This window comes from Ornithodoros turicata, chromosome 2 (genome assembly GCF_037126465.1).
Source record: "Ornithodoros turicata isolate Travis chromosome 2, ASM3712646v1, whole genome shotgun sequence".
NCBI lineage: Eukaryota > Metazoa > Arthropoda > Arachnida > Ixodida > Argasidae > Ornithodoros > Ornithodoros turicata.
This window is the reverse complement of record NC_088202.1, coordinates 59109781-59398138: the sequence shown is the minus strand read 5'-3', so window position 1 is coordinate 59398138 and position 288358 is coordinate 59109781. Positions and strand designations below refer to the sequence as shown.

The 288358-nt window shown below is 45.6% G+C and overlaps 7 protein-coding genes, 3 long non-coding RNA genes and 1 other non-coding gene across 14 annotated transcripts; 6 read left to right on the top strand and 5 right to left on the bottom strand.

The window, feature by feature from the left end:
• The first annotated feature begins 57069 nt into the window (after nt 1–57069).
• On the top strand, nt 57070–100844 carry LOC135385473 (uncharacterized). 2 transcript variants are annotated; one of them, XR_010420428.1, is made up of 6 exons: nt 57070–57125; nt 61311–61427; nt 78002–78106; nt 88639–88813; nt 92294–92348; nt 100039–100844. It is a non-coding gene; the product is annotated as an uncharacterized LOC135385473 (long non-coding RNA). The 2 variants fall into 2 exon arrangements; XR_010420427.1 differs by lacking the exon at nt 92294–92348.
• Trnai-gau (transfer RNA isoleucine (anticodon GAU)) lies at nt 82805–82877 on the top strand. The gene has a single exon. It is a non-coding gene; the product is annotated as a tRNA-Ile (tRNA).
• LOC135385472 (calcium-activated chloride channel regulator 1-like) lies at nt 87161–175785 on the bottom strand. 3 transcript variants are annotated; one of them, XM_064614804.1, is made up of 14 exons: nt 175699–175785; nt 127306–127468; nt 117930–118221; nt 110949–111055; nt 109706–109879; nt 104002–104126; nt 103209–103323; nt 101484–101708; nt 100333–100650; nt 100031–100243; nt 98656–98929; nt 97001–97165; nt 95797–96087; nt 87161–88958 (listed from the first exon to the last, which is right to left on the bottom strand). In XM_064614804.1, exons 2-14 carry the CDS (start codon nt 127462–127464, stop codon nt 88627–88629), a joined length of 2790 nt encoding a protein of 929 aa, XP_064470874.1. In that variant the 5' UTR covers nt 127465–127468; nt 175699–175785; the 3' UTR covers nt 87161–88626. The 3 variants fall into 3 exon arrangements, with proteins under 3 accessions (XP_064470874.1, XP_064470872.1, XP_064470873.1); XM_064614802.1 differs by lacking the exon at nt 175699–175785 and adding an exon at nt 129313–129482; XM_064614803.1 differs by lacking the exon at nt 175699–175785 and adding an exon at nt 129334–129482.
• LOC135383571 (uncharacterized) lies at nt 169372–172461 on the bottom strand. Its single transcript, XM_064612980.1, has 2 exons — nt 169720–172461; nt 169372–169659 (listed from the first exon to the last, which is right to left on the bottom strand). Exon 1 carries the CDS (start codon nt 172311–172313, stop codon nt 169941–169943), a length of 2373 nt encoding a protein of 790 aa, XP_064469050.1. The 5' UTR covers nt 172314–172461; the 3' UTR covers nt 169372–169659; nt 169720–169940.
• A 4747-nt stretch (nt 175786–180532) lies between the features above and the next one.
• On the top strand, nt 180533–183587 carry LOC135383570 (uncharacterized). The gene is made up of 2 exons (XM_064612979.1): nt 180533–183239; nt 183300–183587. Exon 1 carries the CDS (start codon nt 180646–180648, stop codon nt 183016–183018), a length of 2373 nt encoding a protein of 790 aa, XP_064469049.1. The 5' UTR covers nt 180533–180645; the 3' UTR covers nt 183019–183239; nt 183300–183587.
• Nucleotides 183588–212307: 28720 nt separating this feature from the next.
• On the top strand, nt 212308–214627 carry LOC135383569 (uncharacterized). The gene is made up of 2 exons (XR_010419942.1): nt 212308–212367; nt 214429–214627. It is a non-coding gene; the product is annotated as an uncharacterized LOC135383569 (long non-coding RNA).
• A 5309-nt stretch (nt 214628–219936) lies between these two features.
• On the top strand, nt 219937–220985 carry LOC135383568 (uncharacterized). Its single transcript, XM_064612978.1, has 3 exons — nt 219937–220057; nt 220150–220302; nt 220663–220985. Exons 1-3 carry the CDS (start codon nt 219977–219979, stop codon nt 220930–220932), a joined length of 504 nt encoding a protein of 167 aa, XP_064469048.1. The 5' UTR covers nt 219937–219976; the 3' UTR covers nt 220933–220985.
• A 3277-nt stretch (nt 220986–224262) lies between these two features.
• On the top strand, nt 224263–226880 carry LOC135383567 (uncharacterized). The gene is made up of 3 exons (XR_010419941.1): nt 224263–224327; nt 224546–224743; nt 226189–226880. It is a non-coding gene; the product is annotated as an uncharacterized LOC135383567 (long non-coding RNA).
• Nucleotides 226881–262587: 35707 nt separating this feature from the next.
• LOC135384695 (uncharacterized) lies at nt 262588–263481 on the bottom strand. Its single transcript, XM_064613883.1, has one exon. It carries the CDS (start codon nt 263479–263481, stop codon nt 262588–262590), a length of 894 nt encoding a protein of 297 aa, XP_064469953.1.
• Nucleotides 263482–264361: 880 nt separating this feature from the next.
• On the bottom strand, nt 264362–266192 carry LOC135384694 (uncharacterized). Its single transcript, XM_064613882.1, has 2 exons — nt 266089–266192; nt 264362–265994 (listed from the first exon to the last, which is right to left on the bottom strand). The coding sequence occupies exons 1-2, from the start codon at nt 266190–266192 to the stop codon at nt 264362–264364; spliced, it is 1737 nt and encodes a 578-aa protein (XP_064469952.1).
• A 123-nt stretch (nt 266193–266315) lies between these two features.
• On the bottom strand, nt 266316–269441 carry LOC135384692 (uncharacterized). Its single transcript, XM_064613881.1, has 2 exons — nt 269039–269441; nt 266316–268963 (listed from the first exon to the last, which is right to left on the bottom strand). The coding sequence occupies exons 1-2, from the start codon at nt 269439–269441 to the stop codon at nt 266316–266318; spliced, it is 3051 nt and encodes a 1016-aa protein (XP_064469951.1).
• Nucleotides 269442–288358: the final 18917 nt, after the last annotated feature.

Sequence of the window (288358 nt, the reverse complement as noted above, 5' to 3'; positions counted from 1 at the left end):
TGACGAAACTTGCCTTCCCCAAAATTCGAGGAAAAAAATGTATGCTTACAATGTATCAACAGTTAGCTTGTACTCTTCTATGTGTCTCTTCTACATGTCATGCTAGTGTGCCACGTATGACGTATCGTTCCACAATGTAGAGACGAAGGAGACACAACGTATCACGACAACAGGAAGATTGTCAGGAGGATGGGGCCCGCAAACAATGGTTCTCCAGGGCTACAAACCGTTGACCTAACAACGTTTGTTTGTGGGTGCCCTGCCTAAGGCAACTGGCTCGTCGAAGGGAATTGACTTTCCACGTGCCGATTGAGTGCGTCACCGTTCATAGTGCCGTTGGAATTCTTTTCACTCGCCATTTCCCCAACTCTCTTTCTGCCAAGTGCCAACACAGAACACACTCGATTCTTTTGTAAAAAGTCATGAGTAATGTCATTAAAATTACAGCCCAAATGTAATTAAATTACATTACAAATTACCAGAAAAAGTAATTCATTACTTACTTACTTACCTTAATACTTAATTACTTACCCATGTATGACGAAGTGTGCGTGTCCTGTATTCATACGCGCATCGTCGTCATCACTTTTAAGCTGGATATTTCGAAATCCTAAGTTGTTATGTAATTGATAACAATACAAACATGAGCAAGAAACATCATAATAGCATGTTTCGCCGAAAAGAACATCGTGTCGCCCATACGGCTATCACTGCTTTGATACGGAGCGTTACCTTCCTAAGCCTAACCATGATTTATTTTAACAGCGTTTATTTTGAGGACGTGTATTTTTAAACGGTTTATTTCAGAAAATGGATTTCGTAGGGTGGAATTTTAAGCGTGGATTTTGAATGTTTTATTTTAAAAGATTTATTTCGGCGTACAGCCCTTCCACAGTACGACGGTAACAATAAATATATGTTTGCAGTAACTATCCCTGATCGATCCTTGGGTGCGCGTTAACCAATCTTATCAGCCCGTGATGTAATACTCTTCAGCAAGAAAAAAAAAGAGCACCATTGTGAGTATCATTCTCCGGCACTTCGAATTAAAAGCGAGCGGGCCGCGGGAAAAGAATTCGCGCACCCTGAAGAAATAAAATAAACAGAAATTTTATTTTATAATATCAAAGAGCGGTGTCCAAGGCATGTCTCCACAAAATATAAACAAAATTAAAGATAACCTTTTTGAGAAAAACTGCCCTGAAGACAGCGGTTTTCTGGCACCCCTTCGCGACTACGGCGTCACTGTAGACGGATGCATGAAAGTACGATAACGCGCTATGTGCTAAACGAAAGAGTAAAAAAAGTTATTTCATCTCATATAAGTTTCGTCATATTCGGAAATTGTGGTACCCCGTAAGAAATTGGCAAAGTTGGTCTACGAACGTCCTCGGAGGCGTTTTCACGATTTTTTTGAACTTTTTTTTTGGGGCTTTGCCACCGAATTTAATTGTCTTAAGCAAGTCCTCACCACCCATTCTGCCAATGAAAAAATTGCTTTCAGAAGAGAACAGCCGTTCGGAGGATCCAGCACGCCAAATTTGGAAAAGCTGGAACTACCCAAATCGCGCTCATTTATTTGGAGCCTCGCAGACCGAGAATCAAATATCGCAGAGACCTGCGATCAGGCTTCTTTTTGGACTAGGAGTAACATTTATTTTGTTCCTGAAGAAAATAAAACTGTCACCGGCGCCCCTTGGTCGATTACAAATGAAACTACCCAGCTGTCCATGTAAACGTTCATGCTCGTAAACGACAAATGTCCATGACTCCGTAATGACAAATGTGGACAAGTGTCCAGTGTTAAAAGGCTTTGCCGTCGGCACAGTCCTTGGAAAAAGCGCTTTGCACAAGGAATGTGCAGACGGCAAAGCTTCGATTCGTAAAGAAGTCTTAGAGGAAGCGAAACAGCGCACTAGACGGTCCAAAAGTTTGTAAGTCATGCATGACACAAATGTTGAAACGGTGTCTTGTGTGCGCTTGATGTCGAGAAAGACTGACACAACCACCAATCGACGAGCACAAACATGCTGAACTACGATCCATATACGATATCAATAACTGGATCCTTACAATTCCGGCGGCGAAGAATTCAAGCGGTCTCCTCAGAAAACACGCACTCTCTTTTAAAGCACCAAGCAAAAAGGTGCAGAACCATTTCCTCCATAAGTTTCCTCGTACACGTTCTCAAACTTAGAGAGTGAATTTGGAGGTTTCCTTTGCTTATGGATTGGACCGACCGTTGCCTCTTTCCGGATAGGCGGTAGACAGCCCTGTTGCAAGATATATCATAAACGTGAAGGAGAACCTGGAGTCATCTTCGTCGAGGTTTCGAAGTGCAGCGTAGGCGATTTTCTCACTTGCTCTTTTCTTCATCGGACCTGAAAAAGTGCTTTCCTGTGAGCATGCAGCATACCTTCCCATACGCGCAGGCGTAGTTCAAGATAAGCAGCTGTGTTTGGATTTGTTTGCATTCACCATCTCCATACTGCTCCCGACACGAGTTGTTCCCGTATCTGGAAATGACTTTTCGCGCGACCTTTGCGTTATAAAATGGGAATGCGATTTCCACATCACATTCGTCCTCTTTATCGGCAGGAGCGGAAGTGCATCGTATGGAGCATGAATCTCAGCTAAGGAAAAGCTAGACGGTATTCCAAAACTCGCATACACGAGATGCTGCACTGGCCAATAAATTATTTCTTTTTGTTTCCTTTTTTTTTCTTTTTTTTTTTTTCACGCTGAGCACTTGTCCACATTTGTCATTACGTAGTCATGGACGTTTGTCGTTTACGGGCATGAACGTTTACATGGGCAGCTTTATAGTTAATCAATCAGGCACTGGTCCGTCCCTTTTATAGTGACAAGTGACCTCACACGTGGCACGGTCACATGACACCATCATGTGGTCGCCAGACTATCTTTCCGGGGCGCGGAAATTGTGTAACTACCACAGCAACAATGCAAAAAAACTCAAAAAAGACCACATGGCTTCCAATAAAAATCGGACATAACTTCAAAAAAAGAGTTTCGCCAAAAATTTACCGACAACGATAGCCCTATAGAGCAATCACATATAAATGCTATTGTGAGCCTTTGGCACAATGTTCGAAATATAACACTTGAACGCTTCTAAAGTAACTTTTACCAACCCGGGCAGATGACACGAGCTCTCACCGGTATCGTAATGATGGATGTAATATCCCTGGAGGCCCGGTGGTCGCTGGCCTTCCCTCTCATTTCAGTCACACTACCGGAACTATAATGACAGAGAGACCAAGTTTCCCCTCACGCCCTTGAAGATCACTATTACCACGGTCCCATGCCATTTTTTTGCTATTGTGGAAGGGAAATTTTCCACTTCTGTAGCAGTATACACGGATGGCTCTCCAAGCAGTGGCAAGTTTGCAGTGGCGGTTGTGGTGCTGGTGGCGTGCTATTTCCGAGCGGACTACCGGTCGGTGTGGAGGCATGTTGCTCGGGGAGATTGTGTGTCCTGGGCCGACTTCGTAGGCAACTGTGCCGACATTTCTTTCAAAGTCCCATTTGAGGAAAACCCAGGGAAAACACTTGTAGCGGCCAACTTCACTATCATTGACATCGCTTGTGGCCCCGCGAGTTCTTACCTCGAGCGTAGGTGTCGAGCGCACCCGCAGTTCATTAAAACATCATTCTTCCTTCGGCCATCACTTGTATCGGACCTCGTTTATTGTAGCGCAGCTACACACTCACAGTACAGCCGGCGCCCGGATTCGAACCCGGGTCACTTCCCAGTCCTTTCAGGACTACACTTATCTTTTAATAAGATTCTCATACTCTCAGTGTGACAAAATTGTTTGTTGCATGGCCAAATCCAGCTCACCAACCGCATCATGTCGTTGTTACCGAACCTCTTCACACATATTCATAGTTCAAACAAACTGAGGACGCACGAAAAAAGAGCTCCACAGTGAGTGTAGACTCAAAAAAAAAAAGTAAGAAAGAAATCCTCTACATATTGACGCATCGTCCAAAAGTGTCCGTCCGTCGAAAAGTATCGCCCGCTCACTGTGCGACCGCAGATTCGCAATCAGGCTGCTCATGCTGCGTAATACGCGTGCCAGAGTAATAAAATGTATTCTCTGTCCCCGCAGCGTTTTTAAATGGGGCTGATATCGCTCCACGTTCAGCGGTGCACACTCGTCGGTTCTTCTCCCCAAATAACGTTTCAATCCGCGCAACGTCGCCTCCTAGCAATAAAACGGGAAGTTATGCTCTGCTTTAACGGTTCGAAACCAGGACGAATGGGAACACACAATAGAAAATAGTGCTTCGATGCTATTTTAAGCGACACCCCTGGGGAAGCCTCGGATTTTGCTCGCAGACGAAAGACGGAAAAGGAATGTCTTGCAGAATATACGAACATCCGAAATTCGCTTTGGAAATCAGTAAGAAGAGCGTGTTGAGTTTTTTCTTGTTCTGCTTTCTTCTTAAATAAATAAATTAATAATTAATTGGGGGTTTACGTCGCGAGACAACTGTGAGCATGAGCGACGCCACAGCGGTCGGACTATGGATTGCTTTTGCCCACCTAAGGATTCTTTAACGTGCGATGAAAGCTCGTCACAACCGGCACCCCGTATTTAAAGTCCCTCGCGGAAGACGACGTGTATAAGCATCTTGTACTCTGCCAACAAGTTGCTGGCGTCCTCGGCCGGGTTCCAACCCGCGATCTCAGGATCAGAAGGCGAACACGCTACCGACTGAGCCAGAGAGGCCGGTGTTCAGCTTCCTCAGGAGTGGCATGAACGCAAGCATGGTCGAGTAATACTCAAGGGAGCGACCATGTTGTAGTACCTTCTCTCAGTTCAAATGAGACAGGCGAGGGATACAGTATGCCTTCGTTAACACCGCAAGGCGTTAGTCTTCACAAGGCTTAGATCGGCGCTGCTTACGCATTCGTTTATTACATGACATTTGAACTTTGTCGCTTTCCAATAAAAAATAGATGTCACTCAAAACGGCAGTGAAAGCCCCGGCCATCCTTGTTCATATGCAATAGCATTATTGCCCTAGCTCCTCACAAATTCCTGTGGTCTGCGCCGAAAACTCAGCTCGGACGATAGATGGCGCCACGGGAACCTCGTACGCTGAAGTGTTTATGGCCGCTGTGAGAGAAGACAGTAGAAAAAAAAAACTTCAGTAGTCGCATGACGAGTTCAAACGGAAGATATTCAAACTCAAACTCAGTCGCACGGCATCCACGGGCCCGGCACAGGAAGCTCATTCATGCCCCCTTTAAAGAATATGCAGGCAGGCGGTGGATGGTCGCTGTGTTGTGCGACCTTCAAACTCATTTATTTGTTTACCCTCAGGGCCGTGAGGCAAGACAGAGGGGAGCGGTTCACATTTAACAGTTTAATGGTAATGTGAGCAGCGTACTGGGGGGGGGGGGGGGGTGATGTAGGGGGAAGGTGCGGTCAGCCTGCGCTTAAGTGGCGGTTCGGTGCACCAAAGGGTGGGTGAAGGAGGGATGAGAGAGACGATGGCGCCACAGGAGAGGGAGGGGTGTGCTAACCCTCTTGCTCTGGGATTTTGGGTAGTCCAATTGGGCTATCCACCACAGAAAACATGCGAATATCCCCCAGTAGTCTTCATTGGGACGCTTCCTGTACCACGGTAACCGCAGGGATTAATGGCGAAGTTACCCGATCGCTAGAGCAGCATACAGAAAGATTTACAAAGTCCACATGAACAAATTGGACACATACGTGGAGGTAAATTTTAAAAAACGAAAAATGAAACATTTAGCTCGATCAGAGTAAACAATTACAGCACAAGTGTACAACACGTAGATTGCAGTTATCCGCAGTCCTTGCCTGCGGCACGTGTAGCATGTCGCCACACAAATAGGCTGAACCACCTTACGTGTAAATGTGCTCCTAATTATTATTACTTATTATGGAGCTTGAAAATTGCCTATGCAGCGACATGGTCGCATAAACCTTTCTTAAATTGCTTGGCGTCGGTAATGGAGATAATGGCACCGGAAAAGCAGTTCCACTTCAGCAGTGTACGAGGCAGAAATGAATCGTGAAATGGCCTTCTTGAGCAGGAGGGAATGCCAACCTTCTGCAAGTGATCGGTACGAGCTGAGATATATGTGAGCGTTCTTTTTTCTATCTCTTTTTCTGGTTGTAGTTGACGACGCGCGTCGCACACAGAATGGTTTTCCAGTCGCTTTCCTCCTGACTCGTCCTCGCTATCCTCGACTCGCTTTCCTCCTAGGAATCGTCTGTAACAGACGATTCTCGGCAGCGAATAAAAGTGTTTGGACAAGCTTATGTACAGAACACGCCAGAGGCGGAGCTGGGAGAGTTCGCAACACCATTGCGCGCATTCTTATAAAATATTTTTGTCATAAAATGCAGGCTTCCCAGGACAAATATTTTACGTGACCGGTTCCGAAGCAGCATGCTCGTATCACGCAGTAAACAAATTGCTCAAGTCAAAGAAAAATACTTTCACCAAATGGCACATGGCGTCCTTACCTCCTTGTAGTTGTTGTGCCCCAGCTCGTTGTGCCCAGCAGTTGTTGTGCTTCCTCGTCATGGATCGTGTCCACCAGCTAACCTACGTATGTGTCACTTTAACTATTTTTCCAAACGCCTCGTCAAACATATGGCCAAGAGCAGCATTCCTGGACACCCCCTCTGAAACCCGGCTTGACCTGATAGCAGAGTACTACGCAAGGAAGCTAAGTTTACAGGGTGGTGCGTGAGTACGTAAGGAGGAAGAGATTTGGGCAGGGAGAGGAGGACATATCTGAGGCGAACAATTCCCTTTTCGCGCCCTGACCTGATAACAACACCGATAACACGCCCGGGAGCTTTGGTGTAATATAAAGAATAAGGCGTATAACTGTGGGAACGAGCATTAGGGTACATTTATGCTGCAGCATCGCTGCTCGCTGCTCGCTGCAGCTTCAAGCACATCGCTGCTCGCATAGCCGCTAGGGTGCGTTTACCCTGCAGATTGCTCAAGATGCTGCTCGCTTTCGCTATATCAGTCGCCTAGCAGCGTTCACTGTGGAAGGATGGAAACGAGGAAAAGTGGGAAGGAGGAAACCGACTTCATCACAACCAATCGCAGGTCGGATTTCAAGATGCCAGTCATCAATGATACCAGGAAGACAAACATGTTTACATTCCTAGGTGCAGCGAGCAGAGCGGCAAGCAGCGGCGAGGATAAGCGAGCAGCCAGGCTGCAGGGTAAATGCACCAACAGAAAGCTCTGTGTTTGACCTGTCATCGCCAGAAGTCAGGTAGTCCCCGGGCATGTTCAAACATGTTTGGCAGCATTGTTGTGGCGATGATCCTGGCGTGCATCTTTGGCAAGCAGCGATGCTGCAGCATGAACGCGCCCACAGAGATACATGTGTTTGTTTCGTCATCGCCAAACAGCGATGTGCCATGTGCCAGCAGCGATGCTGCAGCATAAATGTACCCTTAGACTTTCCAGACATCGGGAGATTGCCGCATGAAACCGCCTTTTCAAAAAGAACTGGCGCCACCGCGCGGCTACGCCACAAACTAAAGTGGTAGGCATGAGTGTAGCGCGTGAGCATGTTCTCTTGGTATCTACGATTGACATGGGAGGCTATTTTCGTTCTGATATCAAGACGGCTTTCGAACCGTGATGTGGCCAAGCTTAGGCTTGTCCCATCCTACAGTTGGCAATACAAGACGGCTAAGCCCCAGGAAGCAACATCGTCTACTTAGGACACTCACTGTTTCATTACAAGTTGGGGGAAGATCGTAAGCAGTTTTCTGTGGCGCAGCAGTGAACAAATACAGGACTTCTTGCGTGCGTCGGATCTGCTACGTTCATGTCAAGCGAAGAAGCGATTTCCACTTACGAAGGGAGGAACAAAGTTGCAACATTGATGTCAATGAACTTGGAAATAAGTTTTGTGCAACTTTTTAAACCACGTCACTTTTTATGCCACTCACTGCTGAGGAAATGCATAAACCGTACGTTGAAGATGTGAAGAAATGACGTTGACTGAGCATGACGATTTTTAAGGTGCTGCGCTGCTAGGATATACAATTATCTGTACGGTTTATCGGCGTTGGGGGACAAGAAACGTTGTTCGACGTTTTGCAGTTTTTCATGATTGTTGTTGCTCCGGGCAGTTTTCAATCTCCAAAAAAAAAAAGGGAACGGAGCAGAAGGTAAACATATGTGCGTATGTTCCGTGTCAGTAGGCGGGAAAATGTTATTTTGTCTATTTTCAGGCGATGTCGTCTGAGATATGTATGTACTGCCAGGAAATAAAAGTTCAAGTCCGGATACTTATGGAACAACCCTCGTAGGTTAGTGTCGCAAGTTTTTAGCGTTCCCAGTTCTTCCATAACTTTATCAAACCGGTCCATACGTGCAGACCGCTTAAAACTTGGGAGCAGGGTGGCGTGATCGAAATAATTTCGATTTAGATCACTAATATTCAACGTGATTTAAATCCGAATGATTTCTCCTGAAGATAAAAAAAACTAATTCGAAAATCAGGAAGGAGCTGCAAAATGTTGCAAAAGAGCACAGTTACAGTCGACCCGCGTTTATCCGAACTTCATTTATGCGGATCCTGTTCTACCGGACAAAAAAGCATGGGGACGGATTTCCCCCCATGTATTTCGCCCCCCTTTATCCCGACTTCAGCTTCCGGACTCGGACCAGAATTCCAGGGAACAGAAGTGACTAACACCCAACAATCGGCTTCAGTTACCCGGTCATTGTCTAGGAACGACACTTGGCCCACACCTAGTCAAGCGAGGTCGAGAACCCTGGTCGTGGCCTCCTTTTTACTGACACAAAGACGGTGGGGTGTTGTTTCCAATGCAGCCCCCAATAGACGGATTATCTCCGATGAATAGAAGGATTACCCATTGTTTAGGGAACACCACTAGAGGGCGCTACGAACGACGCCTCACCACTAGGGGCCGCCGCTGTCGCATTCCGCGGATGACGTCATTGCTCCTCCCGGGGAGCATGGTGAGAGATAGCGGGAGGCATTGGATGGCGATGCGAAATAGAGCGCCCCCTTGTGCAAGGCTGTGGTGGCGCTGCGGGCGACAGGACAGACGCTCTCGGTGGCGGCTCTCCACGGCGTTGTTATGGTCTCGTGACCGCGATACGCGGCGTCGGCGGCAAAAGGGTTTTGGGTCCAGCGTTGTGTACGAGTCTTTGAGCGAGTTTATATTATTCTCACTCCGTTTATTGTTCAACTGATGGTTGTTGTTTGAGAGCTCAATTGCTATGCTGTGAGATTGTGGTGTACGACACGCATATACGGCATACGACAATATAAATAAATACGTATAAACAAAAGGACGTGCACGATAAATTACGCCACATTATTATAGCTTCCCGTGTTGCTACACTTTGCATTATAAAGGCGCTTTCGCGAACCAGTCCGTTCACAAACAGCCGTGTGCATCCCGTCGTGTATATATTAGACTTGGATACTTTCCTTCTAATTGCCTAATAACGCTTTTGCGACTCGAGCGCGTATATTATTTTGGTGATGGTGCATATGTTCAGACAAGAGCGGAGGAAAGTTGTTCCCCCTATTTGCTTTATGTATTTATTCACTTCAGTATATCACTCTCACATACTAGTTTAAATTTAATTAGCGATTAGTAATACTGCAGTATATGCAATTTAGCACACTACAGTGCTGTAAGATATATTGTAAGCACCTTGGCTGCAGAATCACTGGGTGGATATCTGTAAAATTTTAGTGCCTTCTTTTCTGTGGTGGTCACTGTCACTAATAGTGATTCAGTTAAGTGTTGTGGCAATTCCAATGTAAACAGTCATCTGCTATATTGGAAAGTGTGTGATTATGGTCAAACAAGTCTCAATAAACATGATACCTTCTACAATAATAGAAATTTCAAAAACACGTGGTCTGCCTTATTGTTGCTCATGTTAGACCGGTGTGTTCATGACACAATACTGGCTCAGATTTTGATTCGATATCAGGTGTTGAACACTAGATGCCCAGCACATTGAATATAAAAGATATGGAAATGGCTGAGAAATTTTAAAAATACCTAGATGAGCATAACAAATGTGCAAGATGGAACAGCGGTTTGCAACTTGTTGACATGTGGTCTGCCCTTTTGTTGCTCATGTTACACCGGTGTGTTCATGACCCAATACTGGCTCATATTTTGATTCGATATCAGGTGTTGCACACTAGATGTCCAGCACATTGAATATAAAAGATATGGAAATGTTTGAGAAATTTTAAAAATACCTAGATGAGCATGACAAATGTGCAAGATGGAACAGCTGTTTGCAACTTCTTGACATGCCGTCTACCTTATTCTTGCTCAAGTTACACCGGTGTGTTCGTGACCCCATACTGGCTCATATTTTGATTCGATATCAGGTGTTGAACACTAGATGCCCAGCACATTGAATATAAAAGATATGGAAATGGTTGAGAAATTTTAAAAATACCTAGATGAGCATGACAAATGTGCAAGATGGAACAGCGGTTTGCAACTTGTTGACATGCCGTCTACCTTATTCTTGCTCAGGTTACACCGGTGTGTTCGTGACCCCATACTGGCTCAGATTTTGATTCGGTATCAAATGTTGCACACTAGATGTCCAGCACGTTGAATATAAAAGCTATGGAAATGTTTGAGAAATTTTAAAAATACCTAGATGAGCATGACAAATGTGCAAGATGGAACAGCGGTTTGCAAGTTGTTGACATGCCGTCTACCTTATTCTTGCTCAGGTTACACCGATGTGTTCGTGACCCCATACTGGCTCAGATTTTGATTCGATATCAGGTGTTGCACACTAGATGTCCAGCACGTTGAATATAAAAGCTATGGAAATGTTTGAGAAATTTCAAAAATACCAAGATGTACATGACCTACTGACATGATCGTTGCAACTGCAATAATCTTCATGCTTTCCTTATTGCAAATCTGTTTGACTGCACATATCTGCATTTGTGTAGTTAAATTATGTTACCAGAGGCAAACCCAAGACCCGTCTTTTTGTTTTTGTTTTCTGGGTGTTTGTAGATGGGGGGGGGGATGTGGAAGAACTTGCTTTGGATAGCATGCACTACGTTAACATTTCTTCATACCTTGTCATACCGACATTTAGGAACCACAGATGGTATTGTAGAAGGTATCATGTTTATTAAGACTTGTTTGACCATAACCACTCACTTTCCAATATAGCAGATGACTGTTTACATTGGAATTGCCACAAAACTTAACTGAATCACTATTAGTGACAGTGACCACCACAGAAAAGAAGGCACTAAAATTTTACAGATATCCACCCAGTGATTCTGCAGCCAAGGTGCTTACAATATATCTTACAGCACTGTAGTGTGCTAAATTGCATATACTGCAGTATTACTAATCGCTAATTAAATTTAAACTAGTGTGTGAGAGTGATATACTGAAGTGAATAAATACATAAAGCAAATAGGGGGAACAACTTTCCTCCGCTCTTGTCTGAACATATGCACCATCACCAAAATAATATACGCGCTCGAGTCGCAAAAGCGTTATTAGGCAATTAGAAGGAAAGTATCCAAGTCTAATATATACATGACGGGATGCACACGGCTGTTTGTGAACGGACTGGTTCGCGAAAGCGCCTTTATAATGCAAAGTGTAGCAACACGGGAAGCCATAATAATGTGGCGTAATTTATCGTGCACGTCCTTTTGTTTATATTTATTTATTTATACTGTCGTATGCCGTATGCGTGCCGTACACCCCAATGTCACAGCATAGCAATTGAGCTCTCAAACAACAACCATCAGTTGAACAATAAACGGAGTGAGATTAATATAAACTCGCTCAAAGACTCGTACACAACGCTGGACCCAAAACCCTTTTGCCGCCGACGCCGCGTATCGCGGTCACGAGACCATAACAACGCCGTGGAGAGCCGCCACCGAGAGCGTCTGTCCTGTCGCTCGCAGCGCCACCACAGCCTTGCACAAGGGGGTGCTCCATTTCGCATCGCCATCCAATGCCTCCCGCTATCTCTCACCATGCTCCCCGAAGGAGCAATGACGTCATCCGCGGAATGCGACAGCAGCGGCCCCTAGTGGTGAGGCGTCGCTCGTAGCGCCCTCTAGTGGTGTACCCTACACAATGGCTAATCCTTCTATTCATCGGAGATAATCCGTCTATTGGGGGCTGCATTGGAAACAACACCCAGGTGTTCTTAGGAAGAATTTTCTCCCTTTCCGACTTTGCACGTTACACAGAAGTAATCCGCTGAGCAGTCTGGTCATTTCAGACTGAGAAGGTCCGCAACGAGGACCCCTGCGCTGCAATCACAGATGACGACATCGTCAGTGTCGTCGCTTCCGATAGTGTTCAAGAAGAATCTGATGATGAAAGCGTGGATGCACCAGCTGTGACGCTAGAAAAAGCGCGGGCGGCACTGAGAACAGCGCTATTATTTTTCGCGCAACAGAACAATATTTCGCAAGTCAATGCCATTAGCAAAGGTTTGCAAGAACTGGATGCGTGTATTAGAATGAAACAGGTGACAATGAATCGTCTTCTGTGTAATGGTCAATAAAGACGTCCTTTTAGGATCACTCTGGATTTTCGTGTTTTACTTATCCGGTTCCCCCTCTATCCGGACATTTTCACAGGAAACGTAGCCGTCGGGATAAGCGCTGGTCGACTGTAATAGGTTAGCAATACTTCCAGCAACGCTCAGACAAATAATTCGTTGTTACAATGTTGTCACCTACATATAGGGACCGTGCGACACCTAAAGGGGGGGGGGGGCGCTGCTCCGTTGCGACATCGCCTCCAGTGATGGTCTTGGAAGTATCCGACGTGATACCACGCCGCCCGTTCGATGCATTCTCAAGTGGAACCGTAGGTTGCGTGGCGACCGCCGTAATTAGAAGGGCTAATTTCCGAAGTGCAAATAATGTGGAACCTTTCTGGGGCGCGAACGAAGGGAATGGAGACAAACTGCACAGAAGCAACCACCGTATTTAAAATGTATCTAACAGTGCGGAACGAGAACAGCCACCCGCGTCTGTCTGGCCAAAACACCTGTAAGTGATACGTCGAGAAAATGGTTATTTGACGCCTCACAAAATTCTGGCTTGCTAGCGAAGGTTATATACATGTATTTCTCTGACTCCAGCCATTTGTAATATCATGTTTTTGGCTGAGTCTTGTATTCCTTTCGTCCTCTTTGCACACACATAGCTTCTTCACTGAAATCTACATCGTGCGTCCGTTTTATCCATACAAATAAACACGTCAGGTCACAGCTTATTGTCTGAACTTGTACTGCAGTTTTTCCAGTATCTTCAGATACAATAACGCTAAAGAGATACTCAAAGAAGAAATTATATGAGTTTCTACCTCAGCTACCGCCGTAGGCTTGCGGCACGACAGCTGTGAAATGGTCGGTGCGTAAATACTGAACCTTTTGGACAACGTAGAACATTTGTTCTCACTATGAGACTCATCAACCAGATTAGCTGGAGCAATATCGGCTCTGGGCACTGGCGATGAAACACCTCAATCATTATCTCGAAATATGTTGCCGTTTGGTCGGTGCATTTGACGGTGATACAGCATCCAGCGGCGTTTCACCGTCACGAAAGTGGCAACTATAAATCATTGATCATTTTGCAGGTCCTCATTCAGTTTCATTGCAACTAGAACAAAAGAAATATAATATATTCGCTCATGTTGTGCACACCTCATGCAATGGGAGAACGCGCTTCACAAAGGCTATTCGCTGCGAGTCTAGTGTCCTCAGTGGTATTGGAAGAGATCAAGAAGGTAAAATAATACACAGTCCAGCTTGATGAAACGTCGTCAAGAAAAATAATATCGAAAGAATGAAGCACGACGTCAGAGTAACTATTTAATACGTGAGCTTTCGGGCAGAGTCTGCCCTTCTTCAGACAAAATAAGCTGTTAAAACATTGCTTGTATAAGGAGTGGGATCGGTGAGAGAAAGAAAAAGAGAGAAGCAACGCAAGGATGAGATCACAAAGAACAAAACAGAAGACCATACATTTGATAGATATCTGACGCCAAGACCGTTGGAAGAAACGTACACCACGTTTCTTCCAACGGTCTTGGCGTCAGATATCTGTTTTGTTCTTTGTGATTTCATCCTCGCGCTGCTTCTCTCTTTTTCTTTCTCTCACCGATCCCACTCCTTATATAAGCAATGTTTTAACTGCTTATTTTGCCTGAAAAAGGGCAGACTCTGCCCGAAAGCTCATGTATTAAATAGTTACTCTGACTTCGTGCGTCATTCTTTCGATATTATTTTTCTTGGTATTGGAAGCATAGAAATCACAAGAAATGAAACATCTGGTCCGTAATGAAGAGTTCTTTTAGGTGCTGGCACAGTTAGCGACGCAGGACTTCCATTGTGACAAAAAAAGACGCCCGCACTTCACATGTAAACAAAACTGACTACCCGGCGGCTATCACGCAAGGTACTTTCTCCGGAAGCCGCATCGCGGCGCCGCCAGTTTGTCGCACAGTCCCTATACCCAGAACCCCTATTGCATTCTTATCGTAACGCAAGCGATTATGCGTAAGGCGCGTTCCGAAGCACGCGATTTGCGGGAGCGTCAGCGAGGGCCACAATTTTTTACGGCCTCCGCTTCTCGTTGAACGATTCACATGCGAGCGGGAGCGGAAGCGATGGCGACAATCAAGCCATGAGCGTGCGAGAAAGCTGCTGTCGCAACCGTCTGCGCGGAACAGACTCGCCCTCGCTTTTTTTCTCTCACGTGGGAATCTCGCATTATTTTCGTGTTTGCTGCAGCTCTACAGCTTGAAACAGAGAGCATTCCAAGACGCGTTGTTGTATGTTGTTGTTGTATTCCAAGACGCGTTGTAAGATCTTGGTGTATGGACCCCCAAGGGGCAATGGGAATAGCTTGAAGGGATGTACCATATTACGCAGGAAATAAAACTTTATTCGAAACGTCTCGACGCTTTCGCCACACGATGGATCTGCTCTCTTTTCTCCTCTCGTTCCGTCCCGTCTTCTCCTCTCCTCATCTCGTCTGCGGCGTCTCGTCCGCTGTCGTCTGTTTCTTTCAGGTGTCAAGGAGTGAATATTTTGTAATTTCCAACTCCTGTTTTTATCGCCGCTACTTCACGATGGACCTCAAAGCAGCCATGAAGACAGACAGATTGAAGAAGAATGTTATAAAAAAGTCTAAGGCGACTTATGAGGCTACTGATGGTTCCTTTCGGCTTACCTTCAAAAACACCACTGACTCTAAGAAAAAAAGGTTGAAAACGGGTAGAAGCGCAACAGTTCTCCCCGACCTATTTTGCTTCTACTGACTGCAGGTTGAAGTTGTGCTGTTTCTGCCCTTTTACTCAACTCTCTCCCCCTAACGGTAGAACCACTGTGGTAATCTTATCACTACTAGGGTTCAAGTGAATCTTTTTGTGTGCTTCATAGCAGGGTCGCTAATGGAAGTGTAAGTGGAGTCCCTCAAGCGACGACAATAGTTGAGGTTTACTAATCCTGCGCACAAAGGCGTTTAGTCCAGCTTCGAGGTCACTGTTCATGAGATTAGCCAGAGCGACCAAACACAGAGTGTCTGCGCTTGCGCGGAATCGCTGATTGTGTAAAAGGGGTCAACATAGAGACGAACGCTGAAAGTGACAGACTGTCGGTTTGCACGTGGACATTGCTGCACCGAAGGCCATGCGTGCGGCCTAATGGCTATTCTGAGTCGGGTATTCGCATCTCCGTGGTGGAAGGTGTTATCGGTTCAGCTGCAATGATATGAACATAAGCAACGTGGAGTTAGGACAGAATCAGGTGAGTAATTTTGATATTCAAGATTTTTCTTCCCGAGCGTCTTATATGCAGTGATCAGATAAGTTTTGCGCTTTGCGTGTTCGGTTGATCGGCATGTCGTCTGACACTTTTTTAGCATGTTATGAAACTGCAATATCACGAAATGCGTTTGTGTAATACACGCAGGTCATCATGAAAACTTCAGCACGGTACCTTATCAGCGCCCACCGGATGTGAATACAGGATCCACTTCAAAAATGAAGGAACGGGGCCATAATATACGGTGAGCCACTGTTTGATGTGAGAAGGCACTCATCGCTCGAGTCTTGTTTTTTGCTCTGTGTTTTTTTTTTTTTTTTTTTTGCTTGGCTTTTGTGCACTGCCGGGATAGCCGTCTCCTTTTTGTATGCTTATTTCTGAGGGAATCACACATGTAAACATATTTCTGAGGAGTGAGACATGTACCGTCGTTATTATTTATCGCTTATCTTAACTGCTCTAGTAATGTCATTTACATTTCAGTTGAATTCAACCGCCAGCGTCTTTCTTGTCGCCTGCTACGGAATATGTTGCGGCTGTGTCGCAGGATATTCCCCACGGTTAGCAGTGTACGTGAACACTGAACGTTGAGCGCTCGCGCTCAGAAATCTATGATGTTTTCGCGTCTTCCGCATCTGCGGGGAGTGTCGGTCGTGTGAATACACGGATACGAACCCGCTTGGAAGATAACAAACCGCAACAATGGGAAATAGGACGCCCAATGTTGCCAGAACGAACAATAAACCACTGTCTGAAGTCAACATTTAGTTTCAAAGATGTAAAATGGTAATATTGTATCAAGCTTATACGCGTTTGCAGGAAACTGCTGGAACGTAGGACCTGTCCCGTTGTAGCATGCTTGGGAACCGTTGATACGGGAAAACGAGTGGCAGCGACAGCGAAGCCTAAACTACAAGCTCGCGTCGGTTCACTCTTCGCTCTCATCCTTCGCATACACTCTCGCAAATCGCGCGCTTGGGAACGCTGCTTAACGCTGCACTTCCCACCAGACTTGTACATAAGTTAAAGGCACTGTAAAGCAGTAGACAAGCATGATATGCCGGTGATGTGACTAGAGACATTGTTGCTTCTAAATACCATATGCGGTACCATACGACCGACAACGCGCTATAAATATTTTAATTTGCCATGAAAGATGCGGCGTAGTGGAGCGGGCGACGCCTGGTGTCAAACAGCCCCTGTACAGCGGCCAACACTGTAACTTGGTATTATATACTTTTACATCGGAACTTCGTTATTTTAGTAACCGTATTATTAGTTTTCCTGTTTACCTATGCATTCTGAAACCCCTGTTAGCAGTTTAACCTGTTAACTGCACAGTTTAACCTGTTAACCCCTGTGTTTGAGAAGTAACCCAGCACTGGCCGCTGTTCAATGGAAGCTCTCCCTACTTCTCTGCTGCGCCTGCGCGCTCCTTCTGTTCGCGGCCTCTTTCGAACGAACAAACTCCCTCTGTGAACCTCTGTGAACAAACAAGTCCCGACGCGGTATGGCTTCTTGAACGTCTGACACATTTTCTTCAACAGCTCAGCATTTCATTTCAGTTCGCTTATCTGTTTATCCTCAGATGTGGATCGTTGTGTGGATTGCAGGGGCGGATTTTATGGTGCCCGATTTTATGGTGTTTTTTGCCCGTAATCTTTAATTGTAATTTTCTAATTAACTGCACCGTCGATTGGAATGAAACTTGCGCAGTTTTTGTCCTGGTGGCTTAGACTATCGAATAGACACACTAAATGAGATTTGATCGGTGCTGCTTTACAGTACCTTTGAATATCCCCTATCTCAAATAGTTTTAGAAATAACTGTTAAGGGGGAACGCTCCGGCTTGGTGACGTCTTCTTCTTTCACTAGATGGCGCGCAGGAGAAATTTTTATGCTTTGCTTTCTTTTTACCCTCCTTGCTCTCCTTTATGGACGTCATGGTTTCCTCCTTGTAATGGCGGAGCCGTCGAGAGCACGCGGGTTTCGGCCTGACCTTGAGATATGATTCACGTATGGTTTGCTGCTATATTTGTCGATGCTTTTATTGTGTTTAGCGGCGGCGCGTGTTCGAGATGTGGCGTGTGGCTCAGCTGCTTCGATCGTCTCGGCTGGTTTCTCATCGCTTCGCAGATTTGCTGACAGTTTCGCGAATGGCTTGAAGTGATAATCCATTTGGACTTGCTTACAGAATGAGGGACGCTAATTGGGGAGGCGGAACTGAGCGAAACCGAGCGACCAACTTGTGTCTGATTTTTCGTTCTTCGCAATTTGGGTGACAAAATTTTGTACATTTATAGCATGCGGATTAGGCGGTACAAATCTATCAAGTAGCTATGCGTGGCGTATTACAGAGAAAGCACAGGATTCTCTACCTGTCTGCTGCAGTCCCAGTTGGTGAGCAGCGATAAAGTTAGGAAGGGACATAGTCGCTGGCCATGTCTCCTGTCTATGTTGGTATCCGGCTTTATCTTCTACTGGCCACGAGTTGGAGACAGCGAATTTGGGGAACCAAACAACCACTACATTCTGACTATGGCTGGACACGCAGTACATGCTGCACAGCGGCGCATTATCGCAATGATTTCACGTGCCATGCGCCTCACCTCATTCTGAGTGTGCGTGCCTGTTTAAGAATAGTGGAACACAAAACAAATTTTAAAAAATGATGAAACGAAGCAGTCTTCTTGCTTGCCACATACACTCACGCATACACGTAATAATCGAATGACGATGGAATGGGAAGTTCACGGAATGTGTGAACGTTTTCTAGTGCACTGGAAAATGAGTGAACACGAAGTAATCTTGGTCTTCCGTACTGTTTTTGCGCTAATGAAACGCATCAATGGTTCATTAAGGAGGTTGAAGAGGACGAAAAAAATAAGCCCACTTCGCATATGTAACCACAAAGGTCAGAATGGAGGAACAACAGGCGCCTGCGAGAGATTTGTTCTGTTCCCGCGGACAGCCTCTGCTTTCAACAATGCATTTTAGAACAATGCACGGGGTGACCTCTTTTATTCCATACATATTGTTATATTATTAACTAATACTAATCGATTTTTTTGCATAGGTGCACACGCCACAGCGGAAGTCACATGACAGAGGGCGAGCCCGTAAGCACAGTTAGCAAAAGTTCGTTAATTACCTTTCTGATTAGCGTTCTCCGTTTCTTCGTTTTTTTTCGTTTGTAGTAATGCGACATATAGCCGATTGCAGCCAGGCTTCAGGAACTTGCTTATAATGCAAGATGCTCCGGTGCGGGTCTAGTGCACTGCACGGGCCCCGGCTTACCCGAAAGCTCGGCCCGTGGGCCGGTCCGGTCCGGGCTTGGTGTTTTTTAGGCGGGCCGGGCTCGGGCTCCAGCCACCGGGCCCGGGCCGGGTACGGGCTTGACAACGCCAGACATGGTCGGACGTGTACGCGAACTTATTTCACGAGACTGGACACCTGAATTTTGAATTGACTGGACACCTGAATTACTTTTTTTCCCCATTGGGTATGGGATATGAGGTATTCGCATCTGAGAACTATCACTTTCTTACATGTGATCATCCTGATTTCGTGAATTGTTCTTGATTTCACGCATGCACTCACACACATTTGGGGACGATTGGTGTGGGGTCCTGCACGAGCGTCAGTTAGATGACATATTTCGTTCTCGTGAGGGTCCGGCACGAGGGCCAGTGAGGTTAAGTGTTCCGACATATTTCGTTTTTATGAGAGTCCGGCAAGAGGGTCGGTTAGGTTAGGTGTTCTGACATATATTTCGTTCCCGTGAGAGTTCAAGAAACAGGAACTAACACCGAAGCATGTGCCATAGAGCTGCGATGAGTCTGTTTTGTACCACAATGTACATACGCCCACGCGCCGCTGCGTTCCCAAGCAAGCAAGCACCAAGCACAGAGGATTACGCGATGCCCTGCATTACGCTGCCGCCACCGGAGTTGACGGTTGCCTCTTGTCTCTCGATCAAGCAAAGGCCTTCGATCGTGTGGAACACTCATACCTGCTTGCTGTACTACGAGCGTATCAGTTCCCTCAGTGGATTCGAGACATCATCGCTCGGCTGTATAGCAACCACCGTAGCTGCCTGTACATGCTGCGTCACTTTTCTGGGGAGTTCCGGATCTCCAGGGGAGTCCGGCAAGGATGTCCGCTGTCACCTGCTCTGTTTGTATTGTCCATCGACCCTTTTCTGTGGAGCATTGATACGGCCACCAGTATACGCGGACTGCCCCTTCCTTCGTCTGGATCTTGGAAAGTCGCAGCTTATGCAGATGACGTCACCCTTCTTCTGCGAGACCCATCTTCGGTGTCTGAGGTGCGTCGCGTCTACGACATCTACGCTGCTTACTCAGGTGGAGCTCTAAACCTCCGGAAGACCCATCTGCTGCCGCTGGGTCACCGTATGTCCACCGCGTGTCTACCCTTCTCATGCACTACTTCCTTAAAAATTCTCGGCGTCTTCTTCGACAGCACCGGGCCCACGCCTGCTAACTGGTCGAGCGCTTTGCAAGAACTTTGCGCGAACTGCGAGGCTGCCGGCGCATTCAACTTGACGTACCTCGAGCGCGCATACCTCGTGCGGAGCGTCTTCTGTGGACGCGTGTGGCATCTGAGTCATGTGCTGATCGCACCGCGCTCAGTTGTCTCGCGGATCCACACTACCATCTTAGCCTTCATTTGGCAGAAGAGGCGCAATAGGCCTGTGGCCCGCATTTTCCTTAGTCTTCCAGTGTTTCGAGGGGGCCTAGCCCTGCCGGACGTGGGCCTCATGAATCGTGGAATCGCACTCAAGACCGTTCTGCGAATCATCTGTGGAGAGCCATCGCCCACGCAAGTTCTTCTAATGTACTGGATGGGGCCTCTGGTGCGCATTCTTTCACAGGAGTCGTTTGCACCGTCACGTCCGGCAGCGCGATCACCACGGCGGTTCCATGCTGTCATTCACGCTTACCATCGCATGCTAGCTCGGATCACTCCCCCTGTGAACCCGAACTCCACCAGCCCCGCTCATATGTCGCAGGCAGTTTTATGGGACGAGGCGTGCAGCAGCACAATCTGGGCCCACCGTCGTCGGCAAGTGGACACCATCGCGTGGAGCAGGGTTGTGTGCTCGTGGCTCCCTCCTTCCTTGTTCGACACACTGTGGAGTTTTGCGTGGAGCATACAGCCGACGCGTGATCGCCTCCACGTGTGGAACATCACTCCGACGAATATCTGCCCATACTGCGCCAGTGTAGAGACCAACTGTCATGTGCTCTTCGAATGCCGCATAGCCCGCATATTCTGGCAGCTAGTCAGGCGGCATACAAACATTATGTGCCCAATACCCCTTGACCGGATATGTGCCAGCCAGCGGTACAGTGTGCTTGTGACGGCTTGTGGGGCCCAGGTCTTGTGGGGTGCCAGATGTAAGGCTGTGGCGCAGCGTAGGCGCGACGTCCCGATCTTCCTGCTTGTGAGATCTTTGCGGGTTCGCGTCGTCAGCGTCCTCCAGAGGGAACTGTTTGCGCTAGGGGAGGATGGTTTTGTGCGCTGTTGGGGCCATCACCCTTCTGTTCGCGCTGTCGGCGGTCTCGTCACCATCGCCGGCGTCCCGTCATAAGCGAATTCACATTTTGTACATATTTTTTTCACTATCCATATTTTTTCCCATCCATGATCATTTATCATTCATTGCCTCTCATTTGTTAATATCCGCAATTTGCATCGCCCTGTATCGTTGATCTTGTGTTGTGTATGTTATGTGTGTGTTGTGCTTGTTGTATAGTACCATGTGAAATCCGTCTAGTAAATCTCTCCCACACAAAAGCACAGAGCGGCTTGCCGGCAGAGAAACACAGCCGCTGCTGCGTTCGAGTGTACCTTCTGACTCTCCACCAATTAGCTACGTCCTTTTCCTTGCTGCGCTGTGCTCTTTAGTATATCTAGTACGCCTCCGAACCTCGAGAACGGATAGAGCAGAGGCGGGCTGGAACAGGGCCTGAGCATGGAACCAATCGGGTACGGGCTGGGCCCGGGCCGGCGGGCTGGAAATATATAGAAAGGGCTGGAAATATATAGAAGACGTCAGGCTCGGGACGGGTACGGGCCGTAGCAGCTGTGCCTGGGCCAGGCACGGGCCTGAAAATTCGGCCCGTGCAGTGAACCTGGTCAGGATGCAGCACCCGCTCCTACATCATGGGATGAAGGCGGCTCCGCGAAACCAGGGCAGGGGATGCTTGTCGATCCTCAAACCGGACCTGACGACGGAAGTGGCCCCATGAGCTCAGAGGAATCTGAGATGCAGTCGGCCTGGTCCTTTCACCCTCCCTATCTGGCACTACTAACGTACGGCAACAAAGTCAGCAGCAGGACGAGGCATCGACGTCTGGAAAAGGCGACACCTCGGAAGATGTTCGCGCATCCACATCAACACATAAGGCGAACACCAGCCACATTGAGATTGAAAGAACGAAGGGAACCAAGAGAGAAGCCTTGGTTGTTGACCTGCCACTGATGCTGAAAGAATACGGAGATGTAGCCTTGACCCACCAGCAAAACTGTCTATTTTGTGGTGAGATACAGTTGTACAAAGAAGTCAGAGTTGGACTTATCGCCACTCTGGTGTATCGTTGTTCGAAGTCACCTCTGTGCAGTTTCACTCACTTCGTGCGGACGGAAAAATGACCGTCACAAACGACAGCATAAATCTTGACTTTGTTAGAGGGTGCCTTTCCATCGGGATCGGGTACACGCAGGCGCAAGAACTAACAGCATCTGTCGGCCTCCCATTCCGTTCGCATAAGCTCTACCAGAAATGTGAGAACAAAGTTGGGGAAAACCTTCAATCAGCGACATTAGACTCCATGAAGAGAGCCGCGGCCGAAGAGGTTGAGCTTGCAAAAACAACGGAAGGAGTGTCGCGATCCCGACGGCTTTTGGAACATCCCAGTCATTGTAGATGGAAGATGGAGCAATCGATCTTTCGGCCATTGGTACAATGCGAATAGCGGGGTGGCTATCATTGTCGGTCGTTACACGCGCAAGATTCTCTACACCGGAGTATGCAACAAGTTCTGCACAACTTGTCGACGCGCTGAGTCGGAGCATAAGGAGCCTCTATACCCCACTCGTGTTCTTGCAACTGGAAATCGTCTTCAACGTCCATGGAGCGAGACATTATTGTACAGGGATTCAAAGAAAGTGAAGAAATGCACGGTCTTGGGTACACTACATTGATTGGAGACGGATATAGCAGTGTTTTCGTTGAAGTCCAGGAACAGGTTCCTTACGACCGTTCAGTGAGAAAGGTAGAATGCGTCAATCACATGGTAAAAAACTATACCAAACGGCTGTACAACCTAGCAAAGGATACTAAAACATTCGCCACAGCTGAAGGCAAAGACGCCAGGAAGCTATTGTCTACTGCTAACATCAAAGCCCTAAAAGGTCTTGCCAGATCAACAATAAGACGGCATGCACAAGAGAACACTGCAGTATCGCCTGCTGCGGTCAGTAGCCTGCGCCATCAACTGAAGAATGGCCCATACCACGTATTTGGTATCCACAGCGGCTGTCCAAGCGAGCACTGCTCCGTCAAGAGAGGCGATGCTGTGGAACTTGAAAGCAGAACGGAAAAGGGCAATCTTCTTCTGAGATCCAACATGATGACTGAAATCCAGAAAGCAATAGACGAACTCGCAGACAGATCCGATATGCTGCTCCTCGACGCAACAAGTACTGCCGCTGAGACCTACATGAGCATGGTGGCGCGTACAGTCGGTGGCAAACGCTTTGACTATGCAAAGGGTAAAAGTTACGGTAACAGATGTCACGTCGCAGCACTTGCATACTACATGAGAGGTGCCAGATGGCACGACTTCTATCTGCGCAAGTTCGTCGCGAAAAGTCCATCATCCGCTCTGAAGGAACTAATAACATCAAGACAAAAGCGCAACGAACGAAAATGCAAAACAGCGTCGCGGTTCGACAGGGCTCCAATATCGAGAACACCCAAATTCGCAAGCACCGTTGGAGACAAGGACTATGGAGGACAGCCTCAAAAAACAGATCTGGACAGGACAATTTTTATTGAGAAAGCCAAAGACTTTGTGCGTGGCATACAGTTGACCAGCCAGGAAGCTGACAGTCTGCAGAAGTCTACACTAGAACAGAACAAGTCTGATCTGTGGCACTCACACAGAAAGATAGGGATACCATCAACCTCAATACATAGTATATGTCGCCCACATAGAAAAACATTCAAGCACTCTTCTTTAGTGAAGGTCATAATGTATCCGAAGTCGTTCCGCAGCAAAGATTGTCAGTACGGCATCGACCATGAGGAAGACGCAGCATCAGCATTCCAAGCGAGATACCCGAACGTTGAAGTGAAAAAATGTGGCCGTTTCGTCGACCCTGATATACCCTACGTATGCACTACTCCTGACCGCCTTATCGACAGCGACGGAATCCTCGAAACAAAATGCCCTGCAACAGCACAGAATTACATGACCATCGCAGAAACCGCTCGCAACCATTCCATCGGCGTAAAAATATCGAAAGACGACAGCTTATATCTTCCAGAATCATACAAGTACTTCTATCAAATACAGGCTCACCTAAACATTGCGAAGAGGAGCTACTGCAAACTCGCTGTGTGGTCGCCGACGGACCTGCAAGTTGTAACCATCAAGAGGAACCTTGCGTTCTGGCAAAAAATATTGCCTAACATTAAGAACTTTTATGTAGGATATATGATTCCTGAGCTAGTTGATCCACGAGTCACGAAACACATGGAACTACGGGGTAAAGCAGTGGACATAAGCGAACTGGACGAACCTTTTTAATTCTGTGGCAACTTCATCTTCCTGGCAAGCTGCATAAGAATGCTATTCGCGTGCAGTGAGTGTAGATATCCTGTGTGTATAGTCAGTCTAGACCTGTACGTATTTGGAGTACAGTATTTAAAATACTGGCTTTTAAATACAATTAGCGGTATTTTGGCACTCTACTAAATACGTTTTGTTTTGTGTATTTGTACGCTATTTAAAATGGATTTCATGGTATTTTGTACTCAATAACATAATTACATATTTTGGATCTCCCTCTCAAACTTTGTGTCTCGTCTTTCATTACCTTGCTTGTTCACTGGAAATTTCCTGAGTCCCTAGGGCTTGACCCGGACATTGGCCCTTCTTGGAAGTCTCCATTTAGAGATCTTGCCCTGTGTGTACTAATCCTTGGCGGGTGAGGGTTCAATTATGTGTGCCCTGACGCGGTGACGCCGAATTCTGACCTCGCCGAGCAGGGACCTGCTAGAAGTTGGCTTTGTTTTGGTCACATATACTTAGTGGAGTTATGTGATACCTCTTTGTCATCTTTTTGGAACTTGTGTTTAGATGAGTTCTATCACACAGCAGCGGCTAGCGTAATGCGCGGGGTTTAGGTGATTCATGTCACATAGCAGCGACTTGCCGCACTGACCAGTGACATTTTGCGTTCAAGAATAAATAGTATCTTAATTGTATTTCAAATACCATTTGAAGTACTTTACTTTATCTTAATTACTTCGATTTTCATGCCCTTATACTCTATCTTAATTACAATCTAACGTTAGTATTTATTGTACTTTCTTAAATACATTTTCGAGTATCTTGTACACGCCTAACTCAGTCTGCATGCAATGCAATCCCGGGCTATGCACAACTTTATACGCTCCTGTTGGTGACGCATTGCGGGAGCAATCGGACTGTGCATGGCTGGCGCTCCCCTTTAATTCTTTTTGCAATAACTATATCCGCCCTCCCCCATCCCCCCATCGAAATGTTGTACAAATCACACCATGGGGATAGGGAGACGGCGGGAATATCCCCATGACTTGCCTGCGTCTGTTATTTCACGTATCATGATCGCACAATTCAACATAAGTTCACGGCCGAAAATATGATGTGCTGCGCCATCGGTGCAAGCACGCGAATAACTGTGGATGAAGCCGTGTGGTTGGTCTCACACAAATCCTGTAGCTAGACCCGGAAAAACTCAACGGACATCAATAACGAGCAAGGCGCAAGCAAGATCAACCGTCGTCTTATATGTCCAGTGCCAATAACTTTAGCTGGATTTTTTTCTACCTCTTGTACTTACGGTCACCCGCATACATGTTATTTGCGCTCACCTGTGTGTACGTGGTGCAACTAAGCAGAAATGAATAACACTTGTCTAGGCAGATGAACAGTCCATTTGATGCTTTAATTTTGTCCTCTTGACAACTAGTACACATCGCTCCCACACTTAGGAATGACCCAGAGTACATAGAAATGGCTCTAAGGAACGAAGAGAAGCACATGCATGATAAAATTCCATAAACAGATGGCCTGATTTATGACGAACAGAACCTGCTGTTGTATATAAGGACAGCCGCACACGGCGTCCTCATGAGTGGAATGCTACACAATAATAATGGTACACAATTCACGCGTCTTTCCGACACACTTGTTCAAAATCAAGGCACGTCTTCTCGTTCTCAAGCCGCATTTCACGGCGATCCTTCCCGTAGCAGCCGCTTAGTAATATCCTGGACACCTCATCACGCACACCTAATGTTATCGTGCACTTGTGTTGGTTGCATGGCACGTCAGCACATCTTGACCATGCCAGATTCAGGTATGAATACTGAAAAATATCTGTCCTTCGCTTCATATTTGGGCTGAAGCATACACTGGGTCGTGAACCAGTGTAATAACACAAGCGCAGCCCCGAAAACATCACGCAACTGACACACAGAAAGTACAAGACGTACCTTCTCTTCAACACCTATTTGTACCGTGTATTACGCCACGATTACGCCAATTTATGTCCTACTGATTGAAGCCGAGGTCGCAGTAACAGGCCGTGCGTGAGGAATATCGATGCACGACGCTGACGCCGGATAGAGCAAGCAAAGTCATCACTTGGATCCTCTTCCGAGCAACGAATCTGGGCGCATACAGCTCACTTCGTTCGGCAGAAAGTGGGCGGACATGCTGCTCTGTCTTTCACCATGATAAGACACGCGCCGTTCTGGCCCGTCGTCAAGGCAGGTTGAAACAACAACCTCACGCAGTGCTCGTAGCCGTTTGCCTTCCCTCTCGCTCTCGCACCTCCCATCTCGATGTATCCCCTCTCCCGGAGCGGAAGCCCACTGGGGGGCAGCACAATGCAGCCCATGCTAGCAGACGACAAATGTCCATACTTTTGTCCAGTTCATCCTGAATAGTACGAAGGTTAACGTTGCAACTTAGCTTGTACTGTCATCAGGGGACACAGATGCACGTCCTGACATATTTTTCAGGCGTTTATTTCGTCGCTGAAAGATATGAGGAAGTGATTTCTGCTGCTCCCATAGGACTCCATGTATTCGCATTCACAGAAACAAAACGTATAACGTATAAATTCGCCTATTTGCTGCATTCAGATAAAAAATATGTCAGGACGTGCAGAATTTGCCCATGTATTACCAGCTCGGCGTACTGCTCCATTACTGCAGTAGTTTTCGAGATGAACTGGACAAAGCAATGCCCATAGAGAATACATTGGGGTGATTCCGCCTTAAGCAGTAACCGTAGGTGTAGCCAATACGAGATATAGATATAAATATATCTAACAGTGTGATTCATCCTCTCGGCTACGCTGTTTTGTTGGGGCTTGCCTGGAACCGTGAGCTGTCTCTTTATACCATGCTTCTGCAAGTACTGAGCAAAGTCTGTTCCGGTGTATTCTCCTCTGTTGTTGCTACGAAGTGTCTTTATTGTCAACCCATGCAAGTTTCTGCCATTTGCTTGTACTGGCGAAATTTTTCCAGTACTTCATCGTTCTTCTTTGGATAGACTACAACATACCATGAGTAGTCGTCAATGAAAGTCATGAAATAATTTGATCCACCCTTGGACGGTGGGGTGACGCTTCCGACGTCTGAGTGCACCAGTCCCAATGGTGAAGTGGCCCGCGGCGAACTCTGGGTATGCGGGAAACGTTTTCGTTTCAACTTCCGCTGAAGGCGGACAGTACAGTTCCCTTCTTCCTTTGACTCGTTTCCTCCAAGGAAACGATGTACAGCTCCCATGTGAAGGTGTCCTAGACGTCGGTGAACCAAGGATGCGTCCAAGGTCTTCAATAGTTTCAATGATGGACGCAACCCTTCGACCGTGTACAACCGCCCAACCCGAGTAGCTGACAATTTTAACGCTCCGTTCTTGTCTCGCACTTCTGGCTCTCCCACCACCAAAAATGACTCTCAGCCCTAGCTCTTCCGACAGACAGGAGATTTCCATCTGGATCTGGTATGTACAGGACGTCCTTCAAGACGAGTGTCGTCCCGCCGTTCTTTTCCGCGAGCTGGAATTCAACGGGACCTTTCCCAAGTATTTTCACGACTTCTTTGTTAGCCATCTCCACCATCTGACGGGGCTGAATAAAAGTTCCGCATCTGACTTCTACCGCACACGTCGCCTCGCCACGGCGTGTGGTCCACGGTTGCAATTCCTCTTCCCAGCGGGGCGGTCCCTCCGCGTGCCGTACTTCGCCTCACCACGTCTCACCTCAGGCCTGGCTTTGGTCAAAGAGCTCGTTCCTCTCCGTCGAACTGGATCTTGTCCTTCTCCTCGACAAGAAGTCGTGCTTTCACCTACTTTGTGGTAAAGGTGGCTTCATCTTGTTAGAGTTTTAAGACGAGGGCTTCGTAACTGTCAGGTAAGCCCATTAGCATTACCAGTGCCACTTCCTTGTCCGTGAACCCGTATCCTTCATTTGAAAGTTTCCTGTGCAGGTCCACGAGCCTGCTCAAATACTGTTTCATGGACTCTTCCCTCTTCATCTTGACGTTTACGAAATCACGAAGCATCTGCAAAATATGCAACAGCCCATACTTCGTGTGCATTTCGAGCAGGATCTCCCATGCTTCGTGGGCCAGGACACAGGCTCCAATGTCATCTAGGTAGCTGACCTCTACCACCAAAGAAAAGAAGTGAATGCCTTATTATTGGCTCCTCTCGTCGTCCGTCATCCCAGCTCCTGGATATCGCGGGTCGACGGCTTCCCAGCAACCATTTTGCACAAGAGCACCTTTGGCTCTGATAAACCAGGCATGGTAATTTTCCGACGTCAGCTTCGCAATCTTGAACTCGTCTCGTAGGGCCATTCCTTCATTCCATAATATAGTTACCTTCTTATCCGCCAAGCGTCCCAGTGCTAGTCGTCGAGGCGTTCTGGACCCATAACCTGTTAAGCAGTAACCGCGTGTGTAGCAATACGAGAGACAAGCAATCGAGACGTGTGTCAACGTTGCCACAGACGCTTTTAATCGCGCAGAGAAACGAATGAACAGAGCACGCCACGCGAGACGCGATGGCACGCAGAAGTGCCGAACAGCCACAAAACAAAACCTAATGCCCCAAACAGCACACAACATATTGCACATATACAACAATAACTTGGTATATCTTATTACCATTATTTTGAAATATTTTTAAAATGCCAGCATTTAGTATCTAACTTAAATACTTTTTAGATATCCCAGGGCACCTCGGTCATTCTTCGGAGATGCCTTAGTTTGGAGAAACACCTCAAGTTTAAAGGGACTATAAAATGATTTTTTATCGTTTTCATCAGAAAGAAAACGTTTTTTCTGAGTCTAGAACCAAAATTTTACCATCGTCATGCGAGGAGTATTCTCGGGAGCGAATTTAAACGGAGCGGCGAAGGGAGTACAGCTGGCGCCATGCCGTGGCGAGCTGCCGTGGGGAGATACAGCGAGCAACTTGACGGGACCACGGCCGGGTCCGCGACACGCCATCGTGACGTGTCGTGGTCGCGCCAGGGGCGTGCGCCGTAGGATCCCGCGTATACGTTTATCGGGAGTGGAAATCTCCATGACGCCATCTTCCGCGCGATGGTCGCAGTCTATCGCAGTCGCATCCTGTTGTTTTCGACGACATGCCGAGACGACGTTGGATGGTTGGTTGCCCTAATTCACGTCAATATTCGCCTGGCATCCAATGTCATATGCTTCCCAGTGACGAGACGGACAGCTTTTGATGCCACGAAGCAAGCGGACCGCCGGAATGGAAAGACTGTGCGGTGCCATCCACTGCTCGTATTTGTAGCGAACATTTCCATGATTGCGATTACGAAGGGGACGCTGAATTTCTTCAACGTACTGGATAACGAGCTCAGTGTCGTTTCAATCAAGGTGTAGCGCCATCACAATACCCATCCACATCGGGGAAAGAACATCCACCTAAACGGGGCAAAAGTGTGTGTACTTTTCGCTATTGGGGCTAACAAAGATCTCTCAGTCCGTGTGGTCCAAATGCTATCACAGATTTCAGGACTGCGTAAATGGGTTAATTCTCATCTGCGTGACTTGGAACCTTGCGACCCCTTACGGCACACAAGAGGGAGAGAGAGAGAGAGGAAAAAGAAAAGACAAAATAGAAGTTACCGAATCTAGTCACTAAACTCTGGTGGTGCACTGTTGATAAAAATAGACTTCGTTTAGCATGATCTTAGAAACCATACTTTAACAGAATATTTATGTAATATATTGAACATATTGCCACGAATCATCATCGCGAAACCTCCAGGGCAGGCACGAAACGGTACATCTCATCCCGGCGCATGCTGAAGAAGAAGCAAGAAGCTTCCAGACACATCGCCTGCTCTCTGGCAAACGCACGTGCTGTTTCTAGACTTTTCGGCGCGACGCTTAAATGCTTGTGCGCTCCAAGCTGGAGCACTCATTCTTTGGACTCACTTGTGTTCAGAGAGCTATCACTCTTGTGTTTTGCTACCAAGTAGTCTAATAAACCGTTCGCTGTTTATTCGACGACTCGCCGACCCATTTCGCTTCGTGACATTTCTGGTGGAGGTGCGGGGCATTCCTTGTCCAACGGCCTGGAAGACCAACTGCGGCAAAGCAGAAGACAGTTTGGTCTGCCTGCAGAATTCGGTCCATTAGAACCCCCTAAACGCCAGAAGAAGATGACTGCGGAGACCAGTACCCAAGTGGCGCAACCTGTTGCCACGCCCATAGCCCCTGCACGGTCGCCGAAGACATTCAGCGGGGAGTATTACGACGACGTGGACGATGGGGTCGACCACTATGAGCGGATCGTCAAGTTCAACAACTGGAGTGACGACCAGAAGCTCGTCAACGTCTATTTTTCCCTGGAAGGCACCGCGAAGACATGGTTCGAGAACCGGGAGACTTCGCTCACGTCCTGGGACGTCTTCAAACGCAAACTCCGCGAGGCGTTCGCTTTTCAACAACGAGCTGAACGCGCTGAACATCTGCTCCACGGATCCAGCTGCTGAACGGATCCAGCTGCCAAACGAAAGCGTTACAGGCTTCGTCGAAGATGTGTTGCGGCTCTTCCGGCGAGCTGACCCCAAAGCATCCGAGGAGAAGAAGGTTCAGCGACTCAGGAGGGGCGTAAAAGAAGACATTTTTCGCGCCCTGTCCCGGGATCCACCCGCCACGACCAACGCTTTTCTGGACGAAGCCGTCCGCATTGAGAGGACCCTGCTCTCTCGCGCTACCGTCAACGAACGACACCAGGGCTACGAGGCTTTCCCCACGACCGCTGGCCTCGACGTCGGATCGCCCAGACAGCTGATTCGAGAGGTGGTACGCGAAGAAGTACGAGCTCTCCTCTGTCCTGAGAAGGCTCAAGACCCTTTGTCTTCGATCGGCGCGATCATCAAGGACGAGGTTCAGCAGGCAAACCAGACATCGTCAACCGCCAACCCCGACGCCGAAGTATCGAGACCAACCTACGCCGCCGCTGTGAGACAGGTGTCACCTACTCGTCCGTCCTACTACGGAAACCGTTGGACGCCTCCTCGGCCTGTCCAACCTACTCCGAGCGTCCCGCCACACTCTCAGGCGTTTCGCAAAACGGACGTTTGGCGGACTGCCGACTTCAGACCGCTCTGCTACCACTGCGGAGAGGCCAACCACGTCTATCGCCGATGTCCCTACCGACGACTTGGCCTTCCCGGTTTTTCACCCGACGCCCCCCGCCCCCAGCGCGGTAGTCGCCCCGCCGCAATTGAAGACTATCTACGGCAGCAGAATGCTTCTGCTGGCTCGCGACGCGACCTGTCCCCGAGCGTCCCCCACCGCAGCAGGTCGCCAGGAAGACCACGTTCACCGTCACCGGCAAGACGACCTGTGTGGCGCAGCCCTAACCGGGAAAACTGAAGACTGCAGCTCCGGGAGGTGAAGCTGCGGACCGACGACAAGTTACAATTCCTCCAACTCGACGAACAGCGACGCAGCACCAACACGACGCTCGAAAAATTACCAATAACCTGAAAATACTCATCGATGGCCATGAGATGATTGCGCTAATCGATACCGGAGCCGACGACTCTGTTATAAGTGGTAGGTTGGCTAAGAAGCTTCGCAAGGTGCAAACGAAGTGGGATGAGCCTAACATCGGCACTGCTGGCGGACACGTCGTAACACCGACTGGCCGATGCACGGCAGTCATACAAGTGCGTGACATCCAGTACGTCGTCAGCTTTGCCATCTTGTCGAGCTGCCCACGGGATGTAATACTCGGAATGGACTTCCTAGTCGAAAACGAAGCAATCATCGACTTCACAAATGGAGTTATCTCTTTTAAAACGCCGGAAACAGCAGACGACAAGTGGTGAGCACGAATAACCCCGGAGAAACGCGCAAACACGGACGTAACCGCCGTGACGACTCAGCACGTCAACCTGCCTCCCTTGTCGTCAGTCCTTGTGACCGCTACGTGCGAGAGAGCACCGACTGGCTGTTTCTTGGCTGAAGGGAACACGCAACTTCTCCTCCAACGAGGAATTGGGATAGCAAGAGGAATTGTGCCCGCAAGAAACGGAATATTCGAACTCCTGGTCACAAATTTTCGCCCGGACCCACAACACCTGGCAAACGGCACGAAGATAGCCGTCATCGTAGATCAATACTCCACCACGGATGTTTGCCTGATAGACACTGCTCGCATCGCGATCACCACGGAACACGAGGCCGAACATTTCGACGTAAACCCTCAACTCAATACAACTCAAAAGCAAACCCTTCTCCAGATGCTCAACGATTTCAGTGACTGCTTCGCTGCATTGTCGAAGGTAAGACAAACGCCCATTGCGAAGCACCGCATCATCGTCGACGAAAAGGCCCGCCCAATTCACCGCATGCCGTACCGGGTCTCCTGCAAAGAGCGAGAAACGATCCGAACGCAAGTAGAAGAGATGCTAAGAGATGACATTATCCAGCCGTCGACCAGTCCGTGGGCATCGCCGGTGGTACTAGTGAAGAAGGAGGACAGAACACTCAGGTTCTGCGTCGACTACCGGAAACTCAATGAGATAACGAAGAAGGACGTCTACCCGTTACCGCGCATCGACGACACGCTCGATCGCCTTCAAAACGCAAATTTTTTCTCTTCCATGGACCTCAAGACGGGGTACTGGCAAATTGAAGTCGACGAACGGGACCGTGAGAAGACTGCCTTCGTCACTCCGGATGGACTTTACGAATTCAAGGTTATGCCTTTCGGCCTTTGCACAGCACCAGCGACATTCCAGCGCGTTATGGATACAGTTCTCGCCGGGTTCAAGTGGCAAACCTGCCTGGTGTACCTCGACGATGTTGTCGTCTTCGCAAGAACATTCGAAGAACATCTTGAACGGCTAAAGCAAGTCCTCGAGGCTATCAGAACTGCAGGGCTGACGTTGAAGCCTCAGAAGTGTCGATTCGGCTACGAGGAACTCAGATTTCTCGGCCATCTCGTGAGCAGCGACGGCGTACGCCCCGACCCCGAGAAGACGGCGGCCATCGCAAATTACCCTGTTCCTTCTAACGTGAAAGACGTTCGAAGCTTTCTTGGTCTTTGCGCCTACTTCCGATGGTTCATACCGAACTTTTCAAGAATTGCGTCACCCCTGAATGCCCTCACGAAGGACGGATCCACGTTTATCTGGAGTGAAGCCCAGCAACAGGCGTTTGATGAATTGAAGACGCGTCTACAGACCGCACCCGTGCTTGCCCACTTCGATCCAAACGCCGAAACAGAAATACACACCGACGCAAGCAACGATGGTCTAGGAGCCGTGCTCGTTCAACTTCACGACGGCGTCGAACGTGTCATCGCTTACGCAAGCAGAACGCTAACCAAGGCAGAGAAGAACTATTCGACGACCGAAAAAGAGTGCCTTGCACTCATATGGGCCATCACAAAGTTGCGTCCCTACCTGTACGGACGGCCGTTCAAGGTGGTAACAGACCACCATTCTCTGTGCTGGCTGGCTCGTTTAAGGGACCCCTCAGGACGCCTAGCGAGATGGAGCCTGCGATTACAGGAGTATGACGTAACCGTCACTTACAAGTCAGGAAGAAAACACAACGACGCCGACTGCCTGTCCCGAGCACCACTCCAGCGACAGGACAACAGCCTCGAGGACGACGACGCCTTCCTCGGTCTAATGAGCGCGACTACCATGTCTACCAAGCAGTATAACGACCCCGAATTGAAGACACTCGTCGACTATCTGCAGGGCCGCGCCGACAATGTTCCTCCCATCTTCAGAAGATCACTCCCAAGTTTTTCCCTACGTAATGGTGTCCTCTACAAAGAAAACCACGCACCACCATATTGACGGGGGCATTTTCTTGTTTACACCTGAAACTAGGGTGCTTTTAAGAGGTGCAGGCTTTTGTTCCTTATCTTATAATCATTACTCAGGTGGATTACAGATTATATATATCAAAGGGTCCAACGTGCTGAAGTATCCAACGAGCAAAAGGATCCAACGGTGGATCCTTCTGCTCGTTCGATGCTTCAGCACGTTGGATCCTTCTGCACCTTTGGATCCTTCAGCTCGTTGGAACCTTTCTCACGGTCAATTATGTGTCGAAATATCTGAAGCGCTGAAGCATCCAACGAGTCGAAGGGTCCACGGCCGCGCATTCTTCACTGGACGATCATGCATTAACGATTAACACCGCGTCAGAAATGAGCAAGTGGAGTAAATGCCCCATGCGATTACTGTACAGAAGTTTTTCTTGACATTTTGGTGGCTGTTTACCATCATAAAGCCTCTATGTGTTATTAAAAGGAGAATTACCAAACGAAGCCTTATTGCCGGGAACTTCCTGAAGTGAGGATGTGCATGTCGCTCCGTGCGTTATCTCCTCTCATCATGTCAATGTTCACTTGGTCACTAAGCTAAGTTTTTCAAAACTTTCCCTCTTTTCCTATGTGCATTTGTAGCGTCAGCGTAGTTGGAGAGGAATTACCAAACGGAGTCTTATTGTGGCTAACTTCCTGAAATTAGGACGTCCATGTCGCGCCGTGCGTTATTTCCTCTCATCGTCTCAATGTTCACTCGGTCACTAAACTAAGTTGTCACTACACTAAGCTGTGTGTTCCTCCGCAGTACTTCCTGAGACGCAGCAGACTTGTAGCAGGCAGTACACCGATAATTATTCACTGAACGGTCCCTTGGGTGTTTGGACTTGAGTGAAAATTCTTGCACTGCATTTGCCCACCTCGTACTGCGGTATTGGATAATGTCGTGAGTCCTCTTGTGGGAGGGCAGGTAGATTGGAGCACCGTAGTTAGACTCCATCATCAGCCGGACACGTCCGCTGTGCTCGGTCGCTACAGCCCAACTGTACAAAACGGCAGTCGAAGTGACGAACGTAGTTATGAATCGTCTTTTGGAAGGAATGTGACTTTCTTCCTTTGTAACCCCTCCCGTTCTTTGTCATGGACACGGGATTAAAAAGGAGGATGTCGCCCTCTACGATCCTCACTTTCATACACAACACGTTGGATCTCCGCCTCGCATTGGGTCCTTCTTGTTGGGGAATCTTGTTCACGTTATATCCACCATCTCGTATGGGACCTTTCTTCGCGTTGGATACTTTTCACGCTGCCACGTGACCCTGTTGGATCCTTCTCCTCGTTGGACCCTTATGCCACAAGTGTGGATTACATCCATTTGCATTCACCGGAACTGGAGTTGCATACTGTGTTATTAATTTTCTTCTCTCAAACCAGGGCGGTCCATGTGTATGACAGCTGAAGTCTTTCACCAGGGTAACATGCCAGAACAACTACAGCAGGTGCTCTGCAGTTCACCTCTAAAATAAAATAAAAAACTACGTTTGATGGACTGTGTCCCCAGGAGATTTTGATCCTGCCACAACTCTGCACTTTGTTTTACATTACCAAAAATAACCTTATCAACCATTACCATACCAGTGGTGTACTGCTGTGTTGCCTGTAAAGCCTGTGCAGCTACTTCAGCCCTTATTTGCTGGTAACAGTGGTGCCAGTACAGTTGTTAGATGAGCTGTGTGACAGTGTAAAATAGAATATATCCTGTGTTTGCATATGCATAAAAATTATGCATGTGTAGTATATAATGTGTATATGTTTCAGTTAGGTCTTATGTATTTTAGTTATCGTACTATTTGAGCTAAATGCCGACATTTCAGCTATTTGAGCCTGGTGCCCTCATTCTTGACACACATACAAGTGCGGCCACATCCTCGGTGGAGCCTGCACAGCTGAGGACTCTCTGTCCAGGTGGCAAATTGGACAGTTCTTTTCCAAAGAAGGCAGATTTCTTCCAGAAAGCCAAAAAGCAGTTTATTTAAAATAGTAACAATTACTTCTCGTTTTTTTTAATTGCAAAATATAGGGCATGTTACGTGACTACTGGGGCTTTTTGTTTATTTCCAGGTACATCAACTGGTGACTTAAGCCTATGTAACACAATAGTATAAGGTGGCAATGAAGCAGGCGAGCTGGTGTCGTTAGTTTGTGTCCCTCAGTCTCGGGGTTAATTATGAATGTCTTACATAGTATTGGAAACCTGGTTGAACAATAAATGTGTGAAACAACAAACAGTTATCAGAAATACATAGGATGTGCAGAATACGCTGCAGCTAAGTTTGTGTAGGCATGGTTGTTGTTAATGCTAACTGTTCAGATTTACGACGTGCTCAACATTGAATACCTCATAAAACACAAATTCTTGCGTGAAACATATTCTTACGCAAAACAACAAGTCCTTCGACGGAAGGAAATACAGCCAGCCCGTCCCGTCTGTATACCACGAAATGCAGATTAAATCAGAATCGCTTGAAAGCGCGAAGCTGCTCTGAATAGTAATAGTAATGATAACGAAGAACACGAGTTGAACCCAAGTAAAATAAAACATTAGGTTACCCAGTCTTTTACGATAATTCGTGCAAACAAATCTAGCAACAAAGGGGAACAGCTACCAAATATCACAGTCGCACTTCACAACGCACATGCTTTGTTGTTTGTCAGATTGCCACCACGTAAATATAACTGCAACTGACGTAAATGTAATTGCAACGTAGGGCAACCGCCAGACACTTTTCATTGGTGACGGCGATACAACCAATACAACGTTGCGTTGAATCGCTAGAGGCCCGCGTAGCTCGTCAGCAACAACCTCAGAGCCACGGAGGTGCTTGGGTTCCTTGTTGTGAACGGCCGCCGAGCAGAAGACGATTACATTCGATGACAAAGTACAGCTCACATGTCATACCTGACAACGCAAGTGTAGCAAACGATTCACACACGAAAAGCTGTTCATTATAGCGTGCTATCCGAACACCTGCAACGAGGAGAAACGTAACGCTTCAGCCCTCAGACGCGCCCAGAGACCTTGTGACCTTCTAGGTGCGACTGGCAGACGCCAACGCCAGCTCCCCATAGGGCCCATAGTTTGAGACAGTTCACACAACACTGGGCACACGACCAATGAGAGTGCAACGTTGTACATATTATGCAATGCCAGTAGGCCAATCAGGAGCCTTAACTTTGGCTGAGCTTTCGGCCGGTTCTAGCCTACCATCGACTTCTACCGGATTTCACTCCTACCGCCGTTACCCGATATTCAAAATAACTGAAGCTTCTTTTGGCTAAAAGAAATATTTATTTGACACAAAGCACTGATTCAAAGATCTGATACATGGGTGCACTGTGAATACGAAGTCCACTGCGTTGTTGATGCACTGTAACTAAGTTCAGACTTGAAGCAAAACGAACACAGCCCTCGAAATCTAACACGGCCCGAGCTTGTTATTCACTCTCCAACCGCTCCAACTCACGAAACATTCTAGTTCCGGAGTTGACAGACTGTTCGTGGGATAATAGCCGTGTCCAGGAACAGCACAACACACGTTGAATCACATCGACGCATGAATAAACTAGCGAACACTTCTACAAACTGTTCTGCTGATTGACATCACTGAAACACGGAACACAAGAGGACGCCGTGCCGGCCGATATTATGATGAGCGTCTTCTTTCCTTGCTTGCAGAGCGTGCTTGTGGCACGTAATCGTAATCCTGTCTTTGTTGTCAGCCCTCAAAATCCAACGGCGCCCGAACGCGTTCTTCACTCTCCAAGCGGTCCAACCAACGAAGCATTCCAGTTCCGTAGTTGATAGACTGTACGTGGGATAATAGTCATGTCCAGGAACAGCACAACATGCGTAGAATCACAAACTGTTCTGCCGATTGACATCACCGAAACACGGAACACAAGACGACGGACGCCGTGCCGGCCGATGCGAGCTATTTTGAAACTATGCTGAAACTGTTGAAACTGTTTGAAACGGCCGCCGGGGCGCTGCACGCACATGCGTGCGTCGAAAATGCGATTTGAAACATTGTCGACCAATCGGAGCGCGGACACAGTCTAGGCCAATGAGCTTGCACCGTTGTAGATTGGCGTAGTGGTACATACTCTACAGCCGCATCCTCGGTTACCTGAGGAGGACTGCCAACGCCACCGGTGGCGTAACGGGGGCCAGAGCACAGTCTCTATAGTTACCCGCATCGTGGTTACCCGATCTACAGGAGAATGCGCGCGGGAGAGGATGAATGAGGAAGAGACACTTCAAGCGCGCGCTTCTCACAGAGTGGAGCGATTTCCCCTGGAAAAATTTCTGGCATATTAGTTTCTCGGCGGAAGAACAGTTCCCGGCAAAAAAAAAAAAAAAGGATGGGGGTTAGGGAAATCTCATAGTCCATTTCATGGATGCGCGACGTACTGGTGTGTTGGGCGAAAGAGAATGAGTTTTAATGCTGGGGGTATGTAGAAGTCGTGGTCTGTCAAGATAGTACCCTTGCAGTAATGAGCTACTTTTAGGGACATTTAGTACTGTACTCGAATACTGTTAAGAGTTGAGTATTTGGGACTCAACGCAGTTACCTTCTGCCTGGGGCTCCTGTAACTGGGCATAAACGTCCCTTGAGTATATTGTAGGAATTCGCTATAGGGTACAGATGAACAACAGCCAAACAAAAAAGCAATATTTCAATAGATTGGACTGGGACGAGGTAGATTCCGTAAGTGGTGCCACCACAGCCGTACAGTCACTGAGTGTTGCATATGAGTAAAACGAAACCAAAGCTATTATTATCATGTCATCGTTCTTAATGATTGTGAAAAATATAAGACCAATTACTAGGGCTGTTAAAGGGATAGTCGCATCCGGAAGCGTGTTCCGGAACTATTATGGTCATGTTCCCTGTCGTTCATAATGTACGCCGTCAAATTTTCTCCGCACAAATCCACTCGGTTGACTCAGAAACGATTTTTAAATATTCGCGCTTCCGGCGCGCACGGCAGTCCCCGCAAGGCGCTGATACTGGATGACGTCACCCGGATAAACCAACCATCAGCAGAGGAGGCACAGTAAGCCGGTTTCGCCGCCGCGAAAATAGTGTCGCCGCTGGCATTTCCCGCCAAATTCCGGCTATTTACTTTCCATTGGCTCCGGTCCCCCACGTGACCTTTCTCGATCATGATTGGCTGAGGCTCATTTAACCGGTGGATTCGCCAGCGTTCGTTTCTCCGAGGCGCCGACCCGTCTGACCGTTGTGTAGCTCGCGTCTACGTATGTGAGCAGGCAGTGATTTCGTTTCGTGGATTTCGAAGATCCTCGAGCCATGGACGAACGCCTGAATGAAAGGTAAGCAGACAAACGTATGATGCATGTCAGTGATCAGACTTTTAATACTGTCGCCTAACTGTGTGCATGGAGGTACGCCTTGTCCTGTATTACATCACTTTCTGCCGGTTATCAGTCATGATCTGGTTGATGATTCTGCGTGGCGTTAGTTGTTGCGTTTTGTTCCGCTATTTGAATGTGTCTGATGTTTAATACACTAGTGTGCACGAAAAGGAAAACAGCGTGCATCGCGTACGCAGGGCTCCTCCAATTTTTGCATTAGTCGACATTAGGCGCGTAACGCTACCATGTCTTACAGAGCGTATTCAGCCAATTAACGTTGCCTGCGCTCGGGTTTACCATATTATTAACAGGTTCCCTTGTTGTTGTTTTTTTCATTCAGACACCGACAGCTGTTCGTGACCCTGCGATCCGCGAGCATGTGGCCCCTGTCACCAGAAAATTCGACAGTTGTGCTGGGATGAAGCGGATGGCTTCTGCGACTCATCACGTGCTATATATATATGTATAATAATATCTACTTTCTCCAAACCGAATAGGTTCCCTTAAGGATTGTATAATATGATAGTCACGCTTTCTGTTGCTCGGCACTATCTATTCTCTATTTATTCTGCAGTATTTTGTAATAATCGTGTAGATTTACTTGCATTCAAATGTTGCTTCTTGTGTATATGTTTACCGTGTCAATAAATTTGTACATCTGAATTCCTTCGTCTTCTGGATTTTCATTTTCTGCTTCCCGATAATATTAGCAGATGGCCTGGTGAAGCGCTCGGAACAGGGGGGGGGGAGAGAAGATGAGTGAGAGGCTGTGGAGAGGGCACGCAGCGCACATGCGCAGTTCGATCAGCCAGCGCGCGCTTTTTGGCGCCGTTTTCCGGCTATTTTGTCGTGATTCGTTACGGATGATCACGTGGTCAGGGGGGGCGGTGGTTTTCCTGGCGAAACTGTGGAAGCTACAGCTGCACTCCACTGCCATCAGGAGGCGTTCCTTCACGCCGCAGATTGTGTGTGTGTCTGAGCGTGCGTCTGACCCTTTTTCTTGTTGTCTTGTCGCGTTTGCTTTGAAGTACTTTGAACCACAGCGTGTGCCCTAGGATTTCACGCCGTTGACGTGCGATGTCACAGCCAGGAAACCGGTGCTACGTGCTCGGGTGCAGAAAGACTTATAACGCGAATCCCGAGCTTACATTTCACCGACCTCGCATCGGCGAAACGAAACGAAAGTGGGAGGCAGCGATCGCCAGCCACTACTGTGGTGTGGCCCAGGGATTAAATGTTTCACGCGTCTGTTCTTGTCATTTCGCCGACGACGCCTATTTTGATGAAGATGTATTGCAAGTTCGGCTCGGGCTACAGCAGAAACAGAAGAGGCTGAAGATTGACGCCGTGCCTACCATATTCGATCAGGAACAAGGGCAGGAACCAGTAACGCAGGTAAGTGACAATCTTGCGTGGTCACAGCTACGCTGCGATGAAAAATATCAGTTGTCACAGTAAACATCATCGCGAACACCTGGCCTCGCCGCCGATTGTAACGTCACAGTCACACCGGCTACTAATGTACACATATTATTACAATGATTGCTGCATCCTGCGCAATAGTACACGTACTCTAGAGAAAAAAAGATTGGTGTGTTGTTGCTGTGCTAATTGTCGCCAGTATTATGCAGGAGTAACGTAACACTCCCACATGACAGCGTTATTCTAATGTTATTGCAGCTAGTGGATGTTTCTACAGTTCATAGTGTAAGCCTGATGGCAGCATTCAGGGATGTGAAAACATCGCAATCTGTGTTTGGCTACGTCCGAGACACTTGCGTCGGTATTCTACTGCAGCCTTGTTGCTAATTTCTGGCTCTATTTCAGGCAGCAGCAAGTACGTCAACGGAATCAACTGGATTTGGTATGTTTTGTCTAGCCACAAAAATATTGCAATTTTTTTTTTTGCACGTCCCACAAAATAATGGATATGTACGAGCCCTGAAAATTGCCGAGTTCTGTGAAAGGAATCTTGTGTGATGCGGCTGCCAGCGTTTATAACGTAATGTCGACAGGAAAATAGCTGTGCCAGTGAAATAGGGACCGCAAAGGTGAAGATTTATTTGCATAGTCATTTTTATGTTTGTTATTGTACCCGCTAGGCCCTCAACGTATTCTTTTGAGTGTTAACACTCAAGGCCATATTTCAGATGTGGAGGTCATAGCTGAAGCAAGTGCTGGGGCCCACTTCCCACTTCACGGCGCATCTCACAAGGGGGTTGTCATCCCCTGATTCCAGGAAGAGGAAAACAATGGACACAGACTTGCATAGCGTATTAGTACACCAGATATGGATCTGCCAACATGAACCCTCCTAACATCCCTGTGGCAGCATACCTGTAACCACCCAGACTTCACACCACATTAATTTAGAACCACAGCACAACACAATAAAATAGCTTAGGTTTATTGGCCTCCCATACCTAACGGGAGGCAAATAAACCTAAGCTATTTTGTTATTCCCACTCCGTCATACTTCACTGTACAATAAATCGATACAATTATAGGGTCATTCTTTATTCCCGTCACTACACCCACCTCGGCACTAACTTAGTGCAGTACAGTCTGGATTTGATGCCAGAGCTAATACCGCCACGTGTAGTAGTTTTTGCTGTACAGACGGGTAGACAGTCTGTTGACTGCAACTGGAGATACAGAGTGACAAGACAAAGCATCCCTCACACTGCAATGACGAAAAGACGACACCTATACTATCCTCGAAAACCTCTGATGGGAGGCAAGGGGGATGACCAAGGGCTAACTTACACGAAGTGTGCCTATGTCAGCAAAATTTTTGTCTTGCCACTACATGTCTCGAGTTCCAGCCATCACTATGCACCAGCTTGTCTCTCTTGCCAGGACACCCTTGTTTCGATGATCCTAACGCTGATAGCCTTGATAAGACGTAGATGGGAACTCCCTCCTGATTGCTCGGACAACGCATCCAGGAACCTGTCGTCTGTTCCTTGGACCAAGGTATCTTCAGACCCATCTTGTGAATGACGAGTATGCCGTGAACCTCAGGCAACTGGAAAAGACAACACCACATGACATTTCTTTTTGTTTAGCATCATATCTTGTGGGCATTTGCATACCTGCCAAATCTCCAGCAGTGTTGGGAGGACAATGGCCTGAACAGAAGAACAGACACTTTCCCAACGTTGGAGTTCAAAGCCTGTGCATTCATTCCTTAGTTCCAGGGTCTCCCGCATTTTGAATGTGGAAGGTTGGCAGGTGTGCAACATAGTACAACAGAAAAATTTCCGCCTCTTTCAGGATGAGCCCGATTCCAACTGTTAACTTCCTCCCAAACCAGCTTCCCTCCAATTTCGGCAAAATCCAATTTCTCCCAAAATATGTTACTCTTACATTCTTCAGTAACATGCTTCCCCCCTTCATTGCCACCTCAAATGCTTCTGTTTTCAGACTTGCAAGACTTTCCTCCAGAGTTTAAAATTCCCACTGGATTCAATCAGGGTTTTGTGTTGCCAATCAGGGCATGGCTAACTGGCGTAATTGAGAGCCTGTCGAGATTAGCTGAAGCGGCTGTGTTGCTTCACTTTTCCTAATGGAATTGTTGGACCAGGATTCTCTGGATCGTTCCACGGCTGTCGTCCACGCTTATGATTTATGGGGGACAAACTTGTGTAGGCCAAAAAGCTGCTGAGAATAGACGCCCTTTTGTATACAGCCCTTGTCCACTTTAGGTGCGACAATTCGCATAACCAACAACACCCGACTAGCACTCGAGTTTACCCTTCCGAATCTTGATTGGGGGGGGGGGGTCATTTAAACCGAAAAATTCATTACGGTCGTAATCATATAGCAAACGAGAGAGCACTGCAGCAGGCTTACCTGTGGTCCTGGGGATTGAGTCGCCTAAAATGTTGATCGTAGCGGCAGCATTGAGGCGCGTACACCACTAGAAGCTCTCTACGGAGGCAGATGTCCCTGAGTAATGGGTGTTGTGTTATGCACTGCACGGCGGCACTGTTGCACATTTCTACCACCCAGGCAACAGAATGGCAACACAGGCGCTCGTCGGGCTCCTGTGGGTCGCAGACTCCACACAGACACCTGCCGATTTCAACATTCTAAACTGTTTCGCACATCCGACGGTAACCATGCAAAGAGATACCTCACCTAAAAATGTCAGCCCGCGGGTTAGCCGCAGCCACATCTCGTGGATGGTCGGCGGGTTCCAGAGGCATTGGGTCCGTGGAGTATGAGTCATCATCCAGCATTAACTCGTCGCCGCTACCGCTAACATGTTCGTCAGAATCTCCCCCAGACAGGGAAACATCACTCTCGTTTTCCGACTCCATGTTTTGCCCTTCGCTTCGCGATCGCCAGACCTGCGCGCGGCTCGCATTTGCCCAGGGCGCGCGCTGATTGGCCCTATCCCTGTGACGTTTGCTCCCACTTTTAGAGAGCGAGGGCGCAAGGATTCCGGTTTCGTTTTCATCGGAATGCGCGAAAAGTACGCCGCGGATCGAAATCGTATTTTCGGGCCCACTTCAGTGGTCAGCAAGGAATTAGAATTCGCATTAGTTTCGAAACTGACCTCGGAGAATGCGACTGTCCCTTTAAAGGTCTGATTGACATCAACTAAATGCGATTTGTATGTTGTATCGCTGTCAACCTATCAGATATCACCAATGTGACGTCAGCCATTCCAAAGGAATCAGGCGACTGGCTTATCTACAGGTTTTCCCGCTCATATTAATCCAAACGCAAAAAGTTTAATCCAGGCGCCGTCTATTTTAGTCCCATCGCCAAAACATTAATCCAAGTGCCATCAGATTTAATCCAGACGCAAAAACTTTCATCTGATCGCCATTTGAATTAATCCGATTGCAAAAAAATTAACCTGGGCGCTATCTAAAATAATCCGGATGCCATTTCATTTAATCCGACCATTTCTTAGGTTTGCTCACGAATATTTAAGAGTAGACACATCAAGGAAATCACTGATAGAAATGATTAGTTCGTCGTATGACATGGCAGTGTTATAGGTACACATTATAGGTATATAGTGGTATACCTTGGTAGACTATCGTGTTTTACGGCATATAATGGTACGCTTGGTACCTTACTGTGTTTTACGGCATATAGCGGTATGTTTGGTACATTACCGTGTTTTACGGCATATAGCGGCATGTTGGGTATATTTCCGTGTTTTACAGCATACTGCGGTATGTTTGCTACATTACCGTGTGTTACGGCATATTTATCCGAAAACCTTTAACCCGAAAATGTCATTTCCAAATCCTGCAGCCATATGAGAGAGAGCTAGACTATGCCTTCGAACTGGTTGATTGTTTCGGGAGCTGTATGCGGCGCAGCAAATGCTCCTGGTAAGACAGCAGTGGATGATGATGTTGAGTCATGACAAGATTAGTCCAAGTGTGTGGTGTTTTTCCTTCTTTTAGTCGAATTTGAGAAGCAATCCCTGTTGTAGGCAGTTTCATCATGACCAAAGGGTCCCCCCTCCCCTCCGATGATTTATTAATTTTTTTGTTCATTCACCTGTCAACAGTGAATCCCTATAGAGCGGTGCAGTACATGCGGAACAGCAATCACAAATTAAACAAATATTATAATGTAGGCAACATTAAGTCATCATAGTAAGTAGCAAGGCATAGTAATTAAAGTAAGCAACAACCATGGACGTTCACGATCCCACGACGGCAGGTGAGATAGCGAAGGCCAAGGCGCAAGTGTAAAGCGTGTGATAGGAACTCCTTCTTGATGGCGCATTAAAAAAAACATTTGACAATAAAGCGGGCGCGTCTGCTTTACTGTGTATGCTTTACGAAGAAATATCACATTTCGAAAATGCATTTAGCAGTAGCTAAGTTATTGATATGTATACACAGAGCATGATGCCCGCAAAAAGATTTTAATTGTCGTCTGTATATGTGAACGAAGCTGACCGAGATCTATGTTTATCTTATTTTTGTTAGTTATTTTTTGCTCCCGATGCTGTGCTACTGCTAAATGCATTTTCGGAATGTGATGCTTCTTTGTAAAGCATACACAGTAAAGCAGACGCTCCCGCTTTATTGTCAAATGTTTTTTTTTCTTTTTAATGCGCCATCAAGAAGGAGTTCATATCACACGCTTTACGCCTTTGGCTTACGCACTTGCGCTTTGGCCTTCGCTATCTCACCTGCCCTCGTGGGATCTTGAACGTCCATGGTTGTTGCTTACTTTAATTACTATGCCTTGCTACCTACTATGATGACTTAATGTTGTCTACATTGTAATATTTGTTTAATTTGTGATTGCTGTTCCGCATGTACTGCACCACTCTATAGGGATTCACTGTTGACAGGTGAATGAACAAAAAAATAAATAAATCATCAGAGGGGAGGGGGGATCCTTTGGTCGTGATGAAATTGCCTACAACAGGGATTGCTTCTCAAATTCGACTAAAAGAAGGGAAAACACCACACACTTGGACTAATCTTGTCATGACTCGACATCATCATCCACTGCTGTCTTACCATGAGCATTTGCTGCGCCGCATACAGCTCCCGAAACAGTCAACAGTCAACACTTCGAAGGCATAGTCTAGCTCTCTCTCATATGGCTGCAGGATTTGGAAATGACTTTTTCGGGTTAAAGGTTTTCGGATAAATATGCTATAACACACGGTAATGTACCAAACATACCACTGTATGCTGTAAAACACGGTAATGTACCGAACATGCCGCTATATGCCGTAAAACACGGTAATGTACCAAACATACCGCTATATGCCATAAAACACAGTAAGGTACCAAACATACCGCTATATGCCGTAAAACACGGTAATGTACCACACATACGGCTCTATGCTGTAAAACACGGTAATGTACCGAAACACGGTAACGTAGCGAACATACCACTATGTGCCGTAAAACACGGCAATGTACCAGATACACCACTATATACCGTAAAGCACGGTAGAATACCAAGTGCACCACTCTACACCGTAAAACACCATAATCTACCCCGCTATCCGCTACAGACCGTAAAACACGATAACGCACCAAATATACTACTATACGCCTTGAAAAACGTCAATGTACCAAATACACCGCTATATGCCGTAAAACACGGTAATGTACCAAACATACCGCTATATGCCGTAAAACACGGTAATGTACCAACCACACCGCTATATGCTGTAAAACACGGTAATGTCCACACATACCGCTGTATGCCGTAAAACACAGTAATGTACCAAACATACCTCTATATGCCGTATAACACGGTAATGTAGCCAACGTACTACTATATGACGTAAACAGTGTACCAAATATACCATTATATGCTGTAGAACGCGATAATGTACTTTGTAGCTGCTATACAGCGTAAAACACGATAATATACCAAATATACTACTACATGGATTAAAACACGGCAATATACCGAATATACCGCCGCGTACCGCAAAACGACAGTGGGCCGCAGTGCACCACGATATTCCATAAAACACGATAATATCTCACTACATACCGTAAAATACGGTAATGTATTAATACACACGCATATGCCATAAAACACGGCAATGTACCAAATATACCACTATATGCCGTTGAGCACGGCGATGTACAAAGTGTAGCATTGTATACCGTAAAACACGGTAATGTACCAAGCGTACCATTATATGCTGTAAAACACGATAGTCTACCACGGTATACCACTATATACCTATAATGTGTACCTATAACACCAACATGTCATACGACGAACTAATCATTTCTATCACTGATTTTTCTTAATGTTTCTCCTCTTAAATATTCGTGAGCAAAGCTAAGAAATGGTCGGATTAAATGAAATGGCACCCGGATTATTTTAGATAGCGCCCAGATAAATTTTTTTGCAATCGGATTAATTCAAATGGCGATGAGATTAAAGTTTTTGCGTCTGGATTAAACCTGATGGCACTTGGAGTAATGTTTTGCCGATGGGACTAAAATGGATGGCGCATGGGTTAAACTTTTTGCGTTTTGATTAATATGAGCGGGAAAACCTGTAGTTTTCGGAAACGCTATGGCGAAACTTCTACGTTCTCCTAAAGCTCGCTAAAAGGGGTCGACGGAGTGTTCAGTGTCAGCGATTCTCAAGCACGAACAAGAATGACATTACAAAAAAAAAAGGAAGAACGTACGGGAGGGTTATCAAGCACCTCCAAAACTGAACCACAAACACGACACGCTGCCGATGACCGGAACTCAAACTTGGTCGGATATCTAAAATTGAGTTCCTCCTGCGAAAGGTGAAAGCGCTTATAGAGCTATAGGAAGGCAAAGCTTCTCCTTCGCCGTCCTAATCATTGAGGGATATCCTACGCATTCTTGCATGTCGAGCCTTTATTCCCTGCTAATGACAACGCCGTGTAGTGAAGGGACGCTTCAGCTGCCAGAAACAGGCGCGTTCACAATGGCATGAGATTGGAAGGGCGGAGAGTCGGAGCGGAACAAGCCGCCAATTACGTACTTCTCATTTGTTCACCAAACGCATTCCTCAAGGGGAATTCTTGGCATTTCATAACCTGTCCACCGCTGTGCTTAAGACGTTGACAGCTGTCCGACTGTACGTGTGGCTGGTGACAAATTTAAGGAGAGATGCGGATATTAATTTACCGAGCGCGAACAGGAATCTAGTCAAAATCTTTTCAAGGCTGTCTATCATATAGGACGTCAAGTAAGCATTATGTAATCTGCTGAAGCACATTTCTTCTTTCTTTTGCTGATGGCTTGATGTTCTTTACCGGAAACGCCGTCCTTCGACAACTATAGTTTTTATAGTTTCGCTGTTTGTCTGGTCCGCGCGTCTTTAGACCCGAGCGAGAGGTTTTTGAGAGACGCTTTTGTGCGAGCTCGGCTACTTTTTTATGTGGAGGTTCGCCGAAAGATGTTTACTCGTATTTTGAACAGTTTCTTTTCCATTAGAACTTATACGACCGTACATGGCATAATTGCTATGGGCCGCACAACAAAGATGGCAGTGGATGTGCTGTGACTGTGCTTTCACTGTGACAATCACGTGACACGCGACAGCTGTTTCATTTCACTTCTCAACTATCATAGTGCTATGCTGGAAAAAGCATACCACAGCGTTGGACAGTAACGCCAAAGGCCAAAATTTTGCTTTTTCTGTGTCTTGTACACTGGAGCAGGTTCCAGTAACCGATACATCATGGAAAGGCCAGCATTGCAATGCGTCCGTATTTTCAATGCGAGTACTTCTGAGGCTCCATCCTCCATTGAAAGCAGTGTTCACAGACAAGACTCTCTCGTGTTAGGCGGAAACCGCATGGAGCGCATTTCACGACCGAAATGTGGCAGCGTTGCATGAACCGAACCACGCGCAGCGTGAACAGGGCTGAATCGAAACCCTTGCAGCCGCGTGCGACGGATTTTGGCCCTGAGGTGGCACATAGACACATCGAGCTAGGCCTGGTGGCAATCAGTCATAGTAACTAAAAGGTGCGAAACCACGAAGAAAGACGGCACACAGACACTGAGGGCACTGTCAACAAAGGTTTATTCAGCCACACATATGGTTTAAAAGCTCGCCAAAACTCAATTTCCATGTTTGCAGGGCCAGTTGACCGATTGTTAACACAGCCCCCCGATACATATACAGTCAACCCTCATTTTATGAACCCTCGATTTTCAAATTCCCTCGGTTTAGGAACGGCGTCACAAGGAACCAAACTTTTTCCATCTATTTCTCCCTCGGTTTATGAACCCTCGATATCCGAACTGTGAACGGATTTTCAAAGAACAAACCGCAAAAGCACATGTGTTATCACCTCGATTTATGAACGGGGTTGTTGACGCACCGGGAAGTACTAGGATCGCGTCAATAAAGATGAACAAATAATGAAGATCAAGCAGCCGTGCAGTGCCCCACAGACACAAGAATTACCAGAGGCTACTCACCTGTATTGTGAGTGGAAACATTTTACTACCCGGGTGACCTATGACGGCCGAGCGGCCTTCAGTTTCAATCATATCTACAGGTTTTCCCGTCCATTTTAGTACAAGTGCCATCTGAATTAGTCCAGGTGCCATCCGAAATAATGGAAGCGCCATTCTGAACAAATCCAGATGCTATTCAATTTATCCCGGGTGCAATCTGAATTAATCCATTGTGTTTTTAAGCACTATAACCGTATGTTCACATGAGGGACATCTTTGTAGAGTATTTTAGTGGAAGAAAAAGTAAGAAAGAAACTGTTGATGGAACTGAAGTTGTGCCGTGTCTTATTCGTATAACATTCGCACGACGCTGGGATATTGGGAGTTGGAGCGGAAGTATACAGAATATTTTCTGACTGAACTGCAGGATATTCCGCGCGGTTAGCAGAACGCGAAAAGCATGATGCTCATAGCAGACGACACCAGTGTTCCTGTCGTTAGCGAAGGAATATCTTGTGACTCTGCCGCGCAGGATATTCTCTGCGGTTTGAAGAGCACGAAAAGACATCCCGCACATCCCGCAGCTTAGTCACAAGATATTCCGTAGCGGACGACAGGACCAATGGTGTCGTCTGCTATGGGAGCCATGCCTTTTCGCGCTCTTCTAACTGTGTGGAATACCTGCAGCTCAGTCAGAAGATATTCTGTAGCAGTCGACATGACCAATGGTGTCGTCTGCTATGCTTCCGATTTAACTCTCGATATCTCGGCGTCGTGCGAATGCTCAACATAAGACTACAGCAGAATTTAAGTCCTGTCAGCAGCTTTTTTACTTTTCCTTCCACTACATGTCTGTAGAATATTCTGCGGGGATGTCCCTCGTGTGAGTACACGGTTATAGTGCTTAAAAATACCCTGGATTAATTCAGATGGCACCCGGATTAAATTAAATAGCATCGGGATTTTTTTAGATGGCGCCAGGATTAGGTTGAATGGTGCTCGGATTATTTCAGATGGCACCTGGACTAATTCAGGTGGCACTTGGACTAAAATGGACGGGAAAACCTGTGGAAGATAGAAAAACTTCGTGGCTCCAAGAGAACGCGATCACATCTAATAGCCGGTGACAAACGGGACACGTATTTGCCGTTGGAAACAGCCTCACCTCTCGGCTTATATGAATGCCGTCCTGGATTGGATTCACGGTGAATGGGGAAATAAACGTACTCCAGTGCATTTCCTGCCGTGTTTCAGCCCATTTCTCTTCCGCGCCCCTTGTACCTCGATTTATGAACGATTTTTCGAGAAGCCGAAGGTGTTCATAAATCGAGGGTTGACTGTAAATACTTTTCTTAAACGCGAAAATACACTTACCAGTTCCAAGAGCGTCCGCGACCTCTGTCCAGAGTAAATGCTTCGTAATCACATCACTATACTCCCTCATATTTACGTTCCAGAATCCTGTTCTCGACTGCAGACGCTTCACCTAGAAAGGAGCAGCCATGTTTTCTGTTTGTATGGAGTGCTGGGAAAATCCAAGAGAAGCGCGGGAAAAATGCAGTCACGTGAGTTCTCTCCCACTGCTGACTGGCTGGCCTGATTCCATGGTGCGACGTCCCTCCATCCCTTTCACCGTCACCACCACCACCTCTCCATCCATAGTTCGAAATATCTATCGTGACAGATATGAGCGATTCCGCTGTGTGCGTATTCGCCATTCGCCTCTCCAACTAGGCTGCCACCTAGCAGACCCCAGCAGAAGCACTTAATGAATGATAGTAGCAGCAGACGACCGGTACGTTTCGCGCTGATCCCAAACTGCCGCAACTTCCCTTCGTGTGCGACGGAGTTTCCCGGCTTACAGAACTCAAACACCAACAGCACTGCTCAATACAGCAGTGCAAAAATAGTGCGGAGAAGAATATTCAATGTCAAGACGGGGAAGAGGAAAAAAGATGCTATCACAGGAGCAGCGTGAACGAAAACAACGAAGACAGCGGAAAACGGCGCGCGAGTTATGTTATTTGTACAATCTTGTAAGCGTGTCTCGCGGAAGAAGGCATGAAGCAGGCTGATTTATTCATCGGCAATCATTCTTTTCTCCGCCATCTTGAGGACGACGCAAGCGCCTCTACAAGCCTGCCGCCCGGTTTTGGGCACGCTGACGCTCGGCCCACGCCCCGCGTGAAATCGGTTGGCAAATACGCTCCATGCGTTTGAGACGTTACACAGAATACCAACCTATCTTCCCCTCCTCTAATATGCGCATGCTTATGAATATGTGGCGACCGCTAACTGTTTCGCTTGAATAATTGCATGCTACAGTACTATACACGAGCACGCCATTCGCGTGGCCAACATATGACGTGGTCTTATGTGACTAAATAAAGCCCTGAATTGAAGAAGCTTTCACGACTCAAAGGAGTCATTCATGGGGGAGCTCTGTCGCAGCAGCAAGAGGACGTTGTTTAGACGTCTATAGAGTTTTACGATGCGTCAATCGACGCAGTGCGTTTCATAATCATGCTCATGCAAGACGAGACCCTCCATGACATACCCTCCCAGTGTGTCTTGAGTGCCACTCTAATTCACAATGCTTCCTCAAAGAACGCTCACATATAACACGTGCGGTCTCAACCGTGCATTTGTGTAGTGTTTTTGACGTGTTCTCCCCGGCGGAACGTAAGCATCGTAGTAACGGACTGAAAACCACAAATAACCGATATTGCTCAGCCGAACGGCCGACTGAACCGAACAGGTACTTCTCACGCCATGCGTGTTTGAACAGCACAGAATAAAGAAAATGCGGTTGCCTGTTCAAATACCGGTTAAGACAGGCTCACGAAATACGACTCAGCAGTGGCGTAGCCAGAGGGGGAGGGGGAGGCAAACCCCCTCGCATATGGAAAGTTCCCGTATTACTCCTTCCAACATATTTTTATGGCTATGCTACTGTCACTCAAAATTGACAGAATTGACAGTGGTTCGTTCACAATTATGTAGCCAGCTGTAATCGCTCCTCCGGTTTTATTAGCCCACCCAATGATCAATACATAAAAGTCTGCACTTCTGTTGTTAGATTAGTGCAGATGAAACATACGAAGAAATACAGCAAAAATTAACCCAACATCAATCGTAACAGAACCTCTCGGACCGATAAAGCAAGAGAAAGACAGAAATTAAAAAATAATGCAGTTTTGTCGCACCTGTCAAAATGGATTGTTTTTGTTTTTTAGCACTTTCACTATAGCGTTCAAGTGCTATTACAGTCTACCCGCGTTTATCCGAACGGCTTCGTTTCCTGTGAAAATGTCCGGATAGAGGGGGAACCGGATAAGTGAAACACGAAAATCCAGAGTGATCCCAAAAGGACGTCTTTATTGACCATTACACAGAAGACGATCCATTGTCACCTGTTTCATTCTAATACACGCATCCAGTTCTTGCAAACCTTTGCTAATGGCATTGACTTGCGAAATATTGCTCTGTTGCACGAAAAATAATAGCGCTGTTCTCAGTGCCGCCCGCGCATTTTCTAGCGTCACAGCTGGTGCATCCACGCTTTCATCATCAGATTCTTCTTGAACACTATCGGAAGCGACGACACTGATGATGTCGTCATCTGTGATTGCAGCGCAGAGGTCCTCGTTGCGGACCTTTTCAGTCTGAAATGACCAGACTGCTCAGTGGATTACTTTTGTGCAACGTGCAAAGTCGGAAAGGGAGAAAATTCTTCCTAACAACACCGCCTTTGTGTCAGTAAAAAGGAGGTCACAACCAGGGTCCTCGGCCTCGCTTGACTAGGTGTGGGCCAAGTGTCATTCCTAGACAATGACCGGGTAACTGAGGCCGATTGTTGGGTATTAGTCACTTCTGTTCCCTGGAATTCTGGTCCGAGTCCGGAAGCTAAAGTCCGAATAAACGAGGGCGAAATACATGGGGAGAAATCCGTCCCCATGCTTTTTTGTCCGGATAGCCCAGGATCCGGATGAATGAAGTCCGTATAAACGCGGGTCGATTGTATATGTACGTACCTACACTCCGACCCTACACGTTGCTTTCCCAACCCCATCAGAAGCGGCGCAACATGACGTGTGCTTGCCATAATTATGCCATTTCTGGACGCTTTGGAGTCTACAAGGCTTATGGCCGCTTGAAGGAACGATTCCATTGGCCTGGGATGTACAACACGATAGCCCAGTATACATTCGAACCTGCGCAGCTTGTCAAATCCGGAAGACACCTACTCGAACGACTCGATCGCACCATAGCGGCAGTGATATCCATGTACATCAGCGCTGACCATAAAAATTGGGACACTACCCTTGCCTTTGTGATGTGCACGTACAATGCGGCGCTACAATCGACAGCGTTGTTCAAAGTCCAAAGTCAGTTCACGGACCACGGTACAAAAATATCACGTTCATGGCGCCGAGCTTTTGCAGGGAGTGCTGCGGTACGCACATGGAAGAATAAATATTTAGCTGCATGCAGGTCCTTACTCTACATAGGATGCCTTGTCCTGGTCAGCCGTGAAGGTCAGTACGGTACATTGGCACAAGCAAAAAAAAACTTCTATTCAGTCATTATTTAACTTTTTCCCGGATACCTCAAACAAATATTTCCTCGAAAACCGCGCTTGTGGTTGGTGACGGTGAAGTTAATGTTGATGTCGAGGCTGGGTACGGGTTCACTCTAACAAAGAACTGAGGGGGATATATTTATTAAGAAACAAAGATAGGAAAGGTTAGCCAGGCAAAGAGCCGGCTTGCCACTGCACACGATAAAAAACAAAAAAAGAAACGGAAAAGCAGAAAAAAAATCGCAAAGAACTCGGCTACATAGCGGGGTCTGCACCGACCACTGCGCCTAACCATAGTCATCGCTTATGACTTTAGAGGAGAGCGGGGCTCACGCCATTCCGTGACATTTGCCACGTATCCAAATTGCCAGAAAAGGACGTACATCTCCTATTTTTAACAAATCAAGAAAGCTGCCATTCTCTATGACGGTTGATGTGTTACGACTTGAAGTCATCTGTTTGGAGCGTGGCTATTCTCCGTTTTCTGCACAATGAAAGGCTCTGCTTGAAGGAACACTGGGACGTCACCTAAGAGGGCCACATCCAACCTGTAACACCAACTAACAATTCTTTATGCTTAGCGTGAATGCAGGATCCTTGCAAAAGCTGGTTATTCGTTACAAGTGATTGCTAAGATATTACGGAGCTTTAGAACATCTTACGCGATCGCCTTTGCGTACGTAAGGGATAGCGTTGATGGTTCTGTGCACGCTCTTAACAGAAAGAGAACCACCACGCTATCCCTTACGTACGCAAAGGCGATAGCGTTGGTGGTTCTGCGCACGTGCAAAGCATAGAGAGAATCGCGCAGTGCACAGAACCACCACGATATCCCTTACGTACGCAAAGACGATAGCGTACGATGCACTAAAGCTCACTGTTGTTCCGCCTTGGTGTGTACGCCGGAGATGAACTGTGCATGTCTTCCGAACACACGTATGTGCAACCCAAGTCGCTTTTGTTTTTTTTTTAATTCCGCGTCAGCGCCGTGCCGCGAAGCAACTGTGGCTGTCAGTGGCATACAGACCTGGACAAATAGAGAGAGAGTACAGCAGGAAGGAGTGGGGAACGGGAGGCAGTATACTTACTGGGCCGATTTCAGGGGGAACGGCGCCAACATTCATCTGGAAAATCTGCCCGAAAACCCAGGGAAAGCCTCACACAGCACTGCCGGTGCGGCTTCAAGTGCACGCAAAGTGTTACAGATGGTGGTGGTGATGGTGGCCGTTGTCGGCCTCACAGATGTGGACAACGTCACAACTAACGCCCTGGGGTATGTGCGTCCTGGGCCGACTTCTAAGGGAACTGTACTGTACTCTAAGGAAACTGTAGTGCTACAGAATTGGCGTACGGCCCTCATTCTCAGCAAATCAGGAGACAAAACGATAAGTTTCTGAATGCTGGTGTAGAGGAGGTGGTGTTCCTCTACACCAGCTCCGGTGGCGCAGCGGTAACGCGTGCGCTTGGAGACTGGGAGGTCCGCGGTTCGAATCCGCGGGCCGGCTGTGCCGTCTGGGGTTTTTCCTGGGTTTCCCTCAGATGTGTAATAGGCGTATGCCGGCACAGTTCCCCTGAAGTCGGCCCATGGACGCAGCTATCCTCCCCCCGAGCGGATTCCGCTCGGTCTTCCACTTCACCCTTTCCTCTCCTCCTCTCCACCACCTTTCTCTTCCCGAGAAACATGCCGCCTAATCAGGCAGGCAGACCTCTCGGGTTCCTCCTAACGACACTCCTCCTCCTCCTCCTCCGTGTTCCTCTACACGAGTCCTGACGCTAGGACGGTGCCGGTAGAACAGGCTACAGGCGCAGTGGCGCGCGGCAGCAGAGGCACGTCTTAATCGTCGCCCACGGGCCGCCATATCACTCCCCCCCCCCCCCTCAGACGCGGAGTTGCGCTTGCGGTTGAGTGATTGAGGTTCGCGTGGATACTAACACGGGAATAATAAGACGGGAAAAATATACCACCACAGAACATTTATTTGAGCTCTCTTGACACCATCGAGGACATATTGTTCTTCAGTGAATAACGGTGGTGTCGAACTTGCTACACACACAGTCTGTAAAACAACGAAAAGTTGCAAATTGATAAGTACCATAGTACAAAAACTTACTGCAACACATCACAAGCAAGGACTCTAATATAGTAGAACAAGGGTATCAAAAACACATGGCGCGCACGTGGCCCACTGTAACCTATTTTGGCCACCAAATATAACACAGCCACTTTCTCAAATGAAATTAAGCTCGGACTCCGAGCTTAATTTCCGACAATAAATAATGTCAGCTAGCTGTTTCCCTGCTATTCCTATTTCAATTCTTCATAGCCTTCTTAGCCTTCTAGACCATTGCGGCAGTGGCAGCTGACGAAACAGCACAACCTGCTTTCTTCTTGTACTGAACTGCGTCTTATCATTACAGAAATATCTTATCAAAACACAAGGGCATCTTCGCGTCGGCCACGTGTTTCCAGCGAATCGTCGTACGATTGGCGTACGATTGGTGTACGACTACGTAACGGAATCGTCATCACGGCAGCACCTACTTAAGAAGACTACAGAAGCCTTCTAGACCATTGCGGCAGTGGCAGCTGACGAAACAGCACAACCTGCTTTCTTCTTGTACTGAACTGCGTCTTATCATTACAGGTGTGTATCAGGAGTCTTTAACACATTTCCCAATGTCACTGCCACTGCCCTCGTTGCTGTGAATGTGTCACTTTTGTCACCTTTGTGATAGGATTTTTCATGGCATCCACGTCTCAAATGTCGATGTCTGCTAAAGATATCAGCAAAATATGTGAAGAGCTTCGTAAAGAAATCAAAAAAGAATGCAAAGATATCAAGGACACCCTCGAGCGCGAAATACGCAAAGAAATGCGTGAACTAAAAGGGAGTGTGGAATTTATGAGCAACATGGTGGAAGAAATGAAGTCGCGATGCGACTTAATGGCGAACGAAGTTGAAAAAACGAAAACAGAAAATGAGGAACTGCGAGTAAGATTCATCGCGATGGACGAGCAGATTAAACATCAGAATAAGCAAATAATACAGCTTCAGCAGTATTCCGGTAATGTGAACATTGAAGTGAAAGGCATTAAGCCTGCACCAAGCGAAAATCTCCACGATATTATCCATCGTATTGGTGAAACTATAGGAGAGCCAATTGAACCTTCTGATGTGGCCGTGTGCCATAGAGTTTCTACAAGGACATCATCCAGCAACATTATTGTACAATTTCAGCGAAGAGTAAAGCGTGATGCAGTGCTCGATAAGGCAAAAAAAAAGCGAATTATCTGTAGCGACCTGGGCATCCAGTCAAACGAGCCCGTTTTCATAAATGAACACCTTTGCCCGGCGCTGAAAATTCTATTGGGTAAAGCCATATCAAAACGAAGGCAACAAGGCTAGAAATATGGCTGGATTGGTAACGGAAAAATATTTGTCCGTAAAGATGAAACTAGTGTTGCTGTAGAAATAAAATGTGATGAGGATCTAGCACGGATTGTATAAACAAGTCGGCAGCAGCAACAACACTCTTTGTATATGATTGTTGACTCAGTTGTTTCCATCGATTGTGTCCGTAGTAGATTACCTGACAATGAGTATATTAAATGTTTCCATGCTAATGTTCAGTCTATACAGAATAAGCATGATATACTTAATCTTCTGTTCCATGATGTAGGAATTAATTTTGATTGTATCATGTTTTCTGAGACATGGTGTCAGCACGATGGAGATAAGTTTGATTTGGATGGATATAACTCTTTTTACCTGAATCGTGTATATGGTCGAGGAGGTGGAGTAGCTATACTGATAACGAACCATTGGAATGTTCTATTAGTAAGCGAATACACAAAATGTACGATTGATTTCGAGATTATTACTGTGCGATCCGGCCAAAAGTTTTTCTCGACACTATACCGCCCTCCGCATGGAGATGTCAATGAATTTCTTTGCTTTTTTGATGAGTACTTGTCCTTCATTAATGAATATAATTATCAGTTATATTTGGGAGGAGATTTTAATATAAATATGATGGAAAGAAGCAATTTACAACGGAGGCTCACAATGACACTGGACTCTAACCACTGTGAGAACGTCATCTTGCATCCAACTCGCGTAACAAGCACGTCAGCAAGCCTAATAGACTTATTTATCACGAACGCGGATAGAACAGAGAACTCTAATGGTGTTATTGCAGCTGACGTTGGAGACCATCTCCCAATATTCATGTTTACGAAAAACGCTAATATCTGTAATAACAACAAAAGAGAACGAACCTAATTTACCGTACAACCTATTTCTCAAATGGGACTTGATAAGTTCAGACAGCTTTTATTGAAGACCACATGGGCCTCAGTATATGAAACTTCCGATGTGAATGAGGCCTTTGATAATTTCTTAAGAATCTTTTCATGTGCGTATTCTGCCCGTTTCCCAATTATAACAAAAAAATGTCATAGGAAAGCACGGAAACCGTGGATGACACGTGAATTGATAACCCTGATTTCTAAACGAAATAGGTTATTTCGTAACTTTATTAAATCTCGCCAAAAAGACGATTATGATACTTATAAAAAGTGCAGAAACATGGTAAACAAACATATCTGCCAAACAAAAATGTCATATTATGATTCGATGTTCAATGACCATTTAGTGGGTGACTCGCGCAGAATTTGGCGAAATATAAATTACATAATGAACCGTCCCAGAAACAAGGAAACGATTGGTGAACTGACAGTTGACGATCGCGTAATAAAAGGCAAAGAACTGGTGGACACGTTCAATTATCATTTCACCAGTATTGGTCGTAGGATGGCACAGCCATGTCTCTATGACGTACGGCACGGAGTGCCAACTAATTCTTTGTATTTCACTCCTACAAATGAGGAGGAAGTTAAATCAGTATTTTTAAATTTGAAAAACTCAGAGTTGTGATATTCATGGAATTCAAATACTACCTGTCAAACATGTGATTGATTTAATCGCCCCATGTTTGAGTCACATATTTAATCTATCCTTTATCACGGGCACATTTCCATCCAGTATGAAGATTGCAAAGGTTGTAGCTGTTTTTAAAGGAGGCGACCGAAACAATTTATCTAATTACCGGCCAATTTCTATATTGCCGGTTATGTCAAAAGGCTTGGAGTCCATAATACATCATAGAGTATCCTGTTTCTTCGATAAACATAACATTTTAAGTGATATACAACACGGATTTAGGAAGTCGAGGTCAACAGAAACAGCACTGCTAACAATTAAAGAACAAATTCTCCATGACTTTGAATGCAGGCAAATCACGCTCGGTATTTTTCTTGACCTAAGCAAAGCATTTGACATGCTAAATCACAATATGCTATTACATAAATTGGATAGTTACGGCGTCCGAGGGATACCTTTAGCGCTATTAAGATGCTATTTGTCCCATAGAAGTCAGAGCGTGGAGCATGATTTAGTTGTTGGGTTGTTTGGTTTAGTTGTTGTTGTTGTTCAGAGCGTGGTATCAGAGGGCATGATTTCGAATTCCATTGCAATTACGGCCGGCATTCCTCAAGGCAGCATTTTGGGACCGCTGCTGTTCAATGTGTATATGAACGACATTGCTCATGCATGTAAGTACACCAAATTGGTTGCATACGCAGATGACATAACTTTACTCTGTTCAGGGACGAATGCCCAAAATCTCATCACATTGGCAAACAAGGATTTAGATGGTATTCATGCATGGACCAGGAACAATTGTCTGAAAACTAATACACAGAAAACTAAAGCAATGATCTTCATACCTAAAAATAAGCGTATTACTGTTAACTCAGATTTGAAAATAGGAACTGATACGATTGAGCTGGTTAAAAGCCAGAAGATACTTGGTATTCATCTACAAAGTAATTTGCTATGGGATGGACATATAGAATATATAGTTAGTAAAGTGTCCAAAGTTGCGGGCATCTTGAATCGAAACCGATACATCTTACCTGCCAAAATTAAACTAACCATCTACAATGCCTTATTTCACACATATCTAAACTACTGTTGCCTAGTCTGGGGCACGGCAGCACACACACATTTGGACTCTTTATACTTATTGCAAAAGAAAGCCATAAGAGCTATACACAGATCGTTACCTTTGGAGTCGGTGCAACCACTTTTTGTTAAATATAATATCGTTCCTGTCCAGATGGTTTATCGATATCGCTTCCTGATTGCATACAGGAATGCATTACGAACAAATAATACTTACTTTCTTGACTTACTTAAACTACATCAGTCAGCATCAAATGTCGTGGTGCGTCATAGAGACGACTGGGCAGTCCCTCGTACTAGAACGAAATATGGCGACCAAAAAATATCTGTACAAGCGCCTACGTTGTTAAATCGATGCAACATAGTCTCTAGCGATACCACACGAGAAATCCAGAGACTTGTGTTTAGTAACTGATAATAAATAATAACGTATATTATGCATAAGTTTTTCCCATGTATGTACTTGCTTTGCTTCACCCATTAGTGTCCCTGTGCTATACTCAGAATTTGATTGTACGTAGTATACTTAAGAGCCATTTTTCTATATATTTATGACTGTCACTGTCCACAAGGGGGCCCTGTGCCGTGTCAAGCTTGCATATGCAGCTTTTTGCACAGAGCCGACCCACATTGTATTGTGCTGAATGTGAATAAATAAATATTTAAAAAAAATCGAAGTTGAAACTGTGAGCAAAGGGAACAATACAGTGTGTAAATTGGTGATAATATCAGTGCTCTTGAACACTTTCATAATTGCTTGTAAAGCACTACATATTTTTCTCAAATCATTTTTCATATTTTCAGCACCTGACCTGAAAAGGTAGCATGCGGAACCATCAGTAAAATCACGATTTCAGCATACACAGCACGTGTGAACAACAATATTGGAAATGGTCAGCTGCCCTTGCAATCTTGCAGCAGGTGAATATTTTACACACTGTTGTTCACAACGAGTTATGATTTCAGACAAATGTGTTCTGTGCAATACCCCAATCCACCATTACCACCTACCGGTTAGCGCACTGACCCGTGTTGGACTCATAGCATCTTTCACATAACCTTCAGAGCAATTTATTCGCATTTGACCATTTACCTGAGTTCTTAAACAGAGAACAGGTTATATAACCTTTGCAGTACGATCTGCCTAAAATTGCTTTTTCGGCAAGAGCACCTACACTGATAATCACCACTACAGCGAATAAATAAGTAAAAAATAATTAGCATACACATTTGCATTACAACTTCAGGATATTCCCACTTAGTCGCGACACTAATTTCTTCACATTCACTCTGCCAGTAAAGATTGGAAATTTGGAACCATAAAAGTGATGTATGTTACTGAAATAACTTAGGGACTCGGGACTAAGGGATCTATGGGGTGGTGCACAAACACTACCTATGGTTGCTACACCTTTAGTCAAAGATGAAGCGAAAAATGGCTCCATATATTAGCTCCCCTATACAGCGATTCACGTATAAAAAACAAAACAAAACCAACAGCAGTGAAATTGCAATATCTGTAAAGGCGGAAGACGTGTAGACACCAGCGAAGCTATATTTCTTCCGCAAAATGTTGACAACGAATCTTGAGCTGTATGCTTTGTTGACGATAAGGTCATTCCTTGAAATTTCTCAACCGCTTCGCAGAGTCGAAATATGGAAATGCTGGTTCTCACAAAATAAAAGCTCAAGCAACATTACGTCAGTGTATACCTAATAATTTCTAGACTAATATTATAACAGCACCCACAGGCAGCCGTTTCAACTGCTTTCTTACACTGAAGACATTTGTAAAGCACGGTATGGCAGCACGAAATTGGCCAGTGATAAAGACAATGTGCTTGATGACGTTGAGATCCCCATGTGATGGCGGTACAGCCTTACTTCCTCAAAGCATGCATTGTTGATGAACAGTGTCAGTAAAGCAGCGTCTAACCAAACCCAATAAGAGATATGCGAAATGAAGCGCCCTCTCTTGCCCGTTAGCGAAAACGCGCTCGCGCCATTTTCGTCGAGGCGATGCTTGGAAAGCATTGCCCCGCTGTTCCGTGTACACGGTTTGCGTTGCCCCTGAGTAAGTTTGATTGAATAGAATAGTGGCAGTTGAAGAGGGCTTCTGTTGTCATCCTATGTGTAAGCGCCTCATGTACCACTGCGTTAGTAAAAGTTTGTTGTGCAGCAAGGCAGCAGCCGGCAGCATAGTGTAAACGACACTGCAAGCTTTTCGTTCTGCTTAGAACGAAAGAATCGTCTGATTACCACAACTTTTTGTCGTGAAAAGGACTGCGTATGTCGAAACTCTGAAGTACAAAACGCAATGTTATTTATTAATGATGAAGGTGTCACCGCACTGCTGCGCGAAGCTGTACTAGCAGAGAGGAATAAAACGACAAAAGCGTGCGTATTCATGAATCGCTGTAACTGAGCACTAGGAAGAAAATGACATGAAGAAAATACCTGAAATAGTATCCTGTAGTTGAGGCTACTATCGGACCAGACTAAAGATTAAAGAGTAAAGCTTAACATTCTCGATCATTCAGAATTAATACGAGTGTGCAGTCACTTACTTGCCTCTCGTTTATGCACCACTGATGCAGAACCTGATAGGCAGACCCATAATGTGATATGAGTGATCCTGATTTGACTCTTTTTGTAAAATCACTGAACTTATGGTGAATTATATCATAACCCGCAGGTGAATTGTCAAATTTGATAGATTCGAATATTGTTTTGCATGTGCACCTAGTGCGCTCTCTTGAGGTACATCCTAACTCCAAATAAGCATGTGCACAATAATTTTCGGTCTCGACATGTGTTCTCTACTGTGTTCCAGTTTCTCGTGCACAAGGGAAAGTAAGAAAAGAAATTAGTCGAGCCACTAAATAGGCCAGAACGCGAGAATAGGACATCATCTATGAATACTTGCTTTTAAATCTTATTTGTGTTTGTGTGTGTGTTAAGGAAGATCACTTCTTGTAGTTGAACTACGTAGGATAAAACCGCTCTTATTGCAAGTTCAGAATCATGGCATTTGTGTTGATCAAATATTTATTTATTAAATAACATAAATAAATGTTGGCCATGAAGTCACATGCTCGACAAACGGGTCAAGTCGTGGCTTAAGGAGAGCAAGCAGCAAAGATAGAACCAGATACCTTCCAACATCTAAATCTGGAACCTAGTACTATATCGTCTAATTATATATCACAACTACCAAATGCAGCAGCACTACAACCGTGGCGCGGTTACCAGAATCTCAAAACATTAAGGAAGAGATTGCTCGGCACAGTGCGGCAAATGGTATGAAAAGCTCCTGCATCAAAATATTCCCTTTTATAAGACCAGTATCTCATTTAATCTTACGATCGCAATAGCAGCTAAAACTAAAAAGTGAAGTATTGCAGAAAACAAAGTAATGCAAATGCCGAACGTCGATGATAAATGCCGTGTGAGATCTCGCTGAAAATGGAATCGACCGCGAAACGGTAGGACTATTTCTGCTGCTGAGACTAGAGTTCTGAACAGTTTGTCATTCGTACATTCCGCCGAAAAATTGCGGACGTTCTTCTTTAGCGGAACCCCCTCAAGCCGCGCTGCAGCTCGTGAGAGATCTGCCTTAGCCATGACGGTCGGGAGCAGCGCACTCGACAGATGGCGCTATTTTGCATATCTCCTAATAGGCGATATTCAAAATGAGACACATTACCTTTTCAGCCTCCCGGCCGTTGCCACCCCTTAGACGACTCGAGGCTCTTCGTAATTTTCCTGGCTTCCGGAGCATACCAACGCAGTCTGAAAAATCAGGAGATAAATATCTGGTAGACATCGAACGTGAAGCATAAGAATGTAGTCATGTCTCGCTTATCCGGAGACATGAGGCATTAAACAACATTCCATGTCAAATTATCTCTAGCACAGAAATTATGCTACAGGTTGGGACAAAAGTTTACGGAACACGCGAGCGGCGTATTTTTTCGTCGGTACGACACCCTAGCGGCTGGCGGAAGCGGGTGAGTTCACTGCTTCGGAGGGGTGCAAGCGTGCGATGCCAGAGACACAGCGGTAGTTCTGGTATTGCCTGGTTGTTTGGGAAGTGGAAGCTACCGCTGTGTGTCGCTAACAGCGTACCCTTCCACCCTTCCGAAACAGTGAACTCACCCGCTTCCTGCAGCCGCTAGGGTGTCGCACCGAAGAAAAAGTACGCTGCTCGCGTGTTCCGTAAACTTTTGTCCCAACCTGTACATCAGGAATTATGCGAGCATGCTGTAAAATAAACGAAACAGGAACACACCGTAGCATCACACGAAGAAAGCTCAACTATGTTTTCGTGCAATTACGACACAGTGGTGCAAAACGTACCTTTGGTCTTTTCAAAGGCTGCTCAGCGGGCTTTTCGTGGCTTTCGTTTCTTTTAACGCTTCCTCCGTGTCGCCTCGTGCACCCAGTTTAGCGTATCTCGCATGCCTTCGTTTCATAACTTGCTTTCAGCAGTATGAACACTTACCATATTCGAGCAGTTCGATTATAGCCAGCGGTTCCTTCCTCCAAAATGACACAAGTAACCCGCGCAGGTCGCGTAAAATCAATAAATTATAGAGGAAAAATGAAGCGTAGAAACACACGTGCAACAACGGCAGACCTACCACAAGGAAACACAGGCCGGGGAAACAGTGGCATTTTCCGAAAGAGCAAGGGGGCGCTACAAGTCAGTGCCTTTTATAATTCATATAATATCAGCATCTTACTATTGGCACTAATGTAGTAATAATAATAATAATAATAATTAAACATGTTGTAGCCTAAAAATTTAATTTATAACTAATTATGCACTTTAATTATCAGTAAATGCGTTGGATGTCGAAATGTGCGTAAGATGAAGATAACAAATTACCCGTGTTGTGCGAATTTCGTGATCTTTTACCCGACTACTTTCCCTCTTCTCATTTCTACCTATTTTTCATGCGCCGAAATATGCTTCAAAGCTGTAAAATAAAAACTGTATGGCTTTGACAACTGAAGCCCGCTAATAGCAAAGTCGCTATTGTGTGTTGTTTCTTGTAATGTGTTTTGCATGTTGCTGGTAAAATGACAAATATGAGAAGATACAAGCAGTGTCATTATAATGGTGTTTGTACTGTACCGATTAGAACAAAACACAAACTACAAACTCAAGCAACAACTAAAGGTTCGTTGTGAACGCAGACACACAAGCCTTGCAAGAGTGACAGAAGTGTTGGCGAATTCGACAAAGATGATGATATGTTCGAACTTCCATGTTCGACGGAGGAGCGAAGACTTACTTTCCTGCGATTTTTCTACGCCTCACGAGACTTGTGACTTAGTTGGCAGTAGTATATTGTCAGATTACCCGAGGGGTCAGTGCCAGCAGAGGTTTGACAACGGCTGACTAATGTTAGTTCGGGTGAATGGTTAACGGAGCACTGTGGAGACCATTATTTTGTTTTTGACCGCAGTGAATTCTGCATCAAACAAGGGTTGCCATCTGCTAGACCCAAATACGTATGGCGCGAGCAGCTCGTGTATTCAGCTAAGGACAGAAGACAAAGACGTCTTGCAGCTGCCCCGTACGAGAGCGCAGCTTCTTTCTTAGACTGTTCTTGTAAATTCTAGTAGCACGAAAAAAGTAGCACTAGCCAAGGTCGGACCCAGAGACTGGCTTTATCTCTCTCTTTCTTTTTCTTTTTGAAGGGGGTGGGGCGGTTTCCTCGTCGGAGCGCGTAGTGGGGGAGGGGACAGCGGAAAATCCCATGTATAAACTTACGTTATCGCCCCTCCCTCTCCTGGTATCTGCGGCTGGTTTGAGACATGGTAAATTTCACCGCACTGGCTCCATTATTAGCATAAAAGCATATTAACGGTCAGTTCAAGCATATATGTGAACAGCACGAGTGGTATGTCCTGATGATTTCATCCATTAAAAACTCTGCAGAAAAAATATGGAATTTTTTTCATGAGAAAAATTAATGTCAAAACTCAATGGAGTTCCTGATAGGAACGTAATGTGGAATCACATTACACGTTTAGTTTCTGATGCGTTTCTGTTGACTCATTCAAAACACATCAAGATCATACAAGAAACTCGCGGATGTTGCTGCCCGATGATATGGGTCGTTGTGAAATTTTGGATGGTAAGGAGCCGAATTGTACACCGGACTCAGGTGTTCGTTGTCCGGGTCACCAAATGCAGAGGAGGGGGTGTTCCTCTACACTGGCTTACACTGAGCGAGTTATGCCGTGAAGGATGTAATAACTGTAATATAAAAGACACCGGTTCTTTTCCGACGCTTCTTTCTTAGCTCCCGCTCCTTTCCTCCTCTGTTGTGCTCCTCCTCCTTTCTTAGCTTCGTCGGTCTGAACTATTGTTTTTCCCCACATAGCTGGGATTCCAGTCGATATTCATCTTCAATGTATCTTCTCCTCCTTTCCACCCGACTTCACTCTGCCAGCAAGAAACAATGTTCCCAGGGACATCCGATACTTTGTAGCCCTGATGTGTATACAGACACGTTGTGACGCGGGCGAAAGGAATTTAATTATGTGCGCGCGTATGGCGTTAGGGCATGCCGCGTGGCGTGGCAAATCCATAGCACCTGTAACAACGCTAAGAATGAGGCAGTCAAGCATTTACATGAGGAAACAAAATATAGAGTTTTGTTTTGGCGCGTTGTCGACCGAGCGTCGATGAGCGTTCGGGACACCGTAGGGAGAGACGTCGAAGTATAGACAAGCAATAATAGTAATGATAAAAGAAATACCAGGGTCACCATTGGGAGTTATCTGAGATGTTGGGTTTTGGAGTGTTTGCCTTCCTTCAGAGCAGAATACATATCGGTATACAACATTGGAACCTTACCACATTGCCGACGTCGCTGCTACACAGAATCGACCCGTACATTTTGTTACCGGATCCTTCCGCGGATGTCCCGGTCGCTCAAAACTTTGCTTGACAGTCTTCGACTCAATTGGCCATCGTATTTCTGTTCAAGTTAGGTGCTCGACCTTCGTCGTTGTGTTCAAGATGTGGTGTGCGTGAAGATTCGGAACATATTCTTCCCGAATGTGTGCGGTTTCACACTGCCCATTTGCAAATTGTGAGATCCCTGGACCATCTTGGTGGCCGAACCTTTGATGTCGTGATAGTGCTGGGCGAATGGCCTGTGATTTATTGTCAGAGTGCACAGCGTTACTTTTCTATTTTTTCCTACCGGATCTGGAGTAGCTTGTCCCGTGGTTAGCGGGCTCACATCTCTCTTTTTTTTTCTCTTACCTCATTATCATCATCATTGGAGCCTAAGTAAGATATTGGAGAACCCGGATCCTTCAGTAGTCGTCACATCTCTGCGCATTACCATTATGTAAATGTATATACGTAAAAATAAATACGCTAACACTCGACCGAGGAAGGAGAGCACACAGGGCAGCAAAGGAATATTCCCAAGCAGCACAGCATCTTGGCCCAATATTGGCTGCACATTGGGAACACTTTTCCAATATTGGACCTGTATTCCCAACATTCAGCCAATACTGGCTCATTATTGAGCATATTGGCCCAATATTCCCAATACAAGATATAGAGCATTATAACGCTCTATTATTATATACATATGTATTTATTATGTATATATTTATGTATATGTTATTATAATACATATATATTATATGTAGTATTATAACACTTAAAAGCTAGTTTTGTCATGTCCACAGCTTTATAACTTGCTGTAGTCAGGATTTATTCGATATGGTTTATGATATGACATGATATGATCAACAGTCTTTGCCCAAACGCGCTGCCGAAAACATGAAGTCTTGGTTTCTCTGGAGATTGTTGATTGGTTCTTGTCCGCTCCTCAGGAAAATTCGATGCCGCCCCGAAAGCGACTTCTATCGAGTAGCGCAGAGGACACGCCAGAGTCCCACACGCTTCGTAGCGAAGAACGCAACAGCGGAGGAAGCTTTCCCTGTCTCTGCCGGTACCAATATGTACCAGCAGAGCGGCGAAGCGATTAGCGGCGAAGTGCAAATGACGTAATACATTGCGCTTCACCGCGACCAGCGGCGACAAAAATATGTAAACCAAAACCAATTAATTACTGCAACAAATGAGCCGGTTCGTTGGCAAATTTTTCTCTAAAGGGTGTCCACTGTCCCAAAAGGGGTAGTACCCATTTTAATGCCCTGCCCTGCTTTAGAAGTTATGTTTTTTCACGAAACTCATTTGAATTTTTATTTAAATAATGAGCGGCTCCACCTCATTCACACATTGCGCAGGTTGTAGGCGGTGTCGAACAGATACTTGTAAAAAAGAAAGTTATTCGATTGTTGCACCGGTTCGCGAATTATTTAGCCCGGGGATTTAACTGAAACACACTATAGGACCACGTTCACCATTATTCTTCCAATAATCGTTGCTGCATGGGAATGTTGGTCCAAGGCAGCCATTAATCGGTCAATGTTCGCTCGTCACTGGAAGTGTGGTCTACATATAGCCGAGGAGTAAACCATATCGGATGGAAGCGGGCAATGCGGTCCGAATATAGCCGGTGACCAAATAACATTGGCTCAAAGTGGGCAATGTGATGTACATAGAGCCGTCGACCATAGAATGTTGAAACTCACAATATTGTTTACATATAGCCGTCAGTCAAACAATATTCCATGAAAGTTGGAAATATGGTCAACATATTGCCGGTGCCCGAACAATATTGGATGAAAATGGGCGATATGGTCTACATATAGCCACGGATCAACGAATATTGGCTGAAAACTGGTAATATGGTCTACATAATGCCGTCGACCAAATAATACTAGATGCAACTGGGCAATATGGTCTACATATAGCCCTACAACAAATAATATTGGATGAAAGTGGGCAATATGGTCGACATCTAGCCGTCGACCAACGAATATTGGCTGAAAACCGCTGCTACCCGTCTGAAGGAACACCAACAACAGATTGCAAAGCCCCCGGCCGATAATCATCGCACAGAATGAGTGGAAGATGTACTAAAAACAGGACATTCCTTCAATTTTCATGATTCAACTATACCTTGGCACGTGAACACAGATGGGGAGTAAGGGAGTCCATTGAATCACGGCACATTCTTGCCGAAGATAACACATTTAACAGCCACAAGGGGCCTCCCCCCTAGTGCTACAAAGGAATTTTGAAGCTTTAACGGCGATCCCCGGATGGTTTGCTGATTGTTTGTCTTGTCTGATGATGATGCCCGTATGGTCGTCGAAGCGTGTTAGTAAAGTTGTTACTTTGTTACGTTAAGCCAGTGTCCCTTTAATTTCATTGGCATACTGGAGCTGAATATCTGCTGCCAATATAAGACCTTGCTTGTGCAAGGTTGCAATTGTAAAATTGGACCAACATTGGGAATCCGAGACAGCCTTTATCTGTCCAGCCTTGGACCCACATTGGGGTACTGCCTGGGGACCTTCGTAAGCCTTCCGAACCTTCTGGAAAGAAGAGATCAGGTTCCCAAGTCCTTCGAGCCCATTTTTATGCTCTCGTAGACGAGAAGTTTTCTACGTCTACAGCAGCATATACAGATGGCGCATCCAGAAACAGCAAGTAGTCAATGTGTGTGTTTTTTTTAGTACACCACGGCAGAAAGGGCTAGACAACTGCAGGATAGCTATGGACCATGTGACCATGACTTTCTCAACACCGTGACAACGGTGCCTTAACTTTTATTACCGAGGTATGGGGCAAGTAGAGTGCTGAGCATGACAGCCGAATGCCAACAAGCTAGCGGGCATGCGAATAAGTCTCGCAGTCTCAAAGAAATGTTACCTTAGTCGCGAGAAGAGTGCAGTGTGCAGAATGCAACTTCATAGCATAACACGCTCCAATGAGAACGCCATTTCTGTAACAGGTTGCCTATATGTAAAGTGTTTCAAAGAATACGTCCCCCCCCCCCCGTTTCCAATGTGCAGAGGTAGACCCGTAGCGACAGGGGCAGCCGCCCCGGGCGCCCTCGCCAGAGAGGGCGCCGCAGGCAAGTCCTGGCAGGTTGGTTGGACAGTATAAAGTAGGAATGAAGAAAATTTGAATTTACGGTCTCGACAGTGTAAAGGGGCGTTTTTTTCTTCTTTGTTTACAAGGCTTCTGACGGCAGTGAGGGAAAGGGGGGGGGGGCTTCAGATATGCCCTGCCCCGGGCGCAAACTCGCCTCACGACGGACACAACAACGTCAATCCGAGGGTGCTGGTTGGCAGTGAGCACGTTACGCGTGAAGTCCTGTTTCGGTATGTATACGAGCAGGTGTGATTTCTATATCAAAAGGTGGATTTCCGCATCCGACTATCTGCCACCACGCTGGAGAGTGTGTAATACCCTTGTCACGACGGGCAGCGCTATCCGCGGTTCGCCGCAGTCACACGGCCGACCGAACCGCTGTTATGGGAAATCGAGCTTGGCGACTTCGGTTTCGCGATTCCGATTGCCCGACGTCAATACATGTGTAATGACATTTCCCGCAAATAATCATGCCCATGCCGTACCGTATATTTAATGATCGTTAAGCTTTTTTAGTTACCATTATGCCTTTTTCCTTTTCATGATATACAGCGTAATCAAAATGTACCTGGCCCTTGTGTCACAATCACGTCGTCACTGCTAAAATGTCACAGAGTGCCGTGTGACAAAAACAAACCGTTGTTCACGATAACTGCTGTTTGGTCGGGTAACGGCCGTTAAGCATAACCGCGGTTAAGACTACACGTTTCACAAGCGTATTAGACTGCCATTGTGGACATTATGGGAGCAAACACACATACATAAAGAAACGATGGTGAGATGGGGAGCAAAAGGGTCGTAGATCCCCATAGAGCTCCGTACTAAAGATTGATACTTATTATAAACCTAAGGTACACCAAGATACTTATTTTTATCTGCGCAGAATCATCTACTGCGGGACGTTGAAAAGCTACAACAAGCAAAAAAAGAAAAAAAGGGGAGGGAAGCAGCTGCTGATTGATTGATTTTTAAAAGAAAAGAATGGAGGTGTTAGTCTCGAGCCACTCGGGACTGACTACTCCAGGACGCGTTATTAAGAAAAGAAAGGGAAACTACACAAAACCCGACGCTTTGAAACGGAATGGAAACAGAATAAACAGCAGCTGCTCATTTCGTATGCGTATTTCGCCTTTATTTTCCGTTCTTTAGTCGGGCTACGCCACGTTCAGTAACTCTGTCGCCCGTGGCGAAAAAAAAAAACAATATATATGTATATAAAGAAAGTGAAGAAACGGATTAGAGATAAGAAAAGAAAATATTTTCAATACGCTCCCCTGAGAGCTGAATAAACTTCATCCACATGTTGGGGGGGGGGGGGGAATCGATTTTATCCGCTTGAAAACTCTGCGCACGAGCATCTTTCTGATTTGAAAGGAAAATAATCCGAAGGAGTCGGGTCAGGTTGGTGGCTGCGCGGTTTAGCTGCTAAAGGCAACATTGCCGGATGGCAACCCGCGCTATTCCTTCCATGTGCACTGGCGCGTGATCGTTCAGGAGCTGGGCACCTGCAGTCGGTTTTCCACAACTCGTTTCCTTGATGAACTCCCCCAAAGTCATGACAGTGTTTGCGTACATTACTGAACCACTGCCGCGTCAGCATGCGTCAGTTTACATCTGAAGGGGGCTACGAATGATCACCGCATACAATGTTCTGAACCCATAGACAAAGAGTAGTCTTTATTCTTGTTGAGTTCTCGTGGAGTAAAACGGTCAGCGTTAAGAACGTGATTAAATCTACATAGAAATCGGACGTCTGTTTTTTCTTCTTTCTTATAAAGTCTCATCGCGGTGACAGTACAGGTATTTGATAAAATAGCATAGGCGAGCACGTGGAGGACCTCAAAAAAAAAGAAAAAAAAAAGAAAAAAAGAAACTGAGAAACCTGGGTACGTGCAAAACAAAAAAAAAAAAAAAAAGAACGCACGACACACAAGTCGTCCGTCCATCGTCCGTTCTTCTTTTTTGCCCAAACTCTGTTTTTTTTATGTTTTCTTTTTTTACATCATGCAGTACAGCAACAGCAAATACAGGGTGTCCGGTGAGAAAGTGTCATTAAATTTCTAAAAATAGGTTTTACTTAAGAAAATTATGAAACTACTTGGAATACACACACAGAGACTTTCGCCACAGATTGAGGCTGATTGAGGCATTCGCGTCACGCAATAATTAAGCTAATTTTGCTAATTGAACTCTAAAATTAGCCAAACAAAAATAATGTTTTTCTTGACGAATTTGGAAGCCCATGGTCATAGCACACTATCCCAATCGAAATCACTGTTTTTTTCCGAAGATTTCTAAAAAAAAAATTATAGCCGCAAAGCCGGCACTTGGCGAGGCGTGCTCGATGAAATTTGTGTTTGCGTAAGTGCTGGCTCTGCCTTTATCGAGACAAATTGGAAACGGCCATCGAGGGCATTAGCACGGTAACCGACGTTGTCAGTGGCTGGGAATTGACAGCATGCACGTTGATAAGAGCGGAAGACGTGATTATGTCCTTGCTCGCATAGGAGGGAGGGTATTTGGATGGAGCGAAAAGTTCCGCAAACATAAACATCAGCGAGCGCGCCTCGCACGGGGACGGGTTTCCGACTGTAAATTTTTTTAGAAACCTTCTGAAAAAACCCGTGATTTCGATTGCAATCGTGTGCTATGGCCATTGGCTTCCGAATTCATCAAGAAAAACGTTACCTTGGCTAATTTTCGAGTTCATTTAGGAAAATTCGCTTAATTAATGCGTGACGCGAATGCAAACTGCCTCAATCTGTGGCAAGAGTCTCTATGTGTGTATTCCAAGTAGTTCCATAATTTTCTTAAGTAAAACCTATTTTTAGAAATTCAATGACACTTTCTCACGGGACACCCTGTATATCATGGCGATGACATAACATGTTTCACCACTGGTACGTAAGACATTACATAAGTGACACGAGAACGAAGTGAAATGAGTTCAAGGAGCTTGGGAGACACTTGGAACTTCTTTTTTATCGCGTAATATGAACATACTACCTTCGGGAACCGTCACGCAAATTATTATTATCATTGTTATCTATTTATTTTTTTAGATTCGAATTTCTCGAGAAAATTCGTTTACAAGAATGCGCGTAGCGGCGGCGGTCGCACCCATGCTACTCGTGGCGGGTGATGGTGACATCAAATCAGTCAGCGCTTTTCATTGGCTGTCGGGAATCGTCTGCTAACAAGAATGACTAGTCGAGCCGCGAGAGGAGCGGCGCGAAATGCAACCGCAAAAAGAAAGAAGAAGACGCGTTTTTCACTGTTGGGTGACCATCATGACGTCGTATACTGGGAGTCCGAGTGAAGGAGCTTTCACTGACCCGCGAGATTTAAAGCACTCTAGCGCACCGTAATTGTGCGCTGCTGTCATACTTTTTGTGCGAATTCCGGGACATCCCAGGGCTTCTAGTCCTAATTTCTACTCCTCCTGACAGATTTTTTGTTTTCGGGTCCTTCCATGCATCTTTCGAAGTAGTTCGCAAATCAAATGAGGGGTCCTCAAGTGGCTGGGCAATACAGAATAAAGAGATGACGGAATCTGTCCAGATGTCTCTTACCATGTGTGCTTAAAACAATGCGATTTGTTATGCCTGCATCCCGAGTTGTACACGTTGCCCGAAAAAGGTAAGTGACTGCCGTTGCTATTCCTCTTATTGTGGCAAAAGGACTTTTTTTTTTGCCGTTACAAGTTACGCGGCTAGAAATGTAATCAAGTAACGGCAAAAAAATTAACGCGTTACCCTGACCGCTGCTGTACATAATAATAAGTCGAAGGGCTGGAAGAAATCGATTAAGTTACACATACCATGGCTTTCAAAATTGGAATTAATCGCCTCTGAACAGGATAGGAGCTTTTCTTTGGGTAAACACATCATGCATTAAACGGCATGGTGATGTGGCGATAAATCGGGAGAACCCGCAGACATCGGGTAGTGTCGAAGCGGAAGAACATTGGCAACTACAAACTCAGTATTCTGCTAAGATGCCATAGATACAGGCAAGTTGGTGGACGAAATCCAGTGAAGATGAAGCACGAGCTTGGGCAAACACGGAGGCATAAAAGCTGCTTGATCTACTTGGAATTTGTCTTTTGCCCCTCCGTATTCGCCCAAGCTCAGGCTTCATCTTCAATCAGTATTCTGCGCAGCCTCAAGGGGTTGGTCGAGATCCATTCGAGCTTTCGATTTCCAAGTGACTCACTACAGCCGAAGCGTGGCCAATTGTACATACAGTAGGTTGCGCTGGGAAGATATTAGTGTGCCCTCGTGGCACTGAAAATGCACGTGCGAAATGCTGTTACAATGGTCAATACAAGGACTGACAGGAAAGACTACGATGATCGATCCCGTGGGTAGGTTTCGACACTGAATGAGCTTTTAGACCAAACGTAATCGATTACCCGGTACTCGAATACCCTAAATTGTAATTAGATTACTTAAAAAATTACTTGCAAAACTAATCGACTATCGCTAAATTACTCAAAAGTAATTGATTGCTAGTAACGCAACTACTTGTAACGCGTTACCTACAAGTCTGTCAGCACCCCCCCCCCCCATTTTTTAGAGTGACAACTGTTAGTGCATCGTTTCCCGAGATGGCGTCGTCGTCGTCGTCCTCAGAAGGACAAGCGGGAAAACGACGACTAGGACAATGTTAGCATGGTGCTTCAGTAAAAAAAGCCCACCATACCCATATGGCGAGTTGTGGTGGTCATTTCGTGGCAGCTTTTTTAGTTAGATCCCGAACAGTCATGTTCGCTTGGTCAAAGCGCAGCAACCTCGCATGTTTGCGTGGCGCTTTCCGAGCGCCCGCAATTTGACAGGTAGCGCTTTTTTCGCCCGGTCTCGATACGACCGAGCAGCGAATTGCCCAACTATATCCGGTTTCGTCACATCCGGACTGTGAGGGTTGCGAGCGCCCGCACTGGCCCGCACGTCGAAGTTCACGTGGGTTAACAGACGACGAAACCCGGAGACGAGCGACCGCGATGCCCCTAGCGTGATCCAAGCGACTAACACAGCTAGATTCTTGCCAATCATGTTCGGGTGGCAACTGTCACGTGACACAGCGCGGGCAGAAAGCTAGCAATTTCCGAGCGCTCGGCCGTTTAGGCACATTTTGACCAAGCGAATTCGCCATTAGTAATTCTGCTTCAGACGTCATGGAGGTACCGGATCCTGATGACGCACGAGCTTTTGCGGCAGGCACGGCAACGCGAACGGAAGCGCAGACCTCGCAAGACCCAGCTCGTCGTGCAGCCGAGGCCGCAAACAAGAGAGTGCGCCGCCAGGATCCCAACGTGTGTGCTGCAGAAGCTGAGGCAAAACAACATAGCCGCGGAAACCCTCCTGTGCGTGCCGCCGAAGCAGAGGCAAAGTGGACTCAGCGACAAGACCCTGCAGTACGTGCCGCCTAAGGCAAAGAGGCGTCAGAGGCAAGCGAAAGCCGGGGAGCCACGAAGGGGTTCACTAAGCAATCCAGAGAACCCATTTGGGAACAGTTGCTCGGTGTGCAATCCCTTGTCGTTCAAGAATGATCACACAGCGCTGCAGTTGTCTTGCCATGCACTGCTTCGACTATAATTGGACGGTTAAAATGACGGCCCAATGCCAACGGTGCTGTCGGTGAAATTCGCGTTACACAGTCATAACCGTCCTGCGATTTTTCTTTCTTTCACTAGCCACACTTGCAAGCACTGATATTCCCGTTTGGAAACGTCTTGTCCTTTGTCCTGCCCTGATATCCAATGATCAGGCACTTGTACTTGTAGCACCGGTGCTAAGGTGCTGCAGCATTTTGCTTCCCGTTTAATTTAATCATCGGGCCATACTCCGGTCTCGATATTATGGTCTATTCATGGTCCATTTCTCACTGGAAAAGAAACGTTATGGAGGGCGATAGAGAAGTGTAACTTCGTTACTGAAGGATAGGTGTCATGAAACAACCTTAACCGTGATCGACGCCAGTGAGGACGGTCTCTATATTTATTTGAGGGACGACAAGTTGTCATTCATAATACGGTTCATTCACGATTGATTAATAATTATCAGTTAAAACTGGGGCACTATTAACCGGACTGCCAAACAGTGTGGAAGAAACCGCATGGCAAACTCGTATCCTCCAAATTTCGTGCCATCTGCTTTTTCCATTCTCGGTCAAGTGTCGTTTCGCCCCTTTTCCTTGTGGACGTAAAGAACACATTACCAGGTTCCTATTCAGCTCTCTCCGAAGCATGTCACACTCCACACAGCTAGGGGTGTTTGTAGATCAAACATATTTTACTTCTGTCCCGATTCCGCTGTGCATTCGCGAATCATCCCACCTGTATTGCATAGGATTTCCGGGATGGTCAGTCTCATGCCGACATAGATTCTGGGACCCATTATATATGTTGTGACCTCACATTCTCGGGGCTAAACATGCAAAAGCTCAAACGTACTCGAACAAACTGAAACTGTTAGGCCTGTGCCTCGAAAACTGTTAGGTCTATGCGAATATTCGAATTTTTGCAATATCGAAGCGAATTCGAGGCACTCGATTCTGATCCCGAATCGAGTGTGACGTTCTATATTGGAATTTCGAATCGCATCGAATGTCTCTTTTACAGTGAATATATTCGAATAGTCCCAAAGCTGCACTCGTAGGCACGAAAACGCAACAAGGCAAGGTACACAGAAACATGAGCCCTGTTTCATGTGAAAATCCGTATTCGTATCGACGAAGGCTCGCTTGATGCTCACCCTTATTTCATCGTATTTGTATGCCGATATCACGCATCCATCTGCGGCATATTAGCACAGTGAACTTCTCTGATTTGGCAAGTCTTTCTTAAACTACAACGAGGTTGCGGCACACTGTGTTTCCTTCGTTGTTCGTTTACCGGCTTCCGGTGTGTGGCAACAGTTGTAGTGTAGAATGAATATACCCTGCAAAGCTATGCAAGAAGTGATTTGTTTTTAACATTATGTAGTACTGGTACCGTCGCTTTTTTTTTGTCTGCTAATCCTAATGGAATGACAAAGGAGTATGTTTCTAAATTTAGTCTGGTTTCAGCGAAATAAAATGGTGTATTCGCCGCGTAGCCATGAAAGGAGCAGAGCAGAACAAACTGCGTAGTTATATTCCTTTTCACCACAATTCTTTTATGAATACTTTGTCCTTGGCAGCATGTGATAGGGTGTACGTGTATCGATATTGTCCTTTGATGCGGCGCCACATTTACACACGTCAATACATAATGTGGTATTTCAGCTTGCACCGTTTTTGATGCCTTTTTAGTAATAAACACACAGTTTAATAATCATAGTACTCATCATATTACCGGCTCAGGTGTGCTTTCTTACTGCCTTATTGCACCTTGTTGCACTGGCAGCACGGTTCCCGATATCATAGCTCACTAAACACGCTAAATATTATTGCCTCCCATAAACAGCCTCCAAGACACCGGATACCGTATTGTTCAGCTACATAACAATCATCGAAGAGTTCAGCTGTCAGCCTGGGGATTCAGGCGATGAGCGACTACGACTAGAAGGTGGTGAGTTTGAATCACGCAATTCCACCCGCTGTGTTTCCTTGGTATTTCACTGGTGCTTTCAGGTAAATATCGGCACAGTTCACCGTGAAGACTATCCCGCGTCGCATGAACCCAAAAGAGCAACGGCAGAGAATACGCTTGGCAATGTCATACCATGAGGGAGTGATAAAGGTGTGACGGGACTTCAATTGGCTACGAGGCTTACAGCCGGTATCCCATAAGGAACTCTTGCTTCGTCCGTACATAACTGGGAGATAGACGTACTTCCTGTTCTCGCCACGTTATAACGGCAGTCTCGTCAGTTATGCATACTGCAAATTTGGTGAGGGGAATAGTGCACGGCTCATTGTGATCACTGCAAGCTGCAGCGGCTTCCTTCTTTCTGTGACGATGTCCACTACCGCAGAGGTTACACGTCATGAGTATCAGGCTGCCATGTGACCAGAGCATCAGTTGAAGCGATCGTGACGTGAAGGACAGTCATTACAACTGAATAAGGCTACACAAGCTAGTGCGGTCGACGTCGGTCTCAAATAGCTAACAACAGCTAGAAGAATAACAACAGCTTTATTTGAATGATGATGACTGGGAAGTTTCATCGCTAGGGGCGATGCAACTTTAGCATATTTTTCATTGGTAGCACGAATTTCACATCAATATTAAGAGGACACTGCGCTCCGCGGTTGACAGCGGCCTGTCGCTCTCACATTTGACAGATCGTGGTCACGCTGCGTATTTATAGTGCTCCTGTAAAGTGTGCTGGGGGCGATAACAAACCGCATGGTTAAACCGCTCCCTGTTGCTGTGCTACTACCTCGCCACTTTCAAAGAGGAATGCAGAAGTCTATTGAGAAAACACCCGAGCTGTAATTACTGGATCGTAAGATCCCTGACCGCATGCTGGGCTCCTGTATTGCAGCAGAGATCCTCACACAGACCGGTGTCTCGCCAGTGCATTAATGTAACTTAATCGTCTGTTCTACCCCATTGTTATATCGCCACCTCTCGTGAATACAACGGGATAGCGGTCAGCTTTGATGGTAGACAATAGCCCCGTTTTACGAGAATCTCTTTGTTCGCGCGTGTGTGTTTGGGCGTGCTGACAGTCTTGTGTGTAATCAATCACCGACCTCGACACTCAAGAATAGTTAACACCTTCGTACCTGTATTACGTGAAGTCACTGATGAACCCACGTCGCTGGGCATTTAAATCGCCCACAGCCAAAGCTGGGATATTGTTTTTGTTGATCCTTTAGTGAGAAAATAAATGACGCCATTGTCAACGCGACAATAGAGTAACAGGGTAAATGAGGTTACCGCACGACACAGTGCGGGCGTGTTGTCCGTAGTCTGTGCCCAGTCAGGCGCCTTATTGTAGGCGAGCACGGCCATTGCAGAATGTGTCGGATGTCTTTCGCACAACTCTTTAAAGGAACTGTAAAGTGAATAGCAAACCTGTAGAAACTGTATGGTTTGCTGAAAGCTTGTAACTTGGATGCTTCAGATACGTTATAGTTCTGCTGTATATTGAGCATTCCTTCAGCAATCGAATTTCAAAGATTGCTGCACACAGCAATCTAGTGGACTCCAGAAGCGTCCCAACCCTAAGGCGACTCGCGCGCCATGTATTGAGAGCAAGTAGACGACAAGTAGCAAGCAGACGACACGTCAGACGAGATAGTGCGTTTCTCGCTAACGCAGTAAGCGTTCCATTGCTAATGTGCATGGTTTGTGAATTTCGGAAACAAAAAACGCAAATAACACATTCGTTTAAATCACTTGGATACGAGGTCTTGCAGACAGGAGCGGTACAGCGAGCAGAGGATACAGAGTCGCGGAGAGAGAGCAAGACCAACATATGGCGCAGATCACTTCACAGCCTCGCAAGCACAGAACTCGGACGTTACAACCTTTAACAGTTTAAACCGAACTGCTCAAAAATTGCTGTTGTTCTCCGAAAATAGACTAATGGTAATTAATTAATAACCTATCTCAAATGCGTTATATTGTACGTGTACTTCAATATCACATGATGGCTCGAAATCTCCCAATCCAGGGCCGACTCAAAATTTGTTATTTGCGAACGTTCAGATTCGCTACCTTTGAGTTTCTAAAGGTGTTCAAAATTAATTAGTGCGAAAAGTATGAAGAACTGAAAGGTAATCAATCACCTGTGTGTGTGCAGTCAAGTGCTACATGATGGTATCTTGAAACATTGTGGTTATATTTCACTTTACAGTTCCTTTAATAATGTGAATACTTCGTGGCTTTACATCGCGAAACAACTGTGATCACGAGTGCCACAGTGGCCTGTCTCTGGATTAGGGTTGTCCACCTGGGGATTCTTTGACGTGCGCTGAAATCTCAACACACGGGTGCCGTATTTAACGTTCCACGCGGAAGGCAGTTCAACACTTTAAGCTGAGTAACTGATCATCGCTGATACTTGAGTACCTTGCCTCTGAGATCGAGTACGAAATTAGGTGCAGGTCTTAGAAGTACTCTGATGGTTCCTGAACACGCCATATTTTTCTTTCCTTCCTCTTGAAAATGGTTCTTACTGTAGTCTCCAAATCGTACAACAGATCTTTTTCCCGCTTAAACCGTGCCGTTTTGACCACACAGGGTAGAAATCACCTCCGGACCTCTCCTTCATGCCTCTCCCTCTTCTTGTTTTCCTTCTTTCGATTTTTGACTATTACGCGTATCTCCCTGTGCGTTTCTTTATGTCATAGAAATCATAAGGAGAGAGGCTAGATGAAAAGCTGGAAGAAAGAGTAATGGAGGAGGAGCAAAGGACTTCTACGGATGCGATACCTCCTCCCAGCATCGAAGTCATGGAGCCGCCATGATCGACACACCGCCTTTCAACGCGTGAAATTAGTTCGCTTCGGCATCCCTGTTGTCCAACCCAGCCCAATTCGTGTTTCTCCGCTGGGCTCCGTGTGCGAAGCGCAATTGTTTTGTCCGCTTTCATCGTGTGCGCTTGAATTGCTTCCTATTCTGTAAGGATCGGCTAATGTACTGTTTAAACCTTATGCAGCGACATGGTGAGAGAACAGCGCACAGAGCTTGTAAGATATACCGTTCGTAGCATGTTAGGCCTACCGTATCATGGCGGTTCACTTGTTGGGATGCCCCTCTTCGTTAGTATGGTTTCTACTTACTATGATACCCTTTACGTTGAGCTAGCAGGGGGCAGAAAGGAGCGTCGGCCCATCAAAGGTGTACTATGCGGTGAGCGGTGACGTCATCGCAACCTTAGATATACTGACGTCATCTCGCTCCAGCATAATAATATAATTGCAACCAATGATACCTCAGAAGTACACTCAACTCTTAGCCACTGGACGCAATATCACGTTCCAATGGGTCCCGGGCCAATTGCTAGAGTATGTCGTCACTTGCCACTGCAGACGCAAATAATTAGAATCCCTTCTTCTCCATCGACTCCGACTCAATGTTGCCGTACCCCCTCGCTTATCTTCAAAATGGGTCAGTCAAGTTCCCCTGGCTGCAGTACCTGCGGCGTGGAAGCTCACATCCCCCACCATTTCCTGTATTGCCCACAGCATCTCCATCACCGAAACACCCCCCGACGCCGTCTATACTTCAAATTAGCTGTAAGAACTTTGCTTTGGCCACTCTGCTTGACTCTGTCGTGCAGAACGAAGACTTCCGACCGACCGACTTCTATCATCGGGTCATAGCCTGTGTTTCCAATTCGTTCTCAATCACACCGGCCTGCATGGAAACACCCGCGCGGACGCCTTAGCACGTCGGGCACATGGGGACATCAGCTTCAAATACTGTTCACTGCCGCTTTCGGCCTCAGCATGTCGATTACAGATACGCTAAATTCGCCACAGCGGCACTCGACAGTTTGAAGAGGGCGCTATCCGATTAAACGATCATCTCCGGTCCATCGACCCGTCGATGGATTTCGTTGCCACACACCACTGCTCGCGGCGGGAAGCGTGCATTCAACACCGACTGCGACTTTACTCTGGTTTGTCTTTCCCTTTTCTTTCTTTCCTGCGAAAAGGAGGCCGCCATAACAGAGGCTAACCTTTCCCTACTATTTTTTAATATAATAAACATATCCCCCCCCCCCTCCATACACACACCACTACTCCCTTGCTTTTACGAAAAGTGTGTTTCTTGCCTGTATGACGGATGAGACCTGCGCTGGGTATCTGCAACCACGTATAAGACTATGCAGTATAATAATAATACATAATAATAGTATATAATTAGTTCTATAATTAATATTAAGTTAACAATAATAGTATAATAATAAACGACGTACAAATATAACAGAGCATGTGTGGGTTTGATCATTTCACTCAACAAAATGGTTGTTGTGGCTGCAAGACATGAGCTTTGTTAAACACAATTGTGTTACAACATTGTGTGTTCAGATAGTATAGCAAAGACAAGTGCTATCTGGTCTTAGAAGCAGGAAGCATGACACAAACAAACAAACAATAATGTCTTTTTATGCATTTGTCCTTTCTATGTGCTCCAGCCTCAGAACATGAATTCTCTCATGTTCAACAGTTGCCGCTTGCGTCGATACCGTCGTATGAATGTGTGTATGAGTGAGCAAAAATGTAAGAGTGAAATAAGGATGAGTGAGAGAGAGTCGCTGGTTTGTCCCTTCCGATAACGCGCTCTTGGAAGTCGCTGGGGAGGTGTGTTAGCTTAGCTCAATTGGTAGAGCCCTGGACCGATAATCCAGAAGATGTGGGTTCGAATCCTACAGCTGACTAGCCTTTCCAGTGACTTTCATCTTTCATCAATAATGTGGTTGCATGACAATAACTTGACCTACAATCACTGATAGAACAGCGTAAATGCAGGCAAGCTGGTGGACAAACTGCATGGCAAATAACCCTGAGCAATGGGCAAATGTTGAAGACAACACGAAAAGACTGCATCTCGTCATGTTGTTTTCAGAGTACGTCCATTGATGAGGCCTGTTTACCACAAAGCATGACCTACAAGATTTGCAGGACAGTCTGCGTAAACTTCTAAAATACTTTTTTTGCGGGTTTCAAAAAAATGGTGCACTACAAAAGCAATTGCCAAAGTTCATCAAGCATCACATTGCTCTGACCTGAGGGTATAAATAAACAAATCAGAAGCAAGCAGCATAACGAAGCAAAACGAATGGACTGGCCCTGCATGCAACTTTTTCATATGGCCATAATTGCAAGACGTTGTGTAGAACACCAAATTACAGTACACTCATTAATTCAAACCCCAGGTCATTACATATTTTTGTTCAAATTGTCATAAATTACTCCAAATATATGTTGCAGCTCACATTGTTTAGCCTTTCCTCTAAAGAAGCGCTATTATGAGTGGGGACACAAGAAATCAGGCATTAGTTAATAACTGCAGAGATATTCAAAAGAAGCATGTCAATGGCTACTAGCTTAACACGTCAGTCCTCAAAACTAAATGTCTGATGTCAGCTAAAGCCCAAGCAGTAAGGGTTCCTTCTTTAGGGGACAGGCATCTGGATGTGAGCATTATTTTCAAAGGAGGGTGTCTCAAGAGGTGGCGTCAGCAACATGCGGAAGCCATCTTCCGCCAGTAGGAGGGTTTCACAAGGGAATGAAAAATGTTAATTAGGCAAAAATGCCGTTCAGTTAATAAGCTTTTCAGTACACTGAAAACTGTGAGCTAAACATGGAGGTGACATGAAGTTTGTGTGAAGTATGCAAAAGTATGAATTATCGTAGCTCGAGGTAATGAAAGAACACCTACGGTACATTAAAATGTAGCAGGTACCACACAAGTTTTTGTCGGTTGTTTGAGCCTCAAACAACCCTCAAACTTTGAGGTCTATCTTATTAACTGCCGTGAACTTGCCTGGGCTACGCTTGTATGGCATTAGCACGATACATCATAAAACGCAATATATTTACCCATTTTTGTGCAACGATGGCCCGCTTAAAGACACGTCCTGACGCTCACTAACGCAACTGTTACCTGATAGCCATAGTACTGTACATGTTCATCGCATTGCCCTCGGTGGTTTGTTTTTCTTTTTGTTTGCCTTTCTTTGCTGGGAATAGCAACCCGCCATGGCGCAAGTTAACCTCTCCCTCCTATTTTTTTTACATAATAAAGATATCCCCCCCCCCCCTGGTGACCTTGTATGACTAACCAATAGATGTCTTTGTGTTGTTGAAGCTGTGTGTTCTTCGAGTTTCCCCCTGCAATCTGAACGTTATAACAGTGAGTGGGACCAGAATTCATCAAAACCATGCTCTTAAGCACAGAAAAATCAACACTTTTCAAAAGAAAATCTCACCGATTTAAAGTTTTCTGGCAGGTCTTTACACAGCCTATAGGAAAACCAAAAAAGTTGTAACTCTAGCGATATGGTGCTCCCATCATTAGCGGCAAAACATGGGAAATACAGTTGTAATGTTTTTATATTACACGGAATTACGAACTTCACTGATGCCGTCCAGCTGCAACGACATGAATGAAGCCCAAGCAAGTAATTTATCCTGCAACATGTGGGGGTTTCGTGGAAACGACATTGCTGTGTGACATTGCAAGTATTACTCTAGTGACATGAATAAATAATCCGTTTTGTTTGCCTGTAATGAAAAAAAGAGGAGAAATTGAACTTGTCTCCTGACTTGTTCTGCTGCTCCTAACATAAATTCTCATCCCCCCCACTCCCTAAAAATACTGCTCATGTGCTTTGCTCGCAAGTTTGCTATTCACTATGCACATGGTCGCTGTTCAGAAGTCCACTAGTCATACGTTCGCTAGCAGTCCACTATTCACAATTATCCCAGGATAATGCACAGAGAATCCTAAAAGGTTGTATCCATCCCACAGCTCTCAACACAAGTGCCTCCAAGGCAGCATCCCTAGTGTTCGGTGCCCAAAGTCCCAACACCTTCACTGTATTGAAGACACTGCTGTCTAGTCGAGCCCTTTTTGTTTCATAACCTGGCAGTGCATGTTACCGTTTTACAGAGCTGCAGTGCCTTTGCATTCGTGAGCAACATGTTGCACTTAAATCTTAATTTATGTGCATACATACGTACAGTATGTGATGGTGTGGGTATGATCAAGATTGGGTCAAGTGTGTGCAAACACTGGCACTGTATTTTTTTTTATAGTTAACCCACTCCCTTACCTTGATCAGTAAACATATAAACATGTGAACCTAGACACCTTCCCCTCTTGGTTTTATAAGTTAACAAGTTTCTAAGTTTGCTAGATACCCCCTTGTAGAAACCATTGTATGACAGCTTTCCTAAATAATAAAAACAAGAGCAACGTGTCATGTGTTAGTTGCCAAAACAGAGGGCTCCCAGTAATACCCAACTAGCAGTGGCCCCGTCCAAAGATGAAAAGCAAGTTGTAGGCATCTCATGACCATATCAAATACATCTTGTCACTATTCCTAACCAAATTAACTTAGACATGTTTTTCTGGAGCTACAATTCTAGTTATGACTGGTAATGGTCAATGGTTGTCTCCAATGAACACTTCCGTGGTGAATCTGGTATGTGCATGAGGTATTGCATAAACAGGTGACGGGTGAAACTGGTGGTCTTTCGTCCTGAGGTGATAACCACTTTTGTCTCTTTGTCCATTACCATCACAGTCATGAGCAGAAATGAGAGTTGACCATGAGACACAGAGACTATCATAGCCATGGGATACAGAGTGGAAAATGAAATCAGATAATATAATTTACACCACAAATGGCGATTTCAATATTCCTCATGGAACGTGCAATTGCTAAGTCACAAAGTCACCAAAGTAATGTCTTGTTGAGCTGCGTAGTAATGAACTAATCTAAAACAAGTAACGTAACTAATACTTGCGTTCAGTTCGTGCAGTTCAAATGAGAAAACAAACATTTCAGGAATAAATGTGTGACAAAATTGGTCAGATCTGGTTGGGTTATATCAAGAGAGACACAAGTAGCTATACCGAAATGTTCTAACTCGAAGCATCTCTTCTCTCTCCAGAAAACAAACAATGTCAATGACATTCCTCATCATAAGATGACCAATGCAGTGATACTGACTTCATTATTGTTTTTGCTTTTACTGGTAGCTTTTGTAGAAGTATGCTTTTCATTCATTTTAGTCTTGCTATTTTGGTGCACTTGCTTACTTTAGATATGCATGTGTATATTATGCATAATATTTTCTCAAGTTCAGGGCACAGTTCCCTGTTAGCAGTCAGAAGCACTGAATTCACCTATATTGTGGACAAAATATAGCAATATACAAACCTGTGTACATTCTTTAGATGGGTAGAAATCCAGCGAACCGGAAGAGATGTAGGAAGGGAGTTGCCTCAGGACAGAAGCCGCCGATATTTCGAACAGAGACTGTTCTTCTTCTGGGCCCAGAAGAAGAACAGTCTCTGTTCGAAATATCGGCGGCTTCTGTCCTGAGGCAACTCCCTTCCTGTGTACATTCTTTGTCATGCTGTGTACATTTATCCACAACATTTAGTAATGAAAGGCTAGTGTAATCGACTTTTTGCCAACATGTAACCACAAAAGTAAGCTGTATCAACACTATGGTCATAAAAGCTTATAAATATTGGTCAGAAAGGTATGTGAAGTGCACTGAAATGCACCATAAATACAGCCTAATTACGCGTTATGCCCGATTCCACCCCAGTGTCTGAAGAGTTCGTGTTAAACCAAGTATCGCCCTGAATTCAATCACGTTTCAATCATGATCTAAACAGGGTGCACATTATTTGGATTTGACGCTCAAGACCACTACATGCAACTTTCTCTGCAAGAGAAAAAAAGACAAAAGGAATATAACCTGAAAACGTCAGAGTGACTCTAGTCGGAACCACACACAGTCTTTGTGCACGCACTACGCACAGACTTCAGTACGGCGCCTTTGCTTTTCCAGTTAGTTCAAAATTAAAATTCACTATCGCTGTGATTGATTGATTGCCCGCTTACTGCCAGTTTACTATGATTAGTCTGTTTCTTCCATGTGAAGATCAGCGCACAGAAAAATATACCAAGAAAAGAAATGAAGCGCCAGATGCGTAGATCAGTTTATTTGTGACTGGAATAACAACAGACTCGTCTAACATTCACGGAGATTTGATAGACACATCTTACCATGCTACGAGTTCTCGTTAGCAGAACCAACTGTCATTCGAATGATATAAGTCAATTTCCCGATTTCTGAAAAATCGGAGGTCTACGCCCTTTTCTATCAGTTACCACATGTCCAAATAGATTTTTTTTAAGGCGTATATTTCATATGGTTCAAACAAATCAAAGTGGTGTATGAAGACATTCTGGATGACTGCTGTTCTTGAGCTTATTATGCAGTGAACTACATGGAAACAATATGCATAGGCTGTATGGGTAAAAAAATTATATATTATTGGTAGATACGCACAAAGCGAGGCTGTAGGGAACTCATTTCTGGGAGAAATCTCATTTCCAACTCTGCATGCTTCCATGTTATATTTTGCCTCCATCGTGTACACTGTTAGCACAGAATACTGCACCACATAACACCGCTCGAAAGCAACCGTCATTCAGAATGATATCGATTTGTATTCTGATTTGTAGAAAGTGGGACGGATCCGCCAACTTTGGGCGGCTTACATTTTGCATCATGTGTCCGAAACAGTCAGACCCATCTCATTTCGAATGCTATCATTCTCAATGATGGCCGTGTTTTGTGGTGAAGTTCAGTGTTAACAGTGTAGTTGCTGGAAAATGTAACCGAAATATTACCATTGGCCATCTGAAATTTGTCCAGGGAACTTTAGTGAACTTTAGTTCACAGTCCCTCACCAGCATTGACATTTGAACTGAGTTCGAACGCCCTTTGAATGCTAACTATGAGTTAACCTTACTTGACAAATACTTCACGGTGAGGGTTAGCATAACACAAATTTATTATTTGGTGTGGTTCCTACGATGTAGTTGACATCACATTATGACACTGCCGTTTTAGGGCGACAAAGCATTTCAGAGTTAGTCATACCAGCATCAGCAACGAGATGCCTTAGATACTTGGCAGAGCTAAATCTTAGAACTATTGATTTTAACATCACAAAACTCAGCCCTCCGGCGTGTTTAGTGATGTTAATTACTCTCCTCGTTGTCAGGAACAGCGCATCATTATGTAAACCTGTCATTCACTGAACACTATAAAACAAAGGGACAAAAATGAATTGACACAAGTCGGTCTGGATCCGATCTCACAATTTTCAGGGCACATCTTTGTTTAGAGGCGCTCACCGACCTCTTTCATCGGATACCTGTAAAATTGAACTGACACATCCTGGGTTACACTTTGAGCATTTAAAAAAAGCAGAGGAATCCAATGTTTACAAATTTCCTCAGAAGCGAAATAACAGCATAAACATTGCCGCGTTCTACGTCACCAAATGAAACCCTTCGGGAGGCGAGTCCAAAAGGTGGCGTAGCATCATCCACAACTCCAGTTCAGGAGTTCGATAGGTACAATCAGCTGTCACTTTTTCAGGGGACAGGGGACACAAAAGCCGAAAATGATTACTACGCAACATCGAGGAGGACGAGAAGCAGTCGCAACATTGGAGATTTCGGATGCTATATTCTCGTGGTTCCACACACGAGCTGCAAAGTAGAGGGGACTGTTCTTGGATTTGGCCAGAGCTCCAACTGCTTTTACTGGTAATGTAAGTGTGACCTTCTGCATGCCGCCAGGAGGGAGGAGTGACAACCCTCCAGTGAGGATATCCCGTTCCGTGATGGCTTCTGCAGATTGGAAGTCCCTGAGTAGGTTGTTGAGGTCCAAACTGTAGCGAATATCGATGTGAGAAGCTGCAAGAATAATGTCGTATAAGATAACCGGCAAATGAAGATCGTACAGACATTTAATGGAGAAGCCGCAAACACCAATGCCGTTAATGATGAAAGATGGAAGTCACTGAAAAGGTTAGCCAGCTGTAGGACCCGAACCCACATCTTCTGGATTACCGGTCCAGGGCTGTACCAATTGAGCTAAGCTAACACACCTTCCCAGCGACTTCCAAGGGCGCCTCATCTGAAGGGACAAACCAGTCACTCTCTCTCCCTCATCCCCCTTTCACTCTTACATTTTTTCTCACTCATACACACATTCATAAGACGGGATAGACGCAAGCGGCATCAGTTGAACATGAGACAATTGAGCGTTTGAGGCCTCGTATGTATTTGTCCTTTCTATATGTTTTTCTGTTGCACTGCATATGGAGTGGAGGGGGGGGGGGGGTCTTGACTGATATCATTCGTTGTGCTTCGGTTGCTTCTTACTCCGTAAGGGAAGGGTCTGGTACCGCGCAAGCTTTCTACTGTGACATGTTAGAAGAACGGCGCACGGAGCTTGTAGGAGACGCCATTTGTGATAGGTTGGGGCTACACTACCTATACTGGCGGCTCATCAGTTGGGACGAACCTCTTCACCTTCCTGCAGGCTCAGTGTTCCCTAGTTGCATGGAGAAACTAAGTACCTGTAGATTGGAATTTCTATCCATACATATACTAATAGCTATGATATTGTCAAGCTCATCCTTTCTCGCTCTCAGCGATTGATCCAGACATTCCATGATAGGCAAGCCTGAGCGATGGGCAAGACACGTAAACAAACACAAACACGAAGGCTCAAAAACAGCCCCGCAAATGTCTTTTTTTACACCCTTCTGGTTTACTTGTTTTCATTTTCTGTTTCACACCTTTTTACGTGTGCACTCCCTGAAGGCGGGGACTTTGCTGTTTTAGTTGTAATGACAAATCGGTAACGATAGGTTAAAGTATTATGACGTAAAAGCAATAATGACTCCCCCTCCTCCCAGAAAGTGTTTTCCAACACCTTCCAGTGCTTGGGATTCTGGATAAACCAGTGTTCGCTCCGTATTTCGGCAGATTCTGTATTTTCTTCACCTTTTCGTTGTTGTCACCTGTCCAGCCGCTACTGGGCCCTCTGCAACGCCCCATTCAGTGGCGCGTCGGAAGGGAACTCGCACGCTTCCTTACCGACACAGGGCTCGCGCTGAGCCTGTGACTGCGCCTCTTCTTTCGCTCTTTCCGATTTGTCTTTCTTTTTTCTCTTTCTCTTTATTTTTCCTTTTCTCCCTTTTCCTTTTTGTAAGCGGGAATAGCAAGTCGGCTGCTGGAGCCAGGCTAACCTTTCCCCTCTTTCGTGCTTTTTGTTTTGTTTTGCAATAAACCTATATCCCCCCCCCCCCCAGCCCCCCTGTCCAGCCCATCTCTTTTCATGCCTCTTTCTTTTTTTCGCTCCCTCTCTCGCGCAGCTGTTCGAAAGTTGTTTAAAGGGACGGTCGCAACCGGAAACCCATCTATGAAACCGATAGCACTGTGTTCGGCATTGACCGACTATCTACCCCTCTAATGTTTTCGTCTGAAAAGTGCTTAGATATTAAATAAACGACTTTTATGGATCAGCTCCGCTTCCTCGGCCGCAGAAGCTCCGACGGCGTGATATCACTACCTCAGCTGAGAGTGAGAGACCGACCCTCAGAGGAGGAAAGACGGTGTCCAGACACCCCATAACTCGATGAGATGCCCCCAGGACGCGGCATTCTTTTTCTCAAGGTCGCGCTTTCGTCGGTTGTTAGGGAGTGACGCTTCCTTTTTTTCTTTTTTTGTACAGAAAGAGAATTCAGTCATACTCTCAACATCCGGCGTCGGCTTTTGTCATGTATTCCGTTGCATAACACTCAAACTACGCCGCCCTTCACCACCTCACCCGTTCGGTATCGACAAATCACAAGGCACCGTAGAAACACTTCATAAATAAGATATGCCCAGACTTTTTTTCCTTCTATCCGCTTTATCATCTTTATGTTCTGCATGGCCACTACTTTTTGCTTTCTTTATTGCATGCCACAACTCTGTATTACGAACATATATCTTACAAAAAAGAAAAACGCTTTGTACCCTCTGGAATTTTCCCCAGGTAACCACTAACCTCCTTATCGTTCGGAATGCTCGCCAATTCTTGCCTGTTGTCCCGGTTCGTCCCCTTGTTTGTGAACCTCCCATTTCTGTAACCAGTCTGGAGCCAAAATCACTTCATTCCCATAATCCCTTCCGTCCCTGGGCTGTTCACCCACAATTCGCATGAACTTTTCACAAGTCATACCTAACCCTTTAAATACCATGCCAATGATGAGGACGGTGCCCAGAAGAAGAAGCGTCTCTGTTCGAAATATCGGCGGCTCTTATCCTGTGGCAACTCCCTTCAAACTACGCCACTGTTTCGCGTGGGATTTTCGATGCAGTGGTCTGTGGTCCACGAGGAATAAAATGACATTATAGTTTCGAAATCAACTGGACCGGATGCGAGTGCTGCCGTTTTAAAGGGACATCTATGTGCAAATGCGTATCTTCTTCATTCGCTGCGCCGTTCGTGATTCAAGCGCGAAGATTCCCTCTTATCTCCTTCTCCAGTTGCGCGGCAATACTGGGCAGCCTTCCATTGGTCTCAGCAAATCATTCTACACGTTGGTTGGACGCCCTAGCCGCACCGCCGCTTGAGAAGGGAACAAAAGGGAAAACATAACCTGCGGTTTTCTTCGCACGTAAACCAAGCATCCCGTTCCTTTTGTATTGTTGTCAAATTAACGGCATATTTCGTCCCGCGAGGAGAGGTTTTTGTACCTTTTCATGTATTCACACGAGCAACATCCTCACGGAAAATTCTAGTAGAAGGAAAAGTGAAAACATAGAATGTCTCAGTACTAGCTCCCTCTGCATTAGAGGGAGCTAGTATTCAGGCATCCCACGAAAACACTGCTCACAAAGCGAAAGTTCCGTCCCGTGCTATGTTGAGCATTCACACGGTGCCGGAATATCGGAAGTGGCGTATTGCGCACTTACCAGATGGCACATAGAGGGAGACACCATCTGCGTCATTTCCTGTTGTCTTCTACAGAATATCTTGCGACTGTGTCGGTGGATATTCTCCACAGTTAGCAGTGTACGTGAAGACAAAGTTGGACGCTCGTGCTCACGTGACAGCAGAAAGCTATGACGTCTTTTGCACTTTCTGCTGTAGCATTCTGCGGAATGTCGCCCGTGTGAATACACGGTTAGTGTCACTTGCATCTTCCTGCATTACACTGTATCTTCTTCTATAATTAATTGGATTTTTTCAGGTGCCAAATATTTCGTCGAACGAGAAGAACACGGAATTGCCAAGTTGAGAATCATGTAAGGAATTAATAAGAAAGCTTGCTTATTAAAGGGACTATCGCATCCGGAAACGTGTGTATGAGACCGATGCAGTTATGCTTGGCATCGCTTCACAGTCTACTTGGCCAAATTTCTCTTCCGAAAACAGCTTCCATATTACATAAACGAGTTTTAAGGATTTCCACTGCCTCTGCACCTTAAGAAGCTCCAGCGATAGTAACATCGTGATGACGTAGGCCAGGCACGCTAATGTGAGCGCTGCGCAGGCGATTGTGTCCGACCTCGTTTGCTTCGCGTTCGCATCGCAATAGTGAGTGTGAGTTCCGACGAGACCATGTCACGTGGAGCACGGTGCTAGCTTCCTGGCTCTATGAACATGTCCTGCGCTAACTAAGAGACGACATTCCGACATCCCGCAAGCCGATCACAGATCTCCGCCACTCGCGGACGTCCGGCGATCTCTAGAGGGCGCTCCCTGATTGGTCTTGCCCATGTAACGTTTTGTCCGGTTTCCAAAGAGTGAATTCTGCCACACTCTGAACATTCGGCGTCTGCTCTCGCCGTGCATTACATCAAATTGCGCACAAACAACTCCACTAATTTTGCGTCGGACTTCCGGCATTGTTGTCCTGATGACCGAGGAGTATAAAACGGCGCTGTAGTTTCAGAATCGAGAGTGAAGGATCGGACAGTTCCTTTAAGCACTATTCGACAGCAAACTGTTTCGTTTTCGCTTTCTTTTATTTTATTTTCCATCGATCCCAGGCATTCATCGTCGTCCCGTGTAAGGGTCAAGTGACATAACGAGTTGAAAATGGGTTTCTGAGGACATACCTACGAACCCGTTGGTCTGAAACACGATAAATTTTTATGTGCCCTATATACAGGGCAACTCACGTAACTTCACTCGTACAATCCCAAACGTTCTTTGAGCGAACGTAGTCCGTCCATATACACGGGGTCGGCAGTCCCATGGAGGGGTCACGAACGAACAGATGGGCTCGAATCTTCGACTTGTCGTTATGTCGTTAACACGCGTTATATGCGTCACTTGGACCGTGGTGTGCCGCGAACTCCCGCGGAAAGGGCAATCGCAACGTCTATTTGAAATGACACTAGGATTCGAACCCGGGTACCTCCCAGTCCCGACGTGACAGGGCCAGCACGCTCACCACTGAGCTACGCGAGCTGGCAAAGGCAACCGCGGAAAAGGCAATCGCAACGTCTATTTGAAATGGCGGCCTACCAAACGGTTTACACGTGCCGCCGCCTGATGTTTGGAGAGCGTCAAATTTAAAAGTAACAATAACGTCTGCAATGTGTGACTTCAAGGTTGAGGTCGATGTCCGTCGTGCAGAGCGCGCTTGAGAGTGCTATAACTAGAGCTGAGCGCGGATGCGGGTATACCCGCGGGTATATGCGCAGTTACCCGCACATCGTCACGATTTGCGGGTAGGAATTTGCGATCGCTGCAGGTAGCGGGTAAAATGCTGGTGTACCCGCAATGCGACCGCGGGTAACTAAGTGATCCCTCTCTGTCACACGCGAGCTCAGCAGTGCCCTATGTCGTTGGCCGTATAAATCCATGTGCCAGACTGCAGCAGGCAAGTGCTGGCGGGCGAGTTCGATTATTAATGCACACATATATGGCTCTCTGTTGAATTGCAGATTGAAGCCGTCCGAGACACGTAGCCAACACTCAGAATTTCCATTGTTTTAAAATAGAAACAGCGGTAAATGGACGAGGAACACCTCCCCCAGGTCCCAATGCGGGTATGTGGGTATACAGACAGCACTGCGGGTGCGGGTCGCCCAGATTAAATTCTTGCGGGTGCGGGTCACACACACGGGGGTACTGTGCGGGTGCAAGTTTGCTTACCCGCACTCACCTCTAGCTATAACCCATACGTCCAGGCATGTGCCCATCCTTTGGCACTACGCAATTTTTCATTCATCATCTCAAAATAAAATTCGTTTTGATGTTGTTCCTTCTTTTATATCCCGCTCGCTCTGTTTGGAGCCCCAATGGGAGACCCCTGAAGGATGATCATCGGTAGGGAACGATCACGATCTGTGTGAGTGACACTTCCCTCCTCCGGTGTTTCCTGATCATGATGCTGATCATCTTCTAATTAATATCCGGACGCGTCGTTGACTATCGTTTAGTTTGGCCTCACCCATCCACGTGCTTCACGGCATGATTACACAAATGGAGCGTTCGCAGGCAAATGTTGAAGAAATGTTGAATGCAACTACTTTTGTACCTTAAAGGGAGACTCCGGGACAATCCGACACTATGATAATGGCTGTGTAAATAATTCGATACATTCTTCTGAAATGAGAAATATATTTAATTTGGAAGTCGGGGACTCATTAGTTGCCAAAAGAGCTGCGAAGTTCAAAACGAAACCTATACTTTTGAACATTCCCTCTCCAACCTCCCGTACCCTCGTGACTTCACCAGTAGTCTCGTGTGGACCACCGGCTGGTTTTCGGGCATGCGCGTTGCAACTTCTTCGTGCCACATGGATGACCAGTCATCTGCTTCCTCGATTTCGTTCTAAGGTATTCGCCAGCGGTAAAAGCAAGAACTGCAGAAAACCATACACGAGGAATATTTGGTGTAGAGTCTTTCTTCTTTCAGTTCTTTAGTAGAACATTTAAAGGCATGTAATAATTGTGCAGCCATGTATCAGAGAACTCAGATTTTAAGAAAATGTAGGGGGAGGGAAGCGTTACTGTTTGAGGAAGCGAGGCAGATCAGGTTGTTTGTGTGATCAGATAATTGTGTAAGTTCATGTTCAATATTTTACTCTGATAAGATATACGCTTTTCTCGAAAACACGAGCTAAACACGTGTGTTTGTGTGGAGCGACGTGGCGCTGAAGTGTTGAGTAGGGTGATGGATTATTAAACATTTGTTGAAAATGCAGTGCGTCCGTCCTGTGTTGTTCTTAGTGTTTTTAGCACTGGTTCTAGCGATTTTGCATGTGTGACCAACAGGCCCAAATTGGTACTTTATTGAACGATGTCTCCCTTAAAGTGTGCATACGCATGATTTTGTTTCCTTGTTATGCAGTTGAGCTGCAGCAGTTGTAAAGAGTAATTTTTTATGAGAAATTAAACATATGTGAGAAAGTCATGCAGTTCCAGTATTAATGGTCCAACCCAACCACTCCACCGTGGAAAGTGACAAAAAAAAAGAAAGAAAGCGGCCAGAACATAACCACAAACAACATAAAATGACATGATGTCATGGGGTCATATGTTGTACCGGATCCACAAAGCGTCGAGCAGCTCCGCTGGTCAGATGTAGTAACGCCCTAAGGGTGAGGAGTCGTTCGACTCCTGAACGGGGGTTATATGTGTCGCATACACGATTTGACTCCCCGAAAAGGAGTCACCATTTGTCACTTTTTCCCTTAGAGTACATAATGAATCGCCGCGTAGAAGATAAACTGCTTACCGCGTCCAGAATCCATGTGAGCACCTGGGCATGTCCAAGACAACGTGGTGTTGAGTGGCTTTCCACGTGTCCTTTTCAGGACAGATGCCTTTAAATCTGTGATGGTGCCGGGTGGAATTTCCTTCTGCTGGAAGTCTGCTTTCGTCTGAAACGAGCCCGCGTTGGCGACTCGCTGGAACTGTTCCGAACGCTTCACGATGTGTTGTACAGTTGCGGTGTGAGGAGACATCTTGGTCACGCTCTCAAACGCAGTTGTAGTAAATGCTTCTTTCATACTCCCCACAATATTTCCTGCAACGGTGTGTATGTCTACATGAGGCAATTAAATAAGCACTTACGGCAAGTTAGGATTGGCTGCGTAAAGGAACGGTCGCATCTGGAAACCCATCTATCAAACCACCTATCAAACGATACCACTATTTTCGTGTAAAAAGTGCTTAGATAGTAAATTAATGGATTTTTAAAGATGGCCGCTGCTTCAACTCCTGCTGCCCCGACGGTGTGACGTCACTTCCTATAAAGAGAGGATAGAGAGGTAGCAAGCGAGCTGGTGGTATAGACGTTGTCGTTTTTTGTCCCCCAGTCTCGGGTTCTTAAGTTATGGGTCACTTTTTAAGTGGAAGAGTGAGAGCGTGGCGATCAGAGGAGGAATGGCGCCGTCCAGACGCCCCGTAACTCTATGAGACGTCCGTGCCCGCTCAGCCGCGGCACGTCTTTTCTCGATGTCGCACGGTGATTGGTTCTTCGAGAGTGTCGTTTTCTCATTTTTCCAGAGAGGGAATTCAGACATTCTCTCAACATCCGGCGTCTGCTCCCTTCACGCATTCCATCCAATGACAGTGAAACTACGCCACTTGTTTGCCTGGGGTTTTCGATACTGTGGTTAGTGGTCCTCGAGGAACGAAATGACACTGTAGTTTCGAAATCCACCGAAACACATGCAACCGTCCCAACAAAATGAAAAACACGCTCGTTGTCAAACGTTACGGGATTTGTGGGACAGCGTATTTTCGGCTGTCCAGTTTTCATCAAACCATGACAGATGTGGTCAGAACAGGAATGTGATACGGACATGTGCAACAAAAATGTATATGTGGAAGACGAGTACTGATTTAGTTTGAAATCTCCTCATCTAAATTTATCACATATCATGCCTAAGAAGAAGGTTCGCCATATAGTAATACATACCAGGAAAGAAACCTACCTTTAGGTCGGGGGTACAATGGAATTCCTCGAGATGAGAACCGACCATTAGCTAGCTCAGCCGAGCCGTTGTCATACACTCGAATAACGACGGCGTAGCGCCCTTTACCGCTAAACTCTGTGAAGTACGCTGAGTATACCCCATCGTAAGCTGTCACGTCAGCTCCTGCATTATCGAAACAATATGAGACCAACATATGGGGGGGGGGGGACACATGCGAAAGGCTGTGTAGAACGGTATGCAGCGGGGTATGAACGAAAGGTGCAGCACTCATAGGGACACAGATGACGATGTGAGACTGTTCTACACTATTATAGCTTACCTAGGTCCTATTTCCTTCTGAAGGCTCGGAGACGATTATGGATAGGAATGGTTAAGGTTGAAATATGAGACTATTTTATATTACGCTCGCCGTACGCTGATCACGGGTCTGACATTCTAATGGGCTGTAAGTATCGGAAACAAGGAGGAAACAGGGGGACTGATCGATTGAATCAACGCTGCACAAGGAGCGTGGAAAAGAGGTGAAAGAGGTGGAAGGACACACACATGAACGCTGTTTCTCTCTGTGTCTCGTCCACATTTTTTCGCGGTCCTAAATTATATACAGCATATCATATTAGCCAACACACTGTAAGCAATGCCAATATACAGTGTTTATTTTTATTCGTTACAGAATTTTTATTAAAAACCAGAAGAGCAAAATAGATTAGAAAAAAATTCTACGGCAAGGCTGATATCCTCTCGAAGAAAGTATGCAAGCTACAACGTGACTAACTACCTAAAATTCATTGATTAACTCTTTAATTAGGACATTTCGGGCAACAGTCGGAGATCAGAATGAAAGACCATCCTAGTTGAAAGCCATTCCACGTTTAAAATTCCTGAAACACGCACCTGCGTTAAGATATCCATCCCCGAATTTTCAAACTGAAAAAGCGCGATTGGGAAGCGCATCACCATCGCCGACAGAGGCTTATCTGGGCGGGAAAGCGATTTATCTGGCCCGCAGGTTCGCACATAGGGCAATCATCTCCATCGCTCCAAATCACGTGGACTCTGGCGTGATATGAAGGCCGCACCTACTGCGTTTCAGGGGGTACTGTCTTCGGAATTCAATTGGGAAAATTCATTTTCTCGCGAAGTAAATTTGACAAACGCGCTCAGACGTCATGACAAAATTTGTCCGAGATAAATATTTTTTTATTGTGTGTTAGCGCCGCGAATCAACTGTGGCTATGAGCGGCGTACAGATGTGGACAGACGGAGAGAGGACAGCAGGAAGGAGTGGGGGACAGGGGGATTAGTATGCGTCGTGGGCCGACTTCGGGGGTAACTGTGCCGACATTCGTCTGGAAAGTCCTCGGAAAACCCAAGGAAAACCTCAGACAGCACAGTCCACCACCTCCCAGTCTTTAGCACGACCTTGGTTACCACCAAGGGGCGGACGCCTTAGCCCACTCGGCCATGCCGCTGATCGAGATAAATAGCGTTGACCCCATGGTGTTAAGATGAGTTGTGTTTTCATACTTTTTTTCATGCTAGGTGAAACACACTGTATAATCATTTTTATGTGTGGTTATAGTTTTTGTCAACACCTTTTCACTGCAGGCCTCACTTTCGTGGAGTATCATGAACGGTAGAATATAACATACCTACTCCATTGTCCTGCAGTTCGACGTCCACTGCGCGTCCACCGCCAGGCCTTTTCACAGTTGCCACCACCCTGGCGCAAATAACTACGTACTTTCCTTTCGTTACTTCGGCATAAATCCTGGCGTCTTCGGGTGTCTCGACGGAGGCACGATTCACGTAGGCAATGGCACGGATTGGTTCATCTGCTGGGTCCTTCGTCTTGGATGAGATACGCATGTTGAAGTCAATCATTCCCCCACCAAGGTTTCCCGCTAGCACCTTCCATGTTCCCATCTGCAAGAAATTAAAACTGGGCATAAAAACAAACAGAAACGAAGAGGGAGAAAGAAAACGCATGCAGCGACAACAATAACAATAAATATAACGATAGTGATGAACAGAGAAATTCGGCACAGTTGTGGCCCACTCCCCGAATACCGACGGGACTGTATGGGATATAAAATGACAATGAAGTGACGATTGATGAGAGAGGGTAGTGAGGCCTAGTGTTGTACGTAACCGTTATCGTAATCGTTACTTTTTTTCGGTATCGATATGCGGATCGCGGTTCCTTTTTAAATGGATATCGGCTTACTTCTGTTCATTGCTGTTCTAGCGCGGAGAGTGACAAGAACAGCTTTCTGCTTGTTGACTGTGACTTCAAAAAAGGAAACTTAGCAGTTCCTAGTAATGCTGCGGGGAAGCACCCGTTTAGTGTCTGCATACGCGCTAGCAGGAAAGCGCACTAGGCCGACAGACGAATTGCAAGCACTCAGCCAAAGGGCGATACCCCATTGCTGGTTTTCGATACCATTGGAAAACAGGATAACCGTGCGAGTATTTTAATTTTTCGTATATCGAAGCGAATGTCTCTTCCATATTGAATAAATTCGAATAGTTGTCGCGCAAAAAGCCACGCAAAACAAACAATTAATCTTCAACAAAATCATGGAGGTAGGAAAGAGAGGAGGAGCCATATTGCTCCGAGAAGTGAAGCCTAGATTGGGGGCCACTCCAGTGACATTACCGCTCGCCTTCCGCTTTCGGTTACATACATCTGTATCGGTGCCCCCAACGCATAGTTTCGGAATACTTGGAGAGGTGTGGTGATAGCGCGCCGAAGTGACCCCCAAAGTGGCGTGTGCAAAGCAACTTCATTGGGCTATTCAGGTAACGTGACCTTCTCGTGGCTCCAAGAAAACTACACCTCACCTCCTATCCTCACGTCACCACTGCAAAATAAAATATATGATTTCTGCTTACGTTTCCTGTACGTTTGCACTTGATTTCCGCTCCGCCTGTGCGTGCAAACCATATTTTGCAACTATTCGCTTGGTATTCGCTTCGGTTTTGAACCACAATTCGCACGGATCTATATATAACATCACTTGTTACCGTTGCAGGTGACGGAATCTTGATGACCACAGCTGTATCAGTGACCTCTCGTGCTCCCGAAGTGAACACTTCACCCCTTGGGTTCAAGAGAGTGATGTTGAGACTCTGCGGCGACGAACTAAGAATTGTAACGACGGTGTCATCACCAAGGTCGCTGTCTATGGTGAACGCCAAAGTTTCTTTGGTCGTGACATTCACAGATACTTCGGCAACCTGAAATTTGCGACCACAATATTTTAATAGTCAAACAGAATTGTGCCCAGTAAAACAGCCTATTTGGGAGTCGTACGGTTGCTACTCACCGTCATTCGCAACGCACAACCTTCAAAACCTCCAACGGCCGAAGTGAACATAGCAGAGTCTATTTCTAAATTGATGTCACCGTGATTTTGTTTATGCTTGACATCATCAAGGAGCGAGTACATTTGCCCTCCAGTTGCCTGAATGATCTCTTCCAGCTTCGCATCCGCATCATTCCCAAATGCAAGCGCAGACACTTTTACTTTTTCTTGGATAAGCTTCGGCAAGACATCGTGCATAGTTGGACCGGTATTTTCTTCTCCGTCTGTCATCAAAATTATAGTGCCTCCTTCCGCAGTATCAACTCCAGCCTTAAGCGCCTGCGACACACAAAAATGGACCCCACAAATTATAACGCAGTTTCAGGAGCGTTGCAACGGGGTACCACACCCGACATGTAACTAACACAAACAATGGAGACACGATAAAAGAGGCCCAAGGCTCTTATTTTGGCATTTTTGCACCGGATCGCAGTGCTTTGCTACTTTTCTACGATAAAAGAAGGATGAACAAAGCAGTCTCTGTGTCCACTTTGTTTTTTGTGTATGCCGTCCAAGACCTCCTCAGGTTCAAGGGAACGTTGCCCGTTCATCAAAGAAAGGTATGAAACCAAGACCAATTAAAGTCCTTTGGATGACAAAATATGGACTTGTGCTACGTAGTGTGTGTCTCTCATTTGTTAGTGCTTTAATCTCTCTCGAGCTTTATCGAGTATTGCAATATGTAGCAACAAGTCCAGAAAGACATTTGAAAAACCGATTACTGTAGCTGAACAAGAGTTCTAATCGAACAAGTTATCTCAATCGTCAATTTGGGACTTTAACCTGGAGCTCAACTGCTAAAAAATATGCTTCACTCTTCTTATTAGCTAAGGGACGTGGAGACAGTCACAACATTTTCTCCTTCGTGCCTATATGGTAAATGCAGAAAAGAAAGAGGTACCCCAGTTGTAATAAAACCGCCTGTGATTCTCTAGGAACTGGTGGTGGTGGTCTAGGAACTGCATTCGCCGTGAAAGGAATTATTAGCCTATCACAGGAAACGACACGAAGGCATGAAAAACGTCGATTGTGCACTTCTCGTGCTACAGTTTCTTCAAAGCGCTACCAAGGCAGTATGTCCACGCTAGGAAAAAATAAAAAATGCACTTCACTGTCAACCCGGTGATGAGGCCAGTGCCAATGGCTGTACCACCTTCAGCCCATAGATCTTGAATAACTTCGGCGAAATCTTGCCGACTGCCCGAATCCAGTTTTGTGATTGACTTCCTGATTGTCGCCTGTGTGCTGAAGGAGACGATGCCAACGTCGATGTCGTCGGGGAATAGATTTGTCAGCACAGCCGTAGTCGCCTGCTTGAGTATTTTCATGCTATCGCCCTGTAAGAACGTGGCAGGTAATTGTGAGTTCGCAATCTGCACAATCTGAGAAGGGCTTTCCATGTAGAGCTGACCTCCACGGTGGCTAATATGACTGGTGATCCGAAAACTGAAATCAAGAGAACAAATAACAGCTGATATCCGACTAGTGGCGTTGATATTGCCATTACGGGATTATGGGAGCAATGGCGAAAGCCTTAGGGTAGGATATGTATAGAGATAAATAAGAAATTTTTCCGAAGAACAAATGAAGACAAAGAGGTAGCGTGCAACTGCCCGTTACTGTGGGTAATGTAAGTCTATCACCAGACATTGAAAGATCAGCGTTCGTCTGTGTGTATCTTTTAGCCGCGTTCCTCTTGCTCATTAAGACGTCATGATGCATCAACTACAGGAAGTCATTCAGGTCCAATCAGGAACCTTCCGTGACACACATTACGTATTTTTATGCAGACGGTCGGCATCTCATGTTGCCATTTCTGTTTGTCATAATTGAAATGTCGTCTTATTTCCGCTTGTAACTACCAGGTAGATATGCTGCTAAGCTAGGCAGCTTGTGGATAGCTTGTTGACTAGGCTGTCGCAAATGAGAATGAACCATTGTTGACTCCAAAGCCAAGTTTTTCGTGACCGTATTCCCAATTGCAATATGTGGATAAGCAGTAACAACATCAAAGAGACCGAACTATAAACGCTTGCAGATCTCGAATCGCTATCACTACCAGTCCATCAGGGACCAGCGGCTTGAGTCATTAAGGGATAACTTTTACGGACGTGCGACTAACGGTATATAGTTGAAGAGGGTCCCCTTATCCCCGTCTTTTTCGAATGTAACGGCGGCTGTGACCAGGGGGGGGGGGGGGGCACAGGTTTCGGAATAAGCGGCATATTCAGCAACAGCTTAATGGTGGACATCGCATCTTCAGTGTGAAAATCATTTTGGAAACGTTACGAAACGAAACGAGAAATTCTCCGTCTTTTCTACTATGATACCGCTCTGTCGTTCGTGATATGGAGTTGTAGTGCGTCATGTAATGTGGTCCCCTTCAACTCTTTTCCTGTCGTCACGTTAGGACAACCTGAATCGTAGTATGGTTATACGATTACCTAAAACTCTCTATTGGCGCAGCATCAACTCCCTGCCGCGAGAAACGTGTATGGCTGCGGCCGCGGCCATACTCAAACGAGAATTGCTTTTTGGCTATCGTGTGTACCAACCAAATCAATGTGACAGTAGCTGTTCTCCTAGGAACATTTATAAGCGAATTGACGTGTGGGGAACAACATAGTATTGACAGTCCCGCGCTGTCGCAGACTTGGCACTGTCCATCACACGTCCGGCTTCGGAAAAGACTGTTCACCTCAGACAAAATGTAAGGACATCCTGTGGGTCGTCGCAAACTCTTTTATCCATTACTGTATCTGCACGAAATATGACCAAAGGAAACGAACGGTGGCCTTGTTTCGAGCAAAAATTTGAAGTGCTAGCTTGACACTTACTGCCATACTTCCAGAAACGTCCAACACAAGTACGTATCTTCCGGAGCACTGGGGAGCTTGTTGGATTTCTCTGAAGGTAACTGTTGTTGATTTCAAGAGGTCTGGAGGCGCCAATCTACAAGTTTAAAGAGAAGCGTTAAAAGAACTACGAAATGCTTTTTTCACCGTTTTTTTTTTTCTTCTGAAGGGTTGTTCCGGAACACGTGACCAAGGTTTCGCGTTTAGCAAGCGAACGGCTTTCGCAGATTCTACGCTGATACACCTGGCGGCGCACCACAGCGAGTGGCGGCAGGAAGGTCGTGCAGGGAAACCAGACCCTGTCACAGCTGTGCCCCATATCGTCACCAACGCCGTCACCGTTCATCGCATGGTACGCCCACGACTTGGCCGACTTGGACGCCCTTCTTTTAGCGAGCCGTGTGCAAACCCAACGTAAAGACGCATAGCGGACACGCATGTTGAAGTGAAGAAGCGAGAGGAGGAACGACAGAGGAAAAAGGAACGGGAAGGCGAGGACCGAAGGCGATTTCAACCGCACGTACTTAAACAACGCCACAATTTGATCGAGAAAGAGTTCTGGTCTACAGGCTTCTCAACAAGAAGTGTTTTTGCAAAAATTTCGTAGACCATTTAGGAAACATGCGCTGCTAATGCGCGAAACATCCCAAGAAATGTGGTTTAACAGGAACAATTTTGACTCCACGGGTACTAAAATTTAAGAAGTGATAGATTGCACGTTCATTTAAACATGTGCGTTTTGGAATCCCGAAAAGCAAATATTCTAGATGCTTACAAAACGAAATCGTCGTTGCTGCTGATCACCTCCCACGCCGACTTTCCTTTGCAGATGGCATTCTGTTTATTGGGAGCTGTGGGATTATGCCGCCTGGGTCCTTTAGCTTCGCAAAAGTGACCGATCTGCAAAATACAATGCCATAAGTATGACCTTATGGCAGTAGGACAGGCGTCACGGACAAGCGTAAATCACGTCCCATGCTCGTGGACGCAGAACATTGGTGGTATTTAGGATACGCGGTATCACGTAACTATAATGCGCTAAAGAAACAACAACAAGCTTTTATCCCTCTCGCACCCCTTCGAAGATTTTTAGCTTTTAAGTTGAGATGAACTAATAAATTTATTGCTGTGTCTGAGAACCTACGTGTGTCGTCTTCTGTGTCCGTGTCTCTCGGTCTTCTTCATGGGTATAATGCGCTATCGTGTTGCATAAATCAGTGTCGCGCACTAGTAAGATGTCCTTGGGTTTATTCCATAAAACACTAAATCATCGTGAACGAAACAACAGCATCACCTGACGCCACAGCCAATACCTGAAGAAGCCTATGGGTTGGAGGGTGTCCTCAAATTTAAACAACTCAAAACGGCTCCAATATTGCGGCACTGTGCTTGTTTGCCTCAAAACGTCATTCTTGTGTGCAAGGACTAGTTGAGAGCTCTGACTGGAATCAAACGCCGCGTGATAGGATTCAACGCTAACAGCATCAGCTCGTGTTAAAGAACAACAACAACTGTATTTGAATGATGACGAGTGGGGAGTTTCATCGCCAGAGGCGATACCCGTTAAGCAGTGAAGTCCTACGTCCTTAAACACCAGTAGTTACACTTCGTTTTTGGCTGTGCGTATTGCTCAACAGACAACATGTGCTTTTGAACCGGAACGATTGTCCTAGCCGAACTGTTGCGCACGTCCGACGCCTTTGATGTGACCGCCTCCTATATTAAAAGCCAACTCAAGAGCTGCAAGCACAGAGGTGCATCTCCGCCAGCGTATAACGCAGTCGTCACATTGCGAGTGCGGCACACGAGAAGGTGGCGCACGCTGTGCAGTCCGGGTATCTGATCCACGTGTTTTGTTAGCGTGAATATTTTACGTGCTTGCTTTAAACGCATGCAAATGTGGTACAGGAACGGCGTCTCCGTCGGATGTTTACACAACATGATCAGTGTATAAGAAACAGTTTGAAGCAAGAGAGCGCACTACGTTGTCACATGGAGGAGTTATGAACCCACCTAAGCCAATCATCGACGTCTTAAGGTTTGTGGGCGAAGTTGACCTACAGGAATTGACCTGTCGCGCAGTAAGAAAGCCTCCCATGCAGTGCATCACTGTGTCCGTAACAGACGAATCTTCAGTGAGAAATGATACCTCGCGGCTGCTCCTCACCCTCCTGGTGCGTCACACGGGCCTGATTACGTCACGCCAGGTTGCGGGCCACTGCCTCCGAGATCGCGCTTCACTGCTCATTGCTGCTTTTTCAGTGAGGTTTTGAAAATGTGAAAATACAAGGTACAGCGTATTGCTACCGTGCTCAGCCGAGATTGAACCCGCGACCTTGCTGAGCTCAATTTTCCGGGTTCGATCCTGCCTGAGGACGGTAGCAATGTGGGGAACGTAAACATTGCTTTCAGAACCGTGTGTCGGAGATTTCCGGGGCACGTCGAAAGAACCCCAGGTTGTGAAATTATTCGCGGTCCTACCGTGCGGCACGTGTAGCATTTCGCCATGCAAATAGGCTCTTGCTCGAATTCGCTGACGGGGTAGGTGTGGAGACTACACCCTAATAAGCAAACGAGAGATGAATCTTCACCACCCCTTTATGAAGCTGGTGGCCTCTCCAGGGCCAAGGCTTCCCTCTGTTACAGATTAAGACGAAGAAGAGCGATCTTCGGGTGTTGCGCGCGGGATACCGGCGCGAGGGTTTTTGGGTCACTTTTGTATTCTTGGATTAATCGGTTTGGTTGCTGGTCTTGCGTTGTTCAGCATATTTCCGTGTAGAAACACTGGAACACACGCCCGGGACTTGTTACTTGGAACTAGAAGTCGAAGTCGGTCTCAACCTGTAGCTGCAATGGAGCGCATAAAGTGTACACGAGCTGGCGTTCGTGTCTACCTGACGCGCACAATGACGAATGTCAACGAACTGGTTAGTCAGCAGGATCCTCCCTACAAAGCTATCGAAACAACTCTCGAGTATCTGGTGACGAAACGCCACTTTCTATACGACTTGGACCAGAACGTGCTGCAAGAAATCCCCGAAGACTAGCAGGAAACGAAAATTGCTGTAACCTTGCGGTATGAACAAGGGCTCGAGGAGGCGATCGCGCGAGCACATCAGTTACTGAGACGGCAGCAGAACCCCCCGCCTTCTGGCCAGCAGCAGTCTGCAGGGCCAGTGTCCGTTCCTAAGTTCCAGACAACGAATTTTTCGGGAAAGCTCTGGGAATGGCAGCATTTTGGGAGCACTTGAATCCACCATATACTCCAATCAACCTTGGCTCCCAAACTAGAAGTTTAAGTACGCGTACCTCACCTCCTATGTAACCGACGACGCCAAGCATTCGATTGAAGGTATCCGGATCAGAGGCGACAACTATGAGTCCGGAGCTGCTCGCTGCGGAACACATCGACCAGCTGCTGTCGCTTCGACCCATTTCGAGCTCCCAGAATGTTTCACAACTTCGACGCTTCTACACCAAAATTACTCTGCGGCACGGTGCTCTGCGGGTACCGGCTCTGGACGCGTTGGGGGTCACCAAGGTGCAGTACGCGGTTATTCTACAACGTGTGGTAACTCGATGTCTGCCTGATGACGTTTCCATTCCCTTTCAACGACGGAGAAGAGAAGTTGTTCGAGCCAACACGCGCGAGCAAGGCGACTGCACAGAATAAGTGAGAGACAAGGCCCTCCTCCTACGCGTCAGATCCCGTAGTGCCTACACACGCGCCCACGTCTTCAAGGTCGGCCATACTCCGAGCTATGGATACCCCCACGGTGGGGAAACAGAAACGGAGCAACACGTTATAATAGACTGCCGAGCCACATCGGATTCAAGCAAGATGCCCACCTGCACATCTGAACCCCAGCTCGAGAAGGTAGTCTATCCTCTTGGCAAACTCCAGCGCCGGAAGCTCGTCCAATGACCTCTGCTGAACTTTTTCAAGGTCGTCGATCCTCAGGAAGGGAAGTAAGTCGATGGTGCTTACTAGTAAATAACGTAACTGACATCCGCTTCCCCTTTCTCGAAGCCCGCCAGTCTAGACATATACGCTCATATACCCAACGTACCCTCCCCTCGACACACCTTACGTGTAAATCTACTCTGTTGGGCCATTTCAGAAAAGATTTGCGCCGCCGTACGTTACGGATCTTGCACATCAGACGGGCTTTACGCAAAGGGAAGCTGGAATCTGTCATGTTCAAGATCAGCAACGTGATGCCTACCACTACAAAGGAATCAGGTGCTTGGCTTATCATATTTTGGGAACTGTTATCGTAAAGCTACCGTTAGCGCTATTCGTTGGGAACCGTTATCGCTAAATCTCTCCTAATCTTTCAAACTCCACCAACTGAACCGGTGCCGGGATGAAGAAACGGAGGAGGAGAGTGAAAGGACTACCTCTCCACTGACGCTACGCTTCACCGAGGCTCAAAAGTGCATTAAAGAAATGCTGTCGCATTTAAAAGCTCATTTGTGGTTTCGAGCTCAATTATCTTGATTCTCCACTTATTGTCTGACCTAACTCACGGAACGTGCCGTCCGGCGCCACCTCTGGCCAAGGTGTACCGGGCAGCTCGCCCCCACCGCCTCTTCGGAAGGGCTCTGCGACGGAGGAATACTGTTGCAACATTGATATGAGTGAGATGCAAAACAACAGCAATGTGCGGCTTTTATGGCGGCACTTTTTATGGCTGCCACCAATGAGGAAATGCAACTGTATGTTGCCATCAGCAGGTCAAGCAGCGAGATACACTGTAGGGTGGTTTTTACGGTGCTGCTAGAATATACTATTAACTGTACGGTTTACCAAAGCTGGGGATAAGAAATCAAATGTTGTTTGACTTTCTGCAGTTTTGCATGATTGCAGTAGTGCCGTCAGTTTCCAACCCAGAAAAAACGGGCGTTGCAGCAGGTTAACAAAGGAGCTCCGTATCACTAGACGGGGAAAGGCTACTTTGCCTTTTTTTATTGTGCTATCGCCTGATGTGTCATAATATTCGTGTGCCGTCATGAAATAAAAGTGAAAAAGACTGTATCCTTTGTGTTGCTGAAATAATGCGGGTGAATAAGGCACCACAGAAAATTAACAAAATCTGTTGAAAATGTTGTTTCGCGCGCAACCCTTTGATACAAGACTGCAAAGAAAAAATGTGCAGCAAAGAGTGAGACCAAAGTTGAGGACAAGTGTCGTGACCCGGTGCCCGCTCGAGTGCCCATAGGTAAAAGAACTGAGGCGAGAATCCAGCATGCAGACTCCGGTTTACTGGTATGAGGAACGTTCCCAGATCTGAAAAAAAATCAGTGCCTAATCAGGGCGCGCTAAAAATTGAGTCGCGCTCGGGTTTTCGGGCCAGTGGTGTTAATTGCAGCGCCATGCCCCTACATCAAAAGTTACCTTCTGCTTCACTTGACTAACAATTTTCTTCGACCCGCCACAGCTTTGCGCATGCGTCGCGATCTCTTACTAAAATGATTCATTACCAATTACGTATGATTACTGTACAGCAAAACTATCGTGCATGGCGACTGCTGGTATGCTGACTGACGAATGGGACATGGCTTAGGGCAATGCTGAATGTCACTTTCTCGCTCCTTTCGGGAGGTTGTCAAGCCATTTCCAAACTTTGGAAGAATAACGCTGCAAATACGTATCTATGTGTACTAAACATGATCATCAAAACACTATGTTTCAGCGATGCCGCGTTACAAAGCAATTGCACTCTAAAGGTCACGCACTGGGCGAGCTCCTCCGTCGCTCACAACTGTGCACCTCCAAGTCCGGTTGTGGAGTGACGCTTTATCGTGGAGCAAGGATGTGATACCTTTCCGTTTCCATGACGACGTATGCTGTAGTAAAAAGGAAGCCGGCAGGAGAACGGCCTTCAATATGGTGACCTTAGGGTACTTCGTGCAAGCGCGCACGGATAAAACGAGGAGGGAGACGTCAACTCTCCATGACGTCACCAACTCTTGGATAATCCGAATGTATGGAGTTTTGCGACTTCTTTCGAAAATTCGTAGAAGCGGCTCGTGTTCACTGGCTGCAGTTGTACTTGTGTACAGAGTCTTCGAGCGAGATGGTTTTATAGGACGAAATAAAATAAATATCGTTTTTTTTTCAGGCTCTACTGACGTTATTACTACCAGCAACGTGTAGTGATGGCTTGGTAACTACCGCTCGTTCCGCCACCAACGTCAACGACGGGTCCTGGTGCCCCTTAGTCTCCTCTGACATCATTACCATCGTGATGTCAGTGTTCATGTTCTTCAGTATCACTACTTTGCGCAGAGTGTGCGATTATCCACTGCCACGATGCCAACTATGGGGAGCAGAGAGAACACCACCAGCACCCAACGCTACGTAGGTCGACACATAGCAGGGTGCCCTTAAGCTGTATTTTATGGCACGCACCACAGACATCGTCGAAAAGTTAGAACAGTTGAATGTGTGTTAAAGGAAACATACGCCTACTTACGTTCTCCATGGGTGGCATAAACATTATAGATGATTGGGCGGAGAGTGCTTGAGAAGGGTCAAGATAGGGAATACAGTCGTCGGACACTTTACAGTCGTCATAAAGCTTGCACTTGTCCCCACTGGCTGTAGCGGGAAAGAACTTAATGTCCCGAGAGCACGTGTTGATGCGGATCTATGAAACACAAAACAACCACGTATAATGATAACCTTTCGTTTTTCGAATGTTTGTGCAAGGCTTGAATGGCATATTTGTCATTTCCCTAATTATATGGCAGTTCAAGCGCAGCGATGTTGGAGCTATACCGTACGACAATACACAAGGTGGCTTGCGTCTCTAAAACCAATGTTTCTTAAAGAAAGCTGGTGCATCGCACGCGATTGAAAGGAGTACGAGAATGTGTAGATTATGTTGGTTGGGACTGAACATGGCGGAGAAGGCGCAGGGACAAGGAGGCGCGTGTCGTCATTGTCCGTGTGCGTTCTCCACCATGTTCATCGATTAAAAACGGCCGCATATTTTTAACAGTAGCTTTGGCCAAGTCATGGCACATATTGTTTTCCCTTAATCACTGCCACTGATTGCTACTAACCCTTCCTAATTTATATGCTACGCTTCACGTTAGCAGTTCGTTGGAGGTAAGCTCACCCGCGTGATTCTACTCGCTTATTTCTTGCAAACTTATTTCCGTCAGAAACATTTGATTATCGGTTTCAGATAGACCTCACCGGCCTCAATGGCTCAGTCGGTAACGTGTTCGCCTTCTGACCCTGATATCGCGGGTTCGAGCCCGGCCGAGGACGTCAGCAACTTGGTGGCGGGGTACAAGTTGCTTAGACACGCCGTCTTCCGCGAGGGACGTTAAATACGGGGTGCCGTGTGATGAGCTTTCATCGCACGTTAAAGAACCCTCAGGTGGGCAAAAGCAATCCACAGACCGACAGCTGTGGCGTCGCTCATGATCTCAGTTGTCTCGCGACGTAAACAACCTATTATTTAAAAAAAAAGGTAGACGATCTGGGCCCCTAGGTCATCTGCATCCCCGCTGCATGTTGGTGGGCACTATCAGCTTTATCAACCTATCGGCCGACGCATTTTTCCTGCTTCTTGCACACCTGACAGCAAGATATAACCTAGAACCGGTCTTGTCGTGACTTTACATGTTTCTAACCAGAGGGTCGTCTATAGTGTTGTCTATCGACCAAGATAAGAACAACATCGATGGAGAAAGTAAAGCGTTTACCTGTCCATCATCGCAATAGAATGTCGGGTAAGTCGTGTCTCCCGGGGCTGCGTACTCATCAAATACTCCGTAGCGAAAGTGGGCCCACTCGTGGATCAGCTGATAGGCTGTATGGAACAAACGGTAAGGATATCGTTAGTAAGACCATAGTCACAAAGAAGAAGCAACGAGTGATAATAATAAATAAGCGCTATCACTAAACTTTCGGTAGTAAGGTCCAGTGTTGATGTTTGATGACCACGTTTATGCTTGTTGCATTGAGCTTTATGTTAGATTCGTAGCTCAGGTAGCAGGTTTGTAGCATTTGCACTAGCATTTTTCTGTATCCGCACTTATCCAAGATTATTCATTGCTAGGGTACCGCGTTTTCGGCATTTGCCGAAAAATGCTCATAAATACCCGACGAATATCTTTTTTTTTCGAAATGTGGCATCCTCCGAAAAATTCAGAATTATGCTCTTGCATATGGTGCTACATGTCGAAAATGTCGGTGCACGATTGTGTTTTTTCCTCCGTTTTACGAGGCCGCTAACGTCTAGTTTATTGAAAAACCCTCCCCTGTAACATTTATCAGTGGGTCAACGGAGTTCCAGTACACCCGGAGCCGCTCAACAAAGGAAAGGAAAATCTTTGCGTCCCCGATGTCTTCCTACCAAGCTCCTCTCCTTCCATGAATCGTGCCTGCACCTGTCATTTGTCAAGGAGTAGCGATGACCCTGTACGCTGAGGTGAGGTCCGAGTTGTCTTTTTGAGTTGGTTTATGCGAGAACCTAAGGCACTCTCTCCAGCGGCTGGGAAATGAGACGCACAAAGAAAGCCTCTGGTGACTGTGTGAAAGAAAATCCTGATTCTGAAGTATCGTCTGTAGCAGGGAATGATGGTTCGATATGCAAGTATGTTTCATTTCCTCATTTAGCTGTACTTCACGCGGGTTCTAGCGTGTTTTTAGGAAAATAGATTCCCCGTGTGTAACTCTTCCCGGTGATTATACCTGCCGGATCTTCGGCGCCCTCTTTTGGCACAAACGTTTTAAAATGCCGAAGATTTTCGAATTTAACAAAACATCTAAAGAAAAATGCCCGATGAAACTTCGCAGTCATAATGAAGTTCCAAGCAGCGAAAGACAGGACGACAGACAGCACAACACCTCTGCTTACTCTCAAGTAGCAGGTTTATTTACCAGATACCAACTACCCCATTTTAACACAATTGTGAATCTTCGCAGGTATAAATGCTGAAAACGCGGAAGCCTCTAGAGTTTCCGGTTTTCGGTGTTTATGATGTTTCAGGACCCCCAAAACGTGCCAAAAATGAACTCCCAACTAAATTACAGTAAAAGACTGAATTGACTTATAACATAATCATATAACGGGATAACATTTTTTGTCATTTATCTTCGCCCTATCTCGTAACACCTCGGAAACTATAAACACCGTCGAACAAGCTGTGTAAAATCTTTGTGTGCTGTTGTTTATGTTTAAGTGTGATTAATGAGGATTTCTGTGCGGATTGGTTTTCCAACAACTGGCTTTTCTTATTGCTAATTTCGCACAAGCATGGGGAACTGCAGCAATGTCACGCAACGACACAAACTGCGCTCATCAAGAGGAGGTATGCCTTCTGTTATACGAATGCGGACAGCACTATTTCCCCCATCTTAATACCATCTACGTGTTATCCTGAACTAAATGCCCAGAGATGAGTAGGGTAAGGTGGTCTACGTTGAAGATAGTTGGACTATTTTCTTAATAGCAGTCAGAATAATCGCCTAAATTGTACCATAATTCGTTAAAGGGACTGTTAAGTGAAAAATAACCCCATATTTTTTCCCACTATCGTGCACAACATCATTGTTTGATAACACACAGAAAGCATTACTTCTCAATTCGGCATATTTTTTACGTATAAATATTTTGAAGATTGCCCGAACATGGACGGTGCTGCCAACGAACGGCGAAAAACAGCAACTTGGGTTTCGGGTCCAGGGCTCCCAGGGATTGGTCAACGCTTACACGTGACAGTTAATTTTGTAGAGAACAAAGTTGACACACATTATCTTACAGCTAAACGCCATTTTAAAAATGACGCTCACTTCCATAGTTTCTACATTAATAAAGCATTCAGCTACTTCGCCGCTACGACCTACGATCAGCCGCGCCATCTGCAAGGCCGTCTGCGTGGTGTTATCGCGTTTGTTGTCTACGTCGTGGGTGGTCATGTTGGTCGCGCGAAGCAGAAAATGGAAGTAAATGATACTGCTGTGTCACGTATTCGAGAGACCTACATATGCCTGGTGTAGTTTTGGTGTTCTGGGATGCAAAAATCTTCTTCGTTCATGTTCGACTACGGGCGTTTTCTACTACAAGATTCCACAGGAGAGTGCGCGAAAACAAATGTGGTTCGAAGCACTCGGCTATTGATACAGCAGTCGTGTCGTGTGTGCTGAGCTCATTTTGCTGCCGATGACTACGAAGATGCCGTAGAAGGCGAATTGCGAAGACGTCCGAAGCAAACTGCCGTTCAGTAACCAGTGATTTTGCTTCACCGAGGTGACGAGTTCTACACAACGTCTCAGGTATGTACAGGTGGCACACATGTATAAATTATAATATAGCGATGACGTATTCCATTTAACTGATGTTATCCTACTTGTCCCGTCGTGTGCTTGTCCCGCTTGTGGCGCCATTGTCAACAGCAAATTTAATTTTAGGGGCCTTCCAGTGTTGAAGTGGCGCCAGACTTCTTTGTGTGTGTGTGATCCAGGCACTCAAGTTGACATGACAGAAATAGCTGAAAGCAGGTATGCATAGTCCACAGGTGGAAGCACTAGATTTGTTACGTGTTGCAGACTTTGTGACATTTTGGAGTCTTTGGAGAGGTGCAGAACATTAGTATGACGTCAACAGTAGGAGAATAAACCGATGGGAGCTACTAGCTTCTTTGAGGGGTAGAGGGATACTTCCTGTTGAGGTATAGTTGTGACTAAGGAACGCTAATTAATTTCCTAGAGATGCATCCTCTACACTTGAATGCCCAGTGAAACAGCAAAAGTTTCATTTTCTTTGAAGCCCCACTACTGGAATTGTTCAAAGTATGTCGCAGCTACAGTGAGCCATGTTACCACATCATATTGGTCCTAAATTTGCAGAGTTCCCATATCTCTGACACAACGGTCATTTCTCTTTATTGCTCTCCCGATCCTACCTTCTCAGAGATTAATGTTGTTCTCCATGCGTTGCATGGGCACTGCCTTTTTCTACTCATGCTTTCAGTTTCTTGTTCTGTTGAATAAATCTTCAATTGAGAGTTTGCAGCCATCACGCTGTCTACTGTGATTGCCCTTCATCAATATTGATGTGCTATAACGGTATAGCACATCAACATGCCAACAACCTACCAACAACAACGAAACAACCTTGCCTTGCCTTATCAACATGGCAAATCTTTTTGCTGCTGCAGATCATAACTTCAAAGAGTTTTCCTCTGCACCCTGCCACGAGCGAAAAGTGTAGGGTAGCCCTACTTTTGGATGGAAACTACACGATGTGGTAACATACACATATCTAAAATTTTAGTCGACGGAGGTTTGCTATTTTTGTACAACTTTCATTGTACATTTCTTTTGTCTCACTTAGCACACGTGAAGAAAAGTTCTCATCTTCATCAAAATGACAGGTCATTGTTGGATCTATCTGCAGCATTATTGTTCCTGTACTATTTTCATCAACAGAGAATACAAAAGTTCACAAATGGTAAAATATAACTTGCTTTTTAAATTCAAAAGGGAAAGGCAAAACTGTTTATACTTCTTTTGTTTATTTTGTTGCAGGTTTTACAACTCTATCAAGTACGTCAAAACATCAGAGGGCAGAAAGTCCTGCTTTGTCTCCTAAATCCATACAGAATAAAAAAGGAAAACATAGTTTGAGTTGTGACAAAATGTTGCTTCTGCTCTTATATTATATTTCAATTAAGTGTTAGGATGCGTTTGTCGTGTACACTGAAGCAAGTCAATTTACAGGGCTGTCAAAAGTACTTTACAAAAGTACATCTCAATTACAGTGACAAAGAACTTACGCAATAAGTTATTTAGCCACTTTAGGGTACTATTGCCCACACCAGTGCTGCATGGTTAACTTTGAACCCAGATAAAGGGTTGCTAATACTTGTGGTCAGTCCTCAAGTCTTTCTTTATAAATGTTAGTTGGTGACATGATAATGAATCAGTTACAAGTACTCCTTTTAGCAAAACAGAGTTAATTAAGTGTTAAATGCAAATCTCAGTTCAAACATTAATTGGCATTTGGAAACCTGCTCAATAAGAAGTATATTAAAAGGTTATGAACACGCAGGTGAACGACACTCGTGAAAATTATCTTATTTACTCCTCATATAAAAGACATGAGTATAATCTACAAGTACAGACATGTCCTCAGGTTACTACATTACTTTAAGGTTACTCAGGTTAACTAATAATTATATATGCTGTGACTGCAAAGAAAAAACAATGAGAAAAACTTGCAGCAGACAAGAAATGAAAATTTGCTGTCATCAATATATACATTTCTACAAGTCACAATGATTGGGAAAGCATCCCTACTAGCATGCACGACACAGGCAGGAAGAATACTTTCTATTGTACTTTCTCACAGCACCCCATATCCTTCTTGTGAATAGCCGACAGGTGATATAACGGAATTTCCTGGAGAAATAAGGGTTTTTCGTCCAGTTTGCCGTTCAAGTAGCGCGTAAAGACCACGGCGCTGCCGCGTATGTTGCCATGCTCTTCGGTTTCTCGAATGGAATGTCGGAAGACACTTGCAGGACTTCAGTGCCAACTGAACTGAGAGCGCAAAATACACGGACAAAGAACGGAGAAACAGACATGACGGGAGCGCCCGTCCTGTCTGTTTCTCCGTTCTTTGTCCGTGTATCTTGCACTCTCAGTTCAGATGTCTCATTACCAACTAGCCCAATCCTCAACCCTTTCGGTGTCAAGGCACAGTATTTTGAAATATTCGTTTGTTGTGACACAGTTGTCTGTCTGCTTTTCACACTGATTCTCTACCTCTCGGCAGCAAAAACACCACCATCAGTTTGCATTTCCCACATGAACACCTGCACGACGAAAAAACGGCGCTTGTTTCGGCTTACACAAGTGCTTCTCCCTGATAATGTAAATTTCACAAACCAGTCCGCATTCACGGCACGGTCAGCTACTGGTGAGGACGAAGGTGACTCCGGTAAATCTGTGAACGAGCAGGGATTTCCCTACACCGTCCCTGCATTTTTCCAACACCCCTCTGAAATTTCTCAGGTGACTCCACCCAGCTCAGCTACCAACACGTTCTGGTAATGAGTCCGGCGCACTGTGAGTCCTGTACTGTGTTCTAACGTAATAACATGTACAAATAAAACGGGAAAGCTGTGCAGATATGTCACCATTGTGCCCCCGATTCTTTCCGTGTCTAGGAAAAATTTCGTAAGTTGAACCTTCACCAAACATAAGCGTTTGGTAACATAGGCGTAACATAGGCACCTTCACAAACAGGTAAACACTCCCCCCCCCCCCCCCTTGAAAGCTCGGCATCCCCCAGTAGTGAATTTCTGGGGAAATCACTGTGGACGAGGAACCTTCTGCTGCGAAGCCCACACTTTCCAGCACGAACAGAAGTTCTGTGTGAGCGATAGTTCTCGAATGCGGAATTCTAGCGCACTCATGTTGAAGAGGTTCGACATTCTCGACGTAGACAGTGGTCACAAATGCCCAGTGCCATTTTCGTTTTCGCCGGATTAGCGAGTAGAAGCGCGTATTACATGCGTCCTCGACAGATGGCGCGGGGTGATGCAATTGTTGACAGACTGCTCGGTTTCCTACTAGGTCCCTGGACATGCAATCATGTAAAATTCGATGACAGAAAAACTACAGCGATTTCAGCGGAGTTCTTTGATATCTGAACTTTTCAAGGTTCAAGCTTTTCGCTGAACATAAAGTTTTCATAGGTTTATATTCACTTTTCGGTCCCTTTAACTTAATCCCCAAAGCTTTGAGAAATGATCCACAAATTACTGTGGTGCTCGACCAGGTACTTAGTTCGTACGAGCCAAAAACGATAGGCTACATATTTTCATCAACTTACCCCACCCTATGGGTAAGTTGAGGACATCAAAAAAATAATGCAGGATTTAAATTTTGTCTTTGTTTGGAACGGTCAGCCACGAGTAATGCACATGGAAACACTGGGCAGTGACACAGCATCATAACGGTGATGTCATATTTTATTAGCCGAGGAGCAGAAGTGAGCAAACTGGAAGTCAATGCTCTCGAAAGTTACAGATGAGACAAAAAAAAAGGGTCCTCTTACCTCGACCCCATCTGAAAAACAGCGTCTGACGTCTTTCTAAAAAGCCACGTGCAGAACGTCAACACGTTACTTCAAAGCCAGACAACGACTGTGCTCACCCCGGTGTCACAGACGACAAAAAATTGGTGCTAAGAAAATCCCACGCGGAAAACCCAAACTGTCCTCAACTTGCCCCCGTCTTCAAGTAGCCCCACGTTACCCTATATATATCTTGAAAGGCAGAATTCAGAACTATGGGCTCCTACGCCGACAGTATTCGAGCCATTAGCAGCAGCATCATTTTGATGTTCCTCAACTGAATTGGAGGAGAACCATACCTGCCACACTTGAGAGAAACCCGAGATGCAGTCCGTTGCCATTCCTGGTTACATGCTTTTACTCCCCTCGTTCTTTTTCAATATCCCTTTCTTTCCCCCTCGTTCTACCTGTATTAAGTATTTACCACTTGCAGGTCTTTGTATTTAAATTTTAATTATCTTCATTTCCTTCTGCAGAAGTGAGAAGAAATACTCTCAGTAACTGTCAATATTCAGTGTAGAACCAAAACCATTACGGACTTGAAAGCCAGTTTCCCTCCGCGCATTATAGGCTGTCTGTAATAATGAAAACCACTCACCTGGATTTCCGTAAGTGTCTGTCGTCGAAGTGTTCAATCCGATGATGAACTCGGGCGTGAGACGAATGTATTCACCCGGCTCTCCACAACCTCGGGTTTGATGTGTATAGGAGTCGTTTCCGTTAGGAGAGACTTCCACGCGTACGTGTGAAGATGGGAACTCATCGGAAGATATCCGCATCACGTCAGCCCTCTTGGGCCACGTCCCTGGAACTGCAATGGTGACTTTCTTGAAGTACACTCGTCCTCCAGTGGCTCGGTGTAGGAAATCCGATGCGGACTGGAACAGTGTCTGCATTAAATAATTCCGACTACATTAGCGGATACCGTTCACAACCACATTCGGAAAACGTATTAGCTCAAAAGGTTGTGTCGGCAACACCTTCGGTATGCCATTGCTACAGTGTCCTTAAAGACCGGGTCATCCCACGTTATCCTAGATAAACGTAAAAGACTGTTCTTTACACCGATGTGTTCTTTACCTTTGTTTTGTTTTGCAATAAACCTATATTCCCCCCCCCCCCCCCCCCCCCCGATGTGCACTGAAATTTTCACAGTGAAGAGGTTAATAGAGGTGGAGAAAATGGGCATTGCGAATATCGAAACTCAAGCGTAGACTCTACTCTACTCTACTTTTTTGTCTAGTTATGTCGTCTCCCGGCTTTCGGAGTATTTTTGCATCGAAACTCATACGGCTCTGACATCACAGCCCTCGCGGCCGCAAGACACGCAGCGCACGAGAAGTCACGTGTACAGGGCTGCCAATGGGCAGGGACGCAATTCTGAGCTCTGTGACGTCTGCGCTTTGCCCGTGCGTGCGTTCGAGGGCTTGTACCTCGCCAAGTACGATTCGTAGAAGCAGAATTTTTTTTCCTCGCACGCGTGCAGCACAATGTGTCCATAATGTAATGAACCACATCGATAAAAGTGTCCCGACCCCTTTAAGGTTTACTTTTGATTCTATTCCCTTACAAAGCGCGGTACATCCCGCCCTGTAGAACGGCAGCCAGTCCATTGAAAGGGGCCGAACACAGCGGAGAGTGGGACGAAAAACATCAACACTCTTTTTTTTTTCTCGGATAATTACCAGTTTTGGGAAAAGTTACTGCCAAAAGCAAATACAAAGTTAGTTACTTCACGGGAAAAGTACTCAACTTACAGTTACATTTACTATTTACTATCCAGTTTAATCCACATTAATATTTACTACACGAAACAAGTAACCAGGTTAAGAAACAATTACTGCGAGCAAGTAGTAGACAGTACCGCTACAGTTAAGGTAACTGAGTTAAGCCGGGTTAGAAACTGGGCAGATTGGTGTCGCTTGGGTACTTCGGCGTTTGTTTCGACTTTATTTGTGACCAGCACTGGGGTTTTGATCGATTTGAACTTAGTTACTTCACAGTTACTTTCCGAATTGTGAACCAGTGAAAAACATTTATTCCAACTTCCATGTACTTCCATTACAATTACATGTACGGTACGTATGTTGCAACTGAACCATAGCTGTTACAAAGTTTGTCTCAGTAAGTTTGCCCTATAATTAGGGTTACGGCTTTTTGGATTTCTTCGAAAAAATCCGAAAACTTACGCCCGGGTAAAATTTGAAGCAATCCTCATTCATCCGAAAAATTACGGAAGCAAATACAATGAAAAAAAAAACACAGAAGAAATTACGGGCTAGCGCCTCGAAACAACCGTACAGAGGTGGACAGATGGAGAGAGGACAGCAGGAAGGAGTGCGGGAGGACTGGTTTGGTGTGCGTCCTGGGCTGACTTCAGTGGGGACTGTGCCGTCATTCGTCGAGGAAGTCTGCCCCAAACCCAGGGAAGACCTCAGACAGTACAGCCGGTGGTGGCTTCAAACTAAATCTTCCGCACGACCTTAGCTACCACCAGAGCGGGCGCTTTTACCCATTCGGCCACGCCAGTGATCTCTCAGTGTGCCTACACAGCGCGTCTCAGGTGATATCATCCACGTCGTGTGGACGAGGCCCATGTCGACCTGTAGTAGGGTTTGCGGTTGCGCCCCACGCAAATCATGTGCCGTCACATGGTATAGGGACCGCCCTTCTTCTGCTGCAATGTTATCGCATATCGTTCGCGTTTGATAGTGCACCAAACAGTACAGATATTTTACTCGAAGGGAACTCCGTGGTAAGGAAGAGACGAACATAGCTATGATAACAGCGTCTCTTAGTACGTCTTTTAGTACGATTTTTCTCGGAGTTTCCTTCCATCAAGTACAACCAGCTAATACAACCAGTTGTCCACATCTCGTCTCTCCTTCAAGGTTAATAAAGACATGATCCCTTAATGCCGCATTGGCGTCCACACCTGGAATCCACACCTGACGTGGCGTCACGCTGCACACTGTCGTTTGTTTAATTATCGCGGTCGCCTGTTCAGTAAGGAGGTTTAGAAGGATTAGAATGATTGCAAGAGATTTAGCAGATAGGAACATTTAACAGGAAGGTCTTTACGATAACAGTCAAGGTATATGTAAACAGGTAGCGCAACTCCCATAGGCCCCTGTGTCTTCAGAATGACGCCATGATGGAGACGGTCAGCGCCATCCATCCGTTGCGCAGACTACTACGATTGTAAATAAATAACGTCAGAGATGACGTCAGCAGTAGGAATAATAAGTAGTCCATAATTAGCCATGGCACGTTTACATTCGCGCACTTTGTTTGCGTTGTATTCCCTTTTCCTCAACTATAGGCAACAACACCAGACGAGAACAAAATGAATCATATCAGGTTTAATTAAACATATCAATTCGAAATACATACAGTTATCACAGATTTTGACAACTCCAAACTGAAGGGCATCGTGATGATCACACAGAAATAAGGAAGTTTCACTTAAGGTTCATTTCTCACCTAGAGCTGTACGTACACGTAGTGATAAGACGTTTACGTTTATACAATGAGTGGTCATTATAGGTACATTGCAACAATGCATGGCATCGTTGGTGCACAGCTGATTCCTGCTAACACTCACGCTATCATGGCCGCTCGTCCCATGACGATTTTTTTTTTTTTTTTTTGCGGTGCCAGCTACAGGGGATGCATTGTATTCATCTGTTCACACGTGTAAATCTTGGTCTACAGCTCCGAGATGTAAACGTCGCTTCCTGTTAAACCCAAGAAGTGTACGAACTCCGTATTACAATGCACGGACACAGAGATGCACGGATAAACACGCCCACTGTGACACATGCGCAAAGGGAGCAGGACACGGAAATGTACTCGGGTGGTAGATGATTTCGTATATGTGCACGAGTGGGGCAACAGAAAGTTTTTTCTACATTGAAGTTATGAATAACCTCTTAGTACACACACAGGCCATGCCCATGTTTTAAAGTTTTTTCTGTTTACGATCGTACCTCTACTACCAACACCCAGGATCGCTCGGGCCTCCTGCTGGTAGCTTTGGCGATGGCTCTGATTTGGTATTTTCGCTTGTTTTCGCTACCAGTTTATATATACCTTGTAACAGTCCTGTAAACAGGGTATTCCAAGCACGTGGTTCCTTTGCAAAGGCTGACATCATTGTTGTTGGGCTTGGGCTCGAAAGCTTTTTTTTTTTTTTTTTCATGGAATGCTTCCGATGAGCTAAAACCACCTCATGTGTGCTTCCTTTTGCTCTCCCCGCCCCGCATGCAGAGATCGCTCCCCAGCGCCGCTTGCCCTTTCCACACCTGCGCGCGCAACTGTCACTCTGTTTTCCTCCTCTCTGGAGCGGAGAGACGAGGAGGATTTTGGCACACGGACATGGCGACCTCCTGAATCCTCCCCGTTAACAGCTGCCGCTGTAAAACTCCGCATTTGTGGGATGCAGTAGTCGAGAACTGAGCAAGAAATGTCATGCCGTGATGACTGGTTGGACCGTCCCCTTTGTTGTCGAGATTACCTCGTACCATAGGTCACCGGCGGCAAGGAACCGTGGCTCTGTTTAACCAAATCCACCGTGCAGCTGTCCTTCGCGAAGCATCCGTGTAATCCGGTAGAATCCTTAAAAGAAGGAAGTCACTGAAAAGGTTAGCCAGCTGTAGGACTCGAACCCACATCTTCTGGATTACCGGTCCAGGGCTCTTACCAATCGAGGTAAGCTAACACGCCTCTCCAGTGGCTTCCAAGTGTGCGTCATTTGAAGGAACAAACACAAACATTCACTCGTGATTGAGTGGGTGATTGTATGTGATTGTCCCTTGAAATGACGCACCTTTAGAAGTCACTGAAGAGGCGTGTTAGTTTAGATCAAGTGGTAAGAGCCCTAGACCGGCAACCGAGAAGATTTAGGTTCGAGTTCCACAGCTGGCTAACCTTTTTGAGTGACTTTCTTCTTTCATCATTATTTCTTAGGCACTTGATGCTTTGTTTGTATTTGTCCTTTCTACGTGTTCCAGCCTTAGCACATCAATTCCTATCAACTCCACCCTTGCCTAGAAGTGATTCGCCATTGGAGTCACTGAATAGGGTACCATATTTAGTGACACCATGCGACATGAGGGCATTTGGGTCAATTTGAGCCATTTCCGAGGTCCGCTTGGAAAACGTCCAGCGCTTAGGGTTTTTCTTTTTCTATGAATCGTGCTTTCCCCACAAGGAAACACAGATGGCATGAAAGATCGTCTTCATCAAAGGGCAGCTTGATGTTGCAACACTGATAGCATGAAAGCTACCAAACGATTATGGGCAGGGTGTCCCAGAAAACGTGTAATTGAATTTTAATAAAAAAAACTACGCCACATAGAATCTTGCCGTCAACGGCATTTGTTCTTACTAGGTTTTTGCCACCTCCTGATGTGTGTGTCATGTAACTTAAGTTTAACTATGTAAATTTTTGTGAACCGAACTTGGAAATTTGTCAAGTAAGGGTCACTTTTTTACCCCACCAATGTGAAGAGCGTGCCGAATTTACTCAAATTAATGATAATTGACAGGAATTCTGAGGAGCTACGGTATCAGAAAAAAATAGCCGAAAATCGTCCTAGTCTATCCTAGCAAAGGGCGTCAAACTCTGTCTTGGCCTTCCTCGAGCAACGTCAAACGCTTTAGCCATGGCAGAAGCACGGGAACCACCTGTATCAGCTCTCAGGATGCAAGAAACGTTCCGCCACTACGTGCGGTTGGCAACGCGTCACCATCGCCATCCTCAGCTTCGAGCCATTATGAGTCGTCACCACTCTTCTTTTACCCAAGCTATCCAGACACAACGTGGTCTTATTCCGAAACACAAGCCACATGCATTACCAGATATCCCAACATGGATCCTGCAGCCTCCTGACGTAAGAACTAGTGTGCCTGGACTCCCGGGAAAGAAGGATATACCAACGCATGTTCTTCGTCAGTTCAGTCTTGAGCTACTAAACAGCTCCGCAGGCAGGATGCAGATTTTCACGGATGCCTCTACGACATCATCCGGCTCCTCGTGTGCATTTGTTATCCCGGAGGCGAATATTGAGAGAGCGGTGCGGCTGTCTCACGTCACCTCTGCCACGGCCGCTGAACTTTATGGAGTCCTCTTGGCAATAAGTTTCATCGACTCACGATCTTCAGCTGCTCGCTGGACCATCTATAGCGACTCAAAATGTGCGTTACAGACCCTAGCTACCATGTTTACTACGGGATCTCTGGCGACAGCAGCACAAGATGTCTTACACGCACACCATGCAGCAGTTTTAAAAGGTCATGACATCCAAATGCAGTGGATCCCTAGCCACTGTGGCATTACAGGTAACGAGGCTGTGGACGCTGCTGCACGCCGGGCTCTTCAACTAAGGCGCGCCCAGGTGTTTCCCATTTATTTCACCAAGGGTGACGCGGGGCGAATGCTGAACGAGTTCAAACAACGAATGTGCAATACCTCCTGGTTAACAGGATCGGCTCGGGATTCGCTTCTATACAAGGTCGACCCAGGGTTACGCTTTCGAGTACCACCTTCCTTTACGCGACAAACGACAACTGTTCTACATAGGCTACGGCTCAATGTACCGTACAGCGCACGTCTCCTCTTCAAAATCGGAAAGCGAGACTCTCCGAACTGTAGTGAGTGTGGCGTTGTAGAGGATGTAGAACACATCCTTCTCAGGTGTCAGAAGTACGTCGATGCTCGAAGGGCATTAGAGACAAGCCTCTCTCGTTTGGACTCCCGAGCCTTCGACATCACGAAACTATTAGATCCTCCTTCGTCCGACAAGGCGCTAAGGGCACTTGAAGACTTTTTGCACGCAACCGGGCTTATGGACATCCTTTGACACGGTGAATGTGTGATGTGTCCTGTGTGTGCCCCCGGTGATTCCGCCACTTTACTCTCACTTGGGCGCAGCTCTTGAACTTTTGACCTACATGTTGAACTCCATTATCATCTCTGTTCGTCTCTGGACATCATCCTTTTGCGTTTTCATTATCTCATCATCGGATTGAACTTTCTGTATTAAGTGTACTGGGGTAGCCAGTTTGACTTCGTCGAAACTCACATCCCCATTTTTTTCTTTATTCACATCACATCACATCACAGCCGAAAATCATGCACTACGGAGCTCGCAGAGGATAGCGCGCGACGAATTTTTCAGCGGAATCATTGTCAGTGAGACGAAAGGAGGTTGGAAACCCAGCCAACACCGGCATGGTAGAAAGGCATAACACAGACATAGCTTATCGCGTCTGGCCTAGGCTGGGACCATACCTTCCCTCTCCCAATTTCAGGAACTGTCACTTTTTCTACTATCACTCTGTGGGCTGGGTTTCCAACCTCTTTTCGTCGGACTGACAGCGATTGCGCTCAGAAAGTCCTCACGCGTTATACTGTGCCCCGAGAAGCATGATGTTCGGCTATTTCTCCCAACAGGATAGATCCTGAATATCACTGTCAATTATCATGAATTTGAGTAAATTCGGCACGCTCTTCATGTTGATGGGGTAAAAAAGTGACCTTCACTTGGCAAATTTCCGAGTTCACTTCGCAAAAATTTACATAATTAACATGGACATCAGGAGGTGTCAAAAACCTAGTAAGAACAAATGCCGTTGACCGCGTGATTCTAGGTGGCGTAGTTTTTTTTTAAATTAGAATTCAATGACACGTTCTCTGGGGCACCCTGTATAGAGGAATACCAGTATCCCGAGGTGTTCACGTCGCTAGGTTATCGTGGCATAGATGTCGTTGTCTGCATGTTACGCAGCATGACATGGAGCGTTTTGAGAGGCAGCGTCTCATTCTTTTTATGAATACCTCATCATCGCTATATTTAATAAAGTTGTGTTTTTGTGATGATGTCGTTTCGCAGCTGTAGCCTTTTCTGCGAACTTCGGATATTAACAGGGATACGATAAATAAAAAATGAAAAACTCCAAATCATCGAAACATAGTAAACTCAAAAGAACATCCTCCGAATATGCAAAAAAATAAACTCCAAACCCGGAACCCTTTCGCGGAACCTTAACCCCGCTGAAAAACCACTTAACTGCTGCAGAATATCACATAATATCAAAGAAGGGAAAGGGTGCTTATTCATGGACAACATATTGTTTATACCCAGTCTTATTAAGCTGACCAAAAAAGGAAAACACTTTTTCCAGGCGCCCACCCTAAACGCAAGTGGGTGACAATGAAGTTGTATCATCTGCCTATCTCTCTACGCTTGCCAAGATTTTGTTGTCAGAATAAGCAAGTTACTTAGGGCCCTGACAACTGCGGCATGGTGGCAAGCATTCAACACGTCCTCATCGGCGGCCCCCTTCCAGTTCGGGAAGAGTAATACTCCAGTTCTAACAGACCCCTGTAAAAAACATGCCGCTCAGCCTTGCCGCAATCTTGAGTCCTTGTTCTAACGCTGGGCAGCACCGTCAATGCATGCACCCATTCTATCTATTTTTGACGTCTACCCACCTCCATGAACTCTTCTGCCCTCAGAGCGTTTGGCATGAATGCGGAGATGTGATCTTCACAGCACTACATCTCCGGTGGCCGACCGGAGGGGGGGGGGGGGTATGTTTATTGAGAAAAAAAAAAGCAAGGAAAGGTCAAGAAAATATCTTCCCGGAACAGCACCGCAAGCGGTACTGCCCCGACTACCTTGTTATCAACCGCGCGTTCAAAGACACGGCCCACCCAGGGGCGGACCGCGTTATCAAGGGACCCTTCTCCAAATATGAAGGACCGGCTCCCTTTCGCCTCCCTCCACCGCGAAAGGTTAGTCAGGCATGGCCGACCGGATGAACTACTATCCTCATCAGTTACGACGCACCCGCGTGTGAGATATCTCAGTTTCTTGTGTCATGTGTGTATGTGAGTGTGTATGCCTCATCTTTTTCATCATCATCCCACTCATATGTTAACCCACATGCACTGAGGTATGGTACATCAATTGTTGCGGTGAAACACTTCATCTCATCGTCATTCGTGTAGTTGTGATTGATGAGGATAAAGCAAATAAATTAACACTGCGCTTCAACTACCTGACGTCCACGTTTCAAATTCTTCAGTCACCGCGCCATATCAACGCTTGCACAAAGTATTGCCATTGGTTGTCTAGGCAGGCAAATCGATCGTCCACGTAACGTATCCCCAACCCCCATCGGCAGCAAAGAGTGAGAGGACAAGTAAATAGGGTAAGAAATTATAGAGAAAATCATGAGATTTTAAAGGAAAGTAACTAGCTGTTGTACTAGGTATTGCAGGCATACTGAAGCTGGTAACTGTCGCAGTGATAAGTTGTATTGCCAACTGTAGGCTGGGACGAGCGCATGTCTTGCCTACATCACGTACTGCCCTCGCCCTACTCTTTCTTCTCTACTCCTACTCTCTGTGAGACAGTTACAGTTACAAGGTACTTTCTCAGCAAGTAGTAATTGCAATTAGTCACTTATAACTGAGTCACCTCCTGAGACTGGTAATCATAAATTATACTGACTCCACAGGCCATACGGTAGAACAGTCTTGGCCTGCGTCACACACAAACGTTATTTCGAACGTAATCTCTAGCAAAGAAATATCGACGAAACTACTGATTAAGCGGTAAAGCACCCAACCGCGTCTCCATCGTGTACCTTCTGTACGTTCACTCACAATATATGCGCTCGGTCGTCTCTATTTTTTTCTTTAGATAATGACAATTATTATTATTTGTTTGTTTTCATTGTTGACTTTTTTAGCATTCGATTCTCATCTCGCTCACGCAATAACCTATGTAATGGGGCAGGGTAGCGCAATACGTTAGGCAATAATAGCATACGGTCGGAGTTTCGCAGCAGCATAGGCTTTACAACGGCCCACACAACCAATCTCCATAGATATCATCGGACATTTTCAGCGGCAAACTTCAGTTGCTTGTTTCGATTTATAGAGGATAACGTATTGAACTCACCTTTATGTTGCCCACCAGGTAATCGTTTGGCTTGACAGAACTGTGGATCGCAACGAGAATATTCTCGTAGCCGCCGTCGGACTTGTCTATGGTTATTACTTCTGTGGCTTTCGATGCATTTACCAACAGAGTTGCCAATAGCAGAAAGAGGGTCCCCATGACGCTGAAAACGAGTCAGAACAACACATTACGAATCTTTAAGCTTGGACAACACTGAACTCGCCAGTAGTACACGGAAAAGACGTGTAGAGAAGGGAAATATAAAGTGAATGTTGAATGTGGTGTGCACACGGATAAATAATACACAATATTGGGTAATTAGATCGTGTGCCAGTAACTGAAGCGTGTGTGTGCAAACAGACACATAAAGGCCTCGTATTACTGTGTAAAACAACTACGTTCGAGCTTCGCGTGCATAATTGCACAGACTGCGAGTATTACCGGAGTTGGGTTGTGTTGAGTTTGCATACAAGAAAGAAAAAATAATAATAATAGCGTATTACTGGCTTTAGTATTTCTGTGCCTATTGCTATATTGAGAGGTAACTACCTACATGTATTGTTGTCAGAGTAGCTCAAAAGACGGGGAACACATAATGTATTACTTTATTTCAAGTCGCCTTCAGTGCTTCTCACATTCTATCAACCATAAGATAAAACGCCTAAAAGTAACACACAGAAACTGTTCTTTAGAGTAGAAGACTGTTGGAAGAACAGAGACTGTTCTTCCAAGTGCATGACCCTCTCTGTTCCGTAATTACGGTGGCTCAATATATTCCTTAAGTGAAATATGTGCAGCTGTAGTGGATACGATGGACAAAGGTTTCATTTGTAAATACTCTTTGGGGCGCAGAGCAGGAATTTTTCAGCACCTGAGACGCAAAACCGCCATTTGCATTCTTTACCGCGAAATAGATTATGGCGATGATGATCGGAACAAGAAAAAAAGAACGCGAAACAACAGCAACAACAACAACATTACTTTGAGATGGAGAGTGGGAGGTTCATCGCCAGAGGCCATACTCTACCCCATTGCTGGTGGGGATGTGGGGAATAAAATAATGAGCCCCTTCACAATAACGATCGAAGGCCAATGATGTCCAGAAATGTCAAAAGAGCTTTGCGCGCAGATCGTTGCTGGGCTGGATTGTGCCAGAGACCAAGCAATTTCGATAGCAAGTAATTTCGACGCGAAATAAAAACGCATCTAAACAGTGAAAAGAAGTTTTCGTCCATAATTCGCCACAAAAGGTAAAACTTTCAAAGCCTTCACGTTACCGTATCAGAACCGTACAAGCCACATCTCTCGCAGGTGAAACAGTATTGTTCAAAAAGCACAAGCTTCCTTAAGGAGCTGGAATAAAGTTACAATTCTTGAAACACGATAACTTGAATTTCGGTGAATTAGTGTTTTAATCTTCCCTTCCGCAAAAATATGATACGAAATTTTCGTTTCACTGCTTACGAGAAATAAAGGTACACTTTTATCCAAGTTCTGTTCGCAGAAGAAAAGGGAAAGCCAATTATAAACTGTATGGTTTGACCTCAAACACACACGCACACTTTGCCTTCACCGATGGAGAAATCAGGAAGTATGTATTTTCTTTTTAGATGTAAAAGTATAGCTATTGCTGGCAACAAGAATCATCATATTTTCATTCGCATTTCCTTTTCACCACAGCTGAACAGTTGGTGACCGTAACATTTTTGTAGATTATGGGAACGTCTCTATTACCCTACCTTTAGTCTACTTCGGATTTTACATGAAGAAAGCTTTAGTCCCTATAACATGTTCTATTAGCGTATGTTTCATACAATAAAACAGGCATCAACACCAATGTCGTCACATTGTTGTCCGGGATAGTCCGGGTAAGTCGTCGTAGCATAATATTGTCATTATATCACTATAATCAATCTGTAACTAGAGCGACGAGTCAGTACGCTAGATACTTCAGATTAGGCTGACATGTTGGCACGTCGCTAGAAAGAGATTATTGACCGCCCTCACCTCTCACTAAGTAGGACTCACCAGCAGCGTCGCTCCGAGTACGCTCCCTCTCGTTACGTCTGGCTCTTTATAGTTGTTTTAACAGCAACGCACGCAGACATTAGGTAAATATCGCGCACACGAAATTATTTTACATCGTCACGATTTCACGTGAGCAAACGGTTCTGCTATGACGAATGGACACATAAGATATCATACAACGCAAACACTACCAGGGCAAAGAATTCGCACACGTTCTCAAACGAAATTCGAACCTTCCATGCGAATACGTGCGTCTACACCATGCACGAATATGGAAGAGCTGCGTAGACTACACAAGTGTACATCCTTCTCTTGGAATTGGCGTGCTACAGCGGCGTCGCTGTATCAGCCCTCCGTCATGCCTGATGTTATTTATCGTACCACCGTTGCACTGCATTTCTATAGAACACGCCCTCCTCGGGAGCTGATTCGGTAACGTGTTGACTTGCTCAGCTCAATATCGCGGGTTCAAACCTTGCCGAGGACGGTAGTAATGTGGGGGAGGTAAATATTACATCCAGCAATGTTTGTCCGAGATTTCTGACGCACGTCAAAAGAACCCCAGGTGGTCGAAATTATCCACAGTTCTACCCTGCGACACGTGCAACATGTCGCCATACTGTAGGCAGACAAATCTTACGCGTAACATCACGGACCCATTATAAACAGCGCCCGGAGAGGGTGGCCTTCTGTGCCCCTAGCACAGCTATCCTAATTCTTTAGTGTACCACTGAACTAAACTGCAGCATCTACTTCTGCCATTTTTATGTAGTGACGATTATGATGGAACGTGCCAAAGTTGTTTTCGTAACTCACGTCAATACCCGAATTCATCACCGACATTTGAATTGCGAAAGTGCGAACGCCAATGCTCCATGAAGCATATTTGGTGATGAAACGTGACTCGAAAAATAATAGTTTATTTATTTATTGTTGTACGTTAAATCCCTATAATACCCTTAGGCAGGAGTGTGCAGTAATACTTATATTTTGTATTATTATACAGATACGTAACGTAATACTTGCCAGATATCAATATTATAATACGAATACATAATACCTTGACGTTAAGGTATTATAATGCATAATACTAATACTTTTTCTACGTGTTACAACAGTAATACTACTAATCCTTTACCATAGAAACTAAACACTAACACGTGGATTATCAAGAAAGGAAAGACAGAAACTTATGGGGTGCTCACTTGAGGGGTTCATTATCTTCTTGAATCATTGTTTATTGGAGGCGGTTACAATTTAACGGGAGCATTTTCTCGAAAAGACAGTCCTCTACCTTTATGAGGATGGATTTTTACTTTCTACAGACTTCTTGGGTACATTTTGTTTCCTCCCTTGACAGCCTGTGGACTTTGACTTCTTGTTGACCTAGTCAACAGAAACCTCTGTGGAACACCTTAGTCCTTAGTTTAGTGACTACATTATGTTTACTTCCTGTAGGCCATGTAAACAGACAGTTTTTTTTTAAATCTTGTTCATTTCCTCTACTCCTTGTAAAGAGCCACATATCATCTCAGCAATGACAATATCAGAGTATCGATACAAAGATATGGAATTTTTTTGGTGCGCTGCTTTTGGTGCGGTGGTGGTGTATTTTCCACTCGCGCCAGTATGTCACATTTGGAGGGGGGTGGGGGCGTTTCTTTGACGAATCGCATAACTGGGGAACGGAGATCTGGAAAACGAGTGACGTATCAGAGGAACCAGCTTCTACGATGTATTATACGAGCGGTGCACACTGCTGATACCCCGTATCCGTTTTACTGCGTGCTCGGGTATCAGCTGTACGAGACACATCAGTTTCCATCACACCTTTAGTGCACGACTGGCTTTTACCCCGTATGATACACGCAGTAAGAGATATCTTCAAAAGGACACACGTTTTACAGAAGAATTTCCTTTAATTACAAAGATATTCCTGCGTAAGCAGGAAAATTTCGGTTAGAAACAAGGAACTTTCGGTTTCCATTCCCATGTTCTTATGAAGTAGCTCCGCGCGCACTAACATTATTACAAAGAAACATGGCTATCATTGCGACGAAAACCAATTTGATAAATATTCTGAAGATAAATTACGACTACATCGTGCGGTATCTGATTTTGATGCAAGACAGGTAGGTTGAAATATTAAAGGCCGGGTCCCATAGCTCGAATTTGAGCTGCAGCGCCACAGCGCCAGCGCCAGAGAGCCAGCTGCAGGAGAGGTCCCATAGCTTTTGGCGGCATCGCCAGAGCGGCAGAAATTCTTTGGTGCTCCCGTATCCGAAAATTCGGTTGCCCTGGTGCTCTGCAGCTCTGCGCTCGTCTTTCCAGCCAATCAGATGCATTGTTTACATCAACGGTCGACGGCTCGCCATTATGGCGGCGTTGGTCAAAGAATTATCTTTATGATTTCTATGGTGTATGTGGCGTACGGGTGTAGGGCTCTTCGAGCTTTGTGGTTGTGACATCGGTAGATCTGGACGTGTTTTTGCACTTTCACTCACGTAGGATGGGCAGATGGACAGAAGCAGAATTGTTGAAAGAAAGGGGCCTTGGGGGAAATCCTGACGCAACGATCTTTATTTCATCAATGACATGAACTACGTACACGTTAGGGTTGCAGGATAGTCAGTTGTGTCGAACGCGTCCGAAAATGTGACATCATGTAAGAAAAGGTACCTGAGAAGTCTGTACAGTATATCGAGGTACATGTATAAGCACATTCGGGTCCACAATACGACGTTCACTACCATACCACCACGCTGAGCCATATCTTCGGTCTGTACACATCAACGAACGACAGCGTATGGAGACACGGAGCGGTTATTTCGAGGCTCACTAGAGTCTTGTTCTTGTTTGAGTCCACACGGCAATAAGGACCTCGGATACTTATGCTGTGTACAGGCCCCGCGCCATGATTCTATACATCAAACAACACCTACGTTGCTATACCAGCCATGCTGCCGCTAAAGTTATTGGACGTCTCAAGCTGCTGCTGCCGCAGAGCGCCAGGGCGCTAACAACCTCCGGCTACAGTGGCGCTCTGGCGCTTGCGCTGGTGGAGCTCCGGCACATCTCCTCGGGCAATGCTCAGCGTTCACCGATCTCTTATAAGTCAGATGGTTGCGCATCACATTCCCTTGCTACACAACCTCCCTGTTACCACAGAGAAGGTGTTAGAGTCTATCCTAGCAAAGGGCGTCAAGCTCTGTCTTGGCCTTCCTCGAGCAACGTCAAACGCTTTAGCCATGGCAGAAGCACGGGAACCACCTGTATCAGCTCTCAGGATGCAAGAAACGTTCCGCCACTACGTGCGGTTGGCAACGCGTCACCATCGCCATCCTCAGCTTCGAGCCATTATGAGTCGTCACCACTCTTCTTTTACCCAAGCTATCCAGACACAACGTGGTCTTATTCCGAAACACAAGCCACATGCATTACCAGATATCCCAACATGGGTCCTGCAGCCTCCTGACGTAAGAACTAGTGTGCCTGGACTCCCGGGAAAGAAGGATATACCAACGCATGTTCTTCGCCAGTTCAGTCTTGAGCTACTAAACAGCTCCGCAGGCAGGATGCAGATTTTCACGGATGCCTCTACGACATCATCCGGCTCCTCGTGTGCATTTGTTATCCCGGAGGCGAATATTGAGAGAGCGGTGCGGCTGTCTCACGTCACCTCTGCAACGGCCGCTGAACTTTATGGAGTCCAATTGGCAATATGTTTCATCAACTCACAATCTTCAGCTGCTCGCTGGACCATCTATAGCGACTCAAAATGTGCGTTACAGACCCTAGCTACCATGTTTACTACGGGATCTCTGGCGACACCAGCACAAGATGCCTTACACGCACACCATGCAGCAGTTTTAAAAGGTCATGACATCCAAATGCAGTGGATCCCTAGCCACTGTGGCATTGCAGGTAACGAGGCTGTGGACGCTGCTGCACGCCGGGCTCTTCAACTAAGGCGCGCCCAGGTGTTGCCCATTTATTTCACCAAGGGTGACGCGGGGCGAATGCTGAACGAGTTAAAACAAAGAATGTGCAATACCTCCTGGTTAACAGGATCGGCTCGGGATTCGCTTCTGTATAAGGTCGACCCAGGGTTACGCTTTCGAGTACCACCTTCCTTTACGCGACAAACGACAACTGTACTACATAGGCTACGGCTCAATGTACCGTACAGCGCACGTCTCCTCTTCAAAATCGGAAAGCGAGACTCTCCGAACTGTAGTGAGTGTGGCGTTGGGCGCAGCTCTTGAACTTTTGACCTACATGTTGAACTCAATTATCATCTCTGTTCGTCTCCGGACATCATCCTTTTGCGTTTTCATCATCTCATCATCAGATTGAACTTTCTGTATTAAGTGTACTGGGGTAGCCAGTTTGACTTCGTCGAAACTTACATCCCCATTTTTTTTCTTTATTCACATCACATCACATCACATCAACCCGCTGCGACATTTTCATCGTCTGGCTCTGACTGCTGCACAAAGGCACGTTCATGCAAACGGTGTACTTGCTGGTGAAAGAGTTGCTTTAATCGTTTATGTACTAACTGAGCCGCCGTACATTCGGCCCGTTATAATTCGCTTCTGCAATCCGACGTTAATTAGTCACTGTCATCTTCACATGTGTGAGCACTGTTTGAATGTGGCCATCGATGTTGAGCGTCTATCATGGCGGACGTGGTTTCCGTTACTTGACTTCTATAGGGCGTTTATGTTTATTCGCCCAGAGGCGCTCTGAGCCGTGTATTCGCTATGAGTCCGAGCGCCTGCGAGCGAATAAACATAAACATCCCTAGTCGTCGCTGGAGCAATTCAATAATCTCTGAGTAGGTACGTTCCAGTTGCGAATCAGTGTTTTAAATGGGGGGGATATATATTTATTGAATGGAAAGGTCTGCCAGACCAAGGTCGGCATGCTATTCCATTAAAAAATGGGTATATTCATGAAGTCTTATACGTCGAAAATTTACCCATTAATTCATCTTGAGCTCACATTCGCCATTGTTTTGCCGCTTTTTGGCCTTAGCTGCCCTTGCACCACTAAACTTTCAACTACACACACACACACACGTCGAAAAATATCATCACTGATCTTACTACTGCTGTGAGACGTAATCGAGCTTCCTGCTGTGGAAGCAACTTGGCGGTAAGTGCTTGGTTTATGCATACTGGGCGAGTAATACTTGCGTAAGTTCTTTAATCCGAAGGTATTATGCTCGCATAATCAGCACTGCAGCTCTTGTCCCTTGCGTTTCTCATAACAGCACAGAGGTAAAGTTCATATACTTTTTCTCTGTGGGTTAGTGCAAGTTACTGCTTTATTAGGCGCACAGGTAGTTTCTTTTCAGGGTACACTTTGTCTAGAAATTCAGACCACAAGTGGTAGGCCCTGTAAAAAAAAACAGCCCGGCGGCAATGCTGACGAAGCTAGTTGCGAAAAGTGGAGCTCAAAGAACTTCAAGCTAAAGAAGGCCGGCAAGTCAAGTGAACGGAACAGGAACGTGCTGTAAAGACAAATCTGTGATATTTAAATGCTGTGATATATGGATAATGCAGTGTATGATGTCCAACATAGTTATTTTGCTCCTTGGGGTTCCGCTGTCTTTCTGTAAGGTGCATGCATGATACACAACGTAATTGCAATTCGTTATCTTAAGCAATGGACGTGTGCATGGCAGATGCTATACCCATCGAGAGCTGAGTCAACAATTAGTTAACACAGAAATTGAGAACATATATCACAAGACTTCCACATGAAGGTCACAGGATATTTGTGTAAAGTATATGCAGAGTCTACAGAGACAACAACAACAACTTTATTTTGAAATGGAAAGTGGGGAGGTTCGTCGCCAGAGGCGATACTCTACCCCATTGCTGGTGGGGATGTGGGGAATAAAATAATGAGCCCCTTCACAATAACGATCGCAGTCTGATGGTGTCCAGAAATGTCAAAAGAGCTTTGAGCGCAGATCGTTGCTGGGCTGGATTGGGCCAGAGACCAAGTAATTTCGATAGGGAGCAGGGGCGAGAGTCCAGCTGACTAAGACTCGGAGACTGCGGAGAGAGTCTACAGAGAGACCTGTTACCTTCCTGTGAATAATTGTCTACGAGACTTAACGTTCCAAAAGTAAACATAATATCAATATGTGAGGTAAACACGAGGTCAATAGAAAGTCTACTGAATGTCTGTGCTCTCTCATGACTGAGTTCTGCAGAATGGAAAGAAAAGGTGAACTGACATTTTGTAAGGGAGTGCGCGTCTGTTTGCTTTATGCTTTCTTCACGCTCAGATGAGCAGAGGAGTGCATCCTCTGAAATATTAAAATAAGCTTAACAAAAATAGACGAAATGCAAGACCTGCATGTGTTCTCTAGGTCTAGAAAGCGCTGTTGGAATGATGCTCATTTAGTCAATCATAGCTGGTGCACAATCAGTCAATCAATAATTTTATTTCCATTCATTCATATAATACACAGAGTTAACATACAACTGAAAGACCCAGAGGGAAAATCCCGGTTAAAGGTTCCTTCGTGAAAAGTACCTAGATGTCAATGCAGCACTAGTCAGGTGTTCAAGGTCAGCTACGCCGATTTCCCGATGTGTTAAAACGGTTGTGATATTCAGAACGAGCACGTCCAACTGCATCTGAAAGCACGTGTATCGTGACCATTCGAACTGCATTCGTTCAACCATTCGTCGGTTATATGAAAGTGGTCATTAGAGTTGCCCCGCACAAAAAGTGTTGGATGTAGTTTTGTAGTGTGTTGTTTATCTCGTAGAGCGCATCGCGGGATGTAGATCGAGAGCCCTTATACGTATCTTTTGCATGTTCACTTGAGTGTGCGCATTGCGCTCTACCACGCAGGCATTCATTCTTAATAGTTTCGCAAATAAACACGTACGGGTCGATCTTATAGTGCCTTTGAGTTAGGCATAGTGTCTTCAAATCAGGGTATATGCATCCTATTTATTTATATGTTATTAAGGGTAGTGCAACATTTCCCACTTCTTGAACCATGTTAACATTGCCAGAATAAGGAACATTACACTGTGCTGTGTATCCTACACTCGGTTGTCTCGCGACGTAAACCCCCAATTTATTATATTGTGTACTCCACATGTTCAACCAGGCAGGACTTCCCATAGCCTATTTTTTTAACATGTGTTTAAATTGCACAACTGCCACTCAAGTAACTTTGCCACCAAATTAGTCAGTGACAAAAGATATATGCACTTTATCACAAATTTAATAACCTTGGTGCAAATGGTTGATGCTGTCCTCTGCCTTGTACAGTGCACTTCGTAGCAAAATACACATAGTCCAAATGTTTTCCTTGTCCACAAATGCGCTGTCAAAGCTGAAAGACCCTTATCAAAATGGGGAAGCCCGGGCTTGCTTGTCCAGAGAAAACTGAGCGCTGAACATGAAACTACAGCGCTCAACGTAAATAACAGCATGCTCAGCAACTAAGACTGGTGATGCCGAAGACCTAATATTTCTAGGTTAACAGAAACAAAGGAGAAAGGACCACTGCGGCTTATTAATGTTGTTTCAAAATCGCAAAATTGGTTTCATCCGTCGCCACCTTAAACTTGCTCCCACCACCACGATCACGTCCAGCATCGTCATCGCCACTTCGATCATTCCCGTCATCTTTCATCGTCATCACTGATCATTGTCACCACTCATATTAGACCCCTAGCTATGGGGTAGCGTTCCACTCCTAGAGTGGAAAACCTCCCCACTTCATCATCACAATATATATGTTGTTGTTGTTGTTAAACTTGCTCCACCTGAGGTGAAACGTCTTGCATACCAAACACTAGTCAGGCCGAAGTTGGAATATGCATGTAGCATCTGGGATCCTTACCAGTCAACACTTGTGGACCTTCTTGAATCCTTACAGAATCGAGCAGCTCGCTTTATTTTATCAGACTATTCCTTTCCGTCCAGTATTAGATCTTTAAAGGCCTCTATCAATCTTCCTCCTCTTGTACACCGTAGGAAATACTTTTGTCTGTGTTTATTCCATAAATTCTACTATACCACAACCATTCGTCCAGGGTACATCACTATGGCCCACTACGGCTCCTCTAGGATCGATCATGCCCATAAAATCGACCACATTCCATGTCGTACATCTCATTTCCAATTTTCTTTCTTCCCCAAACCCTTCAGTGCTTGGAACGACCTTCCCCAGTCTATCGCAACTAACTCCGACTTTTCAGTTTTTCGCAGCCAGCTAGCTGCCAGTTTTGGTGTCTAATTTCCCTATCATCGCATATGTTTTCTTAACATTTTCACATAAATGTTTTTGTTTCTGTTTTTCTTTTTTTTTGCAAAGTGTTCATTTGCTTCTGTTCTGTATCATATACTTGTTGATGTAACCCCCCCCCCTCACACAACGCCCCCTGAGGGCACGTGAGGTATTGTCATAAATAAATAAATAAATAAATAAAAATATAACACCACAAAATTTGTGAGAGTCAGTTGGTGTATTTAGTTATGTTGGTCACCTCCTGCACCAATTTTTAATAAGGTTCAATTGCGTTGCTACCAACCAGGACCTAAGCCTGACCTATGATCTAATAATAATAATAGTATCTATCTATGACCTATATGGATCTTCAACACTAGTTTGGTCTAGGTTTCACACGTGGCTTCTAGTGAAATTCGAAGCTACTCTGTAGAGCTCACAGGAGACTTGCAGAATAGAGAATTTTTTATTTATATTTTCCAAAGAACATGTAAAAACAATGTGCTGTACCAACTGTATTCAAAGAAATACAAATATACTTTATTCTAGCTATGTGCATGTTACCAGATTACAGGTAACCGATGACACACAATGGGCGTCAAGGGTGAGAACACAAGAGACCACACTACCACTGCAGGCACTGTCCTGAAATTCTAAGTCACCATTTGTCAGAAAGCAATGACCACGCACAGCCTAAGGATCATATTGAGCTCTTTCCATTATTCTTTTTATTGACAGCATGTTGGCTGCTATCCAGTTCATGAAAGTGACCTTCATCGTTGAAAGAACGGTTCAACAGTAAGCGAGCCGGTGATAGTGTCCATGATGGCGAAACCTGAAGAGGAGATACAAGAAGGGACATACACACACTATGTTGAGACATTGTGTACGTCCCTTCCTATTCCTCGTCTCAGGCTTTTTCGCTATGGACCTTCATGATGTTTCCTTCCGGAAACTTGACATATTTTTATGTAGAATTATGGAGGTAAAGCCAGGCGCTGTTAACAAATCACACAGTACTTTTCTTGAAATAAGAATCCATAGAAGGTACACAGTCATCTTCAGTATTGCACACATCTATGGGACATGTAAATCAGTTTGGAATGTCACAGACATGTCATGGAGGCCGGCACATGATTAGTGGTGTCGAACAGACAACTATTTGTCATTTTCGGCACAAAAAGCAGTTTTGGCACCTGCATGTTGAGACAGATGTATCCCTACATACTTTGCCATGACACAAATATATGAAGCAACAAATGTACTCTCTACTTTATTATGGTTATTAGTCAACACTGCCAAGAATGTGGGAACACAGTCTTGTACCACCTACACTCTTCAAGATGACCTTCACACATGACACATTGTAGGTCAACGGGACTCCAGAATGATGTCCCTCCAGAATGATGTCCTCCTCCCCATTGGCTGAAAACATTTTTCTACTACCTTGCATAAGGGGAAGTTAGCACAAGAAACGCACACATTTCTTTCTTTGAGCAAATCAGTATTCAGAGCGTTACCATACTGTGGTGGGCCTGCAGTACATTACGTGGTACAGCACACACTGTAAAAAATTTCACCGTAGCACATGTCCCCCGTTCTAATGACAGTCTTCTCCAGTTTTTCAAACTGCCATTTCCCACAGTGCTTTATGGTACTTCTAAATCTTTACTGTAGTTTACCGGTTGTAGCAGAAAAAGATACCGCTGTTTCCGATCACAGGACGCAAGCCATAAATGCTATACGACAACAGTACATGCAGTACATGCTGCATGGAGGGTAAATTCCATGGTTAAAATATCCAAACGTGAACAACTGTTACATTACATGATGTAGAATGCTGTATAGTAGAGTAAAACCTCCAAAGTCGGACACCTCCCTACCTCGGACAACTCCCCATGTCGGACACGATTTCATTGCACGGGCAGCTCCCATTGAAACTACATGGGGACGAAATTCTCTATGTCGGACACCTCCCTATCTCGAAAGTAGGACAGGGTTTTGCTAAGTCGGACAAAACCCTGGCCACATTACCTCAATATCGGCCCATCTTTGCACCAAACAGACCCAAAATGAGCCAGTGGCCTTGACTTTCGCTCCTTTTTTCCCCCTATACTGGTCTCAGCATTTTGTTGCTTCAGTTTTTAGAGTCCGAAAACAAGTGTTGTCAGTCTATATTGTAATTCTTTGTGTAAGCACTTGTCTTCGATTTTTCTAGAGGCTTTGAACGCGCACTGCACCGAAGCAATGAAAAGTGGGCTGACGCTTCAGAGACAAGTCCTAGCTGCTCGAAAAGCTCCACAGGTAATGCCATTGAGTGGAATCTGAATGCAATTGAATCTACTAAAATCAGTAATAATTATCAGTGAAGGGTGGGTAGAGGTACCACTACCACCAGGTACCAATAAGGACCATAAATTGAAGAAGGGGGACATTTCTGGTATGACAGCTGTGATCTTTTCCATTTTTGATTTCCCTCATATTCTGTAACTCGGACACCTCTATAAGTAGGACACACTTCCGCTGCACCGCGGGTGTCCAACATAGGAAGGATTCAATGTATTTATGTCACGTGTCATGTGACCAAAAACAATATGTGCTTCTGCTCATGCTGCACAGCACAGGCGAAATGAGCTGCATGTGAGGATAACAACATGAAACCCGAGGCGCGGAGGAAAAGGCATGACTTTACGATCTCTGTGTCAGTTGTTTCGTGTTGTAATTGAGTACCAGCTCGCCTGTACCTGAGAATAGGTTTGATGCATTGTACACGCACCTTAGACATGCAGTGTGTGGTGTGTTGTGATAGCAATGCCACTGCCAATTGAAAAATAATGCTCCAGGTGGATTGTTTCGGTACAATCTTGAACTAAGCATACCAAAGGGTAGGGCATCTGCATGACAGGTTTACCTGGAAGTAAGAATGTAAATGTTAGCTGAAATCATTGAATAATTAACATTATCAATATACTGCTGCAGATCATACCAACAATAGCACACAAGATGCCCCGATATGTTCTTCAGGAATGTCTCTGTACTCGTAATATTGGTACAGCAGATACAGAAATGCATAAAACAAGTTTTTGTATACATGATACCACTTGAATGCAACACGAGCTTCTGCTGTATTGCCAGAACACAACAACGGACAGATTTACCTTACCTCACCTGTCGACGACGACGAAGCCAAGTGACACGGTCGTACATTCTTCTGCTCTGTAATTTCAACTGTTTATTATTATTATTCTCACGTACACGGCGCGCAATCGCCCAACGAATGCCTTCGGTACGAGGGGCGTGTAGTCCCTCCCCGACGGGCCAGAGGTCTTTGGGTCGCAGTCGGTCTCCTGTGGACCGCCGCGGTGATTCCAAAACCCCAACAACGACAAACGTTGACGGTACGCCCATTTTGTCTCCTCATTCACCTGCATGGTCATCTAGCACGGAGTCTTACGACGGCTCCCAGCAGGACAGCCGTGCCGACATCGAAATGGAAAGCTCTGGTGACCCCTTCAAGCTGGTCACCTACAAGAAGAACCGACCCGATGGCATTCCTGTTGTGTTTCGACTCTCAGAACCGAGCAAGTCGTTCTGGAACATGAACCCAAATGCCGTAGCACATGAAATTCAAGCCGCTGCGCAGGAGGCCATCGGGAAGCATCGCCTCAATCAAGATGGCAGCATGTGCGTTTTCGTCTCATCCGAGGGAGCCGTGGCAAATCTCCTGGCTTTGAAGTTGTGGCTGGCTCAGGCGTCGAAGTGCACGTGGCAAAATCCTACACAATGAACCTGGGGAAGATATCTAATGTCCCTCTCCCCTACAGTGACGAGGACCTCTCCACATATTTGAAACCGTTTGGAGTGATATCGGCAAGACGACAAGTACGGCACATTTACGAGCCGGATGGGAGTGACATGTTCTTCCCCCTTCGTACGGTTATCCTGACATTTCAGTCACACATGAAGCTTCCACAGACAGTCCCTCTTGGTTTTAATCAGTATAACGTACAAGAATATACTGGGGCGCCAGTACAGTGCTTCAACTGTCAAAGATTCGGACACTTGGCGCGCAACTGCCATAGCGCACCTCGCTGTAAGATGTGTGCTGGGCCACATAGTATCAAGGACTGCGCTGCCAAGCGGCAACCTAAGTGCGCAAACTGTGGTGGACCTCATGCAGCTTCAGACACACGTTGTGTCATGAAAGCAAGGGCTTCAAGACGGTTTCAGGCCCCGTATGAGTCGTGCGACCTCAAGCGCCCCTCGGTCTCCAAGCCAAAGAAGTCACTCATTTCAGAAGTGAAGCGTGCACGCGGAAGCTCGCGACCTCCCGTCCGTCCCTCTGCGCCCGCTGACCAGAATTCTTCAACAGTCCCCTCAAGTGGCATACGTAACCGCCGTAGTTATGCGGAGACCGCCCGGCCCCGAGAAACGGATTTGCCTGCACAGGTGCAGCCCAAAGCGATCCCAACAGCCACTGGGAGTGACGGCCTCACTAGGTCTATCTTGCCGTTGTTCCTATCTGCGCTGACTGCGATTGTAGCTGCATTCCCAGGGGCTTCCCAGCTGGCTGAAGTGAGGGCCTTCCTAGCACTGAAGGACCTCTTTCCCTAGTAAGGATGGAGTTGGTCTTTAAGTCGGCTACTTTCGTCCAGTGGAACGCACGCGGGCTTCGCAACAAGCTGCCCGATTTGAAATCATTCCTCTTGAAGTACCAGACACCTGTGCTAGCTATCTGCGAAGCCTACATTCCTTCCAATTTTCGTCTAAGTGGATACACTGTTTTTACGCTGGGCAAACCCTCTGGAAGTCGTACTATCTTGTGCGTCCGAGACGACTTTACTGCCGCCTTGGTGATATCATATCATGACCCCTTCGATTACATTCAGTGCAAGATACGTTTAGGAAGCACGGACTTCACAGTGGTGAGTGTATACATCCCCCCTTCCATTGCGGTGACGCCATCGCAGATCCGAGCGATCTTCACAGGCCTCCCGGCCCCATTTCTTGTTCTGGGCGATATAAATGCGCATCACCCATTGTGGGGCAGCAGGAAAACAGACAGTCGGGGGAAGATCTGGGCAGACGTTTTGGAGGACCTACATTTGCATCTGCTTAATGATGGATCGCCCACTTTCCTCACCCGAACTTTTCAAACCGATACCCTGGACGTTGCCGTCTGCTCCAGCGATGTTTTTCCACGTCTCACATGGTCTCCTGGTCCTGATGGCCGAGGCAGCGATCACCTTCCCATCTTCATTTCGTTCGACGGTTGTGCAGGCCGTGCTCGCAGGCGGTGGGTCACTCTCATCAATTGGAAATCCTTCCGCAATGAATGTGCCACCCACATGGGCGAGGACATGTCCTCGGAGGGCGTAACTTCTCTCCTTCAGGACGCCCTGCAGCGGTGCAGCTCACGTGTGAAAGTGATCCCTGGCCACCATGGAACGAGTCCCCGAGTTGAGAAGCTTCGGGCGTATAGGAGACGCGCAGAGCGCAAAGCTCGTAGATCTGGCATCCTCGAGGATATTCAAGAGGCCCGTCGTGCCGCAAAGCTTGTCTCCAAGGCCTTAGCGGCGCTGGATCGGCAGCGATGGAGGAAATTTTGTGCAACGCTGACGCCGTTTGTCAGTCCTGTAAAAGTGTGGCGTGTGCTGCGGTCCCTCAAGGATGCACCTCCCTCGCGTAACCCATTGGGCGCCCTTGCTTTGGCGCAGCACAAAAGCGAAAAAGACGTTGCTCTCTCCTTTTGCCACCTTATAACAGCTGGGTCACAAGCAATGTCGACTACGGCGTTCCGGTGCTACGCATCTTCTATAACTGCGCAAGTTGCCGATGCCGCTCCAGTCAGTGATCCCGCTATGGATATGGACTTCTCGCTGGCTGAACTTATGAACGCCCTTCATCTCTCTCGAGCCCGGTCTTCTCCTGGTCCGGACGACATATCATATCTGGCTCTCCGTAACTTGGATGAGCAGTCACGGGGGTGTCTTCTGTCAGCTTTGAATGCATCCTGGAGGGAAGGTAAATTGCCCGAAGCCTGGAAACGCGCACGCGTCGTCCCCTTGCTGAAACCAGGCAAGATCCCTTCACAATTGTCCTCATTTAGGCCGGTAAGCCTAACCAGTTGTGTCGGGAAGCTGTTGGAGCGCATGATACTTCACAGACTTCAATGGTGGCTCGAAAAGAGATCTTTTTTTCCCAAAGAAATGTCGGGTTTCCGTCAGTACCGCTCAGCGCTGGATTCCATCATCGACTTAGTGTCCGCAGCACAGGAAGCAATGGTCCGCAAAAGGATAATGGTGGCTGTATTCCTCGATGTGAAACGGGCGTATGATACCGTCAGTCGCATTTTCATCCTATACATGCTTACTTGTGCTTCTTTGCCATTAAGGGCCATGCGTTGGATCACGGATTTCCTTCGCGATAGGTCCCTGTTTATCCGCACAGCTGAGGGAGATACTGCGCCTGTTCCATCAGACTACGGGGTGCCACAGGGAAGTGTGCTTAGCCCGCTTCTCTTCAACGTAGTTATGGCCGGTCTTAAGGACTGCATAGGGAGGAAAGTATATTTCTCTCTTTATGCTGACGACATCTGCATCTGGACTACCGGAAAATCTCGCCCCGCCATTCAGCGGCGACTGCAGTCAACCCTTAACTCCATACACCAATACCTGTTGACGGCAGGCTTAGATATCTCGTGGGAGAAGACAGACGTCATCGCCTTCACGCGAAGGAACATGCTTCCATATCGTCTTTCTGTGGCTGGACAGCAGCTTCAGTACTCCACCTCATGTGGGGCTGCGATGCGCGATCTCTTTTGGCCATTCATCGAGCCTTGGTGCGTGGTCCGCTCCTATACAGCCTTCCAGTATTACACGGGATTTCGCCATCCTCCGAGTCCAAGCTTCAGTGTCTTTTGGCACGTAGCCTTCGTGTGTGCCTGGGCGTGCCAAGAACAACGGATACTTGTTTAGTCATGGCAGAAGCGAGAGAGACTCCGCTTGCTATCCAGCGCTTTAATGAGACGAGCCGTCACTATCTCCGTTTGTTGGCTCATCACCGGCACCACCCTTTACTGCTGAAGCTTTCCCGTCGCAGGAATAACAAGTTCAGGCCCTGCATTCAACAGCTAAAGCCTCACCTGCCACGTTTTCAAGTTGAACCCCAGGCGCGTCCAACACCACCTTGGACCCTCCCTCTGCCATCTGCTTCACTATCCGTTCCCGGGCTGCAGAGAAAGGATGATGTCGCTGCAGGTGTGTCCAAGGCGCTCACACTGGATATGATGAGCGAGCTGTATGCAGGCTTTACTCCTGTTTTTACGGATGGCTCGTCCACAAAATCCAGCTCTGCATGCGCCTATATTATTCCGTCCGAAGACATAACTGGTATCTTCCGTCTCTCGCATCTGACGTCGTCAACATGTGCTGAGCTACATGCTTTGCTCTTTGCCATGCGCAAGATCCTGCAGTGTTCATCTCGGCCATGGGTCTTCTACACAGACTCGAAAGCTGCTATCCAATGCCTCGCAACAATGGGCATTCGAGGTCCTCTCGCGTCCATTGTTGCTGACGTGCTTGAAACTTACAAGGAGCTGCTAGACCTGGGCCACTGCGTAGTATTACAGTGGGTACCTGGTCATGTCGGCGTACCCGGCAATGAAGAGGCCGACCGGGCGGTCCTGCGGGGTCATCATATAGCCTCAGCCCACTCTATCATCTTGCCCAAAGGTGATCGTCAGGCCCTCGTCCGTGCTCTCTCTGCAGACAAGACAAGATCACAGTGGCTGCATGATATTACACCCTACTCTCTGCTCCACGCAGTGGATCCTTCTCTTTCACTGTCGCTTCCTCATCGCCTTCCGCGACACTACGCATCCCTGCTTCACCGCATGCGGCTGAATGTTGCATTTACACCAGTTATGAGGCAGCGTCTTGGCCGTGCGCCCTCGGACCTTTGTGCAGCATGCAGTGTGCGTGCAGACCTGCACCACCTACTTATGGACTGCCCGGACTACCAGCGAGAGCGTGCGATATTGCAGCACGAACTGCATGCGATCGATCATCGCCCCTTTACCATAGGCAAGGTGCTGGGCCCATGGTCCAGTCCAGCTCATACACGCCAAGGTCTGCGTCACCTCTGGGACTTCTTGTCATCAACAGGCCTCTCCACCCTGCTTTGATTACCGGACCCCTTATCATAATCATCATCATCTCTCATCACGTACAAGTGGCACTGGGGCAGCGCCCAGCCTGCTGGCCGGCATCAGCCCCATCTCATCATCGTATCTCTATTTGTGTGTGTGTGTGTTACCTCACCTGACAAAAAGAATGTACTGTTGCACACATGATGATGTTTGAATGTAATCCTGAAACGTCTCGAAAAACAGAATTTATGACCGAAACACATCAACTGGAAGATTTCGATTTACCTTACTCAAAACTGAGAAAAGGTATGTGCCGTTGCACTCATGAAACTGCTTGAACTGCCCTTGAACACTTTGGAAGAACACCTTATTTGTGACCAAAATACAACAGCTGAGTCAACATTTTAATTTATGCCTTACTCAAAATACACAAGATGTGCTGCCGTGCATAAGATACAATGATACTGCTTAAATGTACTCTGAAAGCGCTGGAGTAAGAACACAAACACCTCAGGCATGGTTGCTCTAAGCTAGCGAGCAACAGCAAGGGTATACGAATAAAAGAAGTCCAGCACAAGTGATGCAATGCACTTGATCCATCAGAAAATGAAATGTCTCAGTACCAGGCGCCACTGTTCCGTCAACAAAAACAGATAAACTTTGAAGGGGCGTCTGGTTGGCACTGGTGACAGCCTTCAGCTTGAAACCCCGACGGTGATAGTTGAGACGTGGAGTGCAAGCTTTTCGGCGGTGCCAGAATGCCTGCGAAATCATTTAACAAATAAGGCAATTCCAAATCTGTACTGAGAATACACCCGCTGGGGCCTAATCTCTAAAGGATGAAGCAGTAACTGCTAGATAGCGGTTTTTTTTTCCTATGTGATGGCATTTGCACCACACGACTGCCTTGTCTAATATTACGCGTCTTACCTTTATCTGCTGCCTGATCCTGCCCCTGCAATATCCTGCTGCAGATAAGGTTGGCACAGCATCCCGGACGAGACGTCTTCGGCTTCTTGTGAAACAAGTTGCGCATTGCTTCCGTAACATTCGTACGAGCCAAATGAACAGATCACATCGCTGCTTTCGAAGGTGGCACCCAGTCGGAGTTGTAACCGATTGTTCCAGTCAATAGCTTTTCTTTCGCCTTTCGGAAAGTTGTGGTTTGAAACATTGGAACTGCATGCTGAAGTGTTATTGCAGACGGGAGCAAGACGCTCACGCATTCTCGGCACGCAGCACAGAACACGAAACACACCAGGAAGTCTGTACTGGCCTAGCAAATGCTTTCCAGTCGAAAGAAGCAAAACTCACGTTCCTCGTGGGTTCAGTGAAGTCCAGAAATATGCTGGCTCCCTAATAGTGAACTGTTTATCACTTCCCCATTGTCAATCTGCTCAGCAGACGGCTCGGCAGAAGAAACTGGCCGACTTGGCGGAAGAAACCAAGCCAAAAACCATGCCAAGCCGGAGCACGGGCAGACCACGAATGTGTCGTCGACACAGCGTTTGCGGGCCACAAGACGGAATGTCAGTGCAACTGAAAATTCACTTTTTCGAAAAACCGGGAGGAGTTTGGGATAACTATTTTGCACACATAATCAGTGTTCCCTTATGAACACATCGTGTGAGTACCATTCCATTCTGTAACACTCGAAAATCAGCGTAGCTGAGCTTTAAGTAAGGTTACAAGGCACAATACAGACAAAGACGAAATAAAACCAAACGAAACCAGGACAGATAAATCCAATTCAAGAGATAACGACTAATCAAACCAGACAACAACAACTACTACATGAACGACGATGGGACCAGGCAAATTAAACTGCATTATACGAGTTAATACATGCCTCACTCACTTTCTAAACAAAGAAAAATGACGGATGCTTATTATAGCATGAGACAGCTGGTTCCACTCACAGACTTCTCGAAACAAAAATGACAGCCTTCCATAGTTCGTTTTCACCACAAGTAAGTTAACCTACCACCCGCTCCAGCCCTCGAACGTTGGTTCGAACTGAGGTGAATAAAATTAATTTTTGGCAAGATAAGATTAAGGTTTAAGGTGCAGTGAGTTAGGGCTTATACACTGTAAGAAATTATATCGTGAACTCTAAGGATATTAATGTCATGATATGGGACATGAGAGAAAAATGGCAAACCAAACGTGATTCTAAGAGCACGGTTTTGTATTACCTGAAGGGCACGAAAATGCGTTTTAGAAGTTAAGCCCTAAACAGGAGCACAGTAAGATAAGTGGGAATGTATAAGGACCTAATATAAATTGAGTAAGATAGACGATGGGAAAAACTACCGCGCCGTCATTATTCGGCTCAGTTTGGACAACAAAAATCGGCCGTTCAAGCTCATGGGGTTACTTACACTAGAGTCACCAAATAGGGATACAGAGTATCGCATTCCTTTTCCGCGTCGGAGTCGCCGTTCGGTGTCCACGATTGGGCCGATCGTGTCACGTGGTTTCTCCTTCCAAGAACGCGCCGTCCATATTGAGTCTCCTCCATCCAAAAACCAGTTTCCTCTTTTGCGAGCTGGCTCGACTGCTCGCTGTACTCCGGCCGAGAAGGGGGAGGTTGGCGTCCCATTGCTAGGCGACGCTGCCACGCCGGATCCAAGATGGCGGTCTCGCTCGCCGTTTTGGCACAGTGTCGCTACCCTGCTCCCTATTTAGTGACTCCAGCCTACGCGGCTGACGGGATGCACACGTACTGTAGCAGATGACAAAAGCATTGTAATTGGAATGACTAATCCTTAGGGACGCTGACCGATGAGGAATACATGAGGGCCTCCAGTAACCTGCCCTGAGGTCATTCTCTTTGGTGGTATTTGGGGTAAGCGCATAGTTGGTCATTGTTTGTGACCAAGTGTTTCTCGAACACAGGAAAAATGCCGATAAAGTGCGCTGGTGACACACAGGTAGCCAATGCTTGTGAAGAAGTAGTACACCTTTTACAGTATTATATACATGTAATACTTTAACTTTGGTACTATAATACATATACAAATACATTCGAAAAATGAGTACTGTAATGCATAATACAAATACTCAAAAGTATTACAGGAATAGTATTATAATACAAAGTATTAGAATTACTGCCCACCTCTGCCCTACGGTGGCATGACATAACGGGTGCTGAGCGGAGAACGTGCAGAGATCACAAACGGAGGTAATGAAAAGATTGAAAAAGACGTACAGCCAGCTGATGCACAAATTGCAAGTACCCTGATGCAAATTCTATGCACACACAATTTACTAGACTACACAATCACAGCTAAAAATGCAACATTTTATGTGCAATTGTGTCAAAAAAGGGCGTGTTTGCTTGCTTAATTAAATGAGAAATGTCATCACTCATCGTCGCCACATGTATTAGACGCTCGTTAACTGTTCATTGTTGATCGTTCCAGATTTCGAAGACGCGCGATAAGTGCTTCGTACGGGTAAAATCTACTTTAAAATGGCATTAAAGGCCTGATTAACAATAGAGAACCCAATTTTTTTCTTATGGAGCATTTTACGAAACAGGTAAGGACCTTCGATTAGTGGCAGAGAACATGACGACGCTACGAAAGCGTCGATAGCCACAAACAACTGTCTTTCGCGATCGATGGTAATTACACGAGTTCCTAAACGATCAGATGACGTCCTACATACGCGCGCTAATTGCTGACGAGTGGAAAGGGGTGCCACTAACTAATGACTCGTTTAAAATGAACTACTAGTTTTCGATTGTAGAGCACCTTTCAGAGCCTCAAAGATCGTAGTCATGTACAAGAGGTCATGCTGCTTTCGTATCGAACATGTACCGTAGATCTGCGGGAAGTTGACTAATTTGAGGCTCCGCAAATTTGCTCAAAACCTCATGTGATATGAAATGAAATGAAATATGAAAGACGAATGGGGCATCAACACAGTTCAAGTTAAAGTGCAGCTCCGCTGCTGTTCCGAAAGTATGAAGACGTTGTGATATTCAGAACTGTGGTCCCAACTTCATTCATAAACGCACATTGCTTTCCAAATTTCCATACTCATTCGTGAGAAATTTGAGAAAAACTACCGGGCGGCGGTTCCACTTGTGACGTCATACTTGGAACTGTGCGGATTGGATAGCCACACCTAGCCAGCTCTGCCTGGCAACCAGTTTGTGTTTACACTCCGTCATGGCCGCTGTATCGTGCTGAAATAGCTGTCACGAGCTATCGGGGACCACCGCACCGTGTTATCACGTTTCTTATAAGAAATACTTCGTCTTCGAGCACGTACTCGTTCTTGTTCTCAATAGCTTTGGTGGTGCTCTCTGCACGCGCAGCAAGTCCGCGCATAGTGCGCTGCCAAAGCTATTGAGAATGCGTACGAGTTCGTCACACGTTAGGTGTTAGGTCTTGTTGGTAGCATGAAGCACAGTGCGGGCACAGAATGTCCGCTCACGACGGCCGTCGTTGCACAACGAGGCCATCCTGTAAGGCTTGTTAAAGAAGACCGGGAAAACTATCTTTGAGGCTATTAACGACAGCAATTATCACGGAACACACCCAAAACATTCACCTTCGCCCATAGATCTCCGCCATCGCATCGACGATTTGGCGTTAGCCAAGCCACGAGCGCGGCTAAGCCAGGACGAAGCCGGGATTGGTCAGGGTTTGCCGACCACAGGAGCGCCGTGCCAGGGAAATTTAAAAAATTGTTTTCTTAAAAACTACAAACAAATGGGTGAAAAATTTTCACATGTATGCTCCCTGTGCGGAAACGAACGCACAGCCCAAGCATGGCTCCATTCTGTCGCAGCCAAAAATCGGCGGAGCTGAGCTTTAAGAAACATTTGCGGTCTTCCTGCTGTTTCAACGAGGAGTAAAGAGGTAGCAATCTTTGAACTGCTAAGAAAACGCGGGGATAATTTTAGATTGCGAGTAATGGTGTGTAGATATCGGTCAATAGTAGTAGGACTGCAACAAATTACTATGTAATGCTAGAGAGGACAAGGCGCTGTGCGGTTTAACGTGAAGAAATAAGATCCACTGACCCGAATTAGAGGATAACGTTTTTATTCAAGTCGATTTTGTTGTTTCTTCTTCGTTGTGTACACGAGTTTAGCATACTGTGAGACAGAATCAGCACCCTCATCATCACGATGGTCATCATCCGTTTCTGGGTGCGAGGATTCGAGCATGAGCATTCTTCCCATCTTTCATCATAAACTGTACTTTCCGATGAATATCTCCTGCTGTTATATATCCCTCTCCCTGCTGTCACATTTAATCATAATTTCATACTCAACAATATGCATAGTAACGGCGTATGAGTGCTGAAATACGTTATATAACCCGTGCACTTCAGCGTGTTACTCCTCTTGCAAATAAGTGCTGATATGCTTTACGGAACCAGTACGTTTCAGCGTGTCAAGTTCACAATCGATCCCTTCACACACACACACAATCGTACCCTTCCTGGTGGCAAGACCTCGAGTGAATGGTGAATAAATCACACTTTCTTGTTTTCTTTTTTGTTGTCTTTTTGTTTGTTTGTTAGTGAACTACCTACTGAATGTCGTGGGACTCTTGCGCTACGAATGTTTGTGTTTGTTACGGGGAGGTCGTATCGATCCTTCCTTGCATACGCACAAACATGCTATCAACTTTGAACGTTGGCTGTTTACATGCGTTCCTTGAAAATTCACTTCTGGTCCTTAAGTTTACTCATTAATTAATGCGCTGCGTTCGCGTGCACATGAGCTGGGAAGTATACGGATGCAAAACCAGGTTTGAAACGCGCAGCTCATTGGAATGTGAAGCGACTCGTACAACATTTTACGATAATTTTATTTAGAAAATTATGAACACACCTCGCATAAGGACTCCACCATATGCGTACCAGATTGCCTCCCGCGTGGAAAGAAGATACATGGAATGACATCGAGGCAACATGCGTAAGCTACATAAGCAAAGCGTAAAAAATGGAAATTGACATTCAGGAAGTAATAGGTCTCAGAGAAATGAAGCTTCATCCGTTAAACTTATTTCAAGAGCAACATCATGTTCTACGTGCTTCCGAAAATTTTTCATCCATTAGAGTAGCCTGTAGGAATTTTTTCACATTGCCTGCTTTCGCAGAGCGGCTTACTTGCTTTCAAATTGCGGTGCGGTGCTTGCTGCGGTGTATTCTAGCACGGAGCTTAAGGGTATCGGGTATCGGGATCTTAAGGGTGGCGTCCCGAGAGCTGCGGAAACGCGGATGGTGATAGCAGAAACCCGCGAAATACCCATTGAAGTCTTACGGCAGAGGGAGACCATTCGCCATTACTTACTTACAGAGCACACCACCGCCGCCATCCACTAATAGCAAAAGTTTGTCGCCGGAAGCAATGTAACATACAACTGTTTCATAGAAGTGAAACCTGAGGTTCCCCCGTTTCCTGCAAGATCAGCGGTGTCCATGACGCCTCCGTGGTCGCTTCCAGTACCATCGATCGCATTGTCAATTCCTGGTCTTAATATCAAACGAAACCAAGTGCCTACATCAGTTCTCAAACAGCTTGCAGCGGATATGATGCACAGTCGATATTCTGATCACACTGCAGTTTTCACTTACGGATCCTCCAGTCATGAATGTTCATCGTCTGCATTTGTTATTCCAACTGACGGTGTGTCACATGGATACCGTCTCTCACACCGCACATCCTCAACGTCGGCTGAGCCATATGCTATCCTGTTGTTTCTACGTAAGGCGTCCTGTGACGATCCGCGGGCCTGGGCCATCTACTCAGATTCAAAGGCTGTTCTTCAATGTATAGCCAACATGGGAATACGTGGATCGCTCGCCCCAGTTGTCACTGATATCCTCCATCAGGTTCAGCGTCTAAGCGATCACGGTCATCGTATATCCCTGCAGTGGGTCCCGGGTCACTGTGGTTTGAGCGGAAATGAAGAAGCCGACAGAGCGGCAACGGTTGCCCAACAGTCTCGGACTGTTGTACCAACGGTGTTATCAAGAGGAGACAGGAGATCACTTCTGAATGAGCTCATTCAGCCACTAGCTCGCCAGCAGTGGAGTCGGGACATCACTGACAGGTCTCTCATGTATTGGGTGGATCCCACTATGTCCTTCTCAGTTCCTGACCGTTTACCACGCTATTTTACGTCCCTCCTGCACAGGCTTCGTCTCAACGTAGCCTTCTCTCCCCAATTCAAGTGCCGAATCGGATACTGTGACAGCTGCCGATGCTCCAAATGTGGCGTCGTAGCGAACATTGGGCACGTCCTAATAGAATGTAAGCTCTACGAAACGGAGAGGCGGCAACTCTGTGCTCAGCTGAGTGGTGCTAGCCGACAGACGTTCAACCTGGCTGCAATTCTTGGCCCATGTCAGAGCCATGTGCAACACCGTCGAGGTCTTCTGATGTTCTTGGAGTTCCTCTTGGCTACCGGCTTGCTCCAGACGCTGTAGGGTCCACCCCTGCATCTCAAGGACCATTCTTTCACGTGCTTCTTCCTTTTGTGTGACGTAGCGTTGCGCAACCAGAGGACGGGAGTTCAAGAGTTGTACTTGCACATAACTTCATGTTCATATTTCACATCTCATGTTTCTCGTGTAATGGGGTAGTGCACTGCTCTCAAGCGGTGGATCACCCCAGACCATAGTCATGATTTATTTGTTGTTGTTATTGTTCAAATTACTGCCGTGCACGAATGCTAATTAGGTGTTATTTGTCGAATTCCGTTCAAAACCACCGCGTCGCTGGCCGAATAAACAGTGAAGAATAAAAAAGCAATTTCACATTTGACTTCCCCCTTTATATTTTCTTTTCTACTTGATTTTCGTTTCCACGTAGTAAGCGTTAGTACATGATTCGCAGTGGATAACACAGGCACCCATGACTGAGTTAAAATGACATAAAGGAATTACCAAAGGTTTTCAACGATTTTTTCTTTCAAGTTTTCAGTTTTTCTGATACAGAATGCTTTGCTTTGAATATTGATACAGCAATATCAAGGTACTGATAACATCACGGAAGCCCAACCACCAGCACGCTTGGTGTACCGGCTTATTGGTGAGCTTTAGTGCATGCTACGCTATCGCCTTTGCGTAAGGTATAGTCTGATGTTTCTGCGCAATTCGCGAAGTACTCTTTATGTTTTGCGCGTGCGCAGAACCACCAACGCTATCCCCGACGTGCACAAAGGAGATGGCGTACGATGCAATAAAACTCACTATTAGTTTGCTCGTAGTTGCACATTGTGTACCGTTAATTAGATATTTTGCCGTTCATCAACCCCCATAAGCACAAAGTGTTTCCAGGCTAACCAACGTTAGATTTCAAGGTAAACAATCCTGTCGCCATAGACAGATTGAAACGCAAATGTTCGTGTTCTTTCCAATTTATGTGTTCCTTGTGTGATTAATTTAGCTTGTCACTTTTTCAACCGTGGGCTGGGGACACAAAAGCCCATGATAATTATTACGCAAAAGCGGGGTGGGCAGTTAGCAGTTGCGATGTTGGAGATTTCCGATGACATCCGCTCGTGGTTCAACCCATGGGCAGGGCAGCAAGGTAAAGGGGACCATTCTTGAATCGGACCAGAGCTCCAACCGGGGTATTGCGACTGTGACATTCTGCATGCTGCCAGGAGGGAGGAGTGACAGCTTTCCAGCCTCGATGTCCATTTTTGTGATGTCTTGACGCCATTGATGGGCGGCCTTTGCTGATGCAAACGCCGACATGTAAGATCGTCTATTTCCTTTTGGCAATATGATGGAGATCGTATGTCGACGGTGGTGGGCTTCTGCAGCTATTAAATCTACGTCTTCATTGCCACGTATACCGACATGGTCCGGAATCCACTGTAAAGCCAGTCGGTGTCCCTGTTCACGTAGTCGCTTGTAAAGTTGCAATATGTCAGTAGCGATTGATGTCAAGGAGCCTCGAATTCCCCGGCTTGCAATACACTGTAGGGCTGCTTTAGAATCAGTATAGATCACCCAGGAGCGGGGTTGAAAGCGACACTCCAATAGCTTTTTCATGGAAAAAAGAATAGCGTAGAGTTCTGCACAGGTGGGTGACGTGAGGTGCGAAAGCTTATACCCGCAAGACAGGGACTCCTGTGGTACGACGAAAGCGGAGGATGAACCTTCTTGAGCGGTAGACCCATCGGTGAAGACAGCAGAATGAGTTGTGCATACCGCGTCCATCGTTTCTAGTGTCGCCTGTCTCAAAACAGGAACTGGGGCTTCCTTTTTCTGGTTCTTGATCCCGGCGACAGAGGTCGCGATTGCCGGTGTTGGGATTGCCGGTGTTGGATGACGTCAGCACTATATTACTACTGGGTACGGAGTAGAAGTAAGGAGGCCGAACTTCACCAAAATGTGACACCCCTAATTGCTTGAACCTTTCGCCGCCGCGGCGCGGCGCTCGCGTTACCTCGGCGGCAGAGCCGTATATTAAAAGGGAGTGTGGCCAATGGGTCATGCCTATACCTGAAGCTCCACCCCCTTTTTCAGCTTTCTGGCCAATGGAGTCTTGAAATATGGGGCCTATGAATCAACCTATCCTCACTAGTTGTGCCCCTATCCAAGATGGACAGCGCCATTTTGGGTGGCAAGTGGATTGGGTGGGATTGAAATGGATCCGTATCGTAACATGCAAAACTAGTGGGTTTTTGGTGCAAATTTGATTAACGTCACCTAGGGTGCGTGGGGCACTCCGGGAATTGTCGTCCGCTTCCGTCGTTGTACCGCTGCCGGCAGAATCACCTGCTGGGACACATTATGTTGTCGGTACGATTTTTAAACAAATTTACATGAATAGTTAAAATATAAACGGCAAGAATATATCCATGCAATCCTGCAATTAAATATAAGATTGTACAGCACAGTGCCGCTTTTTATTATTTCGTTGTGATCGCCGCTATCCCCGTGTTCACTAGGGCTAACGCAGCCGACAAAATGTATTATTTTCGATTAGATATCGCTGGGTCGCTAGATATAGCATCAGTTAAAACTGATTTCCGAGAAACGTATATGAGGATGTACATTTGCAGCGTAAAATCAGAGTAGTCTGTGAAAATTTTTGTCACGAAATCCCCGCTTCACTGAGCTGGCTGAGGAGGCTGGCTCACGAAGGTACACGCTTTGACAATGCTTTGCATGAAAGCCAAATACTCCGGAAAGATAACGGTACAGAGCAGGGGTGCCGAACTCATTTGTATCCGCGGGCCGCATTGAGGCATGGAGGAACTACGCGGGCCACATAGCACGGGTCTGGGGTAGCCTTTTCCGCTATATTTGCGTTGGTGTATCACATGTTCAGCAATCATTTTTATTTGCTATATACTGAGGAAGCTTGGCCCTTCTTGTTTCTAACTATTGCGTCAACATCGGGTGAAAGTAATTGTGCAGTTGCAAGCTTTAGGACTGCGTTGAGGTGTTCGTTTGTGAGTTGTGAGCGTAACTTTGACTTATTCAGGTTCATCACAAGAAACCACCTGCTCGCAGGCGTATGTTGATACAGATGTCTTGCGACGTATAGCCACGAATTATTGTTATTATTAGACGTCTGTTGTACCGAACATGGATAGGTTTCTCTGCGACAACATATACCTAACTTCGGATACTTTCATCCAACGTAAGAATAAAAGGTAGCCGCACCAACTTCAGCGAATTTGTTCTATATCGGTACGTCACACTTCAGGTCAATCAGTTCCATTTGTAAGTCATAAGGAACGTTGTCTACAATTTGGGAAAACGGCCATTAAAAGTTTCTCCTGAACTAGAAGAATCTTTGCTCGAATTCACTCGGGAGATCACCAAGCTTGCGAGTGGACTGGTCCGTTTCGGATGGCATTGAAGGCACCAATATTAGAAATCGGCCATGTAGGGTTCTATCCGAAATTTTGGTAGGAATGTACTAGCAATATCAATCAAGTAAAAATCAGCCACGCAGCGGCAGGTTTAGAGAGTCATCAGCGAAGACGACGAAAGTCGACGAAACGAAACACAGACGACCCAAACAGGGAACGTCGATCTTTCAAACCTATAATCATACGATTAAAGGTTGAGTAATGTTATGAATAAACGTTTAAAGTTCGTTGTTCCCTGTCTGTCTCTGTGTTACTTTCGTCGTCACACGCGTAACACACCGCAAGAGCAGACGACGCACATTGAGAATATTCCTGGATTCCTTCTCTGGAAACGTCACTCGGACAATCCAATCAGTGAGCGCCCTTTTGCTCGGACGAGACCAGGGAAAGCTAACAGAAGCAGAAACGGATATCGCACAGTTAGAATACCTGAAACAGAAACGGAAACGACAGTAATTTACGGTAATAATTCGGGTACCGCAGGACCTGAATTATTGCAATTCTTCACCATATCATGTAGATAAATTTATGAAATAAACTTCAATAAATCAAACTAAAATTAACTGAAGAACTAAAACTAAAATGAACTATCAAACTAGAGCATATAACTAAGTAGTATAATGTAAATAGAAGAAGCATAGTTCTTATACGCTTATGGGGACGCGGAAGTTGCAAGCGTTAGTAACATTCCTGGAAACCATGTTGATATTAGGTGTTCACAGAAATCACGTACCTATATGTGTATTTTGAATAAACGTTGTCTCTTGTATGCGTGTATCCCTGGAGTCCTCAAAATAGACTTCAGAACGTAGAGGGATGAAGTTTTGTCACGGTCTCAATGGCCTTTTTCTCTTTAAAGAAAGGAAACAAAAGAAGGAAGAAAAACAAAAAGCTGGAGGTGGGGGGGCGGTACCTAAAACCAAAACGGAAACGTAACGGAAACGAAAGCAACAATGGTGGTAACCGAAACTGAAACAGAAACAAATAAGGGCCAGTAACGGAGGTGAAAAGATTCCGAAAAAGATTCCGTTACCTTTCCCTGGACGAGACCAATCAGGGAGCTCTGTGCGTTAGAGGATCTTTTTAACAGTACGCTATACTATATTTAATAATATATTCGTATTATGTATTACTGTATATTTCCTTTACTGCGTTCCATCCAAACAAATTGGTTAACAGACTGATTTGCTGCCAGTTATTTCGACAACCGTGAAGACTTTAGGAATGGTCGTTGCATCGAAGGAGTACGCATGGACGCACGTACGGCAGAGGTAGGGGAGAGTTGTCACAGGGGCCAGTTGTCACACTCCCTACTTAAAGCAAAACGAAGCAGGGCAGTTGAGTCAGTTTCCCGCCTTTCCTTTTAATAAATGTACCCCCCCCCCCATTTTCCCGCTGTTTGTTAGTGGCACAGCAACCAGTAGCTAAAGAAACTTTTATTGTCATGGAAAGTATGGCAAGGTGCACAAAGAACAAGTCTTGTTTCTGTCACGACTAAGTAAAATTTTCCGTTCTTGCAATTTCCAAATTTTGCATGATACACACTAAAGCTTTAAAGAATGCACGAGTTCGTAATGTTTCTTCGACTTTCGGGCATATTTTCACGGATTTTCAGCGGAATACGCTCCACCGTTAAGTCCACTGCTGAGGTAAAGTCATTGCGAATGGTCAGTTGTCCCATTCGAGGCGAGGTAAGTTATCAAGTGCTTCAACTGGTACAGCAACTGACAGTGCTTACTATATACACGAGAAAGTTCTTCAGTAGCTTTTTTAGTACATCTTAGAGATCGTGTAATAATTTAGTGCCGCTTTTTACATTTACAATGCAGGTCTACCAGCAAGCAATGGCTAGCTTGCATGAATCCTGTACAGCTAGGACAGACGCCGGAATATGAAATGTACGGCTTAAGATAATAGGTTCTTCTGTGCTCTGTTAGTTTGGTTTCCATGTGCACTTCCAATAGCATTACATTCGGTACACCTTCACAATAGAGATTACGAGAAAATGCAATTGAGACAACCTGCCCCAGCTCGTGTGGCAACCAGCCCCGCTACTGGGGCGTATTGTCACTCTTGACGACCTCCGCGCAAATCTCGTTTATAAACTGTTTTTAGAAGCCGGCTTTAGTTTACTATGTGCGTTGTGTAGCCAAAAGATCGCACTAAAATCCAGCGCTGGTTTCATCAGCCTGACGAACGTAGTTCCGTCACTGCAAAGTCAGAAGTAAAAACTGTGACAACTCTCCCCGGTCTCCCCTATTGAATGTAATAAGGTAAGGTGGGGCAAGATGAGACAGAAATGTGCTATTGAATATGATTTTTTTAATTTTTCTTGTTTAAAAAAATTTACCATAAGCACATTCTCAAGGGTCTAGAGCTTCTGAACTGTAAGTGCAGGACGGACGTAGCCGGTTTAAAATAAACGGAACATGAAATTCAAAAATGCAGGTTGTCTCATCTTGTCCCAACTCTCGGGGCAAGACGAGCCATCGCGTGGGGCACGATGAGACACGCCGTGGTAATGAACTATACAAATTAATGTTTGCAATCCAGGCAGACAAAATAAAGCCCGTGGGCCCCCACACATCTCCAGGTCCCCACCGCTCACATGATGTGCAATAAAACCACGCAGAACGCGGTGCTATTTTGCCCCACCGTCTTTTGTACAGGGGTGGCATCCAATGTATAGCTCCATAGACGAGCGTGCAGGGCGAACGCGATGCATCCTGAACAGGTCCTGGTGGCACGTCATAGCAAATGTCAACGCACACGTACCGCGCCCATGATCGGCGGCCGAGACGTTTGTAAGCAACGCGTTTGTTGTTTCTACGCGACGTTTTGTAAGTATTTCGACCAGAGAGTCGAAACGAAACGTTTATCGGTTCGGTTCGGGTTTAGGTTTGACGATAAGGGTTAAGTTCCGGTTCAGCTCCGGAAGGCGACTATAATGGTTCGAACCGGTTTTTTCCAAACGGTTCGGTTCCCGAACCGGTTCAGGGGCCACGGGTTTGCACAACAGGCATAAAGCACAACAGGCATGTTAAATCACACTTCCGTTTGTGTGGTATAGTGCTTGAAGTGGACAGGAAGGCCTCAACAGTCGTTCGAGATTTTGAAAGATTTTGCGCGATATGAAAGACATGATTAGTAGTGGTTACGATAGCAGCATAACCATGAATTACCAGTTTGGGTTGATGTAGCTCGTGTCGCGGTAGTTAAGTAACTAACCCACCAGAATCTCGGCAGGTATATAACAGTCAATTAACCAAGCCTGCTCTCTTAGCCTAAGCCTTTTAAGTCATTGAAATTATTGATTACCAGTCAGTATAGACGCGAATACACGTTAAGCAGCGAACGACGCTTCATGACATTTCATGACAGCCGCTACTTTCGGTAGCAGTTACTTCATGACACGACGTTTCATTCTTTCGACGCTTCATGGTAGTTGGATTAGCTCATTTTAGCTTCCAGGTATGGAGGTTGACGTTTTTTAATTAAATTGGATTGGAACGATGCCATTCTGAAACCGAGGTCCTTAGGTAAAAGGCGCGTTAACATGTTATCACTGACCGCCGCCGTGCTACCATGTCGCCGTAACGTGAAGTGTCTGTGGAACAAAGACAGTACGGGCAAGAGCAGGGATTTCCCTACACCCCCCTCAGGGGGGGGGCGTGTATACCCTCCCTGCATTTTTGCAACACCCCCCTGAAATTTCTCAGGTGACCCCAACCAACTCGGCCACCAGCACGTTCTAGCTGGTAAGTCCGGCGCAGCGAATTACATCATGTACTGTCAAACTTGGGCTGTAGGACCACAGCCATGCAGATGATCGTAGCATGCATTTCTCTAAAATCATTTGAAAGTGACTGTTCAATATGCATATATTGCGCGCATATACGAGCAAAAATGCGTGCGGGCCCGCAAACGCAGTGCCACGATTCTTTCCGTGTCTAAGAAAAATTCCGTAAGCGGAACCTTGACCAAGCATAACCCCCCCCCCCCCATTGAAAGCTCGACACCCCCCCAGCAATGAATTTCTGGGGAAATTACTCGGCAAGAGTAAGTGCAAACAGGGAAGATCGACCCATTTTCGACGCATTGGCGATTCTTAAATGCGGTGTCAGTACATGTATTTGTTTTCACGTCTTTAATTTCAAATGCACAAAGAAAACCAACTTTGGTATGAACATGAGACACCATGTGGGTGTCTAAATTGTGGGTTCGTGATCTACAGATAGCTAACCTTTTCAGTGACTTCCATCTTTCATCAACTTTGGTATTTTCTTAACTTTAAATAAAGTTGTTGTTCATTCTGACCACCATGAGGGTGGCAGACCCATTACTTTGTAAGTGGCTTATGTAAGCTCACACGCGATATGTGTCAACGATCAGTTCTGCAGTTAGGGTGGACACCATGTATAGCTGTGTACGTCACCTCATCAAAGCCACCCAACGCTGTGGTTGATCCCTAATCCTTATATGCAATCACGTCTATGTCCTGGACGTTAATAGTAACACTTTTGAAGTTAACATATTTGTATATATTTCGCGACTCAAGCAAATCTAGAGCATTCCTGCCCGGCACGACTTTAACAACAACAACAAGCAATCAACATTAAAGCTACGAAGCTAATAAAAGGAGAAAAATTAGTTTTATGTTCATGCACAATATGCAAAGTTCCGCCCTTACCAATTCAAACATGTCCTGGCGTTTGAGGCTTGTCTGTGTCGGCCAATTCTCGTTGTTTTGTTGTTTCCGCCCTTAGTTCCGTATGAACCGTTATTTGAACCGGTTACCGGTATTTTTTTAACGGTTCAGTTCCGGTTCAGCTCCAAGATGGCGTCGACTGTTTCGGTTCGGTTCAGTTCCGGTTCGGCCAAAAATAACGGTTAATAACGGTTTTCGGTTCGGGTTCGGGTTCGGTACGACTCTCTGATTTCGACTAAGTAGTTATTTTTATCCGATAATCTCGCAGTAAAACGTGCAGTTTTGTACATATGGCCTCGTACTGTTCACGACTTCCAAAGATGTGATGACGATCGCGCGTTAAGACACACTGAGCCGATGCCAGATGTACTTAAACTAGGAGAAATGGGCTACCATGTCGCGGAAGAAGCAGCGCATAGTTTACGCTGGCAAAATACGTTCATCTCTTGGCCTTATGCCGACGGGAATATGTCAGCAAGCGGTAAAACGACATGTAGACAAAACCACATGACCTCAAAATCACGTTTTCTGTGACTTGTGACCAGGACAAGGTGGCGGTTTTGCAAGAGCCACCCGCTTGAGGGTAGTTACGAAAATGGCGAATTTATGTCACCTGTGTGTTTGCAAACAATGCACCGCCAATCTGATGTGTCGCTGGTCGCTCGCTTTTGCGTGCGCTTCTGCTTTGTTGGAAATATCCTAGGAAACAGGAAAGTTTGCTGGACAACAACAACAACAAATACTTTATTACAAGATGACGAATGGGGAGTTTCATCGCCAGGGGCGATACTCTACCCCATTGCCGGTGGGGACACGGGGAATGAAATAATGAGCCCCTTCACAATAAGGGTCGAAGTCCTATGGTATGAAGAGAGCTTTGAGGGCAGAGCGATGGTGGGCTGTCGGTTCTGCATTTGCTGGCAAATCCTAGGCAATGTGCAATATAGAAATATCTGAGGAAGAAGCATAACTCCATATAATAATTGACTTACCCGTTTCTAAACTGCATTAAATTTAAATGAAATTAAATTGTCGCGCCTTGCCCCGTGCATACCATGGGATGCATTTTTTTTCTGTTCGCCACCGGATAACCAAAAGCGCTCATATTTATATATAAAGAAATAGTATGTAGACTTACATTGACAGAATAAGCCTGCGAAACGCTACTGCACAGATAATTATAACTAATAAATAATATGATAAAAACTACAGAAAAAATAATGCCTTTTTGGCGGGTCTTTACATTCCAGACACAAGTAACGATTTTTTTTTCTCTTCAGCACATACAACAATCCGGACAATTCTTATGTGCAATAAAGCAGACATGCAGAGCCACAGATGAGTGAAGTTTCAAGCGCATGGAGAAAAGCGTCTCTGAGACTGTCGGCGTCGAAAAAAGGGTCGCGTCTTGCCCCGTGTCTCATCTTGCCCCACCTTACTCTACTTAATTTTGCAAAGATCGATACATACGTTGACAACTGTGATAGATATGTTGGAAGACATAGGAAGAAGGAGTGCTGAATATTAAAGGGCCGATAATTTTGGTCTGAAACGGTTTATGAAAAAGGCGGGGAAAGCAGGCCCCGTTTAGGATGCAGAATTGGAAGCAGGTGTTATGCCAGGAAGCTCCAGTCATGGATGGCCAGAATCGCCACTCAACATGGCTGCAATTTACGCAAAAGCTTGTCACGCCAATTTCTAAGCTTAGCAATAGGCGCACATGTGCAGGACATTCTCTGAGCAAAAAAAAAAAAAAGGAAAAGAGAAAACTGTTGCGTCAGACAACACCAGAGGCGATGAATCACTTGGTAATGACCAGCACATTTACATCAGTTTACCGAGCGTTCCTCACACATAAAAATCTACATTATTCTAACTGACAAGTAACACGACCACATTATATTATTATAGCACTGCAGTCGCTCTGAAGCACTCTATATCAATTACCACGCGCAAACACTTCACACGCAAAGGGCTTGCACCGCTGTGTGCGCACACGTTCCTCGGAGCATTAGCTGATATAAGGTAAATTATAACAGTGCGTTGTTCTTTAGAGGATACGGTTACTAACACGCACGCATGCACATGTGAGCTGTTGAAAGAAGACCTCGCCGAGTTTTTTTTTTTTTTTGTTTTTTTCCTAAGTTCCATTTACGGCTGACTTCCACTCTGCAGAAAATAAATATTACCGCCTTGCAACGGGCCTGTTCTTACATGTTTTTGTTTGTGTGTGTGTGTGTTTTTTTTTCTTGATTTCATTTCTTGACCGTTGATTTCGGAAGAATTGTTGCATTAGTTGCAGCATGTAGCTCGATACAACCGACTGCAGACAAACGACGATGCAACTCAAAGAAGAAACAGTTCAGTGGTTATGACTCCAAGTGACTGTATTTCCTTCCTGCAAAAGCCTTTCGATGAAACTAACCCAATGGGGGTGTTTGTGACAGTCGTGTCAGGGGACGCGTGAGCTCAGGCTGCAGAGCATGGCAATGCCGTCAACCGTACTACTGCACAAGGGCAGTATATCGCCCCTATGATTTTTCCGTTGTGTGTCTTGGCACTATTTGGCCCTAGTTGACCTTGTGCCATAAAGCACCAAACACCTTCCGTTGTGGCGGACGCTACTTTCCTGCAAGTAGTGTTTTCCTTCCTTCCTTTCTTTTTTTACAGTGTCAGCTACAGTAGTGGAGACTTTCCCGAGATCGCGTCGGCGTCGTCGACATTCGTATGTCCGCGCAAAACTGTTATCGCACATGCGCTCAGCGCTGGGAGTGAGGAGAATCCCGAATGTTTACAACCGCTATCAATGGAAAGTGAGATAGCTATTGAGCTAGCAATGACTTCAAATTCTATCGGTAACATCTAATTTCGGCCGAAGTCTCATTACGGCCGAAAGTCTCAATACGGCCGAAAATCCTTTAATCCCCAAGTGTGTCATTACGGCCGAAGGTAGTCTTCTTTCGGCCGAAGATGTTTCATAACGGCCGAAGAGAAAAAAGAAGCATCCACCGTATTAGCAATCGCTGTGTTGCATGCTTCCCAAGGTGTCTCCGAGGCGGATGTCCCCCTACATCTTGTGTCACAGACAATGGTTCATGGACACAATACTGCGACAGTGTTTCATGCATCCCTCGTGAAAAATGTTTTTATTCCCATACAGTGTCATCGATATTTGTATCTGTTATGCCATTTTCTCTCTGTATTCGAGCAACATCCTACTCATTGGTTCTGTGAGCAAACTGTTTGTGTGTGTTCTGAAAAGGTTACTTCACAAGGGCATGTACCAGGAGCCACATGACCTATGACCATGATCTTTTCCCCTACACAATCCACGTCCACCTGAAATTTTAAAAAAAAAGTACATAAGGTGCTGTATAAAACGACATATGCCCTTGTTTGATGATTACCATAAGACATATGTTGTCAACCAGACATTTTTTTTATATATTCAAGATATATTCAAGAAATTATTGACAACAATGACAATTACGTCATAATGATGCAGTTGCATAGCCAGAAAAAATATTTCAGGAGGTGATGTGATGTGATAGAAAAAAAAGGAGGAGGAGGTATTTCAGGAGGTGTTTTATGAGATCTTCACAAGGGGTGGAGGAGTCCCACTCGTTCATTTTGGGGGGCACTACATTAGTGCTTATGCCACTGCACTGATGTCACAATGTTGTAAGCGTGTCACCCTGGGCATTCGGAATTACTCTAAGCTACAATATGTAGATTCAGAATCAGTATATCATAAGTGTAAGCAGCAGATGTTACCTGCAGGCTTCATGCTGAAACGTGTGTGCGCAAAACACTTCCGCTGCGGTGGGCGACGTCGTTGGTTTAATCATACACGCAGGACGATTGCGGGCATATGGAGCAGTGGCAGCAACCTGAAAACGATACATTTTCTCGTTATATATGAGTAATCAAAAATACACCGATATACCTCCCCGCATGTTTGGTTTTGTCGTTTGTAGGAAGCGCTAGTAGAGGAACAGCACTTGGTTGGTCACATGTAAGCCAGAACGCGAGAGGTGCCGATATCCCGATTACGCGATCAAAAACAAGTCTAGAAAAATGCATACTTTTCCATGCAAATACATATCAGCCTCGCCAGACACCATACCCATATACCCAAGTACAGTATAATATGAAATGATGTGTATGAATTAAAAAGGGATGCCAACATACCTGTAATCCAGTGTCTCATAAGTTAGCTTCGATTTTCTGGCAGCTACCATGAAGTGCAATGCACGATTCACAAGTTTCGTTTCGCCATTCTCATTGTTGCGCATTTCGCAAGCGTCATGCAATCCCGCGTGACCTCCTTTTGATCAGTAAAAATTACTCGCGTCATGGACCTATATGTTCATCTCAGCGCTTATCACGTTTTGCATGCCATAGGAGGAGAGGGAATCAATACGCCTCCTTTCGTGTTTTGATATCTTGTTGTTTTGCTACTTTCACTTCGGATGGTGTCTAGCACGTTGGGTATCTCGTTTCGTGTGCGACCGAGCATTTGCGGTGTACAACGTGTTTATCGATTTTTGGTGCTGTAATGTGCCAATTAGCGGTCTTTAGTGTTCTTTATTTTCTGTCATTGTCTTTCGAGCAACGTGTGTTGTTCCAGTGAAAATTGAATTGAATGAATCGTCGCAGTCCCAACGTATACCGCGTAGTGTTTACCAAGGCCAAATTGACCAAACATTCTGGTGAGTTACGCTTTCGTAGACTGTCTTGCTTAGCTCTGTGCTATCCACACATAATTGCATTCTCGTACGAGTAAATTGACTGAATCAAAACTGCAGAAGTGCCTGTAATAGATCCAGCTCGTTAGTAGATCTGCGGCGTTTGTAGTTTGTTGCGCGTTTAGGAACAACAAATTTATTCGAAGTTATGACGTTAAGATACCGATATTGCATCACCGTACAGCAGTATTTATCATTGTGAGCCATATTTCATTTGTTCAAATTTGTCGTCATATTTGCACAAAAATAAAAGTACAAGGCGGCGTACTTGAATTGATCTCCTTGAATTGCTTACGGCGAACATCTGCAAATATTGTGCTTATGTGCCTTCGCGCACTATACTAGGTGCAAAAGCATATCTGATTAAAATACACATTCAACAGGAAGTAATTTAAATACATTGTTATTTGTAGCTGTTTTTTTATTCCAGTCATGCTATGTGGCTACATGAATGATTCCGGAAAAGAAAAACAACAACAACATGGCTAATGGGATGTTGCTGGCCGAAGAGGTGAGCTGTTGAGATTACAAATGTATCGTACGGTTCTGTTGTAAAGTGAGAAATTGTGAAGTAGTGCACAAATGTTAATTCATGCACTACTTTCATAAAAAGGAAACGAGACAAGGAAAGTCATGCATGCATCATATCATGAATTGTAATGTACCACTATTTCATATTCACATGTTTCCATTAAGTGAATGAGATAATGAAACTAAATTCATTTCAGCGTCATGCTTTGTGTTTACCTGGAAGTCACATTTTTAAGGCTTGTCATTTTTTTGTCTAGAATGGGATTTATGTTACCCTTGTATGAAACGGACACATATCAACATGTATGCAGCTTGTGCACATTAAAACCAGTCATGTAGAGTCAAATGCCTGTTTTTTTAATATTCTGGCCTATTCACAGTTGCTATTTGCTTCTTGCAGGTCTACTCATTCCAGAAGCAAGAATTGTACCATTGTAAGGCGAATGGGAATAAACTGACGTCGACAGAGATAGGTGGTCTTTCTTGGCCAGTGACTGTAGGATGACCTCAAAAAAATTTCACAACAAAGCCAATATTCTTCCAGCTCTCCACAAGGAGCTAACTTCACATAGTAGCATGCTTCACAGCAACATCAACACTACTTTGTGCGTGTGCACATTACGCAACATGCTGTAGTGTGCTGTGGTACGATAACATACTGTTTGTATCACAATATCTGTGTGTATATAATAAGGGCCCTAAGAGCACACTGCATGGCTTATACCCAGCTGAACCTATATCCATACCTGGCTGCAACATCGCATATCAATGCAGGTTACAATACACATTTTGACATATTGCCGTTATGAGACATCTTCGGCCGTAATGAGACTACCTTCGGCCGTATTGAGACTTTGGCCGTAATGAGACACATGGAGATTAAAGGTTTATTGGCCGTATTGAGACTTCGGCCGTAATGAGATACAATCATTCGATCACGTAAAGGCGAATATCGACAGAACATTGGCGGACGAATTTCATGGACTGCAAAAGCCCGCCTACGCACCATCACTACGCGGTGCGTAGAACAACTAGACAGGCCCCACTCGTTGACACCCGTAGTCCTAAATGTACGCTCTGTACAGCTGCACGCAGAAGGCGTTGCACACGACTATGTCCTCCGTAAGACATCACTTCTGTGTCGTTCCGAGACGTGGATGAAGACGGAGAGACCGATACGGGTCGACGGCTTCAAGTGCTGCAGCAGGGCGCGTCGCAGTGGCAAGGGCAACCGAACGAACGGAGTTGCCATTTAGCTGCATGCCGGAGTAGAGGCTACATCACTTGAAGTCGCCCTTCTTGTGGACGACGTCGGAGAAATTTCTGCCGTGCAGTTTCCCACAGGGCTCGTGGTGGCTGTGTGCTACTTCCCGCCTCGCGCCGCGCCGGAACGCATCCGCGATTTTATCGTGCATGTACTCGCGCCTTACGGCACGCACAAGCTTCTCGTCGTCGGAGACTTCAACGTGGAGGTTTCGCTGGCCAAGAACACCACTTTGCTAAGTGATATGTCCGAACAACTGGACTTTTCGCTGTGCACCGACATCCGCCAACCCCCAACTGGACATGGTCATGCATAGACTTGGTGTTCCGGAACCGCCCCCTCGTTCAGGACAACACTCACCTCGTCAGCCATTTCAGCGACCACAAATCAATACTCATCACGCTTAAATAAATTTGTCTGCACACTTTCCTCCAGCCTCATTTCACCACACGCACAGCTGACGCTGAATTTCGCGTTACACGTGTCGTAACGTCCTGGTTTTCTTTTTGTTTTTTTCAGTGACGTTCGCATCAGCACATGACATTAGCTCCTGTCAGAGGACGTTGAGCACACGTAACCTGAATCGGCGCCCACGCTAGGGCTCTGTTCCGCACGACCTTCAAGACACCTCCACATCAGACAAGTAACGCGTTACTTTGACCATTACTTTGAATAATAATAAGTCATGTGGCTAGAAAACATTTACTAAATTACGGATACCTTGAGTGCCTACTGAAAATGGAGTTTGTCGCCTTTCAGCAGGATAGGTGACTTTCTCTGGGCACACCCATCATGGGGGGGAGGGGGTATTTTAAGATCAAGTTGTTTTCGTCTTTTATTTCCACGGTTATAGGTAGAGCGCGGATAAATATAAATATGCACTAAAAACTCACGGGATATGCATGCAAGTCTGCACCAAAAGTATTCAAAATAGGCAGTAAATACTGCTAATATGCAATGTTGTCGATCGTTGAGTAGTATAGGGGGGACCGCTATAAGAACATCCTTTTTCTAATCCAGTTCTAGGAATTTCTAATCCAACACAAGCCAGTTCTAATCCCTCTGGTTAGTGGCCCCACTTTGATTGACAGGCCCCTTTTTGGCTCGCCCATTCATGCTGATTGGTTTGAGATGACCCCACTTCGATTTACAGGCCCCTTGTTTGGCTCCACCCCTTCACGCTGATTGGTTCAAAATGACCCCACTTTGATTGACAGGCCCCCCTTTTGGCTCCGCCCACTTCACGCCGATTGGCCCCTCCAAACCTACTGATTGCTGATTGATCCATCCACTTCGCGCTGATTGGCTCCTTCTAGGACAGCTGATCGACCAACCCAGTGACCCCACTACAGCTCTATCTTAGACAAACAAAAGGAATACATTGCAACGTTTATTGAGTACATCATGGCTGTCTTGGAGAGATTGAGTTCCTCAGAAGTGACGAATCATGTAGGTGTCTCTGGGACAGCGGCTAAGAAAAGTTTCATCCTCCGTGAGTTGACACATTCCACACGCACTGGACGCTTACGTCCAGTGGTTGAAGGCACGTGCGTAGCGATCCAGTAGCGTTCTTGTCCAGCTTAATGTTGGACCGCATAGGTACCACATACCAATCTGTGATAGTGAAGATATCACCAGGGCATTCAAGCGGGTAGGTGTGCTTATCTTTCTCGAGCTTCATGCGTCTTCAGTTGCAGGTGTCCAGCGCCAGCGTGCATGAGACGAGCGAGAAGAGAACGAGCTACCATATCCTTCCACTGGTCCAACTGACGCTACTCCTTCTCATCTGAGGAGAGAAAGAATGCCCAGTTAAATCACGCTATCTCCGTCATACACTCAAGCTTACCATATTCGCAGCTTCCGTATGGGTAGGAGTCGATGTCATTGTAGAGGTATCGTTTGTCGTCGTACGCCATCAGACTTCTTTTCACATTTCTGATGGTGTACATGCACTGTTTCTTTCCCACTATTGACACCTGTTCGTGCGATACGCTAGTGTGCTTGAACAGGGTATCGTGGTACGTATCATGGAGGAGGTGTTTGCGCACAATGTTCTTTTTTACCCCTTTAGCTCTTGCAATTTGTTTTCCCCCCAGCTAGTTTGATGGAGTACATTTTGGCTTTCAAGCATATTACTTCTTCGATAGGTACACTACCAGTTTCGCTTTTGAATGCCCCAAGTCTTCCACGATTCTTTTCACTGTACAGTGGATGATCCCGATCAAAGGAAGACAAATCTAAGTGGTCGTCGGCGATCACACGTAACTGATCTTCGTAATCCTTGCAGAATAGGCCGAGGATCAGAGAATCCGTGTCAAAGTAGCAGGTAATCACCGGACAAGTGAGCTTGCTCAGCAAAGTTTCGTAGTAGAACGCGTACATCGTTAATTTACTCAGTTCTAAAATCGTGAAGCCAATCTGCAAGGGGAAATCACATCGCACTTTTCTTTTGCGCATTTCGTACATGACACAATCGGGGGACAAAATTTCCATTCGCACGCATTCTGGCCGACTCCCGAGGCGACTCGCCGTCTCCTCATCGAAGGCTACTCGAATATCCCTCATGTTAAATTTATTTAAAAGCGTTCTTCCGAAAACCGCATTATTTGAGATTTTATAGAAATTTTTTTCAAACGTCGTGCCTGAGGCAACGCGCCTGGCAACATTGTCCTCAATGTAGGGACGCAGGAATGGTGCCTGACGAAATTTTAGGATTCGGTGAATTTTTGTCACCCTCATGCCCAATCTACAGTAGAGTGCGAGCAGTGCGTAATGAACGACATACTCGACCTTGTCCTTGCACGTCAGCAACAGCTTTTTGCTGTTAGCTGGCTGATACATTAATTCTTCGAGAAGACCTCGCTGGAATGGCGAGAGCCATTCCTCCGGGACCACAGCCTTCTCGGGAGCCAGGGGGAAGTACCGCGTTAGAGCGTGGATAGATTTTGGATACTCCAAGTCGCACACATACACGTACCCCACCTCCGAATCCGTGGGGTGATGCATAAAATCCACGGAGCTAAAATCCTCGACCCACTCGAAATCGCCGACGGGGAGGTGCTTTACCATACTGAATCCATAAAGATTGTTGCAATCTATGTATGATATGTACACCTCCTCTTTATCGGGATCATAGCCACTACACAGAGGGTTGTTGGCACGTAAATGACGCCTGCTCGCCTGACAGAGCCCGCCCCTAACACCCGACTCGATTGTTCTGTACATGTCCTCGTCGATGATTAACTCCAATTTTGCCTGCGTGTAATTTAGAGCACATTGCCACGAATAGGATGCCAGAGAAACACAATGAAGCAATTCTAATCCACGCGCGTCGTAGCACAGTCGTCGGAAGTGCTGCATCACGTCTGCATGTAAGAGGGCATCCGTTTTCAGGTACAGTGCATTATAATCCCTCAGATTCGAGCATCCAAAACGTTCAAATACTTGCAGTGCATACTGGTAGTCTTCCTCGCTTATATCCTCCCCAGTGAGATCATTTCGGAAGGCAGATTTTGCCGGCAGAGCCAATTCGTCGTACACCGCAAAAGAATTAACGTGGCTGTATGGGAATACACCTTTACGAAGCAGAATTTCGTAGTCGTTTCCAAATACCTGCTTCAGGCACTGGAACGCCTCTGCGCCCCCCATGGATTTGACGGTTTCCACGAGCTCCCCCAGCGACGAATTTAGGTACTGCATGGTATCTCTGAATAGGAAGGTGCCAATTTCGAACGATCGAATTTTTTCCATGGAACTGGCAACGATGAAGGGAGCTCGCTTCCACCCGAGAAGGTGAAATTCCCGCAGCAGTCCGGCCAAATCGTAGGCCAGATTGTGCACCATGATCGGTAATTTTTCTCTCGTCGTGCACGCCACATTACAGGGGCTGCACAGCGTCGCAATGTAATTTGTGTCCCCGGTAGTACATCGCTTGGAATGGTCGTGATGACGGATACGGGGTAGATCTCGCGTGAACTCCCGTTTACAGTACGCGCAATGGGTGGCAGCTCTGTGCTCGGCCCGTTGCTCATCATTCAGCACCATTGTGGCGGGGCAGGCATTCAGGGCAACCATCTCGTCCCGCATTTCCATCAAAGCCTTCACGCACTGCCTCGCGGAATCTTCACCGTGGTGCGTCCTGACGCGCATCACCTTCGAGTCGTGGGTGCGCACGAGCACGGCACAGAAGCTAGAGGTGACGTGACGCTGCATGCCAACACCACTGGGCGCGAGTACGCTCTCCGTGTCCAACGCGACGACGTAGTTGTACTGCTGCTTGTACTGTATTTTATTAAATTCTACAAAATTTTTGCCAGGTTCGCAAAATTCCAATAAGATTTCGTTCACGTCCGCGCACAGGCGACGATGTTTCGCCATGCTCTTTTCCTCGTTAAAAGAGCGCGTGCAACGTTCGCATACGAAACACCTATTGTCTCTCATCAGTAATCGTTCGAGGGACTTGATTCCAAAAAAATGTTCATCTATAGCCAATAAGTGAATTTTCTTTTCACACTCGAGTTTTGGGGGTCGCGACACGTGCACTCCCTGATCGACGTACTCGTACACATACACGGATATCTTGTTTTTGTCTTCGAATTCGTCCAGATCAGAAAATGAAATGGGGAAGTGAGTAGGCCACCAGTAATCTACTGCATAATTTTCACATTTTTTCCACGAATTCCTTTCCTGTGGGTGCAGGAGAGCGAGCGTATTGTATTTAAAACATTCGCCCTCCTTGCGTGCTGGTAAATGGATATTCGTTAACACGTTCCTGCGTTTAGCCAGATTCGTGGGAAGTACCCCATTGCACCCGAATTTTTTAGTTTTCACAGCGGAGATACACATTTGAACTTTTTGGACGTCAGCGGATACAAACCCACTACCCTCGCGCTGGTAATTTTCAATGCGCCCGGTGGACTCCTGAATCACATCCATCAAAGTATTTGCGATAGCTCCGTCGCTGTGGACTTCGCGAGCAAGCGCCATAAAATGAGCTATGTGTGCGGTTACATCCCCTCGATTTTCTTTCATCATTAGGACGTCAGAACAAATGCAAAACCTAAAGGGTATTCTTTGCGCTCGCAAAATAGCAATTATATTGTGGAGGTGGTTCATTAAATATTGTCGCAAGTCCTCTACTCCCTGATCGTGAACAGATGCCAATAGCACAAACGCTTTGACGATACCTCGAAATGCGCTATCAGTTTGAAAGAAAGGCAGGAAGGAAATGTCCACATAGGGATGTGATCGCTCGACGTGAGCATGCAATGTGGCAGGTGAAATGTCTGGAGAAGATGATGAATTCTCTTCCAATAGCTCATCATCCCCGATATCATGAGGATCAAAAAAGCAGAACACGCATCTAGGCACTGAAAAAAAGAAGAAACACTAAGAAAACGTGCACCACAAAGCGTGAATGAAAAATACTTACTCTTGAAGCGAGCTCCGCACACTCCCGAAGCGATGCGAAGACTGCTGCCCCTTTACACATCCTCGCCATTTATATAGCGGCGACCTCGCTGCATGCCCCAACATGCACGGGTGCGGCGAGTCGCCATAGCCTAAAAATAACCTGCTCTGCATGTTCAAGGTCGCAGTTTGCCCTTGGCTTCACGTAATGCTCCGTCCGCCTACACCATTGCCGCACCTGAGCGCAAAGTTCGCTCTCATCACATGTCATTCCGATATGCAAGTTGCTTTCATGATCAGGCACACAACCATCCCTTTTTGGCTGTGGTATTTCAATAATATTACTTAAAAGAAACAAATTGCAGTGAAATGCTGATTCATCTCAGACAGGAATTTCTACCCGCAGTGTTAAACCCTCAGATACCAGCATTTCTGCTCAAATACCAAAATAGCTATGACTTCGAAAATTAAACACATGCTAAACAAACTACCATCAACTCCTATCAGATAATTATTGCATAATGCTAAATACTCAATTGCATTACCCCTGCGTGAAGAAAGCACAGGACAAGGGTACACAAATTCACTTAAGCGATGAGGGAAAAGGCTTAAGACCTCAGGTCACCACACAACGCTACGCGGCTAACACAAGATAACAACAAGATACTAGCGGCGGGTAAAATCGTAACACTGCTAACCAAGCCCAACATGCCATGATGACGTCACAAACCACGAAAAAAGCACACACGCGCGCGCACACAGCAGCTCAGGAATGCATAAGGAGAGGTGCTTTATTGGAATTTCTACTCCTGGCTCAGACACCAACATTTCTGCTCAAATACCCATAACTGCAAGATTAAGCACCGCTTACTTCATCGAGCACCCAACAAAATCTAACAAACAAAAAACAAACAAACCCACTTTCCGTAATAGAACACTATTCAGCTTTACCAAGCGATTTTCTTCTGCTTTAGCAGTGAAAGAAGAAAAGAGCCATGAAAAATTACACGTACTTTTGCTTGAATAGCTATAACTGCAAAAAAAGAAGAAAAAATCGAAGCACATGCTAATAAACTAAGAAAAAGACACTCATGTCTGGTATGTGATAGTGCCACATACACAGACGCATTGCCCTTGCGTTAAGAAAGCACAGGACAGGGATACGAAAATTTCCTTAGGTGAGCAGGGAAAAGGCTTAAGACCTCAGGTCACCACACAACGCTACGCAGCTAGCACAAGATAACAACAAGATACTAGCGGCGGGTTAAATTGTAACACTGCTAAACAAGCCCCAACATGTCATGATGACGTCACAAACAAGGAAAAAAGCACACGCGCGCGCGCACACAGCAGCTCAGGAATGCACAAGGAGAGGTGCTTTATTGGAATTTCTGCTCCTGGCTCAGACACCAACATTTCTGCTCAAATACCCATAACTGCAAGATTAAGCACCGCTTACTTCATCGAGCACTTAACAAAATCTAACAAACAAACAAACAAAAACAAACAAACCCACTTTCCGTGATAGAACACTATTCAGCTTTACCAAGTGATTTTCTTCTGCTTTAGCAGTGAAAGAAGAAAAGAGCCATGAAAAATTACACGTACTTTTGCTTGAATAGCTATAACTGCAAAAAAAGAAGAAAAAAATCGAAGCACATGCTAATAAATGGAGAAAAAGGCACTCATTTCTCCTATCAGATAATTATTGCATAATGCTACATACACAGTCGCGTTGTCCCTGTGTAAAGAAAGCACAGGACAAGGGTACACAAATTGAATTGAGAAAATCACTTCTACTCGCGCAGCATAATACGATATACGCAGTTTTTTTTTTTTTTTTTTTTTTTTTTTACGGTCGAAAATTGCAATAAGAAGCCACTGCCATGCATGTGCAACAACCCTTATTTTTTATACCAACATTTCATGCAATACCACATAAATTTATCACTCGAGTCACACGAAAAGGCATACACAATGTACTTACTGGTTAAGTGGGGTCAGAGTTGCACACACACACACACACACAACACAGACACAACGAGTGACAGTGAAAAATAAGAAATTACACGCACTTCTGCTCGAATAGCAAAGTGTCAAGCATGACAAAACACATTTTCTACCACCAGAAAATTATTAAACAGAATAATACAATATTCGCAAAGATTAAGCTTGTGTGGCAAACACACAACCTGAGGAAGACACCTATTCACATCTGCTTTCTGAATTTGTTATACATGCGTGAGCGATTCGATAAGAATATAAAGCACGCTGCTTGGAGAAAGCATATATCATGTGTAGCTCAGTCTACTCTATTGAAAATGCGATAAACCTTATTTTTCAAACAAAAAATCACGGTCGGCATAATATACGACAATGTCGGCAATATCACTGAAGTCAAACACATTGAACTTACTTGTCAATTGGGGTCTCAGCTGCACAAACGCGCACGCACACTCACACATTTTTAGTGCCTCACAACGAGCAAAAACACAAGGTCTATTCACAGCCACATAAATTCATATTATTCCTCACGTCAATAATTATCCAACCATCGTCAAAACGGGGAACACGCATATGCCAATACGAAACAATAGGCCTTCCCGCCGGATGTAATACGATATCGCCAGTCGACCGTCCCAAAGCAGAAAAGAAACACAGCATCTCAGGAATGCATGTTGCCTATACATCCAAGAACAGCGTGCAGCAATTATAATACAGAATGGGATTCATTTCTTTGTACTTTTGTTTGCTTGCATATAAATATTTCACAAGAAATATTACAGAGTGTAAAAGGAGAACAGCATTCACTACACCCTGTAGCTCTCATCATTTTAAAAAAAAACAGTTTTCATATGTTCATAACCACACTACCATTCACTAAATAGGGGAGTCACTAATGATTCAAATAAGATAAAATATCATTCCATCATCATTGATTGCAAACTTCACGCGAGAATAAGCAACTGCCGCGCGTCGTATTTTTCTTATAAGAAACACCAAATAGACTCAATCTCGCCATGTTAAACACCAACAGCAATTTTGTATTTATTTTTGTCGTTTCCAGCAGATCATTACTTTGTGCGAGTCATCAAAAATTAAAAACTCTCGGATCTGCTGCTGTTAAAGTGATAAAACAGTGCCCTCGAAACGCGCCAACACGTGAGCCGCATCGGACCCGTTCACGCAGTTAGGACACGCTTGACGCAATGACGCGCGCTCTGTTATCGTTTCCCCCGTGCGGGCACACTGTTTTATCACTTTAACAGCAGCAGATCAGAGAGTTTTTTAATTTTGATGACTCGCACAAAGTAATGATCTGCTGGAAACGACAAAAATAAATACAAAATTGCTGTTGGTGTTTAACATGGCGAGATTGAGTCTATTTGGTGTTTCTTATAAGAAAAATACGACGCGCGGCAGTTGCTTATTCTCGCGTGAAGTTTGCAATCAATGATGATGGAATGATATTTTATCTTATTTGAATCATTAGTGACTCCCCTATTTAGTGAATGGTAGTGTGGTTATGAACATATGAAAACTGTTTTTTTTTTTAAATGATGAGAGCTACAGGGTGTAGTGAATGCTGTTCTCCTTTTACACTCTGTAATATTTCTTGTGAAATATTTATATGCAAGCAAACAAAAGTACAAAGAAATGAATCCCATTCTGTATTATAATTGCTGCACGCTGTTCTTGGATGTATAGGCAACATGCATTCCTGAGATGCTGTGTTTCTTTTCTGCTTTGGGACGGTCGACTGGCGATATCGTATTACATCCGGCGGGAAGGCCTATTGTTTCGTATTGGCATATGCGTGTTCCCCGTTTTGACGATGGTTGGATAATTATTGACGTGAGGAATAATATGAATTTATGTGGCTGTGAATAGACCTTGTGTTTTTGCTCGTTGTGAGGCACTAAAAATGTGTGAGTGTGCGTGCGCGTTTGTGCAGCTGAGACCCCAATTGACAAGTAAGTTCAATGTGTTTGACTTCAGTGATATTGCCGACATTGTCGTATATTATGCCGACCGTGATTTTTTGTTTGAAAAATAAGGTTTATCGCATTTTCAATAGAGTAGACTGAGCTACACATGATATATGCTTTCTCCAAGCAGCGTGCTTTATATTCTTATCGAATCGCTCACGCATGTATAACAAATTCAGAAAGCAGATGTGAATAGGTGTCTTCCTCAGGTTGTGTGTTTGCCACACAAGCTTAATCTTTGCGAATATTGTATTATTCTGTTTAATAATTTTCTGGTGGTAGAAAATGTGTTTTGTCATGCTTGACACTTTGCTATTCGAGCAGAAGTGCGTGTAATTTCTTATTTTTCACTGTCACTCGTTGTGTCTGTGTTGTGTGTGTGTGTGTGTGTGTGCAACTCTGACCCCACTTAACCAGTAAGTACATTGTGTATGCCTTTTCGTGTGACTCGAGTGATAAATTTATGTGGTATTGCATGAAATGTTGGTATAAAAAATAAGGGTTGTTGCACATGCATGGCAGTGGCTTCTTATTGCAATTTTCGACCGTAAAAAAAAAAAAAAAAAAAAAAAAAAAAACTGCGTATATCGTATTATGCTGCGCGAGTAGAAGTGATTTTCTCAATTCAATTTGTGTACCCTTGTCCTGTGCTTTCTTTACACAGGGACAACGCGACTGTGTATGTAGCATTATGCAATAATTATCTGATAGGAGAAATGAGTGCCTTTTTCTCCATTTATTAGCATGTGCTTCGATTTTTTTTCTTCTTTTTTTGCAGTTATAGCTATTCAAGCAAAAGTACGTGTAATTTTTCATGGCTCTTTTCTTCTTTCACTGCTAAAGCAGAAGAAAATCACTTGGTAAAGCTGAATAGTGTTCTATCACGGAAAGTGGTTTGTTTGTTTTTGTTTGTTTGTTTGTTAGATTTTGTTAAGTGCTCGATGAAGTAAGCGGTGCTTAATCTTGCAGTTATGGGTATTTGAGCAGAAATGTTGGTGTCTGAGCCAGGAGCAGAAATTCCAATAAAGCACCTCTCCTTGTGCATTCCTGAGCTGCTGTGTGCGCGCGCGCGTGTGCTTTTTTCCTTGTTTGTGACGTCATCATGACATGTTGGGCTTGTTTAGCAGTGTTACAATTTAACCCGCCGCTAGTATCTTGTTGTTATCTTGTGCTAGCCGCGTAGCGTTGTGTGGTGACCTGAGGTCTTAAGCCTTTTCCCTGCTCACCTAAGGAAATTTTCGTATCCCTGTCCTGTGCTTTCTTAACGCAAGGGCAATGCGTCTGTGTATGTGGCACTATCACATACCAGACATGAGTGTCTTTTTCTTAGTTTATTAGCATGTGCTTCGATTTTTTCTTCTTTTTTTGCAGTTATAGCTATTCAAGCAAAAGTACGTGTAATTTTTCATGGCTCTTTTCTTCTTTCACTGCTAAAGCAGAAGAAAATCGCTTGGTAAAGCTGAATAGTGTTCTATTACGGAAAGTGGGTTTGTTTGTTTTTTGTTTGTTAGATTTTGTTGGGTGCTCGATGAAGTAAGCGGTGCTTAATCTTGCAGTTATGGGTATTTGAGCAGAAATGTTGGTGTCTGAGCCAGGAGTAGAAATTCCAATAAAGCACCTCTCCTTATGCATTCCTGAGCTGCTGTGTGCGCGCGCGTGTGTGCTTTTTTCGTGGTTTGTGACGTCATCATGGCATGTTGGGGCTTGTTTAGCAGTGTTACGATTTTACCCGCCGCTAGTATCTTGTTGTTATCTTGTGTTAGCCGCGTAGCGTTGTGTGGTGACCTGAGGTCTTAAGCCTTTTCCCTCATCGCTTAAGTGAATTTGTGTACCCTTGTCCTGTGCTTTCTTCACGCAGGGGTAATGCAATTGAGTATTTAGCATTATGCAATAATTATCTGATAGGAGTTGATGGTAGTTTGTTTAGCATGTGTTTAATTTTCGAAGTCATAGCTATTTTGGTATTTGAGCAGAAATGCTGGTATCTGAGGGTTTAACACTGCGGGTAGAAATTCCTGTCTGAGATGAATCAGCATTTCACTGCAATTTGTTTCTTTTAAGTAATATTATTGAAATACCACAGCCAAAAAGGGATGGTTGTGTGCCTGATCATGAAAGCAACTTGCATATCGGAATGACATGTGATGAGAGCGAACTTTGCGCTCAGGTGCGGCAATGGTGTAGGCGGACGGAGCATTACGTGAAGCCAAGGGCAAACTGCGACCTTGAACATGCAGAGCAGGTTATTTTTAGGCTATGACGACTCGCCGCACCCGTGCATGTTGGGGCATGCAGCGAGGTCGCCGCTATATAAATGGCGAGGATGTGTAAAGGGGCAGCAGTCTTCGCATCGCTTCGGGAGTGTGCGGAGCTCGCTTCAAGAGTAAGTATTTTTCATTCACGCTTTGTGGTGCACGTTTTCTTAGTGTTTCTTCTTTTTTTCAGTGCCTAGATGCGTGTTCTGCTTTTTTGATCCTCATGATATCGGGGATGATGAGCTATTGGAAGAGAATTCATCATCTTCTCCAGACATTTCACCTGCCACATTGCATGCTCACGTCGAGCGATCACATCCCTATGTGGACATTTCCTTCCTGCCTTTCTTTCAAACTGATAGCGCATTTCGAGGTATCGTCAAAGCGTTTGTGCTATTGGCATCTGTTCACGATCAGGGAGTAGAGGACTTGCGACAATATTTAATGAACCACCTCCACAATATAATTGCTATTTTGCGAGCGCAAAGAATACCCTTTAGGTTTTGCATTTGTTCTGACGTTCCTAATGATGAAAGAAAATCGAGGGGATGTAACCGCACACATAGCTCATTTTATGGCGCTTGCTCGCGAAGTCCACAGCGACGGAGCTATCGCAAATACTTTGATGGATGTGATTCAGGAGTCCACCGGGCGCATTGAAAATTACCAGCGCGAGGGTAGTGGGTTTGTATCCGCTGACGTCCAAAAAGTTCAAATGTGTATCTCCGCTGTGAAAACTAAAAAATTCGGGTGCAATGGGGTACTTCCCACGAATCTGGCTAAACGCAGGAACGTGTTAACGAATATCCATTTACCAGCACGCAAGGAGGGCGAATGTTTTAAATACAATACGCTCGCTCTCCTGCACCCACAGGAAAGGAATTCGTGGAAAAAATGTGAAAATTATGCAGTAGATTACTGGTGGCCTACTCACTTCCCCATTTCATTTCTGATCTGGACGAATTCGAAGACAAAAACAAGATATCCGTGTATGTGTACGAGTACGTCGATCAGGGAGTGCACGTGTCGCGACCCCCAAAACTCGAGTGTGAAAAGAAAATTCACTTATTGGCTATAGATGAACATTTTTTTGGAATCAAGTCCCTCGAACGATTACTGATGAGAGACAATAGGTGTTTCGTATGCGAACGTTGCACGCGCTCTTTTAACGAGGAAAAGAGCATGGCGAAACATCGTCGCCTGTGCGCGGACGTGAACGAAATCTTATTGGAATTTTGCGAACCTGGCAAAAATTTTGTAGAATTTAATAAAATACAGTACAAGCAGCAGTACAACTACGTCGTCGCGTTGGACACGGAGAGCGTACTCGCGCCCAGTGGTGTTGGCATGCAGCGTCACGTCACCTCTAGCTTCTGTGCCGTGCTCGTGCGCACCCACGACTCGAAGGTGATGCGCGTCAGGACGCACCACGGTGAAGATTCCGCGAGGCAGTGCGTGAAGGCTTTGATGGAAATGCGGGACGAGATGGTTGCCCTGAATGCCTGCCCCGCCACAATGGTGCTGAATGATGAGCAACGGGCCGAGCACAGAGCTGCCACCCATTGCGCGTACTGTAAACGGGAGTTCACGCGAGATCTACCCCGTATCCGTCATCACGACCATTCCAAGCGATGTACTACCGGGGACACAAATTACATTGCGACGCTGTGCAGCCCCTGTAATGTGGCGTGCACGACGAGAGAAAAATTACCGATCATGGTGCACAATCTGGCCTACGATTTGGCCGGACTGCTGCGGGAATTTCACCTTCTCGGGTGGAAGCGAGCTCCCTTCATCGTTGCCAGTTCCATGGAAAAAATTCGATCGTTCGAAATTGGCACCTTCCTATTCAGAGATACCATGCAGTACCTAAATTCGTCGCTGGGGGAGCTCGTGGAAACCGTCAAATCCATGGGGGGCGCAGAGGCGTTCCAGTGCCTGAAGCAGGTATTTGGAAACGACTACGAAATTCTGCTTCGTAAAGGTGTATTCCCATACAGCCACGTTAATTCTTTTGCGGTGTACGACGAATTGGCTCTGCCGGCAAAATCTGCCTTCCGAAATGATCTCACTGGGGAGGATATAAGCGAGGAAGACTACCAGTATGCACTGCAAGTATTTGAACGTTTTGGATGCTCGAATCTGAGGGATTATAATGCACTGTACCTGAAAACGGATGCCCTCTTACATGCAGACGTGATGCAGCACTTCCGACGACTGTGCTACGACGCGCGTGGATTAGAATTGCTTCATTGTGTTTCTCTGGCATCCTATTCGTGGCAATGTGCTCTAAATTACACGCAGGCAAAATTGGAGTTAATCATCGACGAGGACATGTACAGAACAATCGAGTCGGGTGTTAGGGGCGGGCTCTGTCAGGCGAGCAGGCGTCATTTACGTGCCAACAACCCTCTGTGTAGTGGCTATGATCCCGATAAAGAGGAGGTGTACATATCATACATAGATTGCAACAATCTTTATGGATTCAGTATGGTAAAGCACCTCCCCGTCGGCGATTTCGAGTGGGTCGAGGATTTTAGCTCCGTGGATTTTATGCATCACCCCACGGATTCGGAGGTGGGGTACGTGTATGTGTGCGACTTGGAGTATCCAAAATCTATCCACGCTCTAACGCGGTACTTCCCCCTGGCTCCCGAGAAGGCTGTGGTCCCGGAGGAATGGCTCTCGCCATTCCAGCGAGGTCTTCTCGAAGAATTAATGTATCAGCCAGCTAACAGCAAAAAGCTGTTGCTGACGTGCAAGGACAAGGTCGAGTATGTCGTTCATTACGCACTGCTCGCACTCTACTGTAGATTGGGCATGAGGGTGACAAAAATTCACCGAATCCTAAAATTTCGTCAGGCACCATTCCTGCGTCCCTACATTGAGGACAATGTTGCCAGGCGCGTTGCCTCAGGCACGACGTTTGAAAAAAATTTCTATAAAATCTCAAATAATGCGGTTTTCGGAAGAACGCTTTTAAATAAATTTAACATGAGGGATATTCGAGTAGCCTTCGATGAGGAGACGGCGAGTCGCCTCGGGAGTCGGCCAGAATGCGTGCGAATGGAAATTTTGTCCCCCGATTGTGTCATGTACGAAATGCGCAAAAGAAAAGTGCGATGTGATTTCCCCTTGCAGATTGGCTTCACGATTTTAGAACTGAGTAAATTAACGATGTACGCGTTCTACTACGAAACTTTGCTGAGCAAGCTCACTTGTCCGGTGATTACCTGCTACTTTGACACGGATTCTCTGATCCTCGGCCTATTCTGCAAGGATTACGAAGATCAGTTACGTGTGATCGCCGACGACCACTTAGATTTGTCTTCCTTTGATCGGGATCATCCACTGTACAGTGAAAAGAATCGTGGAAGACTTGGGGCATTCAAAAGCGAAACTGGTAGTGTACCTATCGAAGAAGTAATATGCTTGAAAGCCAAAATGTACTCCATCAAACTAGCTGGGGGGAAAACAAATTGCAAGAGCTAAAGGGGTAAAAAAGAACATTGTGCGCAAACACCTCCTCCATGATACGTACCACGATACCCTGTTCAAGCACACTAGCGTATCGCACGAACAGGTGTCAATAGTGGGAAAGAAACAGTGCATGTACACCATCAGAAATGTGAAAAGAAGTCTGATGGCGTACGACGACAAACGATACCTCTACAATGACATCGACTCCTACCCATACGGAAGCTGCGAATATGGTAAGCTTGAGTGTATGACGGAGATAGCGTGATTTAACTGGGCATTCTTTCTCTCCTCAGATGAGAAGGAGTAGCGTCAGTTGGACCAGTGGAAGGATATGGTAGCTCGTTCTCTTCTCGCTCGTCTCATGCACGCTGGCGCTGGACACCTGCAACTGAAGACGCATGAAGCTCGAGAAAGATAAGCACACCTACCCGCTTGAATGCCCTGGTGATATCTTCACTATCACAGATTGGTATGTGGTACCTATGCGGTCCAACATTAAGCTGGACAAGAACGCTACTGGATCGCTACGCACGTGCCTTCAACCACTGGACGTAAGCGTCCAGTGCGTGTGGAATGTGTCAACTCACGGAGGATGAAACTTTTCTTAGCCGCTGTCCCAGAGACACCTACATGATTCGTCACTTCTGAGGAACTCAATCTCTCCAAGACAGCCATGATGTACTCAATAAACGTTGCAATGTATTCCTTTTGTTTGTCTAAGATAGAGCTGTAGTGGGGTCACTGGGTTGGTCGATCAGCTGTCCTAGAAGGAGCCAATCAGCGCGAAGTGGATGGATCAATCAGCAATCAGTAGGTTTGGAGGGGCCAATCGGCGTGAAGTGGGCGGAGCCAAAAGGGGGGCCTGTCAATCAAAGTGGGGTCATTTTGAACCAATCAGCGTGAAGGGGTGGAGCCAAACAAGGGGCCTGTAAATCGAAGTGGGGTCATCTCAAACCAATCAGCATGAATGGGCGAGCCAAAAAGGGGCCTGTCAATCAAAGTGGGGCCACTAACCAGAGGGATTAGAACTGGCTTGTGTTGGATTAGAAATTCCTAGAACTGGATTAGAAAAAGGATGTTCTTATAGCGGTCCCCCCTATACTACTTCGTTGTTGGTATGAAGGCACTCTATCTAATGCATATATGGCAAATTCGGAGTATTGTATTGGGGATCACACAGGAAAATAAAGCCGACTTCGTTCAGGAGCACGCAACAAAGAAGGCTTGCGCCACAGATATAAATCATGCAGCTGAAGGCTTTCCTTTCGGCACTGCACCACAGTGCAGATTGAAATGGGAACGCCGCCAGTCTTCGTAAAGGTAAAGAAAGTGGCGAAGCTGAAGTACGGCCAACAGACCATACACGCACCACGATCACACTCCGATACATATATGCGAAAGCGCAAACCTCAAGCGCCTCACTAAGGAAACAACTCAAACATTGGCGGTCACTCTTTCGCACAGTGCAACAGACAGGACGGGAACCGTACATCCCACCGAAACATCGAAAGTTCAATTCTGACTGAAATTCTCGCGAAAGGCGACCCAAAGCATTCTAGAAGCCAGCTAGCAACACCTTAATTAAAAAGAATAGCAAAATATGCACTATGCACGTATTTTCATTCGGTATATAGCATAACTTGCGCAACATGCGTTTTTAATGAATGCATGTTTTTTCATCGTCCAGACACGAAATCATGCCGAGAAACAAAAAATAAATAACATTCATTTGCATGAAAATCTGCGCTCTAGCTATAAGCATATCCGGAAGCTGGGGCCATGGCGATAAATCACGTGAACTGGACGACATATATAATTAAAGAGAACATAAAACGGGGCTGTTTTTGTTTGTTTGTTTTTGCTTGTTTTTCGAATTAGAAGATTTGCAATAATGCCACCTGTTGAACTCCACTGAAACATTCTCTTTTTATGTGTATGGTGCCTGAATAGTAACTCCATTAGTGTACACAGAAAGCAGGTACCATATTTACGCGTGCTTCTATCTCTTTTAATATGGACGACATGACAGTGTCGAAAAGGAAGAACAATCGAAACTACGAGTACAAATGGAATGTCCTCCGAAACATATTTGTCAATTTCCTGTCCAGGACGTTGACCCTCAAGGGCTCAGCAATAGAAGGGCTCTTGTGCGCTCCAGTCTAACTCGGGATTTCCAGTAGGGATCTCTAAGTGGCCAACTGTGTCCGAAGCGTGACCTATGCTGTACATTCAGTAGGTTGCGGCTACGGACCCTGAAGACGCACGTTCGAAATGCTATCACAATGACCGCCACTTATTGTTGTGGTTGCGGGTTCGATCCCGGACGAGAATGGTAGCAGTATGGGGAAGGTAAACATTGCTTCCAGTAGTCGTATGTTGAAGAAGGCGCACGTTAAAGAACATCAGGTGGTCCAAATTATGCACAGTATTGCCCTGCAGCATGTGCAGCATGTTGACATACAAGTGTGGGCATACTCATCTTACGTGTGGATCCACTTCCAATTATTATTATATTACTATAGCGCAACAGTACCGCATACCGCGCAGTCTAGGATGGAGCATGTCTATTGGTTCTGTCTATGAATGAACCTTTACTCGAATAAGTAATCATTTACTTGGTAAACGATTACTCAAATATTAATGAGTTTACACGAAAAATTACTCGCTTGCAAACTCTTCGAATTTAAATTCAATTTCAATTCAAAGTTACTCAAAGTAATTGATCAGTAGTAACGCAATTGCTTGTAATGCGTTATGTACACGTTTGCGAGTCCACACTTTGAATGAGCGTGTAAGAGAACGACTGAAGGAGGAGGGCACGTCATGAACGTCGGCTATCCCCCTCGCAGGATCGATCATGTGACTCGTGACGTACACCCGGGCAGAAGAAGCGGGCATGAACACGTGAGCCGAGAAGAAAGAAACAAAGAAGAAAGATGCAGGGAGCGCCGGTGTCACACGAGAGGATCCGGCATGCCTTCCGGGACTGCTCTCTTCGAGTGCTCTTGAGATTTTGATTACGCAGTGACAACACACCACACAGCAAATATATTTTGCAGAGTTGCTCCTGATGGGCAATTTGACAAATAGAACACGGTTTCGAACTATGCTAAATGTGACCTTATTTCTTCGTAAATGAGCGATAAGGTGACATCTAACATGTACCAGTGATCCAGTGTACCAGTGTGATCAGTACAAATTACGGCAGGCTGTCATTTTTGTTCACTGGTGTATGTGATCGGAACCTGTTGCTGCCGGAAATAACAGTTAATTAACAGTTTCTGATCTTTGTGTTTCCTGTCATGTACGGTGCACCATTTTTTTCCTTTTTTTTTTTTTTTTTTTTGTTTTCTGGACTGTATTACTTTCGTGTATTATGATTTGTGCTCTTATTGTAAACAACGCACTTTTCAGGGAGGAACCTTCAACCGGGTGTTTCCCTCTGGCTCCTCCATTTCTATTATTCCCAGTTGAGATGTATCTTGGGTAGAATAAAATAAAAATGAAATGAAATGAACATGGCTCGCAACCAAGTCTCATCTGCAGAGCTGCCCATGAGAAGTCAGCATGCAAAATATCTTCCCTGTTCGGTGCATTGTCAATAGCAATCTAAATTATAAAACCAGTCGGCTAAAGCAGCAGCGGACGACCGACACGATCCTCGCGTGACGTCAAAAAGTCCCGGTTGCCTTCCTTCTTTGTTTCTTTCTTCTCAGCTCACGCGCTGAGCCAACACCTCCTAGATAGCAGAAGGCCTGCGTCACACAGGGACGCCTCCTGTTACAACTGTTGCTTCTGCTATGACATCAATGAAAGAGCGAACAAGAGCAAAGCTTGAAGCAGGTAGCAAAGCTCACGCAGGTCGTGCCTGACGTAGGGCGCAGGCCTTCTGTTATCTGGGAGTTGTTGGCTGAGCAAACATCTCCTAGATAAGAATGCCTGCGCGCCCATCGACGTGACGTAGATGAATGCCACAATTAAGAGTCCGCCAATCACACTCATGTTTTCAGCGGTCGTAGTCATGAGAACGAGCCACCATCAACCGTATGGGCAATCACAAGTAATCGTATGCTTTCTTTGTTCAGGATGGTTAGGAACTGTGCTGTCAGCCTCTTACTTTCATGCACCTAATAATCATTGGATTGTATTACAGCTTATTCATTGCTAATATTGTTTATGTTGTTGATTGTGTTGGGCGATTATGTGATATTTCGATAAAAAGAATGCCCGCGAGCCCTACGGGAGGAAAGTGATTGGGACTTTGAGGTACGTATCTCTTGGTTGAACTCTGTAGTTCACTTGTGAGAGGAAACATTTCCTTCGATATGTTCTTACCGTTCACTATGAGCTGCGATGCAGTTGGCACGGTGGTATACCAGTGCTTAACAAAATAGTTCACTATGATATGTGCATATGACATGAGAACCCACCCAATATATTAGTGTAGATGGGTAGAAATCCAGCGAACCGGTAGAGATGTAGGAAGGGAGTTGCCTCAGGGCAGAAGCCGCCGATATTTCGAACAGAGACTGTTCTTCTTCCCCAGAACAGTCTCTGTTCGAAATATCGGCGGCTTCTGCCCTGAGGCAACTCCCTTCCTCCAATATATTAGTGTGTGTGACGAACAGTGAAACGTATTTTCAGATTTTTAATAATGCTCGTAGATGATTCAAATGGGATTCGAACGTAGTGCTGAGAGCTGTGGGAATGTGAATCAAATAACATTTAGACATATACGGTTTTTTTTCTTTTTTTTTTCGAGACAGATTTTTCATTAAAAAACTGTAAGGGCTAGAGACATGTTGCTTCCACTTCTATCATCTCTGGGCCGGCGGACGTTCTTGGCCATTTGTTGCTCAACCGTCAAATGACTAATTACCTAAAAATCGTTAATTAACTTTTTAATTATAAAAGCTGCGAAGTTGTCCCAATGAGAACATCTGTTCCTTTCGGTGACCTGATATCATAGGCGTTTTCAGAACAAAAATATGTGAAGGAACACCTTTTCTTTCTTTTTTTGTTCATTGCGCATCTTCAGAGACCCGTCTTTCCTTCAACCCCAATGTGAGAGGGTGAAAGAGCACACTGTCGCCTCTTGCGCCCTGGACAAAGATTAAAAGAAAACAGAAAATGCAACCCAAGATAAGGGCAGTTCCGATAGCCTAACCCGATTCACGTGTTTTTGTTTTGTTTCCGCAAGTTAAAGCTAATCTTCGACGCATGAGGCTGTCCTGGGCGGCATCTTCGACGCATGAGGCTCCTCCACCATCTCACATTGGGGGTGAAGGAAAGACGCGTGTCCGAAGATGCGCAATGAACAAAATAAAGAAAAAATGGTGTTCCTTCACAACTTTTTTGCGGACGATCTACCGAACAGATTTGTTCTGAAAACGGCTACGATATCAGGCCACTGAAAGGAACAGACGTTCTCATTGGGACAACTTCGTAGCTTTTATAATGAAAAAGTTAATCAGCGATTTTTAGGTAATTAGTCATTTGACGGTTGAGCAACGTATGATCAAGAACGTCCGCCGGCCCAGAGATGATAGAAGTGAAAACAGTATTTCTATAACCCGTACTGTTTTTTATGAAAAATCTGTCTAAAAAAAACAGCCTGTATAGATAAGCAGCTAGGCCTGCAACTCGAAATGAACAGTCTTTGTTATCTGCGTCTACAGAATATGTAGATATGTTGTAATAACTTCCTCGTCTTCTAGGTGTCACGTGGGAACAGGCCCACTAGAAAGACTTACTATGCTTACTGTATGCCGAAATTTTGAGCGTTTCTGCTGTGGGTTGCTTGCATTGTCTGTTTTATGGTATCATTTTGCATTTTGCAATAGTTGCTGAGCACGATATCCACGGATGCAGAAAATACGTACTTGAGCACTGTCGGCTTTATGGCGATTTGCACACTCTTCGATGGTTCCGAAGTCTTGCAGGAGCTTTCATGTAAGGGAAAGCACAACAGCTTCTGATTCTTGTGACAAGTGTTCCCAATGGTTCAGGATGTTTGTCTCTTCCCCCCCCCCTTCCACTACTGGGTTTTCTCCTTTTCTTTAATCTAACCTGTGGCTAGGTGGTCCAGTCTAGTCAACACACTGAAATAAGCACTTTGAGTGCAAACTTTAATCCTCACTCAACCACGCACAGTTCAGTTGGCGCTGGAATTCGCGTTACAGGAGTCGTAACGGTCCTTGAACTTTTTTGTCGTTATTTTCCGTGTATTTGTATCTTTCTTTAATGTATGCCAAAAATTGTGAATCTCCCTGTTCAAGCATAGGGTCAAGTGGGTAGCTAGAATATGCTCGTCTTATTGTAGATGGGCATGGCAAGAGGATACCAGCAGATTTCTTGCAAAGTTGTATTCATGTGTGTATTCGCCTTAATTCACGTGGAGATAGTGTTCTCAAAATCCTAGCAAAGACCAAAAGCTTTGGTGTGTATCTTCGCGTGTTCTGTGTAAGTAACTCTGTTTTTTCATGTATGCATCGTAAATCATCTGCAGGCTGCTCATCGTTCAATATATCTTCGAGGAGTGATGCCATGAGAGCAAGACCGGCATGTTTCTTGCACGTCTCCTCACTAGGAGCTGTCTGTGCCATACCATCGACACTGTTGAGAATGTTGCGCAGCACTTCAACATCACATACAGTGCACGGCAGAGTTCCTATGTTTGGCAGTATAGTAAGCTTAACGAGGAATATGCACAAACATAATGCTGCCTTCTGCATGTGTGACAGTCCAAAAGCGAGAAAACATTCCCTCTTCTATGATGGCCACAAGTTAGAGCCACAGTATAGAGTGGAGGATGAGCTCCATCATCTCCTTCGGACACCTGGATGGGCATGTCTGTATCTGTTGTTGTGTCGTCGTCACAGTGGTTGTGTGCAACTGTGTCAACAACACTGGTGAGTGCTGCTTATGAACGTTCTTGTGACAGGCATTGACTTGTGCATGGAGTAATGTCATGTTCTGTAATGTTCACGCGTGTATGCTCGTACAAGAACTAAGCTGACATTCTGGGGAATGGTGCACAGTGGCCTCCTCTGTGACGCTTCCACGGCACCACTTGGAAGACGGAAACTTTTCAATGCAGTCCCGACCAATTGCCCAGACGATTACTCACTATACTGCATCACTGTTCACTTGTCCTTCTTGTCAAAGTGGAACTCATGTACTTGGCGACTAATACAATATACATGCTTTTGTGAAATTGCACAAACTGGATTAGAACACTTCAGGATCTTGTAGCTATGTAAGAATGCACTGAGCAGTAGTAATATTGCAGTTATTAGAATCCTCCTGAGTTGAAATGCTCTACATTCTTTACAATTTCTCCCACAGGACATATCCAACAGTTTTGGTAATGTACAGCGTGTAACAAACATCAAAAACATTCAAAAATAATTTCATTTTGTTTTGAATGAATGTTGATTCATGCGCGAACCATCTACTACTATATTAAATATGCTTGCACTTACTAGACTATTTGGCAGGTATACATGCGTAAGTGAAATTAGCTAGGCTTCCCAGTACTACAAGTACGAACTTAGCAGTGTCTCATAAATTTTGCAAGTCTAGAGTTGTGTTCAACAAGCACAGCATTTCCGGCGCTGGCGTACAACTTTATAATATATTCTTATTACATTTAGTATGAAAATAGCCTTTGTGACAAATAAATGACACGAAGAAATTCTACATGCTTTAACCATCTATATCGGCTTCTGGTGGTCAAAGATAAGCAGAGAAGGGGGCTCTGGTAATGCCGTTCTTACCGTGAACACAACTATAGCTGTGTAACAACAACAATAAATGAATGAAGGAAAAGCGATGATGATATGGGATGCTGGATAGTTGTGCAGATAACGCCGTTTTATCACGTTTTTTTTTTCTTCTGAAATTGAGTGCCTAAGCTTTCCTTGGCGCAGGACCGAGAAGAGGATTGCACGCGTATAGTTCATAGCTTACTTATCTTAGCTTAGCTTACGTTGTATTTGAACTGGAAGAATTTTGATTTGATTTTACAATTTGAAGCATGCCTGATGGCTGATATGTGATATCGTGCTGTACAAATAATAAATTGTGTCAATAGTTGTGTTGAATCTACGACTTCCCTCTTTCAAGACTATTTTATCCAGAGAGGTACGAAATGTATCTCCTTTTTATTATGTCACTTTAAGATCATAGTGGTGGTTCCCAAATGGAAAAACTTTCTTGAATGAAAAATCCACGAGTGGAAAGACCTCTACGGTAAGGTTATGCCCTGCATTTGACTGCTTGCTGCTGCAAAGGCTGGTCTCTGCTTGCCTCTGCATAAAAGGCAAAAAGGTATGTGTATTGACTTAATGTAGTCATAAAACTACCTTGCGCTAGATTATGTAAAGTACCGTACAGCCGTTATGCGTACAGTAAGTTTAAAAAGTCGTTAGAATTTGATCACTAAACTGGTTTTGTGTCACTAAATGTTCAACAAGTGCAGCGGTAAATGTTTTGGCACCTTCGCACTGGGTGGAAGTATGCGCAACCTCTTCTTCCAATGGCCCGGGTCACCGGTTCCTGCGTTCCTCGTCGCGCGGTATGGAAAAGACACTGACTTTTTGATTGAACACTTTGTTACTATTGCAGTTGTGAACATAGGAACGGTCTGGCATAATTTATTCGCTTGTTTGTCTTGCCAGAAATAGCAGGATGGCCAGCTAACCACTGTCATCTGCGAGTAGTGGACACCCCTGCGTACTAAATGCGGAAACAAAATTCCGCGCAAATCTGTCCTATATCTTTTTGAGACACATTTTCTGGAAAACGTATTGCACTTTTAGTCCATAGGTTAAAATTTGCAAAGATAGCTGCAATCATCTGCGAGTTCTCGAATTCGCAGAACGGCGAATCGCGGTAGCAGAGGATTTCTGACCTTATGTGTCCACGTAACGAAGGAGGAAGAGGATGCATTAGCAGGCCTTCTGTATCTGGGTGGCGTTGGCTGGACGCTTGAGCCGCTCCGGTCTACGTCACGAATACGTGTCAGGGGAATAGGCTACGTCACGACGTTCCCTCATTCTCCGATGCGCTCGTTCCAAGGGCGGAGGATTTTTGAAAGGTGTGCGAAAGAGAGGCCGCTGGTCTCACGCTGCAGGTCACATGCGCCTGCCGTTCTTTCGTGGGATCTCATTTTAGTCGTTGCCCAACGCGCTGCAGTCAAAAACAATAACACAATTTCAGGATTCACCTTAGTGCTCCGTTAAAGAAACAATGTGGTGACATTTAACGCCGCTCGAAGTCCTGCCTTGTCTGTCAAGCTCCCCACCAGGAGTCACCGTGCAAAATATTTTCACTCTGGCAGTGCGTTATAGTTGTGCAATCGAGTTTACAAAAACAGTCGGAGAAAGGAACCGCGGACGGCCGACACGATTCTCGCGTGACGTAAAGAAGGCCCCGTGCCTTGTTCCTTTGTTTTTTCGTCGCAGCTCACTCGCCGCTTATACATGCTTGAGCTGTGCCGCTGTACGTCACTGGTTACGTGAGGGGAGTAGCATATGTCACGACGTCCTCCCGTTCTGCGATGCGCTCTTTTCACGAGGAGGATTTTTGAAAGGTGTGCTGAACAGAGCCCTCGCGCTCGCTCTGTAGGTCACCTACGCTCATCGTTCTTTCGTAGGAACTCATTTTCTTCGTTGGAGAATCTGCGCACCGAAAAACGAAAAAAAAAATGAGGGATCACCTCAGGGCTCCTTTAAGGGGACTCCCAACAACAGACTACGGGAAACCTGTAGTTATGGCGGCCTGCACTTGTATAGGAAATGGTCTCAGTGCATTGAAATACAGGAACTTCGCAGGGCCGACCTCGAGCACCTGACAAAAGGGAGATTGCACTTCTGGGAATGTTTTGATCGCCCCGCTGGGGCCATCAATATTCATCATGCCAGGAAACTCAAAGCTGCTCCAAGTCTGGTGGCTTTAATGGCGTCTGACATCAACGAAGTCTGAGCATTCCAGTCTTCATGAAGAGCGGGTCTCTCTCTACGAGTTGGTGAAGTGTATCGCAATGCACGTCCACAAACGACGCTTAAAATCCCAGACGTTGTTTACGCAGTTGCTTCCAGTATGCGGAGTGGCAATTACCCAATGCAGCTTCATTAGGGAATGCTGGTCTCGTTGATTCTTTGGAACCGAAGCAGAAACTCGCTTCCAACTGTCGGTACCCCATAGAGGGAGAAAACGGGGCGTCATAAAAAAGGGTCTTGTGCACAATCTGTTGATTGGATAGAGCTAGATGTCTAAAATGGGACCCAGGTTTACAGCTCCCTTTCAAGCTAGCGAAGTGCAAATCGTTTGACCTCGGGGGACGAGCATCGTGAAAGGGAAAGGAGTGTGTGGTGGTTTAATTGGAAAGGAACTGAGGAGCTGTATGGACGGGTTCGGTTTTGTGGGGGTAGGGGGGGGGGTGCAGTCACGAATGTGAGGCAATAAAAATAGAATAGCGTTTTACGTCGACTGAAAGAACGAGTTACGTGTTCACGAACTCCTATTCTTCGGGAAGGTAATCATTTCTTGTAGCCGAGAGAGCGTGATAAAATAATAAAGTAAAAGTCACGGTGAATGAAGATACACTAGCGATAACTTTTCAACTAAGTCAGCGAAATCATTTGCGTAAATAAGGCTCGCAAAACGTACCGAACATGTGAAACCATTGACGAATTTAATTTTGCAAAGCATAATGATTGCGGAGATATTCGAGTCCGGAATTTGAGTTGCAGATCCTTTTATTATGCTCATACAGGTGCCTCACATTTCTCAGAGGTTATAATCAGGTTAATCTCACATGGACCAAGAAGCTCATTGGAAGAATTCGTGTATCGTTATCGTTAGAAAGTAGCTGTCACTTGTCTGATTGGCCTAAAGGATACTGTTGGGATGGTTGATAATATTTCATTAAAATCTGGCCACAACGCATGCTGTAGCACGACATGAATCTGCACGGAAGATGGAACATGTACAGCATGTATGGTAGTAAATGAATCACCCAACCTTGATTTCTCCAAAATGGTAACAGCACGTAATACAAACCAATAAGAGATAGCCCACATGAAAGCTTTCCGTGTAACAGGAGTATAGGAGTATAGGAGTTGACACACATGTGGGTAGGAATTTTTTAAAGAAATGAAAAATGGTTTCCTGCATAAAGTGGTGGAAAGTCCAGAGTGAATAAGAACACACCGAGAGTACCTTCGCTTGCTTCCTGATAACGAAAGTACGATGCTCGGAGAAGGGTCAAAGCGTGTCACTGGTTCGGGTTGTTTGTCTCTCCCCCCCCCCCCCCCCATCTTCTGGATTTTTGCTCTCTTTTTTTTTCGCTCTTTCACATGTGCTTCTCAACTGTGCAAAGAAATGTCCCCATATCAACCTGGTTGAGCAATAGTAACTCGGTGATGAGGATGATGATGATATTTTTGCATTCTTGCTATCGAGGCTTCCTGTAGTGAAGATGTGGTGGCTACGGGGAGATCTTTCATTGTACATCGTTTCTTCCTATTTAGTACTGGGAAATAACGTAGAGTTCGATTGAATTCGAAGATTTTCGCCAGATCGCTTCATTATGACTGCGCAGTGGTGCCAGAAATATAGAATAGAATAGAATATTTATTTTTGGAGCCCATTAACAGCCTTGGTGATGGTGCGCACACAAATCTGAAAAGCAACCAAATAACATCCGATTTTAAGACGTCAGATTCCGACGTCAGAACAGTAAAACTAAAAGTAAAAAGCAGACGAAAACAGTGATAACTGGCACTTACAACTAAGAAGAATTCAGAGCTGTACGAAAAATATTGACATTATAATTAAATATATCAACAGTTGTCGCGATACTGAGCATGAGTGAATGCTGACATCAAATGTTGCAGAACATCGGATATGCTTGAAAGGAACACGTAAAACAACCGATGTAGAAAGGTTAACGCAATCATATATGTCATGCAAGCACTTATACAGGAAAAGGATATCGCGCGTCGCTCTACTTGCACTCAAGGTGCTAGACTTCAACATGTCCAACATATCTGTCATAAAATATCCGAACGAAACTCCTACTTGTTCGATTGTTTCGCTGTTAGTTAAAGAAATTGCATTCCAGACAACAGAAGCTAATTCACGTTTCGTAGGTACCAGGGTAAGGTAAAGTCTTTTAAAACACACCGTGAGACGAGTGATAATGCCGAGCGTAAGGTAACTTACACCTGTAATGTAATTAATGTGCTGCCCAAATTTCAGCGAACCATCAATGTGGACATTTAGGTCACGTGTATACAGTCAACCTTCGCAATTCTACAATCATAACGCACTATCCCGGGGTAAGCTGGGTTTCCAACCTACTTTCGTCGGACTGACAACGATTGCGCTGAAAAATTCCTCGCGCGCTATGCTTAGGTGATCCGTAAAGTATGATGTTCGGCTATTTTCTCCCTTAGGATAGCTCCTCAATATCCTTCTGAATTTTCATGAATTTGAGTTAATTCGGCACGCTTTTCACATTGGTGGTGTAAAAAAGTTACCTTTACTTGGCAAATTTCCGAGTTCACTTCGCAAAAAACGTTAAACTTAATTAAACTTAACTTAATTAAACTTACGTTATATGACATTCACATCAGGAGGTGGCAAAAACCTAGTACGAACAAATATTGTTGAACGCATCATTCTAGGTGGTGTGTGTGTTTTTTTTAATTATAATTCAATGACACGTTTTCTGGGACACCCTGTAGATGCCAACTGCTGTGTAGAGAGGATGCAATCACAACAGCATGCATTTATGTGTTTTCTGAAATGCTTCCTATAGCTGATCCACCCGCAGATAGTGCAACTAGCTGTAAGTCGAACGACATCGGAATAGAAGAAAATGAAGGGATGTTCAATAGCGCAGATTTAGCTGTCCAAAGCCATGGTACGTGACATAACGAGCCTATGAGTACGTGGAATAAAATAGAGGGTGTAGAAATCCGTTGCGACCGAAGCGCAGCGTTTGTTGAGTATACCTAAATCAAGTTAAGCAACCCGAAACGATGTGAAAGCTTTCTTTGCGATATGTCCCGAAAAACAAACATCCCCACCACACGCTTTCGTTTTTCTAAGAGGTATCAATTTGCAACCGCACAGCGCTACCGCTGTTTGCCTACCTAGATGTCCATAACAAATGTGCAAGATGGAACAGCAGTTTGCAACTTGTTGACATGTTGTCTGCCTTATAGTTGCTCATGTTACACCGGTGTGTTCATCAGCCCAAGCTGGCTCAGATTTTCATTCGATGTCATGGGTTGCTCACTAAGATGTCCAGCATGTTGAATATAAAAGTCATGGAAATGTTTAAGAATTTCAAAAATATCAAAAATACAAAGGTGTGCATTACAAATGTGCAAGATGGAACAGCGGTTTGCAACTTTTTGACATGTCGTCCGCCTTTTTTTTTTTTTTTTTTTTTGCTAATGTAACGCAGGTGTGTTCATGAGCCTAAACTGGCTCAGATTTTGATTGGATATCAGATGTTACACACTAAGATGTCCAGCATGTGGAATATAAAAGATGTGGGAATGTTTAAAAAATTTCAGAACTACCTAGATGTGCATGACAAATGTGCAAGATGGAACAGCGGTTTGCAACTTGCTGACATGTCTGCCTTATTGTTGCTCATGTCACACTGGTGCGTCCATGAGCCCATGCCGACTCAGATTTTGATTCGCTGTCAGCAGTTGGAAGCGAACATGTCCTGCACGTTGATTATAAAGGTTGCGGAAGTTGAGTTTTTATGTGGTCATCTTTTATTGTCCCTTATTGTAGTGTATGTCCATAGCACTGGCCAGTTGCGTTAAAATGGGGTAGTTGGTATTGCGTAGTCATAATGATATTCAAGCAACAAGCTCAAAGCAGCATGTCGTCCTGTAATGCTAACAAGGTCGTCTTGTCCTTTGGTGCTTGAACATCATTATAATCACAACACTGCTTTGTGGATATAACTTACATATTTATATTATGCAATGCTTTTTTCACATCAGCAATGTACAGGGAAAAATTAAACAGAGGTGTGAAGCCTGCGAATTTGAGTTGCTATATTTGTGACCCATTATAATAGGTGTTGATTCTGGCACTGCGAGGAGTGGCCACTCTCCTCAGTGTCAGCTTCTGAATAGGTACAAAACAATATTATTGCGCATAGTTTGGCGATACACTGTTCCGGTAGGTATAATACCATGGAGAGGCTATATGCAAAGCAAATTGATGTAGCCTTCTGGATCAATCACTACCTTCTCGCAATACTATCGCGGTACCCGGGACCGCCGTCTCGTGCGGTGCCGACCATTTCTGTACACATCACTTTTGGTGTCTTATCAACAAAGTAGTACCCACCTTTCAACACTGCGTATCCAGTTCTTTGGACATCGTTGCCGCTAGCAATTAACCGCGTGACGATCGACAGCTTTTAGTTTGAGCTGTATCCGGCGCCGTCCCATATCGTGCTCGCAGAAACCTCATATGCATCGCGAGCGAAACATGCGGAGTACAGACGTGTAACAATAAGACCTTTTGTTGAAGATGCTTCGAATATGTGACTCCCAACAGCTGCTTTTCTGTATCCACGTCACCTTGTCGTCGACAAAAGATTTGTTACACCCGGGTTACGTTTCCACCACTTCGATACAGAGTATTCTTTTCGCAGGGAAGATTAACTATAACTATAGAAATACTCAAAATACCGAACGGTACGAGACAACTTCCTAAATAAGCGTGAACTGACTTTATGAGGTCGAGTCATCCACTTAAACTCCCGCTTGTTCTCTGAATGAAGATGCGAGACGTATTGACACTGTTGTTAGGCCACATTTTACAATACGCGTCTTTCGTTTGACCACATACAGCAAACTTATTGCCGTCGCCGTGATCTTCGAGCACCTTTTGGAAGTCGTCTGCTCTCATCGCTGCAAAAGAGCGCGAGAGCAGACGATTTCTTCATCCAATCATGGGTCTGCCACCATATCGTCGTAGGGGTTATCGCGGTTGCCAGCAATCGCTATATGCTGGCGCCGTTTTTATCAACTTAATTCGTTTATTTAATAACCGTGACTACTCTGGGCGAACGAATTCACAGTATTACGTTTTGAGCAATGAGGAATCGAATGGAACGCTTTGTAGATGGGTCAGGGTGTACGAGATCGTCCCTTTAATAAGGTTAATCATAAAACCTGGAATGTTGTCGAATGGAAGACACTTCTTAGGTTTAAACTTTTTAAACAGCATCGTGCAGTTCGCCTTCAGAAGCACATGGAACAATTAGATGGCGCTATGAATAGGCACATCAGTGTGACAATCATCATCATCATCATCATTATGCGTTGCATACGTAGATGAAAAATAATGCAAAAAAAATGTTACAAACCTGGAGCGGAGCAGACATAACAGATCCATCAGCGTGCTTTACTACAATATAGTTAGAGTTTATGCTCCTGCTTTCCTTTACATAGCTCCAGAACTTCGCATTAGAATTCAAACTAGACTTAACAGAATTGGGGTCAGACTTCCTACCACGCTTATACAATGCGCCAACTGTAAAGCATGCCTCGCTGAATTTGGTGCAACAATACATTGACTTTGCTAACAGCGGCATGGCGGAGTTCGGTTAAGGCCTCTCGCTCGTTGGTGGTAGCAAGGTCGTGCTGAAGATCGGGAGGTGGTGGGTTCGAGTCCCCGCACCGCCTGTGCTGTCTGAGGTTTTCCCTGGGTTTTCCGAAGGCTTTCCAGACGAATGTCTGCACAGTTTCCCCTGAAGTCTTCCCAGGACACATACTGACCCCCACTCCTTCCTGTTGTCCTCTCTTCATCTGCACGCCGCTCATAGCCACAGTTGCTTCGCGGCGTTGACACGGAACAAAAAAATTAATTTGTCTGTTATGCAGAAGTCGGCATTTTGGCCCGAAAGAATTCACGATCACGATCATCTGATAAGGCGAGCGTGAGGCTGAAGCCGACCCACGCTCACGCTCAGGCTGATATGGCGCGTGATCGCTGTGCACCATGAGCGCGATACTGGATCGCACTCATCCTCACGCCACTGTTTATCGCAATCAGAACGTCGAACGAATGAGTTGATCGCGCATGCAGCGATCACCATAAGGGTGATCGCATGAGTGCGATCACGATTTTAGGCAAAGGCCGTTCGTGTGATACGAGGGTGGTTCCATAAGTTTTCGGACCGAGGTAGAAAATGCGCGCGAATTTGAAAATGCGATTAAGGAGGCGTGGCGCCATCTGTTGGAGGGCCGGAGCACCACCCTCAACCCTCTCCATGCTTTTGTCGGTTGGAGAGCGGCATTTCAAACCGCCAGGGTTCACTCTTCAGTTAAAATGGAAAAAATCGAGTACCACGCTGTGATAAAATTCTTGACGAAAGAGGGACTTTCGCCTAAAGAAATTAAAGCGCGACTGGACAACGTGTACAGGGAAGCCTCTCCGTCGTACACAACGGTAAAAGACTGGGCTAAGCAGTTTCGACTGGGGCGATAGTCCATTGAAGATGATCCACGCGATGGTCGTCCAGTCGAAGTGGTGACATAAGAAAATTTATCACTTGTCGAGGAGGAAGTGCTGAGCGACAGGCGTCTGAAGGTGAAGGAAATCTCAGAAACGCTGGGGCTTTCCAAAACTACCGTTTTTCGCATCATCGGCGAGGGCCTTCACATGAAAAAGGTCAGTGCGAGATGGGTGTCACGACTTCTCTCGTCAGTTCAAAAGCAACAGCGCGTCGTCTGTGCCAAAGAGTTTTTGGAGCTCTGTCAAGAGAACGAAGAAGAAATATTGAAGTCAATTGTCACAGGGGATGAGACTATGGTGCTCTACTATGATCCCCTTTCGAAAAAGGAGTCGCTGGAATGGCGCAAACCAGGAGAAGCACCCCCAAGAAAAGCCAAGGTCACACAATCCACAAAGAAGATCATGGCAACAATATTTTGGGATTGTCATGGGATCCTCCTCATCGACTTCAAAGAGAGGAACACCACAGTGAATGCGACTTGTTATGCTTCACTCCTGCACCGACTGCGAGACGCCATCAAGGAAAAGAGGCGCGGCAGGTTCAATCGAGGTGTCCGGTTCCTCCAGGACAATGCCCCTGTCCACACGGCTTCTGTTGCCAAGGCTGCACTGAAGGAATGCGGCTTCGAAGAAATCCACCACCCACCCTACACTCCAGACTTGGCACCGAGTGACTACTTCCTGTTCTCAAACTTGAAGAGGGATCTCAGAGGACGGAGATTTCAAAACGATAGTGAGGTGCAAGAGGCAGTTTTCCAGCATTTTGCGGACAAAACTTCGGACTGTTTTTTCAAGGGTAGAAGAATGCTGATTGAAAGGTGTCAAAAGTGCATCGAAGTTAAGGGTGACTATGTCGAAAAGTGATACACTTGTTTCGTCTCTATGACTATTAAAAGTTGGCCGGGCCGGAAACTTATGGAACCACCGTCGTATCTAGGCATTATCGCACTCACGCGATCACCATGTAGTTGCGCTGTTGGCACATGGCACATTGCACACAGCAAAGGCAGGGACGGCGTGAATTTCCTCTTGTAATTGAGCTTTCGGGCCAAAAATACGCAAATCAAAGACCGCAATGCCACTAAAAAGCTGTTCGAGCATGGGTGTGGGTCCTTTGGGCACTGGTTGTACAGGCAACACTCAGGTTGTCAGGCCACTGCTGCAGCGAAGAATCATGTCTGATCACGTTGACGAGCTCCACACCATGGGTGACTTCGCTGTCCCCGATTGGCTGCAGGACCACTTCAAATACTTCACTCCGTTCTTCCGCCACTCGCATGTAACCACTGCCACATTGCTGATCTAGAGATCACAAGAGAAGGCGTAGTCTATTCCCTTCTGAAACTCGACACTAAAAAATCATATGGTCCAGACGGCATACCTAAAGCCTTCCTGCACAGGTATGCGGAGTGGTGTTCCAAGTTTTTGTACATAATATATTCTCACAGCTTGCAATCTGGAACTGTCCCGAACGACTGGAAACTTGCAAAGATTGTGCCCATATTCAAGTCAGGAGACCAAACCTGCCTGAGTAACTACAGACCTGTCTCACTGCTAAGTTCATGCAGCAAAGTCCTGGAACACTTTGTTTTTAAGCATATTATGACTTCCCTGGAAAATGTGTCATTTTTGGCTAGTGTTCAACATGGTTTCCGGAGAGGATACTCCACTGTGACGCAACTGGTTCATACCTTTCATGAATTCGCCTCAGCAATAGACAGTGACGGCCAAGTTGACGTTGTGTTCTCGGACTTTACAAAAGCATTCGATAGAGTGTCTCATCGCAAACTGCTGTTTAAACTGAGATATATCTTAGATAACGATTGTCTAGTCAGGTGGCTTGATTCTTAACTCACTAACCGCAAACAGTTCGTAAGTATTGGCCATGAGGTATCCTCGCATTTGCCTGTTCATTCTGGAGTGCCACAGGGTTCTGTGCTCGGGCCACTACTCTTTCTAATCTTCATCAATGATTTATGCGTAGAATATCCAGGTGTACAGTGTCGTTTTTTTGCCGGTGACTGTGTCTTATTCACAAGAGTGTCTGATAGTGCTGGTCAGAAGTCAAGCTGCTCTCGATTCTGTTTCTAGATGGTGCGACTCGTGGCAGATGAATTTAAACGTAGGAAAATGTGTACAAATGACTGTGTCTGCGAAACAATCACCAATTTTGTCTTCCTATGTTATAGATAGCGTTCCACTCACAAAGGTTCCAAACATAAATATCTGGGCGTCATCCTCTCGTCAAACCTTAGTTGGACAGCGCATATTGATCATATTGTTGCCAAAGCGTCACGCAAGCTCTGGTTCCTGAAAAGAAATATGTGTCATTGTACTTCTGCGACTAAACTGACAGCATACAAAACTTTAATACGTCCACTGCTAGAATATGCCGACATTTTGTGGGACCTATTTACGCAAGTCCTAATTGATTATCTGGAATCTGTCCAGAAAAAAGCCTTGCGTTTTGTATATAATTCGTACAGGAGAGATACCTCGGTCACATTGTTGTATGAAGCATCAGACCTGTTACCTTTAGCGTGCCGCAGACAGGTAAGGCGTCTTGATTTTTTTCATAGTATTGTACATGGTAAAAGAGGTCTTAAATTCGACGACTATCTTGAATTCAACGAGAGTCGTACCACTAGGCTGAAACACGCTAACCTCATCAGTGAGTTTCGTTGCAGAAAGCAGTTGTTCAATTGTTCTTTCTTTCCTCGCACTACTCGCGAATGGAACAGGCTACCACCACACCTGATGCATTCCTGGCTCTGCAGCTTTTTCTAAGGCAGTTATTGACCAACTGAGCATGTTCAATAAGGCGATCACTTGTTTTCTTGCGCTATTTTCGTTATGTTAGGCTCTGTCTGAGCCAAATTGATGCTCTGTCCCTGTGTTGCTCATTGTGCTCTCTCTGCCTTGGCCCTCAACTGGTGGCTGGCAGTATTATCCAAATAAATAAAATAAAATAAATATATATATCGGCATCTCTAGTGACGGCGAGAAAACATTTATGCTGTGTCTTCACTGTAACACGCGAAAGATTGGAAAGAGAAGAGCAGTGGGAAATTTCGAGCACGGCCAGAGCACGCTGTGGATCTTTCCACAGTCCTCCGTATCCACGGTGTCCTTGATACGGCGTTCCTGGTGCCTGGAGTTCGGCATACGTCTGAACTTGACGAGTATCTTGCTGCGGAGGACTGTGATGAGCAAGGTGTATGTACCTTTTGGAAACACGACACCATTCGATATCATAAGCTGGGTCATCCAGCGGAGGTCCGCTTTGGCATACGGCCACTGCCGGTGGCGTCGAACGCCTTTTCTCGGTGGCCGGTGCAATACAAAGGGCGCGACCATCCTCACTTCTCCCGAATACAGTGGAAAAAGTCATCCTTGTGGCGGAAAGCGTGAACGGGTCAAAAGGCTAGGAAGCCGGGGAAATTCCACGACACAGCCATTACAAGCTCACTACCCTACACGTATTTCTCAATGTCAATGTGAGGATCAGTGATGGGCAGCACTTGAAGTACCAAGTACTCAAGTAGTACTTTAAGTACATTTCTGTGTACTTGTACTTTACTTTAAGTACATGTTAAATCGTGTACTTTGTACCGTACTTAAAGTACTTTTTTCAGAGTAGTTTCCCATCAAGTACTGAAGTACCCAAGCTTGGACTCCAGACAAAAAAAAATCACAAAAGACTATAAAAAATGCACCCTACTAAAAGCGCTACAATGACAACACGAAAACGAAAACACCCAGATAGCGCTATCTGTGTGTTTTCGTCTTCTTACCGTCATTTTAGCGCTTTTAGTGGAATGCAGTACAGAGAGTCCCAGTCTGACATCTTATCAAAAAGGATTTTCGTGCTGTTAAAAACCATATTTGTTGAAGCAAATTTAGTGTTGAGAGGCTTGAAATGTTGAAAAAGTGTCAACGCTTCTATGATTATGTAAAACGAATGAAATGCAGTGAGAAATTTTGCATGACAACGCTGCTTCCCAGCGGGAAAAGCAATAGTGGCAAAACACCGGGCCGACGTCTGCTTCCAACCTAAAAGTTGTCGGGCCCAGCTTGCAAAAAAAGCTTGGGCCAAGGTTGGGGATTGACAATGGCCTCACTCGGGCCGACTTAGCCGGCACAAGCTCGGGTCAATGTACAGGGCCGACCTGACAGATGTAGGGCCGATGTCCCCCGTGTCCTCCATTCCTTCCCGCTGTCCTCTCTCCATATATGTCCACGTCAGTAAGCCGCTCATGGCCACAGTTGCTTCGCGGCGCCAGCACGGAATAAAAAAAAAAAAGTCCCTCGTAGAAGATAACGTGTGTGGCAAGAAACTTGTACCCACACTCTTAAAAAATCCGGGGGGGGGGGGGGGGTTAATGGCAGGATCGGCCTGCCGTTGCTGGCCACGCAGAAGTGGGCGTAGCCACGACTATAGCAAAAACATAAATAAATAAACAAGAAAATGAAAAGAAGAAAAGAAAAACAAATAGGAAAAGGAAGAACAAAAAGCACAGAAAACCAAGTCGGGCGTCTGGCCAATAAGGAACCAAGCTTGGGTACTGATTGGGTAAACGTGGGCCCTAGAATGACCCACGAAACAACACCTGTGCATGGGCCAACCACGGCCCGTTCCAAAAAAATGCATGACCGAACTCACTCAATTCTCTCGCGGGGTAGGGTAACGGCGTAGGGGGAGAATCGTAAAAGCTCGCAATATGCCCAAGATCACTAGAATCAAACAGGTCAGTATAAAGAAAAGAAATTGCATTTCTTTCCTGAGGAAGAACAACAGATACTATACATAGGTTTGTCTTGCGAGATTCCACAAATTCGAGAGACCTGCTCGCGTGTGAGTCAAAATGAAGGGTGAGGTGTCTAAGTTTAATTTGATGCGCACACAAAAAACACTGAAATGAGGAATTGCGTGTCGTATTAGCTCACCATGAAGATAATGTCTCTGTTTCTTACTGCTTTCGGTTTGAGACAATCACTTGGCCAATCGAAAGTTGAACTTATGCAGTGCTACACCATTCCGCGTTCCCTCTCCCCGAGGCAACATACCGAGATTGAACCAAGCTTGGCGAGAGCTTGGCTGGCCAACCGAGCCGTGCTTGGCTATAGTGCTTGGCCAACGAGCTCGTTTCTTGCTACCGATCTGCCCTGGCCGACGGCTTGCCAAACCTCGCTCTACCTATCAGAATGCAACATATAGATGACGTTAGAGGACCCTTTCTCTTTTTTCATATGGCGTATATATTTATTTATTTATTTATGGGAATACCTCAAATGCCCGCGAGGGGCGTTACATGAGGGGGGTGTGAACTAATAATACAACAAGCACTATCACATAATGAATATATTAATATAACTAGTACGCGAGGTTACATATGTGAAGTAACACACAAACAAAATAATACAAGTAGATGAGACACACTTTATAATTCAAAAAAAGAACACAACTGTCTGCGAAATGCAGAAACATCAGAGATGGTGGCAATGGATTGGGGAAGGTCATTCCAAATGTCAATAGCATGTGGAAAGAAGGAATTGGGAAACTGGGATGAACGACAATGGATATGCTCAACTTTGCATGTGTGATCAGTCCGGGCGGAGACGTAGTGTGCTGGTGCAATGAAAGAGGGTCGGATGGCTTGATTGATGTAAAACTTGTGAAAGAGACACAAACAAAAGTATCTTCTACGGAGTGCAAGAGGGGGAAGATCGATGGATGACTTTAACAAGGTAATACTAGACGGATATGAGTAGTTGGACAAAATAAAACGGGTTGCACGATTTTGAATGGACTCGAGAAGATCCGTAACAGTTGATTGGTAGGGATCCCATATGCTGCAGGCATACTCTAATTTGGGCCTAATTAGGGTTAGGTAAGCAAGACGTTTGACGTCCGGGGGAGCAGGCCTAAGGTTACGACGTATGAAGCCAAGTTTACGATTTGCATCCCTTACAATGGTATGAACGTGATCTGACCAGGAAAGATTTGATGAGAAATGAAGCCCTAAATACCTGTAGTTATCAGAAGTGTTGACAACCGACTCGTCAATGTGGTATTGATAGGTGAGGGGGGACCTAGAGCTAGAAAATGAAACATGGCAGCACTTGGAAGCATTTAAGGGAAGACGCCAAAAGGAACACCAGTTGGAAATTGACGCAAGGTCTTGCTGAAGGGTTATTTGATCTGAACGGGATTTAATAGCACGGTATAATACGCAGTCATCGGCGAAGAGCCTGATGCAGGATGAGATGGAGTGCGGGAGGTCATTTATAAATATAAGAAATAGAAGAGGACCAAGAACAGAACCTTGGGGTATACCTGAAGAAACAGGGAGGAAGGCCGAAGAGGAGTTGTTTACAATGGTTGTTTGAGCTCTGTTAGAAAGGTAACTCACGATCCAGTTAAAGACGTCGGAATGTAGGTTAAGGAGCGAAAGTTTGTGTACAAGACCTGAATGTGACACAGAATCAAATGCTTTTTTAAAATCAAGAAAGACTGCATCTGTTTGGACTCCGCGATCCATATTGGAGAGGATATCAAAGGTGAATAGGGAGAGCTGTGTTTCGCATGAAAAGCCCTTACGAAAACCATGTTGTTGAGCAAAAAAGAAATTGTTGCCTTCGAGGTGAGACGAGATAGCTGAGTAAATTACGTGTTCGATAATTTTGCACGGAATACTAGTTAGGGAAATGGGACGATAATTGAGGGGAGATGCCGTATCGCCGCCTTTGAAAAAGGGGACGACCTTGCCCTGTCGCCAGTCGTGGGGCACGTGCCCCTGTTCAAGTGATTGCGTGAAGATGAAGGTCAGGAACATGGACGAGGGTTCTTTGGTATTTTGAAGTACCTTAGAGTTGATGGAATCAAGTCCACAAGAGTGTGATAATTTCATGTTCTCAATTACCTGAAGTATCCCGGGCTGGGAGACCACAATTTTGGGCATAGGAGTGAAAGCGCCGGTGGATGTGAGAGCACGGGGGAAACTTTGACGGTCGTCATGCGTAAACACACTGACAAAAGCTTCGTTAAAGACAGTCGCACAGTCGGCGTCACACATTGCTGATCCGTCGGGGTTAGTCAGGCGGATGGGATCACGCGCCGGTGGATTAATAATTTTCCAAAATTTGCGAGGGTTATTAGATAACATAGAGGTAAGCTCCGTGGAATAAAACTTGCGCTTTGCATGGCGAATAGCCCTTATGTACTCGGTCGAACACTCGTGATATTTTGAGTACGCGGACTCAGTACCAGTTCGTCTGGCTTGCCGGTAGAGGCGCTTTTTCTTATTGCGGAGCTTCCTTAGGTCATTTGAATACCAAGGAGCGCACGTAGATGGTTTTATTACAACTGATGGGACGTGTCTGTCAATCAGCTCATTAAGTTTATTTCGAAAGAGTATCCAATTTTCCTCAACAGAACGTTCACCACCACCGATCATGAATGATGGAAAGTAAGAAAGTAGCTCGTGGTTTATTGCCACAAAGTCAGCAGCCCTGTCATAGAGCCTTATTGTTTTACGAGCGGCTTGTCTAATAGGAGCGCATAAGCGAAGCGGCAGATGAATAGCTTTGTGGTCACTAATATGCAATGGGAATGATATTGGTCCAGTGATAGAAGGGTCATTAACAAGTATCAAGTCGAGAATTGATGCACTTGAGGACGAAGTACGTGTAGGTTCAGAAATTAGTTGTGTTAAACCAAGAGTAGAACAAACATCGGCGAAATCAAATTCCTCACGCGAAGACCCAGTAGGGATGTTCCAGTTGATACCCGGATAATTGAAATCTCCCGTGATACTTTTTTTTTTATTATTACTTTTTTTGACACATGCTTTAAACAACATAACTGCCTAATCCATACGGATCATAGCCTAAGGCTAGTACGATCCGGTAAAGAGAGAAAAAATACAGTAACAATGTTCAACAGCAGCAACAGTCAAATGTCAGTGCCAAGCTACCGACATCCAGTCGACAGCAAACATAAAAACGTAATCATACCAACTAACACTTACAGCAAGAAACAGTAATACTAACACTTATTCAGTAGGAACCTTCGCACAGCTAATTTTAAATTGTTGGTGTCGCAGAAGACGCTTACCATATATATTCGAGAACTGCGCAACATTAAAGTGGTGTTCCAACATAGCACGGCTCGTGCGTGTAACAGATATAAGCCTTACTCCAGCAACAGCTCCCTCATTCATAATGCAATTTTTTATCATCAATACAGTTCTCTCAAAGCATAAAAGATTAAATGGCAGAATGCCTAATGGTTGATACAGACTAGAACAAGAGATCCTCGGATATGTATTGGATATAATACGGACTGCACGATTTTGTAGAACTTCAATACACATCTTAGCATTAGGATGTCGTGTGATAAGTGTCAACAGTGCATCAGTGAACAAAGATACAAAACCAACAGAGTCTGGTGGCCTATAAAAAACGCCTAAAAGTAAGTCAACATATGCGAGCTTTAGTTTAACCCATAACATTTCTAAAGGAGACTCGACATGAACTGGTGAACACTGGACGCCCTGCCTTACGCCGATAAGGACGCCGCCACCACGACGACTTGCACGATCGCAACGATAGACATCAAAGTTTGGATGCAAGCAAGTGATTTCATTGTTACAAATAGCGGAGGTCAACCACGTTTCCGTAAGAAGTAGGACATCACATGAGCAATCATCTATAACACTTGAAACGATATCTTGTTTATTCAGTATACTTCGCACGTTAGCAAGAATAACAGATAACTGTTGTCGGGGTGGTGGCGACGGCGGACGTGTTTGCGTGACATTGCTCTCAGTTTGCTATATTGGTACTTCCTGTACGCAATTGACACAATGATCAAAGACAAAACACTTTCCAGCGGCGTACAGCTTGTTAAAGCGGAGTTTGAAAGGGTGACCAAGAGTTCGCCCGTGCTCAACAAGCTTACTTCTAGCGCGCCTTGTAGCTAACGAATAATCTTGACTAACAGAAACACCAGTTTCACGAAAGGCACTGCTCTTTGAGATTATATTATCTTTAACCTTAGTTGAGACCAATTTCACAATGACTGGGCGGTTTTTCCCAGGTGTGTATTTACCCAGACGATGTGCGCGTTCGATCTCGTGCGAGGCGACGTCTACCTTAAGGTGCAACGAACACGTAGAGGTTATCAGCCTTTCAGACTCCGCCCATGTCTCGGTTGACGAGTCACTGAGCCCAAAGAATATTAAATTGTTGCGACGCGAGCGGTCCTCGAGGTCTGTCAGACGAGATGATACATTGTTGACCGTAGTGGATAGGGCAGATACTGAGGTGCTAACAGCTGCTACTTCACATGACAGGCCACGAAGTTTAGTTAGCTCGGTTTCAATACCCGCAACTTTATCGGTGAGTGACCGAAGGGAGAGCTCAGTAACTTTTTGGTTTTCCTGAATCTTGTGTAACTCCCGAAGTACGTTGGACTGACTTTCCTGTATGCCTGTTAGGGCAGACATTACGTCGTCCTGAGATCTGAGCATTGGGGGGCCAGGGTTAAGTTCAATGTCTCCTGACAGGGCGAGAAGTCTACTGACATAAATACGTAATGCACAATGCAAGCAAACATAGCGCCTCCGAAAGCCTGGGCACGGCACCGCTACAAGATAAATATCATTGCTGCGAAACGAAGAGGTACCACCGAGGTAACTAACCTGCAGCGCAAGAAAGGGTGAGTGCTTCATTCCTTGAGCCATGCCGTGCCCCGACTGAAGGCTGGCGTTCCGGTCCTTTTGAAGAAGTGAGATGGGTTCCGACCAATGTTGACAGGTGGCAGATGTCGAAATCGCCGTACTTGACTTGATCAGACGAAGATCCCCAACTCTGCCATCATGTGGAACAGTTGTTGGAAGTGCTGGTATGAAGCGTGATGATTCCGATAAGCTTGACACAACAAGCAGAACCTGCAGCGCAAGAAAGGGTGAGTGCTTCATTCCTTGAGCGATGCCGTGCCCCGACTGAAGGCTGGCGTTCCGGTCCTTTTGAAGAAGTGAGATGGGTTCCGACCAATGTTGACAGGTGGCAGATGACGAAATCGCCGTACTTGACTTGATCAGACGAAGATCCCCAACTCTGCCATCACGTGGAACAGTTGTTGGAAATGCTGGTATGAAGCGTGATGATTCCGATAAGCTTGACACAACAAGCAGAACCTGCAGCGCAAGAAAGGGTGAGTGCTTCATTCCTTGAGCGATGCCGTGCCCCGACTGAAGGCTGGCGTTCCGGTCCTTTTGAAGAAGTGAGATGGGTTCCGACCAATGTTGACAGGTGGCAGATGTCGAAATCGCCGTACTTGACTTGATCAGACGAAGATCCCCAACTCTGCCATCACGTGGAACAGTTGTTGGAAATGCTGGTATGAAGCGTGATGATTCCGATAAGCTTGACACAACAAGCAGAACCTGCAGCGCAAGAAAGGGTGAGTGCTTCATTCCTTGAGCGATGCCGTGCCCCTGGCTATATGGCTCTTGTGTGACAGTTTCAACGATACAACAGAGTCTACGTGACTGTCTCAATCTTAGGTACTATGTGCATCCCCGAGAACTGATTGAAATCGTCATAAAGAGACATCATTGGCCACTTACCTTGGTACTACGTGAAGATGAGTTCGGTAACCGACTGACGGCAAGCTACGGTGGCGTCCCGTCGGCACGGGCTGTTGGCCCAACGTCATTGGCCAGGTCCTCGCCGACGTAGTTGGCAGTTAACGTTAACGGCGAGCCCTTTCATCATCACCACCACCACCACCCAGTTAACGTTGGCCAGACGTTAAAACATAACTGGCTGGCCGACTTAGTTGGCTGCCAACTGGTCCCCTACTTTCTGCCGAGAGTCGGCCGTCGGCCAATTTCAATTGGGAAGTTAGTGTCAGCATAAAACCGAGATTGGTCGCGGCTTGGGGTTTCCCTGGCTTCACCCTAGGCAGCAATCTATTTTTATCGATGGGCCGACCATAGGCCTCACAGTCATACAGCAATATGCCCGACGTTGGATGGACGTTATTCATACTCAACTGTCTCGCAGCGTAGCGTGACGATTTATCATCCTTTGTTATTTGCTCGTATTTTTCACAGGGGGCAGTGAGCACGCCGTCTAAAGCACAGAAATTTCACACAATGAAACAGCATTTCAAAGTGCAGAAAAATAGAGGGAGAATCATAAGAGCTTCCAATATGCATGTGACCAAAACAATCAAACAGATCACAAAGAAAAACAATTGCATTTCTCGTCTTGCCAACTCTGTGACGGGACAAGCGTAAGCATTTCTTTCGCGGGCAAGAAGAGATACTGTACATAGGTTGTCCCGCGAGCTTCCACAAATTCGAGAGTCCTGTTCGTGTGTGAGTCAACATGAAGGGTGAGGTGTCTAAGTTTAATTCAACGCGTACACAAACAACACTGAAATGAGGAATTGCTGGTCGTATTAGCTAACCATGAAGATAACGTGTCTGTTTCTTACTGCTTTGGGCTCGAGACAATTTCATAGCCAAACCAAAGTCGAACTTATGAAGTGCCACACCATTCCGCGTTTCCCTGTCCCCAAGGAAACATGCTGAGATTGGACCAAGCCTGGCAAGAGTTCGGCTGGCAAACCTAGCCGTGCTTGGCAAGTTCTTAGCCAACGAGCTGGTTTTTGGTACAGGTCTGCGGCTTCGCCGACGGCTTACCAAACCTCGCTCTGCCTATCAATATGCAACATTGCACCAACGTTGGCCGGCCGAAAGAGTCGATGGCCAACTATCATCCGACTTCTTGACAACCGTCAGAGCGCCTTGTCTCTCTTTGTTTTTGTTTTTTGTTTCGAGTAGCAGCTGCATTGTTTTAGGGTTTGTTTGCAATGCAGGACCAACATTGGCCCGCCCATATTCTGCAAAACTCAATAGTACATCCGCAAATCGCCCCAAAACGTCGTTCGCCAACAACTGTGAGCGACATCATTCTGACGTTGGTCCAAGGTGCAATGGCCGACTAAGTTGTATGCCAACCAAAAGACGACCGCAGGCCGATGGTTGGCTGTCGGCACTTTCCACTTGGAATCGAGAACAGGATATGGTTTAAATCTCGCGATATGTATTGCTATTATCGAAGAAAGAGCGGCTGTGCGTTCTTTTCGGTGAATCTCTTCGCGACGGCCACCCAATGTTGGCCAGACGATGCATGCTAAGGCTGCAGTCACACTGGTTAAACATAAAACACCAAACACGAACATTTCCTCAAACATGTTTGACGAAAATGCCTGACAAACATCCCTCATACATGTATGGCTCAACAGCTGTGGCCACACTGCGAAAACGCCGTCAGAACATGTTCAAAGACACGCGTGTATAACCAGTGTGACCGTGCCGTGATACAAAAGTGTGCTTCGGTTGTGTTTGAAAGCTTGTTTTCAAACACTTGAACGTGTATTTGGACACTGTCGAAAAACAGCTCATGGGATTTTGGAGAAATCAAATAAATTTCTTGATATTCATCAAAGAATATGTTGCTTTTTACGTGTTTGAGTGTCAACAACATTGGGCATCATTGAAAATGGCGAGTTCATTCGGTGTGGAGCTTCGCCGAGGAAGGCGCTAAAACCTGACGGGTATCATTTGGGTGCACATACGTGCTCCTACGCGTTAGGTGCGGATGTAGTTCCCTGGTTGGCGCAAGTTTACAATTCTCACTCGACTGGTCCATGGTGTCGGCGGTGTTCCGGCGTGTTGTGTGGTCTTTTTGTTTCTCCGATCTTGTCGCGTGCAGGTAGGCAATCTTTTGATTTTTCGTGTGCAGGTTAAGCGGAATTCGTCGACGGGATAAGTGGGAAAAGTCGAGCTATGGTTACGATAACTTGTGAAATGATACGGTCAGGTTATAAGATCGGGAAGCGATTGAACAAAAATGATACCCGTCAGGTTATAAGCATCGACGGAATTTACAAGGGAAAATGTCGAGCGGTGGTTACGATAACTTGAGAAATGATACCGTCAGGTTATAAGAAGATCGGGACGTGACTGAACAGAAATGATACCCGTCAGGTTTTAAGCATCGACGGAATTTACAAGGGAAAATGTCGAGCGGTGGTTACGATAACTTGAGAAATGAAACCGTCAGGTTATAAGAAGATCGGGACGTGACTGAACAGAAATGATACCCGTCAGGTTTTAAGCGTCGACAGAATTTACAAGGGAAAATGTCGAGCGGTGGTTACGATAACTTGAGAAATGATACCGTCAGGTTATAAGAAGATCGGGACGTGACTGAACAGAAATGATACCCGTCAGGTTTTAAGCGTCGACGGAATACACAAGGGAAAATGTCGAGCGGTGGTTACGATAACTTGAGAAATGATACCGTCAGGTTATAAGAAGATCGGGACGTGACTGAACAGAAATGATACCCGTCAGGTTTTAAGCGTCGACAGAATTTACAAGGGAAAATGTCGAGCGGTGGTTACGATAACTTGAGAAATGATACCGTCAGGTTATAAGAAGATCGGGACGTGACTGAACAGAAATGATACCCGTCAGGTTTTAAGCATCGACGGAATTTACAAGGCAAAATGTCGAGCGGTGGTTACGATAACTTGAGAAATGATACCGTCAGGTTATAAGAAGATCGGGACGTGACTGAACAGAAATGATACCCGTCAGGTTTTAAGCATCGACGGAATTTACAAAGGAAAATGTCGAGCGGTGGTTACGATAACTTGAGAAATGATACCGTCAGGTTATAAGAAGATCGGGACGTGACTGAACAGAAATGATACCCGTCAGGTTTTAAGCATCGACGGAATTTACAAAGGAAAATGTCGAGCGGTGGTTACGATAACTTGAGAAATGATACCGTCAGGTTATAAGAAGATCGGGACGTGACTGAACAGAAATGATACCCGTCAGGTTTTAAGCATCGACGGAATTTACAAGGGAAAATGTCGAGCGGTGGTTACGATAACTTGAGAAATGATACCGTCAGGTTATAAGAAGATCGGGACGTGACTGAACAGAAATGATACCCGTCAGGTTTTAAGCATCGACGGAATTTACAAAGGAAAATGTCGAGCGGTGGTTACGATAACTTGAGAAATGATACCGTCAGGTTATAAGAAGATCGGGACGTGACTGAACAGAAATGATACCCGTCAGGTTTTAAGCATCGACGGAATTTACAAAGGAAAATGTCGAGCGGTGGTTACGATAACTTGAGAAATGATACCGTCAGGTTATAAGAAGATCGGGACGTGACTGAACAGAAATGATACCCGTCAGGTTTTAAGCATCGACGGAATTTACAAAGGAAAATGTCGAGCGGTGGTTACGATAACTTGAGAAATGATACCGTCAGGTTATAAGAAGATCGGGACGTGACTGAACAGAAATGATACCCGTCAGGTTTTAAGCATCGACGGAATTTACAAGGGAAAATGTCGAGCGGTGGTTACGATAACTTGAGAAATGATACCGTCAGGTTATAAGAAGATCGGGACGTGACTGAACAGAAATGATACCCGTCAGGTTTTAAGCATCGACGGAATTTACAAGGGAAAATGTCGAGCGGTGGTTACGAATCGTCTGTTTAAATGTCTAAAAACTCATTTGTTATTCATACTACATTAAGTTGGAATTGTCTTCCCTCATCAGTGTCTACCATTGCCTGTGCTAAGAATTTTAGTGCTGTATTACCCAACCATCTTCCTTTTTTGCATGTGTGATTATATGCAGTTTGTGTCTCTGTTTTGTTAAAAAAAACTTTGTATCCCATTCGCAGCTGCAGTGTTATGTGCCTTGAGTGTATTACAAATAAACAGACAAATTTCATTTCCAGGTGCAACTACTGGTGGGAGTACAACACTTGACTGTAAAAGGCATTCACAACGGAACTCGGAGAAAGAGTTGTTATACTAATGGCACTGTGCAGAAAGGTAATGGCACTGAAGATTATATAATTGGACATTTTTGGGTTTGTTTTCGCTTTCTACATGCATATCGTTCAGAACAATAAAGTATCACATTATTATTTTAAAGAGTTGAGTCCTGTGGTGCTAATTCCTTTAGTTGACTGCAGCAGCAAGTACTATAATTCTGCAATAATTGCACTTTTTATGGATAAAGCAGTAAAACCTGGAGGGCAATAAGCTTTGCATGTTGCACATCTTTTATTGAACAAAATCCATCTGCTATCTTTAGTAGCTTTCAAAAGTGAAAATGGCATTTACACTCAAAGCTGGAATTGCTGCTTTTATGCTGCAAGCTTTTTTTCTTTTTTTTTTTTTTTTGCCTCAGACAAACATTTTCGCCACATGTAGTGTACGTAATGCCTTTCATCATAGGCCTTTCATCATTATGAAATGGGGTGAGGCTATGCAGCATGACTCTAAGCCCTGACCGCCTTCGGTCATGAGTGGAATTTACTGACTCCAATCAGGGAGCTTTACTTTGTAAGGCACTGGTGTTGCACATTTGTGCCCGTCAAGATCCGTGGAGGCTTCCAACAAAGGCACGAACCGGTCATTGATTTCTGAAACGATAGGAAAAGAATTTGGGCATACACATCGCTTCAACAGCCACACAATTGCAATTTGTAGGTTTCCCGCCCTACAGCCTTCACACCCATTTTCATGCAATCATTACAAATATATTTACATACATGCAATACTATAAAAAAGAGAACATTAGCGTACATATTTATTTACACAATTGATACAGGACAAGAGTGAGACATTAGCATATCTATTTGCACAGTACTAAATACAGGGAGCGACACATGGGCAAAGGCCAACAAAAGAAGAGGGTGAGGTGCTCTATTGCAAGAGCCTGAAGGCCCGCCAGCACCAGCACTAACTCCTCTTTGGTATAATGGCAACAAGAGAACAGAACAAGGATGCGTAAGAGAGGCATTAGCACATTTATTTGCACAGTACTAAATACAGGGAACGACACATGGGCAAAGGCCAAAAGGGAGGGTGAGGTGCTCTATTGCAAGAGCCCGAAGGCCCGCCAGCACCAGCACTAACTCCTCTTTGGTATAATGGCAACAAGAGAACAGAACAAGGATGCGTAAGAGAGGCATTAGCACATTTATTTGCACAGTACTAAATACAGGGAACGACACATGGGCAAAGGCCAAAAGGGAGGGTGAGGTGCTCTATTGCAAGAGCCCGAAGGCCCGCCAGCACCAGCACTAACTCCTCTTTGGTATAATGGCAACAAGAGAACAGAACAAGGATGCGTAAGAGAGGCATTAGCACATTTATTTGCACAGTACTAAATACAGGGAGCGACACATGGGCAAAGGCCAAAAGGGAGGGTGAGGTGCTCTATTGCAAGAGCCCGAAGGCCCGCCAGCACCAGCACTAACTCCTCTTTGGTATAATGGCAACAAGAGAACAGAACAAGGATGCGTAAGAGAGGCATTAGCACATTTATTTGCACAGTACTAAATACAGGGAGCGACACATGGGCAAAGGCCAAAAGGGAGGGTGAGGTGCTCTATTGCAAGAGCCCGAAGGCCCGCCAGCACCAGCACTAGCTCCCGTTTGGTGTTGACAGTGGTCAATGAGCCATACTTACGTAACCTACAAAGTACAGCTAACGTTGCAAGCAAGTGTCATATCACATTTACAAGTGGTTCATGAAGCAATTGTCACTTGGAACTACTCTGTACAAACTAGTGCTAAATTGTTTCAAGAAACACTTGTAACAGTGCATACGCCTGGGGTGGGACAACAGGTGTTCACAATGTAACTCATGTGAATGGTCAGTATAAAAGGAACACAATCAGAAATATACAAAGCCAACAGCAGTTAAGTTATGTTAATTTATGTGGGTCTTTACCTAGGCAAGCATTGCAATGCCAGGTAGACCGAGGAGCCCGTTTGATAAGAGCGCATCGGTAATGGTACCATTTCTCACATGAGTCACATTGGATCATTGGAAGCTTCGTTGTGGTCACGGTACAAGAGTTGCAAGCCCAGTGTTTCCGCTTGGCGTCCAACACTTGCATGACACACTGCCATCCTTCATCGGTGAAATAACACTTAATGCAAGAAACGTCAGCATCAACTACATCATCCGGAATTCTGTCAGGAGCACTCTCAACATGCTGTTCATCTGCCTTGTGGCCATGGAGTATCCTTTCCTTAATGTCGCTTCCAGTGAAGAGAATTATGAGCTGCATATCTTCCTCTGCGACTTCCACGTCTACGTCGCCCATCTCTGCTTCCTGTGGAGCTTCTTGAGACTCTCTGCACTGTGCATCAAGGTCGGTTGCCTTCCTTCTGGTCGAGCGTTGTGAAAGCTTTCTGCGTTTTCTGGCTTTGCGTTGCGGGGCAATTCTTTTGTTTGCTGGTGTATAATCGTGATCTGGATGCATTGGCATGTATGCAGGGGTCAAAACACGTTTGAGAGCTAATGCTGCCTTGATTGCCTCATTTGCTGTTGCAAGCGTGTTTTCGGCTGAGTTAGGCAACGGAGTAGAGGTTGAAGACAGAAGTCGTGCTACACCATGTGAAATATCACCCAAAGACTTGAATGCCTTGGCTAGTCGTGGCCGTATAAGAGATGGGGGATGCTCATCAGTTTCTTGGACGGGGCTGTCACTTGCTTCGGGGGAACTTGAACGAGGAACTGGAGATGGGTAGTTACTTGCAGCAACAAATAATGCAGTAGATGACACTGGAAGGGAAGGGGGGTGACTACTACCAAAATGTAGGTGCACTGCATGAATGTGCTTGCACATAAGTGTACAAGGGCACGAACAAATATAGGCATGAACACAAATATTGCACTCGTGGCATCGGAGCTGGCAAGGCGCATGGCAGGTGTTCCTGGCGAGTACTTCGTACTCTTTGGTGCCGCAAACCTTCCACTTGCCATTGTCGAGCGTGGTTATATCGTGAACTGGTATCTCTTTGCCCCTCATATGCGCATGGTAGATGGCGGTCATCGTCTTAGTCGTCTTACCTTTGCTTGAACCGATGAGGACGTCGAACTGTTTCCAATTGGAGTAGGCCAACAAGGTGTGAATTAGCTTATCCGTACGTTTGTTGGCTTTTTTGTCGAGAAACAAGTATTTCAGAACCTTGTGAAATGATTCCAGCTTCATGTTTGTTGAAATATCGCACTCCGTCCTGAAACAAGTCGCCCATTCTTCGACACGATTCATGTAATACGCTTCGAAGTATTGCAGGAACACATGAGTGGACTCATCTATCTGTAGCACCTCTGTAAAGCTCGTCATTTTCTCACGGAAGGCATCTTCTGTCTTCTGTTGAAGGAGGACGTCGATGGTGCTCTCAATTTCCTTCCTCTTTCGCTCGTCCTTCACGGTGCTGTTGAGTTTATTTGACCATGCTCTGCGGACGTGCCATTTACATAGTAACTTCCTTGGTCTGCTCTGGAACGCTTCGCACCATGCATGATAATATTGCTTCGCATCGTCAGTCATGAAAAAATTAGGAGTAACTTCACCGACGCTTTCTTTAACTGCTTTGAGGAAGTGATACAGAGCGGTCTTATTTTCAGTGCTACTAAGGCACCACGCAACAGGAACGCCTTCGCCCGCTGCATCAAGCACCAACAAAGTAATTAGATAAAATTTGTAACCGTTGGTACCGTGTGTCGCATCGAGGCACACGACTTTCGCTCCGAATAACTTGAGCATTTCCTTCTGAAATTCCGTCTGTAAAACAATCATGAAGTCCTTTGTGGGCAAAGGCTGGTCAGAGACATCGTGAGGGACACCTGTAGGCTTGTACATTAAGACGCAGTTCTGTGGACTTCCACGGAAAAGTTCAACCATTTTTTTCACGCTTGTTCCGTCATCTTTGTCAAGCTTCCAATCCATGAGACCTTCAGCGTCAGCAATATTTCGCACATCGGCAGTCTTTGTCAGGTGGGAGCGCTTGAGGTCTTCCACACGTGCAGGCATGGTGCCTCGCACATTCCGAACTATCCTGTCATTCGGCACGCCACGAACGTAGTCTTCAATTATGGCTGCTCTATCAGATTGTTGCATCCGGAGATGTTGAACATCGGTTGTGTGGTAGTAGTGGCTGAGGCATCCGCTCACCACAACTTTGCCTGTTGTCAAAGATAACCTCGCGGTTATGTATGCCGTACACATATTACCAATTTTGCAGGAGCCTTGGGACCTCATTTGTCGACATCTGTCTTGTAGCGCCAATTTGCTGTTGCACATTCCGGAGCGGTTACACACATATGAATAGACCTTCGAAGCACCTTCAGTTGCAGCTCCCTTCTGCAGGCAAAACTGGGAGTTTGCGCTTGTTGTTAAGGCATCAAGCCACGTGAGGAACTCATCCATGGAGTCGTGCGTCACTTTCACGACGTTCATATCCATGTTGTGCTGACTTGCAAGGTGGCTCCGCAAGTCGTCTTTCCGTGTGGTAAAAAACGCGCATTCTTCTTCTTCGCACCGCAGAAGAAAACGGGACGCCGTTACATTAGGAGCGATATTATGCTTCGTGCGGTTGTGACGATACAAGTTTTTTACGTTTGTAAATGCGCTCGGGCAATGAGAACACCTGAAAACCTTCGGTGTCGTTTCGGGCGGGGTCACCGAAGCCATGACATCGGCACAAAAATCAAAACTGCACTGTCAGACTTACGTGCGTACACTATGCATCAAAGAACGAAGGTAAAAAGTAAATGAAGATATACAACCTGGTTTTCCGAATATTCACAGCTGGCTTGACAGGGGCGCAGAAGTCTTCGTTGATCGTCTCCAAAAGCAAAGAGAACTCTAAGCGACGTACGTGACGCACTGATCACGGCAGAGAAGAACGCAAGAACGTTCTGGTGATATGCGCGATACCTTTTGCTCAAACGTTCAGAAGAGGGAGCCTTCTACAGTTCACTGAACTTCAACCAGCTTCCTTCTTTGTAACCACCTGGACATGGACCATGGACATGTACCCGAACAAACGTCAAAGGGTTGCGCAGGTCACGCACTGACCGTGTTTTCCCAAGCTGCAGAATTCCAAGTAGCCGAATCCTTTGAAGGCGGGAGGCCGCTTTAATCCTTTGAACAAAGTTAGAAACTGGGCTGTCTTGTACAACTGCCTCTTGTACAGCCTAATCTGTATAATTGTCAAGCCAGGACTGACTCACATCATACCAAGCAAGCAGTTGATTCAAGGACATTCTTGGACCTATAAGAGCAACCTATGCATGCTTTGTCGGCCACAGCGTCTTGCACTATGAAGGGAGTGCTGTTTGGATCATCGCAACTAAAATTTCTCTGTCGGGAACGATTGTTTCTTGACAGGGAGATTGAGATCTGTACATTTTCTATCCCCGGGCTCACAGTTGGAGAGGCTCCTTTCCGATTTGACCAGCTGCGGTTGGAGAGAATGAACTTCATCGTTGTTTACCTTGGAGGCAACGATATAGACAGCGGCCGGGAACCCCACGATGTTGTCAACCACCTCTTGGTACGTATGCCCCTGATTCCCTGCATTATTTTCGTTTGAGTAGTCATGCCTAGTGCGCAATCACTAATTAATTAACACTTGCACCTTTTCAGGAATTTGCTCACTTCCTCCAAGGCAGCTTTGAGAATGTTTTCCTATGCCAGTTAATGCCCCGACTTGACGATGCCTTGTGCCAGAAGCACAAACGCTTCAACAGGCGCCTGAAAAAAGCGGCGGACAGGACCATACACATTGTCGGGACCGAGGTAACCTTGTATTTTCCTTGCTATCTTTTTTGATGCGCGTTTACCTTGGTTCGTATGTGTTATACACCGACTGTATAGCACGCAAGTAATTGTTGAGGAGCGCAATTGGGGGCATGCAGGCTAATGTAACGGTATTGGTGGTAGCGTTTCCTTTCTTTTTTACCTTGAGGGCGCACTAGGGACGAGATAAAAGCGTCCGGTTCCGTGTCTCATCCCTGATCACGGTGTCCCTGATGCACCCCCAAGCTCAAGGAAATGATACCATCAACATCGTAATTCTTCTTGTGAGAGATTTCTGGTCAGCCATACATTATATACGGATTTTAGGGACCCCCTTTGAAATGTATGTTTTGCTTTCAGTTCAAATTCTTGAAGCACGGTCTAGCCGACAAGCGCCTCCTTGCTGCTGACGGCTACCACGTCGACCGCAAGCACGGCATCAACGCCCTGGCGTTTTGCATACAGCGGGCCCTGCACACAGCGATAGGTACCCCATTGACACCTGCGCCACCGCACCTGACGCCCAGGATCCTCAGGTGTACACGTTGTGCAACTTGCGGCAAAACCGGGGCAAGGAAGCTTACTTGTGGCCATGGAGAGGGAATTTGCGGCGCCTTCCGAGCACACTAAGAGAAAGAATGCAACGAGAAGAAGTAAAAAAACGGCCCTTTTCAGGGCCACCAAATATCTGCCACAACGGCTCGCGTTCTGCGAGTATAGAAAGACCCAGGATGACGTTAGCAATAAAACATAACTCAAGCCCGATCAGTCACTGAAACTACAAACAGAGAGTGGGCAACAAAATGCAACTCAGGTTCGTATTTTTTTCTTCTGATGGTATATTTTTTTTTTTTTTTAGTTGTCGTAACTCCATCTGTCCACAGCCCGACATTTTCCCTTGTAAATTCCGTCGATGCTTAAAACCTGACGGTATCATTTCTCAAGTTATCGTTACCACCGCTCGACATTTTCCCTTGTAAATTCTGTCGATGCTTAAAACCTGACGGTATCATTTCTCAAGTTATCGTTACCACCGCTCGACATTTTCCCTTGTAAATTCTGTCGACGCTTAAAACCTGACGGGTATCATTTCTGTTAAGTCACGTGCCGATCTTCTTATAACCTGACCATATCATTTCTCAAGTTATCGTTACCACCGCTCGACATTTTCCCTTGTAAATTCTGTCGACGCTTAAAACCTGACGGGTATCATTTCTGTTCAGTCACGTCCCGATCTTCTTATAACCTGACGGTATCATTTCTCAAGTTATCGTTACCACCGCTCGACATTTTCCCTTGTAAATTCTGTCGACGCTTAAAACCTGACGGGTATCATTTCTGTTAAGTCACGTGCCGATCTTCTTATAACCTGACCATATCATTTCTCAAGTTATCGTTACCACCGCTCGACATTTTCCCTTGTAAATTCTGTCGACGCTTAAAACCTGACGGGTATCATTTCTGTTCAGTCACGTCCCGATCTTCTTATAACCTGACGGTATCATTTCTCAAGTTATCGTTACCACCGCTCGACATTTTCCCTTGTAAATTCCGTCGATGCTTAAAACCTGACGGGTATCATTTCTGTTAAGTCACGTCCCGATCTTCTTATAACCTGACGGTATCATTTCTCAAGTTATCGTTACCACCGCTCGACATTTTCCCTTGTAAATTCCGTCGATGCTTAAAACCTGACGGTATCATTTCTCAAGTTATCGTTACCACCGCTCGACATTTTCCCTTGTAAATTCTGTCGATGCTTAAAACCTGACGGTATCATTTCTCAAGTTATCGTTACCACCGCTCGACATTTTCCCTTGTAAATTCTGTCGACGCTTAAAACCTGACGGGTATCATTTCTGTTAAGTCACGTGCCGATCTTCTTATAACCTGACCATATCATTTCTCAAGTTATCGTTACCACCGCTCGACATTTTCCCTTGTAAATTCTGTCGACGCTTAAAACCTGACGGGTATCATTTCTGTTCAGTCACGTCCCGATCTTCTTATAACCTGACGGTATCATTTCTCAAGTTATCGTTACCACCGCTCGACATTTTCCCTTGTAAATTCCGTCGATGCTTAAAACCTGACGGGTATCATTTCTGTTAAGTCACGTCCCGATCTTCTTATAACCTGACGGTATCATTTCTCAAGTTATCGTTACCACCGCTCGACATTTTCCCTTGTAAATTCCGTCGATGCTTAAAACCTGACGGTATCATTTCTCAAGTTATCGTTACCACCGCTCGACATTTTCCCTTGTAAATTCTGTCGATGCTTAAAACCTGACGGTATCATTTCTCAAGTTATCGTTACCACCGCTCGACATTTTCCCTTGTAAATTCTGTCGACGCTTAAAACCTGACGGGTATCATTTCTGTTAAGTCACGTGCCGATCTTCTTATAACCTGACCATATCATTTCTCAAGTTATCGTTACCACCGCTCGACATTTTCCCTTGTAAATTCCGTCGATGCTTAAAACCTGACGGGTATCATTTCTGTTCAGTCACGTCCCGATCTTCTTATAACCTGACGGTATCATTTCTCAAGTTATCGTTACCACCGCTCGACATTTTCCCTTGTAAATTCCGTCGATGCTTAAAACCTGACGGTATCATTTCTCAAGTTATCGTTACCACCGCTCGACATTTTCCCTTGTAAATTCTGTCGATGCTTAAAACCTGACGGTATCATTTCTCAAGTTATCGTTACCACCGCTCGACATTTTCCCTTGTAAATTCTGTCGACGCTTAAAACCTGACGGGTATCATTTCTGTTAAGTCACGTGCCGATCTTCTTATAACCTGACCATATCATTTCTCAAGTTATCGTTACCACCGCTCGACATTTTCCCTTGTAAATTCCGTCGATGCTTAAAACCTGACGGGTATCATTTCTGTTAAGTCACGTGCCGATCTTCTTATAACCTGACCATATCATTTCTCAAGTTATCGTTACCACCGCTCGACATTTTCCCTTGTAAATTCCGTCGATGCTTAAAACCTGACGGGTATCATTTCTGTTAAGTCACGTGCCGATCTTCTTATAACCTGACCATATCATTTCTCAAGTTATCGTAACCACCGCTCGACATTTTCCCTTGTGTATTCCGTCGACGCTTAAAACCTGACGGGTATCATTTCTGTTCAGTCACGTCCCGATCTTCTTATAACCTGACGGTATCATTTCTCAAGTTATCGTTACCACCGCTCGACATTTTCCCTTGTAAATTCCGTCGATGCTTAAAACCTGACGGGTATCATTTCTGTTAAGTCACGTCCCGATCTTCTTATAACCTGACCGTATCATTTCTCAAGTTATCGTAACCACCGCTCGACATTTTCCCTTGTAAATTCCGTCGACGCTTAAAACCTGACGGGTATCATTTCTGTTAAGTCACGTCCCAATCTTCTTATAACCTGACGGTATCATTTCTCAAGTTATCGTAACCACCGCTCGACATTTTCCCTTGTAAATTCCGTCGACGCTTAAAACCTGACGGGTATCATTTCTGTTAAGTCACGTCCCGATCTTCTTATAACCTGACAGTATCATTTCTCAAGTTATCGTAACCACCGCTCGACATTTTCCCTTGTGTATTCCGTCGACGCTTAAAACCTGACGGGTATCATTTCTCAAGTTATCTAACCACCGCTCGACATTTTCCCTTGTAAATTGTAATGTAATCCGTTCCTTGTAATGTAATCAGTCGACGCTTAAAACCCCAGCAAGTACAGTACTAAGAAAAAAATACAAAACCCCAGCAAGTACAGTATTAAGAAAAAATATAAAAATCACGGCTTCCTTTTTCTCGCGCAACAAAACAGTACACACAGCTTGACACAGCACTCACACACACACCAGCCAATGAGGATCAGGGACTACGTTTTGATGCGGAAGCATGAAGGGATGGAGTGACGCGGCAATGATACCCGTCAGGTTTTAGCGTCTTGTCTTCGCCGACCTCCTCCGATCTGTCGACTTTGGTGGGCGATTAGCGTGAAATACATTTCGCAGAAGGTGAGTACCTGTTTACTATCAGTGCTTCAACTCATCGAGCTAAGTTTTGCGTCGCAAGAACAGCACGACGCCGATATCGGCGTCACCGGGTTATCGTGAAATCATGATCGGCGCAGTTTTGTGCGTCTTGTTTGCTTGTGCTGTTCTCGCGCCGCAAAACTTGTCTGCTATGTATGAACTGCCCAAATGTTAGTACAATGCAATGGTTGTTTTTCTAGTCAAGTGGATAACGCTTGTGTTTGGCGTTTGCTTTGGAGGAGTGAAATGTCGACGCAAAAGGCCCGGAGACGGCAGCGATCAATCTACGCTTCGCTCGACGCCCGTTTCATAAACAGGTGTTACTCGCAGCCGGAATCCCGAAAGCCACAAGAAACTCGAACCCGGACACGAATTTCACGCCAACGACAGTGGAATAGGTATGAGGAGAATGTGCACTCCAATATCAATTTTAACATGTATGTGCGGTTCTGCTGCTAATGTAATGTGCGTCCAAAAAAGCAAATTAGCGGGCATGTCAGTTGCTGCCAGCACCATGACATCTAAATTTGTTTTTGTTTCTTTGAATTGTTCCTTTGTGGTAATTTGTCAAGGTGCTCAGAGCGCTCTGCTGATTTCACCTGTGGGAGCTCATGTACAGTTTATAGTGAAATGTTTCCCAAGAGTTTCCCTGAAACCTTGCATAGTTAGCACCTGTCATACCCTGCACATTGACTGAGTTTTTAAATCCTTGGTAGCACCCTCTATTGCCCGCTATATAAGCAGGTCGATATACATTACATAGGATACTTAGAAATTTGGATAAAGTATGGCTAATTATTGCTGTATGTGGATCACTTGCACATAGCGACATTGTTTGCACTACACATCATAGTGCACCCCGGAACGACACTAGGGCATGTGTTTTACTAATTCCCAATGATGAGGAAGCAAAATGCAGGTACTTGCACTCAGCACATGCAGAATTATCACAATAACATAGCTACAGAACAGTCAAGTATGTCAATTTTCTGCTTTAAATGCACATTCGTTGAAGGGGGACTGCACTTTGTGCATATAATTTTTAACATGATCCGTTAAACCATTAGAAAGAATCCTGCAAGTTCAAAAGAATTAGCTAGTCACTATGTACAGTGCCCGAAACCTATGGTGTAGACATGATTCTGAGGAATCTTTATCATTAGAGCTGCCCCCTTTATCGCTCCTAAGGCACTTGGCACCTTGGTGCTGATTCTGCGCACATGGAAAGAAAGTGTAAAAAAGCCAGAGCAATTAAAAATGTATTTAAGCTATACTGCGGTATAGAAGCTTTTGCATAGCTTCAAACTGCATGAATATGTAACTTTTCAATAAAAATTCTGCACATGAAAATTCACATTCCCTATTGGTAGTTTGAATGCAAATTGGAAGTTCGCATGTGTGCACACTAAGGTATTCCTTTTTCGTCATTGCAGCATGCCACAATAGCCAAACTCTGCTTTTCAAAACTGCACGTATGCACATATGCATTTCTACATGGGACAGTTGAAGAGCGTGTCACATCATACCTCTCTTTCTCTGTGGCGAGATGAGGAGCCCTCTGCCATCAATTTCTTTTTCTTTTTTTTAGCTTGTGCTATATTATTACGCATCACATATGATCTGGTATGGGAAGGGATCCATTATTGGGGGGTGGGTGTTATGACACAAAGAGCCACATTGGGTGAAGCCACTGGCTGTCGCTGTCCATTTTGTTCTGAACTGGCGTGCTAAATTTAAACTCTGTCAATATGCATTTGTGCTGTAGTGCTGTTACATTAGAGAATTGTAACCATTTAGCTGGTATTTTCATCATTTTATGTGCCCTCTTTATGCCCTTCTGTAGGCAACATAACGTATTGGCACAAGTGAGGAGCTGAATGAGTCACCACAATACACCAAGTAGCTGTTCTTCCAGCGACAACTGCAGCACGGCAGCAATCAACACTGAAAAGCGAAACAAGCTCCAGTGAAAACAAAAAGTGCCGATCACGAGCCTCAGTCAGACTGTCAGTAAGGAGTGCTTGCATCATTGTCTCCTGTGTATTTCTCCCATTTCGTGATAAGCTACCAGTGCTTGTTTGTGTTGCACATGTTTAAGCCGGTGTAGTCACACAGGTATATCCAATGTTTGTTTATTACTATATTGTACACAGTATTTATTAGTACTCATTCCTAATATACACAATACTTATCAAAGCGCATTTTTTTAAATTACGTAATGTAATGTAGGATGTCATTTCGTTCTTACACTCTCGGACTGTTTATTGTCTGAACACAAGATTCATGCAAAATAATTTCAACGTTAATCTGGCTGTTATCAATTCTGAGCTCTGTCAACATCTTGCTGACTGTCACAGTTGTTGTGCTGACATTTATTCAGCCTTCGTGTTGAGGAAAGAAAGAAATTGGGGCAAAACCTTTCTTCTTGAACAAGTGGAAGTTGCAAGTAGGGATAATTGTGTAATGTGTTCTCATTTCCTTCGCTATTGAAGTTTCTTGCTTCAAAATGTATTGGTATTGATTAAAATATTTTTGTTTAAGAATCTGTCATCGTGTGCATTGCATTCATCATGGGATAATCAATCAATCAAATGTTTATTGACCACCTGTTTAAAAAACAGAATACAGCATAAGACTGTGAAGGAGCTTGGTCAGGAGGAGGTGCAGCTTGCTGCTGTGCATGATGCACAAGCAGTTAATGTCCTAGCAGCAGCTCCAGCGGTGCAGCTCGACAAATGATAACGGCACACAAGAAGCTTCAAGCCTTATTTAGCAATGGATGGCTCTCTTATGGGGAGCTGTCTACAGACTAAGTCATCCTGCTCCCCAAACAAAGTTGACAACTTATTGAAGAAGCAGGGGAATGTCATCCATTGCGGTCTCTCCGGAATAAACTGGGACACGTTACTGCATGCGATATGGACTAATGCTCTGAAGGCAAACAATGTGACAACCGAGCTTGTTTCTACAAACCAGTTCTACTCACTGGCATGGAATGTATTTCGTTAAATTAACAGGACTTAAAGGTATGCTTAAAGGTGACGTAACAATTATCCCACCGAAAATGCTGCTCAGGTCATGACGTCAATCTGTGGCACGTGCAGCAAGGTAGGCTAGCCAACCATGTAAATCTGGACTGAGTTTACATTACATGGGTGACCATTTTCACATACAATGCACACTAGAGCTTGTATCGGCTAACTATCTCATACAGTCAGAGCGTTGCAACGAAATTATTGTGCGTTTGGGTCAGGTTTGTGCCATTCTAGTTTCTAGTTATAGTTCTAGTTCTTCTATTTCTAGCTGGTTCGGCGTGTGGGATATGTGCCATAAAGCACAGCTACAATCTCAAATGGGAACAAAAATAGAAATTTGTGGTGTAAGAAAAATTAGGGACAGCAAGCACCTTTACTTTTCCATTGTTTTATGGTTTGGTGGTTATGTGTACCCAAATTTTGCAGTCTGGATATGGCGCTATTGCAATGCCTGGATTCCCATTCCATCATGTGTTATCTCTTTTCTTTCATCACTCGTGAACTGTATCATTCCTGTTTTTGTTGTTTGTCGTCCCCTGTATCTCTCCTTTGGTGTTTCATTGTTTGCGACCTGTATGATATATGTACTGCAGGCAGCTCTCATTCAGCTCAAACGCTGAGCTTCAGACTGCTTCAGACGATCCCACCTGATGACAGAGACAAACTTGGGAGTAGATATGTTTCGGTGGTCTTTGGCGCATAATTCGAGTCCTACATTGCCGCACTTGTGCAACAACGTATTTATCTACAATCTTACGCAATCAAGCTGCGTATGTGACACGTAGCGCACGTATGAGCACCAGTTGCGATTCAAACGCGATTATTTCTTGCACGAAATCATGCTTAAAAACACAGGCGCATTCTCATATTTTGCTGCTCGGTAAATATCCTAGAAGTAGACGCCGTAGACGAACGAAGTACTCGGCTGCTTCCAAAATTAAGCGTCTCGATTTGTACTGTTTTCACGGTGTGATGCGTTTTTGTTTTTTCTGGTGGTGTTGACGTTCTCGGAGCCGCACAAACAAACAACATCGACGATAAAAATGCGCAATATTTTACGACGAATGAATATATCGGCGCGTAGGCAGTCATCCGCCGCCATGCTCCATCGGCCGTCGTCGTCCCCGATTGGTTACTGAGTCGATGACGAGTCGTGATGTCAGGATGTCAGTGTATAAGTGGCCCCGTATGACCAGTGTGACCAGCTATCGTGTGTTGTGTTTGCTGTTCATGTTGAAAGTGTCGTTCTGTGAAACAAGACAAGCATCAAACACTGTTGCGAGGCATGTTTTGTATCGTCAATGTGACCAGTCGGTTATACATAAACAAAACATGTTTGCATGCACGTTGTTAAACGTGTTTTGAGCGTTTGTATAACCAGTGTGATTGCAGCCTAACGCTTTAACGACACCTCAACAAGGTGTCAGGGCGTGCTGTGGGGCCAGCGTCCGTTGACCAACATACCCTATTAGTGGCATTGGCCCATGCTTGTTTCAAACATTCTTGGCCGATGAAGTCGTTTGCCGACCGACTGCCGATGGACGGCCGATCGTCGGTAGTCCGCAAGTTCCCATTGGGCAGTGATCGACGAAGACGAGATACGAAAAATTAGAGATGTCGAAGCATGATAGCAAATTTTGAGAAAGCATCCAAAGACGAGCGTTATGCAAATATCGCCCCTTATATTTGAATTTTGTGGGCTGGGGCATGTTGAGCGTAGACAGCAGTGAAGCAAGAGCATCAACCATAAAGCTAATCAGAATGGGACGGAACACACGGCGTTGCGAACGCGCCCAGAAAGTGCGCGCTTCCCTATTGCGCTTTTGCAGAGCAACATGATCGCGGTGATGAGCGCGATCACGCAATAATAGCGCTCAGGGAAAACAGCCTGATCGCAATCGCATTGTGATTCCCATGAGTGCCTGCAGAGGCGCGGCATCGTTATCGCAATACAGTAATCACGAAATACAGATTACTGCCGTGAGCGCGATCGCGATCACCACAGGTTTTCCTGATGTTATTTCAACGCGCCGTGATCATCGCAAGGGCACTTCAATGACGATTGCAATCACAGCCACACTCATCCCTTTGGTGATCGTGATGGCGATTATTGTGGATTATCGCGATCGTGCGTGATTTCGCCGAAGTCTGCTGTTATGATAAATTTGTCTGTTATATACGAGCGGCGTTCAAGTCAAACCGGGACTTCTCATTTTTCTCATTTTTCGCAAAAGTAAAATGAACTTGGAGGCGAGAAATTAGTTTTATTTGTCAACGTAATAATCTCCAGCTGCACTAATGTACTTGTCCCAGCGTTTCACGAGGGCTTGGATGCCAGCACCGTAGAAATACTTACCGGCGCGTAGCAGCCATGATCGGACCGCGTTCTTGACCTCGTCGTCGCAGCCGAAGTGGCAGCCCCCAAGGAACGCCTTCAGTAGACCGAAGAGATGAAAATGGCTGGGGGCGATGTCTGGACTGTAAGGGGGATGTGGCAGCAACTCCCAGCCAAGTTTCTGTAAGGTGCCTGTCATGAGATGTGCGGTATGCGGCCGTGCATTGTCCTGTACGAGGAGGACTCCTTTTCTGATGAGGCCCGGCCTTCCGAAACTGCAGATGTTCATGAATGATAGTCTTCAACGTTCCCACAGAAAGGTTAGTCTTTCGAGCCAGTTCGAGACATATTATCCGTCGGTTCTTGAGGATCGGGCGCTCCACAAGTTGGATGTTCTCTGACACTGGGCTCTGAGCCGTCCCGGCCGGGATCGTCCTGCACTGATGTACGGCCGTCTCGGAACCGAACAAGAAACAGGTATTACGTCACAAGTAGCGCCTGTTTCTTACTCAAGTAGCGAAGAGTGGTGCTCATTTTTTCTCTTACGGCTCTCTTTGTATTTCAAGCCCGGGGATTTAGCTGAGACACCCTGTACATATATAATGCAAAAAAAGCCATTAAAGAAACAAGGAAATGACACTAGACGTGTTTGAAATTCAAAATTACAGATTAAGATGGCGTCTATGGCTGCACACATAGAAACAGATAGTCATGGAACGATGCGACAGCACCAGAGGACACGTGTTTCGCCGTGCTTGCGGCTCGTCAGCTCTGGGTAGCTGCTTTGTTGCATTATAATTCACTGGCTTGCACTGTGGTATTGAGGAGTGCTCAGTCACCCTCCCCAGGTGTATATCGCTCGCTGGGCGACCCCTGATTCGCCAATTCCGAACGATGCGCGGCTACCCAGAGCTGACGAGCCGCAAACACGGCGAAACACGTGTCCTCTGGTGCTGTCGCATCGTTCCATGAGTATATATATATATATATATATATGATTGAAGACGCACCAGGAAGCGGAACAATAAGTATACACATGAACAGCTTATGAAATTGGGCGGTCTCGTAAAAATTGGTAATGAAACCTATGAAAACTATCAGATGCATAATACTGAATCATAGTGATTTGGGAACCCTATTCAGTGGGATTTCACAGCTGACATTATCCTCTGTGAGGCCTACAAAGGCGAGCTCTTTCAGCAGTACCACCACCACCACCACAGCAGACATTATGGGCAGAGAGTTGAACCGGGAATGTTATGGGTTCGGTTCGCGTTAGCTAATAAGGGTTCAGTTCCGGTTCAACTCCGGAAAGCAACTATAGCGGTTGAAGCCGGTTTATATTGAACGGTTAATATGAACTTGCCTTCATCAGAATGTTGTTGTATGCGAAATTAGCCGCGGTGCATGTGTTGCGCTGCTATATCTTTGTTGTTTTTAGGAAGAAATCTTCACGGGAACAGCACCGCAAAGTATACAGGGTGTTCAAAATTAAGCTTTCACTAGCGCTTTATAAATAGGCTGACAAAGCCTAAAACTAGTGCTATTTTTTCTGTTCCTTGAATAAGAAACAGGTGCTACAAAATTTGCAGCACCGGTTTCCTACACAAGTAGCGTAAAGTTATCATCCGGTTTCCTATCAGCGCTGTGTTTGCGTAGCGCTCGTGAAAGCTTAATTTTGAACACCCGGTATGGTGGACTGGGACAGTAGTTTGCAATATCCATGGCGGATTTTTGGGATGGTTTAAAGGTCAGCTCCGGGGTACCTTGATTTTTTGAAACTGTAACGATATTCTGGAAGCCCATATCGAACTGTGTCTGAAACCACCCTTCATTTCCAGGAAATGGCGCCATATTTTAAATAATCGTAAATTACCCATCCCGAAACACACATGGGGACCGCCATTTTTATGACGAAATTGGTTTAGGCGGTCTATACCGCTGACGTAAGTGGTATCAATGTTGTTCAAGACATTCCTCCCTCTCCACGGAGCATACGAGAATGTAGAAAACGATGGCGGCAGGATCTACGTAGCCTTCTTGTTTGCAGTGTTTTTTTTTTATTTGTGGGATGGTTTTCCAATGCCAAAACACGTTGATGCCACCTGTGCGCCTAGGATTCGTGCAATTATGCTGTCGCGTTGCCGGCGTGCGGCTAACGGGCAAAGAACACTATGAACGTCACCTATTATCAACCGAGCTGTGCTACGTCTACATATGAAAGATATTTTTGGGAATTGTAGTTATCTTTGATAAAGCAAGTCAACTGCTTGCTTAATTGCGAGACTTCACTCTCGCATCGTAACCGCTGCATCACTTGCTGCTTGCGAAGTCACACACTACGCACATATCTCTCTCTCTCGAATGCCAGGCGTTTGACGTTCCAGGAACAGTAATTAATCGTGTGAACGAGCCGTATTTGGCAACGCCATGGTATGGTATACACACTGTAGGTACGCCCGTAAGAACTATAGGCATGAATGACAACTTTAGCGGCAGATTCCTTATGAACGTATTTGTCGAAATTATACATTGTCCAGAGAGCAAGCACCAGATACAAGAACAAACAAGGTACTTACATGAGCGCATACATGGCTCTTGAGGGCTCAAGAGCAGGACAAAAGAAAGAAAGGAGGAAAAAACAAAGGCCTAATACATTGCACAGTACAAGTACAAAGTGAAAGTGCAATTATCAGGGATATATTTGCATCTCACTGGTCCACAAGACCAATGGAGTCATGCCACGACACATTAATCAACCAGTAAAAAAAGATGACTATGAGTTGCTTGCATACATCATCTGGCTACGTCATTATTACATCTGGATCTGGATATTGGTTTCAGCAGCAAGGTTACTTCTAGTATCAATGCACAGTTCCATACATTCAACAGATAGGGTAAGGTGGTCTATGTTGAAGGCAGTTGAACTATTTTGTTAATAGCAGTCAGAATAATCGCCTAAATTGTACCATAATTCGTTAACTGAATTGAGAACCTTTGAGAAATGATCGACAAATTACTGTGGTGCTAAACCAGGTATTTATTTCGTACGTATTTGTACAAAAAATGACAGGCTACATATTTTCATCAACTTACCCCACCCTTTGGGTAAATTAAAGACATCAAAAAAGTAATGCCGGATTCAAATTTTGTCTGTTGTTTGGGCCAGCCGAAATGGTCAGCCACGAGTAATGCACAATGAAACACTGGGCAGTGACACAGCATCATAACTGTGATGTCATATTTTATTAGCCGAGGAGCAGAGGTGAGCCAATTGGAAGTCAATGCTCGCGAAAGTTACAGATTAGACAAAAAAAGGCCCCTGTTACCTCGACCACATCTGCAAAACAGCGTCTGAGGTATTTCTAAAAAGCCACGTGCAGAACGCTAACACGTTACTTCAAAGCCCAGACAACGGCTGTGCTCACCCTGGTGCACAGACGAGAAAAAATTATTGCTAAGAAAATGCCACGCGAAAAAATCAAACTGTCCTCAACTTGCCCCCGTCTTCAAGTAGCCCCACTTTGCCCTACTGTAGTTTTACACGTAACATATACTTTTATTGCCATAAACAGAGATCAAGGAACTGCTTGACTGACCTCGTAATGCTCACCACCGGTGAGCAAGGACACTGCAAGATGGACAAATCCTTGGTGCAGTTGAGGTGTTCTGTGGTTAGTCTTATAGGAAAAATGAAGTCATACCCCACTAATCAATGAGAGGTGCTGCAACACCATCATCCCACATAAACATAAAAGCAGCTTCTTTGTACCAATGTATGTCGTACAACCAAGATGGGAATAGAAGTGTATAAAATGGGCACTGCGACTACCGAATGTGACAGCCCTGACGGCTACCAATGGGATTGGTTGCAGCTATCAGGTCTGTGGCATCTGTGCTTTAGTCGGGTATCTGTTCGAGGGTTTCTATCTCGCGAAGTAGGACATGTAACAAAAAAAAAGAATATTTTTATCAGTATTATGGTGTGGAAAACATGCACCCATGATGTAACAAACCACATCTTTGAAAGCGTTCCAACCCTTTAATCTTTCCCTGACACTTCATATAGTTCAAATTGCTAAAGAACCTGGAGTATCATTTATCGTGTGCAGAGAAAACTCGTGTCTGTTTCCCCATCCCCATGCTTCTACAGAAGCCGCCGATTAATGGCGAATGAGGTGCCGGAAACCAAAAAATCTAGGCATGACACTGCTTGTACATGTTCACTGAACCCCTTCTGTGGTCCACTTGCAGTTAATGCTTTGCAGAGTTGTCAGTGTTTTAGTGGCTCATTCACTGTATCTGTTGTGGTGAGCTTGTGTAGCCTCTTTCTTCTTGTCAGGGTCTCATGAACAGCCACCACACACGGAGATAGAGCAAAGCTCCAGTAAGCTCCTGGAGATAGCCTAACGTGAAAATTAAAATTAGTAGAGTGTCTAAAACAGACAGAACCGGCCTGCACAGTAAAGGAAGAATGCAATTTGATATTTCAGTACTTTTCCCGAATGCATTATTTTTGTGTAGATACAATATGTGGCACACAGATAAGGCAGGAGTGGTGCTCTGATATCTTAGATACTTGAAGGAGAAACAGCACTGAGGCAAGGAAACTTATAGTGCACACAATGACAGGATGTCCTTCGGAAGTCAAGGTACATCCACTATCCGCTCCAGTTGTTCGAACAGTTCCTGTAAGTGAGGAATGCAGGACAATTCCTTAGTAATCCCTGCTAGCTTGAAATATTGTAAATCACCTTCATGGAGCCAAAGCTGCTCTCCAATGTCTCAATGTACACATCTTGCATGGACACTTTGATTCACATGAATATGCGAAGCAACACCACGATCCAAATTTCCATGATAATATCATGAGCCACTTTACCAGGACCAGCTTCCCATTGTCCATGCGAACCAGTAGAGGTGGCTTACAATGTTGTGGCACCACTTTTGTAGCACCGGATGTTGCTTCACCAGTGCTGCTGCGTGTATCTTTTTAAGGCTAACATTGCTAAAAAATCTACATATTTAAGCTACAAATGTGATCAATGATGTTAACAGCAAAGCTTGCCCCCAAATGTACCCTTCTAATAGGAACTATGTTATCAAACAACATACACATGTTAGACTGCACATGTGTGTTATTACGGTGTGCACTACAAAGGAAATGTGCTTATTACCTCTTGCAATGTGCAGCACGTCGAAGCGATGATCAACAGATGAATGAGTGTTTTTGATGAAGGAATTCACCTAATTGTGCATATCGGTGACGAGCATGCTGACTGTCATCCCTTGCTGGTGAAGGTACTCGAGCACCCTTTGAAGGCCTGCTGGTTGCTTGAGTCAACTTCAGTGGACAAGAACACAATGGAATTTGTGGCATGTGATAACCTTATATTACAACTTGAACACACAGCACAGCCCGGCTTTTAAAGAGGAACAATAGTGCTGCCATGTAAGTGCGATATGGGGCTGTTCCATAGTTGGGAAGAGGCTGAGTGTGATCATACAGAAGTGAAAACAGACACAGAGCGTCTCAAAACAGGAACCCTCAAGTTGTTGCTGATTTCAGCTGCTGTGACTGTTTCGTTCTCTGTGCCCAGGCTCAGGCTTCTTCAAACTTATGTAAGTTCGCAACCAACTTCTCTGAGAAACTGCGTAAGGGTGTAGTTCCGTATCGGGACCACTCGTTTTTAAAAATTAGTGAAAGGGTCAGGAAGGTAAATATTGCATAGAAGTGGAAGAAGATCATATACTGAATGTAAAAATGCAAGAATTATAAAATTCTGTGGATTAGAAGTGTTTTATATGCATTTCAACAACCCCATCTGATCCACTTCCAGCGCAGGAGAAACACGGGAACGCTAAGCCTAACGGATTCGAAACTTGCCATCTTGCAAGAGGTAGGGTCGTCGAATTGGGCTCGATCACCTCACTTTAGTGAGGTTAGTCTAGGTTAGGTTCTACAGATTGGGGGGTCTGGGGGGACGCCCCCCCCCCCCCCCCAGGCACGCACTGGGGTGTGCGGGCGTCGAGACTGTGCCTCGGGTTAGATCAGAAGGTCCCCAGTAAAGATGGCGGATCGCCTTCAAGGAACCGGCGATAAAATTTAATTTTTATACGTTTTACGCAATATACGAGGGTCATTCCTGTTGAATTTCGTTACTAATTAGCTCCTCTTTCACGCAAAAGCGTTTGATTTTTGTTTTTATTCTGTTTTATTTAAAAAAAGCCAGTGGTCCCGATACGGAACTACATCCCTGCGCAGTTTTACATACAACCGCGGACTATAGGGCTCATCAGCCTCATATTTGTCGTTCACGTGTTCATATTGTGTGCAAGCCATAGTGCAAGTTCGTGCGGACACTTACTTGCAACTTCGGTCCTTTGGTGGTATCCTCTTTGTCGTCGTCGAACGAGGCAGGTGCCGCATCCCTTATCAGCGACTTTTCGAGTCCAAATCGGCCGCCAGGTGAACGACCCCGTAACATTCTGATGCACAATGCTTCGAACACACAGGACTGTTACCTTGATAAGTTCAGGGCACTCAATCACGGGCTTCGTACACCCAATCACGCACAAAACGAACTTGTAATTTGGTACGAAACATCTTTATTCTTAGCATACCAGCTCGTACGGCTAGGAACACGGCATTCTCACAATTCTCTCGCATCGCATCTCTCACAAGAGCCTGAGCCTCTCACCTGGACTCACTCTCATGGACTGCACAGGAAACTGTGCCCACATCTATCCGGAAACGGCCGCGGAATTGTCACAGAAATACCGACGAGTCTGAGCAATATCATTCTAAATGACGGTTCGGTTGGCTACAATCGTGCTACTATTTTGCACGCTATTCTGAGGGGCTTTGAAGCTCCGCCATAACGAAGACCTCTGTGCTCGTGAAATCAATCGAAAGAGAAGATTATAAAGAGAGTCAAAGTTACGATGGGAAACAATAAATAAGGGTAATCTTTGTGCCACCTGTTCCCGACAGCAGCAATAAACGATTTCTAGAAAACTCTAACACGATGTGCATAAAATGTATCGCCTTCCTCGTCAGTTTATTTCTGTAATCTTCCGGCGAACAGCACACAAATACCCTACCGTCCTATTATTTGCAGCATCGCTAAATCTGTTATACTGAAATAATTTCGGCAACGCTCAGTTCGCTAGATCTTGATGGTAAATTGGCAATTCAAACACAAAAGAAGGGACGTGTGAAATACGCATCTGCCGTGAACTCCCTGGCCAACAGTTGGCGGTGTTGCGCGCGTTCGATATCGATAAATATCAATATCGTAAAAAATCGGTAAAATAGATACATTTCGATAAATCGATATTTTATCGATATATCGTTGTCTTGAAAAGAAATGTCGATATATCGATGTTTGAAAAGCAGGTCACGCCATTACTGGGACAATTGAAAAAAGTTGCCCTTGTTTTATTATCTTCCATGCGTATTACCGCTGAGGCACGTGATGAAGACGCCGACGAACAACGTGCATTGCGAGGCCCAATGAGGACACGTCCTCAATTATCGTTATCACCTCTGTAATGAAATGTTAAGATGCTCGAAGGTTGGAGGCTATCCGACACGGATAAAAGGGGTTTGAAATTGTCAATAATCCCTTCGGACGGAACACTTCGCTTGCTCACGCAACACTTTGTGGTGGCACTGAGGGCAGATTCCTGATGGGTTCGCGATGAGGCGTGTCTACATTTCAGCAAGGGTTTTGTGTCATAAATATTGGGAAACAATTAGTGAAAAAAACTGGGTGAGCGTAGACGATGTTGCCCTCTTCGGATCCGCACCAGTTTGTCTGCCTCCTTCTTATTTGTTCTTCGAGGAATGGATGTTTTTCGGAGACGGAGCCACGCCAGCAACAACAACAACACACACAAAAAAAGAAATCCTCAGTTTCGCTGACGTGCATGTTGCGCGCTCGGTGAACTCGTTCTTCACATTCCGATGCGTTGTTCGGCATGAAATGCAGTCCAGGGAGAACCACAAACTTTTAGCAACCAGACATAGTTTCCCCGTACGTGCACCACATCTTGACAGGAAGTATCGGCATCGTACTGTTTAAGCGTCTCCCCATCCCCAACCCTTCCTCACCGCCAAAGCAAAATCAAACCAAGAGGGAGAGAGGAAAAAATCCGGTCAAGTTGGGTTAATAAACTCGTTGACCTGCTCCTTTTTTTCACATCCTCTTCCCGCGCAGAAACCGCCGAATTATAATTCTATCGGCATGCGTATCGATGTAATATCGATGTGAATATCGATATTTTTATCCGTAAATATCGGTGTCTTAAAAGTTTTGATCGCATTCATAAAATATTGATAATATGGATAAGAATATCGATATCGTTCCATCCCCCCAAACTCGTTCCAAGGCTCGTCCTTCGAAAACTTCTCTGCAATCCGGCGTCGGCCAGTGCGAACTCCGACGGACGCGCACTCGTTTCCAATGTACACGTGTGGGACAGTTTACGTCTCTTGGCCTCGGCCTCGCGTTCCTCCAATGCGAGTCTGGTTGCTTGCCCCTCAGTGTGCTCGTTTACGTTCAACAGCAGCGTGTCGTATACGCATCTTCGTGGCCGCCACATAGCATGTGATACACTGACGGCGCTTGTACTTGTACTCCGCATGGCTGCCGTTTTTGATGTATTAGCATTAGGCGCTAACCGCGTGGAACGTATTTTCAACCCTAAATGTGCTAGCGTTGTCTCTGCCCAACTGCACGGAACGTGAGCAGAGCTCTTCCAACCGCATGCGACGAATTCTGGGCGGGCGTGGTTGGCATGGTGACGCGTCCGCTGTCTGCTGTGGACGCGGTGGCTACATGTACGTACATACTAGTTGCACTGTAGCTATGCTGATGAAAGCATGCAATGTCATCGGTTTCTACTTCGTAAAACTTCGAGCAGTCAAGATGTGCGTCCCCTTTTGTGCACCCCCGCGTCCCCGAAGTGCTTCTGGCTTCGCCTGGCTCAAGCTGGTCAAGTTTCCAGTCGCTTGCTTTGCGATATATAGTAATCATGGTCCCCAAGAACACACGCGGTCCTCAGGATGTCCTCAAAGTGTCATCACATCCTCGTCCGTGATGGGATGAACGGAGGAGGTCCCCAGGCGGTCATCATAGGAGCTTCCAGTGACTGTCATTTGCGTACAACCTGCGGTCGTCAACCGGAGGACGAGCACAGGAGAAGGAAATTACTTTAATGCTGCGTTGTGCATTTTAATACCTGCTAGCAGTTATCAAGTTCCCGATTTATTTCTCATTACCCAATAAAATATCAAAGAAGGAGTGCTCATGCATAAATTTAAAAAAATACAAACAAAAATATAAAATAAAGACAGATATAGGGATGCAAATACTGAGCTTCGGATTTTAAAGGAATCCGTCCATGTGCTGCGTTTGACGTGCAGTAAAATACAGTTTGCTAGACCTTTCACAGCCGTCTTGTTGCGTGAGTGTCCACAAAGGGTCCCTGGCAGGAGGTTGCACGGAGCATTTTATTTCCGAAGAGACAAAAAATAATGGTGTTTCACTGCCCAAGCTTCAGTTACGATGCATGCCTCAAACCAAAGCAGTAAGAAACACGGACACTATACCTTGATAGCGATTTAATACTCCAACGAATTTCTCAGTTCATTGTTGGTTATGTGCAAAATCAAGTTAAATTTAGAGACCTCACCCTTTGTTTTGACTTGGATGCGAAGAGGACTCCCGAATCAGCTGAAGTTCGCAAGACAAGCAATAAGTTGTATCTGTTCTGTCTTGGAAAGGAAATGCTGCTGCACCATATGCCTTTCTAAGTGATTTCGGTTGTCTTGTGGCCTACGGGCCTTTTATATATATATCTTTTTTTTTCCTTTTTAAACTTTGACACTCATTGTTTGTGATGAGAAATACGCTGAACAAATACAAATGAGAAACCTCAAATCGTAGCTGGTGACCGAGGTTGAAAAAAAAAAAAACGCACACACTCTGACTGGGTGCTGCAAATGTGCCCTCACTTCCCAAAATAAATAATTCACTAAGGTATCTGCTTGCTCCCAGAATTATACTAGCCGCGTCATTTGGTAGCTCCCATAGGAGGTCCTGAGGATATGACGGGGAGTCTCACTTTGTCACATTTCTAACAAATTGAGGAACTGGTAGGGAAGTCCTGGGGATGTTATCCCTGTCCGCTGATGACTTTCCTCGGACGTACACAGGAGGTCATTGTGTTCTTGGGGGTAACATAAGCAGACTAAGCAAGGTATGCATAATGTAAAACCCCGAGACTAGGGAACACGAAGGGACAGACAGACAGGTTCCCTAGTCTCGGGGTTTGACATTATGCATCATCTTCACTAGCTCGCTTGCTTCCTAGCCATGTTTTCATAAGCAGGGTAAGGTGCGGCAAGATGCGACATTTTGGGTTCCACGCCGCATCTCGCAGAGAGGCGCTGCTCCATGCGCTTGAAACTTTACCCATTGGTGGCTCTGCATGTCCGCTTTATTGCACATGAATATTATGCGGATTGGTGTTTGCGTTGAAGAGAAGAAAAAAATCGGTTACTTCTGCATGGAATGTAAAGACCCGCAAAAAAGGCGCGATTTTCTGTAGTCCTTTTTCTGTGCAGTATCGTCTCGGAGAAATATTCTATCAATGTAAGTTCACATCCTATTTCTTTATTCATTCATCTTGATATATGCAAAATATGGGCATTCTTGGTTGCCCGGTGTCTAACAGAAAAACATAATGAATCCGATTATATGTACCGGGCAAGGTGCGACAATTTAATGTAATTTAAGTTTAATGCAATTTAAATTTAATGTAATTTAGAAACTGATAAGCCAACTATTAGGTAGCTTTATGCTTGTTCCTCAGATAATTTTTGCATATTGCCTAGTATTTCCCAGCAAATTTTCCTGTTTCCAAGAATATTTCCTGCAAAGCAGAAACGCGGTCAAAACCGAGCGACCAGCTACACATGAGACTGGTGGTTCTTTGTTTGCAAAGGACGGTAGAGGGCAATAGCACCGGGTTCTCTATGGGCTTTTTCGCACATCATCTGGGCGGTGTGCTCAAGGGGGCTGTGACGAAGCCTGTCTCATCTTGCCCTACGCCATGTCTCATCCTGTCCCGAGAGTTGAGGAAAAATCAGACAATCTGCATTTTTTAATTTTTTGGTCTCTGTTTATTTTAGAACCGGCTACATCCATTTTGATTTACAGATCAGAAGCTGTACACCTCTCGGCATGTGCCTATGACTAGTTTTGTTTTGTTTTAAGCACGAAAAATGTAAATTCCATGTTCAGTTGCAAATTTCTGTCTCATCTTGCCCCACCTTCCCCTATACATGACAATGGCGATCATGTGCGTAAAGCAGCAGCGATAAAATGTGACAGCCAACGTCAGTCACATTCCAATTTCAGTCACATACAAATACCCTAGACGTCAAACCGGGACTCAAGGGAATTAAATGAAATTCAAGATTGCCTCAGGTAACCTGCGGTTAGATTCGGTGACTAAAGGGTAACTGAAAGCAATTGAGGCTGGTTAAATGGACTTACATACATATAGTAATTGAAACTGTCGAACCGGAAATCAAGTATAGACCAGAGGCGGACAACCGGAGGTCAAGTTAGACCGGAAGTCGTGTTTACCTGAAAAGGCACTTAGTGCGAACACGTTTTTCTCGCATTTACCGCTAAATCGCCACTGAAGTTTTGCCAGGGACGCAACTTTTGTCAACGACGCAGCGTGACTCCTGACGTCTTTTCATGCTCTCTCCGATTTGCTGCTGCGCCCAGTTGGAAGTCAGGACACACACCGTCCTTGACAAAGAAGTTCCCTCCCCCCCCCCCCCCATACAGCTATCGCTGTAAAACACAGATCCCCGTGACAAATTTAAGATGCAAGGACTAAGAGGATGGTTGCTGCTGAAGAAACACGATGCCACAACACTTCAGCTTTGGAGACGATCGGTCATTTATAGCAAATTATTACTAATAATAAACTTGGTGTAACGCTCCGTGCTTCGCTTTTCGAGCTCAGTGGCAACACCACGAGTAATGGGACGTAGAAATATAAAGGTAATCTGGAGATGGTAATGTAAACAGACAAATGCAAAGTGAATGAAGTGAAGAAAATGTAGCACTAGTGCACTAAAAAGTGCTATTGTTTGAGAGGGTGTTCCTTCTTCCCTTGCGTACTTATATGTCGGTTATACTTTGCACTTGAAGCGAAGTAGTCGGACATCGTCCAGTGCGCTAGCATCCCTATAACATGTCACTTTCACCTAAACGTCGTGATTGGTTGCAACTCGTATTTAAGGCCGGAAAAGGCCCGCTCAACGCTATCCTGTGTCGCAGGGTTGGGAGGGGCAACTCCAGCCAACTTCAAGAATTCTGGGCTTTCTTCCTCTTTTTTCCAAAATTCTAAATTGCGGGCTTCTTTCTTAGCGCGCGGTTCATGTGAGAACGCGTCCGGCATACTTTTAATTTCACCATGCTTGGATACCGTATATGATTACACAATTTTTTGTCCACAGAGTAAGCAATAGTGGTCCTTTCTTGGCAAATTGGATCATATGTATGTCACAAAATATATCACGGTTGACGGTTTAATTGAAAATATCAATTTCTCCTACAGTCGATAATTTGGGTAGGCGTGAGCCGTTTATGAACCCGTTACCGATTTTTTTAAACGCTAATTTTCGGTTCACCTTCAAGATCGCGCCAACAGCTTCGATTCGTTTGAGTTCCGGTTCGGCTAAAAGTAACGCTTAGTAACGGTTTTCGGTTCAGATCGATTCTCTGATTATGGGCACACAACCTACAAGTCTTGAGAACCAATGAGCCCTGGCTCCGCATCACATTTTTTAATTTATCTGGGGATAGAGCTCCCTATAAAGTCGACTTTAATATCTAGTTAGTGACGTAGTAGATCCTGTCTCAACAGTCCACGCGCAAGAACTTACCAGCTGGCATCAGCGACATAGCGCATGCACCCACGCCACTGAAGGTTATAGCTCTTCATCAAAAAAGAAAAAGAATCTGAGAATGCAGAGCGAAATAATAAGCTCGGAAAATATACAGAACACACCGTTATTCTGGCGCTGATGTGACACAAGTATTCTCATAATGGTTCAAAGTAGAACAAGAAGACCGTTATCGGATTAGGCCTAACAGGTCCTCGGAGGCGTTCGTGCGGATGCTTGTGCCTCGTTGCGCACACTTTAATGCATGGAAGGCACGCTTCGGTATATTTCGATTTCCTATAAGAAAGCGTTCCTGCTGTAATCGAATTGCTGAAATTGAAGTCTTCGCCCGCTGTTTACAGTTGTCTTCTTTGTTTCCTTCCTTTTTTCTCTCTCTCTCTCTCTCTTTTCGGTGTGTCGTGCGAGCCTACCCACCCATGTGAAAGCGCTACATTTGCAATGCTAAAGGCGTTTTCTCAACAGGAACTCGTTTCGGATTTTTATTTGCGGTTACAGAATCTTGCCGACGACGCTGCTTTTCTACCCGAAGGAGGCACAAACCGTATTTCACGCCCTGCATTTCTAACACGGTTCGCGATGAAAAGCGGTCGTACAAGAAAGGCCTACGTAACTACGCGCGTTATCGAGTTAAAGGAGCATGGAAGTGACCCACAATTTTTTTTTTTTTTCGCTGCGACGTCTTCTGCAACGAATAAAATGAGCTCCTGTGAAAGAACGATGAGCGCGGGTAACCTACAGAGCGCACGCTAGGCTCTGTTCCGCAACACCTTTCAAAAACCTTGTCCACATCCAAAGAGCGCATCGGCGAAGCAGAAGACGTCGTGACGTATCACGGGCTCCGGCACGTGGCCAGTGACGTCCAACGGCACAGCTCAAGCATGTATAAGCTGCGAAGAAAAAACAAAGAAAAAAGGCCCTGAGCAGTTTCTACGTCACGCGGGGCTCGCGTCTTTTGTATATTTTATTGCGCAGTGACAATACGCCGCATAGTGAAAATATTTTGCATGGTGACTCCTTGTGTACAGCTTCGGTGTCTGAAGCAGGGCAGGGTTTCGGGTCATATTAAATGTCACTACCATGCTTCTTTAAGGGTTCCGATAGAGCTGCTTCGCATAGGGTTGTTTGCACTGTCCTGAACAGCAACAGCTGCACAAGGAGCGTGGCACACACGCTAACGATGTAACAATATGTATCGCGTATTATCTGCGAAGTCAGGTGTAAAACACGCTAGGAGGGAAGGGGTTGCAGCGTTGGTGACGTGACCACCCTATCAAAGAACTGTAAAATGAAATGGAATTCCGTGGTTTTTTTATGTACACCCAGGCAGAACTTGGCTTTGTGATAGCGGATTTTTTAGGCACTAACAGGCAGCGATCTTCGTCGCAGAAATAGTTCTAGACCAACCAACCTTCAGAATCGTTTTATCTTACGATTGGAAGGAAACTTGGTACATAAAAAGGCGTACGCCCCCTTTCTCCACATTGTGTATGTGTTAAAAATTTAATCACGGACCAGCAAAAGCTGACAGCAGATAATGCAACTGTGACAAGAGAACGTGCTGATTAAAACTGAGCTCAGTTCCTTACAGTGAGAGTCACTGTTTGTGAGTCATTTACCCGCAAACGCAATATCCAAATAAAAGGGTTGCCCCTCAGCGAAATGCATGATGATTGATGTTTGGAGAGGGGGTCACGTGACGTCACGAAAAAGGTCACGTGTAGTTGAAAAAAATAGTAAAAATTACGCCTTAGCCCCGCCTGCTTGGTTTCCGCTCTAGAAGCGCGCGCGAAGTGTGCGTCTAGACGAGGAAGTGTCCCCGCCTTCATTTGTTTTGCCTTCTTTGTGATAAGACGGTTGTCTGTTTTCTTGGTGATAAGTCGGCTGTCACCAGCATCAAGGTCAACGCGGGGGAAAGTAAAACAAGACTCGGGAACACTTCCTCCTCTCCCCGCAACTTCCGTGCGCTCTTCTTTTCCACAATCAAGCAGGCGGGACTAAAGCCGAATTTTTACAAATTTTTAAGACTATTTCTGTTGCGATGCAGTACATATCTTTTGTTGGGTCTGCGGTTATTGGAAGGCTTCATATTTCTGTAAAAAAAGTGAAGGTCGCTTGTGGAATTTCAAAGTTTAATTGAAAAAATAAAGTTCTCCGAATTAAAAATTGTCCAAACCCTTTCTAAACGGCGGCGAACGTTCCCAGAAGGTAACTGCCGAAAGCCCCACAATCCTCCGGCGAGTACGTCGCCACTTAGAATTTTTTATCGCTTTAGGTGAAACACCCTGTATATTAACGTCCGTACGGAATTTCCCTGGAGCATCTGCCCAGGATCGGAACGTGGATGATCGATTTGGGAATATTATCGGACAAGCTGTTGTGTCTGGGGACGTCCCGCGAACACCGTGTTATCACCTCCCAGAACATCCGAATAACTCCCCACGGTGGTCCCTGTTGAAAATCGGGATGCGTGACGGACGAAGTACTCATAAATGTTGAAAATTATAGAGTATATAAGTTTTATAAATTTTTAATCATTACGTCAATCAAAGAGATAGAACGCACTATATGAAAGACAGATATGATTTATTTTTACGCATGATACATATACAAGACATTGGTGTTACAATGACGCTTACACCACACAGCCGTGAACAATTTTTGAAAAGTTTGTCCAGTCTCATCCGGCACACAAACTGAGTTCGTACAATGCTTGTCACCACACAACAGTTGTGATGTATATACTATCCCAAGAAGACAAAACGTTTCCGGGAAATATGTCGTGCAATGACAAACACGACAAAGTGATCGGTGGCGTAAGTTATTGTCGAGAGGTGTGCCTGCCAGTGTCGAGGCATGCCTTTCTGGGCTGACTTTACAGGTAATTGTTCAGATATTTTTCGTGCAGCACCTGTAGGGCCATGATATAAAACAATGCAAATTCTCAGGCGGCCACCCATACGCTCCATTTGTGCACAAGTTGTAAATTTGGTACAGCTTTCTCCAACCTTATCTCAAACATGGCGTCGGCCTGTGGAGTAAGAGGGACGCCACCCTAGCGGCTCTAGCTGGAACTATCGCGGGAGCGTATTTCGAAACCCGCTCCTGTACAACAGATCGCCGCCGCCGCCGCCTCCGACTCCAGTTGGCGCGCCGCGGCGTAATACCAGGCTCCCACAGCTCCCCATAGAGCCCATAGTTTGAGATAATTCAGGCAACACTGGACATGCAACCAATGAAAATGAACTATGATGCCTACCTTTCGGCCAATCAGGAGTCTCTCAGTTTGGCTCGCCTTTCGGCCCGGTACTGGCTACCATCGGCTTTTACTTTTACTGGTTTTCATGCCCGACGCTTGTTATTCCGTATTCCAGAACAACTAGGCAAATTTTTGACAAAATACACATTTATTTGAAACATCGTACTGATTCAATAATCTGACACAAATATTCACCGTGCCTACAGAGTCCAAATCGTTGCGTTCGTTGACCAAGTTCGAACACGAAAACACACTACTCCCAGAAGTAAGCGACGATCACAGGAGTGCACGCGATTTCACGGTTAGCATCTCCTTTCGTTGGCTGCAGTGCGAAGGTTTCAACGAAGCGGGCAATGCTTGTCGCACGGACACCGAATCCTGTCTCCGTTGTGACTGCATTTGAAAATGCGACGGCGCTCACAAGTGTTCCTCAGGCGTGAGCTGCATTCCAGTTCTGAACTCGGGAGACTGTTCGTACGTAGGATACTTGTGTTGGGAAACATCACAACGTGCGCTGAGTCACTTTGACACACGAACAAATCTGGGACTTCTCTTTGAACAATGCCATCATACCGTGGTGTCAACTGACATCGTCGAGACGCGAGACGCCGCTGCCACTTCTCTCCCTTCTCTTCTCGTAACTGGGTAACTGCCCGCCAGACAGGCAGCCCGCGAAAGAATGCTCTTTTGAAACTTTGCCAACCAATAGCGGAGCGCGCAATGTCCTTCGGCCAATGGGTATCAACTATGATGCCTGACGGAGTAATACCACGTGTTTATGACGTGCAAACATTTTTTTAGAGCCGCGAAGAGGGGGAGCTGTGGGGGCCTGGTAATACCAGTCCTCCTCAGGTACCCGAGGACGCGGCTGTAGAGTATGTACCACTGCGCCCATACACCATGTTGCAAGCCCATTGGCCTAGACTGTGCGCGCGCTCCGATTGGTCGAGAACGTTTTGAAACTGCATTTTGTAGCGCGCACGTGCGTACAGCGTCCCGGCCGTTTCAGCATAGTTTCGAAATAGCGTGGCCGGCATGTCGTCCTCCTGTGTTCGGTGGTGTCAATCGACAGAACAGTTTGCAGAAATATGTTCGCGGGTTTATTGGTTCGTCCTTGTGAGTCTACGCGTGTTGTGCTGTTTCTGGACACAACTGTTATCCCACGAACAATTTGTCAACTGCGGTACCGGAGTGCTTCATGAGTTGGAGCGTGAAGAACGAGTTCGAGCGCCGTTGTTCTTCGAGGACTGTCAACAAAGACAGCATTACGTGCCACACAAGCGCTTTTCGCTTCGCTATAATGGATGCACCGCAGGCAGCGAAAGAAGATGCTCATCATGAAATGGTACGCACTCATGAGACCGGCTCGGTATTAGGAGTTGAACGGTGTGTTCGTTCGAACTTTGTCCCAGTGTGTCAGCAACGCAGATCTTTGAATTAGTGCTTTGTATCAAATAAATCTTTATTTTACCCCAAAATCGCTTTAGTTATTTTGAATACCGAGTAACGGCGGCAGGCCTGAAATCCAGTAGAAGTCGATGGTAGCCAGGACCGACCGAAAAGCCAGCCAGACATAGAGGCTCCTGATTGGCCGACTGGTTGTGCATAATATCCACCACGTCGCAATTTCATTGGTCGTGTGCCCAGTGTTGTGTGAATTATCTCAAACTATGGGCTCTATGGGGAGCTGTTGGAGCCTGGTAATACTGCGTATTCCGGAGGCGGCAGAAAATGTCATGGCGGCCGCTATATTTGTGTTCGGTGGTTAGGAGCGCGTTGTTGGACAGCTAATGAGTGAGAAGTAAATGATAGATGTGTTTAGGTGTCTTTGGATGACGTTAATCAATGTGCAAGTCCTTCGGACATTTATGTGCCTTGCTTTTGAGAACGTGGGACCACGGATAGTCAACGTTTTCAGTGAAAGTGACGACGTGCTGCTGCTTCGTGTCTCCGGTTTGCGATGGCATGAATGCTCATTGTCGTTCAAATTATTTTGAGCAACATAGCGCGAACAGTGAAAAACAGAATTTGGGTTAAAGCTTTGTTGTGTTTAAGCACCTTCGATGGACTGTGTAGCAGTAAGAGAAATAACCCTTGTCAATCGCGTCGTAACGTTCTTTACTGCAGTTATTCATAGTGACCAGTCTCTGTGGAGTTGCTGATGAGGAACGTTGGAATTCAGTTATTAAGGAAACAAACCGTCGTTGAATTATGACGTGGTCATGGCGTACCTGCAAAAACAGCAAGACGTAGCGTGGTCTGAAGTCTGTACCGTGGTGACGTAAACACAACAGTCAAGCGTGTACGGATACGTTTCGAACAGCCTGCACCCGATCGAACAACCCGATTACATTTAGTGCCCTGATACACAAAACACAATAATTTGGTTACATGGCAGTGGCTGACATTAGAAAATCCACTCGTTCAGAGGTTCCAGGAAGCGGGGCAAATGGTCACAATTGTTGAAGTTCATATAAATAAGAAGCAAATATTAAACAACAAAATGAACGTGTGCACCACACTTATAATGCAGCGTGCAACTTTTTTGTTTGCACATTGACATTGCACGTTGGCAGCACAATATGAAAAATACCCAGTTATACTGAAGTGAAGTATGTACTACTATACAAGTTAAAAGTCAGTGTTGATAATCTGGGACCTGTACTTCTATTTGGTTATCTCAGCTTGGTAAATGCCTAATATTAGCATCGGACACTGGACATTGTTGGCTTGCTCGTGCAACAATGGTCTACTCTCATTAGATGTCCTGAATCTCCGTGGCAGGACAATTGAAAGGGCTGAAAGCCATAATCTCTCATAGTCTCTCATAAAGCTCATCACGGTCCCTTTGTGGCCCTTTACAACAAGCCAACACATGACTTTTGGCATGGGAAGTTTGGCATTGTGGATCAGAATAGTCTAAATATTTTGTACAAAATTTCATTTTAAAAATTACTGGTGGGTGTTTTTAGAGCTTATCGGATAAAACCAAAGCCGTATCTCTAGTCATGCAATACTACCATCATTAATGTGCCGTGTTCTGCCCATCAGACTGTGATAATAAAAAGATACTGTAGTGGCAAGATAGGGAGAAGGCTGTTCAAGCGTTGGAGGGTGTGTGCAATAAGGTTTCAGTTACTAACACAACAACTTTATTTCAGTTACTATCATATGCATGTAGACCAAGCAAGTAATTCACTCTGCAACATATAGTGATTTTATGAAAAGGACACAGCTGTGCAACATTACAATATCAGTCTGTCAGCACTTTAGATTGTGGAAGCTGGCATACATTAGGAACCATGGTGAAGTGACGAAGACAAAGATGACACATTACTCATCTGACATGAATAACTTATGCATTTTTTTCATAGCACGGTAGCGCATGCTGTTTTTTACAAGGCTGCAGTGCTCTTGGAATTGCAAACACAGCATCCTGTGGCACTTAAACCTCAATTTACATTCATACATGTACGTGATGTAAGGAAGTAGCGACATGATGGTTTGAGTATGATTAAGATGAGGTCAAGTGATAGCTTCTATCAATGCATCGCTTCGGCCTGTTTGCAGTGATTACGCGATCTTGTCCAATCTGATATCGCTGTGAAGCGACATCAGTGATGTGCTACGATAGAGGAAGAAAAAAAAACAGAGATTTAATCATCCATAACTTAAAAAGCCGAGACTAGGGGACAAAAAAAAACGACAAACACAGACAAGGTCTCAAACACAGCTGAAAGTTTACTTCACAGCACAAACATATAAGGGTTCAAGTGGGTGAGAACGAAGGGTGAGGAGAACGTAAGAACGTCCCCAAAACCAACGGGAAGGTCAGGGAAGGCTTGCTGACACAGTTCCCAGCAGAGATAATGGACAGCGTTTCCTTCATAAGCCTTTTGTTGAGGTCACTTTAACTGGACATTACAGAGGTTTCATGCCATCTGGGCGCACAACCTCTACAGACTTGTAGGTGTTTTACCAATTCGGAAGAACAATCGTTATTTTTTACTTTGAGGGTATGCTCCCGCAAGCGATCATTTAGGCAGCGTTTACTTTGGCCGATATAACAAAAACCACATTCCAGAGGTATCTGGAATGTATACAATATTGGAATGTATACAATGTATACAATATTAGAACGACAGTTAACATACATAGTTCTGTGGGTTTTACACGAAGTTTCAACTTTTTCAAAAGGTGTCAACGAGTCTAAACGAAAATCATTTCTAAATACAAGGTTCACATCAAATTTCTTCGCAACAAAAAGCAGGTTATGAGAAATTTTATGAAGATACGGAATTACGACACAATGACCAGTAACATTATTTTCTTTTAGGGAAACGGAAAAAAGCTTGTTTCCAAGTGTCATTAGACCACGAAAAATCATACAATGGGAGTAGCCCGCGGCCCTCAACCGAGACAGTTGGTGGCACAGAGAAGAATGTAACTGGTGAACACAAGACTTTTTCACTGCATTTGACAGTAACCCGGCGATGACTCCAAACTTGACAGTTTTTGAGTGGCAGCTACTAGCAGACAGGATAGGTTTAGGAACTACTTTGCCATAGTTCCAGCAAAGATAAGGGCTGAACAAAAGTCGTACGTCCAAAAACTGTAGCTCTCCATTCATGGGGTACTCAACAGCTAAATCTTGTTCGGGAGCGACAGACCTGATAACACGTTCACAGTCAGAAATGATGGACTCTTCGTTTGACAACAGCAACAAATCATCGACAAACCTTCTTACAAGAAGAGAGGCAGTGGGAACAGTTGAAATGAATGACAACACAGCAGTATCAACAGTACGCAGGTAAATTTCTGACAATACCGGTGCAATAGCAGAACCAATACAGATGCCAGTCTTTTGGGTAAACAATTCTCCATCAATACTTATAGCAGTTGATTTAAGATACAAATCTAGAACTCGAAGAAAATCCGAGACAGAAATACCCGCTTTTGACTGGAAACGCACCAGGTTACACTCTAAAAAATCTCTTACACGGTTTAACAGAGTATCAGCTCGGAGAGAATAATACAGATCCTTAATATCCAGGGACAATGCGTGACATTTTTTACCGTGAAAAGATGCCAGGGCCTCAAGAAGACTCTCAGAATTTTTCAAGACAAGTGGGCTAGATTCGTAAATTGAGGAGAGACAGTTCTTAATGAAAGAAGATACAACTTTTTGCCAAGTGTGGTTCTCATTTACGACAATTCTCAGAGGCATATCAACCTTGTGATCTTTCAACAAAAACTTGACCGAAAGGGTCGAACGGGAAACGGAACGTATAGCCTTACAGATGTATATCAGATACCTCTGGAATGTGCTTTTTGTTATATCGGCCAAAGTAAACGCTGCCTAAATGATCGCTTGCGGGAGCATACCCTCAAAGTAAAAAATAACGATTGTTCTTCCGAATTGGTAAAACACCTACAAGTCTGTAGAGGTTGTGCGCCCAGATGGCATGAAACCTCTGTAATGTCCAGTTAAAGTGACCTCAACAAAAGGCTTATGAAGGAAACGCTGTCCATTATCTCTGCTGGGAACTGTGTCAGCAAGCCTTCCCTGACCTTCCCGTTGGTTTTGGGGACGTTCTTACGTTCTCCTCACCCTTCATTCTCACCCACTTGAACCTTTATATGTTTGTGCTGTGAAGTAAACTTTCAGCTGTGTTTGAGACCTTGTCTGTGTTTGTAGTTTTTTTTGTCCCCTAGTCTCGGGTTTTTAAGTTATGGATCTATACCACCAGCTCGCTTGCTACCTCTCTATCCTCTCGTTGTCGGAGATTTAAGTCACGAGAAAAGTCAGACTGGCTACCACAGACCATTTAGCCGCAGTTACGTGAAAAAAAAAAAAATAAGAAAGACAAGGGAGAAAACCCAGTAGTTGGGGGCGGAAGAAAAACATCCCAAACTAGTGGGGACACTTGTCACAAACGAGCGACCAGAAAGTGTCACAAAATGTCAATCAGGTGCGTTTCTTCAAGGAAACGTAGGAGCGCTTTCAGTGCAGCCGCTTGATGATTGAATGGCTGAGGACCCAGGAGCTTTACAAGGTCAAATGGATGGATGGTCACTTGCTTCTAGTGCCCTGCGACTGTCCGCATACTTGAGGGGGGGGGGGGAGGATATATTTATTAGAACAAAAAAAAAGGAAGGAAAGGTCATACCTGGGGGCATACTAGAAGCACCTGAGGAGGATGTGCTCTGTGTCCTCGACAACATCGCACGCACTAAGTGACATCAGTTGCCTCAAAACTGTCGTTCTCTTCCTATTAACGGCATTGGAAAAGCTTTGTGCGCCCAAATGCTGCTCCTTACAATAAACGGAGATGATGTTACGTGCATAACAGACTTCTTTTATTCTTGAAGCAGCATGTAAGAACCGTGCATCACCCATTTATCACTTACATCACCATCACTATCCACTATTCTATCACCATCGTATCATTGTGTTTCTGCTCCAGCTGAACACTTGTAGTGCTTATGGTTATGTTATGTTTATCACGCTAAACGTTTCCATTAGTCCCCAACAGAAGTTCCTTCGAGACAAACCTATGCAGAACGTCCATAAGTCATCGCGAATATATGATACAACATGGCGCGAAATGTAGTGCTTTAAACAGCAATATTTTCCAACTGTATCAAGGTGTCATGCGTAATTTTTATTACTGTTCCATTGCCTTCATTCTATTCTTTCATTCCAATCAATGTGACTCTACTGTATCCCATACCAGTCACATTTTTCTTAACATAGCTGCTATCGCGGACATTCACTGATCAGATGCCGGAGATATTTAAATCGCCCGTTGCAATCTCCAAAGCAAGCTGGAATGATGCGTAGATAATAGGCAGTTCTAGAAAACCTGTCGTCAGGTTATCGTGCCTATAGGAACCAATCCCAGTCGTGTGTGACTCAGATTCTTATCCACTGATTGGTTTCGGTTGATATATAGTTCGGCGCAAATAACCTTATGAACGATTTGCTAAAACTCTCTAACAACTATATACATACAAGTCAGCGTCCCTTCGAAGCGCGAGACGGGCACCCCCGTGACGCGAACAGGACAGCCCTTAACGGTCTCCCCCAATAATTCCTGTTAGAGCCGCTAGGGCGGCATCCCTCTTGCTCCGCAAGCCTGTTCCGTGTTCAAAATAGGTTTGGACGAAGCTGTACAAAATTTTTGCATTTGACAAAAATCATGAGGACAGTTACTTATAAAGTTACACGACTGTTATACATCGAGAGCATAAGATATAGGTACAAGAACATTTTGTAGCCACGTAACACGCCAAATCTCGGCAAACTCTACAGCATATCGAACCATTCATCATAAAGAGTCAATGTGGGAGTGGGGCGTTCCCCAGGCTTGGGGCCTGGTAACTCTCATACAAGTAACACAACCATACATAACAGCAGAACTATATTCATGCAAACTCAACGTACCCCAAATTGAACCTGCGTATAATGTGAGCTGACACAGAAAGAATGGAAAAATCGTAGCACTTCCAAATGATGAGATACTGATATTATGCTAGATCATGAACGTGTTCTCGAATCTCTTGGATGAAACAAAAACAGGAAGCGTAAAATGAAATGTTGAATATATAATAAATCCTAAGCATCAATTCCCCGAATAAATCATGAGAGCGAAAGTATCTTCTAAATTCGCCAGAAATAAATCATTTATAAGTAATTTGAAGGGCACATGTTTGAAGGGAGCAAAATAATTGGAGTATTTATCATGCAATGCAAATGTTGCTAAAAGTTAAGTTTTTGTTGTCCCTCTATATATGCACACACGAACGAACGAACGGACGGACGCACGGACGCACGCCACACAGTGTTTCAACATTTCTGTTTTTCGTGCGTTGAATCCGATGGGAAGAGTTGTTTGCCTCACCTATGTGGGCACTTTCGGGCTATGTGGGCCTCACCTTGGTTGCTCCTCTTCCCCTCTGTTGATGTCTGTCGCGAGGATGGGTGTCGCATACAGCGCAGACGTATTATAATACAGATTGTAATTTTGATTGACATTGTATTGATCAAGAATCTCTTGTTTAATTAAAAGTTGTGTCCCTGGTTAATGACATGAACACTGCATGTGTAAAATAATAATTGCTCGTTTATCCCTCTATCTTCGACGATCGACGTTGCTTTCTGTCCATCTAATTTGTAGCGTCGACCATTGCTAGTTTCAAATATTGTTGATAGATTGCCTGCATATCGCTCCGCTCTGCTTTGTCCCTCTATCGATGCTTTGTCGTTCCTCTGTTAGTATAAGATTTGTAGTGTTGACTATGGCTAGTTTTAAATATTGCTGTGATTGGGTGTGTTTGATTTTGCACCTCTATTTGCTCTTCAGTTGATGGATTCGAAAATATGAGCATCTAGTAATTAATACCTTAGACGTATCTGTGTTGTCTGCATATACGAGTAGGTTGAATTCATCTCCATCTACAATTCAATTCAATCTCCACAAGGCTGGAATGCCTTGTGGAGATTGTCGCAGTCTATTGCGCCATCGAATGTGTCGCTCTATCCAATGGATATTTTGATAGCTTTGGTATTGCTGCTATGATTTTGTTCCTCTGTTGGTGTAAGATTTTTAGCGTTGACTGCTGATAATTTTAATTAATCATTGCTATGATTGGCTGTGTCTGATGTGCTTTGTTCAGTGTTCCTCTGATGTGATCTTCAGTTGATGGATTCGTATTGGTAGCTTTCGAATAATATGAGCATAAGATAATGAACTCATTCGTTCGAGTAGTAGAAGGGGAACGATACTGCTAATCAAAGATAGTTCCGACCATCGGTACCCTCCGCTCCAGATAGGAAGGTATTTGGAGCAAGATACTTTGCGCCAAGGAGGAGCGCGAGCCAAGACCGCCCCGCGCGTTTCGCGGCCGCGCGTCGCGTAGAGAGGGGTTTCCTTCTCGCATTTGAACATGCATCAACATGCAAAATACATCTTATTCCCTTTCCACATCTTTTATTACAACCCCGAGCGGGGAGTTTTCCTACCGCACTTAACATAGCATACTTCCCTCCTGAAGACATGCAAGCAATAGACATACACATTTGTACAAGTGAAATATTTTATTAATGCCAATTAAAACCAATGGTGCTTAGTAATGCCAATTAAAGCCAATAGTGCTGGGGATTGCCAATTATGTTGCCAACATGCGTGAAGGAGAAAACCCCAGCGGAAAAACCTTCACACCTGAAACAGAAGAAACATACAAGACAGTACACATTTTCTACAACAGAAAATATTTTTATTACATATTTAATAAATGTAATAATGATTCCATTAAACTTTCTTGAATTAGACCCCTAAGCGTCCGGATCTGAAAGATAACATAAAATCAGCATTCGTCACATTGCTTACTCAACCAGATGACTCACTGCAGCAGTAGCAGCAATGATCTGAAAGAGAACCTGATATTAAGAACAACATCCACATTTCCATTCACTTATACATACGCTGCATAGGGGGGCAGGGTAATCTGAAAACAAATACAACAACTATTACTATCATCTACATAAAATGATATGCCATTGGAACTCTATATCCTGAAAGAGAACGTTCACTAATACATACACTGCATAAGGGGGCCAGGGTAATCTGAAAACAAATACAACAACTATTAATATCATCTACATAAAATGATATGCCATTGGAACTCTATATCCTGAAAGAGAACGTTCACTAATACATACACTGCATTGGGGGGCCAGGGTAGTCTGAAAACAAAGACAACAACTATTAATATCAAGCATGGTAACGAGACCTATGACTACGAACTGTCCGGTGGTGGTATCCAGTAAGTATCTAAAAATATATTTGCAATTAAGATCAAACATGGAAACGGGATCTATAACTATATTCACTTTCCGCTGGTGGTACCCGGTGATTATCTAAAAAGATATTTCCTATTAAGATCAAGTAATCAAAGCCATATTCTGGTACATACTTTCATTTGCTACCGCACAAACTGATTCACCTCAAATGAAACTCATATATTAACATGAAATCTATGAAATGTCGCTAATACATACAGCTTGGTGGTGGTGACTCAGGCGCTGAAAAGAACGGAACTTTAGATACTTCTCGCTTTTCATATTCGCCATTCCCTTACCGTCTTCGAAGTAGAACACCGGGCTCGATGTGAATACTGAGAAAGATAACATTCTTAAGAAAATGAACTTGAGGAGAAAAACCACCAAAACTCACCACTGTCATCATCGTCTTCAAAACTCGAGAAAACTGAGAAAGACAACTTTCGTAAGAAACCTAACTTTAAGGAAAAAACCATCAAAACTTACCACCATCGTTGGCCATGTTGCTTCGAAGTGATGCTCTAGGAACCAAATCTTCGTTTTTTTAAAGCTGACGCATCCTCATTATCATATCACATCCTCTCCTACTTTGTATAAATGACTTTTAGCAACAAGGGGGTGGGCTGGAGAAATCCGCATGTAGCAAAAGTCTTTGTAGTAAACAACCAATTGCAAACTAAGGAAAAACGCAACCAATAGGGAAAGTATGCACATCCTTTCCATCGGATTCCTTTTCAACATCCCCCTCACAGTCGGCGATGGAAGCGCAGAAGTGCTATGCGGTCTCCGAGGACGATTGTATGTATAGAAAGTTTTCCCGTTCTTCCCCTCTCTAAAAAATGTGATTCTTTGTTCAGATTCTGATTGTCTTCTGACGGGGGATCTTCCTCTTGTGAAGACATTGAAGCCACCACCCAGAACTTTCTTTATACAATATGATGAGCATCTGCGACGCTGTCGTTGTAGTGGTTTGTGGTCATCGAATCAATCTCATTGGCTAGACAATAACATCCGACCTTACCTTGGTTGCCATCCAAGCTCGGATCAACCATGAAGCCCAGTGAACGATTTGCTTTGACGGTACAATGGCTGATGCACAAGGATTTGATGAAATTAAACTCCTATCTGAACTGCACCGGGCCAGAGGCTGATTTTCGTCTCATTATGCAAATTCTCCCGTTTCCAATGCGGACGAAACGAGGAAAGATTAGTCGGAGGCTCCAACGCTTCGTCGCCATCAAGTGTGACTTGTGGCGACGGTATCGTCAGGGTGACAATATCTCTCCAGTCATACTTAAGGTCGGACTCAAGCGACCAATAATGCGAAACATTTACGTCCAACACTCGGAATACATCGTGCGTCGCAAGAAAGATGGTTGTCGCAAGGTGTCGAGTCTGGAGGACTATCTTAAAGAGGTCTGTACATTCAAGAAATAAAATGAGACATTTTTCTTTAAATGAGGTATTCCTCTTCAATCATTTTTATTATCTTGAGGTCATTGTGTACAAGGTTATTGTCAAATAAGGACACAATGCTCTTGAGTTGGTAATTCTTACAAAGGCGGGAAGCAAAGAAACAAAGAAAAAGTCCACAGTGTGAGCTGTAAATGCTTTGAATGCATTTCTCGCAATACTGATCAACAGGTAGATCTAGCAGCTCTTCTTCAATCGGTGGTAGACCAAAGCTGTCCACATAAATGTACTTGTCATTCCTGTCTCTCATGTACAATACCCAGTGTTCTCTGGGACCGTCATGTGGGTATGTATTGATAACTATAAACCCTTCTGTCGTTAAACTTGGTACCATATCAATTGCGAAGGTCCCGCGATACATATTCAAAGTTTCATGGTTCAGAGAAAACAATAATTCCAGATCAAACACATTCATACTTAGTCCGCTCGAACAACAAGATCACCATCGACTGGTAAAATCTTGGGTGCTTCACTAATAAGTATAACCGACACTGCGCAAGGTAATGGCTTAGCAAACTTAATTTCAATCCTGCAATTGCCCTTGCGCAATGGATGAAAGTAGGAACCAAAACTTTCGTCAGCACTCAAGTTCCAATGCATGATAAAGGAACTTTTTTATGTTTTTCATAACTTAACTCAACATGTTTTTCATTGAGTTTGAGGGGAAGCCATCTTAGTTTATTGTCGAGACTGCAGCCGGAGAACGGTGCTGTTCACCGGAGCCAGACAGGAATCGAAGTGGTGCACGCACCGGAAAAGGCGCGAGAAGAATCGCGGGTGGTACGGATGTTGCGATCGTCTTCGGCGCCGCCACAGGACCCCCCCACCCGGAGAAGCGGTAGCGCCCAGTGAACCCTGCGGCGGCGTTTCGGCGGTAGCAGGGGGGCCCAGATGGAAGCACAGGAAGGGTGGTTTCAGTTTGGTCTAGAAAGGCGGGCTTGAGTCTTGCCTTCGCGACGACGTCCTGTCGTCGAGGGAGTTGGACGGTGAAGTGGTGCTCCGAGCGAACAAGCACGGGGTAAGGGCCTTCATAGGGAGGCTGGAGGGGACCCCGCACGGAGTCTTTGCGGATGAAGACGTGCGAGGCAGTCTCCAGTGCTGCCGGGACGTAGATGGACCGCGGCTGCGAGTTGCGTGACGGCGGAGGGTGGAGAGAATGCATGGCGGAACGGAGGCGGTTGACGTACGTGGTATAGTCAGGGGGCGGATAGGGAGATGACGAAAGAAATCGCTGGGAAGGCGGAGGGTGGTGCCGTACACCATCTCAAAAACAGTGCAGCCCATATCCTTCTTAATGGCGGTGCGGATGCCAAGGAGGGCTAAAGGAAGAATCTCCGTCCATGACTCTCCAGCCGGATAAGCACGGATGGCTGACTTTGTCGGTGCAACCTTTCCACGAGCATTGGCCATGGGGTGGTACGCGGTAGTTCGGACGCGCCTACAGCCGATCGTTCGCAAGAGTCTGTTGAAGAACGCCGACTCGAACTGACGTCCGCGGTGAGTTGTAATTGTGACGGGCACCCCGTAGCGGCTGATCCACCCTGCGACGAAAGCTTGCGCGACGGTGTCTGCAGTGATGTTGGAAATGGGGATCGCTTCGGGCCAGCGAGTAAAGCGGTCGATGCAGGTGAGGACGTAAGAGTAACCGTTGCTGGGTGGTAGGGGCCCTACAATGTCCAGGTGGACGTGGCTGAAACGGGCGTCAGGTGGAAGGAACTGCTCGGTGGGCGCATGAGTGTGCCGATGAACTTTGGCGCGCTGGCACGGGATGCATGCGCGGGTCCAGTATCTGATGTCGTGATTGATGCCAGGCCAGATATATCTGCTGGTGATGAGCTGTTGTGTCGCTCGGATGCTGGGATGAGATAGGTTGTGGAGAACGTGGAATATAAGCTTGCGGTACCGAAGAGGGATATAAGGACGTGGCGTGCCGGTGGAGGTGTCACAAGCCACAGGTCTAGAGGAGTGCGGTAGGGCGATGTCGTCGAAGCGGAGCGGAGTGGAGGTTGACGATCGAAGGGTGAGTAATTCAGGGTCGGTATCTTGAGAGGCAGCGATGTCATCCATGGAGGGAGTAGCAGTGCAGGGAAAGGTAAGGGCACCCACGGAGATTCGTGAAAGCGCGTCAGCGACGGGGTTATCCTTGGCGCTGACGTGTCTGATGTCGGAAGTGAACTCGGCGATGAAGGATAAATGGCGAGCTTCGCGCGGTGAGCGGTTGGTAGAGTTCGACGTAATGGCTGAGGTGAGCGGCTTGTGGTCAGTGCACACGAAGAAGTTACGACATTCCAAGAAATGTTGAAAATGACGCACAGCACTATGAATGGCGAGCAGCTCCCTGCCGAAAGTGCTGTACCTTGTCTCCGGTGGTTTGAGCTTACGTGAAAAATATGAAATGGGTTGCCAAACGCCATGCAACTTCTGTTGAAGGACAGCTCCTAAAGCAATATTGGAAGCATCCACCATGAGGCATGTTGTGAAGCCTGGAATTGGATATACAAGGAGCGAGGCATTCGCCAATGCGGCTTTGATGGCGCTGAAAGCTTCGAAGGCCGAAGGTGTCCAGTCGAGGGTGGTACGAGCAGCCGGGAATGAAGCGCCGGTAGAAATTGACCTGTCCAAACAACAACAACTTTATTTTCGACCTTGGAGAGTGGGGAGTTTCATCGCCACAGGCGATACTCTACCCCATTGCTGGATGGAATGGGGGGAATAAAATAACGAGCCCCTTCACAATAACGATCGAAGTCCGATGGTGTCCAGAAATGTCAGAAGAGCTTTGAGCGCAGAGCGTTGCTGGGCTGGATTGGGCCAGGGACCAAGCAATTTCGAGAGGGAGAAAGGGCGAGAGTCCAGCTGACGAAGAGAATCGGAGAGTGTGGTTCGGGAAGGTTCGTAGTGAGGGCAATGAAGAAGAATGTGCTCCAGATCCTCAAGAGCACCACAGTGGCAGCAGGTGGGAGAGTCAACTTGCCTCAAGCGGTAACGCCACTGAGCTGTAAAGGCCACATCGAGGCGCATTCGGTGGATTAATGCAGCATCTTGACGAGAGGTGTTTCGTGGCATGCGGAAAGCGAGCGTGGGATCAACTCTGTTCAACATAGAGGGGGGAAGAATGTCGGTTGTCCGTTGGCGGGAAGCCAGGGGTGTCACTAGGCGTCGCAGAATGGAACGGCGGTCTCCTCTCAGCAGAACAATACGGGTTCGTTTCCGATACGAGAGTGCTGCTTCTGCGGCGCTGTCGGCCCGCTCGTTCCCCACGACACCACAGTGGGCTGGAACCCACTGGAGAACTAGCCTGTGGCCTGCGGCGTAGATAGAGTGGTAAGCCATTAGCACGTCTGTGACTAGGGGTGCGGATGGGCCTCGTATGCCGGAATTTTCAATTGCTTGAAGGGCAGATTTGGAGTCTGTAAAGACTGCCCATTCCCGGGGTGGAAAATCAGCGATGTGTTGTAGAAAGAAAAGAATGGCATAGAGTTCCGCAGCTGTGGAGGAGGTTGGATGTGAGAGGCGTCTTCCGTGCACGACGCCTTCGGATGGAATGACGAAGGCTGAGGCGGACTTGTTGTTTCGGGATGCGCCATCAGTATATGCTGCCGTAAACGTAGAAAACTTCGCGTCTACCAGAGCATGAAAATGGGCTCGGAGGACTTGAGGGGGGACCTGATCTCTTCTTTCCAGAAGGTGTGGGAGGCGTACAAAAGTGGGCGGTACCGGTAGAGACCAGGGGGCTTCCGGCGGTATAGTGTCCTTAGTTATAAAGCCAGTGAGAGTCTGGCGTGTCCTCTTCGCTACTCGATAGAAGTCGCTTTCAGGGCGGTATCGAATTTTCCTGAGTAGCGGGTGGCGGGGAATGTGAGCACGCAAACGGAGGTAGTGCCGAGCCGTTTCCCGTTCACGGAGAACTTCAATCGGGAGCTCACCAGCTTCAGCCAGTACTTGCCGTGTTTCAGCCATTCTGGGAACTCCGAGGCATCGACGAAGGCTTCGAGCAAACAGGGACCGAAGTGTATTTAATGAAGTTGTTGATATCCTGTGCAGAATAGGAAGGCTGTAAAGCACAGTTGAGCGGAGGACCAGTCCAAGGAACTCATGCAGCTTGCGTTTGGTGGTGGGCTGGGGGAAGTTCCAGACTGCCTCAACCTTGCCGTCGAGGGGACGAATGCCTGCGGCGGTTACTCGGTGTCCGAGGAAGTCCAGCTCGGACACGCCAAACTGGCACTTGGTAGGATTTATGACGATGCCGTACTCGTCGAGACGACGGAAAAGTTGACGGAGGTGCATCATGTGCTGTTCCTCGTCGGCGCTGGCGATGAGCAAGTCGTCGAGATACGCAAAGCAGAAGGTAAGGCCTCGCAATGCTTCGTCAATGAATCTCTGAAATGTCTGTGCAGCGTTTCGCAGACCAAATGGCATCCTCAGGTACTCAAATAAACCAAATGGTGTGGTGATGGCGGTTTTTGGGATGTCGGAGGGCTCAACCGGAATCTGATGATATGCTTTGATGAGATCAACCTTGCTGAAGGTAGTGCATCCGTGCAGATGGGCCGTGCAATCTTGTATGTTCGGCAAGGGGTATCGATCAGGAACTGTCACGTTGTTGAGTCGCCACATGGTCTCCAGTCGCCGGTCTTTTTAGGGACCATGTGTAATGCGGATGACCATGGACTTGACGAAGGTCGGACGAAGCCCAGTTGTAGGAGATGCTCAAACTCCGCGCGGGCGATGTTAAGGCGTTCGGGAGCGAGTCGCCGTGGGCGGCAGTGTACTGGCGGGCCCGTTGTCGTGATGAAATGTGTGACATGGTGCTTGACCGGGCTGTTGACGTTAGGTGGACGAGTGATATCGGGAAACTCTTGAAGTATCGCCTCAAAAACAGACGTGGCGGGAGGCGGAACGAAAGTGGGGTGCAGCGGCTGCAATGCGGTGGCAACGCAGTGAACAGTAAGGTGTGTATTGGCGTCAACAAGTCGGCGGCGGGCGACGTCGACAAGGAGTCCAAAGTGGCGGAGGAAATCGGCTCCAAGGATAGCATGACGGATAGTGGCAATCCAAAATAACCACTGAAAGCGGCGGCGAAGGCCAACGTCGATGGTGAGCGAACGTTGGCCGTACGCGGCAATGGAGGATGAGTTGACGGCCCGGAGTGGAGAGGTTTGCTGCAGAGTTCTTTTGTAGAACGGCGTCGCCGGAATAATACTGACTTCGGCACCAGTATCCACGAGAAAACGGGTGCCGGAAATCTTGTCCGTGACGAAAAAGAGACGGCACTCAGGGCGGTGGGAATCACAAGCCGCCGTTAATGATCGCCCAGGCCGTTTCCCGACGGCCAAGTACAGGGCTGCTGGCAGCGACGAGCGCGGTTGCGGAATGTGTGATGGTACCAACAGTAGGTGGAGGCCGGTGGTGAAGTGCGGCAGGAGCGCGTGGGGGACTGCAAGCGACGCGCCGGCGAAGGTGTGCGCCGTGAGGGGCTTGCCCCGCGGTTCGGGAAGCGCTGCTGCGACAGGTGTGAGACAAGTTCGGTGAGGCGCGCAACTTCCTGGCCCAGCTGGCCGAGCTCGGAATCATCAGATTGCGTATTGCAGGGCATCGCGGCGACGGTGGGAGGGGCATTGTGCAGGACGCGGTCGGCGAGTTCTGCTAGCTCTGAGAGGGGCAGGGCGCCCGATGCTGCTAGTGACACGCGTACATTGGGAGGGAGTCTCTGGAGGAAAAGTTCCTTGAGGATAGCAGGGTCAATAGATGATGCCTTGTCGCCAAGAATGAACTGCAGATGGCGGAGAAATTGAGTGGGGCGACGATCACCGAGCTCTTCAGATGAAAGCACTTGCTGCAAACGGTGCTCCTGGGATGACATGAGCCGTTTAACCAGAGCGTCCCGGAGGACTGAATAGGGTTTGTCTGCCGCCAGCGCGAGGAGAATGTCCCGAACCTCAGCGGCAGCGGACGGGGGAAGACTTTCAACCAGGTTCTGGTACTTCGTGGTTTCTGATGTAATATGTCGCATGTGGAAGAAATTGTCCACCTGGACAAACCAGAGGAGGGGATCATGGGCCCAGAATGGGGGGAGACGGACTTGCGTGGAAGCCGAGATGCTTAATGCCGGGCTGACTGAAGAGGCAGGTACCGCTGACGGCGAAGCAGAAGGGGCAAAGTTGGCGTTCGGGTCACCAGCTTGAGGGGAAGCCATCTGAGTTTATTGTCGAGACTGCAGCCGGAGAACGGTGCTGTTCACCGGAGCCGGACAGGAATCGAAGTGGTGCACGCACCGGAAAAGGCGCGAGAAGAAGCGCGGGTGGTACGGATGTTGCGATCGTCTTCGGCGCCGCCACAAGTTGATACAAGAATTCGTAGTAGCTTGCTCTAGCCAGATCATTTTCCCAGTCATAGGATCGTTGTTTCCTGTATCCATCAACTGATAATGTTACAGAACTAACGTTAAAATGCTCGAAACAAAAGGGGCTCGATTTGTAATCACCCTGATAAGCCTCGGTGCGAACTAGACATACAGTAAGTTGATCAGGAATTCTATCCGGGAATAAGTTTTCAAAGATTGCATCATGAAGGCCCGGCGAAGGCGAGCGGACTTTGCTTTCTAGTCCACGCATGATGTAACATGCCGGGGATGATCTAAAGGCTTTCTGGTGTGCAATAAAACTTGAGTTGCTAACTTTGACTTTGCGTGCTACAAGTGCCGCGCTGTGGATTTTGAATTGATGCTTATGACCCAGACAACCATACACGTCTTTAGGACATCCTCTGGACATCCATCTCTGAACATATGCATGTCCTGAAGACATCCACAAAACTCCTCAGGACGTCCTGTAGACGTCTGCGGGACGGTCAAAGGTGCATCCATGGACGTCCCCTGTTTGTCCACAGGATGTTGTAACAAGAAGAGAGGACGTCTGTTCAAGGGTACTGCAAAACGTTTAATGAATATGAAGATGGCGGAAGAATCTCAAGTCACGAGATCCGTGCCATGATTTTACGCGATATGATGTCATCTTTCTTTACACTCCCACCCCTGAATTGACGATGTCGATGAAGCAGATGAGAGACCCTAGCAATTAATCTTCGTCTGCCTCTAACTTGTGTAGCAGTTGAATTGGTCTACAGATAATTTTGCCCCCCGATATCCTGACCTGGCAAGATCGGATGCGGCCATCGGCGCTCTCTCTTGTACTTTCAACGCGGCCAAGGGGCCAAGACACCCGAGGCGCATTCTCCTTGGCTATGAGAACGATGTCCCCTGTCTTGACGCTGCACGATGAAAGTGGCTTGCGTATGTTCGCAGATCTCAGGTACAGGATATACTCCTTGGTCCATCTAGTCCAAAACGACTCCATCAAGCGCTCGCGGTACTTCCATCGTCGCCTCAGCTGGTTTGACGTCGAACGCACCTCGGCTACAGGCTCGTAGGGAAGGGCTGAAATACGTTTACCAACCAGGAAGTGACCAGGCGTGAGCACGGAGAGATCGTCTGGATCCTCGGAAACATAAGTCAGGGGCCGTGAGTTCAGAACGGCTTCCACCTCCGTGACAACAGTGGCAAGCTCGCTGTACGTTAGGGTGCTTTTTCCCAGTATCTTCCGTAGACACACCTTGGCGCTTTTTATTAGGCGTTCCCAAAAGCCTCCCCACCAGGCAGCGCGCTCAACGATAAACTTCCAGTTGATCCGATGTACCGTAAGGAACCCGTTCACATCTGGATCCTGCGACAGCTGGCCAACGGAAAGTTCACGGGACACACTCTTGAAGGTGCGGAAATTATCAGAGTATACTGTTCCTGGCACACCTCTCCTCGATACAAATCTCTTGAAGGCCTTCAAAAAGTCTTCGGCAGTCATAGATTCTGTGAGCTCTAAATGAACTGCCCTAGTTACGGCGCAAGTGAAGATGAGGATGTAACATTTTCTTGAAACATTGCTCTCTTCATAGGCTGGTCTGTAAAAGAGTGGCCCAGCATAATCGGTTCCTGTCACATCAAATGGCGCTGCAGCTGATACTCGGTCCCGAGGTAGGGGACCAGCAATCTCAGTACACGCGCGGGCTTTCGCTCGCCTGCAAACGCGACAGCCGTGCACCACCCTCTTTACCACTTGCCGTCCTCGAATGACCCAGTAGGCCTCTCGTAGGTCAGTCAGTGTTCCTTGGACGCCAGCGTGCAACAACCGTAAGTGAGTCTGCCTGATAATCATGGCTGTGATAGGGTGGTTCGAGGGCAAGACTATAGGATGCTTGACTGCATCAGGAAAGACACCGTACTGGAGACGTCCTTGCATGCGGAGGATCCCTTCGTCGTCGTGAAACAAGGAGGCGTTCCGAAGAGAAGTGTGGGTGGTAGGCTGCAACCCAAAAGCCTCACGTTGAGCATTTCTAATCCAATAGTGCTCTGCCGCATTAATCTCTTCTGAACTTGGCATACCCCTGTCCTTGAGAGAAGGGCTCCTAATGTTGTGGACAAACCGTAGCACCCATGACGTAACCCGGAGCAGTCTGGAGAACGAGCTGTACTTTCGTACTTGCAGGATGGGCTTTGCAGGATGCAGGATGGGCTTTGCAGGATGCAGGATGGGCAGGATTGCGTAGAAGATTGAATCTCCGCAACGCGGTTCCGTACAAAAGGTTTCCACGCCGAGGGAGATCCGTGGATCCAATGCAAAGCAACCTCCGAGTCTGTCCACAAGATGGCTTCCACATCTAAAAGGAATAACGTCTGCCGGACAAACTTAAGCAGTCGTGAGGCTAGAACGGCGCCCATCAACTCGAGGCGTGGGAGGGACATTGCTTTCACCGGGGCGACTCTGGTTTTGGCCAGCAAAAGACATGCTTCCAATCGGCCTTCGCCACGTTGAGAAACCAAGTAAACAGCTGCTCCGTATGCCTTGGTGCTGGCATCGCCGAAAACATGCAGGCTCCTCGCAACCTCCGTCAACGGAGCTGTGGCACCTGTTAGCTTCCGAGGTAGCCGGAAACGAGCCAGCGTAGGCACCTCTTGACACCAATTACTCCATACAGACCTTATGTTGTCAGGAAGGAGATCATCCCACTGAAGCTTAGCAAGCAGATGCCTTGCAGTAAGATCTTGGCCGTAACGACGAACGGCGCCACGTAGCCCAGAGGATCAAAAATCCGAGAAACAGCCTGAAGCACGTAACGCTTAGTGGCACCCGGACGTTCCAGAAAATCGGATAATGATTTCATGGAGAGCTGTATCTCATCAGAGTCGATATCCCAATTAAGTCCGAGCACCTTTTTAAGGGAAGTGGTGGGTGATGAAGCAGTGCCTTCCGCTTGAAATAAGTTCCACAGGGTGCTGTCGTTGCTGGTCCATTTGACGAGCTTCATCCCAGCTTCAATAAGGATGTCACGCGATTCACGGTAGAGCGTATTTCCTTCGTCAACGGAATCCACGCCGACAACCAGGTCATCCACATAAAAGTGACTTGATAGAAGAGAAGCCGTTCGAGGATATCGTGAAACTACAGATTGCAAATGATGTCGGATAGTGGCGGCCAACAAAAACGGGCTGGACTTTGCGCCGAACGGTACCCGCATCATTCTCCAAGTCTCAATAGGAGGCAAAGCCTCGTCTGCCTTCGGCGCAGTGGCGTACCAAAGAAAGCGAAAAGAATCGCGATCCTGTGGATCGAGTACGATCTGTAAAAATGCTTTTTCGACGTCAGCTGTAAGAGCTATTTGATATGCCCTGAACTGAAGCAGCAAGTCTAGAACATCCGGGTTCAAGTTGGGTCCAGCGTGAAGAGCTTCATTTAAAGAGATTGCACCAGATGACTTTGACGAAGCGTCGAATACAATGCGTACTTTAGTCGTCTCCCGATCTCTTCGTATGACAGCATGATGAGGCATGTAATATATAGGCCCTCCACCGGTGTTCTCCGTCTCAAGTACGCGCTCCGCATGTCCATTTAGCAGATATTGTCGAATCGTAGAGTCGTACTCTTCCATTAGACTGGGATCCGGTAGCAGCTTCTTGGTGGTGTAACTCAACCGTCGAGACGCGAGCACCTTGTTATCTCCCAGCATGTGACGCTTCTCCAGGTTCCAGGGGAGACGGACCATATATCGCCCGTTCTGTAGGCATGCTGAAGTGCTAAACTCTTGAAGAATGGGGTCAGTGTAGGAACTGGACGTTGAACACTGATCCGTGATGCCTAGATGCTCGAGGTCCCAAAATGCCTGTAGTTGCGAATATATCCTGTCGGTATCAACCTCGACATCCGTTTCCACGCCAATCTTCATAACTTGAATATCGTGTCGTCCCTTCATGCCATCGGACGAACAGACTCCTTGGATGGTCCACCCGAAAAGGGTTTCAGCTGCAACAAGATGTTTCGAAAGTCGAACAGTTTGTCCAGTGACGACTTGCCAGTAATAATCTGAACCAATCAGGAGAGAAATCTCGACAGGCGCCGAAAACGGTTCATCAGCTAGCTGAAGGCCCATATCTTTCAGTTGTTTCGACATGTCGAAGGGTAAAGACGGGAGGCTGTCAGTGCAAATCTGGTCGTACTCGATTGCATCCATCACAAGTGTGTGAGAAGCGTCCTGGCTTCGCAATACAAGTTGTACACAACGGTGTTGTGTTCGAGCGGATGTGACATTCCCAAGGGTGTGAATTCGTAGATCTTCTGACCGTACGTCTTTACATTCCATGCGTTTTGATATGTCGGCGCGAATAAAACTTCTTTGACTTCCCCCGTCAAACAACACCCTGATGAGCTGTTTTCGTCCACGTGGTCCCACAAGCCAAACTTTAGCGGTTTGCAGAAGGACTTCTGAGCACTTTGGAGTCTTCGAAACTTCTGATGAAGAAAATGAGGTAACTACGTCCTCAACAACCGTTGTAACCGAAGTTTGATTCTGAGCAGGCACTGAAGGACCTGGACATAACTGCGTAAGGTGTCGTCTGTTACACTTTCCACAACGAAGCCTCCAGCAGACCCGGCAATCCTTGGACAAGTGGGACCTCTTTCCACAAAGAAAGCATCTGCCTTCTCGACGGAGGATGATTCTTTTTTCCTCAGGAGTGAGTATGGCCGTACAACTTTCAAGCGCATGATGATCTTTTGACTTGCACAGGACACAGCTCTGCTGCGTAACAGTTGCCGCTAAAGATGACGCGGAAAACGAGAGCGATGATTTTCGTTTGACACCACTTCCTCCTTCTGTTTTCGGTCGCGATCCAACGTTGTCTATTGCTGCGTCTCTGCGAAGGCGTTCACGGCATTCGATTTCTTTGTTCAAAAAATCCATAAGATCTGACAAGCTTTCAGGAGCGAGGGTCGCGTCTCTTCCGTGCATACGATAGTACTCGAGCTCAAGCTCATGAGGAATCTTGCGCACAATTGCTCGACGAACAGCGACGTCATATTGACTCGTCGGAATGCCTAAAGCTTGCAGATTTCGAACCCGAGCAGTTACACTCCCATGTAAGTCTCGTAACCCTCGGACATCCTGAAAGTCCGTAACGGGCTTAAGATCGAATAATGAGTCCAGATGATCGTTGATAAGAAGCTCGTCCTTGCCGAAGCGTGCCTTTAGGATGTCAACAGCAGTGACATAATTTTGATCAGTGATGGTCAAACCTTCGATGGCCGTAGCAGCAGATCCAGACACAAGCGACACGAGATATTTAAGCTTGTTGACTTGCGAAAGCCGTGAGTTGTCGTGTATGCTTGCTCTGAACTGGTCCCAAAACCCTTGTCATTTTGAAAGCTCACCATTGAAAGTGTCGATATGAAGCTTGGGCAAACTGACTCCATCACTAGCACCGTGCCCATGTTGCGGTGAAGCCTGATGACCGTCGCGGTGGTTGTTTGAAACTGGACCTGCAGTTGTCGACAACGCCCTGCGGACCTGTACCGTGATAGTCGTGATAGATTCAAGATATCGATCGCAGGCTGTGCATTCGTCTTCTAAAAGGTTTTCCTCGATGATACCCTGTATTCGGCCATCCAGCTGTGCCAAGGTCGCTCCTTTAGATTCTAGGAATGTCAGCTTTGATGTGAGCTGATCGTGGAGCAAAGGAGTCGTAGCCAAAAGAGCTGTGAGGTCCGAAATGGTGCGTGTCACAGTTCCCCGACAAGCAGTGCGTAGCTTCTTCAACCTCTCCAAGTCCTCCATAACGATTCCGACGATGACGCTCTGCTCCGCCCTATAGTCCAGTCAGTACTTCCTGATCAGGTAAGACCCGCTTCCCGGGTTTCGGCACCAAATTGTAACAAGAAGAGAGGACGTCTGTTCAAGGGTACTGCAAAACGTTTAATGAATATGAAGATGGCGGAAGAATCTCAAGTCACGAGATCCGTGCCATGATTTTACGCGATATGATGTCATCTTTCTTTACAGATGTAATATATGACATTTGGAGGATTGAACCAATGTTGCCACCTACGCTATATGGGACCTATATCTCGTGTATTTCATTAATGCTCCTGCACCAATGCATGCAGAGGCAGCATCCCAAACTACTATAATCTACTGCAGTGTACAAGGAAATAATGGCACGTGTTAATCTGTTCCCTGATAGATTCTGGTGCTTGCATGTGTAACAATACAAATGGAAACAGAGTTTAAATGTATATTGAAAAACAATTTATTGAGGAGTTTGCAAGGTACGAAGCAAATCACAGTGCAGCAACATTTATGAAATGCTTGTCGTCATATATACAGGGTGTTGCACGAGAGTCACCCTTAATTATTTTTTAAAAGATTTACGTGAGATAAAAATTGGAAACCTACTGCACGACACTTATGAAGCTTTTTGCCACCCAAACAAGTGGTTTGCATGAGTGTACCTCAATAATTAGGCTAATTATCTTAACTGAACTCAATATTTTGTCACGGAAAGGTTTTTCAGGCGGTTGTTGGGTGTTTTTGGGTGCTAAATTTTTGTAGAAACGTTGCGAAACATCCTGTATATGTGACTAAAATGGTGTGTTGTGGCCATGGGCCTTCTAATTAATGCAAAAAGGTTACCTCTTCTTGGCGAATTTTTGAGTTCAATTGCGCTAATTAAATTAATTAACGAGGCACACTCATAGAAAACCACTGTTTGGGAGCAAAAACCTTCACAAGTGTCATGCAGAATGTTTTCAATTTTTATCTCACGTAGTTTTTCTGCAATAATTGATGGTCACTGTTTCGTGCAACATCCTCTGTACACATACCGTACGTTAACTATTCATATCGACACATAATTTATCACAGCCACTCTTGGTGCTTTTAGCAAAACAATAATTGCAGCTACTTTCTTATGACTGAGGAGGGAGTTGTATGCCCAGACTCAAAGAAATAAGGTACAGGTATATCACAGTTACACATTGCCGACACTTCGTATGAAAGAATGTCCCCGGCACACCTTGCATAGCTGTCTTGGCCGTTGCATATCGAATGCTGGAAACAAAGTACGTACGTGCTAACCAACAACATTAAATTTTTCCGAAAACGGTACAGGTCCCGACAGAAGTGTACTGAATAAGCGAGCTGCGCATTTTTTTCTCCGCCAAGACACCCGAGCGGCAGGCGGAAGCAGGTGAGTTTGAGCGTGGTCATTGTTTGAGAGGGGTAGATGAGCGTGCTGCAAGCTACATACTGCGGTAGTTTCGGTATTGCTTCTCACGATAGTGTCTGCGAAGTGAGTTCGAAACCACTGCAGTGCTCTGGAACACCACGTCGCTGAAAGATTGTGAAGACTAGGAGCTCCCAGGTATTATTGGGGACATAAGAATAAGTAATTGTGGAAACACGATACTGCATTTCCCAAATTGAAAAGCGAAGAAGCATTACATATGTCCTAAACACATTAATCGTTACGGAACGGAGCTGTGATTATATTAAATATCAGACACTATTAAATATCAGCTTACATACACAGTATTTCAGTCACGTGTTGATGGAGAGCACTGCAGTGAAATCCAACGGCCGTCGTCGGCAGGTTCAAGAGAGTGCAATACCGAAATTACTGTAGCGAGTTCCTAGCAGCACACTCATCCACGCGTCTCTCAGCAAAGAACTCTACCGCTCCCGAAGACCGCTTGGGTGCCGCACCAGAGTAAAAGTATGCAGCTCACGTGTTCCGTTAACTTTTGTCGGGAACTGTAGAACACAGCAAACAGTAGGCATTAGTTAAGCTAAAAGAGCTACACCCTGTAAATGTGACAGAAGTTCACAATTTCAGAAGATGTCGCATACGTAACAATACACCAAATCAAAAATTTCACAAAAAACACTGTAGAAAGGAGCACAGGGTTGACACTCTTATTCATTTTGTGTTTGGTACCTCTTGGTAGTCTTATTTCCTTCTAGGCACACATGTGCAGCTTTTGACGAGGATTTTTTTTTCTTAAAAACGATCTTTACCTGATAGCCCGCTCCTAGCCAACCACAATCCCGAATGACAGAGTTCTCGCCCCTGATTTGTTGAAAACCGGAGGCGCTGCCTTTTTTGTACCCATTATGAAATTCATAAGTGGTACAAAAAAGGCGTACGCCTCCCTGGTTCAACATCGCACGAGCGTGAACGATGTCATTCGAGATGACGGCACTGGTAGCAGTATGCTTTACATCACTTACATCATTACTTACTTCATTACATCGCTCGTGAACGAACCATGTACAACCGGGCTCGGTTCTCTTCTGTCTTGGAAATCACGTTGAGTACTTTTTGTTTCAAACTGTTCAGCACTCTCTGACGTTGAACAATAAGTTTCCGCGACCCCCCTGCGACGGATGATTGGAGAACTACAGAGGACTCACAATTATCATCACTTGCACTCAACATGTTTACTATAGGTGGGGTACGATAACGTCACACCGCGATGCATGATGGGGAGGCGCCGCCATAGTGGTGAACCACCGACGCGGCGGGTCCACTGAATTCGAGCTAGTCGAACGTTGTTTACGCTAGCACCAGTAGGCCGGCTATGGTGATTTGTGCAATCGTGCACTGCTCGAGCAGGAGCAGCAGACGACCGCAGGCAGGCACAGTTGAAAGTGTCCGCTTTTTTAGAATACCGAAGATTATCAGAACCCAAGGAAAGTCCGAAATGGAGTTAAGTGCAAACAGACGGAGACTGTGGTTGGCACGAATCAAGCGTTCAGATTTGAGTGCAGCAAAGATGGATAGCGCCAGAGTGTGTAGTAAACATTTCGTGAAAGGTAAGCAGAACGTTTTATTGCCTAAATAAACGTGTTTTCAAATTCAATGAACATCGCTAGACGCGCTGGATATATGTCATCTCACACGGGTCTATCGCAGGCGAGCCGTCGTCATTGCACGACACCACCAACCCTGACTGGAGTCCAGTCATTAACCTCGGCTACAAAAAGAGCCCTTTGAAGCTGGCATCAGCGACTGGCCGCTACAAAAGGGCAAGGCGACGAGCTGCGAAGTCTGTGTGCAACAGACATGACACATCGGTCAACATGACAGAAGGTAAAGCAATGTCTTGTATTTTTTACATTGTCGTGTACCTGTAATGCACTGTGGTCACAATAATATTGATGCTGCTCAGGGGACAGTAGTGAGAACAGCAACCCAACTGAAGAAACCGTCGGTAGGTTCACGTGCTTCATTCACTTGCTATTATTTACCAAATCTTTACAAGTTTACTGAAGTTGGTGTACATTCTCATTTATGGCATTCACTACCAGACAGCACGGATGGTGCAGTTGTCCCAGCAGAAAGGACTGCTGGTATGCTTTTCTCCTGTGCAGGCCCCACACATATTGATGAATATGCAAACACATCTCACATAACCCAGTGTATACTGTGTGTATCTTCCAGACACTTCATCTCAGACAGACATCGTCAAGGAGCACATAACTCAACTGGAGCAAGACAACATTGAGCTGAGGTGCGAGGTGCTGAAGCTTCGACGTGAGCTCTCTTGCCTTCAGCTGACCCAAGAACGTTTGAGCCACAGTGACGAGCTTGTCAGATTTTACACGGGACTGCCTGACTGATCTTACGACATATTAGAAGCTATATATGAGCTTGCTGCGGATACGATAACACATTCTGAAAAAAGCAGACTTACAAAATTTCAGGAACTAATTGCCTTTTTCATAAATATTCGATTGAATGTGCCCTTTGAGGATATAGCGCATAGATTCGACATTTCACGTACCGCTGCATCACGAAATTTTCTTAAGTGGCTACAGTGTCTGTATAGAGTGCTCCGGCGCTTTATTCAGTGGCCTGATCGGCACACTCGGGCTCAAACCATGCCCATGGCATTCCGTGAAAACTTTGGGACAAGAGTTGTTGTAGTGCTGGATTGCTTTGAGATATTTATGGACAGGCCATCTTCATTTGACCCACGAAGCGCAACATGGTCCACATACAAAAACCACAACACAGTCAAATACCTTGTTGGAATTGCACCACAAGGCTGTGTGATATTTCTGTCACGTGGTTACGGGGGTCGCACAAGTGATACAGAAATCAGTGAAACACCTGGAATCTTAGACTACATTCGTCCTAGGGACATTGTTCTCGTAGATAGAGGCTTTTTAATAAGTGAGTCTGTGGGCATAAGATGTGCAAGTCTAGCTATACCATCGTTTACACGTGGTAAACGGCAGCTTTCCTTTGAAGACGTTGAGAAGTCACGTGAGATTTCCAACGTAAGAATTCATGTCGAACGAATTATAGGACTTGTACGAAGAAAGTACAAAATTTTGAAAGGCTGCCTTCCTGTAGAACTCATGAACAAATCTGGTGAGGAAATAACTGTACTTGACCAAATTGTCACCGTGTGTTGTGCACTATGTAATTTTTGTATTTCTGTAGTTCCTTTTGAATAAGCTTGTGTACAGCTCAAATAAAATGTGAACATTAGGTTTTTATTGTCACAACCTCTTTCTCCTTCACTTGAGACTTTATCATGTCCCGGCTAGTCCTGGCCTTGTTTGGCAGTCCTTACAAAACCATTTTTTAACACGAGGAGCATGCTTCAATCCAACGCATTTAAAGTGGTACCATTGCACTTTACATCTGTCATTGTCACAGCAGATCACACGGCCTTCTTCTGGTTTTTGACACTTGCAGTAGAGCTGCTGCTGTGCTTGTGGCACTGGCTGAAGTACACGATGTGGTACACTGTCAGACTGCTTAGTGTGGCGACTGAACCACTTTGCTCGGAGTTCCGGCATTATCACTTTGGTGTAGAATTATCTTGCTTTAGAGAGCTCTCTGTTCATAAAGTCAATATCATAGTCTATTCTTTCCACATGAATCCAGTTTGGCGTCCAAATTACCAAGTCGGCATACAACCTTTGTGCGCAGAACATCTGTAGTTGTACTTGGTAGTAGTATCTGTGTTGGTATTTTAGGTGAATACCTCTGTTGTTCCTTTGTAGACAAAAGGAAGGCAGGTTCAGTGCCTCATCGAAAGTTAGGTTTGCTACTGCAAATGGGCACTTCAGTTCATAGACACCGGCACCACAACATGAACAGGACACAAGACCATCAGGGGTCGCTCCAACATAAGCATCACTGAGTGAGATTATTAAGCCACTTGCTTCAAAAGTCACACCTTCATGAAGGCATGTGGCACGTAACTCGTACTGAGCTCTTGCATTCTTCTCTTCTTTTCTGCCCCATTTTAGGGCAGCAGCATGAACAGGCTTTCCAACTTCACAAATCTTTTTCAGCAAGCTCATAGGCGGTTTCTCAACTCCAGCATGGCACACATCGTAGAAAACTGAAGCAGTTACCCTGCCTAGTCTGTACAAAAACCATTTGCGAGATTTTGCTTGGTCTCGGGTTTGCTCTTCAATGAGGCTCTGAGCCCTATTGCTTAGTTTCAGTGAACTAACTAATGCAGAACACTCTGATATCAGGTCAGTCAAGTTCTTATCAATTGCAGCTGGGTCATATAAGGACTTGGGCATTGCACCGGGGTACTTGGAGATCTCTGGGATATAAGGTTCACAGTAAGGTCCCAACAATGAAAGTACGGCTGGCTTGCAGCTGCTCCTGCTTAATCTGTTAAGGAATTTCTCGTATGCCTCTTGCGAAGGTACAGGGCAAGCAGCAGCAGGAGGAGGCCTCATCGAGCCTGTGTCAGTGGGGTTGGACTTATGCACTTGGTCAAGCTTTTCTTTCTTCTTTTTTGCTGATGAGAAGTCGAGCCTTGCTATTGGTCCTTTTGGTACGTGCAGTTTCTTCGGTGGTAGCCTCTGATTCTCTCTATCAGTTGACGGGAGAGACTCCCTGCTCCGAACAGCAACCTCCATGTAAAACAAAACAGCTGCAACATGTGAACACACCTCACCCACCCCTGCCATGTAGGAGCAGTGGGCAGTTACAATGTCTCCGTCACTCTCCAGTAGGACCCAGACAGCAAGTGGCTTGTCTCGCAGGCTTTGTGAGTGAGAGACCTGAAATACAGTGTGGCACAAACGGGGACATAAGATAAAGCTTGAAAAATCCTTCAGCTGTCATCGTATCCCAAGAGCCAGTTTTCGTGTAAGGCGATGTCAAATTTCAGATAAGAAGGTGGGTAACATTTTAAGAACCTGAAGCACCCTGGAGAGCTTGTGCAAAACTGAAATATGATTGTATGCGGGTGAGTGTACATAGGAACGTTCCAGGTGCCGTAAATTATATATATATACATTTTTTTCTTTTGTGTGAGGGGGGAGTGGGACTCATGTCGTAGACGACCTTTGGCTTAAGTTGCCTGAAATCATAGATTCAAGACGATGCGACGCTCTGCAGCCCGTTTATTTTCTGTCGGGTGTGTGTATGTGCAGGTCTACACGATATGTGGTCGGGTAAGGTAAGGCCCCCAGGTCAGCCAACGCGCTGGCGCCCTGCGCGTGAAGTGCATCGTCCCTAGATCACATTCGCGCGCACAGTGTTATTTTACATAAAACACTTGTTCAGGCTCAGGTGTGTCGCGGTTCATCAATGCTCCAACAATGGAAGTGCAAAGAATATGCTGTAGACATACCTCTGAGATTACCAGGACTCTGTTGCCTTGTACGATCCTCGTTCTCGGTTTCTCAACCCGACCGCTCGTCACGTAATTATGCGCTTCTAAGGATCTGAAAGCCTTCATTTGCTTTTTCGACAGGTAGCTAGTCGAAAGAACAAGGTAGTCGCTGATCTCTACAAGTCCTACTTTCGGATAGTGTTCTTCACCCGGTGAAAATGGCGAACGGTCCATCGTGTACGGATCCCCGCCGCACAACGCAACCTTCTCTTCGTACCGTTTTCTGTCCGCACTATGCAGTGCATCAATAAACTCTGATGCAGTCCACGATTTCCTTGATATCACAGCACTACAATGACAACAGAAGTTTGCAGGTCGGTAGGTACAAAACCATGAAATGTACGCAGTTGCGGGTACACTGACATACGCGCGGGCCGGAGAAACGCGGACGCTGGTTCACCAGAGAGAGGGATGCAGGAAAGGGTAAAGCTATGTGACGTCATGCGCACGGCACCTAGACCTCATCTTGATTCCGGGATCAAGACGAACGACACTAGTGTTGGTCGCGTTGTGTACTCAGAGCGTTAGCCGGAATCGTAGAGTTTTTTTCCGCAGCCCGACGATCCTTCATGCACACATATTTTTACCCTTAAAGGACAACGGAAGCGAAATTTGTCAATTGTAAAAAAGGGTTCGAACAAGGTGTAAATCTTACGTACGATTATGGTGCCATTAGTATTTTGCGAGTACGCTGTACGGATGGGCATATTTTTGACGATTACGAGCACGCTGGGCCGCCCACCCGAGACGATCGCCCATGGAGCGCGCCCGCTGCCGCAAAGCATTGCGGGAAAATCTGAGGAGCGCGTGACGTCAAATATCTCTCGAGCTCCATGTGCGGCTGCCAGGTGAACGGGATAAACACGGCGAATTCCGAACAACGCCACAAGATGTTCGATTCGGAGATCTCGTGGAAGACTGAAGGTGATATATCCGATGAGAGATGGGTTGGTACCTATGCTTCTTCGTCTCCGTTTTTTTCTCCATAGCGAGAATCAGACGTACGCCGAAACGCCAAGTGGAGGTAAAGATTTGTGCCTTCCGTTTTCGTGAAAATAAAGAAGGGGCCGCTCAACCTGATGTACTTCGTTGACAAGCCAAGGCTAATGAGCTCCTCTGGATTTGTTTTGAACCATTGGTCAACAATATGACTGTGCACTACTTGTGTTGTTTCACCTGTCTGAGGCATAGACGGATTCGCGCAGAGAATAAGTTTTCTGTGTTCGGAAACAATTGAAATATGACAGTCGTCAAAAAAAGTCAGACATCGGCGGAATTTTAACTACGCACCTCTCGATTGCCAGTCGAGCGCCAATGGCCAATACGGCCACGAAAACAACCACAGACTGGTAGAGCCTGTTTGTTCTGAAACATATCCTGGCCGAACGCAAGGTAAGACATCCAGCAATGTTAGCAACAAGACTCTCAACTCTAGAGAGAATGAGGTCACATTCCTTCGGATGGATTTTGGGGGCCAGCCTCGGTAGTGTTGTCTTTGTAATAAACGTCACTCGATGTTTGACGCTGTGTTTGTGCTGTCTATCCGTGTGTCTATCGTGCAAGGACACTATGTCCTGGCGTTGCCGAAAGGAACTCGGCAACATGCTGTAGCACAGCCATGAAAGACTTCACAAGCATGTACAATTTTTCTTGTCGCGGAAATCGGTGGTGGTGATGGTGATAGGGCTTGCCGTTGTCGGCCTCACGTATGTGGGCAACGTCACGACTGACGCCCTGGGGAAATGTGCGTCCTGGGCCGACTTCTAGGGGAACTGTGCCGACATATGTCTGAAAGCGTCTGAGGAAAACCCAGGAAAAACCCCAGACAGCACAGCCGGCACCGGGATTCGAACCCGGGTACCTCCCAGTCTCGACGTGACATGTCGCGGAAATCAACCTCCGATCGCAAAACAACCGCGAAAGGAAAGTCAGGAACTCCAACAGGAGAGACAACGCGCGTCACTTCCGTGGTCTGCTACAGCGTAGCGGCGACGCTCACTAGGGGCTCAGACTGCTCTGCGGCCGAATTTTATATCGCGATTATGGCGGCATTTCAACTAATATGCGTAAATCAAAGTCGAATTCCGGATTGTTTCGGTACACATCACAATATGAGGCAAACAGCTTTGCAGCTTATTTTCGCTTCCGTCGTCCTTTAACTTTCGGCGTCACTGGACATTTCATAGGCTCACCTTGAAACTTAAAACTGCACAACGGAATGTGAACGTTCACAGTGGCGAGCGGATGATGCTGATGACGAGCGTTATTGTCGATGCTCATGGCGCTTTCTGCTTTTGCGCGGCGGTGCAAGTTAATGCAGCAGACGACGCTCAGCAGTGAACGGCGGGGAACGTTTCTTACTTTTTGATCCCAGGGAATCTAGCTCGCATTACGGTTGGTACTGTTGCAGCTCTATGCACGTTATTTTATGGAGCTATTGAGTAAATGAAACTGGTGTAATATTACTCGCAGGATGCCAATCAAAATATAGCTGCTAAGATCCCGCATCAAAATCTTGCGCTATGTATTTTTACGCATGTAGTTATTAGTTGCGACTAGTGTGCACCACACCTTCGTTGTTATGCAAGCTGTTAGCCTAATTGGCTGTATCACAACACGTTCGATACTATACATCCACAGGATGTCCAGGGGACGTCCAGATGCAACGTCAGCACTGGATAAATCCAGGATATTTATGGATATTTCGGGACATCCAGAGGATGTCCAGTGGACATTCATTATGGATCTGGACGTTATGACCAAACTGGGATGTCCTGGGGACGTTGATGGTTGTCTGGGGAGTTTCATTGGTGCCAGTTAGCAATTTAAAGCTATCCGTATTATGTAGACCAGTCAGTCGAACCCCTATACCAGGTAACAAAAGCCTCCCTTGGTTTGTGAGGTCGGTGTTAACTTTCATGACAATTTCAAATAGTTTCCCCCACTTGTCCTAGCAATGCGGAACTTTGCATCCCGAGCGAGTGGATCATTTGCTGCATGTTCTCCTGTGTCATATGTATACATTGCACAATCATCTAAAGTCTTCTGCAGATGAGTATTCGTATGAAGTAGGGTATCAATCATACATCGATAGGAGTTCAAACAGTTACTGCTCGCAGGACGTTGATTCAAGTGAATGGTTACATATTTAAATAAAGCGGCACCCAAGTTGTTGACTGGGAATACAGTGTCCTCAGTGATACCATCTGCTCTTCGGGTAATTGGTTCACTCCCATCCGACCTCAATATCTGCATAGTTATATTAAAATACAGTGATGATAAATCGAGATACAAGTCTGAGAGATTTGTTATGTTCCATTCGATCGTCGATACTCCCCCGCTGATTGTAGAAACAGGATAATAAACTTGCGTCTCACATGATTCTATTGAAACTTGGGTAGGAGGTATGTTGAATGACTCACACTCCCCCTTCAAAGCCAGCTGGGACTGTGCGTGTACGTTGACCTGCGACATCTTTGCAAATGAAAGGGCACAATGCTTTCCTCATAGCTTTATTTGTTAGCATCTTACCTGAGCAAAAAGACTCTTTTTTCTTCCAATCCTCTTACCTGTTGACATTGCCCTCACAACCCAACCCTACCTTGGCCACTGTTTTTCGGAATGCGACGCCCGATCGCGATTCGAAGCATTGCCCACCACACTTTCTACAAGTGAAAGGCGACCCATTGTTCGACTTCTAACCAGCTTGGACGCTGATGCACACTTTTAACCCCTCACTGAGCAGCTGTTTTCAGAATGCGATCCCATTCACGATTCGAAGCATTGTCCACATCGTGAAAGGTGACCATGGTCCGTTTTGCTAACCGCCAGCCAATCCACTCCTCTAACCCCCCGCTGACCACATTTTTCGGAATGCGATTCTGTTCACGATTCGAAGCATTGTCCTCCAATCCCCCTTACCTTTTGACATTGCCCCCACAACCCAACCCTACCTGGGCCACCTGTTTTTTTTGGAATGCGACGCCCAATCGCGATTCGAAGCATTGTCCACCTCACTTTGTACACGTGAAAGGGCGACCCATTGTCCTGACTTCTAACCACTCTTGGGCGCCAATCCACACCCGTTTTCGGAGTGCGACCCTATTCGAAAACGTTTTCTTTATAAAGAAGCAACATCAATGTGTGAAAAAAAATGTGTCTTCTTCATTTCATGGTTACAGCTGGGGGATTAATCGAAAATGACTCTTCTCTTCCTCTTTTTCCTTCGATGTCCACTGCCTGCAATCTCCTTCAAATTCTGTGTCCCTAATTCATTTGAGCTTGCTCTCAGTGCCTGTTTGATGGTTTGCCCTTCAGATAGCTTTTTCGCCAAATTTTTCGCTGCGCTCATCGCAGTACGGGCTATGTAAGGCTTTGCACGATGCAAAAGTGGCAATGCTAGCTTATACAAAGAACTAAAGAAGCCATTCCCAGTTTGAAACAGTGGCCCTTTGTATGGTACAAGATCACTAAGTCCTGATCCATAATGGATCTCTGGCACTTCTTTAAGATACATTTTTCAAGTGTAGAACTAAAGTTGTACGACCTGGTCCTCTAAAATGAAGTGGACGACCTGTCTCATCATACAACTTAATCGAAATTGACGTGATTTTGTTCTGTAACTGCTTCAAATATTGCACGTTATGGAAGCTGTAATGAATCTGGGGATCATCTTTATGTAAATATGGGACGAGTTTCAAAATGGGAAACTTTTTTGCACCTATATGAGATGATTCGATAATGTCACAATAAATCATGAAATTATGAAACAATGGTTTAAGATTGAGTGGTGTTGTTCCGGTGGTGCTGTTTGCAATAGACTGAATTGGTGCAAAACCCAACATATTACTCAAATATTCAGAAAGATCTATAGTTACTCCATCAACAGGAGTGAAAGTAAACAGCCGTGTATCTTCACTGTACGTTAGTATAGCATTGCTACCTATCACATCTCTGATAGCTTGTAGAAGCGAACGCTGTGTCTCGTAATAATTTGGTGGAACTTGGACTTCTTCCGTCGCAAGTATTACTTTTTCTAGAACACCACCAAAACTGAATGTATATGGATCTCCAATGTATTGTGTTGAATTTTCTGACAGTTTATTAGAGTTTAATTTGAGGAGTCTCTTGAGTTGTTCAGGGATAACAAAGAGAGACGTGGGACCAATAATGTATAGGTATTGTTTTGGAATAGTATCTTTGCATCGATTTTATATCTTTTAAAGAAGCGATTTAGTGTGACACTGATAGAGCGACCTGGTGTGAATATGATTGGAGCATATTGTGTAATGATAGTCACCTCTTCCTTTAAAAGCATCCTTGAGATAGCTTCCTCTCCCATGTACGTGTTCTGACGTGGAACTTTAGCACCTACAACTTTCAAACCCTGTATAGTGGACACACCCATGGCTTGTTGCAGTTCTTCGTCCAAAAATTTAATAGAAGGAATTATTTGAGGTAGTTGGAATGTGTACCTTCCATCAACATCATAACCAAATACGATGTTGAATTCTTTTAAAAAATCTTGCAGCGCGTGTTCCAAAGTAGATATATCACAACAACTCCCTTACGCAGCTCAATAATGCTTCTGAAAGTAATATGTATAGTAGCATCGTTAGTCTGTAGAACGTTGTAGAATATATTAGAGATGGAAAGTTCATGCAGGCCGACTTCATATTCTTCATTGACTTGTACTGGTGCACTCAGAGAAATTGTAAAGTAATTGAGACTGTTGTTCGGGTGCATATCCATGCAATCATTGGATAGGAGATACATGTAAAAATCAGAACTTGGCGACATCTTGGGCTGGAACCCAGGAATTAAATGAGTCATCATAACCTAGCCATTTCACTTTATAATGTGTGACACCGTTTATTTTCTTTCGACTTACTATGCGTTCAATTGGGTATGGGTCGTCTTGCGATTTCACTACGCGTTGCAATTCATTGGCATACTAAGTTGCATCGTCTTTGACCCCGTCTGGACCAGCTATGTAAAACACTGGTGGATCCCAGTTCTTGTATCGCGCGATCGTGTAGACAACTACCCCAACAACACAGAAACGTCCTGCGATTGTCCCCAGGATGTCAACCCCGGACGACGATGACATCCTGAGGAAGTTATCAACTGGTCCCCCCAGTGTTACCTCCGTGTTAAAGTGGGACTCACGGTCATATCACCTGCACATCCTCAGGGTGTCAACCTGGAACAATCGCAGGACTTTGTGAGGACGACTTCACCGGCACCCGTAACTCATTTTTCTGCGTATAATTTATACGAAACCAGACGCAGTCCTGATAACTTCTCTTTTTCCATACATCTTGATTAACTTTCGCAATACAATCTCGCTGTTTGTTTCTAGTACAATTCATAACGGACAAGGAGCTCAGCGATTTAAAAGAAAGCAGAGAGAAATATAAAAGACGCAAAAAAAAATCTTGGCAGGGGCACGAAGTCGGAGAAACCCACTCCGAAAGGTACTAGAATTCTCTTCCGAAGCTAACACAGATACTGTTTATCACTTATAACGCGATCCTCCGTGCATTCGAGAGTCATGCTCGCCTGTGACACAAAACGAAGGGTGAGCTATCCATCTTTCTTTCTATTACGCAAAGCAAGAATACTGAAAGGGAGGAATTGATTGAGGTATTAGGTCCACATCAGTGCAAAGTCTGCGTTTCTTACTCCATTTGGTTTGAGAAGTTCAGGTAGGAGCTTTGAAAGTCAAAAGCAGTGCGACAGAATCGCGCGTTTCTCTCCATTCCACGAGTAATGCGCTCCATTTATCATACAGTCATCCTTTTAGATGCAGAGAATTTTATCCTGGACCACCCTTTATTTCAGAAAAATGTCAATCAGGTCCCAAATGTATTTAGAAAGTCTGAACAGGTAAACTAAACAAAGTAATATTTCTCGTCCCGCTGGCTACCCACAGGTACTTGCACAGGACGTACCTGAATGACTCTTCACGGACAATCCGAGAGCGTTATCCTCAGGACGTCCTGAGGATAACATCGAAGGACGAGGATACGATGGCACTGTGGGGACGTCCTGAGGACCGCGTGTGTTCTTTGGGTAAGGACCAGTGTCTAATGTACCCCTTGTCAAAAATTGATCTATTGGTGAGAACACACACCTGATCACCAATATTCAATGGAAGCTTTTTTGGTTTGTTGTCATTTTTACTGTGAAGTCTATTGAATAGTTCAATCTCATTATTTTTATCGACGTCGTTCGGGGCCATCTTGATAGTCGAGTGATATGACGAATTGTAGTCGGCGATGATCTTTGGCAGGGCAGCAATGTACTTGTGATGACCTTTACTGGCAAGATAACGATAAAGTCTAGCTTTAATACTTCTAATTGCGCGTTCGATGACCGCGGCCTTCAAAGGGGAAAATGAGCTGAATAAATGTATTGAGTGACGTTTACACCATGTTTTCACGTGTTTGTTGTAGAACTCTCTCCCTCTATCCACCTGCACGTGATGGGGATAGTTTTTATGGCTGTACAACCCCCAAGAACACACGTGGTCCTCAGGATGTCCTCAAAGCGTCATCACATCCTCGTCCGTGATGGGATGAACGGAAGAGGTCCACAGGCTGTCATCATAGGAGCTTCCAGTGATTGTCATTTGCGTACATCCTGTGGTCGTCAACCGAAGGACAAGCACAGAAGAAGTAAATTATTTTAATACTGCGTTGTGCATTTTAATACCTGCTAGCCAGTAATCAACTTCCCGATTTATTTCTCATTACCCAATACAATCAAAGAAGGAGTGCTCATGCATAAATTAAAAAAATATATATATAAAAATAAAAGAGATATAGGGGCGCAAATACTGATCGTCAGATTTTAAAAGAATCCGTCCATGTGCAGAGTTTGACGTGCACTAAAATACAGTTTGCTAGACCTTTCACTGCGGTCTTGTTGCATGAGTGTCCGCAGAGGGTCCCTGGCAGGATGTTGCGCGGAGCCTTTTATTTCCGAAGAGACAAAAAATAATAGCGTTTCACTGCTCAAGCTTCACTTACTATGCATGCATCAAACCAAAGCAGTAAGAAACACGGACACTACCTTGATAGCGATTTAATACTCCAAGGAATTTCTCACTTCATTGTTGGTTATGTGCGAAATCAAGTTAAACTTAGATACCTCACCCTTTGTTTTGACTGAGATGCGAAGAGGACTCCCGAATCTGCTGAAGTTCGGAAGACAAGCAATAACTTGTATCTGCTCTGTCTTGGAAAGGAAATGCTGCTGCATCATATGCCTTTCTAAGTGGTTTCACAGGTTTTAGTGACCTAGGGGCATTTTATGTATCTCTCTTTTTTTTTTGCCTTTTAAACTGTGACACTCATTGTATGTGATGAGAAATACGCTGAACGAAATACAGATGAGAAACCACGAATGGTAGCTGGTGACCGAGGCTGAAAATATATAAAAAACACACACACGCTGACTGGGTGCTGCAAATGTGCCCTCACTTCCCAAAATAAATAACTCACTGATTTATCTGCTTGCTCCCGGAACTGTACTAGCCGCGTCATTTGGTAGCTTCCACAGGAGGTCCAGAGGACATGACGGGGAGTCTCACTTTGTCACATTTCTAACAAATTGAGGACCTGGTAGGGACCCAGCAAACCAGAGACGTCCCCTGAACATCCATGTCATATCCTGACTCGGAGGTTGGAACGTCCCAGGGAACACGCCACAAATCCCATAGACATCATCTGTACGTCCAGGGAACAAAAAAATCTTCCCTTGTTGCACATTCCACGAACATCCCACAAACGTACAGTAGACGTCCGTGGGATATTGACAGCTTTGAGATCGAGATGACGCATGGATGTTTATTGGGAGCTTGAAGTTGCTTTTATCATCTTCAAATCATATTTTGAAACATTTTGCGACAGTTGTGTGTGTGTGTGTGTAGGGGGCTGGTGTCGGCACCATTAACAGACCCGTAACTATAGAGAGTGGCCCCCACATAACTATTTCATTCCCTGTTGCCCCACTGTACCCGTTTCTGGTAATTCCCATAACGGACACAGAGCGCGGTGGTTTAAATAAAGCTCACAGTCCAAAAAGAGCTTCAAAAGGTACTAGCATTCCCTTTCCAAGAGAAAACAAATACTATATTGATTGTCGCGCGAACTTCCGCGAAATCGAGGGTACTCCTCGCATCTGAAACAAAACGGATGGTGAGCTGTCTAAGTATAATCCGATTATGCACAAAAACAACAGTCAAGTGACGAGTTGTGTGGTGCGTTAACTCTGCAACAAGGTAACGCCTGTGTTTCTTACTGCTGTTGGTCTGAGACACTCAGTATAGGTTCATCAAAGTCAAATTTGAGAGTGCCACAGAATTCCGCATGCAGAGATGCGGAATCTTGGGGACTTGATCAATCCTTTCTTCACATCTTCACCACGCTTGGTCTTAATGGGTGTAGCCATGAGTCTTCTTGATAAGCAGTCTATCACAATGAGTATGAAGGAAAATCCTTTATTTTGTTTCTTGTACTGCAGGATTGAAATCAGGTCTGCTTGATGAAGATCGTCGATGTGCAGTGAGATGGTCTTTCTTCTCTTAAATCTTCGTCTTCCTTCTTTGTAAAGTGTGCAGATGTCATCTCACTGTAGTTCTTCGATTGCCTGTTTCTTAGGATGTTTCGACCTCTGCAGTATTGGGCAACCCCTCCCAAACCAGCGTTTGGATCCCTATAATTCATTCTTCTTCTGTGATATATTCATCTGATGATGATGATGAAAGCAACTTTGTTCTTTGGGGTGATTTATACGTTTCCCAGAGTATACGTTTCCTTGCTTTCCTCTTCTGATGTATTTGGTGTGACTGCAAGAACTTTGCCACTTTTCGGTACCAAGCAGGCTTCCCTTTCTTGTGTCCGGACAGATGCAACACCAATTCTTTTATATTAGAACCAGTGATTGTTTGGTTGTTAAGAATGATTTCTCCCTTATCATTCCCAGTCAAGCTCCTAGGTAGCACTGACACTACGCGTCTTACTTTTTTAATATTGTCATTAGTAGGAAGCGAATTGTAATCAAATGAGCGTCCCATTGGAAGTGACTCATCGTTTTTTTCTTCCTGTACTGTGGGTGCTGGCTCTGTTTCATTAGATGGTTTCTGATGATTTTTTGTAATGTAGTACATATTCGTTTTACTTAAATATGATCGCTTTCGTTAGATTCCAGAATTGATTCGATAGGAGTCAATACCTCGACCTTTGTAGCCATTTTTTAGACACATACTGTTTTTGCTAGAACACGAACTGCGACACCACCGCGCACACTGGTTAATCCTGTGAGTAATAAGGGGATCAGTGGCACTAATCCTCCCCTCTGACAACAGAGGAAGGATCTTAGTCTTTTTGGTGATTTGTGCAGCGTTTTATATGCAATGTATCGAATGGTGTGTTTATACTTTTCCAGCTCTTTGAACAAGCTGGGCGGTAGCTTAATATTACCATTCAATATATTCAATATATTCTTACAGACTTCAGAAAGAGCTTCTATTCTATGAGGTGGCACCTCCTTTAGAATCTCATTGCGCTCTTTAGGAGTATACGTTGCAAGGACTTTTAGAAAAGTTAAATGATGACGTAGACTTTTCATTTTGGCAAGAAAACAAAGTGGCGAATGTTTCCAGTAATGTCTGTTCGCCATCGAAATTGAGACTGCGTCAGAGGGTGTAGGTAAGTCACCAGATAACCAAATGGTTTCTCTGTTGCCTGCGCAAACGCACTGATAAAGTACGGTAATTGAGCTTTGCTGAAGATCTGGCATCCTAAAAGTTCCAGTTGCGTGCGTGACCTTAAATTATTAAATAATATTATATATGTGCTATTGTGAGATAATGTTCTATAGTTGATGTCGTTGTGAAATAAGTACTGACAAAGAAAAATAATGGATGCGTTCTTATGATGTGATGCTCTCGTATAGAGATGAACCATTTCTTGCATCACATTCTTCTCAGTCATGAGCTCGTCGACTATAATGAAAGTAGGCACGCTCTCATCCCATGTCTTTGGTAGCTCTTTCTGGAATGTAACCTCATTTGCGAATTCATTTTGCCTGGTGGCATCATATTTGCTAACGTAAAAGATTTGCTCTGGGACTACAGTAAATACCGTAAGATTTCTTAGAATATTACGAACGAGATAAGTTTTACCCGACATGGAAGGACCGCAAATAATATCCCTTGCAGGGTGTAAAAAAGCAAACCGACCTGCGTCAGACATCACGATGCAAAAGTAAATGAGACAATGAATAAGTGATGATGTGAGAAATGGATTTATTGTACATCTCACCAATACCCATCGATTTGATCGTCTTGACTTTTTGCGGAACAACGCTTCATTTCTATAAGACGCTCGTGTGCGAGGAACCTCCTCACAGCTTCTGCTTTTGCTTCATATATTTCTTGTTTAAGTCGCCATTTTTTCTCGTCCGCCATCTCCCTCTCATCATATTCCTTTCCAAAACATCGAGTCAAAAGCTTCCATGCAGCTCCCATTTTGTGTAGAAAGTTGATAGATGAGTTGATCTTTGGTAAATGACGATTGCAACTCCCCACTCGGGGATGTAATAAAAGGTGTGGAAAGGGAATAAGATGTATTTTGCATGTTGATGCATGTTCAAATGCGAGAAGGAAACCCCTCTCTACGCGACGCGCGGCCGCGAAACGCGCGGGGCGGTCTTGGCGCGCGCTCTTCCTTGGCGCAAAGTATCTTGCTCCAAATACCTTCCCATCTGGAGCGGAGGGTACCGATGGTCGGAACTATCTTTGGTTAGCAGTATCTTTCCCCTTCTACTACTCGTTCGCTATGTTTTGTCCTTATATCGATCCTTTGATGTTGCCTGCTGGCATAGCCCTCTGATTTGTAGCATTGGCGATTGCTAGTTTTATTTGCTAGGTTTATTTGCAAGTCCTATACAAAAACTGCCGAGTACCACCACACTCCATGGCGGGAAAAACGACTCCCTTTCTTCTCTATCGTCCCGCAAAAAATGGGA

Bases quoted from the DNA above. Each gene is read 5' to 3' on its own strand.
- LOC135384692 (XM_064613881.1), bottom strand. From the start codon at position 269,441: ATGGAGGACTTGGAGAGGTTGAAGAAGCTACGCACTGCTTGTCGGGGA. The intron at 268,964-269,038 runs GTGAGCTTTCAA...GGCTTTCGCAAG, and splicing joins TCATATCGACACTTTCAATG to TCAACAAGCTTAAATATCTC.
- LOC135383570 (XM_064612979.1), top strand. From the start codon at position 180,646: ATGAGAGACAATAGGTGTTTCGTATGCGAACGTTGCACGCGCTCTTTT.
- LOC135383568 (XM_064612978.1), top strand. From the start codon at position 219,977: ATGAACTTCATCGTTGTTTACCTTGGAGGCAACGATATAGACAGCGGC. The intron at 220,058-220,149 runs GTACGTATGCCC...GCACCTTTTCAG, and splicing joins ATGTTGTCAACCACCTCTTG to GAATTTGCTCACTTCCTCCA. The intron at 220,303-220,662 runs GTAACCTTGTAT...TTTTGCTTTCAG, and splicing joins TACACATTGTCGGGACCGAG to TTCAAATTCTTGAAGCACGG.
- LOC135384694 (XM_064613882.1), bottom strand. From the start codon at position 266,192: ATGCCAGCACCAAGGCATACGGAGCAGCTGTTTACTTGGTTTCTCAAC. The intron at 265,995-266,088 runs GTGAAAGCAATG...TATTCCTTTTAG, and splicing joins CCAAAACCAGAGTCGCCCCG to ATGTGGAAGCCATCTTGTGG.
- LOC135385472 (XM_064614804.1), bottom strand. From the start codon at position 127,464: ATGGGGACCCTCTTTCTGCTATTGGCAACTCTGTTGGTAAATGCATCG. The intron at 104,127-109,705 runs GTAAGTAGGCGT...TGTATTTTGCAG, and splicing joins TTATGCCACCCATGGAGAAC to ATCGGTCACTTTTGCGAAGC. The intron at 97,166-98,655 runs GTATGTTATATT...TCGATAATGCAG, and splicing joins ACTGCAGGACAATGGAGTAG to GAGCTGACGTGACAGCTTAC.
- LOC135383571 (XM_064612980.1), bottom strand. From the start codon at position 172,313: ATGAGAGACAATAGGTGTTTCGTATGCGAACGTTGCACGCGCTCTTTT.
- LOC135384695 (XM_064613883.1), bottom strand. From the start codon at position 263,481: ATGGCTTCCCCTCAAGCTGGTGACCCGAACGCCAACTTTGCCCCTTCT.